Raw genomic sequence first — 288,358 nt, forward strand, 5'->3', positions numbered from 1 at the left:
CTCCATTATTACTTAGGCGAAGCGTGGGGCCGTGCGCGGTCCCCTCTGCTGGAGCACTACAATGTACTTTTGGCTCCACTCTCCATGTGTACAATATCTGGTTGCTTGCTGTAGTGAAGTCTGGGCTGGATCTACCCTCTCTCCCACCCTTTTTCATAAGGGCTTCACGTCAATCTATATCCGAAGTTGGACTGCACTTTGAATTCCTTTGGAGCCTTCTGGAAGTGTCTGTATACAGAGTTGTTGGAATATTATGTCTCTCTAGAGGAAAATGACTTTCCAATGATTGAGGGATTTTTTGGGTAAGTGACACTTGTGACGAAACGCCAGGTCTCATTCTTAAGTCTAATGACAGAAGGCCCTTAACTAAGGTCTGACTCCTCAGTTTAAACCCTATGAGATCTGTTGGCGATCCTGCTCTTGAATATCTTTGCGCAGTGACTATATTGTCCCTTATGATGGATCTACATTTCTTTGTCCCCCTTATCCAGTGGGTTACTTTCTTTATAACGGAATCCCCTGGCTCATTATACCCGTTGCTTAGCTTAGGAACATTTGTCATGTATATATCATGTCCACTATGACTAATTTGAGGAGGGGGAACATTACTCCAAGGGTCTGTTGATCTTTTATCCAAAAGTTGAAGTCTATGTGTCTCACGGTTTGCATCTCTATTCCTGGTTTTCTCCCAATTATTGGAAGTGTCCACACCAGAAGGAGTACTTGGGCCCGCATGTGAATTCTGAATTACCACTTCGGTCCTTTTCCCCCTTTGCAGTTCTGTCATGGATGGTTCGGCTAGGTGGGTTTTCTCCGCCGGGGAGTTAAAGGCAGATTTGGTTGTTGATTTCCTTATGTCCCCAACTATAGCCGAGATGCCATCCAACTTCTCATATATCATATGGCTAAAGGATGTAAGATATTCTCTGAGACTCAATATTTCCGCTCTTATTTGTACTAGTTGCTGTTCCGCTGAATTTCCCCTCTGAGTGGGTGCAGATGTTAACGTCTCCTCGGTCTCCCTTAGGATACTCCTCTCAGGGTCACAAGGCACCAATGACGCAAGAGGTGAAAAGCGGTTAGTACAATTTAATAGAGGGGATACAGCACCCAATTGGGGGGGCGAACACAAATTAGAACTCTCTGTTGAATGATTGAGATTTCCTGACCTATTGAGTTCTAGATTAGGCACCTCTAAATTAGGTACCTGTGGTACTCTACCCACAGGGGCAAAGAAAGATTTTATATCCTTCGTAGTATTGTTAGCACCTTTTTTATGAGATTTTGAAGGTTTGGTAGCTAACAAACTTTCCACTTTCTCTATAAGGACGTCAATTTGGGACAGTGTACAGTTTTCAGCAGAGTGCTGAGGTACTTTCTTTGCCCCTCCCTGCTCAGTGGGATTGCCACTAGCTTTCCTCTTCCCCATCCTAGTTGGAGTTAAAAGTTTTCCCAAGTTCGATGTCCCAAAAATGTGCGGGGAGAAAAGGAAAGGTGCGATCGCTACGGCAATATATGAAAATTTAGCCTAGCCTGATAACAATAATTAGAAGCTGGTAATTTGGGTCCTCAACTTAAAGCTGAGTCCATTCACTACAGAAAAAGGATAAAAGTGCCAAACAGTACCTTCGGGCATCCAATCTCCCGTGTGATGCCTATCCTGGATCCTTTAGGGGGATGTCAGGGGGGAGGCCCAGCCCTGCCTCTTCCTGGCAATGATGGGCAAGGACGGGCCCCTCCTCCTCCTGGGCCAAAGTGTCAGCTGGTCTCTTTCAGCGCGTCCCGCGAGCGAGCGGGAGAGCTAAAGTGAAATTTAAAGGGCTCCGTGCCCTAGTACAGCCCCTCCTCCTCCTGGGCCAAAGTGTCAGCTGGTCTCTTTCAGCGCGTCCCGCGAACGAGCGGGAGCGCTAAAGTGAAATTTAAAGGGCTCTGTGCCCTAGTGCAGCCCCCCCTCCTCCTGGGCCAAAGTGACAGCTGGTCTCTTTCAGCGCGTCCCGCGAGCGAGCGGGAGCGCTAAAGTGAAATTTAAAGGGCTCCGTGCCCTAGTGCAGCCCCTCCTCCTCCTGGGCCAAAGTGTCAGCTGGTCTCTTTCAGCGCGTTTAATTAAAGTTACTACTTGTTGGAATGGTTGTACACAGACTCGACTACAGCTGATGTAGCTTGTGCTTGTTTCAGCTACCCATGACTATCACTATCTAGTCATATCACTTTCAGGCTCTGGGCACACCGATTCCTGTGGAGCTGTCTCTCATGGAGAGAGCAGTCTTACACAACAGGCATATAAATACTGCATTATCCTTTGCTACGGTGTAATGATACTGTAATATACCGTCTGCAAACATTGATAAATAAAGTAAAAAGAAAGGGAAAACTGAGGGGTTTCCGTATGACTGAGATCAATACATCATGTGGAAAAAGATCCGCCATTCTTCTATGACTATCTCCTGCTCATGGCATGTTTCATCTGCAGTCAGGATTGCAATTTCATGCTATTGCGGATAATGTTGATTTATGGACTGGAATCATCAAAACTTCCTTTTGCCTCCAACATTAGTAGCATAAATGTCACCACACTCACTTAGGGTGAACTGAGTAAGATAGGGATCATTACGTTTGTAGTCAGGGTGAACCTTCTATTGGCTTCTACGCTTCGGGAATTGCCTTCTCATTCATCAAATTTATAAAAATTGGGAGGTAGATTGTATGTTTTACATAAGCTAAGGTAATATTTACCGGTTATTATAATTGCATTTTGGTAAACAAATATGGCAAGCTTAATTTTGCCCTTGACAATGTAAGCACATTGTACTATGTCCAAACTATATTACTGAGTGGCATATATATATATATATATATATATATATATATATATATAACATTTGTACATAAAAAGTAATAATACGTCCACACAAAACATTGCTATTTTGCTTAGTCTCCATTGACACGTGTGTTAGGTACCAATAGCAAACAGACATACATTAAGGCCCATATTTATACTTTTTAGCGCCGAATTTGCGCCGCTTTTTTACGCAAAAACGGCACAAACTTACAAAATACAATTGTATTTTGTAAATTAGTGCCGTTTTTGCATCAAAAAGCGGCGCTAATGCGGCGCTAAAAAAAGTATAAATATGGGCCTAAGTTCTGTGATGTTGACAGATGGTTTGAAATAATATGACAAGACAAGTAGTACAGTATGACCCTCATTACAAGTTAAATGGTAAATTCTGGAGTCTGTGTACCCCAGTGTTTGTAGAGAGATTGAAATTATAAACTATATGATGATTAGCCGACCCTCACAGTTCTCACCTGATATACTCTGGCAGGTCAATCCTTGACCTGCCTAAGCTCAATAGATGAAAAGGTCTGGAATAAAGGCAAAAAGTGCACAATTCAGTTTGTTAAAAATTGATTTCAAATGTAATGCCTCATTTTCCTTTTAAAAAGTTGGAATAGGAGCAATGTACCACAAGTGGTAAATCGCTCACCTCAGGGTAATGGTATTTACAAACACCCTCATTATAAGTTAAAGACTAAGGTCCATATTTATGGAAAAGTAGCGCATCATTCATGATGCACCACTTTTCTAGCACACCATTGAGTCCCCCTAACAGCACCATGTGTGCACCGTATTTACAATACTGCGGACCATGGCTTTCTACTCCACATTAGTGTCATAATTCATGGCGCTAATGTGGTGCTTTGCTGGATTAGTGCTATAAATTGTGGCACTATTGCAACAAAGCACAGGGAGGCCCATTGTTTTCAATGGGTGCAGTATCGTAAAGCCTGCTTTAGGCAAACTCTAAAAATGGAAATCTAGTAAATTTCACTGCACCATTTTTCTGGGCCTCTACGGGGTAACGCCCCTCCCTTCCTTTGCATACATTATGCCTGGCATCAACTTTGCAGTTTTTCCCTGTTTAATTCCAGCAGGTTAATCCTGCCGAAATTTATCTTGGAAAAGGACCCGGAAAAAAATAAAACAAGCAGAATTCGGTGTATTAGAAAACTGCTTCCTCATTTTAAGTCCCATTTTTCTTTTAAAAACCAGAAATAGACATTATTCACCACCCGAAGTAAATGCCTCACCTTGGGGTTAGGGTATCAACCCATTATCGTAAATATCCTACCCTGTTAGGACAAGTTTGTAATGAGCTCACGTGTGGGAAATGCCCCACCCTATTCCGGCAAACTTGTAATGAGGGCTAATATGTGTATTATAAGTGTTATCCATATAATTGATCCTCATCATAACACTTACATATCATGGCGATAGTTAAAATAATTGAGCAATTGAAGGAACATTATTTTGAAACCTTTGTAAAATCTAATGGATAACTTTGCTATTTCCTCAAGTTGACAATGTGTTTGTAGGAGTGTGCACGTTGCAAAAATAAGGATCTTGCAACTCTATCTATTTTTGTTTAAAGTTGAGCAGCTGAGGGGTGCCAGTGGGTGGCCGCTACTGTTTTTATTATCTCTTGCTTCTCAGCCGATATCACACCCAGCAACTCAATGTTCCTCCTTTTTCTGCAGGAGGCGTTTAGCTTCAGGCACTATGTAACTTTTTCTCGGATAAATCAAGCCGAGAAACCTTGCCTGGTTTCGTTAATAAGGACTTTGCAATTAACTGAGGGCAAGTCTCAAAAGACAGCAATTGTTTCTTGCCAACAGTATACTTTGTCACATATTTTGCCCACCTTTTCGATTGGTACTGGATTTAGCCTGCTATATTTTTGTCTGTAAAAACACTCTGTAGTTGGCATATTTAAAAAAAAAAAAATCTGCGAATCTTTGCTATTTTAATAGACTGGAGAATTGGCTACTTCTCAAAAATCTGCACAGATGAATTATAAGTATTGCTACTTGTCAATTATGTTTTATTAGTAATTTTTAATTCATGATAATAAATAACATCAATAACATGATCCACCTTTCCACTCAAAAAAGACTGCACATCTATTCATATTATGTCGTTTTAGAAGGCTGAGGGAAGCAACACAGTCCTATGTTTAACAATGTAACTACACAAAAACAGACATCCGTGTAGGTAAACATACAGTTAAATGTATTAACATGTTTGAATGACACCTAGGGACTCACTTACAAGGCATCTGGCCATCGTTACATCATTTTTTAAACAAATGTGGCACAAGCAGTCCTTTACACTACTCCACATTTACAAACTGACACATTGGGCCCAATGTGTCAGTTTGTAAAGCCTTGCATCACATGATACCTACGCCAGGTATAATGTATGAAAGGTAGGTGTTCACTCGGGGAAAGCCACTCAGAACTGATGCAGTGAAATTTACATTTAACTACTGCGTCATTCTGCAACTTCACTGCGTCAGAATTATGACGCAGGGCCTTTCTTAATGGGGACCTCCTGGCATTGTTTGTATGACATTATTTGTTTGACACCAGTCCAGCAATAAGTCAGTTTAGCACCACAGATGCATCAGAATGTGAGACGCATCTGTGAAAACGTGTGCCATAGAGCTCTGGATCGTAAAACAGTGCATCCATGGCAGTGTTGGGGGTCATAGGGCAGTGGAAAATTCTAACACATCAGAGCAGATGCATCAGAGTCCTGTAAGGTATTACCTCAGTTTTGTTTTGGTTTGTTGTGCGCTGCTGCACTATAAATTAATATGTTAAGTGCCAGAACCATTTGTATGCAACTTTTTTGGGAACGTAGATGTGACTTTTAGTTGCTCCTCAGCATTAAGGTGAGCCCAGTGTAAGGAATTGCAGTGTAAGGTGGCAGCTCCACTTTGTGCTGCTGAAGCTGGGACAGCGCTAATAATCAGCACAAGGGAAGTAATAGCAAGACCAGTAGGTCCCTTAGGGTGCTCTTTAGAATTCCTGTGACTTTGTGAGCTCTTTGTGAATTGTAGATGGAAATCTCAAATAATATTACGTTGCCCACTACAAAGGACTTTTTACTTATAGTTAGGATCTAAATGAGGCCATATGCATACTGATAGAGCCAATGAAGCAATATTGCATACACTGGGTTGGCTGATAACACTGTTTTCTCAAGAAGTAAAGGGCTCAGAGCTGCTGTCTTTGCAATATTGCACTTAAGGTTGCAATGAAGAACGTGTAGTCAACTATATCTTGTGAAATATGTTGCATTACAAAAATATTGCACCTGCTACGTTGGCCTACCACTATATTGCAAGGTAAATATATATCACTTCAATTGCTAATTCTATTTTTACTTGACTCATTATGTATGTATGATCGGAGTTAAGAATGGTAAATATAGACATTACAATGAAGCTTTAGGTCGATACAGTGGCTGTGATATCATGGATTATCATTCATAACTTCAGTGTAATACCACATAAACCGCATGGGAAATTTGCATGGTTACTGGGCAGCTTCTACAGAAAGGACGAAAATATGAGTGCCATGTCAAACAAAGGCAGAGAAATGTGTGAACCAGACAGGCATCTGTTTTTCAGATTTGAAGCTTAAATCCTCATTCATTGAGAATAGAGATGAGACCCTTGCATAACCACAACTTTTTTTGCAATTAATCAATCTATTAGTCTCTTTTAAAAAGTACTGTTATATTTGTGAAATATTTCCTGAACTATAGTTTTTGATTTTTGAGAAATAATTATTTCACTAGTCCTATAAATGACACAATAGGCGTGCGCTGAACACTTACTTTCTGGTACCTGTGTATACCACTGTACCTCTGTGGACTTAATTTGGCTCTATTTCTTCTTGTTGCTTTGAGAATATTCCGGAGTTGTTAGAAAACTACAGTTTGAGTCAACTTTGCAGATATGGTAGCAAGAGTTCTGAGGCTGTGCAGCCACTGGAGTATCAAAAACATGAAATGTGATAGAAATGATTGCGATAACAACAACTGGCAATATCTCATGGCAGAACATAATATTAATTTTAAAACTCACCTGAAGACCGACTTTGGGCCCGATTCACAAAGGTAAAGTTAGACCAAAAATCTAACTTTCGATCTGAAGTCTAAGATTAGACCTAAAGTCTAACTTTACACTGGAAGTCAAACTTAACAACTAAAGTCTAACTTTAGACCAGAAGTCTAACTTGGACCAAAAGTCTACTTTTACTACTTTTCAGTTTTTCAGTGTTCACAAAGGTGTTACTACTAGTAACTTTACAACTAGTAATTTTACTAGTAGTAAATTTACTACTAGTAAGTTCACTACTAGTAATTTTACTAGTGGTAGATGTACTAGTAGTAACTTACCAAAAAATAGTAAAGTTAGACTCTTGGTCCAAGTTAAACTTTAGGTTTAAATTTAGACTTCATGTCAAAAGTTATACTTTTGCTCTAACTTTACCTTTGTGAATCGAGCAGTTTATTCAGATCTCATGGGAAAGGATATGTGATCTATGGTTACATTGCTGAACTAAATATCTAGAAAACTATCTATGACTCATAGCTTTTGCAATACATCCAATAAATCATGTGACCATACAAATAGTTATCACTTTCTGTACCTCAGGCTGCAAATATGTCATATTCATACTGACAAAGAGTCGTCCTTTGTGTTGCTAGAGGCAATGGAAGGTCAGCCGGCATGACAGATTGGAAGCCACTAGGCCATCTTCTAGCTTTCAAAAGCAAAACATATGTGCAATTCTGCAATCTGATCCTACATACAGAAAGTATTACTTAATACAGTCATAACGTAAAGTAAGCCACCAAGCAGCAGGTAATATATTTTACCCCCTCTCCCTATCCTCCAATGGATCTAAAGTTGTCTTTAAATCTTAAAATTATTTCACCAATTTTACACCTCTAATGTGCTCACTAATGTACAAAGTAACACCGGTTTTCAGAAAATATTCATTGGACGATCTTCATCCCACCCTCTTTTAAGCTAGCATTTAAATCCTGCCAACTGTGTATCGTTTACTTTCACTGCGCCGCCACATTTGCCTCAAATACTTCCTGCAGAGTTTCAACGGTTACCAAAACCTATTACATTTTTCTCCAGCCATCTCCTCATAACATCCTGCTTCACACACCCCGGTGCTCTCTGTAAAGTACATCATTTGTGAAACGCACCTGCTTCAGTAAAAGGGTCTCTGTAAAGAGTTTTGCTGTTCCATGGGGATGACTGTGCTGTAGTTTATATCAACCAGAAAGGGTAGCAGTCTGTCCTGAACTCTTAGGTCTCATACATACATACTTAACATGAGCATCTCCACCGATGCCTGAGAAATACATTGTGATTTATTTGCCATTTGGTAATTTGTTTGCTATTCATGAGTATAGTATCATGATTTTTACCCCTGTTTTTGTTTTATATTATTTTATTTGCAGTGATTTTAACACATGATTAATATTAGTAGCATTGGCAGATATTCAGTATGACACTGGGCTGGTTTTAGTGAACTTAGCAGTTCATTATCCCTCAGTCCAAAAAAATTATACAGTAATGCCTCAATACCTCATCAAGGCCTTCACTATGAGCTGCCCGTTATTTTTATGGGATAGGTTTTGCATGAATAAAATCTAACCCCTATGTTTTTGGATTTTATTGGATGTGATAATGAATGCACATTCTGAATGTTTGTGGTATAACATATGTAGGTGCCTATTTGTGAGCCGGATTGTGTTGTTCTTTCACCAAGAAACGTGGTGGCATCCTTTTTGTGATTTAGGAAACCATGCAAGGCCACTTTGCATGAACATCAGTGGCTCCATAAATATAGAAAGATCAACGGAGTGCAAATTTCTAAGTTGCCTTACTCTGCCCTGCGAGGGGGTTCTATGGGTGCTGGTTGCATGGGTGTTCCCATGCAACTCTCATGGTTTTTGATTCTGCAGCATGCATCAATCAATCAATCAATCAATAATATTTATAAAGCGCGCTACTCACCCGTGAGGGTCTCAAGGCGCTAGGGGGAGGGGGTTACTGCTGCTCGAAGAGCCAGGTCTTGAGCTGCCTCCAGAATGCAAGGTAGTCCTGGGTGGTCCTGAGGTTGGCGGGGAGGGAATTCCATGTCTTGGCCGCCAGGTAGGAGAAGGATTTCCCACCTGCCGTGGTGCGGCGGATGCGAGGGACGGCGGCGAGTGCGAGGCTGGCGGAGCGAAGTTGACGGGTGGGCATGTAGAAACTGAGGCGACGGTTGAGGTATTCGGGTCCCTTGTTCTGGAGGGCTTTGTGTGCGTGGGTGAGGAGCCTGAAGGTGATCCTTTTGTTGACGGGTAGCCAGTGCAGGTGTCTCAGGTGGGCGGAGATGTGGCTGTGGCGGGGTATGTCGAGGATGAGGCGTGCGGAGGCGTTTTGTATTCACTGAAGACGTTTCTGGAGTTTTGCAGTGGTTCCTGGGTATAGGGTGTTTCCGTAGTCCAGGCGGCTTGTGACGAGGGAGTGGGTCACAGTTTTTCTGGTGTCGGCGGGGATCCAGCGGAAGATCTTTCGGAGCATGCGGAGAGTGAGGAAGCAGGAAGCAGAGACGGCGTTGACTTGTTTGGTCATGGTGAGAAGCGGGTCCAGGATGAATCCGAGGTTGCGTGCGTGGTCTGAGGGGGTTGGTGCGGTGCCCAGGGCCGTGGGCCACCAAGAGTTGTCCCAGGCAGACGGGGTGTTTCCGAGGATGAGGACTTCCGTTTTGTCTGAGTTCAGTTAGGTGGTCATTATGAACATGGCGGGAAACACACAGTTGTTGTGTGTACCTTGGTATGTTGGGTGTGTGCATGCCTGTGGTGGGAGGTGTTGTGCTTGTGTTTCTCAGTGTGCTTCTTGTGTCTTGATCTGTGTGCATGGCTGTTTGTATGTGTGCTTGGGATGGGTTAAGGGAGTGGGGTGCTGGAATGGGTAGAGGTGGTGGGAGGGGGGACAGAAAGACCAGAAACACTAGCTGCCGTCAAAGAGGAGGCCAGAGCCTGAAAAGATCTCTCTGTAGGTCAGGCATGGGACACATACACTCCCACCCAGCTCAGGCACTAACCCTCAGCTGACATAACACACGTTATGAATGTGGCCCTGACTAGTAGGCATGACCCCAGAATACACTACATTACCACCCTGAACCACTGCTCTGATACACTTTGTGAAGTGAACCCATGAGAAACTATGCCAAGCCAACACATCTACAAGTTCATGAGGCTACCTTTAATACAATATTACAAAAAGGGGAACCCTCACGGCCTACAGACCCTGCCAAAACTAGCAATGACACTATCCTAGGAATTGGAAGGGGCAGGGCTGCAGGGACACAACTGTCTATGTGCCTGGCACTACAGTGTATGCAACCCTTAGCATCTAACTACACTCATCATAATGGCATCACAGCAGTGTTGGTACTCACCCCCTTGTGGCTGCTGTGCTGCCTTCAAGCACCCATCCAAATCCAGATATGCCACAGTCAGAATGTGGGCCATTAGGGGGGTCAGGGTCTGACGGGCACCCCTTCCCCAGCTTGGCCTCTCCGGTCTTTCTTGCCCAGCGCCTCAGGTCCTCCCACCTCTTCCTGCAGTGGGTGCTCTGCCGGTTGTAGACCCCCAGGGTCCACACTTCATTGGCGATGGCTTGCCATAGTGCCCTCTTGTGATAGGCCCTGACCTCCACAGGACACACAGAGGAAAGAAACAGATATCAATGTGGGTGCCCGTACACAAATGCCATGCCCGTTCATACTGACATGGCCCATAGAGACTTGCAAATGAGCAAAATAACAAGCAGAAGCTGCCAGACACACTGCGGGTGACCATTCAACAGCAAACAAAAATGCATACAGGTATTCGCCACAATCACACACATTTAAGGAGGACAGATAACAACTCACCTGCTCCTCTGGTCGCCCATACAACTTGGGACACAGAGGTAGAACCCCGTCCACCAGCTTCTCAAGCACCGCCGCGGTGAAGGCCCGGGCCCGTTCCCCTGTCACACACGTCATCTCAGGGACCAGAGTTAGGACACAGCAGCACATGCAGTGTTCTTCCCTTTACATAATGCAGGAGTCAAGTGTCAAGTGTCTGTCAAAATGGAGGTAGATACCGCAGCGTTGTGCACCGTCACCGCCGGCGGTGATCATGATTGGCCCAGATTCCCCAAGGACAACCGTGTAATCCAATGATCAGGTGCACCACCTACTGCCATGACGACTCTTCCACACTACAATACCTGGATGACAGAAGGCGGCTATTTTGCTTCATGTGTGGCTCTGTGCCATCAAAATGTGGAAATTGTAAAATTCCCAAGACTAACTAGACTAAATAGCTAGTGCAGAATAACAGTCACATATCTCCATCTCATTTCAGAGACAGAAGAAATCCCTCCTGGCCAGCTGCCTATCCTGGACTTCCAAGATGACATGATGACCAACTCCCTACCATCAATCCAGACACCATCCAGCTGATTGTGGGTTCCATCTGGTGACCATCGTTGGTCACAGGGAGGACACACAGTGTTGCGATGTCTCCCCATGCCTCACTCAACAGAGCATACACACCACCTGCCAGCTCACACACAGCTCTGGACACCCAGGACCCTGAAATAGTTTTCCAAAATCAAGCTATATGATTCCAGCAGGAGCCGGCACAAAATGTGTATGTGGGGATGGAGACTATGGTGAGCAGCTTACCTGAAGTACAGAGGTGCCGCGGTCCCAATAGGGACAGCTTTGCTACCATCAGAGGCACCCACTTTCTACTGCAGGGACTGAAGCAGGCCCTGACCAAAATCACTGGTGTCCTTAGAGCAGAGGCACGCACAAATGCCCTACCAAAGTGGACCCAGCGAGGTTGCCAGCAGGCTGGGGGAAATGCTTACTGTCATGCAGTCCATCCAGGAGGAGCGGGTATCCATCAAGGAGTACTTGGCTGCCTACCACTGTGATGTTGCTGTTGTGTTGAGAAACCAGCAGTTCCTCCTTCCTGCAGTGATGACTCACATCTTCCCACAGATAACAACTACTGAGACCTACAATTCCACTTCTTTAGCCCCTGATGTGTGTGTGCCACCCTCAACAACAACTCAACCACAATCCCTAGCACCAGGGGCACCGCACACATCAGAAGATGAAGATGAGGAACAAACTCTTTTCACTCATAAGACATCCCAATAGCTACAGTCTCTGGTCCACAGCCAGTTTCTCGTTAGCTCTGTGTTAAAGATTGTGCCAGTGTCCCTAAAATAATCTATTTCTCCACTTATCTTACCCACTTTTGACCAATTAGACCTATGAACTGTTAATGTGCCCCAACCTAACTATTACCTATGTAACCACCTTCTGATTGAACCACTCCTCTTCTACACGTGTTACCTCTTGTATCTCAATGGGCATCTATTTCTCATGGGGTCGATCTTATTTGCAATAACCTGATTCAAGACATCACAATTGGGAGCTAAATAAATGCATGTTCCACATCATCTTTGTCACTCTATGTGTTAGGTGAATGCATTTTTAACAGAATACATTATGTGAATTAGAAACAAAGTGGGGTATATGTACATTGAAATGGAGCTGTGCTTTTCTACAAAAAAAATATTTATACTGAGGTGTGTCTCACACAAAGTACCTGGGTGGGGACATATGAAATAAAGCAGTGGTAAAGGGTGTGCCTACAGTAGCTAATATGTATGATCTACAGCCATGCACCAATGATGATATACTGCTACCATGCTGCAATGTGTGGCAGGCCTTCAGGTAAATGTTGCAGTATGTGTAGAAAGTTGTCACATTCCGAATGACAAAACTCCCTAATGTATCTTTGCACTCCTCATGTGTGTAGGTGAATTGGTCACAGATAATGAAAGCCAATCTTGAAAGCAAGAAATGTCTTACACACAAATGTGTCTTCCCAAACACCCCCCACACAAATGTGTCTTCCCAAACACACCCTGGGCTTGTGCCAATAAATTATCCTTTGCCTCAGGTACACGTTTCATGGCATGGCTGATGCTGTGTTCAACATCACAATTTTTGCTTGGGTATGGCCTAAACACTACCCATTGAATGCCCCTCTACGTCATCAACGAGTTCCAGAGGTGCAAACCTATAAATTTGGGTAGTGACACCCACAGTTCCACAGTGTCAATTTGAACATATATGTAAGTGACCATCACCTCAGCATTGTTAAAGTTACTTACGGCATGGTGGTGTCAATGCATTGCACATATGCCACTAAGTACCTTACAAATGAATATGTGTGTCAATGTGTCTGGAACAATTACACATTTACTGACTGCAACATGATCACAGTCACTGAGAATTATGATGCAAACTAAGTAATACATGACCCATACAAACATGGCATGTGTCCTGTAGCATACATGTATCATGACACCTGACCATAATTACAACACATGTAGGTGGGTGGTGCAAGTATCTTATTTGCATCACAACAACAATATGACAATTGCCACATGCATGTGTAAAATTGTGATGGCCATGCATGAGGGACCTTATCTCAGAACCTTGGTGTAAGAGGTATCTGATGCCAATTATACTATTGACAGTGCCATTCACATGACTCATAGCCATAGTTTAAAATAACATCAATACATTTGTGTCAGGATGTTGATCCATCCACAACCAGAGTCCCACATACTTTAAAGAAACATTTCTTCACAAGCTGACATCAGACTCTTGGCAACCTGACAGGAAGCTCAGCACAGGTGACATATATTTTATATAAAGTACTGCTGATCAGGTAAATGGATTGTACAAAATTGTAACATAACAAACATGCCATCACCCACACAATAGACTTGATGGAGAGGAAGCTATATGGTACAAGATGTATTGTTAAAAATTATCTTTATCAAAATTACACACTCATTCCTACAGCTAACTATGCTAACCTAACCTATCTTATCCAAACTTATAACTACAACTATCTTAGCTTAGCCTAACCTATACTAAACATAAGGTGCCACAACTGAACATCAACTCTCCACCCCCTTTATCACATCTATTGAGAAATACAACAGTGACTAAAGCTAAACATTGACCAACTATACATATATGCTAAACAAATATATATTTTTTGGTATTTTGATAAAAGATCTTTTTGAAATTGTCTGTATTTGTTTTATTTTTCAACATTGAACATTTATCAAAAACCTGTGCCCCCCACACCCTACTTACACTGAGATGCCCAACAAGTACCACCCTCCCAAAAATAAAAATCTATGACCTTACTATATCTACAGTAAACTAACCTACCCATACTAACTAAATAATAAAATCCTAAACAATAACACAGCACAAATGTTAACTGGTGAAGGGAAATCAGTCAGATACATAAGTCCCACCACTCACTTCCTCCATTGGTTAACCTGTATGTCCTGAACTATCATCAGTATATGGTCCGCTTTATGCCCCAGAGTGGCTAGTCTGTATTTTTTATCAGCCTGTTCTTTCCACAGATCCTAAATGCACGGCAGCTCCACATGTTGTTGCCCTGACTGTTGCACCCACATGTTGTGGGTGCAAAGGATGTCGGTCTCCAGACGGTCCTCCAAAATCCATTGATGCAGAGCTGACTGCAGGATGGCTGGCGGAACCCACATTGTTGCTTCCTGCACCCTCAAGACTGAAACCCTTCCACCTCTCAGAGCCCTTTTCCTGGTCAGAGAGGGCCACCATCCTGTGGTAACCCCTGCGGACCTGCCTGATGTGGTGTTACTGCTCCGCCCTTCTGCTGAATCTTCTTTTTTGCTTTGGGGTCATGTTTGAAGCTGAATGAAAAAAAAACATGTTAGGCTACTGTCTGTCAGGCAAATGACAAGCAGACATGCAGAGAAAACAGGCTACTGCAAAAATATGACATTGATGTACACTGTTAAATATGGTAAATAGTCATAAATTTGAGGGACAAAGTAAGGTCAATCGTGCAGCTATCAAAGCTTCCTAGATATGCATTGTATTCAGGGTGTCTCAGGTATCAACTGTGGACCAATGGTTAAACATTGTCCTATTTCGACGAGTAAGGTCGATGCCACCATTGTCAACTATTATCAGACACAGCATCAATGTGTCCATGGTATATAATACAATTCATGTGGGATAGTTCTTGTTTGACCCTCATTCATGCAACATAGACCCATGCTCTATTTGCATGTACAAATAATTCTGAGCAAATAGTGCTACCAACAGGTAGGCTCACAACAGTTTGTGTCCTCTGTGGCACAGATTTTGTTTGATCACTTGCTACAACAAAAAGATCTGTCAAACAAATGTCTTTGGAGATTGATGGGAACACCCATCACACATGTCACACACAGGAGGGTGACACATTCCACATCTCCACACAACTCTGTACCACCTTCCTTGTGCCTAGAGTGTGGAGAGAATCCAAGAGTACCTTCATGCCTAGAACAATGTTTAGCATACAATCCCAGGTGGCATAGGGCGGCACAGCAAGTGTCTTGCTCTGCTGCCCTGCGGCACCAGTAAGGGCAGGAATGCACCATGTCTACAAGATACAGCACATTTCTGTCCTCTACCCTTGCGCTGGCTCACAAATTGCTGCCTAACTGCAGCACAAGCACCCTTGCATTATGGTGCAAGGATGCAGGCATTGCGGGGATGACTGATTTGTACAGGAAGGACACCTTCCTGCACAAACACAATCCCAAGAGTCATTTTCCTCTTACTATGTGTGCTGCAGAATGCAATTGGTATTTTAAATGAATGGGTGAATTGGTTGTAGTCATGCCCTATTATCTACTAAGGACTTATGTGACACTGTGATATGTGGTTTACATGTCTTCCGTCTGTGCTGTTACACCTCATTAGTGTACTTTGGGATTGGGACATGTGTAGCAACCCGGGATTGAATGAGTGCAAGTACCAACATGCCTCACTCATACTTGCTAGGGCTGGTCTATCACACTGTGGGACTTGATAATGGTGGGCGTATGATTTAAAGTAGCATCTACATTGTGTATGTTTGTGTGTGTGTTTGTTTGTAGACCAACATGTTTAGAGTGCTGTGTTGAACACTCATTATGGAATGTGGGAATGCTTCGCAGACATTGCAGCCACCTTGTGCATTGTTGGTGTGTGTTGACACTTGTCTGCCACAGTTTTCAGCATTCACATTTGTTCCTCATCTTCCCTATACCCACTATCCACTTCCTTTGTGCATGTTACAGTGTATGTCTTGACACTAAACTAGAACATACACATTTTTTCAGCTCAAGGACTACCTGTATTTGCAGGGGCATTTCCATTGTACGCCTGATTGGTGGCTGTAACCCACATAATTACAGACTTTCACCACTACACTTGAGCAGTCTATGTTTGGCCTACACAAAGTGGCTGGGGCCATTGAGTATAGGGTTGTTGCATATGTGCCTCAATATTTGAGATTTTCACATGCGTACTCACACACACATGCGTTCAACATACTTTGTCAGATGCATAATGATTCGGGATAGCATGCATGAAAAGTTCAGACAGATGTAGATGCAACATGCTTGTATTTGTATTTCTATTTGTATTTTGTATTTGTAAAGTGCATTCCGGCCATGGCATCAAAGCGCTAAGCAACAGTGGCTAGATTGACCGAAAGAAAAGACAGAGAGAGAAAAAATAAGACTACTGAGGAAAGAGCCAAGTCTTTAGCTGCTTCCTAAAGGCCCAAAAATTATGTTCCTTCCTAATCGTCATGGAAGGCATATTCTAGTGTTTGGCAGCAGCCACTATGAATGCTTTATCGCCCCATCTGGCCTTATGAGTGCGAGGGACATGGACCATGTGGGATCCTGTTAATTTAAGCTGACGACTTGAGATGTACCAACGTAACTTTGACAACGGGTATTCAGATCCGCGCATATGCAAGGACTTATGTGTTAGACATATCGTCTTAAAGATAATGCGCTTCTTGACAGGTAACCAATGTAACTGTCTCAGACTTCCGCTGGCCGAGGCTGAATGGGGAAGATCTGGTTTTAAACAGACTGCTGTAGTCTGAATTAATTGAAGTTTACTGAGCGAGTTTTTGTTAATGTTAAGCATTAGAGCATTACAATAGTCAGTTTTGGAAATCACCAGAGCAGGGGACACCGTAATTCTGAGCTCTTTTTGTTGATATGGAAAAACTTTTTTCAAACTTTTGGTAGTCCAGAAGCAGGCTTTGGTGATGGAGTTAACTTGAGACTTAAAAGACAGGCAATTATCAAAAGTAATCCCCAAATTCCTGTTGGAACTAATGGGGGCAGGTAAATCTCCACACGCTGATGGCCATCAGCATGAGCTCCACAAATCCCCACTAGCGCCAAAGAGCAAAATCTCTGTCTTAAGCCAGTTCAAGCACATCCATCTATTAACCTCACTCATACAGCGGTGAAATCGATCAACAACTTCCTCCCAATTCTTATGGACGGGAATGATTAATCGGGTATCGTCCGCATAGGAAGTGGCCAGAAAACCAAAAGAATGAATAGGTCTGGCCTATGGTACTACATACAGATTAAATAGATTGGGGCTTAGCACGGAGCCTTGAGGGACCCCACAAGATAGTTGATAAGCAGGTGCTCTAAAGTCTCCGCAGCTTACTGTAGTAGATCATTCCCCTAGAAAAGATTTCAGAATATTTAGCGCTGTGCCTCTGACACCCACTTGGTGAAGACGGTGTGCAATGATGTGTGGAGAGATGGTATCGAAAGCTGCTGATAGATCTGATAGCACAAAAATGGCTCCAAGCCCCTCATCAACTAATCTTCGGATTGTGTCCGATGTGGTAATGACGGCGGATTCCTTGCTATGGGCTTTCCTGAAGCCATGTTGAGTGGAGACTAGGCTGCCAGCATCTTGGAGTTATTTGACCAGTTCTTCATTAATATGTTTTTCAAAGATTTTAGTCTGAAAAGGCAGCAAGGCAATAGGCCGAAGATTCTTAAGATCGTTTGCTGCTCCATCTAATTTCTTTTTCAAAGGTATCACCGTCGCTTCCTGCCATAAAGGAGGGAAAACGCCTGTAATCAGGACCTCCTGAAATATCGGAACAAGGGCTGTGGAAACTAAATCAGGGACGAGCTGTAATATGCAAGGAGGACAGGGGTCCCTAAGGGAGCGAGATTTCATGCCCATCATAATCTCTTTAATCCTATTCAGCCGTAATGGCTCAAAATTAGTAAGCATGGGGCTGTCATCATCTATAGAACTGTTTAAAAACATATATGGATCCGATACCTCCACAGATTGAATGAAGCTGGCTTGAATTTACAAAACTTTGTTTTAAAAAAAGGTGGCAACCTTATTGCAGAATTCTTAAGAATTCTCCAACTTTGGGGTATAGATGGAATCGTAAGGGAACGTACCACTTTAAATAGTTCTCTAGGGGTGTTAGATGCTTCCTTAATTTTCCGTGAATATAACTTGGTTTTGACTTTATAAATTGTGTCTTTGTAGACACTAAGGGTGGCTCTAGGCTGTCCTTTTTCCTTAGAGTTGGAGTCTAGTTTCCTCCTCCGGTCTTGTTGGCGGTATTTTCCCCGCAGAATCTTGAGGTCATTGGTGAACCAGGGGCAAATAACTTTTTTCTTCCCTAAAAAGCAATGAGTTCTGAGAGGGGCAACTGATCAATAGCTATTTTGACCCCCTGATTGAACCTGTCTGTAGCCGACAGAGAGAGTTTCTTTGCAGTTTTGAAGCCTGAAACCAATGCTGGTCTTAATTGTTGATCCTTAATGCTGTTCCAATGTCTAACTGGTTTCAGAGAAGGACTTACATCCTGAGGGGATGAAAGATTTGTCAGATTAAAAGTAAGGAGATGGTGGTAGGTCCAGTGCAGAGCCCTATTTTGTAAAAAAACAAGATCATTATGACGGGCAAATATCCCATTGAGTAGGGGGCCCGCCCTATGAGTGACTGTCGTAACTTTTAATTTCAGTCAAAGTTCACCATAAGACTCAGGAACTCATTAATTTGAGGGTCCTAACTATCATCAAAGTAAATGTTGAAGTCTCCCAATAAAGTACATTTAGAAGACATAGTTATTGGCTCGATCGGTTAGTAGGATCCCAGAGGTCGGTAGACCAACAATTCCTCAAAGAGCATAGTATTTTTCTGATAAATTTTAAAGCAGACACCCCCACAAATCTCTAATGCAGCGTTTATAGCATCCCACTGACAGCAGAAGGTGGACTTAAAAAATGATCACCAGCCCACCTCCTCTACCTGTAATTCATCCAGTCTTAGAAAAGAATACCCGAATGAAGTGGCTGCTATAAAATCAGGACTAGAATCTTCTCTAGCCCAAGTTTCTGTAATAAAAAGGCAATCTAAATTATGATGGACGATTAAATCTTCTATTTCGGTCTTATGAAGAGAGTGTGCATTGATCAGGGCACAAATCAAATAATTAGTAATGACAATCTCTTCATTATTGTGGCTTTCTCACACCACCTGTGGTATGGTATTAGTAAAAGTGGTATTAGATGGTGTCCTGGGTGACCCATTGCTATATTCACAACTCCACCCTTCTACATTTCTTGGGTGACCCCAACCCTATGCTCACACCCCTGTGGTTATATGTCTGAGTCCTGTGTTCCACTAGCATTTTATTTTGGATTAGGCACATTACTTCTCATACTTTTACATACATGCAAGATGACAACTGACTTTGGTGTGAAAGGTCCAGACATTGAGGTGCTATATCCTCTGTATTTCATTCTGCATATGTTACACATGTGTTTGCCACTGAGGGTTGTGTTGGTAGTTGTAACTTGTGATGGTGCCAGACAGACATTGATTTGTGATGTACACCACAGTGACCCACTGATGCAGGCACTGACTACTATGGTCCTACCTTTGAGTCTCCTCTGGATATGATCCTTCATTTGGATCCTAAAGTCTTATGCTGTCATGTTAAATTCTGACAGACTTGTGCAGTTTGAATGTAAATATATGAAAACTATGCTCATATTGCAGTGCATACATTTGACTAGCACATCTTTCACTGTGCTTCTTGTGTGAATGTTGGGAGTTCTATTGTGTGTTACTCCTTGTCTACAAACATTAGTAGGCAATTCATGTTTTGAGACTTGTGGACGATTTACTGTTGCATACTTATGTCAATAATTACTCCAGGACAATAGTGTTGGTAAGCAAATTTATTTAACGCAATGGTGCATACTGAACATCTGTTGTCTGAAGATAAGAGAACATTTTGGACTAATGCTGACCTTCTGCATGCCCCAGCAGCAGTGTTCGGTAGTACTCTTTCATGTTGTGGGGCATCATTGTCCTCATCCTCATCCCTGGGGACTTCAACCTGTTCTTCCAAGGGGACATTGGTCCTCACAAACTATGATTTTGCACACAAGTGGTGGTGAGTAAAGCAGATTGCCTCTGGATAAATCCAGGCATCTTAAGTAGCCCTTTAGTATACCAAATGTCCTCTCAACCACAGTCTTGGTCTTTTTGTGTGCCTCATTATACACCTTGTCTGAGTCCATTTGTGGGATGGAATATGGTGTCATCACCCACGGTTCGATGCCATATCCCTGGTCTGCTCCAATGAGAGAGGAGAGACAGTGTTAGACTTGCCCTTGTGTATCATTTAAACTGAGCTGGCACAGTTGTGGAGCATGTTTAAATGTTGACACTAACTTGTCACATTGTGTGGGTTCCTCTGTGCATCCATGATTATATTGGTGTGTAGTGTCACTCTTTCCAGTTGTGTGTGCTGCTACAGGAGCATAGGGATTGTGTCATTTGAATAGCTTTACAGTTCACCAGTGTAGTATGTGTATGATGTAGTTGTCTGTAGATGCTGTATATTCTTACAGGTGTGTAGCCTGCAAACTGCACCACCCTTGGGCATGGTACTCTTCTTCTGCCCAAATGTTTTTTTTACATATTTCCTGACTCACATGCATGTGTCTGGGCATCATGCAAAGTGTGACATAGTAGCTTGAGATGTATTGTAATTTCTATTTTTATTTTTGGGTAGCCCCTGTGGCGCAGGATGTGAAAGGAATTGATATCCCACCTTACACCACTGGGTCATATCAGCAGTGTGCCATGTCTACTAGATATGGAGCATTGCTGTCTTCAAATACAAGCACCCTGGCATCTTGATACCCTGATGGCTGCATTGCAGATGTGATTGTTTGTGTTCAATACTGTCCCCTTTTCTGTACATGACATACCAATGTTGTTAATTAGCTATTTGTATGTGTGTTGTACACTGGTAGTTGTTAATAATTTATAGTGTAAGATGGTTGTCCTGTTTGCACACTACTATGTGCACCCATATGGTGGGCTTAACAAGTGTTGCAGCTTCAGATGTACTTGTGGAAAAATATGTGTGCCAATGCAAATATACAATATATTATGTGGTGGCACAACCACATCATGACCCAATGGGAGGTTCTTCCACTCTCAGGGGTGGATGTGATTCAGGTATGTTGAAGCCAAATGAGTTGTTGTACACCACCTCGTGAATGCAGAGCAGGCACTGCTATACAGGTGCATCACTGTAAATGCCACTCAAGTGGTCCTAGGGGCTTGTACAATGGTCCATGTGTGCTGGAGATGTGTATTCTAAGTTTGCTGTGATACATGTTGCATGTGTGTTGCTGAATGCTGCCCCATGTGTCCCTACCCATGTGTGGGGAGTGGGTGTGTTATAGTTTGCACCATGTGTGTTGTGTGTTGTAGGTGTTAAGTGACAGCTGTTTGCTTACCTACTAGCAGGCCATTGCCGTATTGTCCATCATGGTAGTGTTGGTTGATGGTGGAATGCCACAAGATGTAGTCATCAATCACACTTCCAGGATACTTGGCCAGCACATTTGTGAGTAGACCTTTGTGGTCCACAATGGCCTGCATGTTGATGGAATGTGTGTGCTTCCAGTTCCAGTACAGGTATTCCGTGTCACCAGGAGAGGCAATTAGCACATGTGCAGCCCATGGCACCCACCACATTTGAGAAGCCTGCAATTGTATAAAATCCCTGTTTGCTATCCTGCTGCAGCTGGTGAATGTTGAGTAACAGGATATGGTGAGGAGTGAGGCCGATGATGGCATCCAACACCTTTGGTGGTAGGGCTGAGAGGGATAGTTGGGATAATCTACCCATTTCTGCCACAGTTGATTGGAAAGTGTCAGAGGCCAGCATGTGCAGCACAGACAGTACCTTGCTCATGGGTGGTAAGGTGGCTGACCTATGCATCTTGGGTGGGATAGCTGGTGCTCTGTCACATAACAGCTGCATGATGGACTCTGGCTGCAGCCTGTAGTACCTAATGGAATTTTTCTCTCTTTCATCAGGGATGGATATCTATTGTTGATAGATGCACTCTCTCCTCCTGCGCTGTCTTGGTGGTTGTTGTAATGGTGATGGAGGTTACTGCGGTGGATCTGGCAGTGCTTGGCGTCGTCTCTGTCTTCTTCTCTTCATGCCTATTTGAAACAGTAACAGGTCCATGTTTCTCTGGTGGTTGTCAGAGTGCCTAATGTGTTTTTTCAATGTATACCTGTGCCTTTGCACCATTTTAATGCCTGGGCTGACCAGGTGTAATTGTTTCGGCACTAATGGGCTTTTCCAATCCGCACGCAATTTATCGCCATGCTTGTAAATATGGAGTTGGATGCCTTGCAGCATTTTTTAGTAGGGAACACCTACTCTGCATATAAGTTTTGTAAAACAGCACCTGGCTTGTGGTGCTACTGAAAAATGGTGCAAGTCCCAGTGAAGTGGTATTAAACAGGTGTTGAGCAACTTAGTAAATGAAATGCTACTTTTTTGGTGCAGTTGCTACAAAAATTGTAGCACAAATGCAGCGCTAAGTCCTTGTAAAACTGGGCCTATGTGTGGTATAACCCCACTTAAACAACGAGGGACTAATAATGAGGCTCTGATTGCTCTACTCTCCATTAGCAATACTCCCTGCATTCATTTCTGTTTACTGACTCATTACCTGGTCAGGAACTTTATAAGAGTACTGCTAGAAACAAAGTCCAAATGTCTAGTCTTAATACTTTTGTTATAGCATAGAACTTTCTTCTAGATCTGGGTTTAATGGACAGTGGAAATGAGAATGATATGAAAACAATAATAAAAATAAACAAAAAATTATTTTTTTAAATGTATTTACAATATATCCTCTTTCCAGAGATTCAAAAGTCACTGGGCTGAGGAGCAAGCAAAAAGCAGATCAATAGTTTTAGCAATATTCAGATGACATAAAAGCTTGTAAGAATTATCTTGAAAAACACGGGCACATGAGAACAATGAATGGATATATTCATTGTGTATGCCTGAGTCGAGGAGAAAGATCAGATTGGAAAAGGATGGAGGAAGGAACTAAGCAAAGATGAGCATAGTAAAGATGAAGAGGAAAATAAAGGTACTAGGACCAGATAGCAAAAAGGTTAATTTTTGCTTAAAGGAGAAAACATGCATTCACAGGACCGATATTGTGATGTCTGTAGAAAAACAATAATTGATCAAAACAATAATGACATTTTATGTAGCTTAGAGGACTTTTATAGAGTCTGTAATTTAGAGGGCTTTTCTAGAGTCACAAATACAGTCAAACCAGGGCTGGTATGGACAGATGCTTTATTTGAAGAAGAAGCAGAACAAACTATCAGAAACACAGACTATACAGGGTCAGATTTACAAGGCCCTAGCGACTCCTTGCGCCACACTAGCATAGTTTGTTTTTTACGCTAATGTGGCTCAAGGAGGCATTGTGCAACTTTGCGACCCCTTGTGCCACATTATGCCTGCATCAGGCATAATGTATGCAAGGAGGGCGTTCTGGCATTAGGAGGCCCTCAAAATTGGCGCAGTGAAATCTACAAGATTTCACTGAGCCATTTTTTGGCATTATTTTTAACATCTGCTCAGAACAGGCATTAAAATGATACACCCACATTAACCTATGGGCCTCCCTATACTTTGCTCCAAAAGTTTTGACTCTAGTGAAGCAGAGCGCCACAATAGCGCAAACAATTCTCCCCTCACCCACATAGAAAAGATTTCTAGGATTATTCGCATCATTGTTTGCGTCCAGTCTGTCTCTTTTTAAGGATCAACACTAATTAAATAATAAATCAAAATCAAGAGTATTTCTGTCATTACTTTGTCAAAAAAATTGCGCCTTAATTATTGGACTAAGTTTCAGAAAGTGATCTCTTAAGGATGTTTGGTGTTCAAACACACTAGCACATCTCAGTGGAGGAAAATGTTTTGTTCAAGAGGTAATATTATGATCTAAACAATTACCCACCTATTTGATCCCATCCCAGATGACCTTTTCTGTTTCTCACACAGAGAGCAGTGTTTGAGACATCATGCAACAAACAGAAATAACAGTATACCAATAACAAAATACTTTGAGAGGGGTTCAGTATCTGCACCCTTTCAGCCATTCCTTTGGTTCAAGTGCCAATCACAGGTTGGCTGAATCAATCAACTGGACAGAGGTTCATTGTTTGGAGTGTCATTCATCATGAGTGATGACATTTTGCCCAATTATGTCATAGTCCTTGTTAGGAGGTTACCTGCACAGAGCACAAGCATTGACAAAGTCAACATGTCTGACTCTTTAAAGGTCCCTGCCAAGCTATTGTTTTTTCAAATACTTGCTGGCACTGGCACTAGCAAAAAGTACATTTCAAAATGGCTGCCGGCTGATCATGATACATTCACACTAATGGGCAGCCATCTTGAGATGGTTTCTCTTGAAAAAAATATAAGGTGATGGTCGGTGCATCATGATGTTGGTGCTTGAATGGGAGGCCATCTTGAAAATGTTTTAATAAAGAAAAGGCATTCCCAGATACATGCACATGAATTGTAACACATCAGCAGCCCTTGTAACATATTTTTCACGCAAATCACAGATGAGAGCAGCCCAATAGCAATGTGCATATGCCTGGCCCTCGCACAATCAGCTAACCAAAAAACAACTTAAAAAATAAAATAAAGTAGAATGGTGGTGGCGGGAGAGCAATAGATGAACATGGAGCTGGTGAATGGAGAGAGATAAAAGCCATGTGCTTACATGGAGCTCTATAGGCAATTGAAAAACTAGTTCCCTGATGTCATCAGGGATAGGATATAACTCATCCAATCAAACCTTTATAAAGAAGCTATATGCCAGGGATAGGACAAACAAGAATTGACAGGAAAGGCAAGGAATCAAGAACACCAATCTAAGATAGACAATGAAGATACCAAATCACCAAATGTGTACTCCACCAATATGAAACCCTTGTGAAACAATTTGTGTCAGACAGGACGCCCACCCAAAACATTCAATAAATAACTGAAATAGTAATACAATATACTTAAAAGAAATGACAGCATAAAATAGCCGATGGCTACAAGGGTAAAGATTGAGGAATGCACAAGGATACTAACAGTAGGCCAACCTTGAAGGACCTAGTCTGTGGCTACTGTGCAGTGGTTTTCCAAAACATTGCCTTTGTTCCTTTGTGGAACTTAACATTCTCTCTTTTATGGTGACAAAACACATTAAACTAACACCCTATGGGCCAGTCCAGCATTTCAAATATAACAGTGTATGTTGTTCTCTGGCTGTGTAGACTACAGAATGTGGAACAAGATGTAATTGATGAAATATCAAGCCAATGAGAGAAAGATGCCATAAGGCCACTGATACAGTGGGAATGTCTAAAGCCCACTGTAAGTATTTTTAGGACAATTGTTCTAATTGACAGCTGTGATATCACAACCAAGACCTAAAAATCAGGACAAGGAAAAACCCAAAGGAAAGCTCAATTAGAAAGAAGAGAGTGAAGAATCTAACAAAAAGGTAATTTTAAGCATGTGGTTAAAGTGCTCGAATTAATGAGAAAATGTCAGGTCCCTGAGATGATTGTTTCATGCATTGCTCTCCAGCTCTGTGAAACATCCATTCTTGGCTAACAAGGAACCACGAGGAGCACAAATTAAATTCTCCCAGACTGTCTGAAAGTATCAAGACAGAAGAATATTCAACAGGAAACTATGACATATGTTATTAAAGAATGTGTACACTAAGCAGCACAGATAGTGTAGCACTCATGTTCCATTTGATAGTCTATTTGCTCTGAACTAAAACAGGTTTTATAGTAGTGTTTTGAAATAGCAGTAGTCTGTTTGAGGAAATAGGAGGAACCATCGCGAATAGGACATTGCTATTATCTATGATGCCAGTATTGGCCATCCCAAGTTAAGTTATGTTAGTTTAGTTATGTTCCTAACATATGGGGCTAGGGTCATAACTGAATGGACTCAGTAGGTGGTAGGCAGCAAATCTGCAAAGCAGCTATTCTCTTTGGAGGAAAAAAGAGTATTCTCTAGTTCAGTGCTATTTAGTTAAAGCCATTGAAATTATTTTCTCAAATGGGCTCTTAGCACACAGTTTTATGAATCCCTCAAGATTCTTTTCTTAGTAGTAATTAGTAGTTTTGATACAGATAAAGGTAACATCAGCATATGATTGTCTGTTACCCACCATACAATGTAAGAGCACATTGAAAAACTCTAAGGAACCTAACATTCGGTGATAGAAAGGTGTCAAATTTAACCTGATTATGATGGTTATATAAAAAGACTGCAAACCAAGCCGTAGTAATAGTAAAACAATTAATACCATTTTACTGTCTTGTTCAAACATATCTTATGATCATTGGTATAAAAAATGTTCTCACATTCCTAAAATAGCTATCAGGGCTGAATGGTTTTTACATACCTAATCATCTAAGAGCATCTTTCTACAGACCAACTATTATAGCTTCATTTTAATGGTTGGGCTGAAACCTCATTGTGAGGAGACAAGGAGGTGCTCTAATCCTGAAATGGCCAACCAATAGTTTCTCCATGATTCTGGCTTGTACTATTAATCACATAATGTGTCTTTGATCCCTATGCCTCAAATAATCCAGATAGAGTTTTTTTTAGTAAAGAACTGGAAATTCTATAACTGAGCTAGGGAGATTCCCATTGGATATAAATGTATTAACAAGAACCTTGACTAAGGGGCAAATGATATATGCTAGCTTCTATAATAGTGAACAATAATTGGGATCACATAAAGCACATGTTGGTTTACATTGTTCGTAAAGAACAGTAACAGATGCCTTTCAAATGGTAATAGGCTGAGAGTCAGGGTAACTGGAGAGGGGCAATATTTTACACAGGGAGATTGTGGCTATACATTTAGGATAAAAGGTCATGTTTAACTGTTGGTTTCAATCCTTGCCATATTGGAAGTATTTGTGAATTTCTGAAGTTACAAAGCTGAACACATTTTGGGATTAATCATTAGCCTTGTTTAGTGCTTAATTTGTAAAAAAACATATGCCAAGGCCAAAAAAAAATTCAGGAGCCTGTGGCCCTTGCAATAGAAGGTCAGGGTGACAAATACCAAAGACAGTTAGGGGGTCATTATGACCCTGGCGGTCACCAGACAGCCAGGGTCACGATGGCAGTCGGACTGCTGTGGTCTTGGCGGTCTGACCTTCACATATGACCGTGGTGGAACCACCACTGTCCAACCACCAACTCTGCCAGGCTGCCGCCAGCCTGGCAGTCCTGGCGGATGATGAGTCCCCATCTACCTGCCTTTCCATGGTGGTTTACACCGCCATGAAAAGGATGTCGGAATTGGGGCCCCTGCACTTGGAATAGGTAGTGCAGGGGCCCCCATGCACGGCCACATTGTCATTCCACTGCCCGAATTCGTGTAAAAGTGCGCGATGGGTGCTGCTGCACCCACTGCAACGCCACAGCCACCAGCTCCATTAGGAGCCCGCCTCAATGTTAGGGTCCTGTTCCTAGCTGGGCTGGTGGGGGGAAATACTGTTTCTGCCTGCTGGCATGAAGGGGAACTCAAATTAGGGCTGGTGGAGTTGAGGTCGCCATGTGGCCTGATGGCGGGATGACTTTGATGGGCAGCTTCTGCCACCTGCCAAAGTCACAATGGGGACCATAATCTTGATTCCAGCTCAAGCCTTTCCATTCCATCACCAGACACTTCACACCTCTTAAACCCTTGCAGGTAGGGTTTCATCCCTGCTTTCTCCTCTCAGCTCCACATTGACCAATTCACAACTACTCTTGGTCCAGCGGGGGCGAACCCCTCGAAAAGGGAGCAACTGCCCATGGTGGTCTGGACAAGATCCTTTAAGCTATACATGACTGTCAGACTGTGGTCAAGTTGAGGATACGGGAGGACCGCGAAGATGTAGCGCTCCTCCACCAGGACTTGTGCAATGCCTCGGTCCGCATCATGGAAGCAGAGGAACGCATTTCCATGATTGAGGATGAGGTCACCGACCTCCTGAACCGCATGAATAAGCTTCATCACTGCACCAAGGATGATGAAAATTGTTCCAGGTGCAACAATTTGCACTTCATAGGTTTCCCAGAGGATGTAGAATGGTCTCAACTCACTGAGTTCCTCGAACAATGAATCAAACCTCGGTGCCAGCTGAAGAATTGTCCATGTAGTTCATGGTGGAAAAGGCCCGCAGGAAATAAGACACAAGCGTCCCCCGGTTGCAAAATGATGACCCCGACTGTGAAACTCCTCAACTTCAGACATAGAGAAGTGCATTTCCAGACTACATGTGGGAGGTCCAGTTCAAACACTGATCCTATGAATCCATCAAAGAAGAACTCCGGGCCCTTAAGTTGTCCTACATGCTCCTATTTCTAGCACGGCTCAAAGTTCTACATGATGGTAAATCCTTTTTTTCTATACCCAAGAGTCAGCCTGGAAATGGCTAACAGGGGGGAAGCAACTCCACCACATAACTCAACCCTCTCCCTCGGCCACTCAGCAATCAGCGACACAGGAGTGCCCATTGGCTTGGTAATGGAAGAGGGGCCGCACCCGCTCTCGGCCTCACCAGCAGAAAACCCGTACTACATCACCCTCCCTGAGCACTGGCTTCTTGATGCCACTGCCGTATGATTAAGCCTTGCCAACTGAAGGAGCCCTGCACTCATTGATACAAGCTGTGGAGCAGTTGAGTCAGACACTCTCTCCCATTGAACTCTGTCAAGACTAGCTTATACCATGTCCCTGGCCAAGGATCTGTCTATTTCAGATTAACGCAAGCTGTCAACTGACTACCTGCATGGTTGCAGGCACCGCATTGCGCTGATCCTCCATCTGGAGGGGTACACCACTCCACACCCATCTAAAAAGGTTGGTTTTGAGCTGGGGTTTATGTTACAGGGTGACAGATGCTTCTTGGGGAGCAAGTATGGGGTGGGGGTGTTGGTGGAAATGTGGCTCTTGGGCAGAAAATGTTTATGGTTTAGTCCTGTCATTTGTTCCTTGTGTTTTTTCCTTTCAGGTGGTCAAAAAGTCTGCTATTGCTACAATAGGGGTGGTGCCCTTGTAATCAAATGTCTGTAATCAAATGTCTGCATTGGGTGTTTCGTACTTAACCACACATATGCAGACCTACGACCTTACATATCTGCACCCCCTAATGCCTCCCGCCCTCCATGATTCCTTACAGTGTTATGTCTTGGAACATTAATGGTCTCTTGGACCTGGTTAAGCATTAAACCGTGCTTCATTACATGTGTCCCACTTAATACTTCATCCTGTTGCTGCAAGAGACCCACTTGATGGGCTCCAGGTGTCTCAAGCTAGCTTGTCAGGGCTACAATAGAGTCCACAATACAGGATGCACTAGTTATCCCAGCGATTAGCGATGCTGTTGCATCGCAGTTTCCCCATAGTCATGGCCCAGGTTTGGTCTGATCATCTGGGTTGTTATGTTCACATGGCAGTTATGGTTGAAGGGCATCCACTAAAACGCCTGTGCCTTTATGATGCACCCCCTGTCGTTCTAGAGTCCTTCCTGAATACCCTCCTCAGTGTAGTAGCGCAAATTCCTGCAAGCCTCATACTCACTGGGGTGACTTCAATGCAGTCCTAGACCCATCCATGGACTCCACAGGTACCCTGTCAGATGTCTATCACAGTCATGCTAAGTTGCTCCACAATTGGGTCACCTACCTGGGCCTTTGTGACATATGGAGACTGTGGCACCCCAGACAGTGACATTATACACACACATATGCGCCCCACCACATTTATGCCCGTACAGATATGCTCTTCATGCCATCCCCAGAAATACTTTCCCACATCTAGGTCCTCGTACGCGGGCTATCCGGTCACTCCCTGATTCTCTTGCACATTGGTGATTCCTGTACCACTAGGCACCCCCTCATTTTGAAAATGGCAGTAAATACGGCCTACCACCGATGTGACGGCCAAGATAACACTAACTCAGCTACTACACGTCTGCCAGATTATGATCACTGCCAGATTTCTGCCACAATAAGAGCAGAAATACAGCAGGGGTCATACTAGCGGATGGTGGTGAGGTGGCGCTGCTACCACCAGCATCTCCACACCAGTAGAGCACCACCAGCCGTATCATGACCTGTGATACGGCCTGGCGGTGTTCTAATGGCGGGCGCTGCTAGCAGTAGCAGTGCCCCTTCCCGTTCCCTGTCGGAAGACCTCCTCGGACAAGGTAAGTCAGGCTTCTGACAGGGGCGGGGTTGGGGGGTGTTGTGTGTGTGCGTGTGTGTCTGAGTATGTGCATGAATGTGTGTATGAATGCGTGTATGCCAGAGTGAGAGATTGGGTGTATGCGTGGTGCGTGTCTGCGGGTGTGAGGCTCGGAGGGAGTGGGGGCTGAGTTTGGATGTCGGGGTGCGGGTTAGTGTGTGTATGGAGGGGTAGGTGGGGGCTGAGTTTGGATGTCAGGGGTTGGGGGTTAGTGTGTTTATGGAGGAGTGGGTGGGGGCTGAGTTTGGATGTCGGGGTGGGGCGTGTCAAGTGAGTGTTGGGGGGTGGGGAAGCCACCTACTGGTGACAGGGAAGGACGTTCCTGTCACCTGTAGGGCCTACCGCCATGGTTTTCATGGTGTTGCTAACACCACAGAAAACATGGCGGTAGGCTGGCTCCAAATGCCAGGGGCAGTACTTTGTCGGCCGCAGGGCTGAGGATTCACATCCCCAGCATGGCGGCTCATTGCACTATGACAGTATGAATGGTAAATTGGCAGGTTGGCTGCAGCCAACCTGCTAATGTCATATTGTGGCAGTATGTACCGCCAGCCTGTTGGTGGTACTACCACCACCCGAACACCTACCGCTGGGGTCATAGTGACCCCCTTAATGTCTGCTACCTTTACCTGCAAAGTGGGTCAAGAAATTATACAATATTTTCAGGCCAACACTGGGAGAGTGCAATCAGCTGGTTCTCGCTGGGCAGTGTGTAAGGCTATGGTGCGAGGCTTTGACAGGAGCGCTCTCATAAAGGTAGGAAGAGAAAGGTATCATCATATTGCACTACTCGAGGCTCACACCCCTCACCTGGAAACACAGCGCCATTTCTAGACAACTAACACTAATCCAGGAGGAGATCCATCTCCTCTCCCTTGAGGTGGTGAAGCACATGTGTTGTGCATCCACAGCCCAGGTCTAAGGGTGGGGTGACAAAAATGGGAAGTTGCTGTACTGGCTAGCATCGTGACCTCAGGCTAGCAGAGTCATACCTGAGATAGTTGAGGATGAAGGACAATCCCACTGCACTTCTCCTGCCTTCGCCCAAGCCTTTGCTGACTACTACTCCTTGCTCTACAAAGCTTCCATTTGCCCAACAACCGAATTGGCAACCCCTCTTACAGATGATGTGCCACTTCCCCAACTTTCCACCACAGAGTGATGGGAACTGGAGGAACCCATCACAGTGCAGGAGATTGGTGCAACCATCTCCATGATGGATACCGGTAAAACTTCCAGCCCGATAGTTACCCCATAGAATTCTATAGTAAATACAGAGATACTCTTATTCCTCACTCATTAAATCTTTACAAAGAGTCAGCACAAGTTGATTCCTTTCCTCCAGATCTTGACAGTACAGCATCTCTAGTCCTACCAAAGACACTCCCTACTCCCTGCCTGTTTCTTGTGCAGCCTACTGTCCCATATCTCTTATTAATGCGGAAATAAAGATTTTTTCCACCATCCTAGCTACTCGTCTGTGGCATGCTTTCTGGTCCTTAATCCATCCAGGCCAGTGTGGCTTCATATCTGCCTGGAGTACACAACATTGTCTAAGGTGACTCCACAGGGCACTAGCTCATCCTGATCTCTTGTCACCCCAATGTGCTTTGCTCCTAATAGACTTCGAAAAGGTATTTGACACTGTCGACTGGGGATAACTGGCCAGAGTGCTGGAAAGAGGGGGGTTCATTCTCAGATTTTGTAGCCTTGTTCGGGTCCTATATTCAACTTTTACTGCACAGGTTCAAATTAATGTGGTGGTCTCCCTGGCATTCCCCTTTAGGCAAGGGGACTGGCAGGGATGCCCTCTGTCCCCACTCCTCTTTGTGCTGGTCATTGAGTCCCTGGAGAGACTTGTGAGACGCGATGCACAGATAAGAGGATGGGAATGTCCCACCAGGCATGAAGATTGTATTGCACTGTATGCGGACGATGTTCTCCTATGCCTTGCAAATCCAGCCAGTCATGTCCCTCGACACATACAGCTCCTGGTGCTCTCTGGAGACCTGCCAAATCGGTGCTGGTCCCGTTGACTCTCTCACGGGGCTGCATTGACAAACAATATTCAATTACGCTTCGCCACCTCAGTTTTCTCTACTTAGGCATTCAAGTAGCCATGAACCCAGCGCTGACATGGTCCCTTAGTGCTACACCCCTCACTCATAAGATTAGAGACAATATGAAGAAATGGCAGGTTCTCCCATTAAAATGATGATATTGCCCCATTTCCTTTACCTTTTACAAAATGTCCCGCAAACCATTTCCAGACACTGGTTGGGATGCTATAGGCTTCACATTTCTGAGGGAAGTGGACTGAGCTTACCTCCTGTTAAAAAATCCCAGGGTCATCAAAGACTTCACCAGAGGGAGAAAATCCACTGCTTCAGAAAATCGACGCAACGGCTGCAAAAATCAATGCGTTGCCTGTCTTGTGGCTGGAAAATTGTTGCAGCACCTACCGGATTGATGCAGTGCATGTTTCATTCTCGTCCACATCAGAAAAATTTATGCTTCGCTTTACTTTTCGATGCATCACCTCCTCTGCGGCCCTCTGCACCACTATTTTTGACGCATCCATAGTACTTTGTGCTAGAAGGATACATCCATTGATTCATATGGATTAAGACTTACCTAAACTTCTAAAAAGTTATATCTTGACTTGTGCATATTGGATTCTTGCCATTTTGGGTTTATTTTATTCAGATAACTACTATCTATTTTCCTAATCTGGCGTGGAGTACTTTTTGTGGTGTTTTCACTGTGTTCCTGTATGAGTTATTGCACAAATACTTTACACATTGACTTTTAAGTTAAGCCTGCCTGCTCTGTGCCAAGCTACCTGTGGGTAAGCACAGGATAATTTAGGTTGTGTTGTGACTTTCGCTAATGTGGATTGTGATCTCTACTAGGACAGGGTGCATACCTCTGCCAACTACAGACCTAATTTCTGACACTCATCGATTCCTGTTACAGAATACCCATTAGAGTGGACTCCACAGAGGTCAAATATTTGTGCATTAGATCACACAATCATGTTGAACTTATTAGGGCAAACCTTCCTGTAGCGTTAGAGAAATTACATGGACAGGTGGACAGATGGCTTTGATTACCCCCCTCTATGATGAGCTGAATTTCATTATTGAAAATGATGGAATTGTCAAAGCATCTTTGCTTATTTGCTAACATCCCGGTGGAAATGATGCAGAAAATTCTTCAAGCAGCTGTGACAGCTACTTCTCTCTTTCATATGTTGTGTGTGACAGCCCAGAATTCAGTGGGTAGTACTAGTGAGGCCCCTACAGCAGGGTGGTCTTTTGCTCTGTGACTGTTATACATACTACCTATTGGACACAGTCTACCCCCTCCAAAGTCTACATCAGAGTTGACAGGACAATAACCAAGACATGGTACATACTAGTGTTAAGCTGCTTGTTGCTGGGGAGGTAGTGGATGTCATTGCCTCTACTATTCTGGCTTGGAGGCACTTGGTGAAGCTGGGAGGCTTTGATACTCTGTGTTCCCTACTCACTCTCTTATTGAATAACCCTGCTGCTCCTCCCAACATGTGAACATTGAATAAAATCCTTCTTGAAGAAAGCTAATTTGCATATGTTGAGTGATACTTTTGATACTGGTGCTTTTTTGACATTGACTAGCTTTCTGAATCAATGTGGGACACTTTAGGAGTCCTTCCTGCTCAAAAATGCCTCGTATCTATCCTGCTGGTCTTAGCTAAAAGACAGGTGGCCATGGTCTGGATGCAAACTGGATGGCCCACTGTTGCATAGTAGGTCCAAGATGTCACATACTGTGAGGGTATGGCAGAGTAATACTCTGAGGAGCTACCCCATGCATCATGCCCAGAAATATTTGGGAGCTCTACAGAACATACTTTCTCTGCTCCGGCTATAATTCACCTGTAGCCAGTACTCCATCCTCCGATGCAAAGTAGATTACAGGCGCTGCACCCCTGCCTCTCCTTGTGCAGTTGTTTTCTCCTATGTGACATGTCAAACAATTAACTTGTTTGCTGACTTCTAGGGGTACCTGTTATTTACATTGCTCTATTCAATGTTTGATGTAGGTCCTTGGAAATTGCTGGATTTCTGATTCTAATGAGTACAATTATTAAATAAAAATTAAAAAACAAATAATTTGCCCATCCTCAAACATTGTAAACAAATTATAACTAGGGTTATCCCACTTTTTCCATAACCCTCTGGGGTCACTTCCTCCCCCATCCACCAGAACTGAACATTGTCCTGGTAGCAGCTCATTCAGAGGCATTTACAGTGCAGGCATAAATCTTGTGTCAATCATGGGCCTATACGGATGTGTAGGAGATGGGGGAGGCAAAGGTTATCAGCTCCAGATCATCATTCAGTTTTCCTCACCGCCATGTGGAGAAAGACACAAGAATGCAGGGAATTTGATGGACTGTCATTTGTCATTTTCCCACCTTCACTTGGCATATGCAGACTTGTGTGAGGAGGGAGTGAGTGCCCACCCATTTGAAAACGTAAACACTTCCATGAGAGCAGTGCTAAAGTTTGTTTTTTTCTCTACTCTTGAAACACTAAGGCTCAGATTTAAGAAAAGTTAGTGCTGCCTTTCCGCCATTTATTTTTACACAAAAGCGGCTCTAACTTAACAGTATATTTATATTTTGATGCCAGAGCAGTCTAGCATCAAGATTTTCAAATTAGCATCATTTTGTGGGCGCACCACCCCACCTTGTTTCGGTTAACAATGATGATATGCAATGTAGGCATTCCTTCCTAGAAAATGATGCTAGGCTGCTAGCGTCAAATTTAGAACCAAATGGAAAAACAACGCACGAAAAGGACTGGGTTCAGAAAATGATGCTAAGTCCGATTAGGGTCCAGATTTTAATGCCTGGTCAGACCTGGCATTAAAATGAGGCCCACACACTACTACATATGGGAAACACACAGAAGGAGCATTGGAAAGCAACTGGACAGCATGGAACCATTACTCCTACAGCTCAGCACCCATAGAAGATGAGACTGACAATGCCAAGTGCCACTAGCACCACTGCAGCAACCGCAAACACCACCACAGCATCCACAAATTCAGCGTAGAAGACCGGAGAGGATCTTTTGCCAATGTGAATGCATTCTGGCCCTCAGGGAAGAAGAGGTGATCAGGCTCTACCTTCTGAGGCGGGAGTCCATTGTATGCCTGCTCTACCACATTGTGCTTGACATCACAGCGAGAGTACAGAGATGCACAGCAATTCCACCCACGACCAAACAACCTGGCTGTCTTCCACTTGCTTGCAACAGGTTCATTCCAGACGACTGAGACACAAGTGGGTGGTATCTCTCAACAGTCCATCTCTGCCTTCCTTACAAAGGTCCTAGATGCCATCATCAGACTCATACCTCACCACATCCTGTTCCCCGACACAAAGAAACTGCAGCAGGAGACCAAGCAAGGTTTCTACCAAAGTGCTGGCTTCCTGCATATGCTGGGTGCAATGGATTGCACCCATGTCCAACTAGTCCCTCCTGTAGCAACCGAACACCTCTACAGGAACCATATACACCACTCACGCACCCCAGATCACACATACCAACACATTACCCAACACACCCTCACCAACACACTTCACACAACACCCATGGCACCACAAAGACACCCCGTTTCACAGAGGAGGAGGTAAGAGTCATCGTGGAGGAAATTATCAGGGTAGAGCCACAGTTATTTGGAGCACAGGTGCAGCAGATATCTATAGCTAGGAAGATAGAGCTATGGCGGAGAATCGTGGGCAGGGTCAACACCATGGGACAGCAACCAAGAACTAGGGATGACATCAGGAAGAGGTGGAACGACCTTCGAGGAAGGTACGTTCCACTAGCTCGCTGTACAGAGGACTGGCAGTGGACCCCCACCTCCTACCCCACAACTAACAGCATGGGAAGAACAAGTCTTGGCAATCCTGTTTCCTGAGGGACTGGCCGGAGTAGGAGGAGGACTAGACTCTGGTGAGTCAACTCTCTGCTACTACTAACCTCCTCCCTGCATGCCATCACGTACCACACCCTCACCCTCACTCCCATCACTCCACAACTTCCCACACACCCCACCATCACATCTCACTCATCCCAATGCCAAGCCCTGCATGCTCTACCAATGCATGGACACCACTCACAGCCCTCCAATGGCACTCATCACTAAAGCATGCACACTATAGAGAAATAACTATCCCATCATACAACAACGTACCCAAGTGAAAGCTGCCAGGGAAAATCCAACCAAAGAGGGCAAGACACAAATGCACAATATGTCAGATACAGAAACCATAACACATCATTTACATCCCCACAGGTACTCCAGCCAATGTCAGCAGAGAGGAGGTGCCAGCACTATCCAGTCCCCCAACTGAAGAGGCCTGCAGTGATGACTTCAACTCTGGTCTTCAGGATCTGGATGACCTACCTGGCCATCAGGGGCCACTGGACAGCCGGTTACCCAGGCTCAATCACACACCACCACAGAGCCTCCCTCATCAGGAAACACCACCACAGCACCCACCCAGCATACCCACACCTCTGTCCCCAGGACACGTCAATCAGCAGTGTGTCCACCTCTATAGGAACCCCAGGCCACACCTTATACCCAAGACAATCAGAGACCTGGGGTCAGTGGCAGTGGGCACACGGGTGAGGGGACAGAGGCACTGGCCAACAGGGAAACTTGGAGGACTGCTGTGTGCCGGGGGAGGACAGGACCATGGAACCAACTCTCCAGGAGGCACTTGCAGAGATACTGGGAGCTTATCAACATTCCCAGGACATGATAGGTGAGATCCTGGACAACATACAGGAGAACAGGTGGCTGCAGGAGGGACAGTACCAGGGGATCAGGGAGGACTTGCAGGCCATCAACAACACCGTGATCTCCATAGCATGGGTGCTGGTAGACCTAGCCAACATTATGAGGGAGGCAGTCTCACACCAGTGGGCCCCTGCCACTAGCCAGACATCTGAACAGCCTTCAACTTCCGCTGCCCCTAGTGGCCAGGAGGCCCCGCCACAGGACTCACAGGCCACCAGCACCCCTCTCCCCGCATAAGGGGAACCGCCCTGTAAACATGTCCTGCGATCCAGACAGAAGCCAGAGACACTTGCCAAGACCCCCACGAGAAAATTAGATTCTCCTGATTGTCACCCTTGTGTCCCACCCTGTCTCCCTGTCCACCTTGAACTGTCATTGCTCCTCTTCCTATGTCCCCTTGGACAATGCTCCTGTGCTACAAACGGACTGGTACAATACCCTAGACTTTCCTCCATCATCACCCCATCCCATTGCACTTGCCCCTCCATATTTTAGCACTTCAATAAACACCCTTGGCAAAAAAAGCATTTTGGAATATGTCATGTATATCATATATGTATTAATTGAAACAGGTACAAACATTGCAAATCAACTATACAGAAAAGTAGCATAGAACAATGACCTGTAGCTGGCTGCAGTGATCACACCAGGAGTATATGTCAGGTCACCAACATCTGCAAAATGAATTGTCAGAGGGAACAGTAAGTGGGCATAGAAGTGGGAACTATCAGCATGTCATTGCCACACAAATTCAAACAAATGTAATTAAAATGTGAAGTATCACTGTCCCACCTGTGTTTCATTGGAAGTAGTGTCGGATCACAGATGTTCTCATCCTCCTCATCCTCACTGTCCACAGGGTCTACTGCTGCCACACAGGTATCTCCAGTCTCCTCCTCCTGCAGGAATGGGACATGGCGTCTAAGGGCCAGGTAATGCAACATGCAGCATGCCACCACTATCTGGTAGACCTTCTTTGGTGAGTAGCACAGGGATCCTGTTAGATGTGTCACGTAGGCTCTCATTATTCTAATGAGACTACTGGATTTTTGAGCAGCAAGATTGTTCACAGTGTGGGGGACTGAGTCCGACCCACGGCGGGTGACACTTGTCGCTCCAAATCCGGGCTTTGCTCTGGCTAACTAGCAGTGCCTCATCTCTCCCGAAAGGTAGAGATAATTGGGCAGCCGAGAGCATGACATATCGTACTTCTCAGGGAAGTCGAGGTCACTCAGGTCACATCCGGTTCTCTCACTCACAATTTGGTCTCATATATAAATGACAATAGAAAGCAGTATAAGTTTTAAAGATTGGTTTAATAAAACAACTGCATTTTGGATAGCAAAGCGTGAGCTGCATAACCAGAACGACACAACACAACAATATTAAAATGGTGCCGATGAGAGTGAAGCATAAGAATAATGCTATCATATTGCCACTAAAATCGATAGACTATTTCCTGTCTAAATCATATTTTGAGCATGGTATGTTAAGCTCTAATCCTGCCTTTCAGGTTCCCTTGGGAGGACATCAACCCTCTTACCTGAGCAAAGGCCTGTAATCTGCGTCAGCATCTGCAGCGAAGCATTCAGCATACAGTTGTGGTTCCCTGGCTGGAATCTCCCTCTTGACGTGTAATGGGACTAGAAAGTGTTTTTGTAATTAACACAGCAGATGTTCTAAGAAAATGTCCCTACGTAAGGATGTGTATTTTCTACGAATGTTGGAGACTAAACTTCTACCACGTTTGGCAATATACCAGACTGTAGCCTTGACTGAAGCACAGAGTGATCTAAGCAAAACAGGTAGATAGAAGAAATTAAAATAAGACCGTAAAACTGGTTATTGTAAAAATAACAAGGCAAAGCTGAATAAAATATATCTAGGTCAAGGTGTGCAGCGGCCTAGTGCATCAAACTAACATGCATGGAGGCTATGGTGCGAGGCTTTGACAGGAGCGCTCTCATAAAGGTAGGAAGAGAAAGGTATCATCATATTGCACTACTCGAGGCTCACACCCCTCACCTGGAAACACAGCGCCATTTCTAGACAACTAACACTAATCCAGGAGGAGATCCATCTCCTCTCCCTTGAGGTGGTGAAGCACATGTGTTGTGCATCCACAGCCCAGGTCTAAGGGTGGGGTGACAAAAATGGGAAGTTGCTGTACTGGCTAGCATCGTGACCTCAGGCTAGCAGAGTCATACCTGAGATAGTTGAGGATGAAGGACAATCCCACTGCACTTCTCCTGCCTTCGCCCAAGCCTTTGCTGACTACTACTCCTTGCTCTACAAAGCTTCCATTTGCCCAACAACCGAATTGGCAACCCCTCTTACAGATGATGTGCCACTTCCCCAACTTTCCACCACAGAGTGATGGGAACTGGAGGAACCCATCACAGTGCAGGAGATTGGTGCAACCATCTCCATGATGGATACCGGTAAAACTTCCAGCCCGATAGTTACCCCATAGAATTCTATAGTAAATACAGAGATACTCTTATTCCTCACTCATTAAATCTTTACAAAGAGTCAGCACAAGTTGATTCCTTTCCTCCAGATCTTGACAGTACAGCATCTCTAGTCCTACCAAAGACACTCCCTACTCCCTGCCTGTTTCTTGTGCAGCCTACTGTCCCATATCTCTTATTAATGCGGAAATAAAGATTTTTTCCACCATCCTAGCTACTCGTCTGTGGCATGCTTTCTGGTCCTTAATCCATCCAGGCCAGTGTGGCTTCATATCTGCCTGGAGTACACAACATTGTCTAAGGTGACTCCACAGGGCACTAGCTCATCCTGATCTCTTGTCACCCCAATGTGCTTTGCTCCTAATAGACTTCGAAAAGGTATTTGACACTGTCGACTGGGGATAACTGGCCAGAGTGCTGGAAAGAGGGGGGTTCATTCTCAGATTTTGTAGCCTTGTTCGGGTCCTATATTCAACTTTTACTGCACAGGTTCAAATTAATGTGGTGGTCTCCCTGGCATTCCCCTTTAGGTAAGGGGACTGGCAGGGATGCCCTCTGTCCCCACTCCTCTTTGTGCTGGTCATTGAGTCCCTGGAGAGACTTGTGAGATGCGATGCACAGATAAGAGGATGGGAATGTCCCACCAGGCATGAAGATTGTATTGCACTGTATGCGGACGATGTTCTCCTATGCCTTGCAAATCCAGCCAGTCATGTCCCTCGACACATACAGCTCCTGGTGCTCTCTGGAGACCTGCCAAATCGGTGCTGGTCCCGTTGACTCTCTCACAGGGCTGCATTGACAAACAATATTCAATTACGCTTCGCCACCTCAGTTTTCTCTACTTAGGCATTCAAGTAGCCATGAACCCAGCGCTGACATGGTCCCTTAGTGCTACACCCCTCACTCATAAGATTAGAGACAATATGAAGAAATGGCAGGTTCTCCCATTAAAATGATGATATTGCCCCATTTCCTTTACCTTTTACAAAATGTCCCGCAAACCATTTCCAGACACTGGTTGGGATGCTATAGGCTTCACATTTCTGAGGGAAGTGGACTGAGCTTACCTCCTGTTAAAAAATCCCAGGGTCATCAAAGACTTCACCAGAGGGAGAAAATCCACTGCTTCAGAAAATCGACGCAACGGCTGCAAAAATCAATGCGTTGCCTGTCTTGTGGCTGGAAAATTGTTGCAGCACCTACCGGATTGATGCAGTGCATGTTTCATTCTCGTCCACATCAGAAAAATTTATGCTTCGCTTTACTTTTCGATGCATCACCTCCTCTGCGGCCCTCTGCACCACTATTTTTGACGCATCCATAGTACTTTGTGCTAGAAGGATACATCCATTGATTCATATGGATTAAGACTTACCTAAACTTCTAAAAAGTTATATCTTGACTTGTGCATATTGGATTCTTGCCATTTTGGGTTTATTTTATTCAGATAACTACTATCTATTTTCCTAATCTGGCGTGGAGTACTTTTTGTGGTGTTTTCACTGTGTTCCTGTATGAGTTATTGCACAAATACTTTACACATTGACTTTTAAGTTAAGCCTGCCTGCTCTGTGCCAAGCTACCTGTGGGTAAGCACAGGATAATTTAGGTTGTGTTGTGACTTTCGCTAATGTGGATTGTGATCTCTACTAGGACAGGGTGCATACCTCTGCCAACTACAGACCTAATTTCTGACACTCATCGATTCCTGTTACAGAATACCCATTAGAGTGGACTCCACAGAGGTCAAATATTTGTGCATTAGATCACACAATCATGTTGAACTTATTAGGGCAAACCTTCCTGTAGCGTTAGAGAAATTACATGGACAGGTGGACAGATGGCTTTGATTACCCCCCTCTATGATGAGCTGAATTTCATTATTGAAAATGATGGAATTGTCAAAGCATCTTTGCTTATTTGCTAACATCCCGGTGGAAATGATGCAGAAAATTCTTCAAGCAGCTGTGACAGCTACTTCTCTCTTTCATATGTTGTGTGTGACAGCCCAGAATTCAGTGGGTAGTACTAGTGAGGCCCCTACAGCAGGGTGGTCTTTTGCTCTGTGACTGTTATACATACTACCTATTGGACACAGTCTACCCCCTCCAAAGTCTACATCAGAGTTGACAGGACAATAACCAAGACATGGTACATACTAGTGTTAAGCTGCTTGTTGCTGGGGAGGTAGTGGATGTCATTGCCTCTACTATTCTGGCTTGGAGGCACTTGGTGAAGCTGGGAGGCTTTGATACTCTGTGTTCCATACTCACTCTCTTATTGAATAACCCTGCTGCTCCTCCCAACATGTGAACATTGAATAAAATCCTTCTTGAAGAAAGCTAATTTGCATATGTTGAGTGATACTTTTGATACTGGTGCTTTTTTGACATTGACTAGCTTTCTGAATCAATGTGGGACACTTTAGGAGTCCTTCCTGCTCAAAAATGCCTCGTATCTATCCTGCTGGTCTTAGCTAAAAGACAGGTGGCCATGGTCTGGATGCAAACTGGATGGCCCACTGTTGCATAGTAGGTCCAAGATGTCACATACTGTGAGGGTATGGCAGAGTAATACTCTGAGGAGCTACCCCATGCATCATGCCCAGAAATATTTGGGAGCTCTACAGAACATACTTTCTCTGCTCCGGCTATAATTCACCTGTAGCCAGTACTCCATCCTCCGATGCAAAGTAGATTACAGGCGCTGCACCCCTGCCTCTCCTTGTGCAGTTGTTTTCTCCTATGTGACATGTCAAACAATTAACTTGTTTGCTGACTTCTAGGGGTACCTGTTATTTACATTGCTCTATTCAATGTTTGATGTAGGTCCTTGGAAATTGCTGGATTTCTGATTCTAATGAGTACAATTATTAAATAAAAATTAAAAAACAAATAATTTGCCCATCCTCAAACATTGTAAACAAATTATAACTAGGGTTATCCCACTTTTTCCATAACCCTCTGGGGTCACTTCCTCCCCCATCCACCAGAACTGAACATTGTCCTGGTAGCAGCTCATTCAGAGGCATTTACAGTGCAGGCATAAATCATGTGTCAATCATGGGCCTATACGGATGTGTAGGAGATGGGGGAGGCAAAGGTTATCAGCTCCAGATCATCATTCAGTTTTCCTCACCGCCATGTGGAGAAAGACACAAGAATGCAGGGAATTTGATGGACTGTCATTTGTCATTTTCCCACCTTCACTTGGCATATGCAGACTTGTGTGAGGAGGGAGTGAGTGCCCACCCATTTGAAAACGTAAACACTTCCATGAGAGCAGTGCTAAAGTTTGTTGTTTTCTCTACTCTTGAAACACTAAGGCTCAGATTTAAGAAAAGTTAGTGCTGCCTTTCCGCCATTTATTTTTACACAAAAGCGGCTCTAACTTAACAGTATATTTATATTTTGATGCTAGAGCAGTCTAGCATCAAAATTTTCAAATTAGCATCATTTTGTGGGCGCACCACCCCACCTTGTTTCGGTTAACAATGATGATATGCAATGTAGGCATTCCTTCCTAGAAAATGATGCTAGGCTGCTAGCGTCAAATTTAGAACCAAATGGAAAAACAACGCACGAAAAGGACTGGGTTCAGAAAATGATGCTAAGTCCGATTAGGGTCCAGATTTTAATGCCTGGTCAGACCTGGCATTAAAATGAGGCCCACACACTACTACATATGGGAAACACACAGAAGGAGCATTGGAAAGCAACTGGACAGCATGGAACCATTACTCCTACAGCTCAGCACCCATAGAAGATGAGACTGACAATGCCAAGTGCCACTAGCACCACTGCAGCAACCGCAAACACCACCACAGCATCCACAAATTCAGCGTAGAAGACCGGAGAGGATCTTTTGCCAATGTGAATGCATTCTGGCCCTCAGGGAAGAAGAGGTGATCAGGCTCTACCTTCTGAGGCGGGAGTCCATTGTATGCCTGCTCTACCACATTGTGCTTGACATCACAGCGAGAGTACAGAGATGCACAGCAATTCCACCCACGACCAAACAACCTGGCTGTCTTCCACTTGCTTGCAACAGGTTCATTCCAGACGACTGAGACACAAGTGGGTGGTATCTCTCAACAGTCCATCTCTGCCTTCCTTACAAAGGTCCTAGATGCCATCATCAGACTCATACCTCACCACATCCTGTTCCCCGACACAAAGAAACTGCAGCAGGAGACCAAGCAAGGTTTCTACCAAAGTGCTGGCTTCCTGCATATGCTGGGTGCAATGGATTGCACCCATGTCCAACTAGTCCCTCCTGTAGCAACCGAACACCTCTACAGGAACCACAAACATACCCACTCTTTCAATGTGCAGGCAATCGTGGACCACAAACTTCCTTGCAAAATATACCAGAAGCATCCATGATGCTTATTTCTTCAGGTACTCCACTATAAACCAAAAAATCCAGGATGGACAATATGGCCATGGCCTACTTGCAGGTAAGATACCATACAAATCATAACATACACAACACAAACAAACTTGTAGGACAAACAATACAAACACAACACCAAACATACATGGACAGGGAAACACAGATGTATAGACCACAACACAAATGCCACATGCCACACAACACTGCATGCAATGCACATCACCCTCACATATGCCAATATCTACAAGCCCCTAGCACCACCTGGCTGACACAACACTGGACAGACAGATGGAGCAATGTCCCCATTGAATACAAAAGCTGGGCTCAAACAACTATGGGGGTTATTCTAACTTTGGAGGAGTGTTAATCCGTCCCAAAAGTGACGGTAAAGTGACGGATATACCACCAGCCATATTATGAGTTCCATAGGATATAATGGACTCGTAATACGGCTGGCGGTAAATCCGTCACTTTTCCGTCACTTTTGGGACGGATTAACACCTCCTCCAAAGTTAGAATAACCCCCTATGTGTCCACAGGTTCACAATAAAACACAGATCCTTCACATATAACACTTGCCAAGGAATTGCTCTACTATGTGAATTGTATTGGCCATTCAAACATCAAACAACTCACATATTAGCACTGCCCAACATTTACTATGCTGTAGAAATGTCAGGCAGCACTGATATCTATTGCCACCCGAGCGTTCCCATCACCAGCTACACATCAGAAAAATATAATAGATAGATTCATTGTGGACAACTTTCCCTTGTGTGGTGCATAGTACAGCACACATTGGAATACAACATCACCATCACTGAAAGATCATGTGCAGGAATGGACACCTCACAGCACACCAGCAAGCATACCTGTAAACCTCACATCTCCATGCCATGATACAAGGGTAAAAACAATGGACTGCGGAAGATGTACTACTGACAATGCACAGGGAGAGGCCAGAAATGCATATGAATGAGGATACATGGAAATTAGCAGGGCTGGAGTCCTGATGCAGGGCAGTGTTGAAAAGCACAGCATGCCCTGTCCCACAACTGTCTGAAAAAAAATCTTGCATACATCACAATACATCCTGTATAGTTGTCCCACACTGGGCATATGAATCTCATGTACATACATATGCCAGCCAGCAATTGCCAACAACAAAACGTTGTGCAAGGGAGGTATCTCAAGGCGATAGGGGTAGGATTCACATGCAAGCCACATATACCTACACCTGTTACATGGCACACAACACACAAAATTGGTACAAATGTCCACTATATCACTCTTATGCAGGTCTAAAGTGAAGGCACTGAGGGTCACATGTCAGAGAAGTTGGGCAGCATCTAAAGCAGTGCTACCTTACACGTGCACCTTAGGGCTCCGCTACGCCCAACATGTGTGTGCTGTATTCAATATATGGTGCACCATGGTTCAGCGTAGGTATTAGTGTCAACATGATGGATGTCATAGATGGACTATGGAGGATTACAGCCAAATGCATGGTGCAAATCTTGCACAATACATAGGGGCACATTTAAAGCAATAGTGTGTCCCATACTTACACCTTGTCTGTGCAGTCGTCAAAAGTACCAGATAACAATGATGCAAACACCCCCCTTGTGTACATGATGCTTTGCACAGACATAGGCCCTCATTATGACATTGGCGGCAAATCCCACTTACCGCCATGCTAATGGCCGCCAACTTACCGCGTCAGCGGCAGACATCCGTTCACCATATTATGACGCACTCACACCACTCCGTCAGTATACAGCCACATACACAAATCCATCAGCCCAAAAGGCAGTGATAAACTGGCAGTATCAAAACCCAGACCATTACACCAACAGAACAACGCCCACCACATTATGACCCACAAATCACCACGGTGGACATTCAACGGCGGTAAACCATTGGCAATACATACCGCTACGCTCAAAATGGACACACAAACAAAACAACACCACATAGGACAATTCAAACAAGACACACCTGACACCCATAGACATATCACACCCCCACAACTATAAAACAAACACCCACATTACCCACAAACTTTACCATAACACACCATTGCCAGCAGAGAGACACCAAGACCACTGAGACAACTAGAGCCACACATTATTCACACCTATACACCACTCACGCACCCCAGATCACACATACCAACACATTACCCAACACACCCTCACCAACACACTTCACACAACACCCATGGCACCACAAAGACACCCCGTTTCACAGAGGAGGAGGTAAGAGTCATCGTGGAGGAAATTATCAGGGTAGAGCCACAGTTATTTGGAGCACAGGTGCAGCAGATATCTATAGCTAGGAAGATAGAGCTATGGCGGAGAATCGTGGGCAGGGTCAACACCATGGGACAGCAACCAAGAACTAGGGATGACATCAGGAAGAGGTGGAACGACCTTCGAGGAAGGTACGTTCCACTAGCTCGCTGTACAGAGGACTGGCAGTGGACCCCCACCTCCTACCCCACAACTAACAGCATGGGAAGAACAAGTCTTGGCAATCCTGTTTCCTGAGGGACTGGCCGGAGTAGGAGGAGGACTAGACTCTGGTGAGTCAACTCTCTGCTACTACTAACCTCCTCCCTGCATGCCATCACGTACCACACCCTCACCCTCACTCCCATCACTCCACAACTTCCCACACACCCCACCATCACATCTCACTCATCCCAATGCCAAGCCCTGCATGCTCTACCAATGCATGGACACCACTCACAGCCCTCCAATGGCACTCATCACTAAAGCATGCACACTATAGAGAAATAACTATCCCATCATACAACAACGTACCCAAGTGAAAGCTGCCAGGGAAAATCCAACCAAAGAGGGCAAGACACAAATGCACAATATGTCAGATACAGAAACCATAACACATCATTTACATCCCCACAGGTACTCCAGCCAATGTCAGCAGAGAGGAGGTGCCAGCACTATCCAGTCCCCCAACTGAAGAGGCCTGCAGTGATGACTTCAACTCTGGTCTTCAGGATCTGGATGACCTACCTGGCCATCAGGGGCCACTGGACAGCCGGTTACCCAGGCTCAATCACACACCACCACAGAGCCTCCCTCATCAGGAAACACCACCACAGCACCCACCCAGCATACCCACACCTCTGTCCCCAGGACACGTCAATCAGCAGTGTGTCCACCTCTATAGGAACCCCAGGCCACACCTTATACCCAAGACAATCAGAGACCTGGGGTCAGTGGCAGTGGGCACACGGGTGAGGGGACAGAGGCACTGGCCAACAGGGAAACTTGGAGGACTGCTGTGTGCCGGGGGAGGACAGGACCATGGAACCAACTCTCCAGGAGGCACTTGCAGAGATACTGGGAGCTTATCAACATTCCCAGGACATGATAGGTGAGATCCTGGACAACATACAGGAGAACAGGTGGCTGCAGGAGGGACAGTACCAGGGGATCAGGGAGGACTTGCAGGCCATCAACAACACCGTGATCTCCATAGCATGGGTGCTGGTAGACCTAGCCAACATTATGAGGGAGGCAGTCTCACACCAGTGGGCCCCTGCCACTAGCCAGACATCTGAACAGCCTTCAACTTCCGCTGCCCCTAGTGGCCAGGAGGCCCCGCCACAGGACTCACAGGCCACCAGCACCCCTCTCCCCGCATAAGGGGAACCGCCCTGTAAACATGTCCTGCGATCCAGACAGAAGCCAGAGACACTTGCCAAGACCCCCACGAGAAAATTAGATTCTCCTGATTGTCACCCTTGTGTCCCACCCTGTCTCCCTGTCCACCTTGAACTGTCATTGCTCCTCTTCCTATGTCCCCTTGGACAATGCTCCTGTGCTACAAACGGACTGGTACAATACCCTAGACTTTCCTCCATCATCACCCCATCCCATTGCACTTGCCCCTCCATATTTTAGCACTTCAATAAACACCCTTGGCAAAAAAAGCATTTTGGAATATGTCATGTATATCATATATGTATTAATTGAAACAGGTACAAACATTGCAAATCAACTATACAGAAAAGTAGCATAGAACAATGACCTGTAGCTGGCTGCAGTGATCACACCAGGAGTATATGTCAGGTCACCAACATCTGCAAAATGAATTGTCAGAGGGAACAGTAAGTGGGCATAGAAGTGGGAACTATCAGCATGTCATTGCCACACAAATTCAAACAAATGTAATTAAAATGTGAAGTATCACTGTCCCACCTGTGTTTCATTGGAAGTAGTGTCGGATCACAGATGTTCTCATCCTCCTCATCCTCACTGTCCACAGGGTCTACTGCTGCCACACAGGTATCTCCAGTCTCCTCCTCCTGCAGGAATGGGACATGGCGTCTAAGGGCCAGGTAATGCAACATGCAGCATGCCACCACTATCTGGTAGACCTTCTTTGGTGAGTAGCACAGGGATCCTGTTAGATGTGTCACGTAGGCTCTCATTATTCTAATGAGACTACTGGATTTTTGAGCAGCAAGATTGTTCACAGTGTGGGGGACTGAGTCCGACCCACGGCGGGTGACACTTGTCGCTCCAAATCCGGGCTTTGCTCTGGCTAACTAGCAGTGCCTCATCTCTCCCGAAAGGTAGAGATAATTGGGCAGCCGAGAGCATGACATATCGTACTTCTCAGGGAAGTCGAGGTCACTCAGGTCACATCCGGTTCTCTCACTCACAATTTGGTCTCATATATAAATGACAATAGAAAGCAGTATAAGTTTTAAAGATTGGTTTAATAAAACAACTGCATTTTGGATAGCAAAGCGTGAGCTGCATAACCAGAACGACACAACACAACAATATTAAAATGGTGCCGATGAGAGTGAAGCATAAGAATAATGCTATCATATTGCCACTAAAATCGATGGACTATTTCCTGTCTAAATCATATTTTGAGCATGGTATGTTAAGCTCTAATCCTGCCTTTCAGGTTCCCTTGGGAGGACATCAACCCTCTTACCTGAGCAAAGGCCTGTAATCTGCGTCAGCATCTGCAGCGAAGCATTCAGCATACAGTTGTGGTTCCCTGGCTGGAATCTCCCTCTTGACGTGTAATGGGACTAGAAAGTGTTTTTGTAATTAACACAGCAGATGTTCTAAGAAAATGTCCCTACGTAAGGATGTGTATTTTCTACGAATGTTGGAGACTAAACTTCTACCACGTTTGGCAATATACCAGACTGTAGCCTTGACTGAAGCACAGAGTGATCTAAGCAAAACAGGTAGATAGAAGAAATTAAAATAAGACCGTAAAACTGGTTATTGTAAAAATAACAAGGCAAAGCTGAATAAAATATATCTAGGTCAAGGTGTGCAGCGGCCTAGTGCATCAAACTAACATGCATGGAGCTATAACCAAAATGGCTACACAACAGATAGAGGCACCGGAACTTGGCCTTCAGTATGCCAGAGGTCCTTTTAATTATCCTTCTGGTTCGCCCATGGGCCTCATTAAAAGGTTCTTCTACCCTTGTCATGGCATTCCTCACAGGGGTCAGCAGCCATAATATGTTGGGGTGACCAGAGTCACCTGCAAATAATGAAGAACAACATTTGGCCACACACTATCCCTTATGGCCGACACCATACCATACACCAACATATACTGCGTGGGAACAAGGACTCACCTATTAGCCACACCCTGTGCCTCTGTAGTTGGGCCATCACATTTGGGATGCTGCTATTCCTCAGGACAAAGGCATCATGCGCCGAACCAGGATACTTAGGATTGACCTGGGAGATGTACTGGTCCGCAAGGCACACCATCTGTACATTCATTGAGTGGAAACTCTTCTGATTCCTGAACTCCTGTTCATTCTGGCGGAGGGGAACAAATGCCATTTGTGTTCCATCAAATCGCCCCAGTTATGTTGGGGGTATGTCACATTGCATAGAACTCGGCCTTCACTGTGGCTACATTTTCAACCTGGGGAAAACAATGTAGCTGCACATTTGTTTCATCAGGGCAGACAACACTCTTGTCAACACTATTGAGAACACTGGCTGTGACATTCCTGCTGCCAAGCCCACTGTCACTTGGAAAGAACAAGTTGCCAGGAAATGGAGTACAGATAGCACTTGCACAAGAGAGGGGATCCCAGTGGTGTGACGGAGAGCAGGTATCAGGTCAGGCTCTAATTGGGCTCACAGCTCTGTGATTGTGGCCCTGTCCAGTCTATAGGTGAGGATAATGTGCTTGTCCTCCAGTGTTGCCAAGTCCACCAGGGGTCTGTACACAGGGTTATGTCTCCATCTCCTATCCATCCACAGCAGTAGCAATCTAAGGGACACAAGAGTGAGGAGACTGTCACAAACTGAACAATGGAGCTACAAAAAAACTTTGCATCCTGTAAAAATGTAATGGGTCATTGTGATTTGTCCAGTATGCCCTAATATATCATGTCATACAGCATTCCTCCAGGGCCTGCCCCCCCCCCATAAAATGGCATCTGCCTGTCCTGTGTGGAGGGACAGGTGGAAGTGAGATAATTCCTCTGATGTTGTGTGCCGTTGCAGGAGGCGGTTGGGAACCACTGTGCAACTCCTCATTAGTTAACATTGGGCCCTATGGAGTACAGTATGCACCGCCGCAGACGGAACCACCATTTTATATCATATTTCTCACTTGTAACCTGACCTTCCATAGGAGAGGGCTTACACTGCATGTGCTGCTGTGACCTGTGTCTGGAGCATACCATGGCCTGTGTGACTGAGGAAAGGGCCCCAGCCTTCACTTCGGAGGAGTTGGAGAGACTGGTGGATGGGATCCTACCCCAGTACGGACTGCTGTATGGGCTTCCAGGCCAACAGGTGAGTACACTGTGAGCACAATGCATGTGGAATGAATGCATGGAGTTGTGTGTGTGAAGGTTTCGTGTGAGGGGGTGGGTGGATGTCCTCTAGGCAGTGTGCAGGTTTTGTGCTGGGGCATGTGTGTAGAAATGGTGATGGAAATTGGTATGGTGGCCATATGTGTAGCAGGCAGGACTGCTTGTCGAAATCTATTTTCCTGTGTCTATTGCCTCTGCCGGTCTGTGCCCATCAAAAGAAGGGTATATGGCGTGCCATCGCCAAGGACGTGCTGACACTAGGGGTCTATGTCAGGCGCAGCACCCACTGTCAGAAACAGTGGGAGGACATGAGACACTGGGCATGGAAGACGGCAGAGGCCCAGCTGGGGATGGTCTCCCAATGAGGAAGGGATGCCCTTCGAACCCTGACCCCCCCTAATGGCCCGCATACTGGCGGTGGCCTATCCTGAGCTGGATGGTCGCTTGAGGGCATTACAGCAGCCACAAGGGGGTGAGTACAGTGCCCACTATTACAATTAACGCATGGTAGGGTGGTATACGGGATGGGGATGTGTGTCAGTGGGTGCCCCTAGGCCACGCCTGACATTGTAGCCTTGGTCCCCTGGTGGCTAGGGTTCAGAAGGGAAAATCTTGCAACCTAGCTCGTAGGGATCCACTACTAGTCAGGGCTGCGTGGGTCCCAGGTGTGCTACATTTGGTGTTGTGTGCCCCTCTCCATGCCCTGGCTGCTAACAATTTCTCTGGTGCAATGCATATTGATTAGGGCTGTTCCCTGTGTGTGAGGGTTCTGTGTACGCCAATGGTGGTGTTGGTGCAGCCATTGACCAAGTGTATCCTTTGTCTTTTTCCCCCCCATTTTGCTTTTGTCATCCTGTCCTTATGTGCATTAGCATCATCTGGCGGAGGAGCAGAGGCACCGGTGACGGAGGGAGCTGCATCCCACAGGACCCAGGAGGCAGAGTCCACCGACGGTGAGGGCACCAGTGGGACAGAGGGGATCACCACGGCAGACACTGGAGGGGACAGTTCTGACACAGATACCTTCTCCAATGGAAGCTCCCTGGTGATCACTTCTGTGACCACCCCTGCTACAGGTAGCTGCACCAGCCCCAATACCAGCACCACCCTCCCAGCAGCCCCTCAGCGAGTTGCCTGTGACCACTCACCCAGGAGGGTGGGCATCTCCTTCACCCCAGGCACCTCAGGCCCTGCCCCAGTTAGTCCTGCTGCCCTTAGTGAGGAGGCTATTGACATCCTGAAATCTATCTATGTAGGGCAGTCAACCATTGTGAATGCCATCCAGGGGCTGGCAGCCCAGATGTAACAATCTAATGCATTCCTGGAGGGCATTCACACTGGATTGGCGGCCCAACAGAGATCGATTCAGGCTCTGGCCTCCTCCCTGATGGCAGCCATGTCCCTATTACTACCATCACCCCTCCAACTTCCACTGCCCAGTCCCATTCCCCTCAACCCCAACCTATCCCAAACACACATACAGACTAACATGCACACAAGAACACCCAAAAGTGTCACAGGCAAACACAAGCACCACACTTCATCTCACAGGCACTCACATAAACACCATCCATTTGCAGATGCAACAACAGCCACTATTTCCACTGTCTCCCCCTCCTCCTCCTCCTCCATCTCCCACCCAGTTACGTCAACAGTCATACCTGCATGCACTACATCATCACCCACTACCAGCATCACTACACCAAGCAGAACACACACCTCACTGGCAGACACCTCCACAACAGCCATGCACACATCCTCTTTGTCCTCTCCCACTGTGTCTGTCCCCCCTCCTAAAATACCCAAGCACCCAGACACCCAACAGCCACCCACCTCACAACAGCATACAGCCTATGCACCTGCACCCAAATGCAGCAGACAGACACCTCCAACAACCACTTCTTCATCCTCCGCTCCCATTCCTACTCCCTCTTCCTGTCCCAATGCCCCTATAAAATCTGTTCCTATCCACCATTGATGTCTTCCCTACCCCACCCCCGTTCTGCACATATGGCCAGGGTAGGGAAAACTGAGCTAAGCACCTCAGCCACACAGTCCAGGGCCCAGTACTCACCGCAACCACTCATGGTGGAAAGGGATCCAGGCAACATGTCTTGCAGTGGAAGGAGTCTGCACCAGCCAGCCTAAAGGGGAAGGAGACTACCCCAGTAGGCAAGAAGGGAAAGGAGCCTGCACCTGCCACCCGAAAGGCCAAGGAGCCTGCACCAGCAGGCAGGAAGTGCAAGGAGCCTGCACCTGCCACCTGAAAGGCCAAGGAGCCTGTACCAGCAGGCAGGAAGAGCAAGGAGCCTGCACCAGAAACTGTGACAGAGCCCCCACCACCAACCATGGTTCTGCAGCTGTCCGAGGTTGCAGGGGATGGGCAGGAGGCTCCCCCCACCAGCAGCACCACCACTGTGCAGCCATCCGAGGTTGCAGGGGATGGGCAGGAGCCTTCTCTCACCAGCAGCACCACCACTGTGCAGCCGTCACTGGTGACAGACGGTATATAATCCTGCCTCAATAGGCTGCTGTGTGGCCTGCTCCCTCCAAACCCAGTGCACAAGACACCCACCTGAGACACTGTGGCCTTGCACTCCCCAGGATCAAGCACAGGGCAGGTTTCCCCCTCCAGAACCAGTGCGTATGACACCCACATGAGAGAATGTGGCCTATCACTCCCCCGGATCAAGCACAGGGCAGGTTGCCCCCTCCAGAACCAGTGGATATGACACCCACCTAAGACACTGTGGCCCATAACTCCCCCGGATCAAGCACAGGGCAGGTTGCCCCCTCCAGAACCATGTGTAAGACACCCACATGAGAGACTGTGACCTTGCACTCCATAGGACCATGCAGAGGGCATGTTGCCCCCTCCAGAACCAGTGGTCTTGTACATCTCACAGCTGAGGTGCCCCCCTTCAGCCATCCCCCTGAGGTGCCTGCCTATTTACCAACTGATGCCCTTGCAGTGTCCTCTCCGTGTTGAAGCAGGTGACATGTGTGGCCTTGGACTTTGGCCTGTGGCCATGTGGCCTACGCAAATTTAGGACTGGGTTGTGTCCATTTTTTTGTACATATGTATACATCTATTATCTTGCCTAACTTATTTTTCATACTGTGTTAATCTCATTACATTCACTTTTACTAAATCATTTGTCCTTGCATTAATTATCCGAGTTACGGGGTAAAATAGTTTTTGTAATGCATCTGGTTGTATGTATGGGGTGTGTGTATGGGGTGTGTGTTGTGCACGTGTGTGTCACTCTCGTTTTCTTCCCCCCATTGTGTGCTAGGTGGCTGTACTCACCATCGTTGTCTTCGCCAGTGCTGGTGTTCATGGTGGAGCAGAACGTAGAAGATAATCAGAAAGACATGCAGTTTAGGTTCCATGGCGGTGTGGTTCTTCCCTGTGTCTCCAATGGTGAGTCCTTTCCCTTCTGAGCTCAGTTTCAGCCAGTCTTTTTATGTCGTTGGTACCACCCCGGAAAAGGTAGTGGTTTGTTGTGTCTTAATATGGTGGGCGGATCATTTACTTCTGCCTGGCTGTAGGCAGCTTCCGCCGTGGTGGCTGTTGTTTCTGCCCTGGTGTTCGGTGTGGTACATTGGCTGTCTATCGGAGCCCTTTCCGCCTTGGTCATAATTTGGCGATATTTACAACCAGTTTGTTGGCAGTATTACCACCACTTTCTCACCAACCACCAGGGTTGTAATGAGGGCCCTAGTGCCACAAAATGCCTGTGACGGGCATTAAGTATGAAAGAAAGGTATACAGCTGGTGGGGGGAGCCAAAATGATGCAGTGGAATCTCACAAAAGCAACTGTGCCATATATTGCTACTACTTTTAACACCTGCTCAGAGTAGCTGTTTAAATGGGGCAGACCATTGGTACCAACGGGGCCCTAAGGACTGTTCAGGGTTAGGGTCAGGCCAGGTTTGCCCTGACCCTGCACAGTAAAACAATTGTGTCAAATACCTTACATGCTATTGCCCCATACCCTGTGCCATGGTGCGCAGTCATTAAAATACGGCTGGTATCATTTCCTCTACTCATAGCTGACATGAGTAATCAAAGTATCAAATCCACTCATTGGGAATGTTACATAGGTTGTGGAATGCAAATGTGAGCATGTGGCCATGTATAACAAATGATGTGAAACTACAGTAGAACAGTTGTGAGAAAAGTTGGAATACTTGGAGGGCTGGTCCTGCTGAAATAATGTATGGATACTTGTGCTACCTCTAAATACCAAGGGTCGGGAGAGGGTCCTGTTTGTGGATGATCTTATCCTGAAACAGATGCAAACACATGGACTTTCAAAAATCTTTTAGATGGTGGGAGCCCATCTCATCCAAGGTGGACCATGAAAGCCTGCAGCACACTTTTGTCCCATCATAGCAAGACTCATAAACATCTGAATCTGGGACGGGATTCTCCAAGAAGCACACAGTGCCTCTACAATGCATACAGATAAAACTCGGGTAACCTTCTTCCCCAATTTCAGTCTTTAAGTCCAGAGGCTGAGCCGCAGTTTTCCTCTAGGTGAAGAAGGCTGTGAGGGACTAGGACCACAAGTATACAATGACCTATCCAGTGCAGCTTTGATTAGGCGCAGCATGCAAAACTCACTTTTAATCAAGCCCAGAAGCTGGTCATGATTGGCTGGATCAAATGTCAGGTGGCAGGAGGGTGAAGACACTCTGACTGCCCTAAGAGGTGCCGGGGTGGCAGCATGGAAAAGGAGAATTCTGAAAGACTTTAAGTGGAGGTGAGGGTCAAAACAAATTACGCCTAGACTAGGGCAGCTCTCTGGTCACCCGAAAGGATCTTGGGACCCGTGGGAGACGAGAGGGGCTCGTGGGATTGTAAATGTTGCACTGGGGATGCACCCAGAGCGTCTTGTGGGTGGGTTGGGAGCAGCCCACGGTGGTCCTAAATCAGTGCAGACACCTCTACAACAGCCATGCACACATCCTCTTTGTCCTCTCCCACTGTGTCTGTCCCCCCTCCTAAAATACCCAAGCACCCAGACACCCAACAGCCACCCACCTCACAACAGCATACAGCCTATGCACCTGCACCCAAATGCAGCAGACAGACACCTCCAACAACCACTTCTTCATCCTCCGCTCCCATTCCTACTCCCTCTTCCTGTCCCAATGCCCCTATAAAATCTGTTCCTATCCACCATTGATGTCTTCCCTACCCCACCCCCGTTCTGCACATATGGCCAGGGTAGGGAAAACTGAGCTAAGCACCTCAGCCACACAGTCCAGGGCCCAGTACTCACCGCACCCACTCATGGTGGAAAGGGATCCAGGCAACATGTCTTGCAGTGGAAGGAGTCTGCACCAGCCAGCCTAAAGGGGAAGGAGACTACCCCAGTAGGCAAGAAGGGAAAGGAGCCTGCACCTGCCACCCGAAAGGCCAAGGAGCCTGCACCAGCAGGCAGGAAGTGCAAGGAGCCTGCACCTGCCACCTGAAAGGCCAAGGAGCCTGTACCAGCAGGCAGGAAGAGCAAGGAGCCTGCACCAGAAACTGTGACAGAGCCCCCACCACCAACCATGGTTCTGCAGCTGTCCGAGGTTGCAGAGGATGGGCAGGAGTCTCCCCCCACCAGCAGCACCACCACTGTGCAGCCATCCGAGGTTGCAGGGGATGGGCAGGAGCCTTCTCTCACCAGCAGCACCACCACTGTGCAGCCGTCACCGGTGACAGACGGTATATAATCCTGCCTCAATAGGCTGCTGTGTGGCCTGCTCCCTCCAAACCCAGTGCACAAGACACCCACCTGAGACACTGTGGCCTTGCACTCCCCAGGATCAAGCACAGGGCAGGTTTCCCCCTCCAGAACCAGTGCGTATGACACCCACATGAGAGAATGTGGCCTATCACTCCCCCGGATCAAGCACAGGGCAGGTTGCCCCCTCCAGAACCAGTGGATATGACACCCACCTAAGACACTGTGGCCCATAACTCCCCCGGATCAAGCACAGGGCAGGTTGCCCCCTCCAGAACCATGTGTAAGACACCCACATGAGAGACTGTGACCTTGCACTCCATAGGACCATGCAGAGGGCATGTTGCCCCCTCCAGAACCAGTGGTCTTGTACATCTCACAGCTGAGGTGCCCCCCTTCAGCCATCTCCCTGAGGTGCCTGCCTATTTACCAACTGATGCCCTTGCAGTGTCCTCTCCGTGTTGAAGCAGGTGACATGTGTGGCCTTGGACTTTGGCCTGTGGCCATGTGGCCTACGCAAATTTAGGACTGGGTTGTGTCCCTTTTTTTGTACATATGTATACATCTATTATCTTGCCTAACTTATTTTTCATACTGTGTTAATCTCATTACATTCACTTTTACTAAATCATTTGTCCTTGCATTAATTATCCGAGTTACGGGGTAAAATAGTTTTTGTAATGCATCTGGTTGTATGTATGGGGTGTGTGTATGGGGTGTGTGTTGTGCATGTGTGTGTCACTCTCGTTTTCTTCCCCCCATTGTGTGCTAGGTGGCTGTACTCACCATCGTTGTCTTCGCCAGTGCTGGTGTTCATGGTGGAGCAGAACGTAGAAGATAATCAGAAAGACATGCAGTTTAGGTTCCATGGCGGTGTGGTTCTTCCCTGTGTCTCCAATGGTGAGTCCTTTCCCTTCTGAGCTCAGTTTCAGCCAGTCTTTTTATGTCGTTGGTACCACCCCGGAAAAGGTAGTGGTTTGTTGTGTCTTAATATGGTGGGCGGATCATTTACTTCTGCCTGGCTGTAGGCGGCTACCGCCGTGGTGGCTGTTGTTTCTGCCCTGGTGTTCGGTGTGGTACATTGGTTGTCTATCGGAGCCCTTTCCGCCTTGGTCATAATTTGGCGATATTTACAACCAGTTTGTTGGCAGTATTACCACCACTTTCTCACCAACCACCAGGGTTGTAATGAGGGCCCTAGTGCCACAAAATGCCTGTGACGGGCATTAAGTATGAAAGAAAGGTATACAGCTGGTGGGGGGAGCCAAAATGATGCAGTGGAATCTCACAAAAGCAACTGTGCCATATATTGCTACTACTTTTAACACCTGCTCAGAGTAGCTGTTTAAATGGGGCAGACCATTGGTACCAACGGGGCCCTAAGGACTGTTCAGGGTTAGGGTCAGGCCAGGTTTGCCCTGACCCTGCACAGTAAAACAATTGTGTCAAATACCTTACATGCTATTGCCCCATACCCTGTGCCATGGTGCGCAGTCATTAAAATACGGCTGGTATCATTTCCTCTACTCATAGCTGACATGAGTAATCAAAGTATCAAATCCACTCATTGGGAATGTTACATAGGTTGTGGAATGCAAATGTGAGCATGTGGCCATGTATAACAAATGATGTGAAACTACAGTAGAACAGTTGTGAGAAAAGTTGGAATACTTGGAGGGCTGGTCCTGCTGAAATAATGTATGGATACTTGTGCTACCTCTAAATACCAAGGGTCGGGAGAGGGTCCTGTTTGTGGATGATCTTATCCTGAAACAGATGCAAACACATGGACTTTCAAAAATCTTTTAGATGGTGGGAGCCCATCTCATCCAAGGTGGACCATGAAAGCCTGCAGCACACTTTTGTCCCATCATAGCAAGACTCATAAACATCTGAATCTGGGACGGGATTCTCCAAGAAGCACACAGTGCCTCTACAATGCATACAGATAAAACTCGGGTAACCTTCTTCCCCAATTTCAGTCTTTAAGTCCAGAGGCTGAGCCGCAGTTTTCCTCTAGGTGAAGAAGGCTGTGAGGGACTAGGACCACAAGTATACAATGACCTATCCAGTGCAGCTTTGATTAGGCGCAGCATGCAAAACTCACTTTTAATCAAGCCCAGAAGCTGGTCATGATTGGCTGGATCGAATGTCAGGTGGCAGGAGGGTGAAGACACTCTGACTGCCCTAAGAGGTGCCGGGGTGGCAGCATGGAAAAGGAGAATTCTGAAAGACTTTAAGTGGAGGTGCGGGTCAAAACAAATTACGCCTAGACTAGGGCAGCTCTCTGGTCACCCGAAAGGATCTTGGGACCCGTGGGAGACGAGAGGGGCTCGTGGGATTGTAAATGTTGCACTGGGGATGCACCCAGAGCGTCTTGTGGGTGGGTTGGGAGCAGCCCACAGTGGTCCTAAATCAGTGCAGACACCTCCACAACAGCCATGCACACATCCTCTTTGTCCTCTCCCACTGTGTCTGTCCCCCCTCCTAAAATACCCAAGCACCCAGACACCCAACTGCCACCCACCTCACAACAGCATACAGCCTATGCACCTGCACCCAAATGCAGCAGACAGACACCTCCAACAACCACTTCTTCATCCTCCGCTCCCATTCCTACTCCCTCTTCCTGTCCCAATGCCCCTATAAAATCTGTTCCTATCCACCATTGATGTCTTCCCTACCCCACCCCCGTTCTGCACATATGGCCAGGGTAGGGAAAACTGAGCTAAGCACCTCAGCCACACAGTCCAGGGCCCAGTACTCACCGCACCCACTCATGGTGGAAAGGGATCCAGGCAACATGTCTTGCAGTGGAAGGAGTCTGCACCAGCCAGCCTAAAGGGGAAGGAGACTACCCCAGTAGGCAAGAAGGGAAAGGAGCCTGCACCTGCCACCCGAAAGGCCAAGGAGCCTGCACCAGCAGGCAGGAAGTGCAAGGAGCCTGCACCTGCCACCTGAAAGGCCAAGGAGCCTGTACCAGCAGGCAGGAAGAGCAAGGAGCCTGCACCAGAAACTGTGACAGAGCCCCCACCACCAACCATGGTTCTGCAGCTGTCCGAGGTTGCAGGGGATGGGCAGGAGGCTCCCCCCACCAGCAGCACCACCACTGTGCAGCCATCCGAGGTTGCAGGGGATGGGCAGGAGCCTTCTCTCACCAGCAGCACCACCACTGTGCAGCCGTCACCGGTGACAGACGGTATATAATCCTGCCTCAATAGGCTGCTGTGTGGCCTGCTCCCTCCAAACCCAGTGCACAAGACACCCACCTGAGACACTGTGGCCTTGCACTCCCCAGGATCAAGCACAGGGCAGGTTTCCCCCTCCAGAACCAGTGCGTATGACACCCACATGAGAGAATGTGGCCTATCACTCCCCCGGATCAAGCACAGGGCAGGTTGCCCCCTCCAGAACCAGTGGATATGACACCCACCTAAGACACTGTGGCCCATAACTCCCCCGGATCAAGCACAGGGCAGGTTGCCCCCTCCAGAACCATGTGTAAGACACCCACATGAGAGACTGTGACCTTGCACTCCATAGGACCATGCAGAGGGCATGTTGCCCCCTCCAGAACCAGTGGTCTTGTACATCTCACAGCTGAGGTGCCCCCCTTCAGCCATCTCCCTGAGGTGCCTGCCTATTTACCAACTGATGCCCTTGCAGTGTCCTCTCCGTGTTGAAGCAGGTGACATGTGTGGCCTTGGACTTTGGCCTGTGGCCATGTGGCCTACGCAAATTTAGGACTGGGTTGTGTCCCTTTTTTTGTACATATGTATACATCTATTATCTTGCCTAACTTATTTTTCATACTGTGTTAATCTCATTACATTCACTTTTACTAAATCATTTGTCCTTGCATTAATTATCCGAGTTACGGGGTAAAATAGTTTTTGTAATGCATCTGGTTGTATGTATGGGGTGTGTGTATGGGGTGTGTGTTGTGCATGTGTGTGTCACTCTCGTTTTCTTCCCCCCATTGTGTGCTAGGTGGCTGTACTCACCATCGTTGTCTTCGCCAGTGCTGGTGTTCATGGTGGAGCAGAACGTAGAAGATAATCAGAAAGACATGCAGTTTAGGTTCCATGGCGGTGTGGTTCTTCCCTGTGTCTCCAATGGTGAGTCCTTTCCCTTCTGAGCTCAGTTTCAGCCAGTCTTTTTATGTCGTTGGTACCACCCCGGAAAAGGTAGTGGTTTGTTGTGTCTTAATATGGTGGGCGGATCATTTACTTCTGCCTGGCTGTAGGCGGCTACCGCCGTGGTGGCTGTTGTTTCTGCCCTGGTGTTCGGTGTGGTACATTGGCTGTCTATCGGAGCCCTTTCCGCCTTGGTCATAATTTGGCGATATTTACAACCAGTTTGTTGGCAGTATTACCACCACTTTCTCACCAACCACCAGGGTTGTAATGAGGGCCCTAGTGCCACAAAATGCCTGTGACGGGCATTAAGTATGAAAGAAAGGTATACAGCTGGTGGGGGGAGCCAAAATGATGCAGTGGAATCTCACAAAAACAACTGTGCCATATATTGCTACTACTTTTAACACCTGCTCAGAGTAGCTGTTTAAATGGGGCAGACCATTGGTACCAACGGGGCCCTAAGGACTGTTCAGGGTTATGGTCAGGCCAGGTTTGCCCTGACCCTGCACAGTAAAACAATTGTGTCAAATACCTTACATGCTATTGCCCCATACCCTGTGCCATGGTGCGCAGTCATTTAAATACGGCTGGTATCATTTCCTCTACTCATAGCTGACATGAGTAATCAAAGTATCAAATCCACTCATTGGGAATGTTACATAGGTTGTGGAATGCAAATGTGAGCATGTGGCCATGTATAACAAATGATGTGAAACTACAGTAGAACAGTTGTGAGAAAAGTTGGAATACTTGGAGGGCTGGTCCTGCTGAAATAATGTATGGATACTTGTGCTACCTCTAAATACCAAGGGTCGGGAGAGGGTCCTGTTTGTGGATGATCTTATCCTGAAACAGATGCAAACACATGGACTTTCAAAAATCTTTTAGATGGTGGGAGCCCATCTCATCCAAGGTGGACCATGAAAGCCTGCAGCACACTTTTGTCCCATCATAGCAAGACTCATAAATATCTGAATCTGGGACGGGATTCTCCAAGAAGCACACAGTGCCTCTACAATGCATACAGATAAAACTCGGGTAACCTTCTTCCCCAATTTCAGTCTTTAAGTCCAGAGGCTGAGCCGCAGTTTTCCTCTAGGTGAAGAAGGCTGTGAGGGACTAGGACCACAAGTATACAATGACTTATCCAGTGCAGCTTTGATTAGGCGCAGCATGCAAAACTCACTTTTAATCAAGCCCAGAAGCTGGTCATGATTGGCTGGATCGAATGTCAGGTGGCAGGAGGGTGAAGACACTCTGACTGCCCTAAGAGGTGCCGGGGTGGCAGCATGGAAAAGGAGAATTCTGAAAGACTTTAAGTGGAGGTGCGGGTCAAAACAAATTACGCCTAGACTAGGGCAGCTCTCTGGTCACCCGAAAGGATCTTGGGACCCGTGGGAGACGAGAGGGGCTCGTGGGATTGTAAATGTTGCACTGGGGATGCACCCAGAGCGTCTTGTGGGTGGGTTGGGAGCAGCCCACGGTGGTCCTAAATCAGTGATTGCAAGCAAGGTTAAGACAGAGGATATGAGACACCAACTAGTTAAGGACATTCCAGTAATGAGCTGGGTGGGGGCCAGAGGGTGGTAGTGACACTTCCTTGTTAGCAGAATGTTTGGTTGGAACAATACGCACTATGTGCAGTTGGGCAATTTGGAATCTGCAGCACAGTGTAGCGGAGAGGGGGGAGTGATGAATGAAGAGAGAATATTGAATAGTTGCTGTAGTTAATGTTCAGGCAAGATACATACTACCAGTCAACATAGCTGAGGCACACAGGATATTCACTCTCACAGAAGAACCAAAACCAGCTTTGGCCCAGGACCACCCAGGTGTGTTTACAAACCATATTGTGTGATATCCAAAGTTAGTATATCAACGCTAAGTATACTATCCTAAAATGTCAATGGCCTAGGTGACAAAGTCAAATGCCACAGTACGTCAAACCGGACTCCCCTCATATGGTTCTCCTACAAGAGACTCACCTCCTAGGTAATAGGTGTCATGCCCTTGACCACTAGGGAAAGGCTGCTAATGTGGGCCATACCAACTCCTCTAGGGAGAACGCTGCCCCTGTTTTTTTTTGCAAATATTGCCCGATCTGCTGAGTCCCTATGTGATGCTCTCTGGGACCTGGAAGAGGGCATCTTAAACATACTTTCAGTAGATATCACAATATGACTTCACAACTTGATACTACCAGCCTCAACCACTCTGCTACACAGTCATCCAGATGGGGAAGTGATCACCTGAGGGGACCTCAATGCAACGTTGAGTGATAGAATTCACCAACATCCCGCCAGCCCCATGGACTCAGTCAGACAACCATTATCAGACTTTCTCACTGCCCAGGGACTGGCAGATGTATGGTGTACCCTTAACCCAGCAACACAGCACTTCACCCTTATACTTGGTGATGCATGATAATCTCTCCTGAATTGATCACTTTCTCATGCTGACTCCGCAGCTGTTAAAAGTCAGGGAGGCCACTAACTTAACCAGGGGTATTTCTGACTAGTCTCCCTTGGGGCTGGTGTATGTTTGGGGCGAGAGGCCTACCACTATCTGCATCATATTGAGCCTCTGGTACCATAAAGAGCCAAAAATTAGAGAATGGATGTTAGCCATGAGACGATTATTTTCAGTCTCTTTTCAAGTTGTGGGCAGCCTATGAGACAGTAGTCAAGGTGGTGGGCCTCACCATGATGGAGCAAAAGAAAGAACTAAAAAGGGTCAAATTGAAAGCTCTTGAACATGAGTTGTTGTGTCCCTTGAAGCCAGATTATCTGATGAGGAGGAATCAGAGGAGCCCACATTCTAGCCTGAAGCAAAATGAATACTGAGATGTGTCCCAGGAAGCTGCTAATATGCACCATAGAGCACCACATCAATGTAATGGGGGATGCAACAGGAAAAATATTGGCCTGGCTAGACAGGTAGGAGGCAGCAGATAGATGGGTTCCTGGGATCCAGAAGGATTTCTGGGAACTTGCCAGTAGTGGACAAACCATAGCCCAAATGGTTGCCCACTACTATGGGAAATTTGATTATGCAAGGTATTTCGGAACAAAAAGCAAAGCAGGCGTGCTCCTGGTTGACATCCTCACCCCAAGGCTCACTACAGAAGACACATTTTCCCTGGAAAAAATTGTACGAGCTTTCAGAGATGTGAAGCATCAGGGCCCAATGGGGTACCAATAGAACCCTATGAGTTGACAGCCACTAAGCTTGCCTCACATCTTGAGCAGATATATGAGAAGAGCCAGAAGGGGTGAGTACTCCTGTTAGACCAGGCCAGGCTTCCATAGATGCCCTCCACCAAGGATGGAAGCTCAGGGAGGACAGCATATGTACCCTGGGTCTACAGACAAGACCCAGTTCCACAAGCTATCAATGATATGACGAAGCATCCTAGGAACCACACCTCTTCATGGCAAAACATGTAAAACCATGGGAATTGATGAGACATGTCCTACACAAACAAGCTGCCAGTCCGTAGTATATGATAAGGCAAGCCTGACATCAAGAACCTCAAAGGTAACAACACATACTTGACCATGGGATCACAAATGCGCAGGTGTATGTCTGGAGGGGACTGTGCATCGCAGTGCTGATGATCCATCACGAGGATGGCAGATTACCACCCAATGCCCCCTCAAAGGCCTGAGTAGGCTACATTGACCCTTGACACAGTCAGGGGACTGCTGATTGTGCACAGTGAACTGAGCTGGGATGTCCACAATCAACGAGTGTTCACACATGCAAACATGGGCCTGTATGGCCACTCAAAGTGCCACAGGAGCACTGGTGACGAGGGTGCCATCACTGCATGACAGCACCCCTGTCATACAGGTTGTATTCAACTTCATCAATCTGCTAATAACACCAACATTTAAGTCATTGAACATTGAAAATGTTTGTTGTTAACATATAATACTTAAATGTTTCCACACATGTCCCAAATAGGTGGACCAGGCTTAGTGATGTTAATTTGCAGATGACTAAATGAGAACAATATACATGATAAAATGTGTATGTGTTACATGATAACTTGCAACTTATCATGACCAGTACAAATGTCCCCACATTGTGGAACATGATTTACACAGTTATGAGTACACAGTTTTGGAACAATGCCCTACATATAAGACAGATGGAACAGAGATTTGGTATGTGTCCAATCCCTAAACACACCACTGTATAATGCAGCACTTATCAGACATGATACATGTATTTTAACACAAAAAAACATGTCACATATATACCTACAATGACACATGTCAGCACACCATCGCCAACTTTTTGAATGCATGGGAAACGATATGTTACATGTGCTGCTTTGCATCAATAAGTTTGTTCCTTACAATACGCTGGAGTGTGCACATATGTGCACTCACATTGAAATGGCTTACAGGATTTTATCCCAGCCTTAGTCAATAGCAACTTTTGCTAACGAATTGTTAAGGGTATGATAAGCCTGACCATGTAGTTGCACCTGAACCTTCATATCTTATGTTGTGTATTGTAATGTACGGTTGTAATTCTGACAGGACAACGTGGTAGACCCACAACATGAGTAGCATCACATATGTACACTCCTTACACATGTGTAAACATGTATGTGGCAAAGAGTCTTCATACACAGGCACTCTTGCAAACATCAGTCCTCGCATTCATCGCACACACATACAAACATATGATAACACATTCCCATGTTACTGGTATACAATTAAATGCACATGTACACGCATGTAGCCATACCATACAAACTACATAGATGCATAGCCCTTATAACAAGGAATATGAATGTGGGTGCACTCTCAGCCTTTCCACCAAAATCCATGCATGGCCATTATGCGTAAAAAAACCTTGACACATATGGTACATCTCCATACATTGCAAATCACTAAAATGATGCCTGGCACCATGTGCATCTGAACTGTCTTGCTCCCTCAGCCTTCCCTACAAAATCCACGCATGCCCGTATGTGTCAAAAATGTTGACACATACCATTGTCCTACAAACATCACACATGCCAAAAATGACGCCTGGGCCCTGCGCGTCAATTGAAAGTCGACAGGCCTATTTCAGCCTTTATGGAAAAAATCCACGCATGGCCGTCATGCATCAAAAAAATTACTTATACCAGAAAACCCAATGCATATGCCCAGGAAGTGATGTAACAGGACTTCCTTGCTGCACACACGATAAAGTGCATTTACTTTCACTTTTAATTCACAGTCTGGTTGTGAGAGGTTGTGTGGAGCTAGTGCTGGTTGAGGAGTTGTAGTTTCTGATAGCTTTGTGCTGTGCCTGATGCTGTTCAGTCCAATTTGTTGTATTTGTAAGTTTTATGTAGTGCTATTGTCCTGTAACTGTATTTGTATTGTCGAGTGTTTGTCTTGGGGTAGTGTAGTTTGTTGGGGCATTTGGGGTTAGGTGGAGTTATTATACAGGGAGTGCAGAATTATTAGGCAAATTAGTATTTTGACCACATCATCCTCTTTATGCATGTTGTCTTACTCCAAGCTGTATAGGCTCGAAAGCCTACTACCAATTAAGCATATTAGGTGATGTGCATCTCTGTAATGAGAAGGGGTGTGGTCTAATGACATCAACACCCTATATCAGGTGTGCATAATTATTAGGCAACTTCCTTTCCTTTGGCAAAATGGGTCAAAAGAAGGACTTGACAGGCTCAGAAAAGTCAAAAATAGTGAGATATCTTGCAGAGGGATGCAGCACTCTTAAAATTGCAAAGCTTCTGAAGCGTGATCATCGAACAATCAAGCGTTTCATTCAAAATAGTCAACAGGGTCGCAAGAAGCGTGTGGAAAAACCAAGGCGCAAAATAACTGCCCATGAACTGAGAAAAGTCAAGCGTGCAGCTGCCACGATGCCACTTGCCACCAGTTTGGCCATATTTCAGAGCTGCAACATCACTGGAGTGCCCAAAAGCACAAGGTGTGCAATACTCATAGACATGGCCAAGGTAAGAAAGGCTGAAAGACGACCACCACTGAACAAGACACACAAGCTGAAACGTCAAGACTGGGCCAAGAAATATCTCAAGACTGATTTTTATAAGGTTTTATGGACTGATGAAATGAGAGTGAGTCTTGATGGGCCAGATGGATGGGCCCGTGGCTGGATTGGTAAAGGGCAGAGAGCTCCAGTCCGACTCAGACGCCAGCAAGGTGGAGGTGGAGTACTGGTTTGGGCTGGTATCATCAAAGATGAGCTTGTGGGGCCTTTTCGGGTTGAGGATGGAGTCAAGCTCAACTCCCAGTCCTACTGCCAGTTCCTGGAAGACACCTTCTTCAAGCAGTTGTACAGGAAGAAGTCTGCATCCTTCAAGAAAAACATGATTTTCATGCAGGACAATGCTCCATCACACGCGTCCAAGTACTCCACAGCGTGGCTGGCAAGAAAGGGTATAAAAGAAGGAAATCTAATGACATGGCCTCCTTGTTCACCTGATCTGAACCCCATTGAGAACCTGTGGTCCATCATCAAATGTGAGATTTACAAGGAGGGAAAACAGTACACCTCTCTGAACAGTGTCTGGGAGGCTGTGGTTGCTGCTGCACGCAATGTTGATGGTGAACAGATCAAAACACTGACAGAATCCATGGATGGCAGGCTTTTGAGTGTCCTTGCAAAGAAAGGTGGCTATATTGGTCACTGATTTGTTTTTGTTTTGTTTTTGAATGTCAGAAATGTATATTTGTGAATGTTGAGATGTTATATTGGTTTCACTGGTAATAATAAATAATTGAAATGGGTATATATTTGTTAAGTTGCCTAATAATTATGCACAGTAATAGTCACCTGCACACACAGATATCCCCCTAACATAGCTAAAACTAAAAACAAACTAAAAACTACTTCCAAAAATATTCAGCTTTGATATTAATGAGTTTTTTGGGTTCATTGAGAACATGGTTGTTGTTCAATAATAAAATTAATCCTCAAAAATACAACTTGCCTAATAATTCTGCACTCCCCTGTATACTTTTTTTGAGAGTTTATTGTTTGCTGTGGAGGGAAGCAGCAGGATGTCCGGCAAGGGAAGGACACAGTGTATGTGCACAGATGAACTGGGAGGGTTCATATGGTTAGTGTGCCACTATCTCCCCAACATGAGGAAAATGGGTGGCCGTGTCATCATCGGCTATCCTACGGAGGCCAGGAATCTGTGCTGGGGAAGGTGCTATTCCAGCTATGCAGGATCTTCAAGATTCAGCGCACTGACAACCAGATCAAGCACCAGTGGGCAGACCTCATTGCCTGGGAAAGGGAATTCCTGGATTACCTGGTGGTTTGGGTTGGTAAACCTCTTTGCAAGTAAACCTGCATCATAGTAACATCCTCCTTTGCATGTGCCTGACAGTAGGACATAAGGATAACCTCAGCATGTTATGAGAAAGGTGAGGACAGCAGGGGTAGATTTAAGGAAAGTGGTGCTGCACCCAGTGCAGTGCCACTTTCCTTGCGCCCCTTAGCACCCCCCTATCTCGATCATGTGTGCAGTCTATCTAAGATACTGCGCACCATGGCACAGGTTAGGGGCAATTGCATCATAACTTTTTATGCTATTTATGTACTGTTTAGAGTTATTGCCTTAAATTTGGTGCTAGAATCTTATGCTAACACTGGACTGTACATAGGGACCCATTGTGACCAATGGAGTGCCCCCTTTTAATGCCAGCTCTGAGATGGCACTCAAAGTAGCCAGAACAAAATGACACAGCTGAATCTCTTTGTTTGCAGTGTGCCATTTTGGCAGTCATCCTTCCGGGGGAACGCCACCCTTGCAAACATGATGACTGAGACAGGCCTCATGTGGTGCTAGGGATGACAAAGTGGCACAATGCAGGGATTGCACAACTTTGTTGCTATTCTGCTAACCATTTGACCTTGTTTTGCCTTATTAGTGTTAAATTGATTTTGATGCTAATGTGGTGCCAGGAGGCCCTAGACTCTCAAATCTTAGGCCTAGTGTGCAATTATCCCCATAACATGTACAAAATACAGTATGCATATTTGTATAGACTTTGGTCTTGCCCTTGTTGTTGGCTTACTGGTTGACAACATGTGTCATCAGAAACTGCTGTTTACAACACATACTTGTTTTTCCACTACCCAAAGCAGTTACTGATGACATGTTCTCCTCATGTTTTAGCTGCCAAAATGACTCTTTGAGAGTGCGCTTTTGTTTGGAGGACAACTTTGTTTTGCACATAATTAACGGCTTGTCCAACCATGAAAGCAGCACCACTGTAGATAGAAAGCAGGTCTGTGTGACGTTACTACATTGTCATACAAAGAGTAACAGGATGGAATAATTTCAGCAAAACTTGGTCACTGTTCTTTAAATTCGCCTACTAAGGTTTTTAAATGTGCTTTAATGTGTGTTTGGCTGCAGCAACCTACCAAGGCAGAAATGGTTGTCCACTAAAGATGAAATACAAACGTACAGGACTACCACTACCAGGATGCACTGTGTAACTCACCAGAGCATTTAATCAAGTAATCAGTTACCTGCAATCCTTTGCTTAACCCAAGCATTTGGCCTGTGAGCAAGGACGAGATGTCTGAAATGTGTAAGGCCTGGAAAATGTGTAAAGAATCCTTTGAATGTTACTGGCTTCGCTGCTTTCCAAAATAAATTGCAACATGTTGAGAGTGCGCTTTTGTCTGGAGGACAACTTTGCTTTGTGTATATCTTTGTGTTCGAATCTCCAAGATGTGTTTAGACTCCAATTGTCGTAGTCTCTTTTCTCTGCCCCCTTCTCGTTCACTTATGGGGACATGGTCAATCGCATAAAAAGTCATTGTTTCCCATTGGCTATCATGTGCCAACTCCATATGCTGGAGATTCGAACCTTGACCCCTCTGGGGATGAATCAGGATGAGGAGTTATTTGTACATTTGTAATTTTACATGGCAGCCATTGCAAATAATCATAAAACACTGTTTTTTCTATATTCTATTTTCTATTCTGTAGCACTTGCAGCTAATATTCAGTTTGGTTAATATTTTCGTTTTTTTATTATGGGGGAGACACGGACAGTATGTCACATACGCAAATTTATGAGGTGCATCAACATATTGGTTAAATTGGTTTTGTTTTGCGGTAACTACAACTCCCAGAATGCAGCATTATAAGTTTATAGTGCACTAGTTAATAATTGAATTTATTTGGAAATTATGGGTGAGTTTTAGTTGTGCAGACCACAGTTATTAAACTTAACAAGCAGAGAGAAGTAGTTTCTAAGTGCATTTAGAAATATGTTGAGTCTTAATAAATTGTTATCTGTAGATATAAATGTGGAAACAGAAACCCCCTACCGGAAATGCCCATGATCGAGGTCTCTCAGACCGAAACGCGTAGGGCAGGTGATTGTTGAGCTGTAAACGAAGTTAACGGAGCCTGAATAAATGAATTTTGTGAAATAAGAGATCCCGGAGTGTGGTCGTTCGTGAAGTATTTCATGAATGTTGTTGATAAATTACGGAGTGTCCTGCCGTCACCAGCACCACCGCTGAACTAAGCGCGCTAGTACATGCCAAAACAGGGACAATATATATATATATATATATATATATATATATATATATATATATATAGTGGGATTTATAGAGTGCAATCTGGCTGTAGCATTGAAGCGCTGAGCGGCAACAAAGTGAGAAAAGGAAAAGGATGTTGCAGAGTAGCTGCCAGGAACTTAAAGGGAGTTAGTTTGGAAAACTCCACGTTTTAAGCTGCTTCCTAAAGGATAGGAAGTTATCGTCCTTCCTAATGGACAGAGGAAGAGTATTCCAGCATTTGGCTGCTGCTACGGTGAAAGGTTTGTCACCCCGCCTAGCCTTACAGCTGCAGGGGACTGAAATCAGATGGAGGCCTGATGACCTGAGCTGATGATATGGCAAGGAAGAGCAGAGGTATTCGTACTCTGCTGAGTGAAGGGCCTTATGAGTCAGGCAAAGAGCCTTAAACATAATGTGCTTCTCCGACAGGTAACCAATGCAACTGTCTCAGGCTACCGCCAGCCGAACCTGAGCGAGGAAGATCTAATATCAAGTGGGCAGCAGTTTTCTGTATCAGCTGCACTTTGTCAAGAGAGCCTTTGTCAATATTCAACATTAGTGTGTTGCAGTGGTCTAGTTTGGAGATCATCAAGGCCAAATACACCAAAAATTCCAAGTTCCTTCTGGAGATAGGGGAACATCTTTTCAGGGTTTTTAGAATCCAATAGCAGGCTTTGGTGGTCTCATTTACTTGAGACTTGAAAGATAAGGAGTTGTCAAACACAATCCCAAGATTTCTAGTGGATGCTATGGGGACAGGCAGTGCGGCCACCAATGTGAGCTCCACAGCTTGCTGTTAGAGCCGAAGAATAGGATCTCAGTTTTATCATCATTCATTTTAAGCCAATTGCAGCCCATCCATTTGTTAATCTCGCTCATTCAGTGGTGGAATCTGTCTGCCACCTCCTCCCAGTTCTTGTTAATAGGAATGATGAGCTGGGTGTTATCTGCATAGGAAGCAGCCAGAAAGCCAAAAGAGCAGATAAGTCTAGCTAGAGGGGCCACATAAAGATTAACCAGAGTGGGGCTGAGAGAAGAGCCCTGTGGAACCCCACAAGGTAATTTGAATGGGGAGGCTCTAAAATCACCACAACTTACTGCGGTGGACCGCTCACATAGAAAGGACTTCAGAATGCTTGATGTTTTCTCCCCTTGATAAAGATGTTGTACCATCAGATGTGGCCGGTAAGCCCAGTAGCACTAAAATTGCACTGACCCCTTTATCAACCAGTCTACAAATAGAATCCGAGGTGGTGATGAGGAGGGATTCCGTGCTATGGGCTTTCCTAAAGCCATGTTGGGAAGAATCCAGGCGGCATGTTTCTTGTCAGAATTGTGCCAATTCTGTATTGAGATGTCTTTCAAAACATTTTGCCTGAAAAGTTAACAAACCTATAGGGCGGAGATTCTTGAGATTGTTAGGGGCCCCACTAGGTTTCTTTTTCAGAAGAATAACAAGCACTTCTTCCACGAGGGAGGAAATGCTCTGGTGTTAAAAATCTCCTGATACACAGGTAGAAGGGCCGAGGGCACCAACTCCGGAGAGAGCTTCAGTATTTGGTGGGAACAGGGACTGCTGGAGGAATACGATGCAACTCTCTCCATCAATTCATTAATCACTCCATCCGCAGAGGCTGGAAGTTAGAAATAGTAGGGAAATTATTGCTTTATGAACCATTTAATTGCGCACAAGGGTCCAGCACCCCAGAATGCTGTACAAAATTGGCTTGAATTTGGATTACTTTATTTTTTTTAAACGTCAGTGACTTTGTTACAAAATGCTTGTGAATTTTCCAGTTCTGGGTGGGGTAGTTGGAACAGCAAGGGCGCACACTACTCTAAAAAGTTCTCTGGGGTCATTATTTGCTTCCTTGAGGAAAAGTAAGTTTTGACTTTATTGATCGCAAATTTGTAATCACTGAGCCCAGATCTAAGCTTCTCTTTTTACGCAGGGTTCTGATTTAATTTCCACCTGCCTTCCTGTCATCGATATCTTTTTTGAAAGTCCTTAAGGTTCTTAGTAATACAGGTAAAAGAAGCTTTCTTCCTGGCCAGGGGGCTAGATAACCTTAAGGGGCAAGATGGTCAATAGCCTTTTTGATCCCATGATCAAATCTATCATTGGCTGACAGAAACTGTTCCCTGGCTTGCTCCTAGCCTAACGTCAAGGCTGGGATGAGATTCTGCTCATTAATCCTACTCCATTGTCTAGTATATTTTGGGAGAAAGGACAGGTAGGTCAGAGAGAGGTGTCTGTCACCCTAAAAGTAAGAAGATGATGATCTGTCCATTCCAGGGCCCTGTTCCCCAGGATAGCACAACTGTTGTGGCGAACAAATATACCATCTAATAAATGTCCGGCATGACGGGTGGCTGACGTAACCTTAAGAATCCAGTTAAGATTTGCCATGAGGTTAAGAAACTCCCCAGTGTTGGGATCCTGAGTGTCCTCATGATGAATATTAAAATCCCCCAGTACAATGCACTTGAAGGCCGTGGTAATAGGCTCGATAACGGGTGGCAGTGTTGAAAAAAAAAGGTTTTTGGGTCTGAAGGGCAATATATTAAAACACAACATTTTTCTGATGGACCTTAAAGTAGACACCTTCACAGATATCTGGTCTAGCATTTATGGATTCCCAGTGATAACAGTATTTCAACTTGACAGTAACAGCCAACCCACCTATATATATGTTTGTTTAGGACATAGGATTAGTTAGTATATGTTTAGTTTTAGTTCATGTTGTCCTACACGTCTATAGTCTCGTAAGGAGAGGTGGGGGGGACAATGTTTATTGAGTGGCATTATGTTTATAAGTTGAGTTTAGATAAGGATAGATAGCTGCAGGGTTAAGTTAAGATAAGTTAGTGTAGGTTAGTGAGTAGTTTAGGTTTTTAATGGGTTTACTGGGAGCTGACATCGTCAGCACCCAGGCTCCCGCCTCAACAGACTACATCCTCCTCGGCGACCTGAACTTCCACCTAGAAAACAACAACGACATCAACACCACCAACCTGCTCGACAACCTCAGCCTCAAACAACTCGTCACATCGCCCACTCACACCGCAGGCCACACACTCGACCCCATCTTCTCAGCCAGCAGTCAAATCGCCTTCAGCCACACAACCCAACTCAGCTGGACAGACCACCGCTGCATCCACTTCTCCTACCAGAAACCTGTCACTCACCATCATCGCACACAACCCCCCAGATGCTACTGGAGCAAAATCTCAACAGAACAACTGCTCTCCACCATCGCCCAGGCCCCGCCCCCTGAGACCTCTGACCCCGACACAGCCGCCACCAAGCTGCATCGATGGATATACGACTGCGCTAACATACTCGCGCCGCTCAAAAAATCCTCAGACACCCTCCACAGCACCAAGGCCAGCTGGTTCACCCCCAACCTACAGGATTCCAAACGGGAATGCTGCAGAATGGAAAGAACCTGGCATCTTGAACCTACCGTTTCCAACCACATTGCACTCAAGACTGCCACCTGCAAACATCACCAGCTGATCTGCAACACCAAGAGAACCTACTTCAAAAGCGGCATAGACACCAATGCTCACAACAGCAAAGAGTTCTTCGGCATCATCAAAGAGCTCTCCAACCCCAGGACCTGCACCAATGAACCCCCGCCATCACAGGAGTTTTGCAACACCCTCGCCTCCCATTTCCGTCGAAAGATAGAAGACATCCACAACAGCTTCAACCCCCAGACCTAGCAGCAAACCACAGACACCCACAAACCCAATGCCACAAGCAACACCAACCTCCTTCACGTCTGGACCCTCGTCAACAAAGAACACACCGCCAACACCATGGCCTCCATTCACTCCGGCTCCCCATCAGACCCTTGCCCACACCATATCTTCAATAAAGCCAGCAACATCATCGCTCCCCACCTCTGCGACATCATCAACAGCTCCTTCGAGTCAGCCACCATCCCAGAAAGCAGGTATCATGCAGAGGTCAATGCCCTGCTGAAAAAATCAAAGACGGACCCAGACAACCTCAAGAATTACCGGCCGATCTCCCTCCTCCCTTTCCCAGCAAAGGTAATCGAAAAGATCATGAACAGCCAACTCTCCCACTTCCTGGAAGACAACAAGCCGCTTGACACCTCCCAATCTGGATTCCGCAAGAACCACAGCACTGAGACCGCTCTCATCGCTGCCACAGATGACATCAGGACCATGCCGACGAAGGAGAAATCACGGCACTCATCCTCCTGGACCACTCCGCAGCCTTCGAAACTGTATGTCATCACACTCTCCGCACAAGCCTCCACAACGTTGGAATCCGCAACAAGGCTCTCGACTAGATCTCATCATTCCTCACTGGCAGAACCCAGAGAATCCGCCTCCCGCCGTTCCGTCCGAAGCCTCCAAGATCATCTGTGGCGTCCCCCAAGGATCCTCCCTCAGCCCGACGCTTTTCAACATTTACATGGCCTCACTCGCCAACATCGCACAAACCCAATACATCAACATAGTATCCTACGCAGACGACACCCAGCTGATCCTCTCCCTCATGAAAGACCCTACAACTGCAAAAAACAACCTCCATAATAGACTTCACGCCATCGCCGGCTGGATGGAATCAAGCCGCCTAACTTAAACACAGACAAGACAGAGATCCTCATCCTCGGCACCAACCCCTCAGCATGGAACAACTCCTGGTGGCCAACCTCCCTATGAACCGTACTCTCGCTCACCACCCACGCACGCAACCTAAGGATTCATCCTGGACTCTACTCTCAGCATGACTCAGAAGGTCAACGCAATCTCTTCTTCCTGCCATAACGCTTGCTCCACAAAATCTTCAAGTGGATCCCCGTCAAAACCAGGAAAACTGTCACCTACGCCCTAGTCAGCAGCCGACTGGACTATGGTAATGCACTATACGCAGGAACAACAGCCAAACTCCAAACAAAGCTGCAAAGAATCCAGAATGCATCCGCCCGCCTCATTCTCGACGTTCCATGCCGCAACCACATCTCGCCCCACCTCAAAGACCTACACTGGCTACCCGTATCAAAGAGGATCACCTTCAAACTCCTCACCCACGCACACAAAGCCCTCCACAACACAGGTCTAGCCTACCTCAACGACACTCACCTTCCACACTCCCACCCGACATCTCGCCCTCGCCTCCGTCCCCTGCATCCGCTGCACCACTGACGGAGGAAAATCCTTTCTCACCTCGCTGCAAGACTTGGAACTCCCTACTGCTCCACCTACGCCAGACCTAGGACCTCCTGACATTCAGGAAATGCCTTAAGACATGGTTCTTCGACCAGTAACCACCCCCCAGCACCTTGAGTGCTGACGGGTGAGTAGCGCGCTTTATAAATCTCTTGATTGATTGATTGATGTTTTTAAGTACCAATAAATCCTGTAAGTTTTAGACAATTAGGTGTCCATGATGATTGACTGTTCGGGTGTTCTCATGTCTGCACTGCCCAAGTTAGAGAAATGCCTTAGGGTATGCATTCAGTATTGATTTACATGTATGACTATGTGTATCCCATATGAACAAGGAGTTGTCTGATTGTCAGCAATATGACATTACCTACTCAAGACAGTTTTCAGAGCAGTTTCTGACACTCAGATTGTATATAGATACATAGGCCCTCATTATAACATTGGCGGTCGTGGTAATATGGTGGAAAGTCCTGCCAACAGGCTGGTGGTACTTTCCACCATATTATGACATTGGCGGTTTGGCTGAAGCCAAACTGCCAATGTACCACACCGACCCCCACAGCGGTTACAGCTGGTGGGCTGGAGATATCAATCTCCAGCCCGGTGGCCATTGCTGTACCACCGCCTACCGCCATGGTTTCCACAGCTCCCTTGCCACCACGAAAACCATGGCGGTAGGCACTATCAGTGACATGGAATTCCTTCCCTGTCACTGAAAGAGGTCTTTCACACCCCACACCCCTCTCCAGATACCCCCTACTCCCCTTCCTCTCCTCACCCCTCCTACATTCACGTCCCTTAACACACACACACATGCATACACACACCAATTCCCACTTGCATCCACGCATGCATACATCCATTCACACACACATGTACACACACTTCTATACATACATGCAGGCACGCACTCACAGAACACATCATACATGCGCACAGACATTCAACACAAAACACACACCTGCATACATGCACAAACATTCGCACACACCAACCCCCACACACACACAAAACACCCCCATCCCCTGTCAGAGGACCCACTTACCTGTGTTCAGGGGGTTCTCTGGCAGGAGACGTGAAGGGGCGCTGCTGCCACCAGCAGCGCCTGCCAGCAGAACACCGCCAGGCCGTATTATGGGTCATAATACAGCTGGTGCCGGTCTACTGGCGTGGTGGTGGTGGTGGCAGCAGCGCCACCTTACCACCATCCACTGGCATGGCCACAGCTGGATTTCTGCCACTCTTCTGGCTGAAATTCGGCTGTGGTCATGATACAGTGGACGGCTGGTAGCTGTGGCGACGGTCTTTCAGCGGCCGTCGCCATGGTGGTAGGCGGTTTTTACAGCCAATATAATGAGGGCCATAACCTTTGACAGGTAATAATGAAACTTCATTTGATATCACTAAGGTCTGTCACAGTCATTCCTGAAAAGTTGAACACATTAAACTCCACCTCATTTGGGGTGTGTATACTGGCACACTGACAGCTGCCCATCACAGTCTCAAATATGTCTATTCTGTTCCTCATATATCTGTTGTGCTTGTACAATAATCAGGAACATTTCCAGACACTAGAGTTCTGAACCATTCATGCCATATGTCAACTTGCATGGATATATATTCAGTACAAGCTTGGAAGGCTCAGATAGTTGGCTGTAGTCCACAATACTATTGGTCACCTTTATCATGTTTGAGTCCTAGTGTGTGCCTTTGTGTTTGACAGTAAGCCACACTTGTCATTTGGTTCTGTTCTCATTGACATAGCTTCACACAATGCAGACACTTATATGAGCTGAATGAACACTGACAAAAGAGAAGGATACATGTGATTATGGTGATTTATCTACCGCCATGGTTTCCGCGGCTCCCTTGCCACCACGAAAACCATGGCGGTAGGCACTATCAGTGACATGGAATTCCTTCCCTGTCACTGAAAGAGGTCTTTCCCACCCCACAGCCCTCTCCAGATACCCCCTACTCCCCTTGCTCTCCTAACCCCTCCTACATTCATGTCCCCTAACACACACACACATGCATACACACACCAATTCCCACTTGCATCCACGCATGCATACATCCATTCACACACACATCTGCACACACTTCTATACATGCATGCAGGCACGCACTCACAGAACACATCATACATGCACTCACACCACCTCCATACATGCACACACATTCAACACAAAACACACACCTGCATACATGCACAAACATTCGCACACACCAACCCCCACACACACACAAAACACCCCCATCCCCTGTCGGAGGACCCACTTACCTGTGTTCAGGGGGTCCTCTGGCAGGAGACGTGAATGGGCACTGCTGCCACCAGCAGCGCCTGCCAGCAGAACACCGCCAGGCCGTATTATGGGTCGTAATACAGCTGGTGCCGGTCTACTGGCGTGGTGGTGGTGGTGGCAGCAGCGCCACCTTACCACCATCCGCTGCCATGGCCACAGCTGGATTTCTGCCACTCTTCTGGCTGAAATTCGGCTGTGGTTATGATATAGTGGACGGCTGGTAGCTGTGGCGACGGTCTTTCAGCGGCCTTCGCCATGGTGGTAGACGGTTTTTACCGCCAATATAATGAGGGCCATAACCTTTGACAGGTAATAATTAAACCTCATTTGATATCGCTAAGGTCTGTCACAGTCATTCCTGAAAAGTTGAACAAATTAAACTCCACCTCATTTGGGGTGTGGATACTGGCACACTGACAGCTGCCCATCACAGTCTCAAATATGTCTATTCTGTTCCTCATATATCTGTTGTGCTTGTACAATAATCAGGAACATTTCCAGACACTAGAGTTCTGAACCATTCATGCCATATGTCAACTTGCATGGATATATATTCAGTACAAGCTTGGAAGGCTCAGATAGTTGGCTGTAGTCCACAATTCTATTGGTCACCTTTATCATGTTTGAGTCCTAATGTGTGCCTTTGTGTTTGACAGTAAGCCACACTTGTCATTTGGTTCTGTTCTCATTGACATAGCTTCACACAATGCAGACATTTATATGAGCTGAATGAACACTGACAAAAGAGAAGGATACATGTGATTATGGTGATTTATTTACATGTGCATGTTTTGTTTCCAATGCAGTACAATGTCCAGTTCACTAACCACATGAGATATCCTGAGACATTTGGGGGGTCATTCTGACCCTGGCGGTAATTACCGCCATGGCGGAGGTCGACGGTAGCACCGCAAACAGGCTGGCGGTGCACCGCTGGGCATTCTGACCGCGGCGGTTCAGCCGCGGCCAGAAACGGAAAGTCGGCGGTACATCCTCCATGGCGGCGGAGCGCGCTCCGCCGCCATGGGGATTCTGACACCCCCTACCGCCATCCTGTTCCTGGCGGGTCTCCTGCCAGGAACAGGATGGCGGTAGGGGGTGCCGCGGGGCCCCTGGGGGCCCCACGAAGAATTTCAGTGTCTGCTTTGCAGACACTGAAATTCGTGACGGGTGCAACTGCACCCGTCGCACCTTCCCACTCCGCCGGCTCCATTCTGAGCCGGCGTCCTCGTGGGAAGGGTGTTTCCCGCTGGGCTGGCGGGCGGACTTTCGGCGGTCGCCCGCCAGCCCAGTGGGAAAGCCAGAATGACCGCTGCGATCTTTTGACCGCGGAGCGGTCTGTCGGCGGGAACCGCTTGGCGGGCAGCGACCGCCGTCCGCCGCGGTCAGAATCACCCCCTTGATGTACATTCAGAGTCCAAGGGTGAAGGACATGTCATGAGGGTGTAGGAGAAGTGTGCATTAATGAGGAGGTGTCCAAATTGACAATAGGTAGAAATTGAGACAAGGACAGTCCATACAAGAGACGTCAATAGTGGTAGTGTGAAGAGGGGACATTGCCAGCTGTCACAACACTTCTATAATATTAAGCACAGAACTAAAGAGATACTACCCATGTGGTACAGACTGGAGCTACTGGGTGGTTTTACGTGTGAATATTGATCCTTCCACATCTTCATACTCTGATGTGTGTGGTGCCTCCAGTACCATGTGTGGTGCTGTTGTTCAAGTTGTAGGGGCCACACATACATCAGGGGATAGAGATGTGAAATCAAAGGTCCCAACAGCTGCAATTTGTGGAAACACATAAGACATCACTGCAGCAAGAAGGAACTGCTTGTTATGTGTTGCATGGTGCATCACACATAGGGCAACCTTCAAAGGTACTTGGTGCATTGATTCCACACCACCATTTTCCCTGCAGGCCCCTTTATCCAGCCACTGACACCATGGAAGCACGTCATTTACATTACTGTTCACCATGGTGGAAAATCCTACAGTAGTCTAATGAGTTTTGACTTGATTGGTGCTTTACTGTATTGGCACCATGAATGATGACACACATGAGGTAATTAGATGGCACAGTGCAACCTTTATGGATTGTCAGCCTCATTAGTTCTTCCCTCCCTGTGTAAGGGATATTTCCTTGGGTTTAGCATATCTGCCACTGTCATATAGTGGTGTAAGGATGTACAAAGTGGATCAATGCATGCATTGTGTGACTTTGTCAATGTGGCACAAGGGGAATTATCAGCTTGCATCCACACCTGCAACAATTTGTATGATGTTAATGTTGCATTACAAGCTTGTAACATTGGGCCCATAGTGCAACACTGATGCCACTTGTGGCTGTTCTTACGCATGAAGGTTCCTTTGCACACAATATCTACCATTCCCACAACACAGGCAACCTTGTTACATGGTGAAATAGGAGCTACTTGTACAGCAGCACAACTGATGATCACAGACATGCCCCATAGGTTGTATATGTTCACTTTTGTGCCCACTCCCAAATGGCACAAGGAGGTGTGTGAGAGTTGTTGTTGGGCCACACTGTGCAACTAGCATAGCACATGTTGCACACAGTGCTACACATGGACAGGTGGATCAGTGGCAACAGTAAAGTGATTGCTGGGATAGTTAAGAAATGTTTAGTGCATATAGGGGAGAAGGTGTGGGTGCATCTGAAGTGTTGGGACGTTATTGCCCATATTTCAGGGAAAATGACAGGGTGCAACTTTGTGCCACTTTGGCAGTGCCACACTTTGTAATTTTCAATATGCTTGGATGCACCATTTCAAAGCGTATATGGCACAGCCCTGTGTTGGCACCTGTATCAGCGCAATATTTGCTGCAGAGCGCCAACCCACAAAACCTTGTGCAATGGTACAAGGATGGTTGCGTTGTGGGGGAGATTGTTTTTGGGCAGGAAGGGACACCTTCCTGCAGAAAAGACAAACGTTCCTGGCATTTGCACTTTCTATGTGTGCTGCAGGATGCCCTATATGTCCCAATGCACCCCTTTTGCATGCATTCAGTATGCCCTATGTGACTTCCCCTTCTGCCATTTGTAAATTTCCAGATAGTTTACCACTGCAACTTACTGTGCATTTGTGGTAGGTCTTGCTAGTCTGTGCTATCCTCTGATTCCAGTGACCATCTCCTCCGGGATAAAGGCTGCCGCCATCTCCTCCAGCTCATCCTGGTCCTCCTAGGGTGTGGGACTTCCACCTTCAGTCTGCAGTGCTACCTTTCATTTCCTGGCCAGTTTCTCTTTAGTTCTACACTTGCAATCATGCCAGCGCTTCTTACAATCAGTGACAGTCCTCTTCACCGCTGCCATGCTGTTGACTTACTCTACTATTGCCTGCCATATAGCCTCTCTCCAACTTATTGCCAATTTGGAGGTGACAGAGAGCTGGTGTTGTTGCTCTGACCAAGATGTTATTCTCCTTCTCACTAAAGCAACACTTCTGCTTCCTCTTCTCTTCCTCCTGGGACTTTGCTGGTCCCTCCTGGCTCGTACTGGGCTCATTGGGATCTCTCTGGGGTCTCTCCTGGCATGCACTCTCCATCTTGTCTCCCTATTGTTTTCTTGCTCACACTTTTATTTATGCTAATGCTGCTAAATATGATGCTAACATGATTTGCGTCAAAACAACGTGCGATAAAACGTTCTAATGTCACATTTGCAGCATTAGTGTAATTTTTCTTTCTAGCATGTTGCAATGGTGACCCTTGACCCTAGGCTAGGTCGCTTCCCCCGCCGCTGCAGCTCCACCTGCCCAGGCTCCTGCCACCTCCCAGCAAGACCAGCTAAACCGTAAGTACTCCCCCCACCCAGCTCCTCGCCCAGCCCCCCCTGCTCCCATTCGTCACCCCCCCTCCCGCCTCCCGCCCCCAGCTGACCCCTCCTCCCTCTTATGGCAGACGCTGCGTGGCACAGTTAGCGACCCTTGACCCTAGGGTAGGTCGCTTCCCCCGCCGCTGCAGCTCCACCTGCCCAGGCTCCTGCCACCTCCCAGCAAGACCAGCTAAACCGTAAGTACTCCCCCTCGCCCAGCCCCTCGCTACTCACCTCTGTTTTTCTGAACTCCTGTCTTCTGCACTGTCCTCCAACTTTTCCTTCGTACCTCTGCTGTCCTCTCTCTGTCCATCTCCCTTCGCTTTCTGCTCCTCCCTCTGGTAGCCATCTTCCTCCAGTTCTACTCTTCTCCTGTGTCCTTATCTTCCTCCTCATCGCACTTTGCCCGTGTTCTGCTCTTCCTCTGTGTCCCGCTCCTCTTCTTCACCGCATTTTCTTCCTGCTCCGCTCTTCCTCTGTGTTGTTCTCTTCTTTCTCTTCTTCCCCACCGCACTTTCTTCCTGCTCTACTCTTCCTCTGTGTTGTTCTCTTCTTTCTTTTCTTCCTCACTGCGTTTTCCCTCGTGCTCTGCTCCTCTTCTGTGTTCTCCTCCTCTTCTGCACCCCATCCTGCGTGTTCTTTTCTTCATCTGTGTTCTTCTCTTCTTCTGCACCCCATCCTGTGTGTTCTTTTCTTCATCTGTGTTCTTCTCTTCTTCTGCACCCCATCCTGTGTGTTCTTTTCTTCATCTGTGTTCTTCTCTTCTTCTGCACCCCATACTGCGTGTTCTTTTCTTCATCTGTGTTCTTCTCTTCTTCTGCACCCCATCCTGCGTGTTCTTTTCTTCATCTGTGTTCTTCTGTGGTCTTCCCTTCTTCTTCTGTACTCTTCTCTCCTCTTCTTCTGGGTTCTTCTCTTCTTTTCTTCTGACTCCTCTCCTCCTCTTCTTCTGGGTTCTTCTCTTCTTTTCTTCTGACTCCTCTCCTCCTCTTCTTCTGTGTTCTTCTCCTCTTCTCTTCTGACTCCTCTCCTCCTCTTCTTCTGGGTTCCTCTCTTCTTCTCTTCTGACTCCTCTCCTCCTCTGTAATCCATCTCCTCCCTTCCCTATCTTCTTTCCCTTCCAAAGGCAAGCCCGACTGCGCCCGTCCGCCCCTGGACCGCACCCAGCGCCACGACCCCTGGCCCCCAGAATTCCCAAACCCCGCAGCACCACTACGACACCACCTCCCTCCATGCTCTCAACCCGGGACGCTCCAGAACCTGCTTCCAAGCCAACCCAAAACGCACTCATGGACCCTTTGCATGCCTTACCTGCAAGCATACCTTCCACCGCGACTGCACCCCACCCGCCAGCCCACGCGCCAATAATCATCTCAAATGCATCCTCATCAACGTACGCTCCATCCACAAGCACGCCATTGAACTATGGGACCTCCTGGAGTCCACCGCACCGGACGTCGCCTTCATCACTGAGACCTGGATGAACACCTCCTCGGCCCCTGACATCGCCATAGCCATCCCCGACGGCTACAAAATCACCAGGAGAGACCGCACCAATGAAGTCGGTGGAGGAATCGCCATCGTTTTCAATGACTCCATCAACGTCACCGCCTCCACCGAAGACACCCCCCTCGCCACCGAACACATGCACTTCCAGATCCACACCGACCCCAGGACCACCCTCAGAGGAACTCTCATCTACAGACCCCCTGCACCACGCGCCCTCTTCAGCGAATCCATCGCTGACTTCATCTCCCCGCACACCCTAGCCTCGCCGGACTACATCCTCCTCGGAGACCTCCACTTCCACCTGGAGCAGAACAACGACCCCAACACCACCACCCTGCTCGCCAACCTCGCCAACCTCGGTCTCAAGCAACTGGTGAACACCCCCACCCACATCGTCGGACACGCCCTCGACCCCATCTTCTCCGCCAGCAACCACGTATCCTTCAGCCACTCCTCCGTAATACACTGGACCAACCACAGATGTGTCCACTTCACCTTCAGATGCAAGACTCTCCACCTCCGCACACAACCCATCCCATGCAGACATTGGAACAAAATCCCCACGGAACAGCTTCTCTCCACTCTCAACGACAACCAACCCACCTTCTCCACCGACCCCAACAACGCAGCCCTCAGCCTCACTCATTGGATCACCAACTGCGCGGACAACCTCACACCCCTCAGACGCCCCCCAAGACAGACCAGCACCAGGAAACCTCAATGGCTCACAGACACCCTCAAGGAATCCAAAAAAAACTGCCGTACCCTCGAGAAAGCCTGGCGCAAAGACCACACCGTAGAAAACATGTCTGCCCTCAAAAACGCCACCCGTGAAGACCATCAGCTGATCCGCGCCACCAAAAGAACTTCCTTCACAGACAGACTGGACAAGAACACTCACAACAGCAAAGAACTCTTCAACAACGTCAAAGAGCTCTCCAATCTTAACGCCAACTCCATCACGCCCTCACAAGACCTCTGCAACTCCCTCGCTACCTTCTTTCATTGTAAGATCACCGACCTACACGACAGCTTCGGACACCAGACCCAGCCAACAACCACAGAACCTACAACCCCAGCCATCACCCTCAACGCCTGGACTCACATCGGCGCGGAGGAGACCAAAGTTACTGTTGGACTTTTGCTTATGCAGGGTCATCCCCAGTCTTTTTTGCCTCCTGCCTCCTATTTTTTTCGGACCTGTTGCTGTTGGCTTTTCAACTCTGAGCACTTTACCACTGCTAACCAGTGCTAAAGTGCATATGCTCTCCTGTTTAAATTGTATGTAAGTGGTTTATCCATGATTGGCATATTTGAGTTACTAGTAAGTCCCTAGTAAGGTGCACTAGAGGTGCCAGGGCCTGTAAATCAAATGCTACTAGTGGGCCTGCAGCACTGGTTGTGCCACCCACATAAGTAGCTCTGTAATCATGTCTCAGACCTGCCACTGCAGTGTCTGTATGTGTAATTTTACACTGTAAATTCGACTTGGCAAGTGTACCCACTTGCCAGGTCTAAACCTTCCCTTTCCTTACATGTAAGGCACCCCTAAGGTAGGCCCTAGGTAGCCCCAAGGGCAGGGTGCAGTGTATGGATAAGGTAGGACATATAGTAATGTGGTTTATATGTCCTAACAGTGAAATACTGCCAATTTCGTTTTCACTGTTGCAAGGTCTGTCTCTCTCATAGGATAATATGGGGGCTACCTTTAAATATGATTAAAGTGTAGATTCCCCTAGAGAGTAGATGGACATGTGGAGTTTGGGATCCCTGAACTCACAATTTAAAAATACATCTTTTAGTAAAGTTGATTTTAAGATTGTGAGTTTGGAAATGCCACTTTTAGAAAGTGAGCATTTTCTTGCTTAAACCATTCTGTGACTCTGCCTTGTTTGTGGATTCCCTGTCTGGGTCAGTTTGACAGTTGGGTTGTTTTTCACCTCACACCAGACAGTGACACAAAGGGAGCTGGGGTGTAATCTGCATTTCCTGATTAGCCATCTCTGCTAGGAGGGAGGGGTGGAGTGGTCACTCTCATCTGAAAGGACTGTGCCTGCCTCTGACAATGCTGTCTCCAACCCCCTGGTGTGTGTCTGAGGCCTTGCCTGGGCAAGGCAGGATTTCACAAGAAGGTGAGAGTCCCCTTTGAAGGAAGGTGACTTCAAAGACTAAAATGGGTATAAGAAGGGCACCCAAACTTACAAACTTGAGAAACACTTCTGGAACCAAGAGGAACCTCTGCCTGGAGAAGAGCTGTTAGCTGAGGAGGAAGTGCTGCCCTGCCTGTGACTGTGCTTTGTGGAGCTTTCCTGCAGTGCTGCTTCTGCCAGAGTAAGAGGGCAAAGACTGGACTTTGTGTGCCTTCCATCTTGAAGAAGAAATCTCCAAGGGCTTGAAGTAGAGCTTGCCTCCTGTTGTTGAAGTCTCAGGGATAGCAAAGACTTCTTCCTGCCAGCACCTGGAGTCTCTGGAGAGACCCCTACTCTGCTCTGTGGTGCCCTTCCAGTTCCTGGGACCCTGAAAGGAGAGGCTGGCAGCCTAAGGACAAAAATACACGCACCGAGCGCCGTGCGGAGAAAAGATCGACGCGAATCCGATCGCGGCTGAGAAAACGACGCGACGCCGGTTCCGCAGCTGAGAAACGACGCTGCAGGAAACGCGACCGAAAAACCGACGCCCGGAGCAGGAGAAACGACGCGCAGCATCGCTGACGGAGGCTGAGAGATCGCACCCTGCGCCGCGGGACTTTCGGATCGTCGTGTGGCTGGCTTTTTCAACACGCACCGCCGTGCCGAGTTGTTTTCGACGCACACAGCCGTGCAGGGTTACTTTCGACGCACACCGCCCGTGCGGGGTTATTTTTGACGCAAACCAGGTACATTTACACGTTAGCAGCGCTAGTGTGTTGTTACAACTACCTAAAGACTCTTTTTATTTTAAACCTTTAAAAAAAATCATAACTTGACTTGTGTATGCTGGATTTTTGTCGTTTTGGTCTTGTTTTGTCTAGATAAATATTTCCTATTTTTCTAAACTGGTGTTGTGTCATTTTGTAGTGTTTTCATTAAGTTACTGTGTGTGTTGGTACAAATACTTTACGCCCAGCACTCTGAGGTTAAGCCTACTGCTCTGCCAAGCTACCAAGGGGGTAAGCAGGGGTTAGCTGAGGGTGATTCTCTTTTATCCTAACTAGAGTGAGGGTCCTTTCTTGAACAGGGGGTAACCTGACTGTCAACCAAAGACCCCATTTCTAACAGTTACCATGAACACCATCCACTCCGGTGCCTCCTTGGACCCCTGCCCACACTTCATCTTAGATAAAGCCGACGACATCATCGCCCCTCATCTCTAGACTATCATCAACAGCTCATTTGCTTCTGCCACCTTCCCCGAGAGCTGGAAACACGCGGAAGTCAACGCCCTCCTGAAGAAACCTACGGCGGACCCCAGCGACCTGAAGAACTTCCGCCCCATCTCGCTCCTCCCCTTCCCTGCCAAAGTCATCGAGAAGACCGTCAACAAGCAACTGACCAATTTCCTTGAAGACAACAACCTACTCGACCCATCCCAGTCCGGATTCCGAGCCAACCACAGCACAGAAACCGCCCTCATCTCAGTCACAGACGACATCAGAACTCTGATGGACAAGGGAGAAACAGTCGCCCTCATCCTCCTCGACCTCTTGGCGGCCTTCGACACCGTCTGCCACCGAACCCTAATATACCGCCTGCGCTCCACCAGTATCCAAGGACAGGCCCTGGACTGGATCACTTCTTTCCTCTCTAACCGCTCCCAAAGAGTCTACCTCCCTCCGTTCCACTCAGACCCCACCGAGATCATCTGCGGCGTCCCACAAGGCTCCTCGCTCAGCCCGACTCTCTTCAATATCTACATGAGCCCCCTCGCCGACATCGTACGCAAACACAAAATCAACATCACCTCCTACGCCGACGACACTCAGCTGATACTTTCCCTCACCAAGGACCCCACCAGCGCTAAGACCAACCTGCAAGATTGAATGAAAGACGTCGCAGAATGCATGAAACTCAGCCATCTGAAACTGAACTCAGACAAAACTGAAGTCCTCATCCTCGGAAACACCCCGTCCACCTGGGACGACTCTTGGTCGCCCACGGCCCTTGGCACCGCACCAACCCCCTCAGTCCACGCACGCAACCTCGGATTCATCCTGGACCCACTTCTCACCATGACCAAACAAGTCAACGCTGTATCGTCTTCCTGCTTCCTCACTCTCCACATGCTCTGAAAGATCTTCCACTGGATCCCCGCCGACACCAGAAAAACTGTGACCCACGCCCTCGTCACAAGCCGCCTGGACGACGAAACACCCTATACGCAGGAACCACAGCTAAACTCCAGAAACGTCTTCAGCGAATACAAAACGCCTCCGCCCGCTTCATCCTCGACATACCCCGCAACAGCCACATCTCCGCCCACCTGAGACACCTGCACTGGCTTCCCGTCAACAAAAGGATCACCTCTGGCTCCTTACCAATGCACACAAAGCCCTCCACAACAAGGGACTCGAATACCTCAACCGTCGCCTCAGTTTCTACACGCCCAACCGTCAACTTCGCTCCGCCAACCTCGCACTCGCTGCCGTCCCTCGCATCCGCGGCACTACGGCAGGTGGGAAATCCTTCTCTTTTCTGGCGGCCAAGACATGGAACTCCCTCCCTGCCAACCTCAGGACCACCCAGGACCACCCTGCATTCCGGAGGCAGCTCAAAACCTGGCTCTTCGAGCAGCAGTAACCCCCCTCCCCTAGCGCCTTGAGACCCTCACAGGTGAGTAGAGCGCTTTATAAATGTTTTTTGATTGATTGATTGATTGAATGGTAAGCATCATTTTTTTTTATGCCAACCTTTCCTTAGCACCATGGTGCGTTGTTTTTTTAAATATGGCACACGGATGGTGCTAAGGAATGGCATTAGGGACGCACAACTGCGCAGTTGTTTGCAATTTTTCTTAAATCAGGGCCTAAGTAGTAAAGTATCTTGCTTTAAATCTGATGCAATGTATACATGATTATTAAGGAAACCACGCACTACAGTGATGCTGAGAGAGAGAGCACCACAACAAGCTTAAAACTCAAGTTTTTCCATTGTACCAAAAGCGTGCTTAGAAAAAAATCTAAGGCCCAGATTTAATATGGCCTAGCGACATTTTAACGCCACATTCGCAAAAACATTTTACACTAATGTGACGTTGGACAAACAAAAAGGCTGCACCATATTTGTAAGGTGGTGCAATGCATTCATTGCACCACTCTGTAACCTTATGTTCCCCATTAGGAGAGCAGAAAAACTGGTGCAAAGAAATCTTCATTTTTTCCAGGATTTTTAAAGCCTGCTCAGAGCAGGCGTTAAAAGGAGGTTCCCATTGGTTTCAGTGGGACACTGGGTGCTTTGCAGGATTAGTGTGAACTTTTTTTATGCTAGTCCTGCAATGTGCTGAACTAACATCAAAAATTATGGCACTAGTTCCCTACCTACTGCCATGATGCCTCATATTGTAAATACGGCGCACACATGGTGGTGTTGGGGGGCACTAAGGGGTGGAAGAAAAGTGGCACTGCACCAGGTGCAGTGCAACTTTTCATAAATCTGATCCCAAATTCCTTGGCAATGGGCAGGGTTTGATGCAGAGGTGAGAAATGGGCGGGTGCTGTACTAAAATAATCTTCAATACTGTTAGAACAATCTGCGACAATAAAGAAAAGGCTCTTTTACCTGCACTTTAATGTGTTTTTACCAACAGTAAAATGCCTACACACATATTGATTTGGCATTTATGCCACAAAAAATGCAAGGTTGGCCGAGTTTATGACAACACACTAATAGGATGTGTTTTTTTTGGACAGTGCTTAAGCAACTTATAGAAAAATATTACTACTTCAATTGTGCACCTAGAGGTATGATATTTTATATACCATGACAAAACCCGCACGCATACAAAATGAACACAATGCGTTTTCGAATATTTGTTTTAAATATTGTACGTTTCCACAAAGAAACACCTGTGACAAGGCCATTGCTGAACACGCATTGAAAAGAGTAGATACTGTAATTGTATAGAGCATTTTACTATCGACCATAGACTGCTTTGGAGAGATGACTGAAATGTCATCATGCTGGCAGAGACTGACTTTCGTTCTCACCTCGCTCTTCTAAAGTACTATTTCTAGGGCAGGCCCTCCAGGCTTATGAACCTTTATTATCACATTTCATCTTTCTTTGAGCGGGTTTCCAGGAGGCTGCCTTTCATAGTTCTTAGTGAGGGTAAAGGACCTGGGTGACTGTTCCTATAGGAAGTGCTTTCTTTTCATTGCAGTGAAACTTTTTTGCTGGCCTTTCTAGGGTTCTGTAATCACATGGAGCAATATGTATGAAATGCATAAAACATTGACTTGTTAATATAGCCACCTGAGACTATCAGATAAAGAAAGAATAACTTTCCTTTTGTGCTCCCTGAACGTGGGCTCTTTGCTCTATCTCTTTTAAAATAAAACCTTCAGATAGTGTGTTTCTTGGTGTATTTGTGTTAGAAAGCAAAAATAGTCCGTTTTCAAACTGAGTTTTATATACTGTGTACAGTTCATGGAAATACCAAATATAGCAAGGAACTGCGTGTACTTCCTGATGAACAACTGGCACAGAAATATTCCATGAGGTATTTATGGTCCAGAATGTCATTAATTTGAATACTTCGGTTACCTTTAAAACTTTTGATGTCCTCCTATACCAGCAAATGGGTCGTATCTAAAGTTAGCAATGTGGGGAGGTCGGCTACCATCTTACAGGCTTAGCTGGAATGATTGGCCAGAAGTGACCTTCCAGGCGTTCATGATGTAAGCATAGGCCCCAAAAAATAAGTTAGTTATATTATATATCACCATCATAAAACTGGTGACCAAATTTCTTGAGTGTTTATCGTAACACTGGCCAAAGGAGGGAACGTGCATATCCACTTCTTACATATCTCCTTCCTTTCCAGGAGTATCAATAAAAAACGAGTTTTAACTTAGACTGAGAAAGCGATGCAGTAATTTTTAAATTAGTTGCAAAGAAAATTAGATAAAGGCTTCCCTTGATTGTCAGGCCTAAAATTTCAGCTAGTACTCCACTTACTTCTTCCCAAAATGTATCCAACATTGGGTAAGCCAGGAATGTGTGAATATTGTTGGTATTCATCTTACCACATCATTTACAACTCGAAACTGGACTGTCCACAAACTTGCTAATTTTCTTCCGAGTCATATAAATTCTGTGAAGAGCACGATTCTTCTTCAAGATAATGGGTCTGACAGTAGGATAAAGAAGATTTAAAGATACTTGCCATAAAACCAGTTGCAGAGTCTTTGGAAAGTATCCTTCCTACGATTGCAACAGGGTCTTCTCTCTCTTGTCATCTGCCTTTATTAACTCGCAATATATATTGGCACTTCTTTCTTTAGAGGTGCAGAGGCTTGCATTCAATCCACAAGCTCCAGTTCTTCACCTGTTGAACCTTTGTTTTCCGAGTGCCACCAAGATGTTAACTGAAGAAAGGTAAATCTAGAAACAGATCCTTTTGTGGCCTCAACCATTTCCTTCCAAGATTTTATTTGAAACTGATCCCAATAAACCAGACCTGACCTTCTTAATGGGAGACTCAGTTTATCTTCTCAAAATGCAGGTGTACCAGGAGAATCCCAGTTAGGTTCATATGCTGCATAATAATCAACCCCCAAATGTTCTTCATGTTATGCTAAAGTTTAAAACTATTAGTGGAACTTTAAGTTATACTATCTAAAAATATCTTGGATCTCCGAACTTGTGCAGGAAAACATCTGGAGCCAAAGTATCCAATACAGATGAAAACACTCTTCATCTACAAGTGTCATCCAGTCTAGGTAGTAATATTCGGCAATTTATTAATTTGAATGCAAAATACTACATCCACATATCAGGGAGGGTCAAGCCCCCTTTCTTAAGTTTTCTTCGAATTTTCTTCGAGCTGAGCCTGTCACCTTTAGTTGCCCGAATGAAACTGCCCGAATGAAACTGCCCAATATGCTCTGGATCTTTGTATTGCTGGTTTTTGAAAAAGACAAGGGTATCTTATCAAACAAATGTCAGTTTTGAAAGGATTACCATTTTAATCAAATTAGTATACCCATATGTTGTCAATGGAAGATTCATCCATTTACTAAGCTGCTCTTTCATTTCTCTCATCACCCTTTCGAGATCCTCACGTTTATCTGTAACTGTGTCACCTAGATTTCTGGTGGTAGGTTGTTTTTCGCCTCTATAATTTGGCAAATTCTACCTAAAAACCTCTGTTTCTTACTTAATAACTGAATACCCTGAAAAGGCCCAAAATGCTTTTGTGATTTCCTCCATTTGAACCACTGTTACTTCGGGGACCCTAGTATATAACACAATGACATCTACATTTAAAGCCTTTTTATTTTGAAGGTTTTTTGAATGAAATTGTATTATCCCCTTTATGCTTTCTGAAGGCTTGTGCCAATGGTTCGATATAGCTTGGAAAGACTAGGTGATAGTGGACATCCCTGCTGTGTCCCTTTAGAAATCTAAATGTGTTAGTTAAATTCCTAATAAAAGGGATCCTAGCTGATGTTGTCCTATACAACTTTTTGATTCATTTTACAAAGGGTAGGGGTAGTCAAGCTGACTCCAGACCTTCCATGAATAGGCCCAACATACCCTGTCAACGGCTTTTGTCATGCCAATTGTAGCTCTGCTAAAGGGTCCTATCTTGCTATCACAAGATAAAGTGTACATACCAGCAAAAGTATAAGCATTTGTCATGCTTTTGCCTGGCCAGAAGAAAGCCTTCTGTCTAGATGAATTACTTTCCCTACTACCTTTGATAGCCTTCTTGTGATTATCCTAGAATACAGTTTATAATCATAACTAAGCAATGCTATTGGACAGTACATTTATGTGCTTTTTGCGTCCTTGTTTGGTTTTAAAATCAAGGTGATTATTGCCTCATTTCAAATAGGGGGTATTTCTGTTTTTATTCTTGTACATCAAATGAAACAATTCTACCCATACTGGGATTATTACTTATTTCAAGAATTTATAAACTTCCACTGGCAATGCATCAGAGCCAGCTACTTTCCTATTTCTTGATTTATTAGGTTGCTCAAGCACTTCTCCTGCAGTTATTCCCCCCCATTAAAACCCCCTATCTTCCTCATCTAGAACAGGAAGATGTTATTTCTTAATCATACCCTTAAGATAGGCAAATCTGGCTTATTTTCCTCTGTGAATAACAGGTTAAATACTTCTCAAATACCTGCCTCAATTTCTGCTGAGTCTTCTGGAGTATTACCTACTTCATCAATTATTAGCTTGCCTATTTGGTTCTTCACCATGTCAGTTCTTGCTTTCCACACTAACAATCACTCTTTTCCCCATACTCATAATCTGCTCATTGGATGCCTCCCACCTTGCCTTTGCCTTGCCCTCCATTAACGTCTTAAAAGCCTTGTATTTCTCATTCAATTTACTTCACTGACTCTGCTCTTCCTCTGAGGAATTGGTCCCTAGTATCACCATCTCCAACTCAGCAATCTCCCTTTCCTTCCCCGAACTTCTCCCGTAATTACCTGATATTGGTAGAGCTCTTTTTATGGAGGATCCCATGCAAATATGCCTTAAAGGCCTCACACATCACTACAAGGGAAGAGGTTCTGCCATTGATATCTAAATACCACCTATTCCGCATTCTAAGTTCTTGAAGTACTACAGGATCAGTAAAAAGTGTTCTGTCCACTGTCCACCTTCTCATCGTTAACTTCTCTTGCAATTTCAATATTAACAGGATGGCTGAATGATTAGAACAATGAGCAGGAATATGAGTGCCTCCTTTTACTTTATTTCTCAAGTTATCAACAAGAAGCAAATCTATTCTAGAATATCTCTGATACTGTTTACTTTGAAAAGTGTAGCCCCTATTTAAAACTTCTATTGTTTGTCATGCATCAAACCAACTATAGTCCTCCATTAAGCATTTTAATGTGTTGGAAACAAAACTCACCCACCTTCTTCTAGAAGAACTATCTTGGGTTCTATCTAACAGGGAGCTAAAATCACCACATATAACTACTGCAGATTGGAATTCTGATATATGTAAATGAAGGGTATTAAGGGGTTCTGCATCATCACAATTTGTCCAATAACAACCTGCAAATGGAAATATGGTTCTATCATATCTGAGCTTCTCAATCACCCACCTGCCTGCCATATCTGCCTCATATTCTAGAAGATCAGTCCCAGAGTTTTTTTTAACTAAAAGCGCCACACCTCTAGAGTTGTTTAATTGATCAGTGCATGTCATATGTTGTACCCGCCTCTGTTTTCCAAAAAAGCTCTTACTTTCTATTACTATCATATGGGTCTCCTGGAATATCACTACCTGTGCTGCATGATACTGACTGGAGATGTTGAAATATTGACCCATGTTTACATTTAGTACACAAACCATTAACGTTCTAAGTTAATATCCTAACCTGTTTCATCTCATTTTTCTTTAACGTAGTAAGAGCATAAATTAAAGAGAAAGAGGCATGGGCTAAGTGTATAAAGATGGAAATTACATAGGGCTATAAACTATCTACCTATTATAGTCATGCTAGTAGAGAAGGTGTTTTTTATTTTTCTCCTATTTGTCCCCAACTCCAGGCTCCCTTCCCCCTCCTTACAGTATGCTCCACCACCCAACTAACCTCCTAAACCAAATAGCTTATATCTTATATGCCAGTTCTGATTTTTGCATGCTGAAAGACCAATATAATACAAAGGATTAATCCCTTAAAGGGGGACTCTGTCCTATGAAAACATTCAGCCATTTTTCTGTCCTGAGGGGCTCATACTGTTAATGAGCTTATGAGTCTATTCCTCTCTCATTATGTTGAACATTTCATGTCTACACATTATCTTCAGCATGGCCGGGAACTTTAAATGGACTCTAGCTCCCAATTTCTGCATTTCATTTATTCTCTGACCTAATTCCCATTGGCACTGTTCTGTTGCTTTGCTTATATATGGTTGTATGCTACATGTAAACCTCCTTGCTGTCAATGCCCTAGTCGTCCGTGCCAGTCCTAGTATCTGCTCTTTAACAGTATACGATAGAAAGTTCAACAAGATTTTCATAGGTTTCTTTCATTCTTCCTTCAAATAATAGGGGTCCATGTGGGCCATCTGGAGCTGTGGATCTAGGTCTACCTCTGGTTTACTACTCAGGACCCCCTCTCTAAGGATTCTGATAAGAAAACCTTTCAAAAGAACCTTCTGATCCTTCCAGGATATTCAAAAGTCTTAAATTATTCTAGTGTGAGTGATTTTCAAGCCTCTTAAGGTCATCTCGAAGATTTTGATTTTCGCTGAGTTCATTGTTCATTGTATCCACCTTCAATACTAAGGCAATATTTCTCTGGGTAAGGCCATATAACTTGGCTTCCAGGGTTCAGAATGCAACCTGGATGTCTCTTTGATTTGATTCTGAAATCTCAAATGATGTTTGTAATTCTGCTCACAAGTCGAGCAATAAACTCTCATGGTTTGCAGAGCCAGTGCTCATGGGTCCTTTATTCCCTTGTGCGTGGTCACCATTCACACTTCCAGGTGTCTCCACCGGGTGCACATGTTTCTCTGCCACATGAGCCAATGTGGCATATCTGTTTTTCATATTTGCACGCTCTGGCCACCAGTGATAGTAAGCACCACATCGGAAATGAATGTGCATGTGGAGTCTGCATTTGGATTGGCCAGAGGGGCCCATTCTTCACTCTCCCATGTTCTTAGGGCCTGTTCAGGGGTCAGTATGTCCTCAGGCAGGGTACTCTTAGGTAAACTACTTCTTTGTGCTGTTACTCTAAAAGAGGATTTCAGCAAGGCTGTAGGTTTTGCTGAGAGATTCAAACCTCTAACTCCCGTCCTTCACCCTCCTGCCCTTGTGATGGAGGTACAGTTATACCACCTTCTTTTAGTCATGTTTTAGTGTGGGACTTAATAGCTCACTTGCATGGGGCTGTTGGAGAGTTGGGAATAGCATGGCTGCCTCACCTTGATTGGATTTATGATTAGTCTTTTGCCATTCAGTTCTGCCCCAGATGCATAATGAATATCTTCTATCTTGCTGAGTTGTTACTGTCCCCGCTCATTGGCTGAAGGCTTTCTCCTGAATTCAATGCTAGTAGGCTGCCTCTTTTTTTAACCTCCTGTAAAAAAACACCAGGAGGACCACTGCAGGAAAGTGTTGAGGGGCCTGTGTGCACTGTGGCGGGCTCACTTGTTCTGATTTTGCCAAATGCAGCCACCAGCATGAGCTGCCCACAAAATCACCTCACTGATGCTATAGCAACTGCTGCCAAGCTCCAATGTGAGAGCATATGACCAGTTGCCTGAAAAGGCTGCATCTATCAGTCAATGGCATTTCCCCTACGTCCACATCATCAGTCGCTTGTGGCCATGAATACGGCCCACCCCCCTCTCTACTGGTAAGTCACTTCTTCTGTAGCCAAGCCAATATGCGACATATCATTAATATGGTTTCCATGTTCCCCACAATTCACCTTACAACAAATTTAGTTACAATGAACACAACATTGTACTCCCACTCATCAGAGAAAACAGACAAAATATATTTCTCTGTTCAAATTTTCTGTACAAAACTACTGAACGAGATGCTGGCCATATCAAAGACACTGCTAGAGATGAAACATGGAAACTCTGGATGCCTTGTCCCTCTGCTCACCTGGAGCATATTACAAAAAGTGTCCCAGAGAGGCAATGGGAGTGTACCTGTTTTTTGTGCATCCTGTGCACTTTTATCATACAGAATTGGCAAAAAATGATTGTGCAATATCTTCTGTAATACAGATAGTGCCAGTGTTAAATATGTGCTACTGAAATCTCATGGAGGCGTACCTTCATTTGCATTTAGGTGAGGTCCCATGGAAATGAGGGACCCCTTTATCTTTGCACGCATGCCATAATGCAGATGCAAGCACAGAGGAAAACCTATTGCAGGAGGTACACTGACTATGTGCTACATAAAGGTAGTGCACAGTGAGGGCTACCCCTTTTGGTTGAAAAGGGGGTACCAGGGGATCACAGGCACTGCCCTTGAGGTGGGTGAACTCACTCACTGAACTCATCTGCAGGTGGGCCTCTGCCCCCCCTTTGAAAGTCAGCCTCATTGCTGCCTGCTCGTTGAAGCTAGACTACTCATTCGGAACAGTTAGTAAACCTTATGCTAATGTAATATTCCGAGTTCGGGCACAGGTTCATGCCTACACAAGAAACAGCACATTTATTGTGAAACAGTGTACTGTCCCATTCTGAACCTGACCTCCTGCCTTAAATGTAAGATATGGTGCACTATGGGATAGTGCACAATATCTACAGCACAATCTTATCCTGGGACTGACATCAACCTCTAAGCGTTGGAAAAAAGCTTCTGACCAGTAAAGATGGGTGCTAGATGTTGCACTGGTGTTGCGGAACCTAAGAATGGATAGCAAACTTGCAGCAAAAAAATCTGCATTCATTTTCCATCTTGGATGGTTATGATTAGACTGAATTTTTCTTTTGTGATGCAACATCATCTGCATGCAAGATTATCTCATGATTGGTCAAATAAGGTATTGTAAAGGTCATAACTAGTCAGCTACTCCAGGGGATATAACTGAGCTTTCTGGACGTGCCCACCGAGATTCTGTGTAGGCACCATCTAGTTCCTGCTTCAGAGAGTTGATGGCAAACATCTGCAGTCATTGTAGTCCTTTGTGCTGAACTATCTATGGCTCCAAGCACCTTACCAGGTCTGCACAGTTACACCCAACAAGCTTAATAAAAAATCCCTATTCATTAGGAACTGGCTTTGTTATTCAGGTCCCCCTTCTCTATTGGCTGGGAGGAGATGGGTGCTATATGAACCAATCAGATATGTGTGGGAATAGATCAATTTTCCCACTGCATTCTGGATTTGTTTGGATTTCTATGGTTCTGCCAGCTACTGTCTCAGGCTGTTATAGTTGTGAATGTGTTTGAATGACAGGAATTCTAGTTAAAATGTGAATGCTTTTTAGGAAACACTCAGCTGAACTTAGATAAGCTACATGTGATATTTTAAAATAAACGGAATTGTGATGGGTATTAAAATATAACCATACCAAAAGTAATTTTAGAACAGAATAACTATGTGTTGGAAATTTGACTTTGATAGCACTCTTATTCGTGTTGATTCATTTTACACCAAGAGAATATGGCATATTCAAAGGCAGACTTGCAATTTTAGATGAGTGAGAAAATGATCTTCTTCACTCCTCCACTCCATGTCTGCTCCAAGTCAGCTCTCAGTTTCTCTGAAAATCACTTTACCAGACTGAAATGTCTAGAAATTTAAAGTGACAACTATTGTCTTTTTAAGTAGAGAAGATATGGAAGATATGCGTATGGGAGGCATCTTGGGGCTGCAGTCACTGGCAAAATTAGCTGTCCATAACAGTAAAATGGATGAAACACAGAAAAAGGATGAATTTGCATGAAGGGCACTCTGGTATATGGATATATGGAATCCGCAATGAGATATGATCATTTACAAACTGTCAATATTCATAAAACAAGTTGGTATCCCATGCAAGTTATAAACAACCTAACATAATAAGTCATTAAAAGCAACCTAAGTTCAGCAATAATCAGATGATTGCGTAAATCATAGTTTACATATCCACATCATATTCATTGCTGTTGACTTAACTACTCTAAATTCATTTTTTATACTTGATCAAATTTTGATATGTATTTTTCGAAAACACCTAGTCAGTCATAGTAAGAGAAATTGGTCAAAAAACAATATCTCAGCTGGATTTCTGTTCTTTTTGGAAACCTTGGCTTATCCTGGCTAGTAAAATTGTTAACATCTGGAATGCTTTAATCATACATTCAAATCATGTACAGAGGTTAGGGCATAGAATGCCACTAATGTAATCATAAATACAACAAGAGCCTCTCATCTGGAACTTTGTTTACTAGAATATTAGATGATTGTGTCCTGACACATTTCTTCAATAGTAATTGGAGACTTTAAAGAACAAATATTTTCCTTTCCTTTCATGCAATGAGAAATATCAGAAAAAATATTTGATTATTTTTCGAAATCCCATTCAAAATAATTTTCTATGCCAGTCAGGATAGTATAATTAAGATGCCTTTATCCAATATGCCCTTGGAGGAGTGAAACATTTCAACACTCTAATACTTAAAGCACTGTTTCACCTATTGTATGTGGTCCGCTCCAATAATGAGCACTCAGGGTACTGCGCACTCACACAGAGGAAAAAGAAGAGTTTGGTTGGGATTAACTTTAAACTGGAGAGGGCATGAATAGTGTCTAGAATAGAGGCAATAGGTGTAAAGTCCGGGCAAAATGAGCAGAGAAACATTTGAGTATTGTTGTGTTTAAAGCTGCCAGCTTTTATTGAACCCACCAAAGACTGAATAAATGTGGAGAAGAGTATTTTGAAATACTATTGCTTTGTAATGAGTTTCACCATTGACATTCAAATTGATTGAATAGATAGTAGCATGGATGAAATTGTTTGGTCTGCAATTTCTCTTTGCAGAATTTGCTCCTCCTTTATAGATGCTGACTCAATAGAGTTACCTGGAGAAAAAAAAAAGATTGGTTTCAATGGCTGACTCACAAGATGCTCAACTCTCTCTAAACCACGTATTGAAATCAAAATGAATGGTCTCATTGGATAATTATGATTATCATTGAATAGCTTATGGAGTAGCTATGGCAACTGGAAGACACAAAGCCTTCCCTAATTTGATTCATTATGGGCCCACTTGCTATGAAGGTTTAAAACAGTAGATTACAATCTCACCATTTAGAATCCCATCAGAACTAACTAAATTCTCTGAATCCTAAATTCTTCTTCTTTGAATCATCCCCCTTACTAGTAAACTGTCGGGATTGTTCTTTTTTTATCATTAGTGTCTGTGAAATGTGAGATTTTACAATTTTGGGTAGTGAATATGCTATGTCTCAATACTCTATGGCTTAAGGCACATGTGTGTATTTTACAGTGAACATTTATTATAGATTGTGACCACAAACAGCAATGTAAAACAAATAATCCTCTTATTCTACTAGTCTAGTAACTCATAATGTTTGACTAATAATGTAATAAGCAGTAAAAGCAATCAACTACAGTAAAATATAACAGAGTCTCAAAATAGTGTACAGTTTGGATATGTGTCCACTCAATCAGATGGGTTACTTCACTTCAGGCCAGCTCCCCAATTACAATACCCCAGGTTTGTTCTATTGCTGGACTGATGATGATGGCAATCCACAGTAACTCCCTTGGATTTGAGAAAATACTGCTCAATGTTATTCAGTCAAAATTCCCAAAAGATCTGTCTGCTAGGAATCTGTTAGGAGTCAATCTGCTGTAGTAATGGGATTACTTCACCCCAGTCCACATCCTCAGTTATAAGACTACAAGGTAGCACCTCCAGGTTAAACCTCAAAATGTATTCAAGTGCTCTTCTACACCTCCACTAGAAACATTAGCAATGTCTTTAGAACTTGCCAGAACTCTAAATATAGTCTTTCTAAAAAAGAAAGGATTAACAATCAAAGGATACCTCACCTCTACTGAGCTACCCCTCCCCTTCCTGCATCCTTTGTTCCTCCTTCCTAGGTACTTTTTTTCTTTCTGGCTTTTAAGAGATGATGCCTTCAGTATATCAATAGTATGCCACTTTAAACGGGTGGTTCCCTCTAAAAAATGTGAGTATTAATTGAGGGGGTAGCTACTTTCCTTAAGTAATAATCTTAATCCGTGTTAAAGTGAATCACTAAAGTAACAAAATGAACCTGAGTTCAAACCCTTTTTAGCGATGGCACCGAGCAGACAGGCTTAACTTAGACAGAATGTGTACTGTATTGATAAAATACCAAAACAGTAAGAAGTCAAACTACAACACTAGAAAAATCCCAGCCTAAATTAGGAAAACAGAGCAAAGTCCAATGCACATAATGACAACAAAATAACAAAAATCCAAAAAGAGGAAAAATAGATATGAATTTCTGAAGTTTAAGGATAGTAAATACAGACAAAAAGTGATAAGCACGAACCTCACCACTGTCATTTTCATGTCCCCCTCTACTTCCTCCTCTTTCTCTTCATCCCTTCACTCCCATCAGGTGGGTTGGAACAGGCGCTCTTTTTCCCATAATCTGAGCCTAATCTGGTAGTCCTCCTTATTGGACTATCTCACCAGCTCAGCCCTCTCTCTTTGCACATCTTCCTCAGCTATTGTTGAAGCTCTCCAGATCGCCACTTCCATTAATTCAAAAATCACAGTTTCAAAATTAAATCAACTTTGATATTAAATTACAAAACATATTTTTGATTTTAATTCAGATGGATGTGTGGTACTGCAAATCACAATTCTTATGAGATTGATTCACTAAAGTCACTAAATTGACCTGGTAGCTAGTGCACTGCACTGATAGGCTTAATTTAGAGGCAATGGTAAAGCTTTTTATGTGGTAATGAAGACACAACACAACAAAAAAAGAAGAACAAACCAATTTTGAAAAAAAGTACATTTTAAAGAACATAGGGCCAGATGTATCAAATGATTTTGCACTCGCAAACTGCGAAATCGGCTGTTTGCGAGTGCAAAATCGTGGTCTGCAATGCATCAAAGGCATTCGCAGACCACAAAATGAAAATCACAAATTGCGATTTTTCGCAGAATGGTATTTTGCACATGCAAAATACCATTGTCTGCAACCAGGTGGTAACCTGGTGCAAAATTTAAAAATGCAGTAAAACTGCATTTTTAAATTTAATATGTAAAGCACACATGCCCTTTTGGTCTGTGTGTACTTTACATTGTAAAAAAAAAAAATTGGGGGTGCAGGAGAGGGGGCCTTAGGCCCCCAGCACCCTGCCCTTTTGCATTTCCCAAATTGCGATTTCTGGTTCAGAAATCGCAATTTAGGAAATGCAAAAAATTCGCAGCTATGGGCCAAGAGGCCCATAGCTGCGAATGGGGCCAGTATTGCAATTTGCGATTCGGTAATTGCATTTGCGATTTTTAAGAAATCACAATTACCGAATCCCAAATGTGATACATGGCCCTTTGCGAGTCAGTAATTGCGATTTCTTAAAAATCGCAATTACCGAATCGCAATGGGCCAGAATTATACATCTGGCCCATAATTACAAGAAAGCTGTAAATATCCAATATGAAGAACCAGAGTTATGAATTTTAAAAGTGTGAATATGAAAATAGAGCCAAAAAGCTTGGAGGGCCTACTTGACTGCTTGACCGGTACCTACCTAGTTGTGAGTTGATAACAAACTGACATTACCCTTTTTAAGTTTCTTGACTACAAAATCATTGTTAACATTTCTGTGAAGAAAAATAAGTCATGCTACTTTTCAAAATAAAGTTTCATCACTCATAAATGAATACTTTAATTTGTTTCAACTTGTTACAGATCATCCTTGATGTGGGTCAAACATTGTGTCCTACTGGTGTAGAGCAGTGAGAAACTACCATTAACATTCCCACTGACACATAAAGTGGAAAAACACAGTTATACAACACAACAACGTTAGTAAAATGTGGTACCACTAATGCCACTTCATCTTACAATGAAGAACAAACCATGCCACCAGTACTTCTAGTACAAAGAGGAAGAATGACTGTAAGACAGACTGGAAGCTCTAGGACTCAAGAAATCTGCGAGGCATCTTCTACTCCTCCCCAGTTTCATGTATAGGAGGAATCCATACTGAAAATACAATGTAAGCAGCACAGAGCAACATCTGAATAAACAGAAGGGTGGGAAGATTAGAGATGTCTCTAATCTTCCCACCCTTCTGTTAATTCAGATGACAGATTACAGAGGACAATGAGGTTATGCAAACTGACATTGATGACATAACCATGGCTATAAGAGAACTGGCCACTCAAATGGCACAAGAGTCTGCTTCCCAGACATCACTAGAGGAATGAGAACACAAACCTACAAACCCTTGGATATTCTGTGGAACGTTTGGCTACAGTGAAATCAACAATGTGTAACACACCATCTAACATGCATGTTGAATTAGTACACCACATTGGTGATGTTGAAAAGAGCCAACACCCTTCCAGAAATGCAAACTTTTAATGCAGGAAAAAGGCCCTCAAGGTCTGTCGGGAATCTGAGGTGGGCTCAAGTGAGAGCAGTGTATCCATTGGTGGGTCCGTTAAATCTAGGAAAACTGGAAAGGTAGGGAAGAGCTCAACAATACTCCCAACAAAGGCCAACTACTGGACGTCAAAGGTGTAAATAGTAACATAAACTTTGACAAGGATTATACTACAATAATACAGAATTGCTTTATTTTATTTCCTGAATGTATATGCTTTACCAACTCTTGCAGCATAATGTCTTGGATTTGGTGAGCGGGGGGGGTGGGGATGAGGTCTTTATTCTCCTTTTCATAATCATCCCTTGCTGTCTTCATAGGTAGACTACTATGCAGAGCTATGTTGAATGAAAGTACACATTAATAAAAAATTACCTAATAACTAACTGACCTTAAACTAACCTGTGGATAACTGCTCATACAGTCTACAGTGTTCAAATATATAGGTGTCAGGAGTGCTCCCAAGGTATCATGCAACTAAGTCTTTGATCAGACATTTCCCATTATATACTGGTTGTGAGTGTAATGAGCGCTGGCTTTTACAGTTACGATACACATATTCTGTGTTAAATGGTGGACAAATTAAAATAAGTGCACCGTGAGCACAATGAAGCACTTGTTGGAATAGTGCTGCAGCATAAAATTGAATTCTGTTACTTTCAATGTCAGCAGGGGTGCTAGGAAAAGAAATGGAGGAATTCATTGCTGCAGGAAAATCCTCAATAAAGTACTTTGCGAAATTCCACAAGCAATAGCCAACAAAATAACCTGCTCATCATCCATTTACTCAAAAAAGTAATCCTCTGTCTGAATATCCTTTTTCTTCTACTCCTCCTCTATCAAGCTCACACAATTTGCATCTTCTCCACTAAAGCATAGAATGCAACCATTGTGAAACATTGCTAACCAGTGCTAAAGTGCATGTGCTCACTCCCCTAAAATATGGTAACATTGGTGTATCCACAAGTGGCATATGTAATTTACTTATAATTCCCTATTAAAGTGCACTATATGTGCCTGGGGGCTGTAAACTGAATGCTACCAGTGGGCCTGCAGCAATGATTGTGCCACCCACTTAAGTAGCCCTTTAAACTTGTCTACGGCCTGCCACTGCAGAGCCTGTGTGTGCAGTTTGACTGCCATGTTGACTCACCTTTTATTACATATAGGTCACACCATCATAGGCCCTAGGTAGCCCATAAGGCAGGGTGCTATGTAATTAAAAGGCAGGACATATGTGTTTAAGTTTTAAATGTCCTGTTAGTGAAAAACTCTCAAATTTGTTTTTCACTACTGTGAAGCCTACCGCTTTTAGAGGATAACATTGGGGATTTATTATTACATTTAATAAAATGTAATTCCTGATTGAGAAAGAGTAGACCATGTTTAGTACCTATTAAATTGTAATTATAAATCTCCTTTAATGATAAAGTCAGATTTACAATTACAATTTTGAAAATGGCACTTTTAGAACATTGGCATTTGCCTGCTCTTCGCCCTGTGTATCTCGATCCTGTCTGCAATACACATCTGGGCTTGGGTGACAGCTAGTTTCTTGCGTTCCTTCTAGACAAGCTCACACAAAGGACAGGTAGGTTTTACTGAGCGACCATCTGTAAGTTGATGTTTCATCCTGGGCAGGATGGAGGGAGAAGCTGACACTTATACCTGAATAGGCAGTGTCCTGTTCCTAAACTAAGCACTGATTTTCTCCCTGTAGTGAGTCTGGAGCTAGGGCAGGAAGTGAAGACCACTGTGCACTTCAAAGACACCTCTTTCAAGTCATCCCCCACCTTAAGGACACAGCTGGGTATAGGTACTAGACCTCTGACACTACCAAATCAGTACACTTCTGGACCTGTGAACAACTCTGCCAGGAAGAAGGACTGCTGTGATGCTACAAGGACTGCCACTCTTGACGGCTACTTAGAAAGAACTGTTTCTTTGAAGTGCTGTCCTCCTGTATGCTTCGCTCTGCCCTGCTGAGGAAGGACTGGACTCATCCCACTTGAACCCAGAGTAACTCCAAGGGCTTCTGGTCTGCCTCCTGTTCTTCTGAAGTCTCTGGGAAACAAAAGTCTTGGACCCATCATCACCCAGGGCACTTGGATTTTGCTTGCTGCAAGTCTTGCCCTGCCAACTGATGCCACCCAGTCCTGGGCCCTGGGAAGTGGGTATAAAATGCTGCAACTGCCAAACTCTATGCAAAGCCATCATTGAGCCAGTAAGAACCAACTCATCCCCTTCAAAACTGGTGGATCATGGCTCGAGGACTTCAAAACCACTAGTTGCGTGGCTCAACAATGATGCATCACCTTCATCACAAAGGATTCACTAAAGATGGATCTCTGAATGTACTGTTCAGAACACACTCATCACCTGCATCCAAAGGAGATCAACGCTAACACATCGCCCCCTCTGGTCTTCGCATCAGGTCTTCAGCGTCGATGCCGCCTCCATCAACAGGTACTTTTTTAGCAGGACAAGGTTGGTCTCTGTATCCGACCCACACTCCATCACAGTCAGCCTAAACTTTCAGATTTTACCTGGTCAAGCACAACCAAATGATTCTGGTTGGCGCTTTATGTTTCTAAGCTCTATAGTTGCAGACATTCTTTAAAAGTTCAATCTCGACTTCTATTTATTGAATTTTTGTTGTTTTGATCTTATTTTGTTAATTAAATTAAGCTCTATCTGTCTAACCGGGTGTGTTATCTTTTGTGTGGTGTTTGCATTGTTTACTCTTTTAAGTTCTGACAAATAATTTACACAAGCCTGCCTTTTGTGTCAAGCTATCAGAGGGTGAACACAGGTTGATTTAATTGTGTGCAACTGACTAAACCTGTTTGAGATTCTTGACCCTACTTTGACAGGGTGCATACCTCTTCCAACTAGAGACAGTTCTCCATTTTCTAGAAACATTTCTATGTGTCACAAAAAGTAAAAGCAGGAAAATCTATTGTATAACAACAATCCACATCCTGCTCTACCCAGCCGCTAATAGCCTCCAACAACAGTATATCCAACCCATTCCAGAGTGGCCCTGGTGACAAGAGTACAACAGTAGGGTTAGAAAATCCTTCTAGTGCACTGAACTTAGGTGTATGTCTACTAATGTGCGGTGTCGTTTAAAAAACAGAGAGAAAACACAAAGTGAATTAAAGTAAATATGTGTATGTTAGGGGTAATTCATGGTGGGTAAATATCATCTTTGGTACAAATTCCAAACCCCTCCAATAAGACATCCCATGCCTGTACTATAAATCCCTCATTCTGGCTCACTCTTCCCTGTGTAACAGGGTGCTCTCAGAGCGAAACCAAGAGACTGAGGGCCTCATTCTGAGGCTGGCGGGCACCGCCAAATGGCCGCTCCGCGGTCAAAAGACCGCGGAGGCCATTCTGGTTTTCCCGCTGGGCTGGTGGGCGACCGCCAGAAGGCCGCCCGGCAGCCCAGCGGGAAACCCCTTCCCACGAGGAAGCCAACTCCGAATGGAGCCGGCGGAGTGGGAAGGTGCGACGGGTGCAGTTGCACCCGTCGCAAATTTCAGTGTCTGCACAGCAGACACTGAAATTCTTTGTGGGGCCCTCTTACGGGGGCTCCTGAAGTGCCCATGCCACTGGCATGGGCACTGCAGGGGCCCCCAGGGGCCCCACGACACCCCATACCGCCATCCTGTTCCTGGCGGGCGAACCGCCAGGAACAGGATGGCGGTATGGGGTGTCGGAATCCCCATGGCGGCGCAGCAAGCTGCGCCGCCATGGAGGATTCCGTCGGGCAGCGGAAAACCGGCAGGAGACCGCTGGTTTTCCTCTTCTGACCACGGCCAAACCGCCGCGGTCAGAATGCCCTGCGGGGCACCGCCAGCCTGTTGGCGGTGCTCCCGCCGACCCCGGCCCTGGCGGTCCTTGACCGCCGGGGTCGGAATGACCCCCTGAGTCTTTGGTCCAGATTGCAATAGTCAGGGGTGTTAAGCTTTTGCACTGTATAGTAACATTCCACTTTGTTAGAAGGAGGGATAGGTCAAGAAACCTTGTGGAGGCCTTCTAGAGTTTAGGATGATGAAATGAGCCCAGCATCCTCATCTAGGGTGATGTTGCTAGTGTTCGGCCTGTCGTGATAAGCAGCAACTGGAGAATTCCCTGCCAGCATGACAGAAGTGAAGGGCAGGACCAAAGCATATGGAGCAGAGAAGTGGCTTCTGGATATACCTTGTTAAACATAGCAGGCATAGGGTAGGCTGGATTCAGGATATTAAATTGAATGAACTGGGAGGCACACAATACTTAGCCCAGTCAGTATCATGCAGTGGCCTAGCCAGGTATGCCTTCCAAGTAACAAAAAGAGAAGGCATATATTGATCCCCCTGCTGCACAAAAGCTCTGTAAAACCACTTAATCAATTTTCCGCCAGTCCCTGCAGTGAAAAGCATCTGGTATACCTTGTTGGTGCAAGATGATGGGTGCAAAATAGGGTGGATAGTCACTTCCTAATATGTTTGTAAGTGAGTAATTAATCCATAGCAACACCATAAGTGCCTGGACATCTATCAACTTGGTGTTACAAAATAAAGCCCCCAGTGATGATAGCCCCGCAGACTTCACCGGCAGAGTTGTCCCAAATGTAACCATTCTATATGTGTAAAAAGGCCATCGGGGGATAGCGGAGTATCACCTTGGTAAGTATACGCACTCTAGTAAGACATGACAGGGCTGTGGGAAACAGCCTGGGATGCGTTTAATGGGAAGATTTGTGGGGAATAATGAGTGGTGTAGAAGACCATTTTAGAGACTTTGAGATCAAACCCTGTCTTCTGCAGGGATCGTCCTGACAACCATTGAGCCACCCATTGAAGCTGTGAGGCCAAATAATAGCACTCAAAGTCCAAGAGGGCCTCGGGCATTTTCAGAGAAGAGAGAGCCACCTGGTCTCGTCCCATCGCCAAATTATCACAAAAGGGATGTGTCAAGGTGTCCGAAGAAGGAACGAGGAATGAGCAGTGCAAGATTCGTAAAATAATATAATAAAGGAGGCATAATCAATATCTTTACTAGTGCTACACAATCTGTCAAATACAGCGGAAGGGAGGGCCAAACCGCAGGGGAGTGGCATATGTTAATTTCCAAAGAGCCTCAAATATCGAAATGTTGCCAATGCACAACACTATCTACGGTCTAAATGTATATAAAGAGTAAGCTCACAACCTGCACTTAGGGGAAAGCTACAAGACTTGGCTCAGTTCACTCTAAGTTCTGAAATTGCCTCAAAGTCATCTACGAGATGAGCAATGGAGGATAACGCTGGACCTAAGTTTTGCTTATGCAACAGAATGTCATCAGCTTAGAGAGACATAACATGGATAGTGCTGTGAACTAGTATACCCCATAAGGGAGGTATTGTGACCCAAAATAAAACACGATTAATCCTGATGTATCAAATCAGAAAGCTCCTGCAGTAGCCAACAAGCCAGGATCTTACTTAAGGTCTTATAATCAGTGTTCAAAATGGACAGTGGGTGTTAATCCATGATAGAAGACTTTTTAATGTGATATCAGCATTGTAGAGAGATGGATTTAGCATATACAACCTCGTACAGTGTCCTAATCTGGAAGCTAAAGGTTGCACAAAAATAACATAAAATTAAGTGGGGATGTCCATGGCATTCCGGTTCCCTTTTTATACTTTGCACCTGGTTACCACCTGTCTGAAATCTGTGGTATTTTGCATGTGCAAATGAGTTTCATAACTGTGAATGCTTTGTAATTTGGAAATCCCTATTTGTTCTGTGTGGAGTTAAGACTCATTCAGAAACATCATACATTTAGAGAGACTTTGTACATTGCAAACACACTGTCACTTACCAGTTTGGGACCAGTTACCGACAAGCAAAACATTTGTGAATCAGGCCCCTAATCTCTGAAATGGAAGTCACAAATCCTCAGTGGGACAAAGCCACATGCTTTGACCTTTAAGGGCTCCAGGAGGTCAGATTACCATCAGAGGAAGTCCATGTGAAGCTGTTGACTTTTGGCCGGAAAGATCCAAGTCAGAGAAATTTGAATATCACACCCAAGGAAAAGTCTTTACAAGGCGGATACTTTTGGGGCTAAGCCTGGTGACAAACAGGGCTCCAAGAGGCTAGATTGTTCATACATTTTGTGAAATGTCCCGCTGATTTTGATGTTCTGCTGCAGAAGCTTAAGCTTTAACACACCAGCAATGCAACTTCACCAGGTTAGCTTGGTAGGTTGATCACCGTCCTCCAGAGGTCGTTGGAGACAAATAGTTTTTAAGTCCCAGGTGTGCCTGGGTGAAATTTCAACTACAACAGTAATTTTAAAAAGTATGCATTGCTCTTGTGATGCAAAATTACCAAAATTATGCAATTATGCCAGCTTGAGTAACGAAGAGTGATTTGGGGCAAAAAGTCTACAGTAGGAGCACAGGAACATTGGTCTAAGAGAGATTGAGTGGCTGCTGGCTATTGCCGCTCATGTCCTGAGGCACTTAGAGGCATATTTATGAGCCCCTAAGTGCCCTTTCCACACCTTCCCACACATAAACAATCAAGCCCCTCAACGCAGACATCCTTGCACGATGGTGCAAGGATGCTTGCGTTGGTGCTTTGTAGCTCAATTTAGCGCCAGTGCAGGGGACATCACAGGGGTGTGCCATATTCAATTAAATACGGCGCAGCACTGCATTGTGAAAATGATGGAGTGCGGCGCTGCCAATTTTGTTGTAGCGTTGCACTCCGTCATTTTCCATTAAATATGGGCCTTAGTGTTACTTTCTTTGTGCAAAATGCATCCTCTGCTGCATTTTGGATGCAAGGGTGCATTTTCCACAAAGTAAATAACACTTAGGGGGTCATTATGACCCTGGAGGTCCCTCACCACCCAGTCAGTGGTGGCAGTAGTACGCCAAAAGGCTGGCGGTGCCAACCAGCCATATTATGACTGTGGCGCATTCACCACTGTCATACTGCCGGTACTGCCAGGCTACTGCCAAGCGGCAGCCTGGTGGTCATAATCCGCCAGGGCAGTGCTGCAAGCAGGGCTGCCCTAGGGATTATGAGTCTCCATCCGGCAGTCTGTCCATGGCAGTAAACACTGCCATGAAAAGGCTGGCTGTAAGTGGGACTCGGGGTGCCCTTGGGGGCCCCTGCACTGCCCATGCACTTGGCATGGCCAGTGCAGCGGACCCCAGGCACAGCCCCATTGCGCATTTCACTGCCCGAATTACGGGCAGTGAAATGTGCAACAGGTGCTGCTGCACCCGCTGCACATCAACATTGCCACCAGCTCGATTATGAGCCGGCTTCAATGTTGTTGTGACTTTTCCGCTAGGCCAGCGAGCAGAAATGCTGTTTCCGTCTGCTGGCCCGCTGGAAAGGTCATAATCGGGTGCCACACATACCGCCAGCACTGGCGGTATTCTGCCGCCCATGGCATTGGTAGTCTTTTACAAAGACCGCCGATGTCATAATGAGGGCCCAAATGCTGCATTATGCTTCTCAAATAAATACCTATATTTTTCGGTCAATTAGCTGTAATTATGAGTAGTTGCGCCAGACAGAATTACGCCACTTACACTTACACCTAGGCCCAGGTTTCTGACCGCAGGAACAGCACTTGGGGAGAAGACTCACTACAGCAGAAGCCACCAGCAGGGACCATGTCATTCCAGTTGGAATTGTTCATTTGGGCAGTTGCAGGAAAGGCCTCTTTAAGCTTAGTTGTGTCCTTGTAGTTTGAGCAGGCGGTCAACCGTATGAGCCTTAGATTCCCCTTCCTTGTCCTCTATACAGGAGACGAGAGCAGGTGCACTGTTCTTTATTCTGCTCTGGGAGCAATTTTCACACCTCATCTAAAGGACTATTCATCTGCCAGGTGACAGCTGAATACCAGCAGCTCATGCATACAGGCCTCCAGAGGCTTCACGCTGTGAAATGATAACTTCTAGGAAGGTGAGACAAATATGTCAATTAGGGGTATACCAATTTCATCATGTTGAAAGGAGGAGCACAGGCACGTTACCATTGGTTGTCAAGGTTAAAGGGCATAACACTCTACTAACAGCAAAACAGTTAAGATAATCATCCAGGGGTACACCATGCAAAAGGAGGTAATTTCCTACATTTGCAGCATAGTTTTAGCATGTGCTATGGGACGACTGCCTGAAGATGTGCTGTGTTCCACAGTCCTGTTTCACAGTGACAAAGCTTCAAATCACCAGTCTGAGCTTAGAGACAGCCTCTGCTGCTTCTCTGAAATGCTTCTCTACTCCCAGGAAAGCACTCCACTGTGTGATTGCTGCTTCACGCAAGGTAGATTATCCAGATTCAGCAGCAGCAAGCTATTAAACAGAGATTAGGCATACATGAGCATGGCCTCCAGCTCCTTCCCACTAGCAGTTCACAAAATTACACTGACAACACAGAGATACCACCTCTCCAATGGCGCTTGTAATTCCCAACAGCCAACATTCTGAGAAAGCAGGTGAGAAGAAACAAAAAATATCAGAAGCACTGGTGCAGGCATTATCATTAGCCTTTGTGTCCTCAATGTCCTCAGCATTGACAGTGCCTGCAGCATCTATAGTTAACTCATCTGCATGGACCAGTGGTACACTGGAAGAGAGAAAACCTGCCCCTGGCTTAAAGATTTCAACCTAGACATATCTCCAAATACGTGGCAATTGGACTGAGGGGTCCCCACAGTTCAGTCTGAGCTCCCAGACCCAAAAGAATGAGCATACCATTTGGGAGCACATGGCCCATCTACACCAACGTGATCACAGATGATCTGTAATACATGACACGTCCCATCCAAAGTGGGGTAGGCAACTGCCAAAATGCGGGCCATTAGGGGAGTCATGGTTGTTGGGAAGACAGACAAAGCTGGACCGCTGCAGTCTTCGGGCCCAGCATCTCGGCTCTACCACCTCTTCCGACAGTGGGCGCTTTGCCGGCTGTGGACCCTCAGGGTCCACCTCTTCTTGGCAATGGCACAGCAGATCCCTTTCTTCTGATGGGCATTGACCTGCACGGATGCAAAAGACAAGACAAGAAATTATGTCCACAAGTTCCACAAAAATGGCTGATTCACATGCATGTCAGTGCACTTTGTTACTAACATCCTATCTTCACCACCCTGTCCACCTGTGACACATAGCAGTCTTTGGACACAGGGACATGACTGCAAACATTCTGCAATAAGGTGCCCTACACCCCTCCAGATCAGGCCCTGCAATGACCAGGTTGTAAAACAGTATCTTTTGTAGCACATGAGCTAACCACATGACATTGTCCCGAAACACAGTGGAACACATCACAGAAAGTGGCAAGTGACAGGTACACCACACAGCTATCAATACACAGAAACGTCCGCTACCTCTGATTGTCACCCTTTGCATACAGTCCCTATAGGTCACAGCTAGCCACAGACAGAGCAATTGAGCTTGAACCTCACCGAAGGGAGTGACATGTAGAGCACAGATAGAGGCAAGCCAGTTCATGTGTGGACATGTGCAGATACAGATACAGAAACCCGCTACTTCAGGGGGTGGGGGTCTGTGTGATACAACAACATTGACATACACACTTCCACACGTGTGGACACAAACCCCATAGCACTGTAAGATAAATTTGGCCATGCACTGCACATGTCCTGCCTCATGGCCAAACTAAAAAGTCCAATATCATGGTTCATCAGTGAACAACACACAGTTTGCAGTTCTGCAAAGTCCTAAATGCAAGGAGCCTGCACATGACACATCAGAGCTAGATGAAAGACATAACCGGGCTGTTGGATCAAGGGACCTGTCAAGGATATGTGACACACATTGTCAGATTGGATATAATCACATCAGTCACAGATCAACACCCTGCCCCCAATGCAATTTCCATAGTAATCAGTGGACATAGGCTCAAGTAGCTGTATATTGGCATTGAGGCATGACTTGGCAGCTTCACATGCTGCCGAGGGATACAGGATGTAGGCACAGTGTCACACTTGCAGTGCAAAAGGGAATCTAAATCATCCCAGATTCCAGGCTTTGCAGTGAGTAACAAATTGTCAATGCCTATTCTCTGGACGCTTAGCAGACAGACCTACATGATGCACCATGTCCAATAAAGCACATTCATCACAGAGCATTATGTTGCCCTCAGCCAATTACCAATGGGTGTCTGTGTGTGGAGCAGAGGGGCATTGTGAGTCATTACCTGGCTTTAGAACAACAGTCTGATAAGGCCAGATGTGGCTAAATGCCAATGTGCAAACACAGTAAGGCCTCACATAGCTAGCGACCAACCAATATGACATGCATTCACCCCTCCTGCTGTCATGCAACCATATGTGATCACACATTTTCTACATCATTTGGCAAGATTTGCCAGGGGATGGCTGTCACAACACCTCACCTAGACATGTACATGAAACGTTGGGTCAGAGAACACTCAATGTGCACTCACCACATTGCCTAGGGACTTCAAACCTGTCACTTAAAATAGGTACATGCCCATTGACTGTACCATTGATGTACACTGACAGCACCTACAGGGCATTGAGGATACTAGCTGACAAACTAGGCCTCAGCCTAGCCTGACTAAAGCTAAGTAGAGGTACAGAGAAAAGTGTGAACATGGTGCACTTACCTGCTACTCTGGTGCACCATGGATCTGTCCAACCAGGCATAGGATCTCCTCCACAAGTTTCTCCAGCTCTTCTGGTGAGAAGGCAGGGGCCCTATCACCTGTAGGATGTTGCATGAGTGCTCCAAGAGGCAGTACACAGCAGCTCAGGTCGTGGTGGTTTTGCTTGCAGCAGTGTCAGTAGTCAAGTGAGAGATTCAGCAGAAACTAGTGGTAATGTCTGCCATGTACACGACCATCACCGCCAGTGGACACTGCCACTGGCCCAAGACTGCCATAGGCAGCAATGTTATCCGATAGCAGTGTCCCCCATGGTAGCATCCTCCAACTGCCAGGACGACTTCCACCAGCAATTGCAGGCAGTTCCTAATATCCAGAGCAGTAGGTCAGGCAGCCGTCATTTTAGAGGTATACATTGCTATTAGATGCTAATTTTGGATGCATCACAAATGTGAAAATGTTGTCTAGCTGCTATTTGGGTGCTGGCCTTGTCATGTCACGTAGGTCAATCGTTTCAGTGATCATCTTGTTATGTTGTCCAGCACATATTACAACATATCTGGGGGTACCGTCACCACCCTCTCGCCCGTCTGCAATCCATGATCTTGGGCATTGACTCACAAGCAGAGTTTGAAGTTCGCTGCACATATTGGTGCAGTCAAGTTACATGATTTGTATACATTGTTTTTTTAAATGAAAGGGGATAAATTCCTTCAGATGTGCTATCATTAGCCTTGGTGTGTGCTGTGTGTCATGTTTTCATTGACTTGGGCATTGACTTACAAGCAGAGTTGGAAGTTAGTTGCACATATTGTTGCAGTCAAGATACATGATTTGTATAAATGTTTTGAAATACAAGGGGGTAACATCATAGAGATGTGCTATTATTAGCCTTGGTGTGTGCTGTGTATCATATTTTCACTGACTCACATGACATGCCACAGTTTGTACATGACATGTATTATCTAAAATGCAAGGGACATAATGAGTGATGCCCATAACATCCTTTTGTCCCACATAGTTACCCTGTATACCATCCAGTAGCAGACTTGTAGGCCATGGAGAACAGACTTGTGATTCAGATCTACCGCCTGGATCTGCAGACAATCATGGATCTCTGTCATCACTTGGAGCCAGATCTGATGCCAGACATCAATCAGCCAAATAACATACCACCCTTTGCAAAAATTCATGTCAGTGTTGCATTTCCTGGCCATAGGACCCTTCCAAAATAGAGTGGCACTAACTGCTGGGAATTTCCAACCTTTGTTCAGTCTAGTCTTGAAGGATGTTCTCTCAGCAATTTTGAAACACCTGGAGAGCTACATCTGTTTTCCTCAAAATGAGGATTTTACCCATGTGAAGGCTGAGTTCTATGGTTTGGCACACATCCTACATGTTGTGGGAGCCATTACTGGTACCCACGTAGCCTTGGTTTCACCGCATGGCAATGAACAGGTCTATCAGAACAGGAAGAACATCCATTCCATAAATGTTCAAGTAATTTGCTTGTTGAGCCTCTACATTTCCCATGTCTGTGTTCGGTACCCAGGTGCAGTCCATGATGTCTTCATCATGCAAAAAGGACTATTTTCCGGCTGATGACACAACTACACCAAGAGAGGGCCTGGCTGATTGGCAAGTAACATATGTCATTTGTGTTTGTATGCTATGTCTGCTGCCAGTGAGACAATGCTCTGGGCTCATGTTTGCACACATGTCACATTCCCTTGCATGGGCCTCTGCATACTAAAACCGTCCCTGGTTATGGACACCAGTAAGGAACCCAACCACGCCAGGGGAAGTCCACTTCAATGGGACACATGGAAGGACACGGGTGTCATGAAGTGGGCTTTGCGGCTCTTGAAGGCGAGGTTCTGCAGCAGAGACAAAACAGGTGGAGTCGTCCTCTACTTACCCGCAAAAGTTTGTAAGATCATTGTGGTTGGCTGCATGCTCCACAACCTTGCTCTAAGGAGAAATATCCCATACATCCCTGATGAGGGGGAGCTGGCAGTGCCACCTGGTGGGAATCATGAAATGCCAAGTGAGGATGACAGTTATGAGGATGAGGGGTGAGACTTGCGGCCTGATCTCATCAATCAGTACTGCACTTGAGTGTAAGTATGTGATGTATTGTGATTTCTGTAACTGCATGGGGTACTATAGGGGTCAGGATTTGTGGGGAAGGGTATCTCTGTCACCAGGAGACAGGGCACCTGATGCTATGCATCATACAGTCAAGGCTTGCTGGCTACATCAGACTTGAAGATGTGTCTCTTTTGAGGATCTCCTTTGTAGGGAGCAGTCACATTGCATTGTCTGGGAAAGTACAGTATCATGAGAAGAGTGTACTGTCTCATGTTTGCCATTACAGGGCTAAAGTCCTTGCTTATCACTTTTTACTTCAATCAATCAATCAGTTCATTTATAGAGCGCGCTACTCACCCGAGAGGGTCTCAAGGCGCTGGAGAGGGGGGGGGAGTTACTGCTGCTCGAAAAGCCATGTCTTGAAGAGTTTCCTGAAGGCGAGATGGTGCTGGGTAGTTCTTAGGTGTGCGGGGAGGGAGTTCCATGCTTTGGCTGCAGGTAGGCGAATGATCTTCCTCCGGCGGTGGTTCTGCAGATCCGTGGGACGGTGGTGAGAGCGAGGCTGGCTGAATGGAGCTGACGGCTGGGCGTGTATAATGAGAGGCGGCTGTTGAGGTATTCAGGGCCCATGTCGTGGAGTGCTTTGTGTGCGTGGGTGAAGAGCCTGAAGATGATCCTCTTGTTGATGGGGAGCCAGTGCAGGTGTTTCAGGTGGGCGGATATGTGGCGAGGGATGTCGAGGATGAGGTGTGCGGAGGCGTTCTGTATGCGTTGTAGACGTTTCTGAAGCTTGGCGGTGGTTCCTGCGTATAGGGTGTTTCCGTAGTCCAGTCGGCTTGTGACGAGGGCATGGGTAACTGTCTTTCTGGTTTCGGCGGGGATCCATCGAAGATTTTCCGGAGCATGCGTAGGGTGTTGAAGCAGGCTGACGAGACAGCGTTGACTTGCTTGGTCATTGTGAGGAGGGGGTCCAGGATAAATCCGAGGTTGCGTGCGTGATCCAAGGGGGTTGGTGCGGTGCCCAGTGCCGTGGGCCACCAGGAGTCGTCCCAGGCGGATGGGGATTGTCCGAGGATGAGAATCTCTGTCTTGTCTGAGTTCAGTTTTAGGCGGCTGAGCTTCATCCATTCCGTGACATTTTTCATTCCTTCCTGTAGGTTGGTTTTGGCGGTGGTTGGGTCTTTGGTGAGGGAGAGTATCAGCTGGGTGTCGTCGGCGTAGGAGATGATGTTGATGTTGTGTTTGCGTGCGATGGCAGCGAGGGGGCTCATGTAGATATTGAAGAGGGTTGGGCTGAGTGAGGATCCTTGGGGTACACCGTAGATGATCTCGGTGGGTTCTGAGCGGAAGGGAGGGAGGTGGACTCTCTGGGTGCTATCGGAGAGGAACGAGATGATCCAGTCCAGGGCCTGTCTTAGGATTCCAGTGGTGTTGACGCGGGTTATTAGGGTGCGATGGCACACAGGCGGTCATTCTGACCGCGGCGGGCGGCAGTTGCCGGCCGCCATGCGGTTACCACCGAATGACCGCCCCCCGGTCAAAAGACCGCGGCGGCCATTCCAACTTTCCCGCTGGGCCGTCGGGCGACCGCCAAAAGGCCGCCCACCGGCCCAGCGGGAAAGCCCCTGCAACGAGGAAGCCGGCTCCGAATGGAGCCGGCGGAGTTGCAGGGGTGCGACGGGTGCAGTGGCACCCGTCGCGATTTTCACTGTCTGCAAAGCAGACAGTGAAAATCTGAATGGGGCCCTGTTGGGGGGCCCCACAACACCCGTTCCCGCCATCCTGGTTCTGGCGGATTAAAACCGCCAGAAACAGGCTGGCGGGAAGGGGGTCGGAATCCCCATGGAGGATTCCCTGGGCCACGGGAAAACCGGCGGGAAACCGCCGGTTCCCCTTTTCTGACCGTGGCTTTACCGCCGCGGTCAGAATAGCCCAGGAAGCACCGCCAGCCTGTTGGCGGTGCTTCCGCTGGCCTCCGCCCTGGCGGTCAGAGACCGCCAGGGTCAGAATGAGGCCCACAGTGTTGAAGGCTGCCGAGAGGTCAAGGAGGATGAGGGCGGTTGTTTCTCCGTTGTCCATCAGGGTCCTGATGTCGTCGGTAACTGTGATGAGGGCAGTTTCTGTGCTGTGGTTGGCTCGAAATCCAGATTGGGAGGGGTTGAGCGAGTTGTTAGCCTCGAGAAAAGCGGTCAGCTGCTTATTGACGGTCTTCTCGATGACCTTGGCCGGGAAGGGAAGAAGAGAGATGGGGCGGAAGTTCTTCAGGTCGTTGGAGTCTGCCGTGGGTTTTTTCAGGAGGGCGTTGATTTCTGCGTGTTCCAGCTCTCGGGGAAGGTGGCTGATCCGAACGAGCTGTTGATGATGTTCCGGAGATGGGGTGCGATGACGGTGTCGGCTTTGTTGAAGATGTGATGGGGGCAAGGGTCCGAGGGGGAGCCGGAGTGGATGGTGTTCCTGATGCTTCTGGTCTCTTCTGAGCTGATAGGGGTCCAGGAGCTGAGGGTAGTGGTGGGGGCTGCTGGTTCGGTGGTAGGGGCTGGGTCTGTGGTCCGAAGCTGTCGTGTAGGTCTGCGATCTTTCGGTGAAAGAACGTAGCGAGGGAGTTGCAGAGTTCTTGTGAGGGTGTGATGTCATTGGAGCTGGCGCTGGGGTTGGAGAGCTCTTTGACGATGTTGAAGAGTTCCTTGCTGTTGTGGGTATTATTGTCTAGTTGCTCTTTGAATGATGTCCTTTTGGTGGAGCAGATCAGCTGGTGTTGTTCACGGGTGGCGATCTTGAGGGCTGTCATGTTTTCTGTGGTTCGTTCCCTGTGCCAGGTTTTTTCGAGGGTTCGGCAGGATTTCTTAGACTCTTTGAGGACGTCCGTGAACCATGGTGGTTTCCTGATGCTGGTCCCGCTTGCCGGGTTTTTAAGTGGTGCGAGGTTTTCGGCACAGTTGGTGATCCACTGTGTGAGGCTGTGGGCTGCGTTGTTGGCGTCAGTGATGTTGGCTGGTGGGTTTTGGTTCAGTGTTGAGAGGAGCTGCTTTGTGGAGATTTTGCTCCAGCACCTGCAGGGGATTTGTTGTGTGCGATGGTGGTGAGTCTCCCGTTTGAAGGTGAAGTGGACGCATCTGTGGTCGGTCCAGTGTAGTCCGGAGGAGTGGCTGAAGGAGACGTGGTTGCTGGCCTGATTGACTGTCCTTATTGCAGGCCTTGGTGCCTATGCCACAACACTGAAATGTTCTACTGTCCTTTGTCTGTGTCATAGTGTATTAAGTCATAGGGTATTAGCTGGTAGACATGATTTTTGTATGTGATAAAGGTCAAGCTGGTAAGAAAATCCACCAATTTGTTAGCCTATTCTACGCGACAGGGTCTGACATAGCCATTTTGTCCGTGGTCAGGGGGAAGGTACTTTGAGATATCTAGCCAGAAGCAACAATGTTTTCTCATTCTTGGCTATGACAGTCCAAACCTTTTGACAACCTATATGCTCCACAGTGTAAATAAAATGTTTTGTGTGAGTGTCACTTGTGAAATTGGTGGTTATTTTGACCCTGGCGGTATTACAACTGCAGGGCCAAAACGACGGGAGCACCACCAACAGGCTGGCGGTGCCTCCCGTGGTATTATGACCGTGGCGGTAGCGCCGCGGTCGCACCGCCGGGGCCGGTGGTTTACCGCCACAATGGCCCCGGCAGATGTAATCCGCCAGGGCAGCTCTGCTTGCAGCGCTGCCCAGGGGATTACGACTCCCCGACCGCCAGCCTTTTTCTGGCGGTCTGAACCGCCAGGAAAAGGCTGGCGGTACAGGGAGACGTGGGGCCCCTGGGGGCCCCTGCACTGCCCATGTCACTGGCATGGGCAGTGCAGGGGCCCCATGACAGGGCCCCATGCTGCTTTTCACTGTCTGCTGTCCAGACAGTGAAAAGCGTGACGGGTGCAACTGCACCCGTCGCACACCCGCAACACCGCCGGCTCCATTTGGAGCCGGCTCCCATGTTGCGGCCCACATCCCCGCTGGGCCGGCGGGGATGTCCAAATGGGCAACGCGGGAGTGCGACCGCATTGGCGGCCGCACGGCGGTTACAGCTGTGCAGCCCCCCATCCAAGCCACTAAGGGTTGTGGGGACCCCTTTCCACAGGGCCTTTTTTAATAAGCAGAGGAGAGTGTTTGCCCCCTTCCTGAGCTACTATGGGCCCTGGGGACCCTATCCCTGGCATTTTGTTTTGTGGAGGAGGATCACAACGCCATCCTTCCCCAGCCACTATCGGCCCTAGGAACTCATCCCCATCGCCTTTTTTATTTTTAAAGGAAGGGGGTACACCCCCCCAAACCAATAGTGGGCCAAGGGCCCCATCTGCTGGGTCCAAAACATATATTTTAATGGGAAAAGTAGTGCACCCCCTTCCTCAAGCCACTTTTGGCCACAGGGACCCCATCCCTTGGGGCCTTTAAAGGGAGGGGTGGCACGTTGCCATCCTCCCAAACTATTAGTGGCCTAGTTGACCCAATTCCCTTGCGGCAAAGATATATTTCACGGGGAGGGCTGCACAGCCCTCTCCCCAAGCCACTATTGGCAGGGATCCCATCCCCTGGGTACTTCTTTTCTTTTTGAAAGGGCTGGGGCAAGCAGCGTCCCTTCCCATGTAAATAGTGGCTATAGGGACCCCAGCCACCTGGGGGGGCTCAAGTGTTCCTGATTAGATGCCCTGGGACCCACCTGGGACACCCACCAAACAGTATGTTGGGGCTGTGTGGGTAGCCCCAGGGCTCCCACAGCTTTACCAGCTCTCTGCATGCACCCATATTGCTGCGGGAGCCGGTATTGCACTCACCTGGCAGATGCAGCTGTTTCTGGTTGCTCCCTTCTGGCACGACCAAGCAGCATTCTGCTTCCCAAAAGAACTATGTAGTGTGGAACAGTCCTCTAGCTCATGTTTATTCTCCTACTTTTTTTATATCACCTTTAAATGTCCTACAATTATTCAGTTACTACTTACACATTCACACACACGCACATTCAAACATCTAGATTATTAAGGTTGCATGTATTAACATAATTGTAAATGCACCATTGTATATAGAAAAATCAGTTGTAGTTCAGGTGAGATACTTTTTAGAGCTTGAATGTCTGAATGGTTTAGGTTATCTTCAGTTTTGAGCGCCATTGTAAAGATGATGTGCAGTAAAGTAAGATTATGATCCTGAGGCACATGGTAAGTGACAAGGAAATAACTGGTAATTAAAACTGTATTGGCTTAATGGATGCAGTATGCAATTAGCGCTCAGTACGACCAAAAATACGAATGTTGATGGAATTCTTTGCATGTGAAGCCACAATTATAATTGATTTTGGAACAACTCTGATAATGACTCCCTACTTGCTTCACACACAAGTAGAGATGAAAAAGGTTGACTGGACTAAATACTACATGTTAATAATTAGTGAATACAGAATTATTAAAACAATAAGTATTAGACAGTTTTAATTAGTACAAAGTCAATTAAATGGAAACAAGACAATCTGAGTATACACAATTGCTTGCAAATACAATAGAGTGTATTAGGGATAAAGGGGACTTAACTGCACTAAAAGGCATATTTATACTTTATGGTGCAAAACTACACTAACACAGTTTTGCATCTAAACGTTTTGCACTGGGTTGCACCATTCTCGAGCACCAGCTGGGCACCATATTTATGGAATGGTGCAAGCCGGCACAAAGGGTAGGTCAGCATAAAAAAAAATGATTTTAGCAGGGTAGGGGTGGTGGTATGGGAGAAGGGGGTTTTGCACAAAAGAAATGACATTAGGCAGGTTAGAGTAAAAAAAATGACTCTAACCAGCCAAGCGTAATTTTCTGATACAAAACCATCCATACCACATGAGTCCTGTCTTAGAAAAGACAGGAGTCATGCCCACCACCCCAATGGCCAGCACAGGGGACCAGGGTCCCCTGGGCATGGCCATTGCACCCAGTCCTATTTCAGGGCCCCCAATGGCACTTAAAAAAAAAAAACTTACCTGTACTTACCTATACTTACCTAGGATGGGGTCCCCCATCCTCCGCTGTCCCTCTGGTGTGGGTGGGGGTGTCCCTGGGGCATGGGGAGGGCACCTGTGGGCTTATCCATGGTGTTCCACCATGGAAATAGGCCCACAGGTCCCTCAATGCCTGCCCTGACCCAGGCATCAAATAATGGTGTAAAGCAAGCTTTGCACCATTAATCGATCCTCCTCCCCACCATGTGTGATTTTAGCACAGGGGGATAAAGATGCGCTAAGGCCATAGAGTCATGTTTTGCACAGGACTGACTACCTTGCATCTCACTGATGCAAGGTAGGTTTCCACATCCAAAAAATGACTTTAACTCCATAACTTTGGCGCTAGACAGGTCTAGCACCAAAGTATAAATCTGGAATTAGTTTTGCACTGAATTTGCATTAAAAGAAATGATGCAAATTCAGCGCACATCAAGTATAAATATGCCCCTAAGTTTGTACCTCAGAAACGTCCTTTCTAATAGCGGATTAACAAGCTGCAATTGAAAAGTGCTGGCACAATGATTTTCTTTGCTACTCTTTGCATATAGTGGTTTAAGGAGCTTGGCGCTGCATACTGAATTATGTGCTTCCAGTGCATAATTTGAGCTGGTGTTTGCTGGTGGGGGCCACTGGCACTCATTTTTGAGGACCAACATTTTTTTATGCCTTTACAGACATTTCCTGCGATCAATAAAGAAACATTCAAAGTGGAAAGAAGGAGGAAGGGAAAAACTGAAAACATCACATAGAAAGAGAGCAGGAACCCACAAGAGCGAGGTAAAGGGGTAGGGAATGTCTGGCAGTGAATTAAAGAGACCAGAGGTGGATTCAAGAAAATGCAGCCTGGGTGTTCTGTACACTGACATTTAAAAGTGCCTGCACTTGCTTGTGATTAGAACTTTGGGCACTGGCACTCAGTAATTTCCAATCAGTAAAAATCGTTGTGAGATACTGCAAGCCAAGCATCTTGCGGGCTGTCACCTGTAAACTCGAGCTAAGAAGCAATTCACTCCTAAAACATATGTCACTATTTTCTATTTAAATCAGTATTGCATCTTGATCCAAAGAGGCCCCACAATAGTGATACAATGGCATTTACAACCGGGGTCAGTGAACGTTTTCATAGCAGCACTAACAGCAGTAAGGTTGTATGGTATGTGCATACCTAGAATAGCGCACAACACACAATTGGCAAACACCAGTAAACACTTCAACTCATCTTGATGCACAGGCCAGTATTATGCCTCACAAATCACTTTCAGTCCGGCAGATATATCAGAATGCTAGACTTGCAACACACTTCCCCAGCACGTTTCACTCAAGCTCAGTAGGATCACCACACAGAGAAATAAAAAATATGCGACAGTGACACAGCTGTACAACTCCAGCAATTTCACAATGCAATCGCACATCTTTTATCTTTCATACACCAGCTCCTTACAACATGGACAAGGGTCAGTAAAGGCAGTGAAATTTAAAATTGTAAACAATTATGCATGGCACATTTGATCAATAAAATCCACATATTCTCTGAGACCAGTCTACTTTGATAACTCATGTAACCCCGTTTTTACACATATATGATCAACACGTGGATCTTGTTACCCATTATTGACGATTTGTGGGCACAATTTTATTTTTTGTGGTAGCATATATGAAAAAACTAGTAACCAGACCTAGTTTACCAACAATTAAATTAAACCATTTTTCCGTTCTGGAATTCCACACGGTTGTTTTCCACACTCAAGCTGTTTAAAGAGTAGTCGGGTTGCAGCTATGACCCGTGGATGCCCTTGGCATGCCCTGGCAATGCCTTTGTGACCACTGGCCTCAGAAGTGGCAAAATCAGTGTCTGGTATAGATGAGAATCTCCTCCTTATGGACATCGATTGGGCCTCCACTTCTTTCTGTGATTTTTTATTACATTAATATTGAATATTTGTTACATTATGCACTATCAGTGTCATGAAATTGGAATACATTTAGCTTGAATATGATCCTCCCTGGCACCTGACGTAAGTAAAAAAAATATTTTAAGTGTATCTGGTCTGTTTGTGTGTGTTTGTGGGTGAGAGCATGTTTATGTGGGAGACGGTTTGGGTATGTGTGAATATATGTGTATGTGTAAGCAGGTACGTGTGAGTGAAAGTGAAGGTCAAATGGTGTGTGATGGCACTTCCAGTACCCCTGGCATTTTGGTAAATAGACCGCCAAGTCTGCACTATCTCCTGTTGAATTCAATTTATCAAGGAATTTATCTCAGTTGAGTATAAGAAGCAAGTTTAAAATTAATTCCAACCACTTAAGTTCAAAGACAGAAAACCCCTTTTATTTCTTTGCTAGTCTTCTAAGGCAGTTATAACCCTCAAATTCACGTCAAATCAGTTGTCAACTGTTTGATCCAGCCTCTTGCTTTAGCTACTTCCATACTGGAAGAGGTTTGGACCGAAACGCATAAAAAGGTGATGACCAAAACGGGCATTAACCATGCTAATGAATTCTAAGATTCTAGGCTAAAGGGTAATAAATAATAGTTTTATGTTGAGTATATCCCTAAAATATGTACAAATAATAACATAAATACCATCAAGTTTCATAAAAACAGTATTCTTTTTTCTTTGCTTATTCAAATGTTGTCTACACAATGAAATGCATATCATTATTATAATTATCTGTTTTTATAAAGCGTTACATTCATCTCCGAGGAGATATCACAGTGCTAGCTCAAGCCATGTAACAAAGAAGGTGCTAGAAAAAGCATATCTGGGCAACTCTTACTTGGGAAAAAGCCAAGTTTTAAGCATCTTTTTTAAATCTGAGACAACAATTAGTGGAGTGTAGGTCTAAAGGCAAAGATTTCTAAACAGAAGCCACGAAAAAGGTGAAAGAGTGCTATCCCCATTTTACTTTACTCACCCGCTTAGTTTTGGCAAGGGCAAAATTCACATAATGCAGACTTCTTGCGAGGTTATAGAACTCCAACTTAAATTGGAGAATTGCACGGCCGGAGAGACCTGTGAGCATGGCACAGAAGTTTTAATTTAGCCCTGAAGCGAAGAGGAAGCCAGTGCAGAGATTTCAGACAAGCAGAAGGCTGAGAAATAGCTGTCATTGGTAAACACAAGTCCTGCGGCCATGTTTTGAATTATCTGTAGAAGAGAAAAGAGATGGTCAGACATCCCCACATATAGTGCATTGCCATAACCTAATCTGCTCATCACCAAGGTGTGGACAATACTTTGACGCCAATCCACCAGAATCCAAATAAATCGTTTTTAACGCATTTCAGTAGACCAAAGCAGCTGCCACAAACAGCAACCACTTGCTCTAACATGGATAAGGAATCATCAATTAAAAAACCCAGATTTCTTACCACCTTTTTTGGTAACAAGGCCTTTCCTAAAGAGGCAGGCCATTGCATGGGATCCAAGATATTCTGGGAACCTCATGTTAGTTGTTATGATTTACCTACAAATACTTTTTATATGATACTAATTAACAATGTTATAAAAATAAAAAAATAAGATAATGTAGATATATCTGTTACATTCCATGATTGAAGCCATAAAATATATGGTAACTCGGGGGATAAAAGCCTTTGTTGTAGCAATTAGCATTCAGCAAGTCACATGTTGCTCATTCTTCCGAAGTCAAAACAATGACTTTCATTGAGCAGGGTTTCAGCAACAGCTGTTTTTTACAGCACTATGGAGCTGCAGCTGTGCTGACATTGTTAATTGCAGCACCCTTGGTCACATGCAAATACTGCCTACATGGCTGATGTACTTCTAAGGGACTTTTTTATCTGGCCTGTCAAAATGTACTTAGAAAACTGGTAGCTTTTTTTATTCAAAGATTCCTGGGGATCTGAGACTGGTTCCCAAGCGCCCAATATATGGATTGGAGAACTGTAAGGACCAATGGAAATGGTGCAGATAACAAAGTTTAAATATATGTTCCCCTTAATACACCTTCCAACTGTTCTTAATAAAACAATATTCCCTTTCAGACCCAGATGCAAATCCTAATACAAGAAGTCAAAAAAGGTAGATAACGTTCATTAGGTCTATCTCAAACCATTGCCCCATTTAATACAAATCTTGATACTCCTAGGTTCTACAAAAAATGTGGGTATATGTAGCAACAGAGGAAATGTCCTCTTGCTTGCCACTGCTAAATCCTAATTCTGCTCCTGCTTCAGCTGCTTCAATCTCTAACTACTTAAATCCAGTAAAATAATATGACTTTAAAATCATACATCTACTAAGTACTGTATTTAGCTCCAATATGTTGTGGGTATTAAAATAGAATTTGAAAAGTTGTATGCAAGATAATATCCCATGATTTAAAAATGTTGAGCCTCATTTACAAGGCCCTAGCGGCATACTGCACCACCAGAGCATCATTTGTGTGAAAGGGATTTCCAGTGGTGTTGCTTGGAGTGTTCCCACCAAACACCCATGGAACCCAAAGAAATCTGATGCATTCCCATATTAACAAGTCTGGGAATGTGTCAGGTTCACATGCCACCTCAGGTGTGGCATGAGAATGACGCAAAAGAAAGATGTATCTTTATTTCTCCCCATTTTTCCTCTTTCTATGTGTGCTGCACCTCTTGTGATTGTTTTGTGCAGGAAGCTGTTCCTCCTGCACTGTGCAGACACCCTTGCACCACGGTGCAAGGGTGTCTACATTGGCAATAAGCAGCAATTTGTGCACCACAGAAGGGGAAGAGGACAGACATGCACCCTATCTTGTAGATACAGTGCATTTCTGCCCTTTTCCTGTGGCGCAAGGTGGCACAGCAAGCTACTTGTTGTGCTGCCCTGCGCCACATGCCTTGTAAATGAGGCCCATTGTTTTAAGAAGAGCATGGCATTTTGAAGTACATTCTGGGCAACAGCAGAGTAAGTGCAAGATTAATTCTCTTTTATACTTACAAAGTCTATTATGAGAAGTGACAATCACAGTATTCCTCTAAGTCAGTCAAAAGTTTTTTAATAAACATGACTATCAATCTTGTTTGCGAATGGAGTTTATGCAGAACATGTTTACAGACTTCTTTAGATAATACTGCGTTCAACTTATCTTGTACGACAGATATTGTTTTATAACGTTCATATGAATCAAGATTTATAGGTCGATTTTCTTAGATAGTATCAATAAATGGCTCATTAACCACTTTGCTGCCAGGCCTCTTCCCCCTGACGTGCCAGGCCTTTTTTCGCTATTTTAAGCAGTTTGCGCTTAGGCCCTCATAACTTTTTGTCCACATAAGTTACCTGCGCCAAATTTGCATGATTGTTTTCCAGCATCCTAGGGATTCTAGAAGTACCCATAGTTTGTGGATTCCCCTGAAGGAGACCAAGAAATTAGCCAAAATACAGCAAAAATTTCATTTTTTAATCAAAAAGGGAAAAGGGCTGCAGAAGAAGGCTTGTGATTTTTTCCCTGAAAATGGCATCAACAAAGGGTTTGTGGTGCTAAAATCACCATCTTCACAGCTTTCAGTTACAGGCAGACTTGAGTCATGAAACCCAATTTTTTAACACAATTTTGGACATACCTCATTTTTACTATTTTTTAGTGCTTTCAGCCTCCTTCCAGTTAGTGACAGAAATGGGTGTAAAACCAATGCTGGGTCCTGGAAAGCTAAACATTTCTGAAAAGTAGACAGAATTATGAATTTCGCAAGGGGTAATTTGTGTAGATCCTACAAGGGTTTTCTACCGAAAATAACAGCTGAAATGAAAAAATATTGAAATTGAGGTGAAAAAAACAGCAATTTTTCTCCACGTTTTACTCTGTAACTTTTTCCTGTAATGTCAGATTTTTGAAAGCAATATGCAGTTACGTCTCCTGGACTCTTCTGATTGTGGGAATATATAGGCCTTGTATGTTCATCAAGAACCCTAGGTACCCAGAGCCAATGAATGCGCTGCACCTTGCAATGTGTTTTCATTCTATAACGGGTATACAGCAATTCATTTGCTGAAATATAAAGAGTGAAAAATAGGTATCAAGAAAACCTCTGTATTTCTAAAATGGGCAGAGATAAGGTGTTGAGAAGCAGTGGTCATTTGCACATCTCTGAATTCTGGGGTGTCCATACTAGCATGTGAATTACAGGGCATTTCTCAAATAGACATCTTTTTTTACACACTGTCTTACATTTGGAAGGAAAAACTGTAGAGAAAGACAAGGGGCAAAAACACTTGTTTTACTATTTTGTGTTCCCCCAAGTTTCCCGATAAAAATGGTACCTCACTTGCGTGGGTAGGCCTAATGCTCACAACAGGAAATGCAACATGGACACATCCCATTTTTACACTGAAGTCTGACATCTTTTTTGCAGTGCCTAGCTATAGATTTTGGCCTCTAGCTCAGTCGGCACCAAGGGAAACCTAGCAAGCCTGCGCATTTTTGAAAACTAGACATTTAGGGGAATCCAAGATGGGGTGACTTGTGGGGCGCTCACCAGGTTCTGTTACCCAGAATCCTTTGCAAACCTCAAAATTTGGCAAAAGAAACACTTTTTCCTCACATTTCGGTGACAGAAAGTTCTGGAATCTAAGAAGAGCCACAAATATCCTTTCACCCAGCATTCCCCCAAGTATCCCAATAAAAATGGTACCTCACTTGTGTGGGTAGGCCTAGCGCCCGCAACAGGAAATGCCCCAAAACACAACATGGACATATCACATTTTCCCAAAGAAAACAGAGCTGTTTTTTGCAAAGTGACTAGTTGTGGATTTTGGCCTCTTGCTCAGCCGGCACCTAGGGAAACCTACCAAACCTGTAGAATTTTGAAAACTAGACACCTAGGGGAATCCAGGATGGGGTGACTTGTGTGGCTCTCACCAGGTTCTGTTACCCAGAATCCTTTGCAAACCTCAAAATTTGGCCAAGAAAAACACTTTTTCCCCACATTTCGGTGACAGAAAGTTCTGGAATCTGAGAGGAGCCACGAATTTTCTTCCACCCAGTGTTCTCCCAAGTCTCCTGATGAAAATGGTACCTCACTGTGTGGGTAGGCCTAGCACACGTGACAGGAAATGATCCAAAACACAACATGGACACATCACATTTTCCCAAAGAAAACAGAGCTGTTTTTTGCAAAGTGCCTAGCTTTGGATTTTGGTCTCTAGCTCAGCCGGAACCTAGGGAAACCTACCAAAGCTGTGCATTTTTTAAAACTAGACACCTAGGGGAATCCAGGATGGGGTGACTTGTGGGACTCTCAATAGGTTCTGTTACCCAGAATTCTTTGCAAACCTCAACATTTGGCCAAAAAAACCTTTTTCCTCACATTTCAGTGACAGAAAGTTCTGGAATCTGAGAGGAGCCACTAATTTCCTTCCACCCAGTGTTCCCCAAGTCTCTCAATAAAAATGGTACCTCACTTGTGTGGGTAGGCCTAGCGCCTGCAACAGGAAATGCCCCAAAGCACAACGTGGACCCATCACATTTTCCCAAAGAAAACAGAGATGTTTTTTGAAAAGTGCCTAGCTGAGGATTTTGGCCCCTAGCTCGGCTGGCACCTAGGGAAACCTACCAAACCTGTGCATTTTTGAAGACTAGACACCTAGGGGAATCCAAGATGGGGTGAGTTGAGGGGCTCTCACCAGGTTCTGTTACCCAGAATCCTTTGAGAACCTCAAAATCTGCCCAAACAAAAACCTTTTTCCTCACATTTTGGTGACAAAAAGTTCTGGAATTTGAGAGGAGCCACAAATTTCCTTCCATCTAGTGTATCCCTAAGTCTCCCGATAAAAATAGTACCTCACTTGTGTGGGTAGGCCTAGTGCTCATCACAGGAAATGCCCCAAAACTCTCTCTGGACACATCAAAATTATCAAATACAAAACTACCTGTTTTTGCAGGGGCACCTGTGTTTTTGGTCTTGGGCTTAGCAGCCATCTAAGGAAACCTACCAAACCCGGACATTTCTGAAAACTAGACACCTGAAGGAGTCCAGGGAGGGGTGACTTGAGTGGATCCCCCAATGTTTTCTTACCCAGAATCTTCAGCAAACCTCAAATTTAGCTAAAAAATCTCATTTTCCACACAAATCTGTGTGGGATCACCACACTGGGACAAATTTCCTACCACCCAATGTTCCCCTCAGCCTCCCGGTAAAAATTATACCTCACTTGTGTAGGTGGGCCAAGTGCCTGTGACAGGGAAGAGCCCAAAACATGTTGAAATTGAGGGGGAACCAAAGAGGGTCCAAAAGGGCAGTTTGAAAAAAAACATTTTTAGGCTGACAAGTGCAGCAGAATTTTTATCGGTATAGATGAGACAATGTTGGGTGGTAGGAATTTTGTGTATTACTGCAGATGCCGGAAGGTTCCATCACAAAAATGGGGGACAAATGTGTGAATTCCAGCAAAGTTGGTGGTTTGCAGGGCATTGTGGGTAAGAACATGGTGCGGGGTGCATGTGAAGCATACCACCCTGGAATCAACCAGATGTTTAGTTTTCGGATGTGTCTAGGTCTTGTGTATTTTTCAACATGGCAGCGTCCCAAAGTCAAAAAAGTGCAGCCCTCACCATTCCAAGTGGGACAATTTTGAGAGTTACCAAGCTCTCATGGCCCAAATGTAAAACCAAAACACAAAATAATCAAATGTCCTCTTGCTTGCCAAGGGATAAGATGTTTTAGTGTGTGGGGGAGAGCTGAAAGACTGTTTCATTCCCTTCAGTTGGGGTGGGGGCATAACCAGGCCCATACTGGTTGATAGCCACCACCTCACAATTTTTTTTATTTTTTATTTCCTGGCATCTAATAGACTTTCTGCCCCCCCTGGGGTGTGAATCGGGGTAATTGCCCAATCTGCCCACTGTTGGGCAGAACAACTTTGGACCCATTTATTTGGGGTGGGGGTATGGCCATACCCCCACCCTCTTATTTTGAACAAAAATCTTCGTTGGTCTCTGGTGGCCTTTCTCCCTCCTTGGGGGCAGATGGGCCTTCCAGAAATAGGCCGATTTGTCCCCAAGGGGGGCAGATATGGCCAATAGTAATGTGCCCCCATGGGGAGTGAAACTTGCCCAAAGGGCTGCCCCCTCAAACAAAACACACAAATAAACACCCAGCAATCCCTGGTGTCTAGTGGTTTCTGCCCACCTTGGGGGCAGATTGACCTAACAAAAATAGGCCAATCTGCCCCCATGGGGTGCAGAAATGTCCTAAATACAATTTGCCCAAGGGGTCGCTCCCCTTACATAAAAACTAGAGTGTCTAGAGGTTTCTGCCCGCCTGGGGGTAGATCTGCCTAATTATATTAGGCAGATCTGCCCCCAGGGTGGGAGAAATGGCCTAAAAATATTTCCTTTCCACCACCGGGGAGGAGCCCTTGTCCAAGGGGCCGCTCCCCTTATGCATCAGTATAAAAACAATAACAATTCCCTGGTGTATGTCGACCTAATTATATTAGGCCGATCTGGGGGCAGAAATGGCTTAAAGATAATTTGGCACCCCGGGGAGCGACCTTTGCCTAAGGGGTCGCTCCCCACACATAAAAAAAAAATTAACAAAAGAAATATATATCTCGATTGTCTAGGGGTTTTTTGCCCCCCCCGGGTGGCAGAAATAGCCTAACAATAATTTGGGCCCCGCTCCCCTTATGCGTAAGTATTGACAAAAAAAAAATTCACTAGTGTCTAGTGGGCATTTCTTCTGCCCGATCACATCGCGATCGGGCAGCAGAAATGTTACGAGAGACATGAAAGGGAAGATATTTCCTTTCCTTTCATACCCCTCCCACCCCACCTCCCAGACGGAAGAGAAATGCTTTTGCATTTCTCTTCCAGGATCACGATCCGAGGTGACCTCTGATGAGGTCAGCTCGTGATTTGCACGCTGACATCATCAGACGTCACTGGGGGGGTCGGGGTGGAAGGGGAAGCGATTCCTCTTCCATCCCCGACTTGGGGGTGTGGGAGGTAGGCCCACGAGGGGAGAGCTAGCGCTCCCCCTGTGGGCAGGGTGCAGGACAAGCTGGTCTCTTAACAGGCACACCGCAACCTTGTGCCAGGACGAGACCAGCTTGCCCCAGGCACCAGGGGGTTAAAATAAGTTTTAATTCCAAATAAGAATAGGCTTTAATTAAGTTGTCTGATTTTATACCTGTGTTAACTGTTGCTAAGTACTTAGAGAAGGAATTGTCATGTGTATTATAGATCTCTGTTAGACCTGGCAGCTTTTTGGTGTGTCTCACTTGTCTTTTTGCCTTCTGACCTCCTGTTTTTATGATATACTAGTTTATTGTCTCTGTGCACTTTAACACTGCTAATCAGTGCTAAAGTGCATGTGCTTCCTATGTAAATGATATTGGTAATAAGGTTATCCATGATTGGCATATTTGACTTACTGGTAAATCCCTAGTAAAGTGCACCAGGGGTGACCAGGCCCTGTATATAAAATGCTACTAGTGGGCCTACAGCAATGATTCTGCTACGCACATAAGAAGCCCTGAGAACATGTCTCGGACCTGCCACTCCATTGTCTGTGTGTGCAGTTTTAAACTGCCAATTCGACCTGGCACTTGCCAGGCCTAAACCTTCCCTTTTTACCACATGTAAGGCACCCCTAAGGTAGGCCCTAGGTAGCCCCATGCGCAGGGTGCAGTGTGCTAAAAAGGTAGGAGATGTACCAGAGTGTTTTACATCACCTAACAGTGAAATACTGCCAAATTTGTTTTTCACTGTTGCAAGGACTATCTCTCTCACAGGTTAACATAGGGACTGCCTTTAAATAACCTTAAAGTGCAGTTTCCCTGTGAGAGCAGTTGCTGCTTCTGCCTTAAAAGAGAGTAAAGGGTTAACTTTGCTGTGTATCCTGCTTGAGAAAGTTCTCCAAGGGCTTGGAGTAGAGCTTGCCTCCTGTTGGAAGTCTCAGGGATATCAAAAACTTCAGTTGCATTTGCCTACAGCACTGAGAACTGTGTGTTTTGTGCTGTTCAAGAAGAAAATCCCCTGCGCCACCGCGAATGATGCTGCTGGCCTGCATCGTGGTCTACCAATACCACACGGAGTTGCACTGCCCCGATTCACACCGCATCCCTGGTCTCACTGACACTACCATCTGATGCCGCCACCGGTCCACTACTTGCACCGTGACCTGTGGGCCCCGCACTCTAGCATTGCCTTGCTCATACCGCAGCCTGTGGACACTCCTTGCGAGATACATGAAGCACCCTCCCATCCCGTACCGCAGCACTGGTCCATCGACGCCAGCACCATCAACTCCAGTGTCGTCACCAGGTGTCCCTGCCTGCACTGTGACCTGTTGACGCCGCACAGAGCCCATCCGGCACCTCACCCCCAACTTGAGCCTACAGATGACAGTGCTTCAGGAACGACAACGATGCTGCCTGCACCATGACCTGGTGACTATACACGTCGCATCGCCCCCCCTCCAAACCACAGCCCTAGTCTAATCTACGCCACTGGATGCCATCACCGAGCCGCTGCCTGCACTGTGACCTGTGGACACCGAACGTCGCTCTGTCCTGCTTCGCCTCGCCGCCGCCATGCCGTCCATGCCAGCACGCCTGACTTCATCAGCCCAGAGTTTGATCTGCAACGGGTGTGACTTCAAGGGCCCGACGAACCCTGCACCAACTCGAGAACTGACACCGTGATGCCAGCGACGCCGTTCTCTGTGTCTTATTGCGAGGATCACAACGCCCTGCAATTCCAAGTTACTGTTTGTAGTTCTTCCCGAAACTGTAGCTGGCCCGCAATGCCGCATTGATCACAACGCCGTGATAGCCCCAGCTGGAGCCATCGACTTCAAGGAACTGTATTTTTAGGTTAATTCTTGCAAAATTCATATCCTTATTACTGTATGTTGGATTTTTCTCATGTTGGTCTTCTTTTACATAGATAAATATTTGGCTATTTTTCTAAAACTGGTGTGGTGTCGTTTGTAGTGTTGTTACTGTGTTTCTGTGTTATGTGCAAATGCTTTATACATTGCTTCTGAGATAAGCCGGACTGCTTGTGCCAAGCTACCAAGGGGATGAGCAGGGGTTATCTGAGCAGGTATCTCCTTATCCTGATTAGAGTGAGGGTCCCTACTTGGACACAGTGCAAATCGACTTCCATCTAGTGACCCCATTTCAAACAATCTCTTTTAGCACATCTTGAGTGACTCAAACTTAACATGCATTAAAGGATTGTTGTATTTAATGAAGCAAGTTTTCACTCTGCATCCTGATGGAATGGTCTAAGCATATCTGAAAGCAATGAGTGTACTGTTGTAGATGGAATACTGTTCTAAATGTGATACAATGCATTTTATCAAAGCCTGGTGAAAATTCTGTTGGAAAAGCTTAGTGAATGTAGGAGAGGATTGGTAATAGGTTTGCCTTCGTAAACCTTATGATGCCTTCTGCTTATGGGCTATGAAGCTGTACATTTAGGCCCTCATTATGACACTGGTGGTAAATACCGAATACCGCCACGCTGACTTCCGCCAGCATACCGCCGCAGTGGCGAACATCTGTCTGCCAGATTATCATAAATACATTTAAAACCAACAGAAAACAGCCACAACCACAAATCCGTCAGACCCACTGAACATGATAAACTGTCGGTACTACAACCAATACCGTTATGCCACCAATACAACGCCATCCAAAAAATTACCCACCAATCATCACAGAGGACATTCAATGGTGGTAAACCATTGTCAGTGCACACCGCTGCAGGGGAAATTGCCACCCAAATACAAAACAAGACAACATTGGCCAGAACCAAAAACCAACGTCTGACACAAATACACACACCCCACACACCCAAAAGTACTATAAAACACCCCCCACATCACCCACAATCCTCTGCAAACACGAGAAGACGACTACACTTTGCTACACCAATCCTAAAGAGACCTTCACATACATATCACAATTCCCTATTCATCTGAAACGCACCACACACCCCGCCACTTCACAAATCATCCTCTGCACAACATACACACACCACACAACACACAACACCCATGTCCCCACAAAGGCACCCCCATTTCACTGATGAGGAGTTGCAGGTTATGGTTGAGAAAATAGTCAGAGTACAGCCACAGCTGTTTGGAGCACAGGTCCAGTAGATTTCCATTCCCAGGAAGATGAAACTATGGTGGAGGATCATGGACAGGGTGAACACCGTGGTACTACATCCACGCACAAGGGATGACATGAAGAAGAGGTGGAATGACATATGGGGGAAGGTGCGTTCCATCGCAGCAAGGCACCAGCTTGACATCAGGAGTACTGGAGGTGGACCACCACCTCCTCCCCCACAGCTGACAGCATGGGAGGAGCAAGTCTTGGCAATCATGCATCCTGAGGGACTCACTTAAGTAGCCGGAGGACTGGACACTGGTGAGTCAACATTTACTACCTATCACCCACGTACCTGCATGCCACCGCAATCCCTCACCCTGTCTCACATCGCCTAACTCCATCCCACGCTGTGCACCACCACAATTAGCAAAATGAAATGTCAAGCCCTGTATGCCATACCCACTGCATGCACATCCCTTCCAGTCCTGCATGAACACCCACCACCAATGCATGCACAGCATGGAGAACTAACAATCCCACAATCCATCACCATACACAACCAAAGGTGGCAGGGCAACGGCAATAACATTGGGGAAGATAGTGATGCAGAATATGTCACAGACATGTAGCATAATACACTACTTACATCCCCACAGGTGCCCCAGCCAATATCAGCGAAGTGGAGATGCCGCGGCTACCCAGTCCTCCACCAGAAGATGCCCCCAGTGATGAAAGCAACTCAGGAGCTCTGGATCTGGGTGAACTCCGTGGCCCATCAGAGACCACAGGTCAGTTGGCTTCCCCATCCCACACCCAGTCTACTACAGAGCTACTCCCCTCAGAATCCAACACCATAGCAGTCACCCAACATCCCCAGACTTCTGTCCCCAGGACACGTCAATCAGTAGTGTGCTCACCTGTACAGGGAGCAGAGTCCACACCTCACAGGCAAGACAATGAGGGTCCTGGGGTCAGTGTGAGTGGACACACTGTTAAGGGGACATAGGCACAGGGGGCTAGGGACAGTCAGAGAACAGCTGTGCACCAGCGGGAGGACAGGCCCAGGGAATCGGCTGCCCAGGAGTCACTCACTAATATCCTGGGGCCATATCAACAATCCCCGGAACAGATAGGTCAGGTGTTTAACATCATGCAGGAGAACCAGAGGCCGCAGGGGAAACACCACCAACAGATCAAGCAAAAATTGGATTCCTTGATTTCCACCATGGCCTCCATTGCAGGGGTGCTGGGTGACATGGCCAACATCATGAGGGAGTACACAGCACACCAGGGGGCCCCTTCCACTAGCCAGTGTACTGACCAGCCCTCCACATCTGCTGCAGCCAGTGGCCCTGCCACAGGACACACAGGCCATCACCCCTCCTCCCCCTGCAGAAGGGGCACCACCCCACAAATGTTCCCTGTGACCCTGACAGACACTAGCGACAGTTCCCAAGACCAAGACCACTGCCAGGAGATGAGCCCCTCCTTAATGTCCCCTTTGTGTTCTATTGTGTCACCTCGGCCACTTTGACTGACATTGTTCCCCTTCCTATGTCCCCTTGGGCACTGGACCTGTGCAAGAATCAGACTGGCCCACTACACTGGACTTTTCCCAACCATCATCCCACTCTATTGCACTTTGCATTGTATACCAGAATATTTAATAAATACCCTTGGACACAATTTGAGTAATAGTGCTTTATCTGTAGTAAATGTACAATGTATTGAACTGTTTTGAAATGTATGGTCCTGTGCAAATGTCCATTAATATGTTGATCCATCCTACATATGTGTCTCAGCAGTCTGTACATTTCACAGCATCACACTTTTGTAACCACACTAACATCTGCAATATGGGAAGCCATAGGTGACAGTCAGTTGGGATGCAAAAGCAGTGACTGGCATAACGCTCCAGCTACACAACACTTAAATGGAGAAATGTTTAGTTCAATAGTCTTACCTGATTGTTAGTGGAAGTACTGCTGTAGCATATGTGTATTGTTTTCCACATCTGTGATGCTATTAATTGTGTTTGACCAATGACCTTGTGTTTCACCACTGCGCATATTAGTTGCTCAATGTTCACCAGTAGCACATTATATGTTTTATTCAGTTTAGCTGCCTATTAGCTTTGACATGGCGTTAGCCATTACATTTTGTATTCAGTTCAGCTGCCTATTGGCTTTGACATGATATTAGACATTACATTTGATATTTAGGTTAGCTGCCTATTGGCTTTAACGTGGAGTTAGACATTGCAGTTGAGACATTGCAGAGATGTCTGTGTTTTTTCCAAGCTGTGTTTTTCCACAAGATGAACCAAGCTGTTTTCTTCACACCAGACCTTAGCTGATAAGAGCACGTAGATTTTCTGTTTACCTCGCAATCCAGTCTGAGAGCAGAATGGCTCAAGAGAACTGGCCATTCTCCAAGGTCGTTCAAATCTCACACTGAGTTTGCTTTTAAGGATGACTCTGGGCTACAGTGAGTTGGATTCGAATCTGCTTGACTTCAGGCTGGAGTTAGACGTCAGTTGCCAGTCTCCCGTTTGGGTAGATAATCTCTTTCTCGCAGTTGACCGGAGTCATCAACTTGCAGACCCCAGAAAGATGAAGATGAAGATAGGCCCTTCTTGCCCATACGGTGATCAATTTTGATTTTTATGCTTTGCTTTGCAATTCATATATATATTTGCTGTGTACATTGCAACTGAGAAGTACTGTGATATATTTTGCTTTCATTGCTGCAACTACTCTTTTAAACGTGTGCTTGAAATCTACAAATTTTGTCTCTCAAGAACTTGTGGGTGGGGGAGAATTAACAACAATAAAGGTCTTCTTTGAACTCAGCAGTGCATTCAAGAGAGGTTCTGTAAGCTCCGATAGGAGATATGTAGGAAAGCAGAACATTACGGCGTAGTCAGCAGTCTTGAGGGTCTAATTGGAGATTTCTATGTGCACAATTTCAAAGTGTAATTGTTTTTTGTTGTTTAGAGAATTACAGAAGCACGGCAGACCATGTTTGAAAATGCATGTGTAGTTAAACTGCCTGATGGTGCTGTGAGAAACATGTTTTCTTGCTGTGATAAAGCATATTTAGAAAATGTGTCTTTTGAAAGCAATGATGTTCCTTTTGTTCTTGACAGAAGGGTTTGTATACTTTTATCTGGTTACAGAAAAATGCAGGAGAGATGTTGGCAGTTTGAACATGAAAATAAGAATTTACGTGAGCAAATTAGCCAGAACACATTAATGCAAGATAATGCTGAAAGCTATAAAACTGCTGTTTTAGAAGAATCTGGCTTTTCTCATTCCAGTAATGAGGGGGTTAAGAGCTGTGAGCCAGTCTGAGCCTCCGTGTGTACCGTGTGTACCGGGCATAAAACAAAATATCCCTCAGTCGTTGGCAGTTGAAGTGCATTCCTTAACTGATAACTCGGAGAACAGAGCTCAGAATGTGATTTATGAGGTACCCTCGCAAAATGTGCAGTTACTGACACAAGTAAAACGAAAGATTTGAGAGTTTCTTACTGTTTGCACTAAGCAAGACACACCGAGTTTCATTCGCTTGTTTGATTTTTGGAAACAGTATAGCCCTCATCTGAGTGAAATCTTAACACTTTGGTATAAAGTCACTAGGAAAAAATATAAGCAGCTGCGCGCTTGTGATTTGGCAAATGAAATAATGCAGACTTTACGTTTCTGCGTAGTGCAAGAGGGAAACACTGATTTACATGTAAATCAGGAACAGGGGAAGAAAAGAGTGCCCCTGCGAGCCAGGGCTAGAGTCACTGCAGCCCTACATGAACAGGTGCCACAAGCCCCTTTTCAGGATGTGGAGAGGGTGCAGGGAGTACCACAGGTAAAAGAGTCACCAGTGAAACTGAGTGCACCATTTAAATTTGTGTCTCCTGAGGATAAAAAGCGTGTGTGTTTGACTAATGATTCATTGACTGAAATGTTGTTTTCTAGCACAGGAGAAGGAACAGCGTTGTACAATGTGTGTCAGACTTTAAAGCAAGAGCTGCTTGAGATGTGTCATTTTTACACTGATTCTTGGTTCATTGCCAATGGTTTAGCCGTAGGGATTTCCACATAACTGGTTAAATGCCTTTGCAGATGTTAAAGAGAAAAATTCAGAGGGAGAAATGTCCACCCAGAATTCTGACTTAGTGGGGATGGCTAAGTGGGTGCACCAGAAATGTGGACAGCTGGGAGAAAAAGCCACTTACAGGTGGGCAGAGATGAGAGAGATGCACATTCCCCTAGATTTGAAAAAAACTGTGCAGCACGCACAAGATAAATCTGTCCCACAAGCAGTCACAGAGCAGTTGGGGAGAGGAAAGTTACCAGAACAGAAATGGCAAATTGATCAGGTTTTAGGGGGAACGATTGCTGCAGATTACCAAGGAGAAATCAAAATTATGCTGATAACTGGAAAAGAATCTGATTCATTCATACAAATTGGAGACAGAATGGCCCAACTTGTCAAAAGTGCAGTGAATGGAGGTTTGGTAAAGAAGGAGTCTGCGCTAGCCCCTCTAACAGTGCAAAGAAAGGGAAGCTGTGGTGCAGCAGATAAAAACCTCAGTGCTGAGGTGTGGGTTGAAGCCCCAGATGACCCTCCAGAACCTGCAGAAATTATAACAAAGGGCCCCAAAAACGTCCTGCTGATTATAAAACAGGGAAAGGAAGAGGAAGGGTACATTTCAGATGACAATTGTTATTTGCAAGAAAAGTCATACTTTTTTCTTTTACTGATCCTACCACGTTTCGCCACTGACCCTGAGTGTGCTGTGTGGTCTCCCTCTGGGTGTGTGCGTGTGGGGTCGGGGAAGGGACCGAACCCCCAACCTGAACCTGACTGAGTAAAGTACAAACACCATGGATCCATTGTGCACAAATGGCGCCTTCAGTTCAAGCTCAACATGTTTGATTACATTCTTCCACTGGAACTAAGCAACCTTAACAGTTAACTGTCTGTGTTTTTTCGTATGGAACTCTGACTTTCACTTACCTTCCAGCAAACCTTTCAGGTGGACCGCGCACCTTTACATGAGTAGAACTCATGCTATATCAACTAGCTGTTTTAGAGACACCATCATCTCAACCAGAGTATATAAGTTTCAGTCTTTTCTGTGTAGATGTATCTGATGTGAAAGGTTATGAGATCTATATGTTAATCCACTTCCATTGCTTTACAGTGACTGCTTTTATCATTCAAATCTGATTTGCTTATAATGTTTTTTTGTGTTGATGTTTTTTTGTTTTTGTTTGAAATAAGAGGTATGTGAAACAAAAATTCATTGGTCACAGGGTGGAATGTGATGCAATTTTTTGTGTTTGACCAATGACTTTGTGTTTCACCACTGCGCATATTAGTTGCTCAATGTTCACCAGTAGCATATGATATGTTTTGTTCAGTTTAGCTGCCTATTAGCTTTGACATGGCATTAGCCATTACATTTTGTATTCAGTTCAGCTGCCTATTGGCTTTGACATGATATTAGCCATTACATTCTGTATTCAGTTTAGCCACCTATTGGCTTTGACATGCCATTAGCCATTACATTTTGTATTCGGTTCAGCTTCCTATTGGCTTTGACATGATATTAGACATTACATTTTGTATTCAGCTCAGCTGCCTATTGGCTTTGACATGATATTAGACATTACATTTGATATTTAGGTTAGCTGCCTATTGGCTTTGACATGACATTAGCAGTTTAGCTGCCTATTGGCTTTGACATGATATTAGACATTACATTTGATATTTAGGTTAGCTGCCTATTGGCTTTAACGTGGAGTTAGACATTGCAGTTGAGACATTGCAGAGATGTCTGTGTTTTTTCCAAGCTGTGTTTTTCCACAAGATGAACCAAGCTGTTTTCTTCACACCAGACCTTAGCTGATAAGAGTACGTAGATTTTGTGTTTACCTCGCAATCCAGTCTGAGAGCAGAATGGCTCAAGAGAACTGGCCATTCTCCAATGTCGTTCAAATCTCACACTTAGTTTGCTTTTAAGGATGACTCTGGGCTACAGTGAGTTGGATTCGAATCTGCTTGACTTCAGGCTGGAGTTAGACGTCAGTTGCCAGTCTCCCGTTTGGGTAGATAATCTCTTTCTCGCAGTTGACCGGAGTCATCAACTTGCAGACCCCAGAAAGATGAAGCTGAAGATAGGCCCTACTTGCCCATACGGTGATCAATTTTGATTTTTATGCTTTGCTTTGCAATTCATATATAGATTTGCTGTGTACATTGCAACTGAGAAGTACTGTGATATATTTTGCTTTCATTGCTGCCACTACTCTTTTAAACGTGTGCTTGAAATCTACAAATTTTGTCTCTGAAGAACTTGTGGGTGGGGGAGAATTAACAACAATAAAGGTCTTCTTTGAACTCAGCAGTGCATTCAAGAGAGTTTCTGTAAGCTCCGATAGGAGATATGTAGGAAAGCAGAACATTATGGCGTAGTCAGCAGTCTTGAGGATCTAATTGGAGATTTCTATGTGCACAATTTCAAAGTGTAATTGTTTTTTGTTGCTTAGAGAATTACAGAAGCACGGCAGACCATGTTTGAAAATGCATGTGTAGTTAAACTGCCTGATGGTGCTGTGAGAAACATGTTTTCTTGCTGTGATAAAGCATATTTAGAAAATGTGTCTTTTGAAAGCAATGATGTTCCTTTTGTTCTTGACAGAAGGGTTTGTATACTTTTATCTGGTTACAGAAAAATGCAGGAGAGATGTTGGCAGTTTGAACATGAAAATAAGAATTTACGTGAGCAAATTAGCCAGAACACATTAATGCAAGATAATGCTGAAAGCTATAAAACTGCTGTTTTAGAAGAATCTGGCTTTTCTCATTCCAGTAATGAGGGGGTTAAGAGCTGTGAGCCAGTCTGAGCCTCCGTGTGTACCGTGTGTACCGGGCATAAAACAAAATATCCCTCAGTCTTTGGCAGTTGAAGTGCATTCCTTAAGTGATAACTCGGAGAACAGAGCTCAGAATGTGATTTACGAGGTACACTCGCAAAATGTGCAGTTACTGACACAAGTAAAACGAAAGATTTGAGAGTTTCTTACTGTTTGCACTAAGCAAGACACACCGAGTTTCATTCGCTTGTTTGATTTTTGGAAACAGTATAGCCCTCATGTGAGTGAAATCTTAACACTTTGGTATAAAGTCACTAGGAAAAAATATAAGCAGCTGCGCGCTTGTGATTTGGCAAATGAAATAATGCAGACTTTACGTTTCTGCGCAGTGCAAGAGGGAAACACTGATTTACATGTAAATCAGGAACAGGGGAAGAAAAGAGTGCCCCTGCGAGCCAGGGCTAGAGTCACTGCAGCCCTACATGAACAGGTGCCACAAGCCCCTTTTCAGGATGTGGAGAGGGTGCAGGGAGTACCACAGGTAAAAGAGTCACCAGTGAAACTGAGTGCACCATTTGAATTTGTGTCCCCTGAGGATAAAAAGCGTGTGTGTTTGACTAATGATTCATTGACTGAAATGTTGTTTTCTAGCACAGGAGAAGGAACAGCGTTGTACAATGTGTGTCAGACTTTAAAGCAAGAGCTGCTTGAGATGTGTCATTTTTACACTGATTCTTGGTTCATTGCCAATGGTTTAGCCGTTTGGTTTTCCACATAACTGGTTCAATGCCTTTGCAGATGTTAAAGAGAAAAATTCAGAGAGAGAAATGTCCACCCAGAATTCTGACTTAGTGGGGATGGCTAAGTGGGTGCACCAGAAATGTGGACAGCTGGGAGAAAAAGCCACTTACAGGTGGGCAGAGATGAGAGGGATGCACATTCCCCTAGATTTGAAAAAAACTGTGCAGCACGCCCAAGATAAATCTGTCCCACAAGCAGTCACAGAGCAGTTGGGGAGAGGAAAGTTACCAGAACAGATATGGCAAATTGATCAGGTTTTAGGGGGAACGATTGCTGCAGATTACCAAGGAGAAATCAAAATTATGCTGATAACTGGAAAAGAATCTGATTCATTCATACAAATTGGAGACAGAATGGCCCAACTTGTCAAAAGTGCAGTGAATGGAGGTTTGGTAAAGAAGGAGTCTGCGCCAGCCCCTCTAACAGTGCAAAGAAAGGGAAGCTGTGGTGTAGCAGATAAAAACCTCAGTGCTGAGGTGTGGGTTGAAGCCCCAGATGACCCTCCAGAACCTGCAGAAATTATAACAAAGGACCCCAAAAACGTCCTGCTGATTATAAAACAGGGAAAGGAAGAGGAAGGGTACTTTTCAGATGACAATTGTTATTTGCAAGAAAAGTCATACTTTTTTCTTTTACAGATCCTACCACGTTTCGCCACTGACCCTGAGTGTGCTGTGTGGTCTCCCTCTGGGTGTGTGCGTGTGGGGTCGGGGAAGGGACCGAACCCCCAACCTGAACCTGACTGAGTAAAGTACAAACACCATGGATCCATTGTGCACAAATGGCGCCTTCAGTTCAAGCTCAACATGTTTGATTACATTCTTCCACTAGAACTAAGCAACCTTAACAGTTAACTGTCTGTGTTTTTTCGTATGGAACTCTGACTTTCACTTACCTTCCAGCAAACCTTTCAGGTGGACCGTGCACCTTTACATGAGTAGAACTCATGCTATATCAACTAGCTGTTTTAGAGACACCATCATCTCAACCAGAGTATATAAGTTTCAGTCTTTTCTGTGTAGATGTATCTGATGTGAAAGGTTATGAGATCTATGTGTTAATCCACTTCCATTGCTTTACAGTGACTGCTTTTATCATTCAAATCTGATTTGCTTATAATGTTTTTTTGTGTTGATGTTTTTTTGTTTTTGTTTGAAATAAGAGGTATGTGAAACAAAAATTCATTGGTCACAGGGTGGAATGTGATGCAATTTTTTGTGTTTGACCAATGACTTTGTGTTTCACCACTGCGCATATTAGTTGCTCAATGTTCACCAGTAGCATATGATATGTTTTGTTCAGTTTAGCTGCCTATTAGCTTTGACATGGCATTAGCCATTACATTTTGTATTCAGTTCAGCTGCCTATTGGCTTTGACATGATATTAGCCATTACATTCTGTATTCAGTTTAGCCACCTATTGGCTTTGACATGCCATTAGCCATTACATTTTGTATTCGGTTCAGCTTCCTATTGGCTTTGACATGATATTAGACATTACATTTTGTATTCAGCTCAGCTGCCTATTGGCTTTGACATGATATTAGACATTACATTTGATATTTAGGTTAGCTGCCTATTGGCTTTGACATGACATTAGCAGTTTAGCTGCCTATTGGCTTTGACATGATATTAGACATTACATTTGATATTTAGGTTAGCTGCCTATTGGCTTTAACGTGGAGTTAGACATTGCAGTTGAGACATTGCAGAGATGTCTGTGTTTTTTCCAAGCTGTGTTTTTCCACAAGATGAACCAAGCTGTTTTCTTCACACCAGACCTTAGCTGATAAGAGTACGTAGATTTTGTGTTTACCTCGCAATCCAGTCTGAGAACGGAATGGCTCATGAGAACTGGCCATTCTCCAATGTCGTTCAAATCTCACACTGAGTTTGCTTTTAAGGATGACTTTGGGCTACAGTATGTTGGATTCGAATCTGCTTGACTTCAGGCTGGAGCTAGACCTCAGTTGCCAGTCACCCGTTTGGGTAGATAATCTCTTTCTCGCAGTTGACCGGAGTCATCAACTTGAAGACCCCAGAAAGATGAAGCTGAAGATAGGCCCTACTTGCCCATACGGTGATGAATTTTGATTTTTATTCTTTGCTTTGCAATTCATATATATATTTGCTGTGTACATTGCAACTGAGAAGTACTGTGATATATTTTGCTTTCATTGCTGCGACTACTCTTTTAAACATGTGCTTGAAATCTACTAATTTTGTCACTCAAGAACTTGTGGGTGGTGGAGAATTAACAACAATAAAGGTCTTCTTTGAACTCAGCAGTGCATTCCAGAGAGGTTCTGTAAGCTCCGATAGGAGATTTGTAGGAAAGCAGAACAACATCCTCCTCCTCTCCCTCCTCCTCACTGTCCTTAGTGTCCATTGCTGCTACAGGTGCATTGTCATCCCCCACCTCCTGCAGATAGGGCACATTGCGTCTGAGGGCCAAGTTGTGCAACATGCAGCACACAGCAACAATCCTGCAGACTTTTTCAAGGGAGTAGCATAGGGATCCACCTGTCAGATGGAGGCACCTGAACCTAGCCTTCTGGAGACCGAAGGTCTCCTCAACAGTCCTCCTGGTACCCCCAAGAGCATCATTGTACCTATTCTCAGCCCCTGTTGTAGGATTCCTAACAGGGGTCAGGAGCCACGACAGGTTTGGGTAGCCGGAAACACCTGCAAGAAGTGAAGGACTCACATTTGCCTTGCACAATGGCGTGGGGTATGACTCCTGAAGGCATACACTGACATACATTGGGTGGGGACTCTGGCTCACCTATAAGCCACTCTCTGTACCTCAGTAGTTGTGCCATCAGCTGTGGGATGCTGCTATTCCTCAGGACAAAGGCATCATGCACTGACCCAGGATACTTGGCAGTGGAGTGAGTGGAAACTCTTCCTATTCATGTGCACTTGTTCATTGGCCTAGGGGGAGCAAAGACAATATGGGTCCCGTCAATGGCCCCAATAACATGTGGCATATGTCCCATTGCATAGAATCCAAATTTCACAATGGGGAATTCATCTACCTGGGGGAATGCAATGTAGCTGCATGTGTGTTTTAGCAAAGCTGCCAAAAGCCTTGCACGGACAATAGAGAACAATAGCTGTGACATGCCTGGAGCCAAGCCCACTGCCACCTGGGTAGAGCCAGTTGCCAGGAAATGGAGCACTGATAGTACCTGCACAGGAGGGTGTATTACTGTGTTGCAATGGATAGCGGGTAGCAGATCAGGCTCCAATTGTGCACAAAGCTCTGTGCAGACAATAGGTGAGTACGATGTCCTCCAGTGTAGCCAAGTCCACAAGGGGTCTGTATACGGGTGCTTGCCTCCTCCTCTTATTCCTCTGCAGTTGTTGGTACCTAAGGGACCCAAAAGTAAGAAGGGAGTGACAACAAGAACTATGGACACACTACAACAGTGTACACAGAGCGTGTTTGTATGTTGGACACTGGAATTGTCTATGTGTCTACATTCAACAACAATGATGCACTATTAAAGCAGTACATGTGTACTAGCAGTAGAAAATGGCAACCGCCTGTCCTGTATGCAGGTACAGGTGGAAGTGACTTCACTCCGCCGGCGTTAGTTCTCATGCCAGGAAGCGGTCTTCACCTTGGTGCAATTCCTCATTGGCTAACAAGGGCCTCCAAGAAGTATAAGAACCATTGATGATCAATGCTGGCGGTGACGGTGTTCACCATCGTGGTTGTGACTGCCATTTTCTTTCTACAGCTTCACTTGATTCCTGACTTTCCACAGGACCACATCTCCACTGCGTGTGCTGCTGTGACCTGTGTCTCAGGACCTGCTGTGGCCCATGAACCTGGGTAAAGTGCCCCAGCCTTCACGTCGGGGGAGTTGGTGAGGCTCGTGGATGGGGTCCTACCCCTGTATGGGCAATTGTATGGACCTCCAGACCAACAGGTGAGTACATCATGGGTACTTTGCATGAGACATGGCTGTATGGAGATGTGTGTGTGCTGCAGTGTGTCATTTGGGGGGTGGGATATGGCTGGTGGCAGTGTTTGTGCAGTGGTACGGGTCAAGTGTGTGTCTGATGAGGTGCAAATGCAGTATGTGAGCCATTTCTTTGACAGGCTAGATTGTATGGTTAATGGTGTCCTTCTCTCTGTGTTTCCACTGCAGGTCAGTGCCCATCAGAAGAAGGGTTTGTGGTGTGCCATCGTCAAGGACGTACGGACCCTGGGGGTCCAGAGGCAGCACAGCACCCACTGCAGGAAACGGTGGGAGGATCTGAGACGCTGGGCCAGGAAGACCATGGCGGCCCAGCTGGGGACTGCCTCTCAATGAGGGAGGGGGCCTCGTCAGAACCTGACCCCCTGATGACCTGCATACTGGTGGTGGCCTACCCAGAACTTGATGGGCGCTTGAGGGCATAACAGAAGCCACAAGGGGGTGAGTACAGTGTTTGTGAGACAACCATTTATGTTGCCTGGCATGGGATTTTGGTGCAGGATTCTATTTAGTGAATGCCCCAATATGCCAGCTTAGACATTGCAGCGTGGTTCAGCTTAGGTATTTTGGGTGTAATGCATAATTTAGATGGCTAGGTAGCAGGCTTTCCATGTCAGACAGGGCTCACTAGGTTCCAATTGATGTGCAAATGGATTTGTCTGACTTCCACCTGCTGTAGTACCTAGCCAATGGTATGCCAGTGTGGTCCATACTGCCCATTCTTAGTCCATGTGTGTGATAGTGCTGTATATGCCATCTGTGCTGTTGTTGCTGTGATTGACCCTGTGCTCCCTTTCTTTCCCCCCTCTCCTTTTGTCATGCTGTCCATGTGTGCATTAGTATCATCTGGTGAAGGAGCAGGGGCACCGGCAAGTGAGGGAGCTGCAGCACACGTGGCCCAAAAGGCAGTGTCCACCGAAGCTGAGGGAACCAGTGGGATGGAGGCCGAGGGGAGCACCACGGGGGGGCGAATTGGAGCTGATTAAACTGACTCTGACACCTCCTCCGATGGGAGCTCCCTGGTGGTGGCGGACCCCTCTGGGACTACCCCAGCTACAGGATCAACTGCTACCCCCATGCCATCACCGCCCTCCCAGTAGCCCCCCACAGAGTTGCCTGTGCCCACTCACCCAGGAGGGTGGACATCTCCTTTGCCATAGGCACCTCAGGCCCTGCCCCAGTCCGCTCTGCTGCCCTCAGTGAGGAGGCTATTGACCTCCTGGGATACATCTCCGTCAACCTTAGTGAATGCCATCCAGGGGCTGGGATCCCAAATGCAGCAATGGAATGCCTTCCATTAATTGTGGTTTGCCGGCCCTGCAGAGGTTGTTTCAGGTTCTGGCCTCCTCCCTGACAGCAACCATTGGCCCTGTTACATCTGTCCCCCCTCCAACTACCACTTCCCAGTCCCACTCTCCTCATCCCAAGCCCATCCCATGCACACATTCTGACAAGCATTCACACAAGACAACAGACAAGACTTGCACAGACAAACACAGGCAGCACACTTCAGTCCACAAGCACTCACACAGTCAACACAGAGATGCACACACATCATCCGCTGCCTCCACCGTCCCCCCTTCCTCCTCCTCCCTCACAGTCACATCGTACTCACACCTGCACAGCCTTGCCCACAGTCACCACAGCAGCAGATCTGCAGACATGCACCCTAGACACCACATGTGCAGTCACTACCACCATCATCACAACCTCATGCAACACACCCACCTCACTTGCAGACACCACCACAACATCCATCCACACGTCCTGTTTGACCTCCACCACCCTGTCTGCCCCCTCTCCAAAGACACGCAAACGCTCACACTCAGACCCCCAACAGCCATCCATCTCACAAACATGCTGTCCATGCACCTGCACCCAAGTCCAGCATACTTCTTCCTCCTACAACCACTCCCTCTACCTCTACTCACTTCACTCACTTCACTCCCCCCACAACCTGCCCCATTGGCCCTAAGAAGTTTTTCCTTTCTCGGCTTGACCTCTTCCCTCCCTGGCCCTACCTCTAAGAGGAACATCCCACCCACCCCAGCCCAGTACGTCCAGTACCCAGCCTGACCCTGTTCCACCCCAAAATACTACAGCTGCCACTAAGGGGCACATGGGTGCGACTCTAGCCTCCCATCCCAAGCCCTCTCCTCCGCCCCCAAAAAGGAAGGGTATAGTGCTGACCCCCTCCCAAACCAAAAACCCAAGTACCCCCTCCCAAACAATAGCATCCATCCCAAACACCCCTGCCCCCTGGGGTGCCTGCTATTTCCAATATAATGCCCCTGCAGAGTGGAGTCCCGATGTTGTCAGGAGTCAAGTCGGGCCTGGACTTTGCCCTGTGGGCTTATTCAAACTTTGGACTGGCTGTTGGCCCTGCATGTGAATATGCATTGATGTAAATAGTTTTGGATTTGGACTCTTAATCCAACAGGATTACAGTGGCAGGAACAGAGGTATGTGTCCTGGCTTTCCTTGCTCCTGGGTTCTGTTACTGTCATTTAACTCTGCAGATGGTTATGGGTATGCGGTGTGTGTGTGTTCTGCGTGTGTATCACTCTCACTTCCCTCCCTCCCTCCCTTGTGTGCTAGGCGGCTGTACTCACCGTCATCGTCTTCATAGGCATTGATGCTTCAGGACGGCTATGGGGTGGTACAACATCAGGAAGACTTGCAGTTCAGGTTCCATGGCAGCCGCTGACTCCTCTGTGCCCCTGGAGTTGAGTGTATCCTTTTATATGATGTGTGTCCACCAGGCTTTTGGTGGTGTTGGTACCTCCCCGGAAATCCTGGCAGTGTGCTATGTCATATGATTGTGGGCGGCTCCTTGTCTTCCACATGTCTGGAGATTGCTACCGCCGTGTTCAGTGTTCGTACAGCACTGGTGGTTGGTGTGGTACATTGGCTGTCTATGGGAGGGAGCACCACCATAGTCATAATTTGGTGGTCATTACCACTGGCCTGGTGACGGTACTACTGCCATCGCCTGCGTGGCGGTCACCTGACCACCAAGGTCATAATGAAGGCCTTAGTCTGCACAGTGCAAACATTAAATTGCTGTTTTTTTCTTAATCTGCATTAGATGAATATTCGATTGTCCGTTGTCCATTGTCCAATAACCAGATAATTATGTGTTAATGTATAAACTATCTGGTAGTAGGACAGAATATTGGATTAATAATATTGTGAGGCAGAAGTATTGGAAAATAATTGTCGCGATAGCCAAATATTTTATTGCACAAATAGCAATGACATATAAATAAATTGTTTCTTTGGCTAAGTAATATCTATGGTTTTAATGTAATTTTCAATAATATAGTTGTAAAAATATTGTTGTAATTATCTGAATGTGTTTTTTTTTATATTGTTAGAAATTGGGTCTTTGGTTGGGGGTCAGGTTACCCCCTGTCCAATCAAGGACCCTCACTCTAGTCAGGGTAGAGGAGAATCACCCTCAGTTAAACCCTGTTCACCCCCTTGGTAGCTTGGCACGAGCAGGCAGGCCTAACCTCAGAAGCAATGTATAAATTATTTGTACCAACACACACAGTAACCCAGTGAAAACACTACAAAATGATACAACAGAGGTTTACAATAGGTAATATTTATCTAAACAAAACAAGACCAAAACAATAAAAATCCGGCATACACAAGTCAAGATAGTAATTTTTAAAATAATAAGATTCTTTAATCCTTAGAAAACAGTGAGAACACTGTTACTGCACAAAAGTACCTGGATAGCATCAAAATAAAGTTGCACAGGTGAATGTGACTAGGAAAAGGCCAGCGGTTCGTTGATTTCTCACTTACAAGCGAGACCGTGCATCATTCCTCCTTAAGTCGGGTCAGCGTGTGTTATTTCTTTTCTCCCGCAAGAGAGAGTTGTGTCAATTCCAGACAGTCACCTCAGGTCTGGGCAGGCTTTGCATTGATTTTCCACGCCCATTGATGTTGCATTGAAATCTGTGTAATATGTGGTATAATATGCAGTTGTATTTCCTATTTTATTTGTGCTGTTTGGAGTTGTGTTTCTTTTCATATTTGCAATGTCATTCTTTATTGCTTTCTACTTCTGTTTACTTTTGTGACCTTTAAGTTCTGTGTGACATCAGTGCCCTTGGGTTCTAGAATCTGGTGGAGTGACAGTTGGATACTGGCTCTGAACCTGTGAGGCTGCTGTTGGCTGTCGGCGATCCTGTTAATAAAGATACTGCATATTTCAACACAGGAGTGTGAATAGCAGTTCTTTCTTGGACCTAAATTGCTCTTTTCCCCATCTCTACAATGTGGTTGCACAGTGTCAAGAAACTACGCTGTGTGAGTGCTTGTGTTGTTAACAGCAGCCGCTGTGGGTGTTGAGTGTTGTTTCTCCAGCAGCGTTGCATCGATCTCCCAGCTGCGATGCAGGTGGATTATCGATTTTAGTTGTTAGGCGTCGTTTAGCAGCCGCGAGGCAGGTGGTGCATCTAAAGCTTCCCTGCACTTCGGTCTTTGTGTGGATTTCTGTCCTTTTCCACCAGCTGCACCTTTCAAAGACCCAGAGAGAGGTTAGGGCACCACGTGGCAGGCAGGACTCTCAGCAAAAAGCCCAAGTGATGGCAGAGGGAAGTCGTTTTTGTCCCTGAGACTTCAACAACAGGAGGCAAGCTCAGTTTAAGCTCTTGGAGGTTCTTCAACAGTGGAAAGTCACACAAAAGTCAGTCTTTGTCCTCTCCCAGGCAGAAGCAGTTACTGCAAGCCAACCCAGCAAAGTACAGTCACAGGCAAAGGTGCAGTACTGGTCCTCCAGCTTCTCCAGATCTTCTCGTGGGCAGAGGTTCCTTTTTTGTTCCAGAAGTAATCTGATTTTCAGGGGTTTTGGGTGATCTTCTTATACCTTTTCTGCCTTTGAAGTAGGTCTACTTCAAAGTGAAGTCTCTGTTGTTTTCAAGGTCCTGCCTTGCCCAGGCCAGGCCCCAGACACATACCAGTAGGTTGAAGAATGCATTGTGAGGGTAGGCACAGCTCTTTCAGGTGGAAGTGATCACTCCTCCCCTCAGCCCTGATGGCCCATCAGAAAATGCAGGCTACACCCAAGCTCCCTTTGTGACACTGTCTAGAGGAGAGGTACAAACAGCCCAACGTTCAAACTGACCCAGACAAGGAATTCAAAAACAGTCACAGAATGGTGTAAGCAAGAAAATGCCTACTTTCTAAAAGTGGCACTTTCAAACACACAATCTAAAAAACAACTTCACTAAAGGATGTATTCTTAAATTGTGAATTCAGAGACCCCAAACTCCATGTGTCTATCTGCTCCCAAAGGGAATCTGTGGTTAAATAATATTTAAAAGCAGCCCTTTTTAACCTATGAGAGAGATAGGCCTTGCAACAGTGAAAAACACATTTGGCAGTATTTCACTGCCAGGACACGTAAAACACATAAGTACATGTCCCACCTTTAACATATACTGACCCTGCCCATGGGGCTAACTAGGTCCTACCTTAGGGGTGCCTTACATGTACAAAAATGGAAGGTTTAGGCCTGGCAAGTGGGTACACTTGCCAAGTCGAATTGACAGTATGAAGCTGCACTCAAAGACACTGCAGTGGCAGGTCTCAGCTATTTGTACAGGGCTACTAATGTGGGTAGCACAACCAGTGCTGCAGGCCCACTATTAGCATTTGATTTACAGGTCCTGAGCTCCTCTAGTGCACTTTACTAGGGACATACTAGTAAATCAAATTAGCCAAATAAGCCAATGTATACATATAATTTATACAGGGAACACTTACACTTCAACACTGGTCAGCAGAGGTCCAGTTCCAGAGCAAACAAAACAACAAAAACAGTGTCCATCACACAGAAGCAACCTGGGAAGTGGAGGCAAAAGGTTAGGGGAGACCAAGTCAATGATGCCAAGTCTAATATATATATATATATATATATATATATATATATATATATATATATATATATATATGAAAATATATATATATATATATATATATATATATACATATATATATATATATATATATTAATTTTATGTATCACTATTCTTTATGTAAAGGCTATTTTTTAAATAAAGTTTGTAAATTTTAGTGAGTTAGAATTTTTTATTTAAATGTTTATAGTAATTTATAGTGTCCTAGTGGGTTGTCGGGCTTATAGGGGGACAGGGTGGAAAGTCAATTAGTTCATAATAATTACAAATGTAGTCAATTCATTTAATTATATGATTGATATTTATTATGCAAATTGTGTGATATTAATTTACTTTCATTATAAGTTATTTGCGTATTTGTGGGCTTTTAAGTTTCTAGGGATTTAGGGTGGGAAATAAATTAAGTAATAATTAATTAACAATTAATTATTAATTGTTAATAAAGTATTTAATCATTGTAGTTATATAATTTATTAAATACTTATTTAGTTTAATTATATTTTAGTTGCAGGCTGCTAGGTTTGTAGGGGTTTAGGTTGGGAATTTAGGTAATCATTAATAAAAAGGTTTTAATTATGTATACTATTTAATACTGATTTATTCTACTAATATTTTAGTTGTTGGGTGCCAGGTTTGTATGAACATATGGTGGGAAGCAATTTATTTAATATTTACTGTATTATTTATTATTATTTGTAAATTAATCATTTGAATTAATGTTGAATATTGAAAGTTTGGATATTTGGATGCTAGGTTTATGATAAGAAGTTAATTACATAATATTTTATTAACAATTCGTTATAATTAATTGTTTAATTAATTTAAAAAATGTGAATTATGAAATGCTTACTTTTTCAAGTTGTATTAGAGGTACACCTGCTAGGTTTTGAGAGGCATAAGGTAGGGCATGAATTAATAATTGAATAACAATTAATTTCAATTTTTTTTACATTTAGAAATGCTTTATTTAAATATAAAATTTTAACATATTGGTACAAAATTTTAGTACAGAATTAAAATGTACTCGAAATAATAATGCAAAAATTACGGTAGGAAAAAACATTAATAAATGGTATGCAGGCATATTATTAGGTATAAAAGAAAAGTGATATGTTGGAAAATGGGTTATTGGTAGGGCAGGTAGGTACCTACACCTAGCAACAAGCCACTAACCTCCACATAGGTACAGTTAGGTCTCAGTAAATTAATCCCAGCTCAACCCTTGGTAGCTTGGCAACGAGCGTCAAGGCTTAACTTAGGAGACAAAGTGTAAAGCATTCAAATATCACAAAACAGTAATTAAATAAAACACAGGAAACAGTTTAAAAATCCAAAACCAATTTATAAAAATAGCTTATATTTTTATCTTTAAAATGACACAAAAACGATTAAAATCGGTTCAGGGGAACCGGAGATATGAATTTTTAAAGTATTATTATTTTCTAGCGCTTAGAAACAAAAAGCGCCAATCGGGTCATCTGGTTACACCAGGACCGGGGCAAAGTCAAACTTTCAGGCCGACCGCGATGGAGCCCTGCTCGGCTACAAGTCGCGGGAGGCCTCGGTTAAAAAGTTACCTTCTGACTTAGTCTCTTTTTTGATGTTTTTCTTCCCCGGGACGAACCTGCCAGTTGGATCCGACCTCCTGGAGCCCTTGTCCGGATACGCGAAGTCGGTTTCCTCGGTGGTGATTTTTACCTTCGGACTTAGTCGTTTTTTCGAGATGAAAATCCTTCGACCGGGGTAAACCTGGATCTTGATCCGACGTTCGTGGAGCCCTTCTCGGATACGATGGCTGGAAGGTCCCGGTCAACTTTTTACGTTCAGACTTAGTCTCTTTTTTGGATGTTTTTCTTTACTGGGACGAACCACGAAGTCAGGCCGGGTCGCGGTTGAGGCAAGCCGGCTAGAATTTCCGCGTTGGGTCGGTCACTTTATGGAGCTTTTTTTCAAAAATTCTCCAATCTTTTCCAAACTTCTGGGGCTTCACCCAGATGTTCTTTTAAGGTTCTTTTGGGGTCCACAGCTCACCCCAAGGGTCCAGAAGTTCTGTGATGGTCCTTGGGAATTGCGGACTTCAACTCCCAGAATGCACCTGGCGCAAACTCCTTTTTGGCCACTGGACAGTGGTCAGCTGGTCACTTTTTCAGGAGTTGGTGCAGGGGACTCTGGATAGCAATTTTTCACCTGTAGCAAACAGGGAGTCCCTCCTTGAACCAGTGGAAGCCAGGCAAAGTCCTTCTTGTGGTGAAGCCCAAGTGTGCAGCTGGTGCAGTCTTTCTGAGTGCAGGGTCCAGGTGCAGGCCAGGTGTCCAGCAGGGCAGTCCTTCTTCTCCTTGTAGTTCCTTCTTCTTGAAATTTGGTGGGGATCTGAGGCGTGGGTGCAGGTCTGCCAGTTTTATCCTTGCTCCTGGGTGAAAAGCAGGGGGGCCCTGGTTCTCCAATCAGGGACAGGGTCGTCCCCCTGTGATGACCACTTCCTGGGAAGTGTGGCAAAAATCCATCCCAGAAGGCAACAGTCTCTAAAAATCCAAAATGGATGAATCTGATTTTTGGAGGAGAGATCTGGCTGAGCCCACCCACTGGTGTGGCTAAAAATCATAAACACACCCCTCTCCAGCCCTCTCCTAATCTAATCAAGGGGGCACCTAGCTGTCTGGGGTTGCAGGATGTGGGGGTGTTGCTGGGTGCTCCAGATGTCCTTCTCTGCCTTTGAAGACCAGTTTGGCAGCCCTCCCCCTTCCTGCCTCACCATCTGCTGAGGGGAGATTCTCTCCCCCAAGCACATTCCTTTGTGTGAAGCCAGGCCACTTCACACCTCATTAAAGTAGCCTGGCAGAAGCTGCTGCAGGCTGGCCAATCAGAGCACAGCAGCAAAAACAATACAGAGCTGAAATTGGCAACTTTTTAGGTAAAGTCTAAACTTTTTACCTGAACTGGTTATATTAAATCCAACAACTGGAAGTTGTGGGATTTATTATAACAATCAATTTGATACCAAATTCTTGGTATGTAACATTTAAGGAGACTTTAAAATTTAAAATAAAGTCTGCCCATTCTAGCCTATGAAGGCCATTTACTTCAATGAGGGAAAAACAAATTTGGCTGTTTTTACCTCACCAGGGCTTATAAATCTATTTTTATAAAGTCCCTGCTTATAGTTACATGGCACCCAGCCCTAGGGGCACATAGGGCACACCTTAGGGGTGACTTATATGTAAAAATAAGGTAGTTTAAGACTTTGGAAGTACCTTTAATTCCAAAGTCGAATTTGCATATAACTTTAATTTAAAAGCAGCCAGCAAGGCAGGCTTGCTTTTAAAATGACACTGGGCACCTCAGCAATGCACCTAGGTGTGCACCACCTATGCTGTGGTCCCTAAACCTACATGCCCTACCATATACTAGGGACTTATAGGTAGGTTAACTTAGCCAATTATAATTAGCCTACTTTGCATATCCATTTTACACAGAGCACTGGCCCTGGGACTAGTAAGCAGTACCCAGGGCACAGCCAAGAGTCAGTAACCACCAGTACCTATCCAGAAAGAGTGGGGGTGATCAGGCAAAAAAAAAAGGACTTTCCTACATGATGGATGTAAAATGTACCATTATTGAAGTAGTATTTTATATTTTATGTTTTGCAGTGAAGAAAAGAGAAGAAAAGGAGTAATAAAAGTAAGATGAAAGAGGGACAAAAGAGAAAAGAAGAGAAGAAATCCCTTACCAAAAATAGTGATTGAATAACACAATAGATATCATGTCATAACAAATATTAGAACAACCAATGATGTAATAAAATTCTGACATAAAATATTATTTCATTGTGGCTAGAAACCCAAATTTTGATTTTGAACTTGAGCTGATTGATGACAGAGATTTGTAATAGGAGGAGACCAGAACAAATCTTTAGAAAAAAGGTGCCTTGTGGAGTTAACAGATGCTCTGTCCAGTCTGTGATGATGACAAAATAAGTTCCACCAGCCATTCAAAGTAACATTAGTGGCATCTTTCCAGTTCACAGTGATAATTTGGAAGGCTAAAGCATTGAGCAAATCAACAAAACAACCATTTTACGGGTGCCAATCCAAATGGGCGAAGAGGTTCCCAGACAAATATTAATAACGTTGAAAGGATAGTCAATATAACAAATATGTGCAATTGTATTACATATTCTGTGCCAAAAAGAAGCAATGGTTGGACATTGGAAGAATAAATGCAAGTAGGTTCCTGGTGTATTAGAGCGAGTTAAGCAGAGTTTAGATAGAGCCAGATTATATTTAGAAAAGGAGAGAGGAGTTAAAAAAAGCCTATGATAAAAATAGTAGTTAGTTTGTCAGGTGCTAGCATTGCAAGATATATGATATATTTTGACCAAATACAGTTCCATGTTTGGAAAGATAAAGAACATGGCGGATCCGATTCCCATATTCTCTATTTTATGCTTGGTTCAGCTTGGGAGCTGATAGTGAAAATATTTGTATACATTGGATGCCTTGGAGGGGGTAGAAGAAGGAATCTGTACAGGAGTTGAAGGTTGGGTGTTCCGTGATAAGTTATGTATTTGTTGTGTGAGAAAAGTAATTGGAGATTGATATTTAGATATACAAGTGGCTTTAAGATTACATTTAGATTTGATAATAGAAGGAGAGAGGGTTGCATGTTGTGGAGTAATCGCTTGACTTGTAAAATGACTGTATCTGTCCATTCTTTCCAAAAAAAAGAGCACGATTGAATAATTTGATATTCTTATTATGCCAAATGGAGGAGTCCAAAAAATAATGTTATGGTGATAAAGGTTTGGTAAGAAAAGGAAGGATATCCAAAATAGAGTGTGTGACTGTGGGAGATGTAAATTTTCTTGCAGAATGTGACAAATAAGCTGAAGAGTGAAAAGGAAATGGAGAAATTATAGAATTTTCCAATCTATACCAGATTCGATGAGAAGGGTTACTAGAAGAGTAGATGTATGGTAAAATTTGCCTTAGTAAATAGAGGAATGATATTGGCAAATATTAGGAAAGTTAACTCCACCTATTACTTTAGGATTACATAGTGAGGATAAAGATAAATGTGCTTTCCGTCCATTCCATAGGAACTTTACCAAAGTGGTATTAAAAAGTTTAAAGAATTCCAAAGGTATTTTAACCGGTAACATGGACAAATAGAAATTAATGACCGTGAGCATCATCATTTTAATTGATTCAAACCTGCCCCACCAGGATAAATAAAGGGGTGACCATTTGTCTGAAAAGTTACAAATTTTATGAAGACGACCTTCCATACTAATCTGAATAGTTGTTGTTATGGAAGAAGTATACTTAATACCTAAGCATTTTATGAATTTGGTGTTCCATTTAAAGTCAGTCCCTTCAAACATGGATTTGAGACAAAAAGTATTCAGGGGAAGTACTTCAGATTTACTAAAAGTTCATTTATATCGAGAAAGATTAGAATAAATGCTTAAAAGATCTGCAAATACAGGTAACAATGTCTGTGGGTTGGAAATATATCAAATAATATTGTCTGCATAAGCAGTAAATTTAATATGCAGATCTGTATGTACAAAACCAGCAAAAGTAGGAGAATTTCTTAGGGAATGTAAAAAGGGTTCCAAAGATAGAATAAATAATAATGGTGATAATGGACATCCCTGTCTGGTACCTCGATGAAGGGAAAAATAAGAGTATTGAATACCATTTTAAAAAATTGAGGTCTATGGGGAAGAATAAAGTATATTTATGTAATTTAAGATTCCAGGACCAAAACCATGCCATTTAAGGGCTTGCATTATAAACAGCCAATTGGCACAATCAAATGCTTTTTCAGCATCTAAAGTAATAGCGGCCAAGGGGAGTAGAATTTTTAGAAGCTAGAAGCTAAATGTAAAATATTTAAGAAAGCTCGAGAATTATCAGTGATATATTTGTCTTTAACAAAACCAGTTTGTTCTGTACCAATTATATCAGGAATATTCTGGTTAATGTAAAGCGCTAAAATCTTTGCAAAAAATGTACAATCTAAGTTAATCAAGGAAATAGGACAGTAATTAGGACAAAGGGAAAGATCTTTGTCTTCAGAGAAGGGACCTTGAGCTCTGTCATTTTGAAGAACGCTATGCAATAATGAATGTAAATGTGGAAGAACATGGGAGAAATTGAGATAATTTGACTGTAAACCCATCTGGGCCTGGATCTTTGTCTTTAGGTAACTTGGTCAAAGATATTTTAATATCTTGCTAAGATATTTCTTTATCTAAGAAGTCTTGTGACCGATGGGGATGGGTTAGGAGTGAGTCAAAAAAAGAGTCAAGGGCAGCTTCTGATGTGGAAGATTCAGGTCTATAGAGGTTGTCATAGAAGTCCGAATAACAGTGTAAAATGGCCTTATCTCTAAAGTGATTGATACCTTGTACATCAACAATGTTTGAAATTTTGGGGATTTAATTTTAGGATAATCCGCAAACAATTTGCCGCTTTGTGATGTCCTCCATAAAATTTGGAGTAGATCCTCCAAAGTGTGCCAGAGGCTTCTTCAGTTGAATTTTTATTAAAATCCAGCTTGGCTTGAATAAGAGTGTCAGTATTATTTGAAGTATAAAATTTATGTTTAAGATTCTTAATAGATAAAAGAAGAAGTGCAGAGTCAGTACGAATTGTTTTCCTCTTTTTGGCCATATAATCAATGATAAAGTCTCTAGCCATAGCCTTAGATGCATCCCACATGATATGAAATTGCATAGCTGAGGTGAGATTGGATTAAAACAAAAACTTTAAGAAATGTTTCATATTTTTCTACTAAAATCTGATCTTTTAGCAAATAATTATTGAAAAGCCATCTTCTTGACCTATGAGGTTCAGATAGAATTTCTATGTCAATGAATATAGGTGTGTGGTCTGATATTCATTTAGCCTATTTCAGCATGCACAAGAGCTTTAATTAAATGGGGTGTCAAAAAGATGTAGTCAATCCTAGATTTATGAGTAGGGTAAAAAGGGTGAATTTTAATCTATCTGGATTGGACATTCTCCAAGCATCAATTAAGCCTCTAGAGTGAAAGGTATTGTGGAACTTTTTTTGCATCTTATTAAGGATATATCTAGTGAGCGATTGCCTATCAATAAAAGGGTCGATGATTAGATTACAGTTCCCACCCACTAAAGGATTATCAGTTGGGCATAAGCTTAGAAGATTTGAGATACATTCCCAGAACCTTATATCTATACCCGTAGGGCCATCTCTATTAAGTAGGGAATAGGGGATGTTATTAATGGTAAGGTGTAGAAGAAGCCATCTCCCTTCATCATCCTTCTCTTCTTTCTCTATGTGTAAGGAGAGTGACTTATTAAATAGAATAATGATTCCATTTTTATTTTAATATGCAGGGGAACAGAAGACACATCCCACCCATTGCTTCGTTAAAGAGTTTAGATCTTTTTCAGATAAATGAGTTTCTTGTAGCATAGCAATTTTACGATTTAATTTAACTAATTGGGAAAGAACATTCTGCTTTTTTATTGGATTGTCCAAACCTTTCACATCCAAGGATACAGAGCACATACCATTAACCATAAAACTGGGCAACAAAGTAATCATTTTGAAACAGCATCTTTAGTTTAGCAGTAGTTACGTGACAACAAATATAAAACCACTGGGTCACATAAATACAATAATTAAATGAGGTGATAAGGTGAAATTCAAAGAGATAAGAGAGATAAGAGAGGACACAAGAATAGATGAAGAAGGGAAGAAGAAAAGAAAGTTGATACAGGTTAGAATTAGTATGGATGGCTATAAGTCGAAGGGCTTCAACCATGGTTCAATAACGCATGTCTATTGCAATAACAATGAAAAAGGGGTGGGGAAGCGCAAAGGGGAGAGAGATGTACAGCAACCAGAACCTCACAAGGGATGGTAAAAGAAATCACAGAGCGCACTAGATAAAAATAAATGTATAGGGCAGTATTTGAATTAACACTATTGAGTAATACAAAACACTTACCGACAAATGGGAACACATTGGAGACAATGAGTCGGAGCCAGAAGAGACAAAAGGAACAGATATTCAAAATAGGGGATCAGGAGGGCATGGGAGGTCTGCAATAGAACAAGGAAAACCATTTTAGTTCATAAACAGTAGTAACAAATCCTCGAACAATAGATTTATATGCATATAAGCTTATGGAAGAAGGCAGTCTAACAATCAAGATTTTCCAAAATCCATTTCTTCACCCTTGCATTGGGAGATGAACTTTCTCAAATCAGCAGGAGAGGCAAATGAAAAGGATCTTTCCTTATAAGTCACTTTGAAAAAACAGGGGTACACCAGGCCATATTGAGTGCTCAGAGACTTTAGATCCGGACAAACAGAAAGGAATTCCTTGCATCGAGCTGCAATAGCATGAGCCACATCCTGTGAAAAGTAATCCTTACGGCCTCACCATAGCATTTGTTTCCATTGCATGGCCGCGGATAGAACCATAAGTAGCTCAGTATATTCCAGAAAGAGAGTTATCACGCCTCTTGGTCTGTCAGATGAAGATGTTCCAGACGGTTTGGTGCCTTACACGGTCGGCACATTCTAAATTGAGAACAGTACCCTCTTTGAGACCAACAATCTTAGGAATGTGTGTTTTAGGAAAAGCAATTACGTCTTCACCTTCTGCTCCTTCTGAAATGCCATAATTCCTAAGATTATTGCGTCTCTTGTGATTTTCCAAGTCTTCTGTTAGTTGCTTGAGAAGCAACATTTCTTTAGACATAACGTCAATTTTGGTTGCTGCATCTTGTATATTACTTATCCTTTGTTCAACCTCAGTTACCCTGGATTCTAGGTTGGTCCATTTTTCTTCAATCCTTTGAAGTGTTGCATTAGTCTCTGTCACAAAGGGTTTCAAGTGTTTTATTTCTTCCATAAGATCTTCAAGAGTCAGAAATAATGGAGATTTCGTTTGAGAAACCGGTTCTTTTTTTTAACGTTTATAAGTATTTTCACAATCCTTACGAGACAAAGACATAGTTCCAGATAGTGATGCAGCCTTTTTGCATAAGGATGAGGAATAAGTGAATGCACAGACAAAAACTGGTTAATATATTGAGGCAGATAAGGAAAAAATTGTGTAGAAAGAGCACAAACTGCCAATTCCCCAGAATTAACAATTGCAAAGCACAAGGATGTTAGTCAGTACCAGTAAAATAAATGGAAAACATAGTAAGCAGAAAAGGACTAAAAAATTATCCATTATATGCACCTCCTGACTGAACAAAGTCACTGAAGTGTAAGCATCAATAGAATAATACCTGCAAAATTCAACATTTTCCAGTCATTCTGTTCAAGTTGCAGTAACAGGCATATTAGTGAATAAAAGGATTCCCAAAAGAGGAATAGTTGTAGTCTAAAAATAGCCTTTAAATTAAGAATGCTGTGAAGAGAAACAAAAGCAAGTGACAGCGTGCTTCTAAATACAAAATGGTGGGCAAAACTGCTGTGAGTGAGGACAGCATATCCAGGGGAACAAAGTACTGAAGCAGGCAAAAAAAAAGAATTTATGATCAAAATACCTGTTCCCTCCACTCTCCCATCACCCAGTCATTTTAGTATAGTGCGGCGATGTCCGGAACCTGCTGAAATGTTGATATTAGCACTGTGATGAAGTGGAGGCTCAAAGAGCTGCAGCCATCTTGTGAGCATCTTGGCAACCCCCCCATAATTAATTATTTAAATGAATAATAATTATGTTAAATGATTACATATATATATATATATATATATATATATATATATATATATATATATATATATATATATATATATAAATAAATATATTTATGTTAATTAATCATTTGAATATTAAGCATTTCATATTTTCTTACATTTTTGGTGTTATTTATGTATGTAAAGTGTTTGAAGTGAAGAACTTTCCCTACCCTTTTATAGACTGCAGCAGTAATTGTAAAATTAACCTCTTTGCAATTTGACACTTCCCTAATATTGCGCTGTTTGGAGTGGGAATAATAAACCTCAGCCCTCCAAAAACCAATGCTTTTTCTACTGTTTCACAGACTGAAGTGGGAATAGTGAATTTTACTCCTCCAAAGTCCAACACCTTCCCTATTGTTGCGCTGTTTGGAGTAGGAATATTAAATTTTACCCCTCAAAGTCCAATACTCATTTACCATTGCATAAACTAGAGTGGTTATGCAATATTTAATATTCTTGGACTCTAATAGTTTTGATATTATTGATTAAATAGAGTTTATAGCATACAATATTTGACATTTTTGACTGGGGGTCACAGAGTTTTACTCCATGGAGTTACTTAAAAACTCTGGCGCTCATTATGACTTCAGCAGTCTTTTCCTAAGACCGCCAAAGCCACAGGTGCCAGAAGACCGCCAGTACTGGCGGTCTTCCAACCACCATATTATGAGTACTGAAGGATTTCTGCCACAATTTGGGTGGAAATCCTCCAGTAGACATGCTGGCAGTCAGAGGTGCAGAGGTGATTCCGCCACCGGTCCTGCTCTGCCAAAAGTGCTCTGCCAGCCATATTAAGACCTGCAATACGGCCTGGAGGTGTCCTGATGGCGGGGCGCTGCCGGCAGTGGAAGCGCCTGTTCCCTGGCAGATGACCTTCATGCCGGACAAGGTAAGTCGATCGTCTGACAAAGGAGGGGGGCGGAGGGTGTTGTGTGTGCATGTATGTTGTCTGCATGTGTGAATGTGAGTGTGTATGTGTTTGTGTATGGCTGTTTGAATGCGTGTGTGTATGCGTGTGTGTATGGGTGTTTGAATGTATGTTTGAATGTGTGTGTGTATGCATGAGTGTATATGTGTTTGAATGTGTGTATGTATATGTGTGAGTGAATGCGTGTATGTATGCGTGTATGTGTGTAAGTAAATGCATGTATATAAGTGTTGGTGATTGAGTGTATGTGGGGTTCGTGTGCATGTATGCGAGGAGGGTGGGATGGGGTGCTGTTCTGGAAGAGGGTGTGGGGGGGCACTGAAATTGTAGGAGGGGGTTGGGGGCATCGTCTGCCGGTGACAGGAATGAAATCTCCTGTGACCAGTAGCCTTTCTGCCAGGGTTTTCGTGCTGGTGCTACTGCAGTGGAAACCGTGGAGGGAAGGAGACTCGTGATACCGCCAGCAGTCTTCAGTGGACTGCCGAGTCGGATATGCTGATCTCCGGCCCGGCTGTCCAGCTACCTTGGCTATACAAGCGGGATGTGATGGTTTGGCAGAGGCCAAACAGCCACACTCATAATGTGGCGGTCTTCACCACCAGCCTGTCGGCGGTGAGACTGCCATCACGGCCCTGGCAGTCTTCAGATTGCCAGGGTTGTAATGAGATCCTATATCACAGAGAGAGGAATTGCCATGGTTCGCCTTAGGGAAGGGATAGTGAGAGATTCCCTCTCTGAAGAAATGTCAAAGACCAATGGCATCTTGTACCACTTAAACATTAACATTAGTAACAAACAAAATTAGACTTTCAGCATGACCCTGGAAAAGCTTGATGCCAATCCTCAAGCCTCATGCTGGACAAATGGAGATCCAACTGGTATTATTAGATATATATATATATATATATACATATATATCAAAGGAAATTATTTTCCTCTCTTTGTTGTGTGGAAAAGAGATGAACCGCACTCAAAGGTCACTGTACACTATCTATCCATATTAAGATATATATATATTATTATATATATATATATAAATAATATAGATAGATAATGTAATATTATTTAAAAAAATCTTTTACATTAAATTAATAGTGACACTATTTTGAATTTATTAGTATTAAATATTAATTGAATATATTTAATTTACAATGTATAGGAATTACATATTAAAATATTGAACACTGTGTTCTTTAAACTCTATGGGCCTGATCACAAGAATGGTGGTCGTAAGATCACTGTACCTGCAGTGGAGGGCTGACTGCCACATCTCTGGCGGTTCGACCAACAGATTAGGATGCTGGTGGTCAAACCACCATACGGCCGCCATGACCAACTGGATTGAGAATCCCAAAACATTGGCTGCGGTGAAAACCTTGGTCAACCATGGCAGTGTCGATGTTTGCACCGCCATGCTGATAACAACTTGCCTTTCCACTGGCTTTTTCATGGCAGGGATGCTGTCATAAAAAGGCTGGCAGAAATGCAGAGATGGGGACACAGGGAGGACATGGACACCCGTGACTATGCCCTGGGCTTTGAAGAGGCCCCCCCTGTCAGCACAGTTGAAATGCAAACTGTTTGCAGTGGCAGCAGTGTGCATTCTAACTGTGTTGGGCTCTCCCTTAAAGCCAAGTGAATGCCACTGCACTGTCTGCTGTCCAGCCCGGTGGAAACATCATAATATGGCAGCCTCCAAGTTTGCAATTGGCCCCACCCCTATATTTAAAAATTGCTATTGCTGTCCACAAATTTGTTTCCAATATTTTTGTACTTATCATTATAAGTATAGGATCACAATTTTATGGTAAATTATATTTTTGACAGAATATTTTTGACAACAATATTTTTTAACACAATACTGTGTCAGTGATCCAGCTATCTTGACCGGGTCAATATTCATTGATTGTTTGAATTTACTCTTGTGTTTTCCGAAAACAGTCACCAAAGTATTGTTGGCATTTACCACCAATGTATTGACTATGTTAAATGTATTTAATTCATCCAGTGCCCATTACAGGCCAAATATTGTCTGATCTAGAAGCATAATTCATCCACATATTGGAGGATATGTATCTTATTTGGCTCCAACCTAGGAGTAAACTCCTTAGCCATAGACAGTGACTCACTCACCATTGTCCAGTGCATGAATAATGAACAGCATGGGAGAAACAGAATATCCTTGTTTAAGGCTTCTATTTATGTAGATGCAAGCTGAAACATTATCTCCCAGGACCACTTAAAACCCTAAACCAGAGGTCTTTTTGCTCTAAGCCCCCTGTTTTGAAGTCACGGCGCCGCTCCAAACCTTCTTGGCAAAGATTGGGAGGGGCAGGGCTGAGCTCAAGGCACATGGCTTATGGGATTATTTCAGTGACATGTTTTCTATGTTGTATATTTCAAAATAATTGTGAGAATTATAAAAGAGCAAATTCATGTAGCAAAAACATAACTTACCCAAAAAGATCTGCTCCCCACAATTTGGGTGTTGTGATCCTGTCACACTCCTCAGCCTCAATGCAACAGCACCTACTGTAGTAATGATAACCAAGGCCCTGAGTAGCAAGAAATGCCCTTCAATTACATTACACAAGGTCTGATTTTTTAAGGCTCAAGAAAATTAAGGCCCTCTTTTTGAGTCTGGCAGTTGTAGGACCACCAGACTTGCGTTGGTGGTCAGATCGCCACCAATGCGGCATTCTGACAGCCTCATTATGACTGACGGACTGGCACTGCCAGCTGTCTTAATCTGCTAAGGCAGTGCTGCAAATAGAGCTGGCCTGGGAATTACAACACCCGTTCCCTCAATCAATCAATCAATCACTGCATTTGTATAGCGCGCTACATACACGCGAGGGTCTCAAGGCGCTGGGGAGGGGGGGGGTGCTACTGGTCGAAGAGCCAGGTCTTGAGGAGTCTTCTGAAGGCCAGCAGGTCCTGGGTCTGTCGTAGGATGGTGGGGAGAGTGTTCCAGGTCTTGGCGGCGAGGTAGGAGAAGGATCTGCCGCCGGCGGTGGTTTTTCGGATGTGGGGGACTGTGGCGAGGGCGAGGTTGGCTGAGCGGAGGCTTCGGGTGGAGGTGTGGAAGCTGAGTCGTTTGTTGAGGTAGGTGGGTCCGGTGTTGTGCAGTGCTTTGTGTGCGTGGATCAGGAGCTTGAAGGTGATCCTTTTGTTGACGGGGAGCCAGTGCAGGCCTCTCAGGTGGAGTGTGATGTTGCTGCTGCGGGGGACATCGAGGATGAGTCAAGCCGTTCTGGATGCGTTGGAGTCGTTTCTGGAGCTTGTTTGTAGTTCCTGAGTAGAGGGCGTTCCCGTAGTTGAGTCTGTTGGTGATGAGGGCCTGGGTAATGGTTTTTCTCGTGTCGAGGGGGATCCATTTGAAGATCCTGCGGAGCATACGGAGGGTGTTGAAGCAGGACGCGGAGACGGCGTTGACTTGCCTGGTCATGGAGAGAGTGGAGTCGAGGATGACCCCCAGGTTGCGTGCGTGGTCTGTGGGTTCCGGGGCTGTGCCTAGTGACGTGGGCCACCAAGAGTCGTCCCAGGCTGATGGGGCGGGTCCGAGAATGAGGACCTCAGTCTTGTCTGAGTTCAGCTTCAGTCTGCTGTCCCTCATCCAGTCGGCTACGGCCTTCATTCCTCGATGGAGGTTAGCTTTGGCGGTGTGGGGATCTTCGGTGAGGGATATGATCAGCTGGGTGTCGTCGGCGTAGGAGATGATGTTGAGGTTGTGTTGTCGTGCGACGTGGGCGAGGGGGGCCATGTAGATATTGAACAGTGTCGGGCTGAGGGAGGATCCCTGTGGGACGCTGCAGATGATCTCAGTGGTTTTGGAGCGGAAGGGTGGGAGGCGGATGCTCTGGGTTCTGCCGGAGAGGAAGGATGTGGTCCAGGCCAGGGCCTTCTCTTGGATACCGGCGTCATGGAGGCGTGCTGATAGGGTGCGGTGGCAGACCGTGTCAAAGGCTGCTGATAGGTCCAGGAGGATGAGGGCGGCTGTTTCTCCTTTGTCCATCAGGGTCTGTATGTCGTCAGTGGCGGCGATGAGGGCGGTCTCGGTGCTGTGGTTACTGCGAAAACCGGATTGGGAAGGGTCCAGGATGTTGTTGACTTCGAGGTAGCGGGTCAGCTGTTTGTTGACAATCTTCTTGGTCACTTTTGTCGGGAAAGGGAGCAGGGAGATGGGCCGGAAGTTCTTGAGGTCCTTGGGGTCCGCCTTGGGCTTCTTCAGAAGTGCGTTGATCTCGGCGTGCTTCCAGCCTTCTGGGAAGGTTGCTGTCTCGAAGGAACAGTTGATTGTTTTCTAGAGGTGGGGCGCGATGGCTGCGCTGGCTTTGTTGAAGACGTGGTGAGGGCAGGGGTCCGATGGGGATCCGGAGTGGATGGAGTTCATGGTTTTGATGGTGTCTTCGTCGCTGGACCAGACGGTCAGGCGACTAGTGCGAGTGGTAGTCGCAGGGGTGGTGGACTCGGTGGTGGGTGCGGGGGGGTCGGGTTGAAGCTGTCGTGGATGTCGGTGATCTTGCGGTGGAAGAAGGTGGCCAGGGAGTCACACAGGTCTTGAGATGGTGGGATGTCATTGGTGATGGAGCTGGGGTTGGAGAGTTCTTTCACAATGCTGAAGAGCTCTTTGGTGTTGTGTGCGTTGTTGTCTAGGCGGTCCTTGAAGGCGGTCTTCTTGGTGGTCCTGATGAGTTGGTGATGTCTGCGGGTGGCACTCTTTAGGGCTGTGTGGTTGTCTCGTGTTCGGTCATGGAGCCATTTCTTCTCCAGCTTCCGACAGGTGTGCTTGGAAATCCAGAGGTCCTCGGTGAACCAGGCGGCTTTCTTGTTGGTGTGGTTGGTTGTAGAGGTCTTGAGAGGGGCGAGGGTGTTGGCGCAGTCGTTGATCCACTGTGTGAGGTTGGTCGCGGCGGTGTCTGGGTCGGTGTGGTCGGTGGGTGGTCTCAGGGCGAGGGCGGTAGTCAGTTGGTCCTCGGTGACCTTGCCCCAGCAGCGGCGTGGTAGCTGTTGGGTGCTGTGGTGTGTGGTGGGTTTTCTGAAGGTGAAGTGGACGCATCTGTGGTCGGTCCAGTGTGGTTCGGTGGTGTGGTTGAAGGAGACGTGGGGGCTTGCGGAGAAGATGGGGTCGAGCATGTGTCCAGCGGCGTGAGTGGGTGTCGTTACGAGCTGTTTGAGTTTGAGGTTGGCGAGGTTGTCGATCAGGGCGGTGGAGTTGGCGTCGTTGTTGTTCTCGAGGTGGAAGTTCAGGTCCCCGAGGAGGATGTAGTCCGTGTAAGCGAGGGCGTGGGTTCTGACGAGGTCGGCGATGGTGTCACTGAACTGTGGGCGGGGTCCGGGAGGTCTGTAGATGAGAGTTCCTCTGAGGGTGGTGTTGGGGTCGGTGTGGATCTGGAAGTGCATATGCTCGGCGGTGGTGAGGGTGTCATTGGTGTTCGTTGAGATTTTGATGGAGTCTTTGTGGATAATGGCGATTCCTCCTCCCACTCCATTGGTGCGGTCTCTGCGGGAGATCTTGTAGCCCTGTGGGATGGCTATGGCGATGTCTGGTGCTGAGGTGGCGTTCAGCCAGGTCTCCGTCAGGAAGGCGACGTCGTGGTGGTGGAGTCTAGGAGGTCCCAAAGTTCGATGGCGTGCTTGCGAGCGGAGCGGGTGTTGAGGAGGATGCAGTCGAGGTGGTTGGGTTCTCTGGCTGGTGGTGTGGAGGGTTGGATGCTGGTGAATCTGCAGTTCCGGCAGGTGAAAGGCCCTTGGGTGCGTTTCGGGGTGGCCCGGTAGCAGGGGTGGTCTCGTCCGGTGTTGAGTGCGTGGAGGGTGCTTGCGTCGTAGTGCAGTCTGGCATTGCAGGGGTGCGGGTTCCAGGGGTTCTGGTGCTGGGTGCGGTCCAGGCGCGGACGGGCGCAGACGGGTTTGCCTAAGGCGCGCCGTTGGCGCGCCAGCGGCGCGCCCGCTTCGCGGCCTATATATGAGGGCAGAGGGAGGGAGGAGCACCTGGGAGGTGGGAGCGGGGCGGCCAATGGGAGTGAAGGGGGCGTGGCAGCAGGGGCTCAGCGGCGAGGGAAAAGCCCGGGGAAAAACCTGGGGAAAAAACGGCGGGAAAAGACGGCAGGAGAGGGACAACAGAGAACAGGGGTACAGAAAGCAAAACACAGGGGCACAGAATGAAAAAACGAAGTGGCACAGAAGCCAAGCGCGGGGGTACAGAAAAAAGGGAGCGAGTAGTCAGGCGGCAAAAGCGGCATTGGAGGTTCAACCCACAGGGGGCTGCGTGGCAGATGGGGGGAGCGACGTGCCTGGTGAGTTCCACCACCATGCAAGGGCTGGCAGAGATGGGGTGCTGGGGGTCCCACAGGGCCCCCACAGGGGCCCCTGCATTGCCCATGCACCTGCATGAGCAGTGCAGGGGCCCCCTTGGGCAGCCCAATCAAGCTCTTCACTGCCTGAATTACAGGCAATAAAAAATGCAACACTGGTGCAGTCTCACCTGACGCACCGCAACATTGGTGCTAGCTCGATTACAATCCAGCATCAATGTTGTGGGTAGTTGGGCCAGCTAGAAACTCATAATAGGGCCAGCGGGCGGAAGACCGAACTGGCGGTCTTCCAACTTCCGCCACCCGCCAAACTGAAAATGAGGCCCTAAGTAATTTGCCAAGAAGCACACAATGTTGAGTGAACGCTGAGACTTCAACCTGATTTCCCAATTCCAAAATCAGCAGCTCTCACCATTAGGCCACATTTCCTCCCTTTGCCCCTCTTTTGCAGAAAAGGTGCCCTCAGCCCTAATGCTAGAGAGAAAATGAGCCCCATACTTTTTTTTTTTTAAAGAAAGAGACAACTGTGATGCAATTGACCCCTCAGACCCTGGACACCCAAGGCCACTGCACCTGCTTCACTAATGATAGTGACTGTCTTACCAAGTGGGAGGCCTCCTTTGTCCCTTGCTAAAACATGAGCTCCGGTTCACACCATCTCCGTCACTGTCATATCTCTGATGTCCAAAGTAAGGTGTGTTCTCTGATTCGATTGTCCCCACTCCTAGACCACTACTCAGAGTCCCAAAGCAAATCTGCCAGAGCAAGTGGCCACTGTACCAAAATGCAAATCAGGAATGTTAGACCTGAGAGCCTTAGGGTGGTCACCCCTTACTTTTTGCCTGCCTCCCTCCACTTTTTGGACACTGTTTTTTTCTGTTTTTTAGACCCTGAACACTTTACCACTGCTAACCAGTGCTAAAGTGCATATGCTCTCTCCATTTAAACATGGTAACATTAGATTATGCCAAGTTGGACTATTTAATATACTTATAAGTCCCTCGTACTGTGCACTATATGTGCCCAGGGCCTGTAGATTAAATGCTACTAGTGGGCCTGCAGCACTGGTTGTGCCACCCATTTAAGTAGCCCCTTAACCTTGTCTCAGGCCTGCCATTGCAGGGCCTGTGTGTGCAGTTTCACTGCCAATTCGACTTGGCATTTAAAAGTACTTGCCAAGCCTCAAACTCCCCTTTTTCTACATATAAGACACCCCTAAGGTATGCCCTAGGTACCCAATAGGGCAGGGTGCTGTGTAGGAAAAGGCAGGACATGTACCTATGTAGTTTACATGTCCTGGTAGTGTAAAACTCTCAAATTCGTTTTTACACTGCTGTGAGGCCTGCTCCCTTCAAAGGCTAACATTGGGGCTGTCCTCATATATTGTTTAAGTGGTAGCTGCTGATCTGAAAGGAGTAGGAAGGTCATATTTAGTATGGCCAGAATGGTGATATACAATCCTGCTGACTGGTGAAGTTGGATTTAATATTACTATTTTAGAAATGTCACTTTTAGAAAGTGAGCATTTCTCTGCATTTAAATCTTTCTGTGCCTTACTATCCATTTCTGGCTGGGTTTAGTTGACAGCTCCTTGTGCATTCACTCAGACATACCTCAAACACAGGATACTCAGCTTCACTTGCATACATCTGCATTTTGAATGGATCTTCCTGGGCTGGGAGGGGGAGGGCCCGCTCTCACACAAAGGACTGCCACACCCCCTACTGGGACCCTGGCAGACAGGATTGAACTGAAAGGGGACCTGGTGCATTTCTAAGCCACTCTTTGAAGTCTCCCCCACTTCAAAGGCACATTTGGGTATATAAACAGGACCTCTGCCCCTTCCAACTCAGACACTTCCTGGAGAAGAAACGTGTAACCAGAACCTGCATCCTGCCAAAAAGAACTGCCTGGCTGCCCAAAGGAATCACCTGACTGCTTTCTGTGAAGGACTGCTGCCTTGCTGTTGCGCTGCTGCCTTGCTGCTCCCTGACTGTGGTGAAGGAGTGCTCTCCAAGGGCTTGGATAGAGCTTGCCTCCTCTTCCCTGAAATCTCAGTACCAAAAAGACTTCTCTCTTGTAACTGGACTCCTTGTGCAGCGAAAATTCAACACACGGCTTGCTAAAAACGATGCACAGCCTGCCCTGTGGTGAGAAATTCACTGCATGCTGAACCGGAATGACGCAGCGCTTGTGACTTCGCTCAACAAGCCCAGGATTCCATGCACAGACCTCGGGGTGTCAGAAAACCCTGCAACCCGAAAAGGATCCAACGACCGAGTGCTGGAAATCGACGTATAGCCGTTCCTGCGTGGAAACTAAACAACTCATCACTGTGCAGCCCGAGAAATCGATGCATACCTCCTTTGTTTTCACGCTTCTTCTCTGCAGCCCATTGCGGAGATTTTTCACACGAACCAGGTACTTTGTGCTAAAAGAGACTTTGTTTGCTTTAAGAAAGACTTAAGACACTTTGGGGGTCATTACGACCCTGGTGGTTGACGGAAAAGTGGCGGTTGTACCGCCAACAGGCTGGCAGTAAAAAAATTGGAACTATGACCATGGCGGTTACCGCCATGGTCATCCGCCACTTCTCCGATCAGACCGCCATGGTGGAGACGACCGCTGGGCTGGAGACTTGGGTCTCCAGTCGGGCGGCCATCACAAGACCGCCGGCGGTATCATGCCCCGGCTTACCGCCATGGATTTCATGGGGTTTGTAACCGCCATGTAATCCATGGCGGTAAGCACTATCAGTGCCAGGGAATTCCTCCCCTGGCACTGATAGGGGTTTCCTCCACCCCCCACCCCGAGTCCATCCCCGACACCCACCACCCCCAGCCCCGAGTCCATCCCCGACACCCCCCACCCCCCTGCCACCCCTCAAAGGTGGCAGGACCCCCCTCCCCACCCCTACCCCGACATCACAACACAGACACACACCCGACACGCATGCAGGCACCACCAACACACATTCCCGTACACACATGAACAAACATGCCAACAGACACACACACACAGTCATACACGCAAATCCTCATTCAGACATACACGCACACATCCATACAGACATACATACAGACAGACACGCACACATTTCCATTCACACTACACCCACGCATGCATACACGCATTCAGACACCCCCTCTACATACTCACATGCACACCCCCATGCACCCACACATCACACAACACCCCCCACACCCCTCCCCTAACGGACGATCAACTTACCTTGTCCGTTGATCTTCCGGGAAGGGACGGGATCCATGTGGGCTGCTCTGCCGCCACCACACAGTCAACAGAACCCCGCCACGCCGAATCACAGAACATGATTCGGTGGGCGGTGTTCTGTTGACGTAGCGGTGGAGGTGGAGCAACCTCCACTTCCCCGCCGCCCGCCAGTATGGCTGCAGGCGGCTCTCCGTCCAGAAAAGGACGGAGAGCTGCCAGCAGTCACAATACGCCGAGCAGAAATCTGCCACCACTGGCGGTCTTCAGCACGGCGGTCCCTCGGCGGTCTTGTCAAAAGACCGCCGAGGTCAAAATGACCCCCTTTATATCACTTTTCAGTGATATCTCTACATTTACTTCTTGCATCTTTGATCGTTTTGACCTGCAGATATCCAGATAAATATTATATATTTTTCTAAATACTGTGAGGTGTATTTTTGTAGTGCTATATTGTGTTATTGTATGACTTATTGCACAAATACTTTACACATTGCCAAGCTACCAGAGGGTGGGCACAGTATAATTTGGATTGTGTTTGACTTACCCTGACTAGAGTGAATGTCCTTGCTTGGACAGGGGGTAACCTGAATGCCAACCAAAGACCCCATTTCTAACAAGGAAGAATACAAAAAAAAAAGACCTTTAGTTGTCCCCCCCCATAACACTGAGACGTAGAGCCACAGCACCGGTCACACAAATCATGCCTACTGCTCTGTGAAGCAGGCTGTCTGCCGACTTCACAGGACCATCGCTCCTAGGCCTGAGACACAAAGCAGGATTTCTGCCCCTTGTGTAAAAAAATAAATCGAATTGCTGCTATCTGAACAGTAAATTTGTGCAACTGGTTAATCGCCACATATAAAGAGTGTTTGGGAGCCAGTATAAACTTTATCTGATAGAGTTACATGGATCTCCCTGTGATCAATATTTACGGGAAGATTTAAGAAAAGTGGTGCTGCATCCAATCCAGTGCCATTTTACTTGCACCCATTCTTAGCCCCCCCCCCCCCTAACGCCACCATATGTGCGCCATATTTAAGATACGGTGCACCATGGTGGTAGCTAGGGAACTAGCATCAAAAATGTTGATGCTAGTCCTGCATAGACACCAATTTTAATAAATGGTGTGCCTCATTTTAACGCCTGCTCAGAGCAGGCATTAAAAAACTGCTGCTAAAAATGTCAGAAAGAAATGTTTTAGATTTAATTGCACCATTTTTAAGCCCCCACCCCAATGGGGGAACATCCCCCATGCATACATTGTGCTTGGAGCAGGCATAATGTGGTGCAAGGGGTTACAGAGTGGCGCGATGCATGCATTCCACCACTTTGTAAATCTAGTGTGGCGATTTTTGAAGCCTAACATGATATTAGCGTAACAAAAGTGACTAGAGCTTCTTAAATCTGAGCCTCATTCTTCTTGACAGGTAATGTGATGATATTACCAGGTGAATTCTGTAGTCTGCCCTTTTAATTGACAGTTATAAAAGTGTGCTGGGGTATAGTCTGATTACACATTACTAATTTACAAATAGATAAAAATAATGACTGACGTTCACGGTGCTTTGTTGCCGACTGGGATTTGGCAGCACTATAAATACAAAACCTCTATTTCCCACTGCGCAACCAGGAATACTTTCTGTGACTGTCTTGTCACACACAGCGACTCTGCAGTGAATGTATTAGCCAATGAGATTTGAAAACCTAAAACAGTACATTTCCGACCCATTAGTTTAACTTGTGTCTATTTTTCAATTTATATGTGCTACAAGTGAAATAATAAAATATAGTTACAGAATATATTGCTCTTTTCAGCCACTTCTTTGGGCCTTTGACCACACTTATTGACTCTGCCCAATGGCTTTCAGGATTACAGTTCACACACTGTAAATGAAGATTGCCTGTAAATGCAACAAATAAACAAAATCATGCTTCCAGGCACCTTCATTTACAAGTAGTTGAAGACGCATTTGCACACCCCTGGGAATGCAACCAGGGCCCCCAAGGGAGGCCCGCCCCACAGTTTGAAGACCTTTGCCCTAACCCTTGTTTCAGAGAAATGGGGAATGAAAGCCTTTATGGGATGTTGTATGCCCCATTATATTAGTTTGCCATAAATATTTATCGATCGTCCCTTGCAAAGCTGCAAAATAGTCGATGAAATATAAGAACAAGTGTGGCCGAGAAGGCTGATAAGTGTTGTTGCCATATGGGGCAGAGCTACAATGTTATTGATGGCAGAGAACACCTGTCACTAACCTTTTTGCTAAAAGGAAATTATCTTTTCTTTTTTTCACTCATTTCTCTAATTCACTTAGTCAGATTCTAACATATGTTTTTGCTTCCACATTCAATTAGGTTATCAGCTGGTCATATACTGAATCTGTTTTGATGCCTTTTTGGGGGAAATTGTGCCTTCAGAAATGAGACTTGATTTATGGTGTTAGCCTCTTGGCCCGAAATCCAATATTGCCTTTAAACAGAGACCCCAGTAGACTACTGAGTCCTGGAGCACGTCTCTTTGATGACTCACTGTGTGATCAAATTCTCAAAATCTTCTTGATTATCAATGCAATGATCTGATCAATCTGATGTTTCTTGTGCTGTCATATTTGATGTTGTATATCAAGCAGCTAGCTGCGCTACCAATTTTGCTCGTGGGATCTCACTCCCTCTATCATTCCCTCTATCACATATCCTGTTGCCTAGGAAGATTAAACTAGCAAACCTTGGTTTGGTTGTTATGTTCTAACAATATATGGATCAGCCGCCATTGATCTTCATAGCCTTTAGACTTTTCCACCTGTAAGGTTCTTCGATACACCTTTCCTAAATCTTTTAAATGGTGCTCTGCAGTCTTATTTGATTTTGTTTATATTTTATGTGCATATCTAAGGGCTGATTTACATTTTTGACTGAGAATATTTACGTGGCTTAATATTAAGGCGTTTATTTCTCCTTTGATTTGAGGTTGTGATTTATTTCAGTTGATTATAGATTGGAGCTGTTATTGTGGGCCAGTTTACTAATGAGTGTTTATTTTCCTTGAAATGATCAAATGTCTTTTTTATGAGTCGAATTTTGTCGTTCTTTGAAGTGTTCCAAGAAAGCCCAACTCTGAGCTGACTAAGTATTAAATGACCTTTAAGTGCCCTGCAGTTGGGTATTTCAGATGAAAGGAAGTGTGTGATAGAAGGTAGTCACTTCCCATATGTTGTGTGATGTAAAGGTAGCTACAAACTGATCTAAGCAACTTGTTTGTATAATTGTAATCAAGCATTGAGATGCCCCCATACATCTGGAGTAAATTGTAATTTAATCTTTTGTGAGTATGAGCAGCTTGAAGAGAAATTATATTGTGTGATAAGAGGAGAAATTATATTGTGTGATAAGACGAGGTCTTAGGGCAAGAAGATCTGTTCCTTTTGAAGATAGAGGGCCTCATTTTAGGTTTGGCAGACAGAAAAGCCCATCCACCAAACTCTCAACAGGGTTGTCGCTGCTTTTGTTGTGACCACCACGCCAGACCTATTAGGAGTTTCCCTCTAGGCTGCCTTGGTTTCCGCCTGTGGCCTAGTGGGAAACAGGTTACAGCATTGCCTCTGGCTTGTAATCGAGCTTATGGCAATGCTGTAGCCCGCAGGGTGCACCAACAACCTCACAATTTTCAAACTTTTTAGCAAGCAATTTCCAAGACTTCTATTTTCTCCTTTGTGCTGACATTCATCTCCAAGTTAATTGAAGGATAATGTTGTAATTAAGTTTGGAATTTCAGATTCAGTGCTGATCTTAATTGTTGATTATGCTTTCCTCTAGCACTTTCTTTAATGGTTGATGGTCATGTCTGGCATTGAAAATTGCTAAAAAAAATATTTGCAATGAGCCCTAAGTTTTCTGGATTTTCCACCATGTGTGTCATTTTCATTCTAATGATTCAAAAAGTTTGCTTTTATTTTTATCAATCTTTCCTTTTCTCTTCAGCTCAATTGATTGCAAATTTGCTTAGGTTCTTGAGAAACCAAATGTTCATTTCATGGGGAATACCCAGTTTATCTACGGTAGTCCCTATGTGTGTCCATTTCCCCTTTGTTTGTGTGGATGAAAAGAGTTTTCAGTAGTTTTAGGTGAGATCTCATTCGTTAGTTCACAATCTCTTTTTTGTGAGTTATTAAGAGTTAAAATAGCTACTGTGTCAACTTTCAGAGCTCAAGAATGTTGATCAATGAACCTATGGGCTATTTTCTGAGCACATATTTTCTTTAGATTTTCCAGTAAGAGTGAGAACAAACTGTGAAGGGTATAACTTGTATATACTATTTGGATTTAATGCCTATTCCTGTTGGTGTTTATATTAGGATGACTTAGTTTAGTTTCTAATCGACTAACTTTATTGTCCATATTGATTATACATTTAGCACTACATAACCACTGTATAACCACCTGTAGTTCCAATCTATGCCACTGCCACCTTATCACATTTGTGGCTGCAAGTATGTTGAGTAAATAGATGTAGGTAGAGTATCTGTGGATAACCTGAGGATTTGGTCAGTAGTGCGACCAGTGTCTCTTTCTCCAAAACTGTATTTTCTAATCTTTATCCAGTATCCTGGCATCTGTTTCACTTAGAACAAAGCTTGCTGTACCTGCTAAATTATTTTTAGTGCCTAAATGAAGATGTTAAGGGAGATGTTATTGAAGAAAATTGTGTGATTGTCATGTCATTTCCTTTAGCTGTTTATGACTGTAATGAACGTGTTGTAATGTTTCAACTGTACTGTGTTGAAAAGTACAATGTGTCAGTAGGAGAGCTTTTAGACATCAAAGACTAGTGGAGAGGACTCAACTAGGGCAGATGAGGAAACCTCAGTGTCACTATATCCTATGCTGGTAAAATATTGTTTATTTGTTGTTGGGTCAACTTTCATTGGCAGACGTTTACCACATACCCTGTCTGATTTAGATTGCTCCATTATGAACTCCTGATTCATACAGATTGAAATTGAATTGATTGTGATATTTAACTGTTATCTTGCATCTTTCTCAGTCTTGCTTTATTATATGCCTCATTAGGAAGGCTCTGTTTGGTAATCTCAAATTTCACAAAAGCAGTGTATTACAGTCATAATGCCTAATTTAATTCTTGGGGAGAGGGAATTCCATTCCCATGGTGATGAAAGATCCTTTTCGACAAGACTATATGCATATGCACCCACCGGATTTTTATTCAAGCAGAACATCATTTGATGACAGTAGAGACTACTCTGTCGGGCCTTCAGAGGTGCAGCTTTATGTCTGCCCTCCTTATTTTACCAGGAATGGGTGATCATGTTTCCCCAATCAAGATCATAAGCTTGTTTTAATTGAAGCAGTGCATGAGGGTGTTTCTTCTGCTCATGCAGGTGTGGCAGCTACTATCTAATTATTACAAAAATACAACTGGTGGCATGATCTATAAAAACAGCCCAAACAGTATGTCCTTAGGTTTGACATCTGCCAGCAAATAAAATGTTCCACCCTTAAACGCCCACTGCAGACACCCCTCCTAGTGTCCAACAAGCCTATGCTGTATATGTACCTGTTCCATTGTGGCCCCTTGAACTCTGATGGTACATACAAATATATTCTACTAGTAATAGACTCTTGCTCCAGATTCCTTTGGGTGTGGCCACAATGATTGTCTAATGCGTGCACTGTCATAAAGGATTTTCAAGTCTTTTTTGGGACATATGCAGTTGCGGCATTCCATTCAGACAGGGCCCTGCTTTTACCTCTAAGGTTTACAGGGATACTATGGGAACATTGAGTGTAGCAGTTCCTTATTCTTACCCCTATCATCCGGAGTGAAATTCCTTAGTGGAAAGGAAAAACCGGGACTTAAATCAAACCTTAACAGCTAGAGTATTACGTTCAGGTCATAGTTGGATCCATGACCTATATGGGATCCAGAGAGCATTAAATAATCTGTCTAGATGATCTCTGGGAGACCATACCCCATACGATGTCCTGTTTGGCATACCAATATTTGTCCCAGATCTTAATAGTCCTGACGGAGTGGTGACAGAAGCATCCAATGACATAAATTAAGTCTTACAGGAATTACGAAAGTTCCTGGATGAATGTTCCACTACACACACCACAACTTTCAGAATGAGGGATTCACCAACTTCTACAGACTGGATTTCAAAAGTTGGAGATCTGGTTAATAAAAAGATTGCTGTGAAAAAGAAATTTGGCTCATTATACCGAGCACTGGTGCCTGTTCTTGGGATACAGGGTACCAGAACTGTGATTCTACCTCCACTTGCTGGTTCCAATAACAAATGCTTTGCATCTATTGATCAAATAAAGTTGCATTATGTGGCTGATCCTGTACAGTCGACCTCAGGAATTCCTGTGTAGTTTCTTTTCCTCTCTCACTACTATATAGGAGATACCTCTTCAAGCATTTTAAATAACGTTGACATTTTTTCCTCTAAGTTGGGGACGGTTGACAATGAACTTTTGCTGATTCCAGTTACTGTTACATGCACAAGAAATGTCCCAGACATAAACATGCAAAGTACATCACAAACCAACGGAGTAGGTTATGATAAACCATCAGCAAATGCATCTACCAGTTCTTTTTTGTCTGTACTTGCTCCAATTTTTTAACAGAATACTTCTGGTTACTTTGCCGACATGGAGTCCTTTTCCTCAACTTCAACTACCACCTCTGTTCATGGTGTAAGTAAGCTTTTCAACTGGCTTAAAAACAGTTATTTGATCTGTCGATGATCATACCTGTAGGTTAGACTAGCATAGCTTGTCTTTTTCCTGTGAATTGGATTTGTTATTGTCTTTTTTTTGCTTATACATGGGCATTATCTTTGTGAACGCCTTTCTGATAAACTGGTGGGTGTGGTTTTAAAACCTTATTTATATTCCTACAAAGTGAGAAGAGACTTATCCCTAGTTGACATTTCAGCTGTTGCAGTTCCTAATGGGATTGTTTGGGATCAAGTACAATATGATATCTTTGAACCTAGTGAAACTACTCAAATTACATATGGTTTCAAAATGTCCATTCAATATATTATCACACCTGGTGTTGTGTCTAGTGTAAAAGCAGCTGATTCTATGCTCTTTGAGTTTGACTATTACACTGCATTTGAAAGTGAAGACATGCACATGAACTCTGCTAATTATGGTGAATTCTTCTCTTACCACTATTATGGACTAAGTCATGGCTCAATCTTGTGTCCTATGCTCTTTGGGTATTTACTCACAAGCATCATGTTATTCTTTCCACTGTGGTGCCCTTTTGTCATGAAAACTCCATGACTCCCCCCTCACATTAGACCTGAATTATTGAACCTACTGTTGCATTGCTATGGAAGTTCGATCTAGTTTGCACCTGCAGATGTCACGTGTCCTGTTGGGATAGGCCCATTTCTAATATTAACCATTAGGTTTTGCCATCATTCACTTGGGTTACATTGTACTTGTTCTTGTCAATTGCCGTTTGCACCAGCTGCTTGTTAAGACATGTGTATGTAACATATGATTCTTCAGAGGTTTTTTGGGCAGATTCCACATGCTACACATGCTCTTCTCGAACACTGTTGGCTGTCTACATAAATAGCCCCTCCAAGCTTGCATCGGGGCTTGGCCTCGTACCTGTATTCAGCCACTGGTCTCCATCAAGTCCTGTGCAAGCAGCTTCCCCGCACTCACTGCCAGAGTTGCCTGGATCTCCTGTGCTCCTGTTCAGCACAAGCTTCATTTCTGCACCATCTGGCAAGTCTTCTGGAAACCACCAAACTTCCTTGTCTTACATGTCCTTTCGAATGACTTTGAGACCATGACTCCTGAGAATCCCCAAGGCTTCTCCTCCATGAACTACAACTCTGTCTCATCTTTAACGTGCAGCAACAACCAACGCTGTCTCTGAACTTCAGTAAAGTAATTCTCACGTTAAGCACCTGATTCCAGGGTAGTGTGTGCTAATCTCCAGTAGTCCTTGCAGGCCTGTCTGCTACCCCTTGCTTGCTTCTGTCATTGGACTTTTCCTCTAATTCTTGGTTTTCTGATCTGTTGCCTTTGGACTAGAGACTATCTCCTGAATCCCTGTACTTCAAAATCATGAGCAAAGTGTTATTGTGTTTTTCTAGCATACCTTGGGAGTGTTAATGACTTCAAACTGGATATGAGAGCTATTCAGATTTCGAGTGCCCGCAACTCTAACCTGTGTTTCAGTGACAACCGTGTATCTAGATTCTTTGGGAGTGTATCTCCTTGTTCCTTACGCAACCTTGGAAATCTTAGCATTTCCAACCTTGTGTCTCAATGCAATCTTGTTTATAATATTGTTGTGTTTTCAAGTGTCAATCAATGTACAGAGTTTAAGCCTGGGAGTGTTGAAAACTCCAACCTATATCAAGAATAATTCAGTTTCATATGATTGTACCTAATTGAGTCCTGACGTATGCGCAGTTCGCAACCTCAGGAATGTTGATATCCCATCCTTGCTATACTTTGAGCATATATGCATCCTTTCCTTGTAGTCAACAACCTTGGGCAAGTTGATATCCCACCCTTATGTTCTGTTACCTCTGGTTTCAACTTTGTGTAGTTTTGAATGTAATACCAATTATATTGTTACTTGGCCTCAAACATACCTTGAAAGTTGCTTCGCTTTCAGCCTATTTGCTCACCAAAACCTGGTTTCCTCTTCATTTGTGAATGTCTCTTATTTCAAGATTTGTATTATCTACTGTGTTTGGAGGGGCATTAGCTCTTGTAATATTCTGAGTTTCTCATGGAGTGATTCACTTCTACCTAGTACTTCCAATTCATCTTCAAAATTTCCAGAAGATTTCACTTTTTGATGACCTTATGCACACCTCAGATTACTTTTAATTTGGTCCTGTTCTAAATTGTGAGCTTAATTTGGATGCTCTTGTTCAGCGTGCTCTGCTTGTGAGAGTGGACCTTTAAAAAAAATATTTTAAAGTATTTTAGTCTTTATTCTGTTTAGAGGTTTTAAAATCTGCACTCCATTACTTGCAGTGGGAGGATGCACAAAGGTCCTTTCAGGACCAAAGTTGGGCACTCCTGTTTTAGCCTAGTTTTACGGCCGGTGACTTATTCACATTTTATACACATTTGTATTCATGATCTGCAAGACTGCTTTTCAGCAATTAGTAATAACATTTTATCAGTTCTTCATACTAGGAAGGCTAGGGACATGCTGCTCATTTAATCAGCCTTTGTACTACATACAACCAGTAATCTTTGTCCAAGGTTGTTAAACACAGTACACAATATTCTAACTTGTGCTACCCGTGCAGAAGCCAGCTTCTTTATCCGGGACATAGCATTACATGAGAGCTGTGGTCCCAATGTGGCATGGGTTATTATATGAACTACACACTGACCCAAGGAGAGTAGAGGGAATTCCGGTGGACCATCCTGGAAATCGTACTGCACAACACATAGGTTTGCTGGTGCTGAACTTCCAGCTTCCAAAGAGGATTGCCATCTGTACAAAAGGCTGATTCCTGATATCCTTTCCAGGTATGGACTGAGGCCAATTCCATAGATCGGGCCAGGCAGAGTGTTATAAGCACTATGCTATCAAACATATACATAGTGCTAGGTAGGAGTCTTTAGAACATCTAGAACCATACACAACATGGTGGGGATGTTCATCTTCTTCACCCTGATTGTAATTTTGGTTACTTTGCTTTGTTTTGTCTGCCTAATTATCGCAGCACATTCTTTTTATACTAGATTGTGATTACTTAAAAAATTAAAGTATACGTATTGAAAACCCATCTTGCATCCTGTTTTTCACCTTAGTATACCTGAGTAACTGAGCGAACACGGTACAATCTGTTTCCACAATTTTCCTGGGGAGTTGGAGTGTCATGTTCAGGTTGCTGGAATCACCTTTTACCGTGACCTTTACCTCCCAGTTTGGAGATTTCGGTAACGCACTGTGAGCTAGCCAGGTGTGAGGCTGACAGCTACTCATGGTGTGAGTTGCACTGAGTCTCCCACACTCAGTGGTGCTGCTGACCAAAACATGCAGTCCTATTACCAAAGTAGGAACCGCATAACATATTAACACAATCTAAAACCAATATGGTCACTCCTTTTAAAACCTTTTATGTCCTTATTTATTTTCTTAAGAGTGGTTGACTAGTATTTTATATAGTTAATAAATGTCATGGTCCCAGTTGTAAGCAGGGCTAGTCATGCCTTAGTCATTTTTTATTTTTTTTATTGAGCAGATAAACATCATAATAATTACACGGACCAAAACATGAAATAAATACAAAATTTGCATCAAAGACAACATTTGATCTCATTAAAGAACAGTAAACTACTAAGGGCCAGATGTATCAAAGGGTTTTATCCATTCTGTGTCTATCAGAAAATGTGTTCCTACATCTGGCCCTAAGAGAGCACGTTCTAGTGTCGTATAGTGCCATATCTGAATATTATACTTTGTACGTCGGTCTCCATATACCCTTAAACCTGCTAACTGCACATATTTGTTGTGCATACAATTTTTCCTTAAAGCCCACTGCTTTCATTTTTGCCTCCCACACCGTAAATGAAGGAGAAATAGGCGATTTCTAGGCTCGTAGAATTAGAGATTTAGCAATCAGTGATGCTATAAATTACATCTGTTTTGCCAGAATAGTTAACTCAGGGTGAAACAAGATGCCAAACAGGGCTCCCATGGTGTCAGGGATAAGTACAAACCGTACCTCGGAACTAATCCACTGAAACTTTTTGTCCCAAAACTCTATAAGCTTAGGACAGGTAAAACACATATTAAGCCAGTCCCCCTGGGTATTAATACATCGTGGATAAGGCCCTGAAGTGGCTGGGAATGCTTGTTTTATTTGTGCTGGAGTGAGATATAACATCCATTTTTAAAAGAAATCCATTCTCTTGAAATTCTCCCCCCTTATTGCTTATAAGATGTATTGTTGAGGTTCCTCCATGTTTGCAGATCTATTTTGCACCCAGTGGTGTTTTCAAACTTTGTCGGGAGCGAGGGACTACTCGCGAGGCTCCCTGAGAGCTTAGGATCCGGTACCAATTGCCTAGCCCCTTCTGGTTCCCATAGAATGCCTGAGAAATTAGAGGAGAAGATAAATCAACTAAAGGGATGTGTGGGAGCAAAAAATTCGATATCTGAAGATAGGAAAATCTTAGAAAATCTGGAATAAGTACTCCACCATGACAATGTGCCCAGGTCTTAATTTGGTTACCCAGTTTTCTCCTTTGATTAAAACGAGATGAAATCAAATTTAGCCCCATCATCCCTGAGTGGGCCAGCAACATTGCTGGGTGAAAACTGGCAACTTGATTTCTCTCGAAATTGAAGAAGCCTAGCATTAATTTAAGTAGGGACTTTGTATCTAATATGTTTGGGCTGACGCTGGAACTTAAGAAATGGTGCTAGATGACAGCTGTGCTCTGCTAGCATGGACTTCAAATAGAAGTTGAGCTTAGGGGATAAAACTGCTCTAGTGCCACAATCTTTAAGAACAGCTTCATAGTACTTCCTAAAATTTGGTAGGGATAGTTCTCCATCCTCAAGGGAGGGGGTCAAAATGTCAAGATGTGCCCCTGGTTTTTTGTTGGCCCAAATAAACTGACAAAATATCATATTGAGATGTTTGAAGACTCTTTGATGGATTTTCATGATCACACTAGAGAAGATGAATAGAAAAAGAGGAAGGATCATCATTTTAACCAATGCCACATGTCCAATAATTGACAAGGCAGAGGCTTGCCATTTCTGTAGTAACTGCTTCACTTTCTTAAAAGTTGGTGTACCGTTTAAACCAAAAACAAAAAAGACAGTTGAGAAATTTGTGCAAATCCAACAATGACTAACAAGTTCCTCAGTTTTCTGCATGTGTTTCCTTGCACTTTGTTCAGACTGGCTATAAAAGCTGGCATTTCAGACTAAATCCTTCTTGGCCTCATTTAACTTGGTAGTGAGGCTTACCAATCTCCAGTCTTTGATAGCCTTCGCTTTGCAGAGGTAGTCATTTCTTTGCACCTACATCCATACCTTCACATCAACAGGCTTCTCCGTGCAGCAATGTGATTCCTGAGTTATGACCCAGGCCCTCATTATGAAACTGGCGGTCTCATTGCCATGGCAGACCTACTGCCGCGGAGCCGGCGGTATGGACTGCCACATTAGAAGTTGTGGGGCTTGGCAGATGCCAAGCCTCCAAAATCTCGCCTGGTCCACCGGTGCAGTCACACCGCTGCGGCCGGCGTGGCGCACCTCCAACCTGGTGGCAGGCCTCAGCCTTCCGTTCGGATTATGAGGTTGCACACGGCCAGGCTTTTCATTCCTGTCACTGGTACACACACATGTCACCACACATGCACACATGCCCCCATCCCATCCATGTACTCACAGGCAGCCCCCACCTCTTCACGCACGCATGCATTCACATACACACCCATTCAGCATACGCATACATGCACTCAGACACCCCCACTCACTCACATTCATCAACACAGACACCCCCACTCACTTCCATTCATCCATACAGACACCCCATGCACATGCAGATATGCAGATACACACACACACACGTGCACATACACTCGCAGACACACACGCATTCAGCACCCCCTCTGCAAACACAAACACACACACCCAAACACACCACAGACCCCCCCTTTTGGATGCCCTCTTACCTTTTCCGTCGAGGAGGATGTCCGGAAGGAGATGGGTTCTGGCAGTCTTCCCGCGCTGCCATCAATACACCAGCAGGACTCCATCAAGCTGTATTACGGCTTGTAATACGGAGTGCGGAATCTGCTGGTGTGGTGGTGCTGGTGACTGAACCACCTCTGCAGCACAGACCACCAGCACAACTGCTGGCTGCTTTCCGCCTCAATAACGGTGGAAAGCAGCCAGCACTTGTAATACGGCGGTCTGCTGACTGCCAGCACTGGCGGTCGTCTGGGGGGTTGGGCTTTGGCGGTCAGTGGAATTGACCACCAAAGTCCAAATGAGGGCCCTAGTATTTCTAATCTTCTTTGCAGTTACCAGAGTATTTTAAAAGGCGGGCAGCTTGCAATTCATCTCTCGCATCGCGCTTTCTTGTGCTGGCAAAAAGACATGAGGCATACCAAATAATGTAACACAAGTTTTTCTGTTTAATTTGGGATCTTGATCAGCGCTGATTAGTCAAACTTATCTAAAGCCAGTAATAATATTTAGATCAATTTCATGACTTAAAAGACGTTAGGGAAAAGTTGTATTTCTTGTAAAAGCTGCACCTTCCTGGATCTTGTGCTCATACTTGGTTTTCAGTCTGTGTTTTCTCGATCAGAATCTAATCTTGGTGTTCTAAAGACTTTTGGGACAACTGAGAACTATAATCTGATTGCCATTGCATATTTGCATATGAACCTTGAACTCTTGAGATTCTTGAACTACTGAAGAATTTGAAGTAGTTTTGTTGTTAAAAACCCAGTTATTTTCTCCCAGTGAAATCCTTATACATGATAATTCCAATTCATAATAATTTCTGGATAATTCTTGAATCAAACTGAGGAATGTTTCTAGTGTGAATTATTGCTATTTTGATTTGACACTAGTTAATGACAACGATCTGTTTGTTTTTTCCTGTTTTAAAGAGTGGTTTCAATAGAGGGAAATCTGAGTCCAGAATTTTGTATCTGAATGGTCCTGATTGACAGTATCCTGAATCCAGAACCAGAATCTATATATCCTGGAGCCCAGCAGTGCCCAGAGTACAGAAATCCGAATACTCAGATGTCCTGCTATTTCTCTCTTTCTCTCTCAACCCAATCCTCCTTCCCCTTGGAAAATCCTAGGGTTACAGAGTGTTCTTCATTGCTGCCCTCCCACTTCTCATTGGGATTCAGGGATGATCGTCACCCCATCGGAACCACCTTGAGTTCAGGTGAGTGGCTTCTAAAAATAAACTGTTGTAACCTCTACTTTCTCTGTGTCTCAGATGGATTCAACTGTATATCTTCTGGCTTTTGAACTCCCTTCTCTTTGCCTTCAGCCCTCCAAGGCTAGGCTACTCCAGGCAGACACCAAGCCAGCATGGTGACCAAAACATTGTGGGTGCCTAAAGCCCTTAGTAAGGGCCTGATGCTCTCACTGACTACCCAGAGTTCGCAACCAATCATTCAAAAATGAGGAGGCACAACAGAAGAAAATAAATGCTGTCACACACTGCTTTGGCATAGTATCCATTTCTTTCTTTGTGCACGATTGAGAGACCTGTTGGTCAGCATGGCTCTCAACGCAGCCTGACTCTTAGGGGACTAGGCTGGGCTTTCAGTTGTAAAGTCTATTGGAAGACTGCAGGAGCAGAAGGATAAGAGCACTGGAGTAGACAGTAGTCAAGGATCAAGTAATTCAGAGGAAAAAAACATGGTACTTTTTTTTAATTAGGAAGTCCATGGTCTTGTGGTAACTAGATGCACGTTTTTAATAAAATTACTATCGTGTGAATCACACTAAAGCCTGTCTTGTGTTGTGTGCAGAATGCTTTTTGAAAGGAGGATGTCCAAATAAAATGAAGGCCCCCTTCGAATGTGGAAGAGAGTATCTCAGATTTAGGCATGGCAGAAAGTTTCCATAGCGGCTCTACTAAGTGAGCTCTAATTTAGGTGAGACATAATAACAATGCTGACAGTAGAGACTGGTGCGGTGAATGGGTATTCTTCAAGGTGCCCATCTGCAACCCAGCCAGATCTGTTCAGAGCCAGGTAGTTGTGGTAGAGTAAATCAAAATGGCAGCCCACTGCTTCATGTCCTACTCAGAGCCAGACAACCTCTGCCGCCCAACTCTTGGCCTTCTCCTACCTCTGGTGCTGTGCTCATCAACTGGTGCCACAGGTCTTCAAAATAACTGGACAGAGCCTAGACCTTCAGGCGCCACACCTGCCTGGTAACATTCGACCCATCTTACCTTAGCTGAACTGGAATCAGGTAATACGAGTTGCTGGGACAGGTGTTGGCAGATCAGTGTCACTATAGTTAGACTGAGATGCAGAACTCGATTCTTGGGGTACTCTTCAGTTGCTGCAGGGATAATATACTTATAGAATGACTGAGAGCTACAAGTAGCTCATTAGAGACAGGTTGATGGCACCTGCTTTAGCCGATATAAGCTCTAAATTGAGGTCTCCTGCTAACTAGAGAAATAGCCCTCATTACACAATGATGAAAGAAGCAAAATCAGTCTTCTATTATGAGCTAATTCAGCAGTATTCACATACGGCTTCATTCAGGTGTCATCCCCCAATACTTTGTCATGTTCAGAATGGGTCAAAAGCATAAGTGGAAAGAAAAAAAAACTAAAATATGAGGTTTAGACTGAACATATTTATTGTGGTAACTGGGCACAAAAACAGAGGACTTATTATTAACATGTAAGCCTGTATCAAACAATTGTCTTAGAAAAGTAAGCAGGGGGCCAAATCATATGATATCAACTAAAACAACATTTTAAAAGTAGAAGAATGAAATATTACCATGATAAATGAAATGAAAATGAATGCATCAGAATTAATGAAAAAATAATAAAGTGAAACACAAAAATTTAATTGCAGTGTGAAACAAGGAAGCTTTCTCTACAACTATTTTCACTCTTTTATCCAAGATAAGACTTTGAGTATCACTAGTTATGTGATAATTTCATACTAATAATCATTTACTGTATCATCCTCCTGATCCCTCACAATGTTTTCCCAATTTGTGGATACTTTTGCTTCTTACTTCACCTAAGATAATCTAGTGCTTGTGTTTTTCATCCTTCTTCTTTCCCTCATAAGCTGGGATGATCTGCAATGATTCCATCTTCTATGTATGGCACTTTTACTTCTTCCTTCCCATTTGCAAAGGCTGAGGACCAGGCCCTGCTATGGATGGCCAAGTCTGCTGCCTTTACCTCTGATCCTCTTTTGTTTTCACTTGCGATACCCACTTTATCTCATTGTCTTCTCTCTATGACTATAATCTTTAATCTATTAATATCTTTAGGATGTTTCCCTTTGTCTTTTAAATGTGCTGCAGTTCTTCCTTGCCTCTGTGTGTTGTCCTTTTGAAAATTTCAGAAGACAGTGTTTTTTCCTAGTTTTTTTGTTCTATCTTTTGCACATTATTACTCTACCTACCCACTCTGTGTTAGTAACATTCTTCTTCATTCTCATGAAAATGAGCAGTCTTTAGTATTAATCCTATGAGATTTATCTGAAGCTTTTGACACAGTGTATTCTATCTCTCTCTCTGTCTGCTTTGGATATTTCTGGTTCTAAATTGGGTTTCTTTTTAGCTTAGCAAGGTTCCTTTTCAGTTTTCTGAAAGGAATCTTACTCCTCACTTTTGTGTGTTCCGCTGGTGGCACCAGGCCTCTATTTTACATTTTATATTATTTTATCACAAATTGAACTTCTGGGCTGAAGACTGCAAAATATATTTTTTGCCTTTTCTACTTCATTATATTCTTTACTTTGGTGTGTTTTTCTTTGACTTTCTGCTAGATAATTCTGTATGACTTTTCACTGTCTCAATCATAACCCCCGTAAATGTAGATTCTGTTTTTCTGGCCAGCCCCTCTGTCCCTCTTCCTCTTTCTATTTTTTTCCCCTGCTCAGCTTCCTTTTTTTCTCTGGTGCTACAAATCTAGGTATTCTTTTTTACTCTAATCTTGACTTTTCTCCATAGATTTAATCTGTGTTATAGGTCTTCCACTTTCATCTACATAATATTCCTCAAATTAGGTCATTACTTTTTCCTACTTTAAATTACTCCACAAACTATAGTTCCTGATGTATAGTGACCTACTCAAATATTTAACAGGCTCATTTAAATGTTTTTTTTATTTTTTTATTATTGTATTCACTTGCCTTACTCTTTCCCTCTTTATTAGGTTACGCTGGTTACCCTTCTCAACACAATGCACATTTCATTTTCTATTCTTGTCTACAAATATCCTCACTAGATTCTCCTCATGTACTTCAACTAGTTTCTCTTTGTTCTCTTTACACTACCTGTTAGACATTTCATCCTTGGTGTGGTCACCCTTAACTTTTTCCCTCTGTTTCCCAAGTTATTGATGTGTGCTGAACTCTGTTTTTGCTGTTTTTGTTACTCTGGGCACTTTACCACTGCTAACCAGTGCTAACATGCAAGTGCTCCTTTACAAAATGTGTATGTAATTGGTTTATCCATGATTGGCAAATTTGATTTATTAGTAAGTCCCTAGTAAAGTGCACTAGAGGTGCCAGGGCCTATAAATCGAATGCTACTAGTGGGCCTGCAGCGCTGGTGATGCCACCCACATAAGTAACTCTGTAATCACGTCTCAGACCTGCCACTGCAGTGTCTGTGTGTGCAGTTTTAACTGTAAATTCGACTTGGCAAGTGTACCCACTTGCCAGGCCTAAACCTTCCCTTTCTTACATTTCAGACACCCCTAAGGTAGGCCCTAGGTAGCCACAAGGGCAGAGTGCAGTGTATGATTAAGGTAGGACATATAGTAATGTGTTTTATATGTCCTGACAATGAAATATTGCTAAATTTGTTTTTTACTGTTGCAAGGCCTGTCCCTCTCAAAGCTTAATATGAGGGCTACCTTTAAATATGATTAAAGTATAGATTCCCTTTGGGAGCGGATGGACATGTGGAGTTTGGGGTCTCTGAGCTCACAATTTAAAAATACATCTTTCAGTAAAGTTGATTTTAAGATTGTGTGTTTGAAAATGCCACTTTTAGAAAGTGAGCATTTTCTTGCTTATACCATTTCTGTGACTCTGCCTATTTGTGGATTCCCTATCTGGGTCCGTTTGACAGTTAGGTTGTTTGCACCTCTCTCTAGACAGTGACACAAAGGGAGCTGGAATGTAGTCTGCATTTCCTGATGAGCCATCTGTGCTAGGAGGGAGGGGAAGAGTGGTCACTTACACCTGAAAGGACTGTGCCTGCCCTCACACAATGCAGTCTCCAACCCCGTGGTGTGTGTCTGGGACCTGGCACTGGGCAAGGCAGGATTTCACAAACAAGAGAGACTTTTCTTTGAAGTAGGTGTATTTCAAAAGGCAAAATGGGTATAAGAAGGACAATCAAAACCACAGACTTTAGAACACTTCTGGAAACCAAGAGGAACCTCTGCCTGGAGAAGAGCTAAAGAGATTAGGAAGAAGAGCTGCCCTGTCTGTGACTGTGCTTTGTGGAGCTATCCTGCAGTTGCTGCTTCTGCCAAAGTAAGAGGGCAAAGCCTGGACTTTGTGTGCCTTCCATCTTGTGAAGATCTCCAAGGGCTTGATTAAGAGCTTGCCTCCTGTTGTTTGAAGTCTCAAGGACAGCAAAAACTTCTCTCTGCCAGCACTTGGAGCCTCTGGAGAGACTCCTACTCTGCCCTGTGGTGCCCATCCAGTTTCTGGGACCCTGAAAGGAGAAGCTGGCAGCCTAAGATGAAGAAATCCACACACAGAACGCTGTGCAGAGAAAAGATCGATGTAACTCTGATCTGTGGCTGAAAAACTGACGCGCTGCCGGCTTCACAGATGAAAATCGACGCTCGCCTGCAAACGACCCGACGAAAGGAGAATCGACTCATGGTCTTGCACGTGAGAGAAATCGGCGCATCGCAAGCCCTTTTTGATGTACACTCGTCCGTGCGGGGGTTATTGTTGACGCACCCAAGGTACATTTTCACGCTAGCAGTGTTAGTGTGTTTAAAACTACATAAAGACTCTTTTTTGCTTTTTAATTTATGATTTGATTTGTGTATTGTGGATTTTTGTTGTTTAGGTCTTGTTTTCTTTAGATAAATATTCTCTATTTTTCTAAAACTGTGTTGTGTCATTTTGCAGTGTTTTCCATAAGTTACTGTGTGTGTTGGTACAAATAATTTGCACCTAGCACTCTGAAGTTAAGCCTAATGCTCGTGCCAAGCTACCAAGAGGGTAAGCAGGGGGTAGCTGAGGGTGATTCTCTTTTACCCTGACTAGGGTGAGAGTACTTACTTGGACAGGGGGTAACCTGACTGCCAACCAAAGACCCCATTTCGAACAGTTGTGTTCTGTAAATTTCAGTTTCAGGCTCTAAGGAAACTTTACATGGGGATCTGCTTTCAAAATAAGTGCCTGTTGTGATGCAGTTCATGGTTTAAAGTGCACACATTTACATCGGAGTGTCTGAGAGGTAATGCATGATCTGCGGAGAGCACAGTTTGGAAACGGAGAGAGGCAACCACCGCTCACTCTTTCTGATCCATTCCGTTTGCAGATTCTGCACTAAGAGAAATTTCAAGTTCAGTGCATGTTCATAAAAATAGGTGCTCAGAAATCCAATGATATCTAGTCCACACCACTTAAAAACATACCAAATAAATTAAATAAACACATCTCGTATTGCCTACAGAAAAGATGGCTGCATTCTAGTGAAACCTGAGAGTATTTCCCTGATTTATTTCAGAGTTGAACAAATCATCTAGTCAGATTTCCTCATTAAAGTGCCACTTCGCTTAGGTACTCAGCCCTGTTATTAAACTTCCAGAGTGTGCCTGTCTGCACTCTAATGGATCTCCAAGACAGTGATCATTCTGCCATATTTTGAGTAGTCGGCCTGACCTGTCTGTTGAAAATCCCTTGAAGCAGTATTAGATATGCATGTGTCCAAAGAACCCGTTTTATTCATGATGGAAGAAACATTTTACTGCTACCCCGAGAGACCTCAGATATAAAATGTCAGAATAAGCCTAAGATGCCCAAGGTGCTCATTGTGTTTTGCCTTAAAAAGAGGGTCCACCAAATAGGTATCAATCTTGTTAGTGCTCGGGTGCGTTTCTACAGAACATGGCCATTTGTCAGCCTCCTTCAGAAGAAACATAAGTTCTCATTGTGTGGTGCAGAAACTGATTCACGTGTCAAATAAAGTCTGCTTAAAAGAAAATATTATCTAGTAAAGGCTCATGCTATGCAAATTTGAAATTCTTGAGGTGTCGTCAATCTTCAAAAGGCTAAATGTTCACTTTCCAAATGCATCTGTCATACACTGAAAACTGATAAGCTGCCATTTTTTTATTCTTCTGTAAAACTTTCCATCGGCCATTATATCAAAATATTTTTTTTAATAAATCTGTTCTTTTTCTGCAGAATGTGTTCAGTTTACCTTACTGCCGTTGTGTCACTATCCAAGCATATGTTTGCGTAATACCCCTCAGCTATTATGCAAACACCATGTGCGATAACTGGATTTAATATTTGATCTCGTCTTCCCTCTGGATGACACAGTCAATATAAATTGGTCTTGTGACAACTGTTGAGTGCAATGGTTTTGCAACCATTGCATCCCCAGCAGCATTGAGCCCAAGTGTGATTTTCCAAACTTGGAATTAACATGAATGGATGTACAAGGTATAAAATTACATGATGAGACCCCTTTGTTAGATATGACAATGTGTCAGCCACCTGGTATGTTGATCGAATTAATCACAGAATCTGGTTTGATGGTGCCTTGAACTCTAAATTTAAATGCACCATGGAGCTTTTTCATCTCACAACTATTATTTTAGCCTACGTTTGCCAGAACAGCAGGTGTGTTTTAAAAATTGTGTGGATAGTTCGAGAAAGCTTGCACTAGAGTCAAAAACACAGTAGTAGCTTTTCTGTGAAATTGTGGCATGTCTCCTATCTACCACAATAACATGCGGTTGGGAAGGAAGTCGCATGCTTAACTCGACAGAAGTTTGGAATGTCCCTCACTAACTGCGGAGACGTCGACCACACAATCTGATGCATGTCTCGAAATACCACACAGTAACAAGGGCACTTTTAGAGCTACCTTTCTTATAATGACTTTTCTTGTTGTGTTCCTGCCTTTTAAATTACTTTTTAAAACTTTTAGTTTTTAAACATTAGTGATTTTTTTCTTACCTGTGACTTTGACAGACTTCTCTTGCTAGCATTATACAAAACTGCTTTTTTAGGTGCAAAACATGAATTTTCTGCTGCTTTCCTTCATGCTCACTTACTCTGTCTTTCCCTAAACTTTTCAGTTGTACCTTAAATTTGGATTTGTTAAACTTACATTTATGAATAACTCACTAATGTCTGCTAATGTCTTTTCCTCAACTCAGGAACTTTTTGTTTGCGAAATAACACAGGTTTTAAACGAAATCAATCTCCAGTTCATTCAAAAGAGTACCACACTCGCCCTGTCTTCAGATTTTTTTTCCAAGTGCAAGCTGAAGAAGTAGTTAGTTTTTGTTTTGGTCTCGCTGCAGTCCTGATTTTGGCAAACGTTGCCAGCTCGGGGTGCACAAGTAAGTTATATGTGAATGTGCCGCTTTGGTTTCGCTGCCATATTAGACTTTTCATGAAGACAATACTTTTTGAAATGCTTTTTTTTTCCAAATGCCTTAGACGTGCTTCAGAAGGCACTGAAATAGAGGTGTGAGCCATAATTGCATTTTTAGGGTTATTTTTCATGATTATTGCATTGTGTACCTTCATTGATTTCGATGTTTTCGCTTTTTCTGTTCTACTTTATTTAGACAGACACCCCATGCCATACAGTAGCTTTTGACCTCTAATCTCTCTATTATTTATTTTATTTGTTGTCTCACCTATCCATCACTTCTGGAAACTGTTAATTTTTGTTTCTTGAACTATCTATCTATCTAACTATCTATCTATCTATCTATCTATCTATCTATCTATCTATCTATCTATCTATCTATCTATCTATCTATCTATCTATCTATCTATCCATCTATCTATCTATTTATCTATCTATCTATCTATCTATCTATCTATCTATCTATCTATCTATCCATCTATCTATCTATTTATCTATCTACCTGCCTCTCTGTCTACCTGCCTATCTCCTTAAAGCACGTTACATGATAAGGATAGGAATAAGGGTCATCAAGAGAGCCCACTTGCTCCCAATAGAGCCATCACAATCTAAGTTGTATGCACAATTTAAATATCATAGTAGAGCAATATAGTAGATTTTGAATGAAGTCAAGAATGTATACCTCTCTTCCCCTCGTTGTTCACCGGACGTTCTTGCGCTTTACATTTCTCCATCTAATTGATGACCTACTAACTGAACATACTTTTAAACAGAGTGCCAGTGACAGCCCCTGAACACAAAGGACAGGGCTTGAATTTCATATGAGATCTATTTTTAAACAAAGCACTATGATATTGTGAAGCCATCATATTGATTAGCAAATAGTGAAATATGAGAGGAAATGGAGATAATGGGTCTTTTTAACAACCATGTGACATTGATTCCACATAAAGTAAAGCAATGCCCCAGTATTTTACACAACACAAATGCCAGGCATATTGGGAAGAGTGTGGGATGTTCCTACGGTGGCATTGATTGCTTGTAAAGTGAGTTTACTCAGGTATATAAACACAGGAGCGTCCAAATCTGGGTACTAGACACATATCTTGATAAAAATACGGCTGTCAGATCTATAGCTATGCAGATTATTCTGAAATCAACTTGTATGCTCGTGTCCTTCATTTAGTAAATGGCTTTCGTATGCAGGTAAAAAATATGAAGCTTCGTCTAAATAGCTATTTTATTGAAATCTGACCTTTAATCTGACCTTTTCATAATTGCAGTAGATAGTGACCTTTTCCCCTTTAAAAACCGACACGATTATGCAAAATTGTACATTTTAACTCTTCCTGAAATTGACAGTGTTCACGTTCTTTATTGAAGAGCGGTTCCGGGAAGAAACTCGTTTTAGTGCTGACAGGCCATTTAGTAAAAGCGCGGGCACTTTGCTGGTAAAGCCTGCCTGGTCTAAAACCACGGTAGCCTGAAATCAGGCTCGGCCATCTGTGTTTCGATTCATTTGTTTAAAAATAAACAAAAAATATGAAACAGAATATCAAAACATGTGTAAGTGCCATACTATATCAGATAACGCAGCCCCCGTCACTCGCGTGCAATATTATCCTGATGCAATCCAGGCCTGCTTGGAAATGGAGCCGTCGTTATATTAAACACACCACGCACAGTGCAAACACCTGGTGAGACAGAGAATAGAAAGAATCACTTCGAGGGCAAATCTCGCGGTTTGTTCTCAGAGTGGAAGGGCCAATCCTCCTCTGAGAGTCATTGAAGTCTGTGGAAACACACAGTTAGAACAGGCAATCACTGTGAACAGATAAACAAGATTATAATTTGTGGAAAAAAAAAAAAACAGTCTCGCTGTTCTACCTATTTTTCTACATATTTCCCCGTGAGGAAAAACTGGGTTAATACAAACGACCCGCGCTGAAATTATTGGCCGCAAAACCAGTCGCATGCACAGACAGAACTGTAACGTAATCCTATAATCCGCTCTCTCTTCGCAAGTACTGCTTTTCTGCACATATTTCTGGTTTTAAAATGTGCATCAGCTGTTCTGCTCAGTCCGAGCCATTTAGGCCCATATTTATACTTTTTGACGCTAAACTGCGCTAACGCAGTTTAGCGTCAAAAAGTTTTGCACCGGCTAACGCCATTCTGAAGCGCCATGCGGGCGCCGTATTTATGGAATGGCGTTAGCCGGCGCAAGCAGACCGGCGCTGCCTGGTGTGCGCGAGAAAAACCACGTACACCAGGCAGCGCCGGCGTAGGGGGAAAATGGCGCATGGGCGTCTTAAAATGGGGCAAGTCAGGTTACGTCGAAAAAATCGTCGTAACCCGACTTGCGCCATTTATTTTCGACGCCCATCCCCCATCAACATGACTCCTATCATTGTAAAGATAGGAGTCATGCCCCCTTGCCCAATGGCCATGCCCAGGGGACTTCTGTCCCCTGGGCATGGTCATTGGGCATAGTGGCATGTAGGGGGGCACAAATCAGGCCCCCCTATGCCAAAAAAAATTATTACAAAAAAATAAAAAAATACTTACCTGAATGTCCCTGGGGTGGGTCCCTCCAGCCTTGGGTGTCCTCCTGGGGTGGGCAAGGGTGGCAGGGGGGGTCCCTGGGGGCAGGGGAGGGCACTCTGGGCTCATTTTGAGCCCACTTGTCCCTTAACGCCATGCCTGACCCAGGCGTTAAAAAGCGGCGCAAATGCGCCGTTTTTAGCCACGCCCACTCCCGGGCGTCTCTTTTGCCCGGGAGTATAAATACCACGTAAAGGCCTGGGAGTCATTTTTTAGACGGGAACGCCTCCCTTGCATATCATTAACGCAAGGAAGGGGTTCACGCTAAAAAATGACGCACATTCCGGGAACTTTGGCGCTATTCGCCTCTAACGCCATAGTATAAATATGGCGTTAGTTGGCGTTAGTTTAGCGTCGAATTTGCGTCGAAAAAAACGACGCAAATTCGGCGCAAACGGAGTATAAATACGGCCCTTAGTGCATGTGTGGAAAAGACGCGAAGAAGTAGGTTAAAAGAGATGTCACGCCCAGCAAGAGCCAGGCCTGGGCTTCCCTCCGAGAGAAGACCTGCAGACAGAGCCCCGTGTCAACATGGATTTTCAGCAAGGACAACGGGGGGGCTTTCAAATCGCTATTCCCAGAGGAAACAGATTTACCCTGGCAGATAATCAGCCGTTTGCACTGCTTAATGCACGTTTATCACCCACTGCTGACATCATTATATTAAAAGCACACTTACTGTAATCCTTCATAGGAAGTTAAAGAGGGTTTATGTAACGCGTTTGAAGGATTATTTTTTTTCAGACTTGTTGATGCAGAGCGGTTTGGGAGGACCACCATACGTAAATGCCAAACAGTAACACGACAGTCCGGGAAAATCAATGCTGCTTTTAGGTTAGCGGAATCCATTAGCATAATTTCAAAAGAAATTAGAGCCAAATGCGCAGAAATATAACGTCGGCGCCATACACGCGAACCCTATTGGATTCATGCGTTTTATTTTCCCAGGGTACTTTCCCAGTGCAACTCATGTTCGGCTCTTTCTCGTATTTCATTTCACAGCTATTAAACAGTCTCATATTAATGCAATATCCATGACACACGCATTCGTATATTCGTATAAATACTCACAAATACATGCACATATATAAACAAATGAACAAAGTCTCATCCATTTGTATATCTATCCGTATATTATATACATATTTATCTACATATATGTAAACGTATACATGCATATATATATATATTGATATATATTTTAGTAAATAGGCACGCTTAAACATATTTACATATTTATGTTACATAGTCAACAATAGAGTTTCTGTAGTAATGGTTCAAACCAGTATTTAATAATGAAATATGTTATTTGTTCTGCTACTTTATTTGACCTCTTATGACGAATCTACACAAAAGTTTTCACAAAGAATCGAAATCCAGCTGCTATCCATTTTGGACAGAGTTGTGCAAATCGGTGAGAGAAGGGCGAAGCAGAAGTTATTTTTCCTGCTTAAAGTCGAATATGGAGCTTTGAACCGAGTCAACAGAACACTCATTCACACCAAATTTGGTATGAAAAGAGACACCACTCGCTTGTTTGTGGGGTTTTACCATTTAATGTAAACTTATCCTGCATGTTTTGAGAATTGTTCTCCAGAAAATGGCAAATTATTGTATGGCCATTGTTACATTTGAGATCACGGATATTTTCGTGCCCCGGACATGAATCTGAACATGATACTGGATAGAGATGGTTCTTTTTTCCTCTGGCTGGCATTGCAGTCTTTGCAGACCCAAGTGTGGGAGTGTTGATGCCATTTTTTGAATTTTTGCAAGGACCAGGAGGAGTAGGAAAGATGCATGATGAATATATCCCATTCAGAAGTAGGACCGAAGAGTAGAAGGGTTTAGTTATCTAAATTCAATAGCACATGGCACACGAATAAATACACTACTCTTTCTCAAGTAGGATGGATCAAAAACATAAAAAGAGACTATTCCGAAAGATATATTCAATTTTAAATACACATTCACGGCAGAATGTACATTTTTTTAGTACTGAGTGATGTAAATAGTTTACAAGATAGGAGCTATCAGCCATCTGTTCAGAGATGCCTGCACCTGTTAATCCTACTCAAGGCGTAAGGAGACATTCTATTTGATCCAACTCATTTCAAGCATGAAAATGATCAGAGGCTTATTCCAGCCCTGTTCAAGAGTAACTGCCCTTCAGAGTGGAAAGGGGGTACAGAACCCTCACATTTGGTCGGGGTGTCGCAGGAAAGGAGAAAATAATTTTATCACATTGGGAAAAAAGAAAAAAGTGGGGCTCTGTTTCCCCTTTAAGAAATTATTTGCTATTAAGAGCATCTCATAGCTGGCCGTAGGAGCCTAGGAGAAAGTCACTTGACTGACCTTCACACTAGTAGCACTGGAAGCCTGCACCTTGTTCAGTTCTCCTGTCTACTACCAGGGAGCTTCTGTGAGTATAGAATAAACAGGAAAATACGTTCAGGCAGAGGCAGACGTCTCTGCCTTTATTATTACATTGAATAGGCCCAATAGAAAGCACCTTACTCAATAAAGGCCACAACAAGGTAGGCATGCCATCTGTCCTCTGTCATGTAGTAGAGGTCGTGGCCTAAGGCATTGGTTAACGGCCTAAACCTAAAAATGGTATGGAACTAGATCACTTGGCATAGTGCTTTCAGTTTATGGCATGAGGCCATGACTTGCATACAATTTGAAGACTGATTTGAAGAGCGAAATGCTGTTTCAGGCCCAGTGTTCAGAACTACATATGCCCTTACATGTATTAGATGGTGATACAAAAGTTATATTTTTAGTAACAGCCTAAAGATGTCCTCAATGAGAGCATACAATTAAAATTGACATATGCCCAAGAAGTGCATCAAATTCCCCAGAATTGCCATCTTAACTCTCAAAGTGCTACCATATATTAGTGAACTGCTGTATCTTATCAAAGAATGGTTGTCATAGTCCTATAAAGTATCATCATGCTTCTTGAAAATTCTTTGATATGCAACAGATGCTCAGGCCTAAGTGTACCATCATATGCCTAAAAATACTCATGCGCTATTGCTGATTTAAAGTCAAGATACTTGTGATATAAATGTGCAGGACTATTTGGCTTCATGTTTGCTCCTAATAGTTCTCTGCCAGTGGATATTCCTAAGGGAAGACATGATGGGAAGGCAATATTTCAGTTTCAGTTTCTGTATTTATCCACCTGCAAGTGAGAACTACAAAGTCACTCTGTTCTCTCTCACCCAAAGAGATCTTGTACTAATTGAAAAATGGTCGGCAAGTCCTATAGAAAAGATGTTTCTTTCCCCATCTTGTTTAGTCGTTTATCTATTCATGTTAACCTCGCACACAACAGGATGTGTAAATAATATATATCGAGAGCAAAATTACTAACAACACAGGAAAAGACATTCGTTGATCCAGCTGTGTGACACATTTATATCTCTTTCCCAAAAATATACTGACGTTCTGATACACATTTGCACGAACGCAAAAAGGTGGCTAACGTTTTTAATCTTTAGTACTGTTTTTGTTATAAGAAATGTAGCAAATAGATTTTGATGAGAGGCCCTGTGTCATTAATAATTTACAAATAGAAAAATGTTTAAAATTGATTTTGAAATATTTCTGCTGGATCGCCAACACCGAAAAGAAGGTGATTTATTTTGAAAGCTAATTCTGAATGCTTTTCAAAAGTACACAGGATGTAATAACCATGGAGTGCATATTTTTGAACTATCATTTAGAGAAATAAAGATGAATTTTACTCCGAACAAATTTTTACTGACTATAAACATATATGTATTCCAAAACTACATGAAATAGAAGTGCCTTTGCAGGTGAGATTTGTATATAGATACACTTTAAATTGTTTGTAATGAATCACTTTTAGAAGAACAAGATTCATGATTTTGTGATTTAAGGTCTGCGCGTGGTTTCTTATTGCTCGTTAAATGCATTTCTTCTCAAAGTACAGAGATGGATAGCTCAGCAGGTTGAGGGGCTATTGAAACTCTACCACGGCACTCCCAAACTGATATATTTTTGAGGGCAATGAAATAATTGCCATTGACCCCGTTAGCTTGTTATCTTCAACACCTATTATTTACATCAACGAGGGCAAGAATATACAATGCTGAATGTAGCATTTGTGCCACATCGAATTCCTCTTTTAATCATCTGGAAATCTTTACTAGCTTTCTTGAAGTACCTTCATTGAGTAACGCTGTAAAACTGTGCAATCAGTTAATCACTGCCAATCCTGCTTTAGGTCACAGTTTTATATTCACACTTGTGAGCTGGGCCCAATCAGAAACACTGCTTCCAAGTTGCCCCATTTCATTCGTGGCACATTGAGCAAGGCTTTGCTTGCTAGGCAATAAAATGTGTATTGATGGCTGATGTAGGATAGCATTTTAAATATGGGTCTATGTGTACAGGGAATCAAATGTGCCAGGGGCTGATAAAGGAGAAACCTGATATGAGGTAACCATAGTAAAAGTTGACAACGATTCATAAGTCCAATGCTCCTCTGCCATGTCCCTTCTAGATGAGATTCAATGATTCAATGATTATTTTTTAGACGAATAATCAAAATCATTGTAAAAACACCCAGTACAAATGTAATAACTAAATGTGATTTTAAAAACTCACACAATTCTAGAATATTTATAGTCTCTTTGAGACTCACTATATGTAATAAGCTAATCAACTAATTAAAGTGCAAGTGCAATATATACTCAGACTCTTGTCTCATCGAAGTTTGCTAAGAACAGCTCAATTTGGCTAAGGAAACCATTTAAAATACAAACGCTAAATGAAGCGGAACCCTCCCCGCCCCCCCCCTGTTTTTTATCATCCATTACAATAAAACCACTGGTAAGAGTACAAGAGCCATCAAGGCAATAGCAATGGATCCACGGCCATTTGATAAACAATTGTTTTGCCACTGAAAAATGCTGAATGCATACAGCCCACCACAGCAAGGACTGATAAAAATACAAGTGCTATTGTGCTACAGCATTCAGTATCATTGAGACCACCTTCATATATTTAAAAAAAAAAAAACACTTGTGGACAATTGCCATAAGCCACCCTTTAAGCATTCCTGCACTGCAGCTTTGCAAGTTCTGCTACTCAGCAGTCTGAAGATAGGTACTAGCCAGAAGCGTCTTGGGGCGGTGAGGTTAGAGCACACACAAATAATATGCCGAAGGTTTTCTGTTGATAAATTAGAGCCAATGCATTCAGCTGTCTGAGTTCTTGTCAAGTATAACGTGAGCTCTAGGACATATGGGCCCATATTTATACTTTTTGACGCAAAACTGCGCTAACCCAGTTTTGCGTCAAAAAAATTAGCGCCGGCTAACGCCATTCTGAAGCGCCATGCGGGCGCCGTATTTAATCAATGACGTTAGCCGGCGTTAGCAGCCGTCACCGTCTAGTGTGCGTTAAAAAAAACAACGTACACCAGGCAGCGCCGGCGTAGGGGGAAAATGGAGTATGGGCGTCCAAAAATGGTGCAAGTCAGGCTGAGGCAAAAAAATCGCCTCAACCCGATTTGCGCCATTTTTTTCCCACTCCCAACCCCCATTGAAATGACTCCTGTCTTAGCAAAGACAGGAGTCATGCCCCCTTGCCCAATGGCCATGCCCAGGGGACTTCTGTCCCCTGGGCATGGCCATTGGGCATAGTGGCATGTAGGGGGGCACAAATCAGGCCCCCCTATGCCACAAAAAAAATAACAAAAAAAATACTTACCTGAACTTACCTTAATGTCCCTGGGGTGGGTCCCTCCATCCTTGGGTGTCCTCCTGGGGTGGGCAAGGGTGGCAGGGGGTGTCCCTGGGGGCAGGGGAGGGCACCTCTGGGCTCATTCTGAGCCCACAGGTCCCTTAACGCCTGCCCTAACCCAGGCGTTAAAATCCGGCGCTAATGCGGGTTTTTTAGACCCGCCCACTCCCGGGCGTCATTTTTGCCCGGGAGTATAAATACAACGCATATGCATCGGAGTCATTTTTTAAGACGGGAACGCCTACCTTGCATATCATTAACGCAAGGAAGGTGTTCACGCAAAAAAATGACGCTAACTCCATGAACTTTGGCGCTAGACGCGTCTAACGCCAAAGTATAAATATGGAGTTAGTTTTGCGTCGAATTTGCGTCGAAAAAAACGACGCAAATTCGGCGTAAACGGAGTATAAAGATGCCCCATGACTTCCAAATCGTCATGAAAAGATAGCAGCTTTTCGTGTTTCCAGATGTTTCTTGCTAGCTGTTTCAGTGGGAGTGGGGATTACATCAAGTCTCTGGATGCAAGTCCTTCAATTGAGACTAAAAACACTGCAAATTTGATTCCTTGTTTTGTATAATGCTCCATAAGAGTTGCACGATGGAACCAAATTCAGCAATTCTCAGTTTAGCACATAGAGAAAGGAACCGCAGATAGCTAGTATAATCCTGACAGATCACATTGAACCAAAAGTCAAATTCATGCCTGAACTGTGCTTAGCTGTAATTGCAAAAGGTGTCTGTAGCAATGGCAAAGTGCGAGATCCAGCCAACATGTCAGGTGATTTTTGTAAACAAAAGATCCATATTACAGGGCAGGCATCAATTTGCTTTTAATTACTTTGCAGATAGCGGGTAGGTCTGGGCCCAAGAGATTAATAAAGGTGCTGGAAGGCAAAGGTAAGACTGTTTTCCGTGGATGCTAGTGACTCTATCTGAGTGCCTGGATCACCACGACTATTTAGCCATACCAATAAATATTTGAATTAATGAACTCTATACATTTTCTGGTTGTTTATAAACTATGCACCATACTTGATCTTCTTTTTGCCAAATACTAGAATCTTGGTTTCGGACATATTGATGCTAAGCTTGTTGGTTTGATATTAATCTGCCAGAGAGGTCAGAGATCATTGTAGCCATATTGCAGTTTGGCCCATTATGATAGTGTTGTCAGCATACTGCAAAATGTGTAAACTGGTGCCACCAATATTTGGTGGGAATGCTTTGGCTGAGCTCAAATGGCCATTCAGATCTGCCAGTTATAAAGAAGAAGAGCCAAAATGCAACCCTGCCTCCGAACTCTATTGCTGTAAATCTTTGCAGAAGCAGACAATTTGCTGGGAACTCCCACCTTTACCCAAGTGCTTGAATAAAGGCTTATAATGGCAGTCACAAGGCTCTGGGGGATACCCTAGGCTGCTAATTTAGACCACAACACCATCTAGCCACCTTATCAAGGTCTGTTGCAAAGTCAATGAATGCACAAAATAAAGAATTTGCCCCTTTTTGTGATGCAGTCTATTCATGCCAATAGACATAACAGTTTGACGTCCAACCCATTTCCCTTTTGAAAACCTGATTATGAGAAGCAGGTATTTATCTTCTTAGTCAAGTTCTTTATTCAAAATGTTCGTGAAAAACGTTCCCTCCACATCAAGTAAGGCAATGAGATGGAAATTCTCTGGCTTGTCATAGGAGCCAATATTGTGGATTGGAACTAAGAAACAGCCCCTTTAGCGTGCCTGGACCTGGTTCGTGGTCAGTCAGTCATTAAAAAGAGGGGTAAGGTGGCTTAACCACTCTGCCCTTTTTGCCTTAAAAAAACATTGTAGGGAGCCCTTTTAGGCCTGGAGCACCTGTGGGTCACATTTGAATTATGAGTCAGCAACAACTTAATCAGTGATTAAATCAAGTGATGGAGAACGGGCACCTATTCTGTCTATCTCTTGAGTGGTCACTCGGTCGGACAGGAGGATGGAGGGATCAACATATAATGTGGCAATATAGGATGACCATCCTGATGCCAAGATATTGTTTAATTCTGTTGATGAATGTCTGGGTGATAGTTTATTAATCATTTGCCAACATTTCTTAGAATTTTTAGATTTGAGTTTTTCAAATAATGCACTCAATTCCTCATTTTGTAAAGATTTTCTTCGTAGACACAATGATGGTAACTTTTCAATACTTTCTATAGTTCTTCTTTTATGGCACTGTTGATTTTGTCCATGTTCACAGCCCTGATGATCCTATTTTATTACATTTTGAACAGTAAGAGGGTTTGAGTTTTTTGGACTCAGGAGAGGATGGATATGATGTTCTCGCTGAATTGACACAAGGGTGAAAAAAGTTGTTAATAGGCCACTGGTAAAACCTGACCAACCTTCAACAGTGTGTTGGCTTGCATTTAGTGGGGTTGACAGGAGAGCTTCCAGTTTTTCCATTTTACTATCATTGACCTCGCTGTTCCATGGGAGCCGTCTGACTGGTTCTACAACAGCTTGGTGGCTGAATATGATTTCCTTACTCAAAGGAGCTGCCCTCAGAGAGAAAGAACATGACAGAATAAAATGATCTCTAATTAGCGTATGCTCAATTTTTAGGTTATGTGGAAAATGCTCTCCTGTTATCCACAGGTAATCAAGCATGGCTAGCCTCTAATGTGACGTGTGTATAGGATGCAATTTGAGTGCATGTCCTTCTGCCATTCAGTGCTCGAAGGACTAGGTCATTCAGAGCCGACATCAGTTATAAACTAGCCTTAGAGCTTTTACTTGATAGAGTCAAAGCTCTCTGGGGAATTCCACATAGCTGATTCGCAATGTTAGACAATTCTTCGATGTTTACTGGGGTTAACAAATTTGCATTCAAATTTCCTGCTAGCAACCATATTCATTTTAGATTGGCAGGTCTTAATGAGTCAAAGGTATCAATTAAGTCCTCTACTGTGGCTCTTTTCTTATCTGGATTTGGGTTTATGTATATGCTTGTCAACACTATGGAGCTATGAAAAGAATTCTGGCTGAGGTGTGACTCAGTAGGTGATTCAAGCTTCATTATGACAATTTTGCTGTTGGATTCAGTGAAGACATTTGTGATTAGCCCCATATTAACTCCCTGTTGGAAGGACAATTGACCTGGTCTGATTTTAGCACTGGCGATTGATACTCAGTGTAATCAGACCAAGGGTTTGGTGTTGTTTGCCAGGTTTCTTGTAGAGACACTGTATTGAAAGTTTGTACATATTGTAAGCAATCTAGAGAGGAAATCAGATTGTTATAGCCCCTGATATTCGTGAGCAAATGTTGAGCAAAGAAGTATAATGCGTTGAGCCTGCATCAGGGCTGATAGTGATAGCCAGTCTCAGTTATTTTCTGATGTTTCTAAATGTGAGGTAGCTTCCAAGATTGAGCTCAAGTTCCACAGGCTGCAAGCTAACCCATCCTTCCTCACAAACTCACTTTATACTAATGCAATGGCCATGGGCATATCTGAAACCATTTTGAAGAAATAGCTGTAGAGTGATTTCATATAAAAGGGTGCACATATTCGGTTTATGCCTGTCAAAGATGTTTATGAATTGTACACTAATTTTATTACAGAGAAACATACACAACTCAACAGGTAGTGGATGCCATTTGTATGAACTTTATTAACTTAAGACTTTAAAAATAAAACAATATCTGCTGGTGTCTATGAATATTAATCTAACCAACTGCCCTGTATAACGTGTTATTGATAACAACTGCTGAATGTGGAGAGGCACCGTAATGCAGGACAGGCAAAGCGTAAATTGGGCCATAATGCTCATTCCGTATCTCTACAATGGTAATAATGGCCCATTAGACTCAGCAGATGCATTTGTGGTTTATGCTGTGCAGTTTTTCATGTGTTGCAAACAATCATGTGTTGTATAAACAAAGGTAGTTAACTGTAACCAGGAAATGGTTATTTCCATGCAGTCAGATACAAAGAAAATACAATAACTAAGCTTTCTGATTACACTCAGGTGTTTTCCTAAGTAAAGAAATTGTTGAATGCAATCCCTGATGTATTAATCAGTGCTTTCTCAGGTGTATTACACTCTACTGTGAAATAAAAACTTTCATTTGTAATGTAGTAGAACAAGTAAAATCTATCTATCTATCTATCTATCTATCTATCTATCTATCTATCATTCATAATCAAATGTAGCACATTTACATTTCTGTTTCATTGAATATGTTGCACTTTAAAAACAAAGGACTTGATTTAAATCTTGGTGGATGGGTTACTCTGTCACAAATATGACGGTTATTTGGTTTGCCATTTTCTGATGTCCATAGGATATAATGGCATTGTACTACAGCAGATAGGATATCCATCACATTTATGACAGAGTAACCCTGTCCATCAAGATCTAAAGCCGGCCCAAAGTTATTTATATAAAAAAAATCAAATGAAACATGTAATAATAGTGAAAATGATGGATCAGTCACCCAGATGCATGTGGTTTATTATTATATCACCACGACTGTGCAGTAGTGTTTAAACTATATTCTGGTTGTGTATCAAATGTACACCTATTATTTACATTCAAGGAACAGACACAAACTCATGCTTTTTCAGCAAAATATTGTGAGTTAGTCCTAAACATCCTTTGGCAAATGTAATGTGTATTGCATTGCAATAAAAGTATTTTCAAGATCTCTACTTACTCTAACATTGCCTTCTTCAATAGTGACATTATTTGTTCTTGCTGGAAAATTCAAGCATATGTGTGGCATCTTACTCATTCTGGGTACCCCCCAATGACTACGCCACACACAGAGCTGCAAATCACTTCTTCATTTCTCTGTATGTACTTGTGAACTCCAACATTCTAAATCAACCTTTCCTTACAGTTGATTCCAGCAATATAAGTCACACTGATACAGAGTCCGCTGGGATCCAGAAAGGTGCAGTTCTAAATCATGACAGTACAACTCCTCCACCGATAAATGAAAAATTAAAATTTTAATAAAATTATTAGATATATACATTTATATGTGTACAAATATACGAGTAGGTAGTTTTAGTCAGGACCATGTTTCTCTAGGAAAAGCATTTTTTGACTTCCCTATATCTTTAAAGGCATTTGATGAACCTTCACCAAATAAAAAAAAAAGGGTGTTAGTAATTCTTGTTGCACATGGAAATTTTCGGAGTGATCTGCCAAGCAGGGGGCTGAGAAAAAAGGGGGTGTCAAAAAAGTGTGTTTCCCATGTTAATTCCCATAGGAGTTTTGAATATGACTACTGCCCAAACTGCTGGATGGAATTACACCAAATATGGCAGAAAACTAGATTTTGTCAGCAGATTGTGCTTTTTGTTATTTGGTGTAAATTAATTCAGGTGTTGTTGAGAAATTCAAAGAAACCCATATTTGTATTTCTAGGGCTGTGGTTTCCCCGCAAAGACTTCGCAAAGAAAAACAAGCTTGTACAGGGGAATGCAGAACTCTGAGTTTCCTTTTTTTCCAGGCCCCAAGGTGGTTGCCAACACTTCCTGGTTGAAGTGTTGACAGTCATCTTGGGACTTGGCTTCAACTGAGTCACAAAAAAATGTAAAAAAGGAAAAGGGAGCAGGGTAGGAATACCCTCACACCGAAGACTTGTTATTGGGGTCCCACAGGGGACACCAGCAGGGCAAAAAATCATTTCTTTTTACAATTTGCAGCATATTCATGAAATTGATGGATTTGTGGGAAAAAAATGTAAAAATAAAAAACAAGCGCGCTTGTATTAATTGTATCCCCCAGGTGGGCCAGGTCCCAGGGACATGAAAGGTTTAATAAAACAATGGAGGTGGGCGCATAGGGTCCCCCTCAAAGGGCTTAAGATGTCCTGGGGACCACCACCTTCCTGGGGCTAATTTTAATAGTAAGCTGGGGGCTGCACAGACCCTCCCAGGTCCCAGGGACAATTATCTCCGTGGGGCTACAAATGTAAAATGATACATGGGGGCTGTGCTAACCTCCCAATCCCCAGGGACCACCTTCACCCCAGGGCTACAAATAAAATGCTTAAGGGAGGGCTGTGTGGACACTCTGAGCCCCAGGGAATACCACCTCCTTGGAGCTATAAATAAAATGACTAGTTGGGCTGCACAGACCCACCTGAGCCCCGAGGACTACCACATGTCTGTGGCTAAGTTAAAAATGGAGCGGCGGTCCAAGCCCCCTGCATCCTGGGGACCACCATCTCCCTGGGGCTTTCTTTTTTATAAAAAGGAGGGAGGCCACACCTCCCAGGTCATTCTCGGTCCCAGGGACCACCACCTCCCAATCACCACCAATGCAAATAGCTCCCTTCTGGAGCCATACATGGCTGTTCCCAGGGTGGCCTGTGCAAATGGCTTCCTTCTGGAGCCATACATGGCCCTGGGGACTGCTTGCCACCCTCCAGGGCCAGCACCTGCTTTATCCCTGGGTCCCCACCACCAGAACATCGCTGTTTGCTTTTGCTTGTTAGGAGCTTTGACAGCCCCCACCAAGAAAAAGCACACACTGCAGCTCCAGTGGGTGAGAGCTGTCAAAACGCTGAAACTATTGCTCTTGCACACAGGGAGTTGCATGTTTACCTGCTTCCTGTGTGCAATAGCAATGCTGGCTTTTGTAGGGGGTGGGAGGTTGGTTGGGACCGCGGGGCATTGCGGCTCCCCCATTGTCCTGGCTGGGACCTGTGGACCCAGTGACACATGCCCAAGTCCCAGGGGATAGGGTCCCTGGGGTTGAGGGGGAATGGAGCATGTGGCCCCCCATCCTTTCTAATAATTGGGCAGACGTCCCTGCCCACCTTAGTAGTATGATTATGTATGCCAGGATGATGTACAGCTTACCAAGAGGACCCAAGTGTGTCCCACACTAATTTTGGTGGAACTGTCATGATACTGAGGAAGATGAGGACATCTCCACAAAACAAAAAAACACTTCCTTCATATGGGTAAGAGGAAGGGCACTGGTTTGCTAGGGATTTACTTCTTTGTAGTCTTGTTGGCCTCTCTATAGGAGGACTCATGTTATCATAGATTTCGGGAGAAAGATGCATGAGGAACAACCACATAGCCAAATGCACAGAAGGCTGCTGGAGACATTTCCTTATAGTCCAGTACGCTGCTGTAATGTTCAACACACACTGAACATTTACCCAACAAGTTAGCACTAACTAACCAGTAGAAAGTTCTTCAGTTGGGTAGACATTTTGTGCAAAACTGTGGACTTCTGTTGGATAAACAAGCAGGTGCCTTCCTTTGTGGTCGAGTCACTCACACACCTACTGACACACCCACACAGACACTCACACGCCCACTCACAGACACACTCAGACAGTCACTCAGACACTCATCCACCTACTCCCAGACCCACTCACAGACTCATGTACTGACAGACTCATATACTCACTCACAGACCGACTCACAGACCACTCAGACACTCACGCACCCACTCATAGGCCCACTTAGACACACATGCACCCATTGACCGACCTACTCAGACATTCATGCACCCACTCATAGATCCTCTTAGACATTCATGCACCCCCTCAAAGACCCACTCAGGCTCACGCACCCACTCACAGACTTACTCAGATGCTCATGCACCCACTCACAGACCCACTTAGACACTCACGCACCCACTCACAGACCTGCTCAGAGACTCACACACCCACTCACAGACCTACTCAGCCACTCCCACACCCACTGACAGACCCACTCAGACACTCTCACACCCCCTCACAGACCTCATAAGCCACTTATGCACTCACACATATTCACTGTCAAAGGTTAATGGTTACATTTAGAAAGAAAATACTAAAAACCTTTGAAATTCCCAAAATAGCAATGGTTACAGGGATGTTATAGTTAGGAAAAAACATTTTAAAAAACCTTAGAAATTCACTGAAAAAAACAAAGGTTTCAGGTACTTTATAGCTAAGAAATAAAAAAATAACTTACACATTCACTGAAAGAAACAAAGGTTACAGGAAGGTTATAGTTAGGCTCACATTATACTTGTACAAAACCAGGAAAATTCAGCAGTTATAGTTACTTGAGCTAACTATAACTTATGGCCCGCAATCCACTGCTTATGACCTCAAATATTACATCACTTGTGACACTGGACAGGCAAGGTCCTGGGGGCATTGGGGGATTGAATGAGGAGGGGGTGCATGAGGCCCCTTTCTAGGGCTTGCATTAGCCCCAGGAACCTCCACCTCCCCAGATCGATGACAGAGAAATATGTAGGGGCAAGGAGGCCCCATGCGCCCTGGGTAACACCACCTCCACTGTAAAAATATTCAAATGGGGGAATCCCGTATAGCATCCCCTACAGCCCCAGGAACCACCACTTCCCTGAGGCTAAATATGAAATGAATGCAGGGGGGTCCCACATGGCCTCTTACAGCGCCTGGAGCCTCCACTGCCCCGGGGTTGATGAAATAATGATAGGGGTCTGTCGCAGATTCTTGGGGACCACCACCTTCCCACGGCTATTTAAACATTGGAGGGGGGTTGCGTGGCCCTCTGCATGGAGCCAATATTGGCCCTCGGGACCGCCACTCCCCAATGCCAGCTCCTGTTATGTCCCAGGGTGCTCACCCCTGGACATACCTGTTTGCGCTGACCTAGCAGAAGCTTTGACAGCACCTGCCATAGCAGAGCAAATACTTTGCTTCCAGTGGGCGATAGATGTCAAAGTGGTCTCACCTGCTGGAAGCAGAGGTTTCCTCTTTCTCCTTGCCTGCAGAGAAGTGGATAGGAAAACAAAGGAAACAATTGCTTTCATAGAAGTATGGAGACAAATTAGTTCTCTGAGAGTTCTCTTTGTGGCCACAACACCACAATGTCCTTCGTGAGCCACTTTTATCACTTTCTGTCACAGACTCTCTGGAATCAGGATCCTCGACCCTCGCAATATAATTCCTTCCTGAGTTAAGAACAATTCATCTTTGACATTTTTGTATTTTCAATATTCACCATCACTATTGAAAGGTTGAATGTGTTTGTTCCACAACTGATGAGTAATTAGGTCTTTTAACTTCAGCAGGTCACTATTATCATGGCTTGTGGCAGTACAAATTTGGGCTAACAATATAGCAGCAGGTGTATTTGACTAGGCAGTGATATTAATATAGGTTTCAGCCATCTTAGATGGAGTCCTTGTGACCTTGTATAGACACTCTTGAAAAGTAATCAGCAAGATTCTGATCCTTTCCTGGATGGTGCACAATTGTATACTTGTACTCTTGCAATCTTAATCCCCATCGCTCAATGCAAGAAGGCATCTTAGCTTTTGGATTTCTAAAGATGTTCAGCAAAGTTTAATGATCAGTCACCAGCATAAACAGCTTTTGATACAGGAACACATGGAAATGCTTACAAGCCCATACCACAGCCAAACTCTCTTTCTCAGGCGGTGAGTAAGCACGTTCTGTTTGAGACAAACTTCTACTAGCATAGGCCACAATATGCTATTGAGCATTTGGGCATCCACAATGTTGTGCAAGGACAGTGATTAACCCAACTGGGCTAGAATCAACCACAACCTCTGTATGAAGCATTGGGTTAAAGTATGCCATTTCAGTAGCATTTTCAATTACTTGTTTTTTTTCTCTTGAAACTTTTCTCACATTCTAGTAACCATTGAAAAAAAACATTTTTCTTCGTCAACTCACTTAATTGAGCATTAGCAGTAGCAAAGTCTTGTATTCATCTGGACCACAACTGGCCAGGGCAAGAAAATAACATGCCATTGAAACATCCTGTGGGGTGTCAGCACGTGGCGAAAGCTTGTATTTTTGCAGGGTCATTTGTCATAATGCCATCAGAAAAGATATGGCCAAAAAATGTCAGTTGTGTTGTGCTGAACTTAAACATCTTTGCATTCAAATCAAAGCTGCATCACTGAGTAATTGACATATTTATGTGAAAGCTCTATCATGCTCCCATCTGTGTATCTCCATAAACTAATATGGCATTTCTGTAAGTGCATTCACAGCCATGCTGTATGATGCATCAAATTACTTCTTGGAACATTTCTGCAGCTGATGACACATCAAAAACAACATCTTTTTTATATAAACAACCCAGCATGTGTAGAAAAGGTTGCACTGCACCTGCAGCTCTCTTCAAGTTCCAACTGATGATAACCTTTATTTTAATCAAATCAAGAAAAGACCTTGGCACCATTCAATTGTGTTATCATGTGAGCAATGTGTGGCCCTGGATGTTTTTCTCATTCAGTTGATTTGATTGTCTGACACATATCAAGCATATGTGCACAGCTCCCTCAGTGTCCTTTTTGGGCACTACTACTATGAGAGAAACCCCTGATGTTGGACCAGTGGAATGCTCAATAATATCCTGCTTATGTAACAATTCAAGTTCTTTTTAAACAGCTTCTTGTAAATGAAAAACAACTTGCCTATGTCTCTGATCAACTGGGCAGACATTCTCATTAATATGCAGCTTTACTTTTATAGTCTTTAACTTTCGTGAACCATGAAACAACAAAGGGAATTGACTTACTATTTTGTGATGAGCATTCATTTTGTAATTCAGAGAAATCAGTCCATTTAAGCAGCTGTGTTGAAACTAAGCAAAGAGGCACTTGCTACTTTACCTTGAAACACATGGATCAGTGCTTCAACCTTCGTTTTCTTATGTTTTACTATTGCCACAAATGAACCTTGACTCTTCATAGGCATTGATGCAGCCTAAGAATACACTTTAGTCTTTGATGGTGTAAGCCGCGGTAATGGAAACACTTCATTGTATTTCTCTTCAGACATTATATTTATGGATGCACCACTGTTGATAATGAAAGGTATTGAACATTCGTTTATTTTCAATGCAATCTTTGGATAGTTTTTATATATAATTTTGCTGCACATACGACCAGTCTGACATAAGCATGTTTTTCTGAGGTAAACATTGACATGGCACAATTGCTTTCTCACTTTCACTTATTATTGATGTGGAAGAACTGCTTGACGGTGACTTCGATCACGATCAACTTCATTTAGTATCTATTTGCCTCATCTGATGTCGCCGCTTGGCCTTGTGGGTATGCATCAAACATTGCTTCTAGAATGTTCAAGTGGTCATTTTGTCTTCGCGCTGTGATACACTTACCTTTTCCTTCACTTTGCACATTGTCACAAAATTGATTTCTTGCCCACAGCCTTTGCATATCTGTCTAATGGCGGGACACTTTCCTTCATGTGGAAACAAAAATCCACAAATGTAACACAAATTCCCCTTACTTGTAGACTTCACTTTGTGTCTTTCAGTCTTTTGTTTCGGATTGGCTTTTCACACTCATGACTGACTCACTTTGAGCATCTCCAGCCTCCATGTCAGCAGCTTGTTTCTCAGCACATTCCTCAGCTCTGGTAGCTAACACTCGCTCCGGACTAAGAGTTTCTATCGACATTCGTCATCTGAATGAATTGGACAAGCATCCATCGATAATGCTAACCCGCATGACTTCTTCATCGCTAAATTTATTGAATGTACAGTGTGTGATGAGTGCGTCAAGTCTTTCCACAAATTCATTGATTGTTTCACCAACTCTTGACATTCTTGACTGCAAACGTATTGTTCATAATCAGTGTTTGGTACTGGATTAAGCTTGAGATTTAACACATTCTTAATCTGACAGTATGGGACTTCTTCATCAGTGTTTGGCATTTTCTTTATGACTTCTTTCACACCATCACTAGCAAATTTTTTGAGTTACTTGATAATATTTCTTGTAACTGTTTCTTCACACGCGTCAATGAAATTTTCAAATGGCTCTACCCAGGAAGTCCGTCTATCACCAATATTTTGCTTTTTTTTGGTGGTATTGAGAGGTGGTGGGGGTTTTCAGGTAGGCGGCAGCTTTATATTGGTGGGGCTGACACTGAGGGCCTCATTTACAAGAATCTGACACATAGGCTCCAATGCGTCAGATGTCTTGCGCTGCCCTACAACTCCCTAACTATGCTATGGATACTCTGTATTTAAAATACAGAGCTCCATGGCACGTTGGCACAGATGTGTCAGAAAGTCTGATGCATCTGTGGTGCTAAACTGATGCAAGACCTTACCTTACTGCAGCAATGCCAAGAGGCCCCCATTGAGAAAAGCTCTGTGTCAGTTTTATGCCTGCTCTGAGCAGGCAGGTAAATTCTGATGCAGTGAAGTCACAGAATGAGGCAGTGAAATGTAAACTGTCAGTTCTGCATGGTTTTTCTTGTGGGAATGTCTGTCTTGCACACATTATACCTTGCACAGGAATAATATGATGCAAGGCTTTACATTGGGCCCAATGCATCAGTTTGTAAATGTGGAGTAGTGTAGAGCACTCCGTGTACCACAGCATAAAAAAAAATGATGTAACGATGGCACAATTGCCTTGTAAATGATGCCCTGAGGGTCCCTGGGAATTTGCATCATCACTGAGGCCCAATGATGGTTCAGCCTCCTGGTCATCCAAGACAATCTTTAAAGTTTTGACCTTCTTCTTGATCTCCATCGGAGCCTTGTCACTTGTTAAGATCTCTAGAGTTGTTCTGAGCTGCCACCTGTTAGCTTTGATGGTGTGCCACTTTAGGTATTGGACAGCCCAGTAAGCACAACCCCAGTGCTTGGGTCTCCACACACAGTGCTGAAATTGTAACGCTCCACTTATCAAGACTCAGCTAAGAGCAATAGCAGTATGCTCCCTTTTTACTTATTCTGTCAGCCAGCACTCTTATTTGTAACCGTATGTGGTAACTTATGATTGTTCTTGATTATACTTTGTAAGACTGGTTGTATTCACCTTCAGCGCTAATGCTCCATACACTGTAAAACTTCATTTTGCTTGGCTGGTCAGTACCTTTTTGTATGATCTTGGTCGTAGCTTCTTTACCAACGATACGTAGACTTCTTAGTGAAGTTTCTTTCAATTCACACACTTCACACCAGCAGGAATTGCACTTTGACTCCACTTATGCCAACCGTCTACTTGACACTTTGACAAAGGCACACGGGGCATGCACAAGCAGTTTGCTTTGACCACAGCAAACTCACCAAGAAAGCAGTTTCTTCAGATTATTTATCTCCTATCTCATCGCCATTTGAAGCATCTTCCCCAGCCTGGGTGCCCACCAATGACTAAGTCACATATGGAGCTGTGAATCACACAACTTTATTCCTTTGTGTGTACCTGTGAACTCTAACATTCGAAACCAAGCTTTCATTACATTCTATTCCAGCAATTACATCACACTGATACGAAGTCTGCAGGGAGCCAGAAAGGTTCTGTTCTAAATCATGCAAGATACTACAATAGGTTTCCACAAAAAATATATATTAGTTAAAATAAAATTTGACAGTATGTATTAGGCAACAGTTTTTGAGCATCTCAGAAAATTCAAGAGGCGAAGGTATGGACACTGAAGAAAAATCTGAAAATACGGAAAAGGAGAAAAAAAGAGGGCAAAAAAATGAGAAAAAAAAACAAAGTTGACAAGGAATACGGATAAGGATAAAAGGCGAGGTCAAAGGAAAAATTAAGGGTATCTAGAAAAAGTAAAGGGACCAATTTAAGGCATGTGTTGCTAACAGTTATGCATTGTATAAACAAAATCCCAGGGTGACAAGAATAGGGCTAGCAGGCAAACCAAGAAAGGAGAAAAAGTAGAGAGCAATGACAGGAAACACATAAACAATAGAAAGTACCCAATCAGGTAAAGTGAAAATTAAACAGAGGCAGAGGGAATGAATGAGAAAAGGTGAGAGGAAACACAAATTGTGAGAGATGTAAGCAAAGAGACAATGTAGCAGACGGAACAGTGAGAGAGTGGCATTAAATGCATCAAACACAGACATGAACAAAAACATTAGGCATTCACAAAACAGTGATGTGTAAAAAGATATAGCCAAAAGAATGGGGTAGCTTTATGCAATGATAGTTAGAGTGAGGGAAAAACAATGATTGAAAAAATAAGAGGGTGCAGGGATGTAGGTAAGAAAAGGTACACTTGCCATAAAATGTTGAAAGGGTGATAAAAGGAGAAGGAAAAGAGACTATAAAGGTTGAAAAAATCGACGTGCTTCTCAGAAATTTGATGTTGGAGGAGGCCTTCAAACCTCCATCACATCCATTATCATTAACTTAAATAATCTGTCTGTCAACTATCATTTGTAAAGCAACAAGAAGGAGGCACATTTAAATTAGGCCTGGATGTAGAACTCCGCTCCGTTGTTGGAGTTTGCCGAATTCGGGCACTTCGCAGGTAGCACAGAGTTCCCAAATTCCACACTCCGGTGTAGAGCAGAGTTTGTTTGTGCTTTGCGAGATTGGGTTTTGATGCTCTCTTGTGAGTGTGACGATACTCCTAGGTTGCTAACGAGCACGCGCAAGACTTCACTCGTGTTGCTTCCAGCCATTCTGGCAGCAAATCAGGGCAGCTCGTGAGCGCAAACTCACTTCTGAAGTCAATTTTCTACTCCAGAGCCACTAAATCTAGTAAAAAAGAGATTTGGACTAGACTTTCTTCTCAAATGGACCCTTCAATTTGTTTTTCAGATTGAAAAGTATTTTTTTTTCTTCAAACAGGAAAGAAGTGTGTCAAGATTCCAACTTCCTGTTCCTGTCCAGCAGGCTCCTCCCAGAGTTTTGTTCATCTCCTGGCCCCTTTTCACTTGGATTTCAAGTTGGGAGGATCACTTTCTTTGTCTCCTGGATATACCCTTGGATAAGGACTTTGTTTTTGCTGAATCACACCAGTAAGTTCAAAACTATTATATAAGAGTGTTGTTTGTTTGCTTGGGCATGCACCAGTTTTTATTTGTATTTTCATTTGAAATTCTGATTTTTAAATTGTATAGTGATGGGTGGGCTTGAATATGGGCCTCATTATTATTTATTTAGCATTTCAGTGACTTTTCATCTTTTGAAATAAACATTGTTGCACAGCTCAGTACCTTTTCTTCATGTTTGTAACCTTTGCAATATTATTTTAGTATGTAGCCTATATTTCCAAAGGGCAATTTAGCCAGTAGACCCAGTACTATCAGTGCATGAAATAGATGTTTCAGTGATATATTTTTAAAAACTTCAGTTAGGGCAGGTGTGGCATTGGATTCAATTTAAAATGTTGGTTATTGTTTGCATTTCATTTTTTGTAAAAAGTGTATAAATTGTGGGATAATAATATTTGATGGTTTGGAGGATGTTGTTTGATCATGCGGCTTGTGCGTGCAGCCAGTGTCCCTTTGCAATAGGCTTATATGTGTTCTTTGTTTGCCATGCACCCTTGCTCCTTGTTGTTGTTGTTGTTTGATCATGCAGCTGGCAGTCATTGTGTGCATGCAGCCAGCGTCCTTCCTTTTGCATAGGCTTGCATTTGTTCTTTGTTTGCCATGCCTTCTTGCTCCTTGTTATTGTTATTTGACCATGTGGCTAGCTGGCAGCCATTTTGTCCATGCAGTCAGTGTCCCTTGCCATAGGCTTGCATGTGTTCTTTGACTGCCATGCCTCCTTGCTCCTTGTTGTTATTGTCTGACCATGTGGCTGGCTGACAGCCATTTTGTTTGTGCAGCTAGTGTGTTTTTGACATAGACTTACATGCAAACATTGTTAATTATGGACCATTTGTTTTTCAAGTTTCTATTTTTATTTTTATTTATTTTTATTTACATTTTCATATTTTAGTTTTGTTATACTTTTTAAAAACGATTTAAATTTAGTTTTTTAAATTCATTTTTTATTTTATATATTTTATTGTTTTCCTTTTTTATATTTTTTATTTTTATTTACATTTTTATTTAATTCCGCATTTTGCCTTGATTCATCCATCCGCATCCATCTGATACATTCCTCCATCCATCCATCCATCCATCAAGGACACACAGATACACTGCAACATTCAGTTTCTTTAGGTGTATTTCCATTTCCTCCAGGACACCCTGGCTGTGGCGCACAGCAGATAAATCAACAGCATAATTCATTTTGTTAATGATTATTCTAATTCCCCTGGACCTTCTTGCCGCCATATGTTATTTAAAGAATTATTCCATTTACCCATGCACCTCTCTCTGACTACCCCAGGTGTCTCCTTTAAAACAGATGGTGATAAAGCAAAGAGCTAGATCTGTCTGTTGTGCTATCTGATTTGAAATGCATTTTTTATGGTGTGGTAGTGAGGTTTGCTTTACAATGTTTGATTAAATAGGTATATTACATAAGTAACCAACTGCAATAAGATCGTACTGTTTTAACCTGCAACAAAGCCATGTTTCACTAACTACATGTTTTCCTTGCTTAGTTATTGTTAGGTGCACAAGAGAAGAGACCCTACATCATCTGCAGTATCGCCACAGAGAAGGTCTTACAGTTACTTCGATTCCCAGGCACTAAACTCTTTTGCATGTGCATCTTAGTGCTACTGCCAACCTAAACCTTAAGGTGGACCCAAAGAAAGTTGCTCCCATGAAAGTGGCCAGTGAGAAGAAGCAGCTTTCCACCATTGGCGCGCCAACCACATCCTTTTTTGGGAGTTGTGCGTCTGCCACACTGGCTTCCGAAGAGGAACCTTGGAGCAGCACTATGACATCAACAGCATCATCCCAACCCAACCCCAAGACCACATCTGTCAGTGAGTGAGCCACTGCATTTATGGTGATGCCGACGAGCAGTGATGTTGGCTTGGATTTGTCCCAGTAACAAAGTAGTATCCAATCGTTTCAGAAAAATTAGCAAAGTGGACAGCAACCTGAGCCAGATCTTCTCAAAGGTGGAGCAGAACAGGCGGTTGAGCTTCCTGCTAAGCAAGAACCTCTTCTTTTAGAATCAATGGCTCCCAGATCTCCATCAAGAAAAAGGAAGGGTAGTACTCCACCATCTTCTCCAAGCACCACTTCTGATGACAATGATATGGACATGGAGTGCACCCCAGCAGAGTGCCGGAGAGGCAAGGGAAAAGAAAAGTTCCAGAAAGTCTTCAAAATCATGGAAGAGGATGATGATGAGGAGGATGATGACAATGAGACAGTCATTGCGGAAGATGTCATAGAGTCCCACATTACTATCCAACCTGCTCTGAGGGATGTGGCACAGGAAGCACTGCCAGCTCCCATATTTGTAAAGCCCCAGCAGAGACCTGCACCAACCCGTTCCTCAGTAGAAGTTTCACTGCAGAGAGGCATTTGACACACCAACCAACATCTAGATCTTCTTCAGGCATTGGCAGTGGCTCAATAAGGAAGTACTCTTTCTTAGTTTGGGACTTTTTTATGATCAGCAAACAGGAGGAGAGCATTGCCATATGCTCCATTTGCCATGCAAGTGTTCATCGAGGTAAGCCAGGTTCACATTATGGTACTGGAGGCCAGACAATGCATATGAAAAAACATCATGCAATCCGGAGGGAGGAGCACCTTAAAAAATGTCTAAATGTGGTCATATTGGTGTAGGCGAGGAGAGCCAGGAAACAGCAGCTACAAATAGCCAAATCATGGTGGAAGGTGAGGAAGAAGGTGGCATTCTCATGTAAAGCAGCCCTGTCCCCAGCAGTGAGCCAGAATCACCTGCCTCAGCAGCGTCACAATGGCACAGGAAGACTCAGAGTCTGATGGAGATACCACAGCTTGTGGTGACTGCACCATGATGTGCATTGAGTCTACCACTACCTACATCTCAAAATTCACCTGTGTCAGTGGCCCCACAAAAGAAGAAAATCTAGGCTTCATTTATGTGCATGTTTAGGCAGGTGGGGCCCTACGACTGCAACCATCCAATGGGACGATTATTCAATGGGAAGCTGGCAAAAATGTTAGCCCTGGACCTCCCTTCCTCTTTCTTTTGTGGAAGGAGTGGGATAATCAGAGTTTGTGGCAGCCCTCTGTCTGAAATGGAAAGTTCCCATCCGGACCTATTTTGCCAGATTTGCTGTTCCAGTGCTGCATCACAATGAGCTGCAATTGGCTGGACAAGCTTTGCAGCAAGTGTTGTGCATTCACCTGATGACAGACGTGTGGACTAGTTGTCAGGCAACTGATTACATGTACATAACAGCAGACTGGATCTCTTTTCGGGGGGGGGGGGTAAAGCAAAAGCTATCTACTGGTCTTGGCCCTGAAGACATTTTTAAGAGCTTTCGATGGCGTGCAACATTAGCAATGTTCGCCATGGAAGAAGTCACACACAGCTGCCAATATCTTGGAGATATTTAATAGCAAGGTGTCTGAAAGGCTGCAACACAGAGGTCTTTGAGTTGGATTTACTGCCACAGACAATGGCAGTAACATAGTCAAGGCCATGGCAGATAGTGGCTATTTCAGGGCCCTGTGTTTGGCACACTGCATCAACCAGGTTGTGCAAGACTTTCTTAAAGAAGAAGACATAGTCAGCAACATACTGACTACCTTAAGATGCGTCTGCACTCATTTCAGCCATTCTTTTAAAGCCTGGAAATAGTTGCGTATTATTTAGCGTGATAACAGAGTACCAATTACCCTGATACAGGAGGTGCCATCCCATTGGAACTCAACCTATTATATGTTGCAACGTCTGTTTGAGCAGTACAAACAGATCAATGACTGTCATTCAAAGAGGAGCTGATACAATTTGGAAAGCTTTGACCATGGATGAGCACAAATGGAGCCTAGTCAAATGCCTCACACAGATGCTGCTCCCTTTTGAGGTTTTCACAGAGGAAGTTAGCAAGTAGGGCAGTACAATGGGCCACGTTATCTTGTTATTGAATCTGCTATAGGAGCAGCTAAAGAAGGTGTCTGAAAGGTTTGCATTCGGGGTGTGAATGAAAACCGAGAAGCACATGCCTTGGTTAATAGTCTAAGCTATCGCTTGACTTGTAATACAAGGTTGCAAAATGACATCATGCCATCCAAAGAAAACATCTGTTCCAGTCTACTTGATCCTGCTACAAAAAAATATTTCTGCTATCATTCCGCAGTTCTGGGGTGCCGCCTTCAACTTCCCAACTGCCAACCCCAGCAACAAGAAAACCAGCAAAAACAGCAACATAAGAATCAGATTAAACCTCTGCATTGGCTTGGTTTCAAGTAGCAGGTCTTAAGTCCTGTGCAGAGGTGAAGTAAAAAGGGGTCGAGGTGGTGCCAGCACCAACAACCATTCAGAGGATGATACATGAGTATCTGGATGGCACAAAAGACCTGTATGTGGACTAAAACCCATTGGTGTATTGGTATGGGAAGATGCACCAATGACCAGAGCTCGACAAGCTGGCAATAACGTTTCTGGCTTGTCCTGTAGCCAGTGTGTCTGCTGAATGAGTTCAGTGCAGCTGTTACAGTGAAAAGGACCAATCTCTCACCTTAAAACATGGAGAGATTGACCATGATCAAAATTAACCAGTATTTTATACCTCCGGAAACACTGCAGGAGGAGAAAGAGGATGGCTAGTCAGAGTCAAGCGTGTTAGCTGACCAACTTCTGGGAGAACCGCCAGAGTTTGAGGATGAACTCTACTTCCCAGATTGAGTATGCAAGTGCCACCATAGAATGTTTTAATTATTTCTTGTTCAGCTTCTTTTTCCCAGATTGGAGTTGGACCCATGTGCAGTAAAGAAGGCCCCACATACCCTTCTGGATGTTGGAGATGATGCCTGCCTTCCTCAAATGCCATTGCCTATCTTATTTGTTTTATACCACCTAGCAGAGCTGCCCTTGAAGGTCATTGATTAAAAGCCTGCCATTGATTAAAAATTGATTAAAAGACTGCCAGTGTCAATGCTTCAGTCCAATGTGTGCATACCATCAAAGAGGAGATATTTCATTTGACCACCATGCCTGGATTGGAAGAGGTAACTACTAAGTAACTATTGCACCCATGAGTGGTGATATATTGATTGACTGTGAGTTTGTGAGTTTGTGAGTGATGACTGATGTATATTGGAGCTGATAATGAGGGAGGTAGTTCAATAAAATTGTAAACATGTTTCTGATGGTTTGTAATGCTTGGAGCCTGGTGGGGGATTTCCTGAAAGCGATTGGCCTTTCAAAAGTAGGGAAAGTTACCTGCAGGGTCTACTCCTTTTTTTTGGTTCCTCATAACAAATCAGCCCCTTTAGGTACCAGACACAAATCTACACAAAAATACTCCTGTTGTTTTTCTCTATTTCTTCCTCAGCAGCAGTGCACTTCACAGGTCTACCTTGCTCGGTTTGGGACTGGGACGGAGTTACTCCGAATCTGGAGGCAGAAGATGGAAGGATTTAGGGGGCTACTTCAAAAGCTAGAAAGGATGAAGTTATGGACTTCAAAGAGAACCCATGATGATGGAAACACTCTGAGGTTTAGTACTCAATCAGCTCTGTGAAATGGAGAGAGGTGCTTTGATTTGGAAATGCTACTGAGCATGTGTTTGCTGCTTTGCTATCTCAAACATGAAATTCCTCTTATGTTCTTGCTCTGCCTATGAGTGTTTTTGGTACAATCCTAACTCCTGATAAAGCTTACCTTGCTTTCCTTGATCCTTTTCCTTTACTCTATAATACAGCTACTGTATTTTAAATACACAGGCCTTCTCCTAGTCCACTTCTACATAAACAAACATTGGAAAGCTCAAGACTCCAGCTTACCTACTGGACAGTTTCAGACAGGCACCAGAGGGATGGACATTCCAAGAAGAATGAAGATGCATCACCCAATTTGGCAATACAGTATCATTTTCCTTTTAACAATCATAATGTTTAGGACTGGGTAGTTTACGTTCAATTTTCCATATTTCAAAACTAGAAGACATAACACTTAGGATATACTATCTGGGAGCTCTTTGGGACAGAAGAACTATTTCCAATGAATTTACCTAACTATGTCATACTTACTTATTCCTTCATTTCCTTCCACAAAAGATTGGTGATAGTGTGCTGCTCAGCGCCCCAACTAATATTGCCATGGCTTCATTTGTGTAGTGTTTTCCGTTGCTACTCCATTCCCCAAATCCCCTTCCTCAACCATTTATTGAGCCCCTAGCCCTCTTCCCAGGCTGTAAAATTTATGGAGGTATGACTAATTGTACACCATAAATCAATCACACACTTGCTGGGGAGAATGTGGTGAAAGCAACACCAATTCACTGCGTTACATTCTACCTTCTTTTACCTGAGCAATATTCCACACTGGCCTAATCAAAATCTTCATCCATGCCTTGAGTGTGTGTTCCATAAACAATTAATGTGGTCCAAACACTCTTGAGTCTGAGCCCACTTCTCCTGATTCTATGATTTCATTTGCTAAGTTTAGTTTTATGGCTCCCCATCATTGCGCAGAAGAAATTGATATTGCTAGATTTTATTATCATATAGTCTTTTTTGTTGTGTGACTAATGCCTTCATTGTGGTAGTCTTGTCTCAGTCTTCCTAAAGTTATGACATATAACCCACAAACTTGCTGTTTTCTTTCACTCTATTTGGCAGTGATGGATACCCTTTAATTAATCCTGGAGTTGGAGTTTGCATAGGTGGGAGTGTCACCTTCTGTCTTCCCTGTTAGGCTAGCCTGCTAATATTACTACCCCTACTACCCTCTTTAGATGCTATTTTAGGAAAAACCCTGCAATGAGAAGACTCCTTTGCATCATCTGTTCAGGTAAGAAAAGAACTATGGATTGGAGTGAGCTTGCTTAGTTAATAATTATCTACTACAGAAGAAGATGCTGTCTGTGTGTACTGGGATTTTGTAGGCAAAATAGGCAAGGGCAATCATCCCCTAGTGGCCAATATATAGTTGCAGAGGGCAATAGACCAAGGGTCAAAGTAAATGATATACATCTTTTTTATCAGATTAAAAAACAGGCTACACTAGAAGACAGCAGTACAAACTAAGGGGGTCATTCCGCCAAAAGACCGTACCGTGGTCAAATGACCGCGGCGGTCATTCTGACTTTCCCGCTGGGCCGGCGGGCGACCGCCAGAAGACCGCCCGCCGGCCCAGCGGGAAGGCCCCTTCAACAATGAAGCCGGCTTCGAATGGAGCCGGCGGAGTTGAAGGGGTGCGACGGGTGCAGTGGCACCTGTCGCGATTTTCAGTGTCTGCTTTGCAGACACTGAAAATCATTATGTGGCCCTGTGAGGGGGCCCCTGCACTGCCCATGCCGATGGCATGGGCAGTGCAGGGGCCCCACGACACCCGTTCCCGCCATCCTGTTCTGGCGGTATTTACCGCCAGGACCAGGATGGCGGGAAGGGAGTCGGAATCCCCATGGCGGTGCTGCAAGCAGCGCCGCCATGGCGGATTCCTTGGGTCAGGGGTAAACCGGCGGTAAACCGCCGGTTGCCCTTTTCTGACCGCGGCTTTACTGCCGCGGTCAGAATGGCCTAGGAAGCACCGCCAGCCTGTTGGCGGTGCTTCCGCGGTCCCGAGCCCTGGCGGTCATGGACCGCCAGGGTCGGAATGACCCCCTAAATGTCTAAAACAACAAAATAAAGATTTGAGACACAATGAAGTAAAACAAGATATCCTGTTTATTATTTTCAAATAGAAAACCGTCCCTCTCCACCCACAACAGTGCAGCCCCTCTCCTCAAACAAATAACCCATCCCCAAAAAGTCCAATAAAAAGTCCAAAGTCCAGCCCATATCCCTTCCACCTTCTCCACCAACAAGTCTCATCCACTAAAACCAAAAATTAAAAAAAGGCTTAATAGAGGTCACTGTGAATATGGGCCTGGAGCTGGTCAAAACTCTGCTCAATGAGCTGGCTCTCCATCCGGCCCATCCACAACAGGATGCATCTGAGCAATGCCCTGTTGGAGTGGGGAGGGTGCAGCAGCAGGTGTAGTCAGGGACCCTGTCTGCTGGCAGCAGTAACAGTGATGTAGTGGCCAGGAGGCTGGGGGCTGGAGTGGTACTTTGAAGGGCCCTGGGTCAGAGGCAGCTGATTCTGCCTCTTACTCCTCCAGGATCACCAGGTGCTGATATTCTGCCCGAATGTTCCCCAGCCTCTGCTGCCTGGTTGGTGGTGGTCATCAAACAGGAATAGCTACATCAAGAAAGAGAAGAATAAAAGAGACAAATTATAAACAATGCACTGAACATGCACTTCTTCAAATGATAGATAGTGGGTGGTGCAGTAGCACTACATTGCTGGTCCGGCAGGGATGTTAAGAGTTGATGTGATTATGATTAGGAGAGTCACAGGGCCAATATTGTATTTGTTTACCTACACATGCCTCACATAAAAAAGAACTGACTGTCTGGCAGAAAAGAATTAAGGCAGAATAAGAGCAGATTAAAAAAATAATGTGATTTCATTTTTTAAAGGCTTTTCTAGTAACTAAACGGACACATTATTGGAAAAATAAAAATAAATTACCTTTCATTATGATAAGGCATTGCATATTATGGAGTACAAGTTGTTGTGCCAAATAATTGGTGGTATACTAGTCAGCTCTTCAAGTATGTTGCTACTGTCTGCAGCTCAGACAGCTAAAGCTGACAATTATCTATCTTTAATTCGAATGGCCCTGCTCTTACCCACATGCCTTTCACTTAGTTTAGTTTAGTTTCTACCCTGACTCCAAAGAGGAAGATTAATAATTGATACGTCACACATGTCATGTATAAAATGTAGATATATTTACTCTGTCTGCAGAACGTAGATGGGAGAAACCATGCACAGCGTTACAGGGAAAAAAATTGGTTATATTGGTTGTATTTGGCATGTTCGCCACAGAGTATTCCCTATGCCGATCTTGAAATCATATTGGGCACTTACTAGTCCCACTGTACTCACTGGCCCAGCACCATAAACAGAGTGAAAAACAAGATGGCCCTACCGGTGTGAACTGCGTGGTGCCATTCGCACATGATTTGGAATGCGAGGACGTACGTCACTTTGTGTTTGATGTCAAATACAACACAAATGGACACAATGGAGAACTCCGCATGCACAACAGTTTTTTAGCCACTTTGAGAGTTTCACATGGTGCCACTCTGGACCCTCCACCCAGGCCTAATTTAAATATTGTCAAGCCCTCCTGCAGCCTGGGACGCATGATGGACTGGGTGAAGACAAGGCCAAGAGTGGGCCTGTCTGCACCCGGCTATGTCCAGTCGAGGCTGAGCTGGGCCACCCCACTAAATTCCTTGTTGTCTATGAGTACTGACTTTGCTTATACCATTACTGAGGTTTTTGTTGCGGAAACTTTGGCAGGCCTGGGGGTCTTTTACTGTTCTGATTTCCTGACCCTAGTCAAATTTGAAGATAGGAAGGTGAAAGGTCTCCATTGTGGATAAAAGACCAAGGAATCAGAATGCCATTTTAAATTTCCTTTACAATTCGGTGAGGGTCCAGTTGTAGAAAATCACTCAGGTAGAAGACTAGCTGGCCTCATTTCCCTCAAACATCGTGGTTGAGGGTGCATGAGTAGAAGCTTATAATGTGTTCTCATGTGCTGAGTCTTTACCTTTGCCGGTTACTACATCCACGTCACAGATGTTACCACGTTCGGTGAGTCACAATCTAACAGCCCTTCTTCTTTCAGCCAGTACTCTACATGTTGAGCTCATAGAATCACTTAAACAAATGAAAGGAGCTTTGCCTAACTCCCTTCAAACCACAGGGGCTAAACCCTCAGGAAAAGACGCAAAAGTCAGTACCTCGGAAGCCTGTTGTGGCCATCGTGGAGGGCCTTTTTTGCCCCTTCAAACTTTGTCCATAATATTTCTGATGTTGTGCCTGATGCTGTGTCTCCTTTTGCTAACTTCCTGACTAGATTAGAGAGCAAACTGGATAACCTGGAAAGTAGACTTGCAGATGCAGTCAAAATGTTAGAAGAAAGACTCCAAAAGTTGGCAAAGGGGCTGACAGATGTAGGAAAATTTGGGGAAATAATCGATGTTAGAAAAAGTTATGGTATATTGCCTTTCACTAATGACTGCCCTACTTCTTCACATTCCACCATTTCTTTAGCTTCTGGGCCCCAACCTCTCATAACCAATTACACTTTGGCAGCCCTTAATAATAAAGCTTTGGATAAGGCCAGCTGTGTTTTGCCCTCCCTATCTTCTTCTTCTTAGTCTGTGTGTGGTTCTTAATTACCCCCAAATCATAGCTTTATTGTATTAGTCCATGCCCCATAACCCCCTGATTTACAGGAGCAGACCTGAGATACGGGACTGGTGCATTCCCCTTGTAGTGCTCACAATCAGTATTGTCTCATCAGCATGTTGCCCCCAACAGATACTACTCCTTTTAAAACGATCACAAATCTTCCCCCTGCTGCAACACCTTATGTGTGTGTGATGGTTAATGTTCCCCCTCTTACAACGGGTTCCACAGAAAGCTTCAGCAAGATCAAAAATGAGGTAGTGCATTGGCTGGGGAATCATTTAGGTCTATCTAGTGGTCTATCCAGTTTGCTGTTTGACGAGGTGATCATGTGCTCAGGGTTGGCTGGATTGGAGACACCAAAAAATTAGGGACTGGGGATTGTATTGTTTTAATTTTAGAAATCCACGGCGGGAAGAGCAAATGTTGCACACTTTTATGTGCCATCCTTTATTGAGGTCTGACATCGTAACCTGCCCATTGGGTTTCTTTTATCTTCAAGGAGATGCAATTCTAGTCAGGCTGCATTTGAGGGTACTTTCTGTACCATAGGGCGCCTGCCCATGCCCCAGTTGATTATAAATCAAGATGTTCAGCTCAATAATAGATTTGCCCCTTAGCCTACCTTAAGAAGCAGGATTGACTTTTGTTTTTCAGGGATTGTAGGAAGGAGGTCTGTAGTGGGGTGGAGGGCCCTGTAACACCCTGTTACATACTTGGGGTAATAAGTTAGATTGTGTCCAGAATTAGTCCTTTCTGGCAGACGATTGGGAGATTAGTTTGTCAAAATCATATGGTGTTATTTGTCTTCAAGAGACTTGGGACGTCACATGGTCTGCAGTTTTAGAAGGATCTGCAGTCTTTTAAACTCCTGCTACCCCTTCACAATATGGAAGAGCAAGGGGGGGGGGGCTGGTGACTATTGTGAGTTTAAGCTTGGGTTATGATATGGAGCAAATTACTTTCTATTTGTCCAATGTTTTAACTGTTCTTTTAACATTTTCTCATGCTACAATGGTTTTAATTATTAATGTTACAACTCCATTTCTTCTGTTGAGTCATTGGAGACTGGCTTAGAAAGCTTTTTGGAAGGATTTTTTCAGGCTTGGTCTTCTTCCCCTCTCATATTGTTAGCAGGGGATTTTAATTTACATTCCTGCTCACATTGTGGCCTTGATAAACTGAGGGATGCTGACAGTGAGGAACTAGAGAAGGTCGATTTTTTTCATTCTCAACAGGAGGATAGTTTTAATTTTCATTGTCAAGATTATAACTTTTGTAACATCCTGATCAAGTCAGTGTTTACCTATTCCTGATATAGTACCGACATTCAAGTATAGAGGTCTTTATTGTAATATTGACTATATTTTTGTTTTGATCATTTATTGCCTTTCCTAGCTGTATTTAAGAGACTGGAAAGGTAATAGTGATCATAATCCACTCAAAGCAGAATTTAGATGGCTTAAGTTCAGGGAGAAAAATTCTAACAACTTACAGCTAAGGAACAGGGTCACAGAATTGTATGGGATAAGGTTGTCCTAGATGATTTTTTAAAGGATTTGATTGGGACATGCAGTAGATATTTTGATATTTGTTTATAGGTAGGTTCTCCTGACATTTTCTTTTTAGCCTCATTTTCCAACATTTGTAGTGAAGTGAAAACTACCCTCGGGAGAAAGAAGGACAGTGTAGTTAGTGGTGGTTCTAAATGGTTTGACAAAAATTGTTCTTCAGCCCACAAAGATTTGATGACGGCCTTGCGACATAAGCCACGAGATAAGGGAGTAGTATTGGAGTCTAGAAGACGTTACAAGGCAGCCAGCAGTAACAGAAAGAAAGCTCTAAAACCTGTAACATGGGAACAGCTAGTTACTGCCTGTGAGGCTAGTTTTTCAAAAAGGGAACAGAGCAGATCCAGCCTGGTACTAGCCTACTTCCTAAATAGTTGCCGAAGTGAAGCTTATAGGCAGGGTATTTCTGAAGTGTTTGATGGACTGGGCAGAGAAAGTGAAGGATATATATGACATCCAGTATGGTTTTAGGCCTGGTAGGGGAATGATAGAACAGTACCTCAAACTTTACCCTATGATCTCTAAGTACACACTAGTGAATGAGTCACTAAATCTTGCCTTCATGGATCTCAGCACAGCCTTCGACTCAGTTGCCAGAATGAAATTATTGGCTTTGCTGGTGGCCATGGGGGTAGATGAAGCCCATGTTTCTTTCTTGACTTCCATGCAGGGTTGGAAGTCTGTGAGATTTGGCTCAAAAAGTAAATGCAGTATGCACTTTCAGTTGGGGAGCTGAATCCATCAGGGCTGTATGTTAGCACCTATGCTTTTTATTTTGTATAATAATCAGTTAGATTAATTTTTGGTGGCTCAGTATTAGGATGTTACTAGGTTTGGGAAAAGGTTGGTCTCAGCTTTACTGTATGCTGATGATACTCTTCTCATAGTCCGTTCAGCTAATGGTTTGCAACATTTGATTGTTTTGTTAACTTTATGGGCAACTAGGGTGTAAAAATGAACTTGTCTAAAATGCATACAATGGCGCTGGGGCCAAAAAATGTCAAGACCAAAACTCTTTGAATCTCAGGTCAGTCTATTAGCAATATGGATAAGTTTACCTATTTAGGTATTAGGATTGACCACAAGTTAAATTGGAACCCTCTCTTGAGTGCAGTCCTTTAATTGAGTCACACATAGTATTGAATCCTTCTGGAGGTGACTTGGCTGCCCCCATGTTAACTCAATAGTGAACCTCTATAAAGCCAAATGTGTCCCAACTGAGACTTTTGGTTCAGAAATCTGGGGCTCTAAGGCTTGTTGACCCATTTAAGTGGCCGAAAACACATTATTATGAAAAAGATTGAGGATACCGCAATCTGTGCCCAGTGAGATTGTGCATGACGAATTGAACATAGGGTTTTTCTCTGATTATATACATGTTTGCCCAGTAATAATTTGATTATCCGTGTGGTTAAAAAGGAATTGAAATTCAATAGAATGATAATGTCAAACTGTCTGGGGCTAGAACACTGCATATGAATTACCTGGTTCCAATTCTGTTAAAGGTAACCAAGGTGACCTTGGCAGACTCAAGCTGTTTACTAGCACAGAAGCAATTTGTAAAGCTGATGTCTCATGGGCAAGGGATGCATTTTTTGCATTAGTGCAGAGAAAAAGGGAGGAACAGTCTTGGTTTAAAAATCAGTGTAGAAATTATGATATGGTTAAAACCCCTGGCAAAATTGAATTGTATTTACCACTAGATATGCCTGTTTTGCACAAACGTCCTTTGACCTATTACCATTTCAACATGTTCCCACAGATCTTAGTTGGTTGGCACAAACCTTCAGAACCTGTTATTTGCACATGTGATTTGAATGCTGCACTAGACACTTTGGCCCATATTTACACTATGGGGGTCATTCCGACCCCGGCGGGCCAAAAGATCGCCCGCCGGCCCAGCGGGAAAGCCCCTGCAAAGAGGAAGCCGGCTCCGAATGGAGCCGGCGGATTTGCAGGGGTGCGACTGGTGCAGTGGCACCCGTCGCGATTTTCAGTGTCTGCAAAGCAGACACTGAAAATCTTTGTTTGGCCCTGTTAGGGGGCCCCTGCACTGCCCATGCCAGTGGACAACCGCCAGGAACAGGATGGCGGGAAGGGGGTCGGAATCCCCATGGCGGCGCTGCAAGCAGCGCTGCCGTGGAGGATTCCCTGGGCCAGGGGGAAACCGGCGGGAAACCGCTAGATTCCACTTTTCTGACAGCGGCTTTACCGCCGCGGTCAGAATGGCCCAGGAAGCACCGCCAGCCTGTTGGCGGTGCTTCCGCAGTCGTTGGCCCTGGCGGTCGGTGACCGCCACGGTCAGAATGACCCCGGCGGTCGGTGACCGCCACGGTCAGAATGACCCCCTATGTTTGCTCCGGATTTGCGTCATTTTGTTTTTTACGCAAATCCAGCACAAACTTAACTCCATATTAAGATTTTGACGCTAGACCCATCTAGGGTAAAACATTTTGAGCTAATGGGAGTTTTTGCCTATGGAAAACTACCTTGTATCAATGAGATGCAAGGTACGCGTTCCCAAGCAAAAAATGACTCCAAGGCCCTTGTGCCTTATTTATCCTCCCCTGCAAAATCGCGCACGGGAGGAGGAGGGCCTTAAAAAATGGTGCTAAGCCTGCTAAGCACCATTATTTAACACCTGGGTATGGGCAGGTATTGGGGGACCTGTGGGCCATTTCCCATGGTCAGAGACCATGGAAACAGCCCACTGGTGCCCTTGGCTGCACCCAGGGACATCCCCACCACACCTGGAGGACACCTAAGGATGGGGCGACCAATCCTAGGTAAGTCCTAGTAAGTTTTTTTAATGTATTTTTAAAAGTGCCATAGGGGGGCCTAACTTGGGCCCCCCTACATGGCACTGTGCCAAATGGCCATGCCCAGGGGACATAAGGCCCCTGGGCATGGCCATTGGGCTGGGGGACATGACTTCAGTCTTTACTAAGACAGGAGTCATGTCCATGGGGTTGTGCTTCAAAAAAATGACGCTAGTCAGACTAGAGTCATTTTTTAAACTCTAAACTGACTAGCACCATTCTTTCCCGCACAACCTCCAGTTTGCCCTACGCCTCCCCTACCCGGTTAGCATCATTTATTTTGACGCTAACCGGGCCTTAGCGCCGGCTTGCACCATTCCTTAAGTATGGCGCCAGGCTGGCGTCCTGGACTGGCGCTATACTTTTTGACACAAACCTGCGCTAATGGAGGTTTGCATCAAAAACTATACATCTGGGCCTTTGCTCGTTGTTCATATCTGCCCTAAATTTGCAAATCTGCATCATAAGTTTATACACCCTCTCCTTCTGCCACTGAATTTTAAGCAAGTAAGTCCTGCTTTATAGTACCTTTAGATTTTAGATAATTATACAGCAAGCTATCATGTATCTTGGCTTTTAGCCTGGATATTTATTCCACCCTATGAAATCAGATGTATTGTTTTTTGAGTATTTTCTGAACCTTGTATTTGTATTTTTTTTATGATTTACAGTGTTAAATTGAATAAAGTGAACTTCTGATTTAGTTTGATTTGAACCAATAGCAAATAGAAGTTTGCATAACAAATACTCTGAGTAATATGATTAGCCAGTTTCATGACACCATTCCTCCAGATTTTCAGAATTACACTTTCCTTAGTTTGAGAAAATGGATCAGTGCAATAACTCACTTGGAAATGTTAAAGTATTTTGATTTGTACCTCATGTGTTTACATTCTTGCACTGAAAAACCTCAATGGATAAATTGTCACGTATTATAAGGATATATGATAGTTACAGATAAGGAAATAAATAACATTAGAAGCCATTTGTGTCTTGCGTGCTTGACAGGCACACAGACATTATTTAAAAGTAAAAGCTTAAGCTGGTAAACTAATTTTGACTTATGTTTTCTATTTCATACAACAATTTAATCAAGCCAAGCTGGAGTGAATATTCTCTACCAGGTCAAGTAAATTTTATTGGAAATTGAGCACAAAAAATTGATTCAGAAACCAGTTGTAATTCAGGAACATTTCAATGGGTCCAGAGGCACTCACATTGCTCCTTTTTGCCCCTGAGTTCCAAAGGTAGGTTGGTACATTCTCAGATAGCTAACGATCAACATCCACCACTCAAGGCATGTTCGCATGGACTTTTTGTTTAATGATTTCTGCTAAACAAAATTACTATCCTCAAAGAGGAAAATACTTTCAAGACCCTGGTCTAACATATAAAGACATTTCTGGGGTACTGGGCCTAAATATTATCTATTAAAGAAAAAATAATGCGACACAAGAATATAATTTCAAAAATATTATCAACCCTAGAATATAGTGGGACAAAATATAGAAGTTAATATAGATAATTTTTAGCTTTATAATATATTTTGTTAAAGTAGGTAGTCATTTTTAATTTGGAGGCAGGTAGTTGGGTTTGTTTGGTATCAGTGTGGGAAGTTTCTCATAAATATAACTTTTTTTCCATGAATTATGAATGTTCATTAAATTATTAATGCATCATTCTTTATGTAACTAATGTAATTACTTTAATATTTTAGTAATTAACTATTAATTCATTTGACCAGTTAATTTAGTTAGTGCAGTTTGAAAAATGATATATTTGTGTTAATTTTAAATAATCATTTTCATAAATATTTCAATATTTAATAATTGATATAACACTAATATTGATTTATTTACAAAAATGCTTAATTCATTTTAATTGTTTGTTGGGACTTCTTTGTGTAGGAGGACGAGACCTGTATTTATTTGAAATATTTTACAAGTTGTATATATTTAGTTTCACTGTGTAATGTGAAGACTGCATATTTTCAACTGAATTTAAGTTTATTTATCTATAATGAATACAGTTTATAGTTTAGCCCCTTCGCTGCCAGGCCTTTTCACCCTCAGGTTCCAGGCCTTCTTTTGGCTGTTTGGGGCAGTTCACGCTTAGGCTCTTATAATTATTGTCCATGCAAGCTACCCACGCCAAATTTGCGTCCTTTTTTCCAACATCCTAGGGATTCTAGAGGCACCCAGAGTTTGTGGGTTCCCCTGAAGCAGACCAAGAAACTATCCAAAATAAAGCAACATTTTTTTTTTTTATCAGAAAGGGGCTGCAGAAGAAGGCTTGTGTTTTTTTTTCCTGAAAATTGCATCAACAAAGTGTTTGTGGTGCTAAAATCACCAGCTTCCGTGCTTTCAGGAATAGGCAGACTTGAATCAGAAAAACACATTTTTCAACACACTTTTGGCATTTTACTGGGACATACCCCATTTTTCTATTTTTTGTGCTTTTAGCCTCCTTCCAGTTAGTGACAGAAATGGGTATGAAACCAATACTGGATCCCAGAAAGCTAAACATTTCTGAAAAGTAGAAAAAATTCTGAATTCAGCAAGCGGTTATTTGTGTAGATCCAACAAGGTTTTCCTACAGAAAATAACAGCTAAAATAAAACAAATATTGAAATTGAGGTGAAAAAACAGCCCTCACTGTCCACGTTTTACTCTGTAACTTTTTACTGCGGTCAGATTCTTGAAATCAATATACTATTACATCTGCTAGACTCCTCTGGTTGGGGATATATAGTGCTTGTAGGTTCATCAAGAACCCTAGGAACCCAGAGCCAATAAATGAGCTGCACCTTGCAATGAGTTTTCAATCTATACCGGGTATACAGCAATTAATTTGGTGAAATATAAAGAGTGAAAAATAGGTATCAAGAAAACCTTTGCATTTCCCAAATGGACACAAGATAAGGTATTGAGGAGCAGTGGTCATTTCCAGATATCTGAATTCTGGGTTCTCCATACTAGCATGTGAATAACAGGGCATTTCTCAGATAGATGTCTTTTTTAGACACTGTCTTACATTTGGAAGGAAAAATTGTAGAGAAAGACAAGGGGCAATAACACTTGTTCTGCTATTCTGTGTCCCTCCCAATCTCCTGATAAAAAATGGTACCTCACTTGCATGGGTAGGCCTAACGCCCGCAACAGGAAACACAACATGGACACATCACATTTTTACATTGAAAACTGACGTGTTTTTTGGAAAGTGCCTAGCTGTGGATTTCGATCTCCATCTCAGCCAACACCTAGGAAAACATACTAAAGCTGTGCATTTTTAAAAACTAGACCCCAAGGGGAATCAAGGATGGGGTGACTCGTGGGGCTCTCACCAGGTTCTGTTACGCAGAATCCTTTGCAAACCTCAAAATGTGGCCACAAAAACCCTTTTTCCTCACATTTCAGTGACAGGAAGTTCTGGAATCTGAGAGGAGCCACACATTTCCTTCCAACCAGCGTTCCCCCAAGTCTCCAGATAAAAATGGTACCTCACTTGTGTGGATAGGCCTAGTGCTCCCGACAGGAAATGCCCCACAACACAACATGGACACATCACATTTTCCCAAAGAAAACAGAGCTGTTTTTTGCAATGTGCCAAGCTGTGGTTTTTGGCCTCTAGCTCAGCCAGCACCTAGGGAAACTTACCAAACCTGTGCATTTTTTAAAACTAGACACCTCGGGGAATACAGGATGGGGTGACTTGTGGTGCTCTCACCAGTTTCAGTGACCCAGAATCCTTTGCAAACCTCAAAATGTGGCCGAAAAAACACTTTTTCCACACATTTCGGTGACAGAAAGTTCTGGAAATCTCCTTGGAGTCTAGGGGTTTCTGCCCCCCGGGGGTAGATCAGCCTGATTATAATAAGCTGATCTGCCCCCGGGGGGGGGGGGCAGAAAAGGCCTAAAAATAATGCCCCCCCCCAGGGAGCGGCTCTTGCCCAAGGGGCCGCTCTCATTATTGATATAAAAACAAAAAAACAATTTCCCTGGTATCTAGTGGCATTTCTGCTGCCCGATCGAAATACTGAGAGAGGCACGAAAGAAGAAGACAGGTCTTTCCTCTCCTTTCATGCCTCTCTCGCCCCCTCCTCGTGATCGGAGGAGAAATGCTATTGCATTTCTCCTCTGAGGGGTAGAACTTGCGCGCTGACGTCATCAGATGCCACGGGGGGAGTCAGGAGGTGGGGCAGGGGTGGAAGAAGAAGCGATTCCCCTTCCATCCCTGCCCAGGGGAGTGGGATGAGAAGCCCCCGGGTGGAGCGCTTCCCCCAAGGGCCCCTATCAGGATGTAACGGTTACATCCTGGGCACCCAAGCTGTGCTGCCCAGGACATAACCGTTACGTCCAGGGCACCCGAGGGGTTAACAATGTTGACACACTTTTACTTTGTTATATATTTAAAAGATTTTTTAAAACATATTTAGTAGTATAATAGTATATCAAATGTCTCAAATATTTAACACTTTCCCTGCTTTAGCTTACATTGAAGTAGGACAAATAAGGCAAACCTCTCCAAAGCAAAACACTTTCTCTGTTTTTGCTTAAATTGGAGTGGCAATAATAAATCAAACCACTCTAAAGTCCAACACTTTCCATACTGTTGTTCAGATTGGAGTGGGAATACCAATACTATCCTCTCCAACAGTACAACACGTTCCCTGCTTTTGCTTGTGTTGGAGTGGAAATAGTAAATATAAGCCCCCAAAGTCCAACAATTTCCATACTGGAGCTTAGACTGGAGTCGGATTAAAACAATCTAACCCCACTAAAGTCCAGTACTGTCCCTGCTTTTGCTTATATTTGAGTATGAATAGTAAATCAAAACCTCTCCAGTGTTGAACACTTTTCCTACTGTTGTTCAGATTGGAGTGGGAATAGTAAATCTTACCCCTCCAAAGTAGAATACTTTCCTCACTTTTCTTACATTGAAATAAGAATAGTAAATTTGTCCCGTCAAAACTGCAATACTTCTGTTTATGTGTGCAGTTAGAATTATAAATCTGACCCCTTCAAAGTAAAAATGTTTTTCTATTGTTTAGTTTGGATTGTTAATACATGCATAATTTGTAAATGTTATTACATTTTAGTTAATACGTTTTCCCTTATTGAATTGAAAATCACCAAGGAAATCTGTTTTACTGCACTGGTTTCCAAACATAATTCTCTGTCGTCGTGCCTTTTCCAGGAACATATTCCCATGTCACCAAAAAGCCCCAAACGTGCAATACTAATTCAGGCAGGTACACCATAGTCTTCCATTTCCTTATTTAGCCTGTGGTCCCAACTAAAGGGTGCTTCACCTGGCATTTCCGGATGGACTGTTCCCATGAGGTGCAGTCCTAATTTGCACCATGCAGGTCTCTGTATAGAGTGGCACAGCAGGAATAAAATGACGTGCTTTCAATGCTAACCAGAGCACTTGACAGTGCAAGAATCCCTCCTAACACATGTTGTATGTTTGATATGCATTTTGTAATATATTGAGGATATGCCTGGACGTAGTTCCTTTTAGACCAGCATGATTTGCATAAATTCTGGCATTTAGCTTTACTCCTATTAAGAAAAAAAGGAAAATACGAGAGATTAAGACATTACACCACGTCATGTAATTGGCTCATTGTTTAGGTAGAAAGGAGCATAGAAACAATGAGAAAGAAGAGAATACGAGCAGCTATTGCTCATGTAATGCACGATTTTGCACTAAATCTTTTGGTGCAAAATTCATCCTCACATCCAAAATAGACATGAGGACAAAATGTGTGCAAAACAATAGTGTGCGGATACATGCTATGCTAAAAAATAGTGGTAAATGCTAGACTGGTATTTTTCATAAATACGTAATTTTACATAACTGTTGGTGCATTTTGCATAATTACTCCAAAGGAAATGATGCAACTTTTGTTCAGGTCTGTTTAATAAGGACTCTTATAAATGTCACACAAAGACTGCAGTACTGTGTACAGTGTGCCAATTACATCTAGGCATGGACGTTTCTACTTACAGCTGATTTGCAACCATTTCTCTGTGCACATCAGGCAGTTATGTACAGTGTATCATTTTGAAAAAATAAACATGGAAACTATGATATTTAAGAGACTGTTCTGTGTCTGATTTTGTAACCTTACCTGTGTAGTTTCAATATTGCCTGTATTATTTATCATATTTTCCTGCTTTTCCTCTCTTAACATCCATTCCACGCATAACACAGCCTACACACATCTATTGGCTTGCTCTTTGATTGGAACAATTTACTATGCTTTTCACTCATGTTTTAGTAGAGCAATGTAGGTGTAAACTAGATATTCCCTTCGTGTGCACAAAAATATATATTAGTCATGCTCTCCTGCTTCTTTTCTTCTTTTCTTCTTCTCTGTTCTTCTGTTCTTCCTCCTCGCTCCTCGTCTGTAATCTTCTTCTGTACTCTTCTTTCCCCCGTCTTCACTCTTCTTCTCTTCTTCCTCATCTTCTTCTGTGGTCTTCTGCCCTCTGTTCTTCGTTTTTCTGTATCTTCTTCTGTGTTCTTCTGTGTTCTTCTATGTTCTTCTGTGTTCTTCCGGTCTTCCTTTCTTCTCTCCTTCCGGTCTTCTGATCTTCCTTTCTTCTCTCCTTCCGGTCTTCTGTTCTTCTGTTCTTCTGTTCTTCTGTTCTTCTTGTCTTCTGTTCTTCTTGTCCTCGGCTCTTCTGCCTCCTCCGTCCTCTTCTCCCCGCGCCTGCCCTCCTGCTCCTGCCTCATCCCCCTCCCCCACTCGCATCCCCCTCTCTATCTCTCCTATCTAACCCGTTCACTATCTACCTCCCTCACTCCTCCTATCTACCTATCTCTCTATCTCTCTATCCCACTATCTAACTCCCTCACTCTCCACCTCCTCCTATCTTCCTATCTCTCTATCTATTTCCCTGTCTATCGATTTCCCTATCTATTTTCTCTATCTATTTCTCTATCTCTCCCCCCCTCCCTCACCCCCTCTATTACCTATCTTCCTATCCTCTCACTCTACCTCTCACCCTCACCCACCTCTACAACCCCCCTCCCCTATCTTCTCAACCCTACTCCTATCTTTCTCCCTTATCTCCTAAACCTCCTAACACTCACCCTCCTCCACCCTTAAACCCCCCTCCCCCAGCTCTTCTCACTCTAACTGTCCCCCCTCCCTCGCACTTTCCCGCCGCGACCTCCTGCACGCCCCCGCCCCCCAGCTCCCATTCGCCCCCACCTGACCCCTCCCCACCCTCCTACCTCATATGGCGGCCGCTGCGCGACCGCGCAAGAGGCAAGCCCGTCCGCGCCTGTCCCGCGCCCAGCGCCACGACCCCTGGTCCCCAGCTCTCCCAAGCCCCGCTGACCCGCTACGACCCCACCACCCTCCACGCCCTCAACCCAGGACGCTCCAACACCTGCTTCCAAGCTCACCCCAAACGCACCCATGGACCCTTCGCCTGCAACTCCTGCAAACGCACCTTCCACCACGCAACAACCACGACCACAAGCCCACGCGCCATCAACCACCTCAAGTGCATCCTAGTCAACGCTCGCTCCGTCCACAAACACGCCAATGAACTCTGGGACCTCCTGGACTCCATAGCACCGGACGTCGCCTTCATCACGGAGACCTGGATGAACGCCTCCTCGGCCCCTGACATCGCCACTGCCATCCCGGAAGGCTACAAGATCTCCAGAAAAGACCGCACCAACCAGGTAGGAGGAGGTATCGCCATCGTCTTCAAAGACTCCATCAGCGTCACCACCTCCACCGAAGACACCCCTCTCGCCGCTGAACACCTGCATTTTCAGATTCGCACCGATCCGAGGACCACCCTCAGAGGATCCCTCGTCTACCGTCCTCCCGGCCCACGCGCCCCTTTCAGCGACGCCATCGACGACTTCATCTCCCTGCACGCCCTCGCCTCGCCGGACTACATCCTCCTAGGTGACCTCAACTTCCATCTGGAACAAAACAATGACCCCAACACCACCACCCTGCTCGACAACCTCGCCAACCTCGGCCTCAAACAACTGGTGAACCCCGCCACCCACATCGCCGGACACACGCTTGACCCCATCTTCTCCGCCAGCAAACACGTCTTCTTCAGCCACGCCTCTGCCCAACACTGGACCGACCACAGCTGCGTCCACTTCACATTTCCGACGCGAGACCCACCACCTCCGCACCCAACCCATCCCTCGTCGACAGTGGAACAAGATCCCCGAAGAGCAACTCTTCTCCGCACTCGCCGCCAACCAACCCACCCTCACCACCGACCCCAACGACGCATCCCTCAACCTCACAAACTGGATCTCCAACTGCGCAGACATCCTTGCTCCCCTCAAACGCACGCATCGACAGACCAACACCAAAAAACCTCTCTGGTTCTCTGACACCCTCAAAGAATCAAAGAAAACTTGTCGCGCCCTTGAGAAAGCCTGGCGCAAGGACCGCACCGCTGACAACATGACCGCCCTCAAGAACGCTACCCGCGAACACCACCACCTGATCCGCGCTGCCAAAAGGAACTTTTTCACCGACAGACTGGACAAAAACAGACACAACAGCAGAGAACTCTTCAGCATCGTCAAGGAGTTCTCCAACCCCAGCGCCAATGCCAACGCCGTCACGCCCTCACAGGATCTGTGCGAATCCCTCGCCACTTTCTTCCATCGCAAGATTAGCGAACTCCACGACAGCTTCGGACACCAGACCCAACCATACACCACCGAACCGGCATCCACGGCCATCACCCTCAACAACTGGTCCCACATCAACACGGAAGAAACCAAACCCATCATGAACTCTATCCACTCCGGCGCCCTTTCGGACCCCTGCCCGCACTTTATCTTTAACAAAGCCGACGACATCATCGCCCCGAACCTCCAGACCGTCATCAACTCTTCTTTTTCTTCTGCTACCTTCCCCGAATGCTGGAAACACGCCGAAGTCAACGCCCTACTAAAGAAACCTATGGCTGACCCGAGCGACCTAAAAAACTTCCGCCCCATCTCTCTTCTGCCTTTCCCAGCCAAAGTAATAGAGAAGACCGTCAACAAACAGCTGACCACCTTCCTGGAAGACAACAACCTGCTCGACCCCTCACAAACCGGATTCCGAACCAACCACAGCACTGAAACCGCCCTCATCTCAGTCACTGACGACATCAGAACCCTGATGGACAACGGTGAAACAGTCGCCCTCATTCTGCTCGACCTCTCGGCTGCCTTTGACACTGTCTGTCACCGCACCCTAATCACCCGCCTCCGCTCCACCGGGATCCAAGGCCAGGCCCTGGACTGGATCGCCTCCTTCCTCTCAAACTGTTCCCAAAGAGTTTACCTCCCTCCGTTTCGCTCAGAACCCACCGAGATCATCTGCGGCGTACCCCAAGGCTCATCACTCAGCCCGACACTCTTCAATGTCTACATGAGCCCCCTCGCCAACATCGTACGCAAGCACGACATCATCATCACCTCCTACGCCGACGACACCCAACTTATACTCTCCCTCACCAAGGACCCCGCCAGCGCCAAGACCAACCTACAAGACGGTATGAAGGACGTCGCAGATTGGATGAGGCTCAGCCGCCTAAAGCTGAACTCTGAAAAAACGGAAGTCCTCATCCTCAGCAACACCCCATCCGCCTGGGATGACTCCTGGTGGCCCACGGCCCTCGGCACCGCACCGACCCCCACAGACCACGCCCGCAACCTCGGCTTCATCTTGGACCCTCTTCTCACCATGACCAAGCAAGTCAACGCCGTGTCCTCCGCCTGCTTCCTCACCCTCCGCGTGCTCCGCAAGATCTTCCGCTGGATCCCCGCCGACACCAGAAAAACCGTGACCCACGCCCTCGTCACGAGCCGCCTGGACTACGGCAACACCCTCTACGCCGGGACCACAGCCAAACTCCAAAATCGCCTGCAACGCATTCAAAACGCCTCGGCCCGCCTCATCCTCGACATACCCCGCAGCAGCCACATCTCCGCACACCTGAGACACCTGCATTGGCTCCCTGTCAGCAAAAGGATCACCTTCCGACTTCTCACCCACGCACACAACGCCCTCTATGACAAGGGACCGGAATACCTCAACAGACGCCTCAGCTTCTACGTCCCCACCCGCCTCCTCTGCTCCTCTGGCCTCGCACTCGCTGCTGTCCCTCGCATCTGCCGCTCCACGGCGGGTGGGAGATCTTTCTCCTTCCTGGCGGCCAAGACCTGGAACTCCCTCCCCACCAGCCTCAGGACCACCCACGACCACTCCGCTTTCCGGAGACTCCTAAAGACCTGGCTGTTCGAACAGCGATAACCCCCCCTTTTTCCCCTAGCGCCTTGAGACCCGCACGGGTGAGGAGCGCTTTATAAATGTTAATGATTTGATTTGTTTGAGCAGCATCAGACATTACCGCCTCAAGCCTTCCTCATCCCAGTCCTGGTCTCAATACCTGGGTAATAGTGTACTTTACAAATATCCAAATCAATTAACCAATATGCGGTTTGTCCAACTTTACCCATGTAGCATCTGATTAGATTGAATCAATCTTTTAATCTTAATCCTTATTCCCACAGACCTAGACTTTCTCAGTATGTGTTCCCAATCCAGTTAAAGTCCACGCATATTTAAAACCTTCAAAGGTCATCCTGTTTTTTATGTCTGCCTAGCCATATATCACAAACCTAAAGGCCAAAGTTACAATTGTAATAAAAAATGGAAACAAATATAAGAATGATCAAATAACTGTATGGACATAAAGCATCATAAAGCATTTAGCAGCATGTCACTGATGAGACACAAAATTTATTTAAAATGAATCATGGTTGGGAATCCCTGGATCATTTCTCATCAACAATGGCAGCAAAGTTGTGATGTGGTGCTGGAAGATGACACATTTTAACCTAGCACTCACCAGTCTCTTACTTTGCTAAGATTCTCATGTGTACAGTTTATTTTTAAGGAACCATGATGAGTGTTTTTTAGGAAATTTGTGAACTGTGTTTCTGTGTCTAACTCTAATTAGAACATTGGAAGTTGGCAGCTCCATTGAAAACAATGGAGTGCTGTGGGCTTTTACTGGCCGGTAAAAGCCCGCAGCGCCAACATTCCAATGTTCGCTTTGTTCACAGCAGCAGCTGTGAACAAAGCCTCACGGAGCCCGAGGGGATTTTAATCCCCTCGGGCTCCGTGAGCAATTTGTTTTTTTAAATAGAACATTCTGCCCTGAGTGGCAGAATGTTCTAATAGCCTTAGAACCCGCCGTAACGGCTTCGGCTCGGGCATTTAACGCGGGAGCGGGCCTTTAATAGCCGGTAGAGCCCGCTACGGCGGGTTCTAAGGCTATAATAGATCTGCATTACTCTGTGTGGACTGGGGAACAACCAGGAGTCTGCTCATAAAGGAACAAAGAGCCATTGCTCAAGATTGGCTTTGTGGTAAGTGTACTTTCTCCCAATTTAAGACTATTACATAATCTGAATTCAATCATATGCAGGGTCAAGCTAACCCAAATAAACAGATGGAAGGCAGAAACAATTGCTTTGCTGTTGGGAGCTGCTCTTACTCACTTCGGCTTCAGCAGATAACACGCTCTGACACAGTGTCAGATAACCATGCCTACTGTCTCACGGGCAACCATCTGAAGGTACATTTCCACTCAATTTAATTTCTCTGTCTGTGCCTTGTGAGCTTGACACCATTTCATCTTAAAGGAAACATCCAATTTATAAATCTCCAAAAACATGTGCTCCCATGTGAACGAATATATATAACTGAGTCACATAGATTAACGCCTTCAGGTACTTCACAATGCGGGACAAATATGCAGCCTGACAAAAGGATTTGAGGATGTTTCTAAACTTGTGACATTTCATTTAATGTTTGTTCAGTGGAAATATTACACACATTAAAAGCGCTGAAATTTAAAATATGTGCAATGAGTCGAAAATGTTGGATGACTTGAAATCCAGAGAGTGCTCCTTTTGGTTTCCTGGTGGAGCCTTTTTGTTTGAACATCAATTCGTGCAAGCCACTTGCGCGAATGAAGCACCCGTCCTTTAAGGAGTTTGGCAATGAAAATGGCACTTGTAACTATAAATATATGTGTGTGTGTGTGTGTGTGTGTATATATATATATATATATATATATATATATACTTATATATGTATATGATATATATATATATTTTCACTGAAACAAACAAAGGTTACATGGACGTTATAGTTGGGAAATAGAATTAAAAAAACATACAAACTCTCTTAGAAAAGCAAAGGTCACAGGTATGTTATAGTTAGGCTCACATTCTAAACGTACAAAACCATAGAAATTCACCTGTTGTAGTTAGAGTTAACTTAAGTAACTATAACTCACGCCCCCACCATCCATAGTTTTTTCACAACAAATAACACAAAGCACAATCTCCGGAACAAAATCTAGCTTTCTGCCAAATTTGGTGTAATTGCGTCTAACGGTTCTGGCTGTAGGAGTGTTCAAAACTCCTATGGAATTAATGTGGGAAACACATGATTTATGACCCCCCCCTTTTTCTCGGCCCCCGCTTGATAGATCATTCCAAAACTTTCCATGTTCAACAAGAATCAAAGGTATACTTTTTATGGAAAATTTTGTGGCAATTAGTCAAATGGCACCAAAGATATAGGCATGTTAAAAATGTTTTTTCTATGGAAACATGGATCTAAATATATCAACCTCTGGTGACTGCCAGGAAGTAATATATAGGTATACATACATATGTATGTACACACACACACACACACACACATACACACACACACACACACACACACACATATGTATATATATATATATATATATATATATATATATATATATATACACACACACACACACACACATATGTATTTAAATGAGAACCGGTGTTTGCATAAAATTCTAGTTAGCACCAAAACTTCAATTAAGTTATAGGAAAGAAAACTAAAAGGATAAAGCCTCAGGTCAATTTCAGTCATTACCGAACACTTTGCACTTGGTGAAGAATTCCAAAGGTATAAAGGAACATCAGTCTTGTTCTCTGGACACAAAAATGACGAGGACATCAAAGCCTGTCAGTACATGAGCCAGTCAATTACAGATCTGCTTCAGTTCTTAACCCCTTGAGGTAGAAGGAAGCTTTTTCTGCAGTAGCAAACATTTTTAACATTCACCGGGTAGCAAAATTGTTTTTCTGCAAAAAAAGCAGCTTTTGTATCAGTGACGAGGGTGTGCTCTAGAGTTGTACATTTAGAAAACAGTATTATAAACCACTGTCTCCTGGTAACCTGTTTAACTGTAGCTTGCCCGTTGCATTTGTTTGCTAAATAATCTATTTAGCAAGGAGCAAGTCACCAGTACTCTTGTTTTTCACAATTTTAAATAAATGCATTGGATGAATTAGTAAAGGGAGTCCAATTTAATTTGCATGTTAACTCTCTACAAACTGGCAGTGGTCATGTGGCACAATAGTTTAAATTAGAAATATGAAGTAATAATTTTAGGATGAGTGTCTGGGTGGTTTTTCAAGGCCGTGCCCACATGAATGTTTCAAGTAGCTTGGATGCATGGTGTTCCTCAAAGATGTAATAAAAATTCTGCCATAGTCTTTGAGAGTAAACTCATGTAAACTCCAATGCACTTGTAATCTCCAAACTGGAACCTTCTTGCAGATTAAGAAAGCACATATAATCATATATTGTTGGAAAGTGGACTATTGGTAAGGGCAGGTAAGTACCTACACTTAGAAATAGGCCACAAACGCCCACTAGGTCAAGTCAGGTCTCAATAAATTAATCCCAGCTCAAACCTTCCTAGCTTGGCAAAGAGCAGTTAGGCTTAATTTATGAGACAGAAGTGTAGAACACTTAAAATCACAAAACAGTCAATATGTAGAACACAAAACACAATAGAAATCTATCAATTTATAAAAATAGATTATGTTTTTATCTTTAAAATTACAGTAAAACGACACAAATCCAATAAAGGGATCCGGAAATATAAATTTTAAAGAATAAATATTTTTTAGCGCATAGAAACTAAAAGCACCAATCTGGACATCTGGTCGCTCTCAGCCGGGGCAAAGTCAAAATTTGAGCCCAAGGCGATGGAGCCCTGCTTGGCTACAGTGAGCAGAAGTCCTCAGTCAAATGTCAACTTTGGACTAAGGGCCTGACTACAGGTTTGGCAGTCACTAGACCACCAGACTCGCACTGATGGTCAGGACCGCAGCTGCTATGGTGGTCCGACTGCCACATTTTGACCCTGGTGGTGTCAGGGTAAAGATCGCAATCAGCCAGGGCAGCACTGCATGCATCGCTGCTGGGAAAGATCCTGAACAACTAGGTCTAAACCCCTACTTGCCTGAACCACTACTGCTGAACAACTAAAAAGTCTCTACAACTAAGTACTGAACAACTACTGTCTAAACAACAATTGTGCCTGAATAACAATTGCCTGAAGAACTAATTTTAAGGTAAGGTTTTCTTTTTGTTTTTTATGGTTTATTAGTTGTTTAGAATATATATATATAGATATATATATATATATATATATATATATATATATATATATATATATATATATATATATATATATTAGTTGTTCAGGCAATTGTTATTCAGGCACAATTGTTGTTTAGATAGTAGTTGTTCAGTACTTAGTTGTAGAGACTTTTTAGTTCTTTAGCAGTAGTGGTTTAGGCTATAGTTGTTTAGGACCTAGTTGTTCTGTCACATATTCATCGCTGCTGATTACAACCAGGTTCTCTGCCAGCTATGAAAAGGCTGGTGGAGAACAGGTGCAGAGGACCCCAGGAAGGCCCTGGCACAGCCCATGCACTTAACATGGGCAATACAGGGGTCCCCCTGCCCAGTACCCTCGCAATGCAAGATAGTGAACATTGCGAGGGTGCTGGTGCCCCCTGAAGCAGCAGCATTACCACCGGCTTAATTACAAGCCAGCGGCAATGCTGCTGCCACATTCCATCTCGGCTGATGGGCTGAAACCAAGGTTTACACCCATCAGCCCAGAGGGAAAGTCGTATGAGCCTGGCAGGGAGACAGCAGTATAGCCGCAACCTCCCCATCTGAAGTTCGGTGGACGGGTCTTCGCGTCCACAGAACTCGTAATGAGGCACTTAGTCTTTTTCTTGAAGATTTTCTTCACTGTGATGAAGTTGCAAGTCAAGTCCGACCACCCTGGAGCCCGCTTTGGATACCCATTGCAAGAGACTTAGAAACTTTTTTGGAGATTTTTCTCTCCGACATCAAACGACTCTCCACAGCAAGCTGATTTTGAGTCAACATCTTCCAAAAGCCCCCGGTGAAATCCTGGAAGTCTAGGGCTCCGGAGCTTTTCAGCGGGATGAACCTGCAAGTCAGGCTGGGTCACAGTCGACATAAGCCGGCTTGATGCACGACGTCGGGTCGATTCACTCTAGATCTTTTTTTCCGAGGTTGCTCCAAACTTCTCCAACCTTCTGGATCTTCTTCCACAAGGGCTTTGAAGGTCCTTTCGGAGTCCACAACTCATCCCAAAGTTCCAGAAGCTCTGAGTTGCTCCTTGAGGGTTAGGACTCCATCTCCCAGAATCCACCTGGTTCAAATCCAAAAATGACCACTAGTCACTGGTCAGCTGGTCAGTTTATTCAGGGCTTGATGTAGGGGACTCTGGTCAGCTATCTTCTACCCGTAGCAAACAGGGAGGCCCTTCTTGAATCAGTTGAAGACAAGCAAAGTCATTTTAGTGGTGAAGCCAAAGTGTCTAGTTGGTTCAGTCCTTCAGAGTGCAGTATCCAGGTGCAGGCCAGGGGTCCAGCAGAGCAGTCCTTCTCCTTGCCTTGTTCATTGTAGGGATCTGAAGTAGGGTGCAGCTTTGCCAGTTATTTCCTTGCTCCTGGGGGTGGAAAGCAGGTGGGGTCTGTCCAATCACATGCAGGCCACTACCCTCTTGAGTGACCACTTCCTGGGTAGTGTGGCAAAAATCAATCCAAGGGAGCAACACTCTCCAAAAATCCAAGATGGCAAAAATTTAATCTCAGAGGATAGGTCAGGCTGAGCCCACCCATCTGTGTGGCTAGGTTTCCCTCGGCACACCACTTTATAGCCCTCTCTTAATGTAATTAGGGGGCACCTGGTCTGTCTGGTTTTACAGGAAATGGAGGAGGTCCACTTTCCAGCCCTAATATCCTTTCCTTCTTTGAAGGACAGTTTGCCTGCTCTCCCCCATCCTGTTGAAACCATCTACTCAGGCAGTTCTCCTCTTCCAGGGACTTCCTTTCTGTTTAGCCCAGCCCACTTCACACCTCATCAAGGCAGCCTGGCCAGACTGCCAGAGGCTGGCCAATCAGAGAACAGCACTACTACAGAGCTGAAACTTGTAACTTTTAGAAAGAGCTCTAAAACCATTTCTAGGTACAAGTTATATTATATTCAACAATGGCAAGTTGGTGAATTTATTATAATTTATATTTAGCTCCTTTCTACAGAGAATAAGACATTATTATTTTAAAATAAAGTCTCTATGTTAGCCTATGATGCCCATTCACTACAATGAGGGAAAACAAATTTAGCTATTTTTCCTTCACCAGGGCTTATAAAACATCTTTTTTAAGGCCCCTGGGGGCACCTAGAGCACAACTTGGGGGTGATATATGTAAAAATATGATAGCTTAAAACTTTGGAAGTACTTCGAATTCCAAACTCGAATTTGGGATTAACCTTAAATTAGATGCAACCAGCAAGGCAAGCCTGCCTTTCAAAATGACACTGGGCACTTCAGCAGTGAATCTATGGGTGCACTACCTATGCTGAGGTCCGTAAACCGACATGCCCTACCATATACTGGGGACTTATAGGTAGGTTCACACAGCCAATTATAGTGAGCCTAACTTGCATAAGCCATTTTACACTTAGCACTGGCCCTGGGACTGGTTAGCAGTACCCAGGAGACAAACAAGATTCACTGACCACCAGTATCTGTCCAAAGAGTTTGGGGGTGACCGGGGCAACTAGAGGACTTTCCTACATATATCATGTACATGACTACTTCTCTGCATCATTCTTCACCTTTAAAGTATTCCACTGAATAGCAGGGTGAGATTGGTACGTGACAGCACCCATACAGAACATGTTGCCTTTACAGAACATGACAAAGGCAATGTACCTTGGTTGGCAGGCGGGATATCGTTTGCATTGTATGACATTGTGTAAGGCAATGGGGGCCTCCATGGAGCAACTAGCTGCCACTGGCAGTACCCCGAGGGCTGATGTCAGTGAATGTATATCTCTAAATACAATCACATGCAAAGAGCCAGTTGGCACAGCTGATAAATAAAGTTGTGGTTCTCATTGGGGATCACCTGTACCCAGCTTTGAGGATGTACAAGTGTGGAAAGAGCAGATACTACACATACCCACCACAATAATTGGCCCCATCCTCAAAGGCAATATAGAGGGTAAGACTGCCTCTCTCTCAGGCATCTCTAGCATCCCATTTCCTTTGATTCCTCTATCTCGAAGCAGGCAGCCCCCCTGCAACAGTGGGCTTGACAGTAAAGCACATCACAGTGTGGATGGCAGTACTCTTGTCTATCTTGTCCTTTGTCAGCTGTTTTCCCCAGGTGCCATCAAGGTGGTCGGTTGACGGCTGGTGGTGTCGGCGGGACTCCGGCGTCTCTAGTACAGCAAACCACCAACATCGTAACTCGGCTAGCGGTCAACATAGTCAGCAGTCAGGGTTTATGACACTGCCGTGATGGTGACAAGTCAACCAAATTCATAACTGGGCCCCTAATGCCTAATTTAGAGTTTGGTAAAGCAATACTCTGTCACAAGTGTGGCAGATATACCGGCCACCATATTACAAGAGCATTATATCCTACGGCGCTTATATGGAAGATGGTATATCCCTCACATTTGTGACTCAGTATCTCATCCCTAAACTCTAAAACAGGTCGTTAGTATTTAACAAAAATAAAATGTATATAACCTTATCTCCTAGTGATCTAGGAGGGGAGGAAGAGGTGAGGTCTTGATGGCTGTATCCAATGACAGCATTCAATATTTTACTACTCCCATGAAGTATTTCTACTTCCATGAAGTTCTTGAGACATAGGCAAGGTAGGTGAAGTTGAACAGATGCTACTTTAGATGACAGTCTATTACCCCATTTTGAAAGTGACAATTTTTGGACATCACTGCGTAACTGTGCACTGCACTAATATAAAAAATGTGGAGATTAGATTGGGCTGTATTTCATTCTCTGATTTCCCAGAATACCGTCCCACTTAGGAAGGTTGGGGTTTTACCAGTAATACTAACTTCAGTCACAAACTACGCAACAGTATACGCAGCTCTAAAAAATTTCCAGAATGTGTGTACTCAGCTTGAAGACCAGCGTATCCTGCCAATTTTCTGTGATGAAGGTGTTTTCTATATTGTAGCTGGCATTTTTATGAGCAATCCAGTAGAATCTGATAATCTTTATCTAATGATGGGCATTTTCTACATGACAAAAGTTGTGTTGCGGGGTGTGGAAGTTATCTCAGAGAGTATGGCAGAGACAATGCTCTTACTAAGGCTGAAATCTTTGGAAACAAAACTGCCCAGTCAGTATTGAGCGGAACTCATTATGTTCATTTGTTACAAAGTATGCTCATCCTATCTGAGGCAATAGAAAAATTGTGTTGGAATGCTTTCTGGAACAAGAATGACAAATTAGATTTTGCATATCTTATCTCAGGAATGAGCAAGGCACAGGATGAACTTCATGCAAAAAACATAATGCAAAGCCAGGCAATGTTCAATACACTCAGTTCAAAATCAGAAAACTTGAAAACCAGTTTGTAAAGTTTGTCAAAGAATGTGAAGAAAATTCTGAACGTGGCAAGTACTGGGGAAATGTTTTACACACTATAGCTCTAGTGAAAAACTTGATACATGCTGATCAGAAAAGGGGATTGGGAGCTACATGTGAACACTGTGGAGTCACTGATGAATGTGTTTCATGAATTTGATTGCATAATCTACCTGAGATATAGGTCCTGTTATTTGGAAAGCGTGAAGAAGCTAGAGGTGGAAAAACCATACTTCTACAAAAAATTCATCCAAAGACATTTTTGGGTGAAAGTCAGAGAGGGAAGCGTCAGTGCTATGGCTCCAGATATGAAACTGGAACACATAATCCAGAGATCACAGAAAAGCCCCAAGGACATTTTTGATCAGACACATAAAAGTAAATATGTTTCTAAATGGGAGCTAGTTTACCATAAAGTCCTTTCTATTAGCAATGTTTCCAGAGAGATGAAAAATTCAAAATTAATGGACCATCCTGAAACTGTTCCTCACCACGAACTTGTGGGAAAGAGAGGGGAACGTATTATTATACATGTTGACAGCTTGCTTCCTTTCATGCAGCAGCAAGGCAACCCCTTTAAATGACTGAGCTTGAGTGACTACACAACTTTGTGACCAAACAATATGTGGATAACAAAATAAAGACACATCTACTAGATGTCCTGGAATATGGATCAAACCTATAAACAGAACTGAAGCAGGAGAGATTGGTATTGACAGAGAAAATGTTGTTTGACATAATCGCTAAAGCTAATCTTCCATGCTTTAATTGCCATAGTAAGAGTTTCACCCAACCAGTCACTACAAAACTGATTACAAAAAAACAACTTCCGCTAGCACATAGAGAGATGCTTGTAGCAAAAAAAAGGGGTGAATTTATCGAGGACATTCTGTTGCATGATCTTTTTCCAACAAACGCATTATTTGATGGAGATGCTGCAACCAAACCAGTGAAGCACAAACTCACACAAGAGCTTCAAAGAAAACTTCCACCTGAAGAATTTCAATTCGAAAACGTTTCCTCATTCAACAATGTTGTTGTTGAGGACAATATGTTACAATTGCGGATGGTCAAGATTTCATCCATGCAAAACTTTGGGGAAGTCGTTCAGACTGTCCTACAGATATCAAAGTTAGTATACAGCTTGCAAGAACTGCACATTGACTCTGACAGTTATCTAGAACTATTTGTCAAAGAATGTTAAAGAATCAGACAAATGTCTACAAGTGGAACAATTGACCTCGTCTGCATCAAAAATTCAATACCTATATCTGTGAAACTTGATAAATTCTGGTCATCACCATCAAACAAGATGAACTTGGAGATGTTAACTCGTCAAAGCATTGCTGATGCTTCAGTGAACACTGAATTTCCAATCAATGCAAGTGGAATGATTGGCAATGAGGAGTTGGTGCATGCAGATACATATTTAAAAGCCATATTGTTCAAGAACTCAATAGCAAATTGGAGGAAGTGGACTTTTGTGTTGTGCCACATGTTGAGTGGACTGCTCAAAATGGTTCCAATTGAGTCACTATACTGTCAAATCACACAGATGTTATTAATTAGATCTGTTGCAATGTTCATAAGTCAAGGACTTTCAGAGTTATGGCTATGTTATGGAACAGGTGAGAAAAGACACTAAGGCCCATTTTAATACTTTTTTAGCGCTGCATTTGCGTCATTTTGTGACACAAAAGCAGTGCAAACTTACAAAATAAAATGGTATTTTTTAAGTTTGCGCCGCTTTTGCATCAAAAAGCGGCACAAATGTGGCACTAAAAAAGTATAAATATGGGCCTAAGAGCGTGATTATGACCCTGGTGGTCATGCTCCGCCACGCCGGTGGTGGCAGTCAGACTGCTGACAGCGTGTCAGTGCAGGACCACCAAATTATGATCACTGCAGTGAACTGGCTGCATCCCAGCCAGTTCACTGCCTGTACCGCCAGGGGGGTTGGACAGCCTGGCCGAAGGTTGACCACCTTCGGCCCAGCGGTCCACCTAACACCACCTGCGGTATAATGAGTATCCTTACTACCAGGAATTTCGTGGTGGCAGCCCTGCTACAAAATCCCTGGTGGTAAGGATACTGGTGACAGGAATACTCAGTCCTCTCGCCACTAGAGGACTCCCCAATCTCCCTCTATGTAGGAGCTTCCCCCACCCCAGACCCCAGACCCCATCAGAAGCCCCCTACCCCCAAGCAGTGACGCCCCTTCCCGATCCCCGTTCTGTAACCCCCAAACCCAATCCCAGTTCTGTACCGCCTGCCCTCAATCCCTGTTCTGTACCCTCCACCTCCCTGGATCCAAGTACTGAGCCGCCACCCCCCGATCCACACATGCACACACCACACATACAGACATACATGCACACATCCACTCTCACTCATTCACACACACATGCACACATGGCCACACTACTCCCCCCACCCCGGCATACTTGCACACATACTCCCTCCGCATACACGCCTTCACACAAGCACACATACACTTGCACACACACAACACAACACCCCCTCACCCCCCTCCATTCACACACACACACACCCATTCACGCACACAACACTCAACACCCCCCTGTCGGTCGATCACATTACCTGGTGGTTGCAGAGGTTGTCTGAGAGGAAATGGGGTCCATGTCTCTTGCTCAACCCCCAGTGCCCCACCAATACAACACCGCCACACTGTCTACAGTGTTGTAATACGGCGGGCGATGTGGTGGTGATGTGGAAGAGGTGAAGGAGCAAGATCCTCTAGACCGCCAGTATGGCTGCTGGCAGCTTCCCTGGTAAATAGTGGCTGAGAGCAGCCAGCAGCCATATTATAGTGGTCTGATGACCACCAAGACTGGTGGTCATTGGCGGGTGTGACTTAGGCGGTCTACTAAAAAGACCGCAGAAGTCATTATAAGGGCCTTAATCCTGCTTCATGTTCTGTACAAGAAACTTGACCAGGAGATGCCCAGTGCTCTCATCAAGGCACACATTCTTACGGGTGATGAAACTATAAGCAAAACTGGAACAAAGCTTAGAGCTTTTACTGCTGAACTTGTGAAATTTCTAAAAGGATTTGCTGAGATAGAAGAAGAATTTGACTTTAAAGATGTAGAAAAATACCTTTGTGTGTGAGTGGAAAATCAGTTCTTAATGTCATACATTTGACGATCTTCTGTACAGGGAGTTCAATAGATCAGTCCTGCTAAGTGACCTTCCACTGATATCATATTCTTTGCATGGACATATTAAAAGAGCATTCTACTTGATCAGAAGATGTGTAAATGTTTTGGATCATGCATATGTAGGGAAAGATCCGTGTGAATTTGGTGGGAAGATATTGATGGGGTGCTAAAGCCTACAAAATTTCTAAAGCTTCTACCCACAGAACTTACATGTACATGTACTTGCAAAACCTGTGATGCAAAAAGATGTCCTTGTCGATATGCTCTTCTCAAATTGTTCAATGTTCTGCAAATGTACCATGAGTGATTGCCAAAACAAATAAAGAAAGAAAACTATGAAGATGTGTCTAAAACAGGAGTGATAAACAATACTTTTTTTCATATTCAGATCATAAACATTGTTTGGTGTATACATAACAGGATCAAAAATTATTATTATTTGATTCATTTCTATTTATGTCTCTTCTTCCTCTACTATAGCTGCCATTTTGGAAAATGGCAGAAGATTTGCTTTGATGGGTTATTTTCTGTTTCTATAAGACTACTTGCAACCCAAAACCCCTATTTGACACCAAAATTAAGTATATAGGTCTCATGAATCCAGAAATATTACATCATCACTATAGCACATTCTCCATTTTTAAAAAAGTCGACCAGAAAGATCAGCCCGGATCAGCAATGTCTACTCAAGCTAAATTACTTCTGTAATGACCCAAAAACACAAATCAAAAATGAAAATCTCAGGGCAACATTTTTTTTACGGAGGTATATCAGGGGGCCTCGATTATAATTAGTTCAACGAAAGCAAAGCAAAACTGTCACACCCAAATTTCGTAGGTTATCACATAAAAGTTAATGATTGAGAGTAGCGTCAATAATAAAATGGAGTTGGGTGGTCACCCTAACTTCATCTTAACTAATTTCATATGAACTTAAACCAATTAAACATGATGACGAGGCAAACCACCATTCCTGATCCACGACCAATGATCTACACACCTTCGTCCATCAGGCACCATATTACTTTTATAAGTGTTTAGCACACAAATGCCACATACAGCACAAGTAGAGTCAGAGATATAATTGTGATATCTGGGCTGTTTACGTATTATGTTTGTGTTTATGTCAGTGCATCCTTGGACACAGTGAGCTCTCACTATGTCCGAGCTGAAAAGATTGAGAAAACACACTCTGCAAACTTAAACTTTTATTCCAAAGGAGTACCCCTTTCTCGGTAAACAAAAACTTCATTTTGAGGATACAGGGGCATATTTATACTCTGCGCCGGAATTGCGTCGTTTTTTTTAACGCAAATCCGACGCAAAACTAACTCCATATTTATACTTTGGCGTTAGACCCGTCTAGCGCCAAAGATCTTGGAGTTTGCGTCATTTTTTACCGTGGACACCTACCTTGCGTTAATGATATGCAAGGTAGGCGTTCCCGTCTAAAAAATGACTCCGAGGCATGTGCGCCGTATTTATACTCCCGGGCAAAAATGACGCCCGGGAGTGGGCGGGTCAAAAAAAATGACGTCCAGCCGTTTTAGCGTCATTTTTTAACGCCTGGTCAGGGCCCAGAGGTGCCCTCCCATGCCCCCAGGGACACCCCCTGCCACCCTTGCCCACCCCAGGAGGACACCCAAGGATGGAGGGACCCATCCCAGGGAACTTAAGGTAAGTTCAGGCAAGTATTTTATTTTGGGTGGCATAGGGGGGCCTGATTTGTGCCCCCCTACATGCCACTATGCCCAATGACCATGCCCAGGGGACAGAAGTCCCCTGGGCATGGCCATTGGGCAAGGGGGCATGACTCCTGTCTTTGCTAAGACAGGAGTCATTTAAATGGGGGTTGGGAGTCCAAAAAAATGGCGCAAATCGGGTTGAGGCGAAAATTTTGCCTCAGCCTGACTTGCCCCATTTTTTGATGCCCAAGCTCCATTTTCCCCTACGCCGGCGCTGCCTGGTGTAAGTCATTTTTTTTTACGCACACCAGGCAGCTCCGCCGGCTAACGTCATTCCATAAATAAGGCGCCCGCATGGCGCTTTGGAATGGCGTTAGCCGGAGTTAAATTTTTGGACGCACAACTGCGTTGGCGCAGTTGTGCGCCAAAAAGTATAAATACGGCCCACAATGTTGTAAATGCAAACTTGATTACGTCATGAACTCCTCATCCCGTTTATGGATAACATAGTGAACACCCAGGGTGGCATTCCACACTTCAGACACTTCAGAATGACGATTGATTGTCCAAGGTTTGAGATAAGAAATGCTAACTGAATATCTGATATTGATATTAAGATGTTTTTTTTCTAAACTAAGACACACGTTTTTTTTCTTACTATTAGTCTTTTTTATGTAAGTGAAAGGCAATCTCCTAAATTGTTTAATTTTTATTATACAGCACGCCAATATGCCCCACTCAGTAAGGAAAGTGTCCCAATTACAGATTTCAGACTAGCACACTAGTTTTTGTTTTTGTTCTCTTTTTCTGAACGCGTCTGTTGTTTTCATATTTGAAGAAATTGTAACAAAGAGCAATAATACAAATAGGCTGCAGTAAATTGTGGAGCGCATAGGGTCATTAACAACGTCAATAATTGGCACATGTCAGTTTTTTCTGTGCTGCTCTCTTCGGGGAAGCATGAGATGAGATTTATGAACACAAGAGCAGTGCATTATAGACGGCTAACTGTTTACCGCGTTTGCTGACTGCCGCGAGGCATATTCAATTTGAGTGAAATGTAACTTATCTGATAGAGTTGTTCAAGTGAGTTATCGACTGCAAGTTCATAGCCAAAGTGGAATGAGCCCTCAACATTTAAAAGGTGGAAAGTATTTGCAGACGACATGTGAACATTTTGCTGAAAACATATACCCAGCTTGAGGCACAGCAGTTTGGACATTTCCAGGGAGGCTTCAAACAATACAGAAAGCCATAAAATATGTAATTTAAAACAACTGTGCTAAATGATGGCTAGTACTGCTCTCTCAAAAGAGAGGTTTCCAGTTCTGCATATTGGGAAGTTTATAATAGTGGAGAAAATGTCAGAGAATGTTACCTCTTTACCTGCATTTTAAACTGTACAATAGGTCTTCTGAAAAAGCCACATATTATATCAGTTTAGCTCTAATCTTTAATGGTAGGCCCTTGTATACCTCTGCCCCTGCTCAGCACCAATTTAAGATGAGGGAAATTGATATTTGTTCCTTATTCTACTTGCCCAGATCAAATTTAGACCTCGTCTTGTTCCATAAATAATCATACTAATTTTCTATAATGAACGGGTAGAACGTATATTTTTTATCCCTACTTTTGTTACTCACAGTTCCTATATTTTCCCTTTAGATTATAGCTGAAACATATATCCTCCCTTTCCATTTCAGTCTCCGAGAATTACTACATCACTAATGCTGGGGGGCAGTTCTTTAATGCTCAGTTTGGCTCAGTACCATTCATTGTCCAATGCCCTGTTCTCCAAACATTTAAAGCATATCTTTTAATTATTGGCTGGGAGTTAAAGGTCAATATACTCCTAGATCACTCCAAAGGCCCTTTATTGCTTACTGCTTTAAATCATAGTTTTTCAGTTTTCATTGTGGCTGCTTTAGCCTGCATACCAATTGGGGCAGTAAAATGCTGTCAAGCAGAAAATAGGTGCCTGCTTCACTTTATGTACAGAACCTACTAAAGTAAATGAATGAAAGTCCTCTTTTCTAGTATTTCATTTCTAGGTAGATAATATATTTGCTGAACAAATGGAAATTCTTGGTCTTAAATAAAAACACGTATTGCTTCAAAATTAGGTTAAGTAAATGTACAGTGAAATATCAATTATAATATTTCAATGTTTCAATAACATTTGTGCATGAAGATTAAAGGTTCCTGAAAATGTTCCTAAAAATTGCAATTGCAACAATAAATGCTGCATGTAGAAGTAACTTTTTGTTAGCACAATGTCCAGATAACCACTCTGCACAAAGGTGTGAAAAGTAGGAATAGATCGTCACCAAATGAAAGAGCCAATCCTACTGCTGTCTCAACCACCTACCTGATTTTCTGTTAAATTACGTTCACATGGCAGGTCTCTGAACTCAGCTTATGGACTGCTACGATGAACCACGCATCTACTAATCACCCTGAAAAGAAAGGTAATTTTATTATGTAACCAAACTAAGAAACATTAGTTTAGGCTCCCTTGCAGAAAACACTGTGTCACATGTTAACATGGACCTGGGGCCTCATTATGAGTTTGGTGGTCAGACCACCAGACTGCCATGTTGGCGGCCCAGAAAAGACCACCATGTTGGCATTCTTCCAGACTACCTTATTATGAGTCATACAGGCAGGACTGCCAAGTGCCAACCAAAGAAGACAGACTGTCAGCAGTGCCGCGGCCTGGAAATAGGTGGTCCAACCTCCAGGGCCGACAACATCGCAACCAACCACTGACCGTATTACAAGCACACAGTTGCCATGGCGGACTCGCATGCCGGTCAGCCAATTGCGGGCCAAACCACAGTGGTCCGTGGTCACCATAGTAATACACAACAGAAAATTGGATGAATTTGAAAGCAACACAGCTGACACACATTGCCACACTTGACAAACCTGCAAAAGACACCATAAAACACAACACTCCATACATCACAACCCTTTGCATTAACACTGCAACACACACAAGTCTGAGCAAATTATTTACTACACAGTACAGATACTTGGCACCACTTTATTCGCCATCCCTTACAACACCCTGCGCACACTTTGTCCAGTCACACCCTTTTGTACTTTCCCACTTTAGTAAGTCACTGTCACCCTTTTTTTCCTCACCATGACACATTTAAAAAAATCCCCCTTTCTCAGAAGGTGAGTTCAGAGTTATAGTGAATGAAATCTTAAGAGTAGAGCCACAATTGTTTGGAGCACAAGTCCAGCATACTCCTATCAGTAGGAAAATTGAAATGTGGGATAGGAGCGTTGACACAATCAATGCTTTAGGCACCACCCTGCTCACATGGGAGGACATTAGGAAGAGGTGGAACTCAGGGGCAAGGCACACACATCTACCACTCCATCCCCCAACACCTCCACCTCCAGCTCCCAAAAACACAAACACAAACACACACACTCACACATGCAACAGACTCCACCCAAACACAAGCATACCTCCCACATGCACACACCCATGATATCCACATCAACGCAGCAACCACTCCCTCAACCTCCAAAACCCCACCCCCTTCTGCTGACCATTCCCATGTACCTAAGAAAGTTTTTTAGTTTGAACTTGACCTTTCTCCTGTTCCCTCCACCCCATCCCAAACCCAAGAGGCCCGACTCACCTCCAAATCCCCCCCTTCCCCCTTCAAGTCCTCACCTGTCACACCTCCTCCTCTGCAAGCACCCATACCCCACCCACCAAGAAGAAACTCATCCCTCCCAAGAAGCAGTTCACCCTTCTCATACCCAAGACCTAACCAACCCCTCTAAAATCTGACCCCCCAAACATGATTCCTGAGGTGCCTGCCTGTCCACTTGATGCCCCTTTCTGTGGATGTTCCCTAGCAGTTATGAGTCAAGTGACAGCACCATGATGTGCCTGTGCAGAAGCATATGGACTGGAAAATGGCCTTGGACTTTACAAAATTTATATTTAATAAACCCAAACAGTTGTTTTCTAGGGTATAAATTTGTCCTGCAATTCTATCCCTACCTTTATGTTATTCCAGAGTGACTTTTGGTGTCTGCATACAGTTGTGTGTGTCTCAGCCTGCTTGATGATCCATTTGCTGGTGTTTGCAGTATCTGACTTTGCGGGCAGTGCTGGTGTCCCTCTAGACAAGGTTACATGTTGACAGTATGGATATGTGGGTGTAAATGCAATGGGGGTATCATGGCATTGTGTACTGTTTGTTAGGGTAAGTATTAAATCTTGTGTTGGCCAATGTGAGCATGCATGGTGTAAGACTTGTTCCCTGGTAAGGCTTATTGATTTATCTAATGTGTGGCAGCTTCAGTTTTGTTTGTGCAGACATGGAGTGTGCTCAATTGTGCTACCTTTATTTGCATTTGACCGTGCATGTGTTCAGTTAGCTGTGTGTATCTTGCAGCTACTTCATGTAGAAGTATGACCCATGGAGTTGTAGTTGTATGTGCTTTGTTGACTTGCACTGTGCAGATAGGCATGCCATTTGTGTGTAGTATTGTTTGTCCCAGAGATACCTGAAGGGCCAGTTTCTGTGTAAATGTTGTTTTATGGGCATGTGCAAAGTGATATGTGTCCCAGTGCAGTCTTCTTCCCTCAGTGTTCCAGATGGCCCCATCACTACTGTGCAGGTATTGCTTGCATAGTGATCTTTGTATATTTGTCTCTCTGTCTACTGTGCATCCCATTGCCCTTCCATTGTGTTGCAATGTGGGTGATGTGAGTGTCCATTGCAGCATATTGTACTGGAAGTTGTGTTTGTGTTCCATTTAAAATCCATACATATGTGTGTTGAATTTGACAACAGTCCAAGGCATGTGAGGAATGTGAGCGTGTGAGTTGTATTTGAAAATGTGATGTTGGTGTGTTGGTGTTGTGTGAGACACTGTTTTGTACACTTCACTGTCCCTGTGTCTGATGTGAGCAGACGTGTTTTTGTTTAGTGTTGAGGTGCAGTGTGAGTGACCTGACCAAAAGGGGCATAGTGACTCTGTTTGTGTCCTTCTATTGTCTGATTCCGATGCAGGACACAATGATATGTGAACTTGGTGCCCACAGCGTGACCCCCTATATGATGTGGTTGATGGCACGACAAACAATTTTTTAGCATAATGACACAGGTAGGTTTGTGTACTTACGGTCTGTTGCACCCACGGAAGTGTGGATTTTGTGCCCCATCTATGATCAACAACAGCGGCAGGATGTGGATGATGGGCTCCATGGTGGCACTGTACATGTGGGACTGCCTGCAGGTGAGTGTCTCCCCTTTTACTCCCCCTTTCCGCCTGTTGAGACATGGTGGTTGGACCACCACGGTCACATTAACTGTGTCCATCCTCATAATGTGTACGGCGGAAACACTGACAGCCTGTTTGTGCTGCCTTGTGTCAGGGGCTGTCTATGCTGCCTGTTGCTGCTGGCAGGACCACTGTAGTCTGTGCTCCACAGGCCTGCATTACTCATAATACTGTGCTCCAACCACCAAACCAACAGCGGACGGACCACCAATGCCACCATGGAGATCCATGGACTTCCAAACTAGTAATGAGGACCTTAGATTCCTGGTAAATTATAGTGAGCTTCCATCTGAAGGGAGTAAACTAAATGATTCAAATATTTCCATAATTGTTCACAGTGGCCAACCTCTATGGATTAAATTAAAATGGCTGCTTCACAACAGGGCAGGTCAAAAGAAAACATTAATAATACAATTTGCACTTATCCTGGGTGAACATGTAGGTCCGGACATTAAACAACCACCAGTGTACAAAATTATTGAGAAAACAACCACTTAGGAGTGATTTTAGGTGGATTTTTGAGACCTTGATAAACATCCAAGTAAAATGGGCCCCTTCCCTAATACTCAGTGTCAAAATGGAGCAGTCAGTGCTTGTACATTAGACTAAGGCTGAGAGAGAAAACCAACAAAATTCTGCAGCTCGATTTTTTAAAAGTTCACGCGGATCAAAAAACGGAATAGTTTAATAGGTCTATTGGTAATATGTATATGTTTTTGTGATCCTCATGTAGTGCATGTAATGCAATTTAACTACTCAGACAAGCAAAAAGAATAAAACTGGATTTTATTGGGTATAGGTAAGCAATTACTGAGTTAATGTCAGTTCCTGAAAGCTGACATAATAATAAAATGTTAATGCAATGAGAGACTGATCTTCAACAAGACATTTCAAGCAAGGTTCTGATGGTAAGAACCACAAAAGAAATTAAACATGAGAAATATGGAAGAGATGTTCATGCAGTAGCTACAGTCACAACAATAAATATCAGTTGTTACACTGAATGACGTTTATATTTCTTTTGTGGGGGAAAGCCTTTTTGTTTACTCATAGGGGAACTCCTATGAATCCTCATAAAAATACATATTTTATGCAGTGGTTATTGCCACTCGGTAATTATAACTGGGACCATGTCTTCATATGAAAAGCATTTTTTCATTTGCATATAACTTTGATGATGAATCTTCATGAAACATCCAAACAAAAGTTTTATCCAATTTAGCTCCTTCTAGTTAAGTTTTAAAATAAATGAGACACAGCTACATCCAAAATTACTCGACAAATTTACACTAAATTTGTCAGAAGGCGAGATCTTGGACCAGAAAGATGTGTTGTAATTCCATTCAATAGTTTTCAAGGAGTTAAGGGTACAACATATGGATATTTCAAAAAGTAGAGGGTTCACAGAGCTGACAGACCTTAAGATAAGATAGAATTAGCTCCCAGTTCAACAACAAAGATGTGAGTGCATGCATTTTAGGACTTTAGGACTCAGTCATCTGTCCTGAAAAAAGCGTAAAAATATATATAACTGGGGTACGGTAGGGATACCCTGCTCCCCTTGGCTGGCTTGGCGGATCAAGATTGATAACTCTCCGACCAAACATTATTTTTTTAACGTTACCACAAATTTGCAGAAGATCCAGGCTAAATTTCTTCTTTTTTTTTTTTTTACAATTCACAAGTTATATTTAGTTCAGGGTACAAACAATAGGTACTTGTGATAGCTATAACTGATGAATTTCTGTTTTTTCTTGTTTCAAATAGTATTTTCACCTAACCATAATTTCCCTTTAGACTATATTTTTTCACTGAATTTGTAAGTTTAAAAAAAAAATCAGTTATTATTGTATTTCCTAACTATAATGTCACTTTAACCTTTGGTTTGTTCAGTGAAGTTGTATGTTTTTTTAATGTAAAGTAATACTTATGTGGATTCAGTGAAAACACAGTTAAAGTGGCGTTATAGTTAGGTAAAATTTTCAGTTAAAATGCTACATTATAAACCTAAAAAAACTGAAGTTCATCAGTTATAGTTAACTGAAGTAACTATAACTGGTGCCCTTGCCATTCACAGAGTTTATATCCAGGCCGTCTGTGGGTGCCCAAACTCCACAGGCACCCAACTCCCTGCTGTGCATGGTTATGAGTCAGGACTTATACCCAAGGCCCAGCGGTGACCACCAATCCCTGCTGTTCACAGCCTTCATTGTGGCCCCTGAGGACAGACTTCTTAAGGGGTGAATAAGGGTCCCATGGACCTACTAGATATCTACCTGAAAACGGTTGATGTCACTCACGGCACCCACCTGCAAGGGGATCTCTCTCTCCTCTTCCACGTGCAGGTGGATTGCTTCATGCACAGGAGTCTTTGAAGCAACCGCTCCATAATTCACTTAAAGTTTGTGGCTACTCTGAGAGCAGCAAATTTGTTGTAATAGGGCACACTTCCCTTGTTTGCACCTGGTGCACCTTTTTAAAGGTGTACTGTGGTGCAAACAAGGAACGTGCATCCTATTTATAATATGAGCCCTGGTCCAGTAGGTGTCTGCATCTTCACATTGAAAGAAAATCCAAAATATGATAAGAGAATTTAAAAAAATCTAATTGGCCCATTACAAATGACAAAATATAGCAGAAGGGCAATCCATGCCTATTCAGATAAAATCACCTTGCCATTGATGGAATATGTTATTCGATAGCAACTCCTTGAGCAATTTCACTGGTTGAAAACAAGGTTCAATACAGGGCATGATGAGTGGTGACCTTTAACAAGGAGTATATCACCATATTAGTTGCACAGCTCCTCTTGATGGATAAGGCTAGACAATGGGATGTTTTGCCATTCACTATGTGGATCGCTCCTGCTAGGGTTGCTAAATCCTGACGAGCCACCCTCACATTGTGAATCAGACAGGCTCTTATCCTTCTGACAAGAAACTCTTGGCCCTCTGGCAAACCAGTCCCTTCCTTTAATATTGGGGATAGTTCTCTCCAACTAATCGGGCTTTATGCTGGACGCTCAACATCTCACATGTGATTGAAACAGTGGTAGTCTTCCTGGATGCCACAAAAGCCTTTGCATATCTTGATTGGCATTTTCTTTTTGCAGTATTAGATAAGATTTTGATGAGACAGAATTTTTATGTGTATCTTATAGTTGGGTTTAAAATAAATGGCACTCTCTCTGCTCCAATAGATATGTCGGGAGGGACCAGGCAGGAGTACCCTATCTTCCCAACTCTCTTTGTGATTGTTATTAAGCACTATCATGTGTGCTCTGTCAATTCATTCAACCAAGAGAATAAGCTTCAGTACGATGGCAATTGCAGGTTTTGCTGAGGTAACAAGCACTCCTCTTCAATGGTATGATCCCAGTCCAATACCTGGAGGACCATTTTGAAATAGGCTGATTCATTAGAGACAATTACCGAGAGACATATGATAAGACTATGGAACAGACAGAGCTTTGGATATCCTCATGCTGTCATTTGTGGTGTATGACACTAAAGAAAATGTGATATGCCCAAGGTACTACACAAAGCACAAGACTTTGAAATGGATAGTTTGTAGGTGCAAGTGTACTTTGCTCACTGTTGGTTACATCAACCACCTTTGCTTCCACACCAGTTTTAAAGACAAATTTACCACTTCCTTATCCTCTGTCAGCATCATTCTGTTCACATAACAAAAACCCAGCTAAATGTATTAAGTCAAAAGCATGTATGAAGTGGGCCAGACAGAAACTAAACATGATTTCAGGCAACTCAGTTCTCTATTCTCCCATTCTAACACTACTAGACAAAATACATGTTAGTCTAGAACCCACAGTGAGGTTAGAGTTGTCAAAGTGAGGGCTGCAAATGCTGGATCATCTCTTCTCAGAGGGTCAGTTTCTTCCTATTTAGTCATTCATTAAAAGAATACACAATATACTCCAGGATATTTTCGTGTACTATCACCTCCAGATCACATTCAAGAGCAAATTTCAGGCATTCCATCTTTGTCTCTTGGCTGTGAAGCTCTACGAAGGGTAAAAGTGCGTGAAATGTATTGGCAGTTAGGTAGGATACAGATCTGGAGTTTACACTTATGGATTACTAGTGGGTATACTACTGTTCTCAGATGGAAGATGTTCCTCTAAGTAAAAGGCACAGATTAGTGCAGTAGGATTGACTCCACATCTAAGGGAGTAACTTATAGGATGAATGGTGATGACAGATGCCAATGATGGTGTGCAAGAGGAGTGAACTTTCTTTACTTTACCTTGGGATGCCACAGAGTGATCAATTACTGGGTAAGTGTTTAAAGATGTATCTATGATCTGTCCTAATTCAAAGCCACATGCATGTACACAGCAATTTCATTGCTTCTGGCCCAAGGGCAAATGGCTGTATGTTTGGACCAGGTCCTACCACTTCAGTTCAGGAGTGGCTGACATATCTTGTATGTTACAATGAACCAGTGGAACTCTATATAACAGTATATATCTGCTCAGGTGAAGGATATGCGGAAAGATATGAGGACCACATGCATGGTTTCTTTCCTTCATGATCAATGACACAAAGTCATCCCTTCATGACGCTATTGAGTAAGAAACAAGATACCAGAACACGCTGAGACTCATGATCGGGCTACTGAAGAAAGTGGCAACAGAGGGCTTACAACTCTTTAGTTATAATATGTAGATTTCTGTTTTTCATGACTAGAGAAAAGGAGCACATGTAGTGGTGACACCTTATTTTATGCCATAATACAGAGTTTGCTCTGATGGTTATATTGGCACACGAAAATGATGTCTTTTCAATGGTATGGAATATGTGCAACTACATTTATTGTGTTCTTCTTTGTCGTATTTTGTGTTTAACCGAAATAGTAAAAACTATACAATAAAGCGTGACTGGGATTTTCGCTGTGCCACAGGGTTTATACTCCACCTTAATTTTGAGTTGTAGTATGAGATCTTCACCAATACAAAGTATTTTCAGGGCACTTCAGCTTAAAGGGAACAATGACTCATTGGAATATAAGTTCACCATTCATTTCGGGTGGCCTGAAACACTTATGAGAATACTAAAATAACAATCTACCTTCACAATTGTGTATTTTGGAAATAGTATTCACTAAACCTGTGAGCCTGGCTCTGAATGCCAGAAAAGACTCTATACATCTAATGTGGAAAATGTAATTAAAAAAGTGAATGAACGCTGCATGTCTGAATCCTTCCATAAGACACACAGAAATAATATGCCTAATGACTTTGACCTACAGCATAGGTACGTCTCCTCTTGGAAGAGATATCATTGATAGTGTGGCTGATGGCAGCAGTACGGAGCGTACCAGGTGTAGATTTTCAGTAATACTACTGGGAATGTCATATGATAATTTCTGCAGCATCAGTATACCCTAGCTTTACAAATAAACATAACATTTGTGCCTCATATAATTCTGCATAGGAGGATAGAAGCCCCTGTGCAAATGCAAATTTGTTTGTACTTTCTAAAAATAGCAACTGTGGGGCTAGTCCATTCCCTTTCCCACCCTCGAAGGGAAGTTAATTCAACCTTTCATTTGAGTAATTGTTCAAAGACTTCCAGAATGAAAAGGGGTTGAATCGAAATTAGGGAATGCACACAAATGTAAATGTTTGTGGGCGTTCTCAGTGTTCCAATGCAAATCAGACTTTTGATAATGACTTTCCCAGCCCTTGAGTGAGATTAAAGACTGTGGATTTCTGTGCACACTTGGCAAAGAAATCCACAGTAGAAAATGCATGTGTCTGCCAGGTATCTTCTTGTAATTTCCGGATAGGCTAAATTAAGTATTTTGGGCATAAGTCTATGTTTACAGTTTATAATGCCGTTGAGAAAGGACCCGTGTGCGTCTATTCTTCAGTTAGAGCAGGTTACCTTCAGGCAGCAGACTAAATAGATAACATATTTAGCAAATCTCATTAGTGGATACACACCCAAAACATGCATACACACACACACACACACACATTCACACACACTGCAAATCTAGTTTGAAAGTGAACAGTGCCACTAGTGTTTGTCAAGAGCTTTCTTCTCACGCCCATAATATCATAAATATAAAAGTCTAGAATTACTAACACTTTGTGTCAGATTTGTGTTACAAAAGTGTCAAAAACTAATGCAAACTATGGAACTGGAATGTAGTTTCCAGTGAAAAATATATTTTGCACTGACAAATAGTCTTAAAATAAATCAAAGTAGGGTAATATGCTACTTTGCACTTCTTTGACTCAAGTCATCCTACCACGAGTAGAACATGGGAAATCCCAACGCAGCAACCCAGTTTTTTGCACAAAGCATTATCTACCAAAAGGGTAGAAAGGGCTTTATGCATAAAATGCACAACCCTCGAGGTAAGCGAAGTGTTGGAGAAAAGTTTGATGTTCTCAAAACGTTTCCAGCTTTGCATATGTTGTGCACTGCACAGCACCCATACAAACTTGGAAAAGTTATCAATTATGTCTAGGAATAGTATTTTGTACTGTAAGGGCACCCTTCCAGTACAAAACCTTTGCTAGACAATCTGCTGCTCTTGCAGATGTATTTCTCCTACTGGCAAGTGGTTTGTGGGGATAGCACGTGTACAGATAGTTGTGATCTTGATTTTATTTCCAATGAATGTAGATCTCTAGTATTGACTCTTGTGACCAAAGTTCATTCTTTGCATACCACCCCATTGTTGTCTTGATGCGGGGTAAAAGGCCCAAATAAAAGTGATCCAGTACCTATTATCATCAGTCCAACAATGTCCGTTCCTCACTGACATGTCTCTAGGGACCCCCTCCTGCATCATTTTCCCAACCTTGACTCTCTTGCACCATCCACTCCCAACATCTCTCCTTATGGCATTCTTGGTCATCTGCTTGCATCACATTTGGAACGTGCTAGCAAGCCTCACTAGGACTACTCAGCTGAACAGATGGGCGGGCCCCATTAGCCATAATCCGCCTGTCCGTTCTCTACTAGAATATTTTAGGTGCGTAACTTTGGCTAATGTACCAGCAGCTATGTTTTATCGTTTTTCTCTCGGTCTACTGTAAATGAAATTAGAATATAGCTGAGGAAACAAAGCGAACCTAAACACAGAATTCCAAATTACATAGAAACCAAATAAACAACTACAAATGAATGAACACCTTCACAGATAAAAACGTGCTTTACAAATAACATTTGACCTGCTGATTGCTATCATTGTTCCAGTGGCTCCTTCTCTTTGTCTATCCACACAATCACAGAAGTAAGGACTGGGCAGACCCCACAGTCCAGCAGCCCAATAGAAGCCAAACAGGAGGTAGGAAATGTTATTTATAGAAACTAACAACGAGCCAAATTTTCTTTTCGGGCAAGCGTTAGGTGATATTGAGTCTCACTTGAACATGCTAATAGGTCATCAATATTGATCTGATCTGAAAGAAAAAGCTGGGCGCTGACTCACAGTTTTGCCAAGTTGACAAACTAAGCACCTCTTGAAGTTAGCATAGTTATCCCAAACGTGCAAAACGTTGCAGACATGCAAAAAGTCTTGCCAAATGTTGTTGCAGGAGAATAATTCTTCAAAAACATTTTTGTGACAAAAGTATTCAAGAGAAGTGAGTTTTTGCTGTCGTTGTTTCTTTAAGACGTTATTTCCCAAGATTTATTTCCTCTGTTTTATTTAAAACATCACAAACCGTGTGAACTTGAAGTCCCAAAGTTTTGAAAAAAATCACAGGAATTCAGCATAAAACCTTTGGAACCTGGCATATTTTTGTGGTTTCACTTTAATGAAACCTGTTCAATAGTTCTTTGTACCTTTATATGTCCCTCCTGGATCTGTTTAACAGAGTAAACGAATAAAGATTGCCTGTTTCAGTCCGTTGAAAGATGTTAAAAGAAAGCCAACGACCCCTTGTCCACCTTGAATGTATTTAATGACTATACCGATACATTTATTGAAACCATTTTCTAAATGAGGAACGTGCTGTTTATCCTTCTTTTATAATTATGCAAATGAGCTATTCTTTGCTGTTTATTTCTAGTGGGTCTCCTGCAAAATCAGCACTTTCTTCATACTTGAAGTTAGTAGCTACAATCTGAATTATAGCAGCAACATTAGCATAATAGCCGAATGCCTTTAGATTACATTTATTATGACAGGCCACCATGTCAGATAGCCTTTCACTTTTAGCTTTCCAGTAGTAATAAATGTTCATTAATGCAAACAATTTCCCGTGCTGGTGTGTCCTTTATCAAGTGTTCAGTAAAGTAAACAGTCTATAGTGGTGGTGGTTCTGTTCAGCTCTTCCCGTTTTGTCAAATGCGACTGTTTTTATGCCCCTTAATGGTGCAGGACTAGAGAGCAATTCACATCAGGTGTCAACAAATGCACACACATAAATCACACTTACGCTTAGCCAGTATGATAGATCAGTTAATCAATGCACCTGCAGCAGAGATTTGTTTAGCATTTCCTCATCACTAGTTGCAGTACACGTGAGTCTGGCTCAACCCGTCATCACTTACAAACCAATTAAGTTCGTACCAGTTGGGAGGAAGAATACTGATCCCTGTTGTGTACACTAGTGGAGGGGACATTATCTTACGTGCGATGCCTGACTATTTCAACACTTCCACAATTTGACTGCTGACCTTTTTCACCGGGAACGCTTCTGCTAAACGTGCTAGCATTTGCTGAATTACAATTTCTAACTACAAAAACAAGGCTTATCGAAATGCAGAGAGCAGAATACTAAAATGTGGGTTAGCAGTGCAAAAAGGTTCCATCCCGAGAAAATGTCATTAAGATTTGTTCATTCAAAACGAATGAACGAACTTACCTTTTGAGGCCGGATGCAAGAAGAGTTCCTAGAAAGGAAGCTGTTAGCTACGCAGGCTGTGGATCAACACCTTCCAACTGCAGGACGTGCAGCGCGCGTATCCTGCACAGCGAAAAACCTGCACGAGGACGGTCTATGGACTCACGCACTGCCGAGGCTGGGCCATCAATTGATAATCAAGCCGGGGATGGCAGCGCCTCCCAGATTTGCATTGATTATTTTCACTCAAAAAGACGCATTTAAATGTATCCGACGCAGCATCAGAAGATGGCAGACAGAGACGGGGAAAGAAAAACTTAGAGCTCGCTAAGTGCAGATGGAAGATGCAGCCGAGGCAGAGCTATATCTTGGAAGAGCTGCAGCTCCCTCTTCATGCCGCTGTTATAAGACGAGAAATGCTACCGAGAAAGAATACGTCAATAACACAAATTTTAACGAAAATGTATTCAGCGCAATGCGATTAGAGCGCCTGGCATTGTAACAGAAATACAACAAAATGCATTCTGCTCTTTTCATCTAAATTGTAATGATGCTGGTACATGAATAGAACCATACTTTTTAAATTAGAGAAAAAGTACGGCGCCAGTTTTTGATTCTGCGGATATTAAAATTCAAGTATGTTTACTGGAGACCTGTTGCATGTGATTGCATAGTTATTGGAATGAAAAACGACGCGATAACTCATTGCCTTGGCAGTGTCAAAGTTTGTCTTCCTGCATGTTCTGTAGAAAATGGTGTCACCCTTTCACGAATGGGAGCGGGATACATTGCCTCCTTGCTGACTCTGAGAAGGGAAGAGCGAGTACACAGATCCATTTCCAGTATTCTTCTTCGTTCCTCACTGACTCGTAGGAGTGTCCTAATTACCAAGGGCCAACTACAAACCGCCAGTAAATCTCTTTCTGCTAGATTAGAAAGCCAGGCCCAAATTAGCAAATTGCGAAACAAAATTTAGGCAACTGGAACAGCAAATTATTTATGCTCTCGGTGATAAATATGAACTGGAAAATATTCTGAATGGTGCATGTGAGTAAGAGCATAGTAACTAGATACAGTCCACCTCTAGGCGCTACATTAAAACCCTAAGATATATCGATTATTCCGATATGAAAATGTATATGTTTTTTTGCTAACTGTACAGTCTTATTTTTGATGGTTCAAGTGAAACATGGGCACGTAGGGTATAGTATTTTAAAGTTTTGTCATCTGCGAAATGGCTTTCTTGTTCCATGAGGCTGAGAGTGCTAGCAACTATTACTTTGTGCACGAAGAGTGAAAGGTAATGATGTAGTGTATTAGGGTTTTTATTTTTCAAGTAATTTAGAACGACATTGTGAATGCATTTGTGCCAAAGTCTCCTTCACTTCAACTTAGCTTTTATTCGGCACTGGGCAATTGAAGGATTTGTAAAGTTTTGTCTTGTCAATGAAACACAGCTATTTTTAATTACATCTCAGAAAACAAAACGCTTGCTTATAGGCTGTTTCAGAAGTGTTTTCTTAACTCTTAGGTATAAGGCACTAGCCTCACACCTAAGAGTTACAGAGTTAGTTACATTATGGTTCAGGAGACTGAGAAACATGATTCGTTTCTTTAGTTTAGATAGCTGGAGGATGATTATTTTTCTGCTATGATTTTCCAGGGGTCAGCTGACTGAGAATTGTTATTACAGACAATCTCAAAGATATTATTATTATTTTTTATTGGTGGACTACATTTATTGTCTGATTGAAAAAAGGGGGTGGATATCCCATTGATGTCGAATTTCTAAACAAGTTGTAGTTCCTACTAGGATAATCCTTCAGGAAAACGTACCCATTAATCATTCATCTAACTTTCAATATTCCTAAGGCAACCAAATAGGGACATATATATTAACAATGATTTGCTTAGTGGGCCATTCACATCCAGAAGATTTTAGGTATTATCTAGACATGATCGAGCATATTGGTGTCTCTAACTCAACACTAAAAGGACCTGTTATAAAAATACATTAAAAAAGGCGGCAGGAGCACATTTTGTGGAAAAGCCTATGTGATGACAGTACTAGATGACAAACAGTCCTTGCTAATGTGAAGACAAAAGTAAAACTCCAGGGTTGCCAAATTCCAAGTCGGTCTAGTCTCAATTCCACCTCATGCCTCTTTATTTCGCCAATCTACAATTAGTGTCTCTATTTCGCGTTTGTGGGTTGTTTTTATCGTGGCTTACTCACTTTGTCACTATTGTGCTATCATTCTCTTCCTTCTTCTTTGGCCCTCTTCCGTGCTGATCTCTCTTGTTATTTGTAGGACAAAGTCTAGTGATGACAAAATAGAAAGATATGAAATATCAGAGTCACATTTTGTGAATCTGTTAAGAAACCCATTCCAGTACTGCACCTTCTACCCTACCATCTTTAAGAAGTTAGCAGGTGAAAGTAGGATGCACTGACCCCTACAGTGCTCATTCACATTCATTTCAATGTACTGTGCTTTTAGCAATGGTCTCAAATTCCTCTGAGTAGCTGCTTGTGGCGCACTCTCTTTTTATTTGCACTTATTCTGAATTTGCCCGTAAAGTGGAATACAGTGAAAGCCATCTATCACTGCACAAATACATTTGAATAAACAAAATAGTAGCCTGTGTTCATTCATACTTGTGAATGCCCCTTCTACACATAAATACACTTCATATATGATGATTGGTATCAGTGAAGCTATTTTGGGCTTGTGATGCACCCCAGGCCTATTAGTTGCAATTCAAGTTCATTATGGATAAAGCTTCAGGCCTCAAATCAGTAATTAATTACATTATTTTCCATCTCACTCTAATTCACATACCCCTTAATATTGTTAATTTAAGAGATCACTGAGACATTTGCTATGCTTTAAGTCATCTGTTAATTAAAGCCCACTGCTGCTGTTTCTGATTTCATATGCGGCCTTGGTAGTGAGAGCTTAGGCTGCATCTTGCAGCCCAATTATGCTATACTCCTGCAATTGTCTGTAATTATCATGCTCAACCATGCATTTGCCTGCATTATATTGGCTAAATGTTTTTCCCTTGAATCCACACATCCCTTTCCTCACTTTTCTTCTAAATGTTAGGATTCTGAGAAGCTACAAGGTCCTTAAATTTACAACTTCAGACAATTTAAAAGTCTTCCGAAGTTTAAAAAAAGAGACTGACAGCAGCAGCAACATTTTGTGGCAGGATGAATGTAAACTCCTACTGTTGCTGGTCACTTCTCAGGCACAGGGAGAAATGGCATTCATTGGCAGTCGTTACTCATCATATGCTCTGAGTAACTGCACTCCTAAAACTTTAGCAGGATGGCCTTGTTCAGAACCCTACTTCTACTAGTTCATTTTCCTATATTGCCTCACAGCCAATCATGCCTGTGAATTCGTTAGAGATTATATGAAGTGCACCTAATACTTTAAAGGTGTCTTTGTGCTGAACTGATACAGGCCCTCGCAACAAAAGTCTAGACTTAGGAGTGGTATTTTAAGAAAAACAGGTTTTTAATGCTTTAAGGAAGGACAGCAGCTGGTGATGTGCCGAGAGGAGCTAGACAGGGAGTTCCAAAACTTGGCAGTGGAAGACAGAGAAGGAAATACCAACGAAACCATGATGGAAGAATGTAAGAACAACTAAAGGGTCTATTCACAAAGATACATTTACACATAAGTAAATCTGCATGTTAAATTTGATTTGCTCTCACTTTGCAGTATGTTACTGCTGTTAGCTATTACTGAGTGTAAATTTACTCCAAGGTGAAGACTTAAATGTCCATACACCCTTAAACCAGAGGATGGAGCCACATGTTTGATTATAATGTTAGTACTTGTAACTTTTCAAACACATGTGGAGATCTCTGCTGCCTAGGTGGAGAACTTTGCCACTATAGTGATCTCTTCAACCTTGATAGAGAGTCCCACTACAGCTGAGACAATATCACTGTGGTAAAGAAGAGAAGAGGTTTAAAGTTTATTGTTTTTGTAAGATAAATATTTAATCTATTTATGTAAAGCAAACATGTAAAATACATTGAAATAATTATTTTAATCTATAATTAATAAAATAAAATGTTGGAGCATATTACCGCTGCAAACTGAATGCTCAATAAATAATTAAATAATTGAAATATACGAATTTAACACATTAATACATAATTTAAATATATTAATTTATTTAATACATTATAATCAATGATGTACAATCATACATAATCAATTAAAGCGATCAACCGAAAAAGGAAGGTGATCAAGACGGGGCAAGAACTACATCTAAGCCCTCCATGACCCCCTTTTCCCCACTCTACAGAAAAGTGTAATAACATCAACATCTTCTGCAGTGAAAAAACACAGAAGATCCAACAACACATGGACAAGAAGTATACTTCATTTATTGCAACCAACTTTTTCTGTAAATCTCATAATGGTCAGCCTTCAAAGCCATATCTCTTCTAGATCTCCTTGACATACTCAACCCTCTTAAGGCCACATCTTATGAAGATGACCTCTTTGAATTTCCAGGATTTTTTTTTAACTTACATTTATATTTTGATACTATATGTCCCTTAATGATTTTGTCTCATTTTTAGTATTTTTTTGCATTAAATAAAATGTTATATTTTTAAACATTTTAAATATTTTCATTTATTTTAACATGATATCCTATTGGGTTTACTGTTAAGTTTCTTCCTCCATTATTTTCTACTGGATGGTGTTGCAGTACCTGAGCTGGAGTACAATTGTGACTGGTTTTGGTTGTACTAACTATTGAAGGGTAGGTTGTGAATAGAAAAGGCTTACTCTTTTGTGGGTGAGTGTACGTTCATTATTAAGCAGCTCCCTAACCTTCTCTTAAACCATACTTACTCTTCTCTTAACCCCTCCCTTTTAGTAGTAAGTATTCCAATATTTGTGCCACTCCTCTCTGGCCCTACTACCCTCTGGCCCTACCTCATTTACTAAAAAAATTTATAGTTGCATGTGCAGAGAGCTCCGTACATAAAGTATAGGAGAGTCAGAGGCTGAGACTTTTGTAAGCAGGTATGTGAATAGCATTTGTAGTATATTAGTAGTACTACTGTAGGACTACTAACATACTATAAAATGCAGTTTGTGAACGCCTCTAAAGTGTTGCATTAGTCTAGGCTGCTGAGGATAATAGCTTGGACTACTAAGTGCTATGATGGGGGCTGTCAAAATGCATTTTTTTTCAAAGTATGTGGGAGCAGGAAGAGGAGAGCTTACAGATATGGGGAAAAATAAAAATATCTTGATAAAAAATGATAGAATAATTCTTGGCTTGGGGAACTGGGTCTCCAGGAGTGCCAAGTTGAGTAGGCCAAAGATTAGGAAGGTCAAGTTGAGGGGAATTAGAATTCTCAAAAGGTAGATTCTCAGTCTTGTCAGTACTGAGTTTCAGTCAGTTTTTCTCATCCAATCCACATTACTGAGCAAGTAATTTTGAAAGGTAAAGAAGAAGTCAGTAGAGTTGTCAGTGAGAGAAACAGTATCACAGTGCCATCCATGTAACACATACATTTATTGCCAAATGAGTAAATGTGTGTAGCATGTCGTAAGACATAGGAATTAAAGAGAGTTGGGCCACAAGATGACCCATGAGGAACTCCATCTCAAAGTGTGTTAAACCGAGCTAAGCAGACTACCTGTCCTCTGTTTGCTAAGTAAGACTTGATCCAGTTTAAAGATTTGTATAGAATTGTTGCAGTTGCTAAGCAACCAAACAGAAGCTTTTGAGGGATCAAATTAGATGCAGCCAGCAGGCCTAACATCACTATATCTAAGGATGTCCCTTGGACCTCCAATACTTTGAGATGATCCAGGAAGTATAGCAGAGCACTTTCTGTGTTGCAGGAAGGTCTAAAGTTGGTTTGGAGTAGTCAAGAATATTAATTGACGCAAAAATATGGAGATCCACTTGTTGATAGTCTTTTCTAGTAGTTTTAATTGGAAAGGGAGAACCCATACTGGGAGAAAGTTGCTGAGGACTTTGGGGTCTATTGAATGCTTTTTAATAAAGGTATAACTAAAGTCTGCTTCAAGAACTCAGATAATGTAGCAGCCAGAGTGCTAGATTTATTACATATGTGTAGCAGATATTGTGAAAGCATTGGCAAGGCTAAATGTAAAACACAAAGAAGGCATGTGTTCAGGGAAGAATCTGATGAAACAGTAAGAAGGACCTCCTGAAGATCAAGGATTGATACAGGGTAAACTCAGTGAAATGGAAAGGTAGGAACTGTTGGAGTAGCATGAAGTGGACCAGAGACCTGCTTCATAGTTGAGAATTAAGAAAAGGTACTACATATTTTTCCAATTTTACCCTCAAAGAAGTTAAAAAAATTATTGCAAAGAGACCAAGAATCTAACGACCAGAGAATAGGAATTAATTGCTTATTTCATACTAGAAAATACATTAAAACATGTTATGACTTATCTGACTTACATGCTAATACATGTTCATGGGGAGGGTGGGGCATGAACTCATAATGACCAGGAAGAGAGCCAAAAGTGATTTTCTGCCAAACCGATTGAAAACAAGTGAACAAATGTCCAAGCCTACAAACCCATGGGGGTCAAAATAGCCCAAAATCCCATCAGAACAACTCAGAACTACAGAAAAAGGGAAAGCAGAAGCCATCTCTACTCCCCATATGTCAGCCATTTGTCATTCTGCATTTGTCCGAGCAAGGCAAGAGGTGTCCACAAAATAAAAATGCTGCCCTGAAAACCCTGGGTCATCTATGTAAGGAAAAAAGAGAGAACTCATGCTTCAAGTATGAATGGGAGCAATTGACTTGCCACACACAAGAACACTGTGGAACTCTAAGGAAAGAAGACAAAAGCCACTGGAGGCCAGGGTAAAATGCACTTAGACTATGTGGATTTTCCTGGAGGAATAAGGTCCAAAATTAGCCTCTCATACAACTCAAAAAAGTACATATGCCCAGCACCATGAACAGATAGGATAACTTATCCATCCTAATACCTTAAAGCAAAAAAGGGTAGAATCCTAATGGAAACAACATATATTTCCATACATTGTAGTATTCCCTTTTGAAGCGAAACCTATCATCACTTAAATTCACAGCCAACAGGCCACCACGATTTACAAAAAATGGTGCACCGACTGGAGGAGGATACATGCATCCAGACTAGACTGACCGTTGTATTCCACCTCGATGCTGATGGAAATCTGAGCCCCACCGTCTTCAACATCTACATGACCCCAGCCGCCAAGATCATCACACACCAAAGGCTCAACATCGTCTCATACACTGACGACATACAGCTCATTCACTCCCTCACCAATGAACCATCTACAGTCAAAATGAACTTTCACAATGAAATGAAGGCAATCACAAACTGTATGAGGGACAGCTGCTTCAAAATGAACTCGAACAAGTTGGAGATTCTCATCCTGGAGACCGCAACTTATGCCTGAGATGACTCAGCAGCAGCATCATTCTTGACTCCTCATTGTCAGTGGTCCATCAAGTCGAAGCTGTCTCCTTATCATGCTTTCACACCCTTTGCCAACTCCAGAAGATTTTCAAGTGGATCTCCATTGACACAAGGAAAACAGTCACCCAGGCACTCGTCAGCAGTAGACTCAACTACGGCAATGCACTCTAGGCCAGAATCAACAGAAAATTCCAAGCAAGACTCCAGAGAATCCAGAACTCTGTGGCAAGACTGATCCTGGACATCTCCTGACACAGCCACATCTCCACCCATCTGAGAGACCTACACTGGCTCACTGTCAAAAAACTCATCACCTTAAAACTCCTGGCCCACGCATACAAAACCCTCCACAACGTCAGACGTGCCTACCTCAACCACTGCCTCTCCTACTACAACCCTCCAGGCAATTCCGCTCAGCACAACTGGCCCTTGCTACCATCCCCAGGATCTAGGAGAACACGAAAGGAGGAAGGTTGTTCTTCTACCTTACCGCGCAGATCTGGAACACAATGCAGCTCCACCTCAGGCAGTCCCCATTGCTGGCTCAGCTCAGGAAGGACCTCAAGGCCTGGCTCTTCGACTGACCTGCAACCCCCAGCAAGCACCTTGAGACCCCATAGGTGATAAGCTGCGCATTAAAAATGATTGAGTGATTGATTGTGGTAAATAGCAGGTGCATTAAATAGTACACTACAGACATGGGGTATTTTGATCATGGCTAAATGTCACGTGGATTTTAAGTTGTGATCAAACTATTTGTTAAAGTCATGCGCTGTTTACCCATTCATGGGATAATTATAACTCCTAACTCATAATCATGGCCTACAGAGAAATGTGTGAATGCTGCTGTAACATGGACAATCTGTTTGGCAGAAATATGAGTAATGGATACAGAAACCTCAAAGTTTACTCTTGTAAGGTGCATGATTGTTTCAGAAGTCTGAAAAACTCTGAAGGATGTGTGTATACATTATATTTGACCTTTCCACTTTTCCTTTTCTTCCACCCTGATCCTCTTTCTTCCTTTTCCTAGCTTAAAGTAGGTTGTGTGAAAGTATGCACCTAATTCTTTGTTAAATGTATTTATCAGCACGTTTAATAAAAAAAAAAAAAAAAAAACATTTACCAATGAGCTATGATTTTGCCAGAGAAAATATTGGCTTGATTTACTTAGGTCACACATCTGATTTATGCATACACTAAGGTATAAGATAAACGGTCATACACATATGATTCAGAAATGCATGGGTACATGGGTTGCAGAAGATCCAGATTTACTCACTTATTTTTAAAATAAGCACGCACACAAACACAACACGCATGACATTAGTGTGTGTTCCCTGTGCGTGTTAGATTGGTGTTCAGGTAAAACCTAAGCAATGCAGTGAAGGCTCACTCTGTGAGACATTAGGATGTAGCACAAATATGCAATAATAGATTTCTGACCCTTCTGAAATGTAACTCTGACATGGAAACTACAGATGGCAATAATTACAAGGTTTGCAGTTGTACGAAATACTCTAAATTTCACGAGCAGGAATGGCGGAGGCAAGAAACGTAATAGAAAACTGTTTTAGATTGAACAAATAACCGAATGCTAAATTTGAAAGTATTTTTACTTTTTTTTTTTCTCAAACACATTTTAATTAATTCATATAATATGCATATGTAATATCAGGAATAGTGGTCCAGGTTTTTTTTCTCCATAGATAGCAGTTATTTTGATTACCGCTACACGCAAATTATGTCCCTCCTGTAACTGATAGGTTTGTTAAAAAGGGAACAGGTGCCACTTACACCTAGAGAAGGACGAATCACGAATCACCAGTTACAGCTGTTTTCATAAGTTAAATCCTATATGCACATGAGAGATAAAATGATCTAGAAGCAGAAAGAAACGCGTGTGCTAACTATTTTGTTTACTAGTGAATACACAGCGCTGAGTGCTAAATTGGCTTCATGTGTAAAATTAATATATACCAGCCTTCATTGAATCATCCCCAAATTTGGTAAGCATAGCTCACACCAAATATGGAAGTCAAGTATGTTGGCAATGGTTACATCATCATATGGATGTCCCCGATTTTAAAAGGACATTATAAATGCGCACTCCAAGAAGTACTGGGCCAGATGTAGCAAAGGGTTTTTCACATTCTGTGTCAATGAGAAAATGTGTTCGTACAAATGGCCCACTGTTCTTCACACGAGCAGATTTACTATTTGTGATTATGCAGGCAACTCAGTCATAGTCTGAATGGAAAACTGACCTCCTTTCAGCATTTTGGTCACAGTGCAGAGTTGCTTATGTGATTTAAATGGCTGCTGTTTACCCCTATTTGTAATTGTACAAAATGTACAAACTTTGATGTCCTGTTGTCTATTATATATTCTCCAAACAGGAGTAAGTACACAAAGTTCAGCCATTGGTTTTGTCCATATTAGTGAGAGAGGGAAAAATTTATCAAGCCAGTCAATTCAAGTTTATTTCAGGACTACGCCCATAAAACATCACACGAAAAATAATCACAATATATATAGGGCCTCATTTGCAAGGCTGCCGTAGCATATTTTTTTCTTTACGCCACGGCAACGCAATCTGTCCCTCACTCAGTATTGCATTCACAAACTGGCGAAATGGTACCATATGAATAGTATATAAATATGCAGGAGTTGCTGCTAGTCTGCATTTATCAAGTCTTTAAAATGGTACAAAGTCACAAAAACTGATGCTAATCACCTCAAAGTCTACAGTGCAAATCTGTTTTTACATTAGAAAGTTGCCTAAGGCCAGACCACTAGAATTATGCAATTTTATGGTTCTGGCATTTTATTCATAATTACGAATTAATTTGCCGCACTTGCAACATAGTCCATCAAATTATGCACAATTTTCAGAATGTAACCACAAATTAGTTTATATATCAAACAAATCAAATGGTATTAAAAATATCCTACCCATGTTTGTCGCACAGAGGCAACACTAAATCCTGCTCCATCAACTGCAAGACAATAACTTGTGGGTTGTGCGAGGATGTCCTGTAGGAATGATCATCAGACAATTATGATCATGTTGACACAGGAACATCCTCTACATGATGTATAGTTGTGTTTACCTGCCCTAAGTGCCAAGCTGCAACCATAGGATTTCCTTCAATTCCTTTGCCCCCAGCCTCACAATAATGTAGTTTCTTACGAGAGAGGTCCTGGACCTCTCCTGTGGCCCACAGGAGCATAAGAAGCCTGGCCTAATTTCTCTGACTATGAAATAACTTCCTTGTTGCAGGATTACCGTGTAGGTTGGTGGTGGTTGCACTCATGTTTTGCAAAGTCATAGTTGTGACCAGAACATTTTACCTGTGTCACTAAAGTGGAATCCTACTGCTCCAATCATGTAAAGTTCCGATTTTATACACTAACCCAGATCCTAGTGCTACCATCCTAAGGCCCAGATTTACTAAATTTTCACACAACGCAGCAGACAAAAATGCTGTGCTGCATTGCCTGAGGAGAGAGCAGGAGAGAGACGTTTTACGTAGATATGATACTCTCCTCTCTTCTCTCTACAGCCCTAGTAGAAATGTGCTTCTGTGTGCAAAGATTTTTTTCTGGAAGAACACCTTTCCAGTAAAAACATGCTATACTTAGACTGACTTTTCCCACTTTGCATGCATGCTGGACAGAGCAGCACACAGGCAAAGTCAGAAAAGAAAAGATAAATAAAAGCATATCTCCATGATAGCTTGCCCCTCTATGAAATAGGTGCTGTTTTGTGGCACAAAACCCTGTCTACTTTTTTAGTAAATAGGGTTTTGCATCACAAACCTTGGGTGGTTGCTTAGGAATGCCTATGCACCACTTTTGGAATGCCCCTTGGCCCTAAGTAATGCAAAGCAGCACAATGTGCTGCTTTGCATTACTTTAAAGAGAATTTCCAGCACAAAACAAGTTTTACCCAGGAAAATAAATCGGTAAAAAAGTTTTACATTTATTTGTATCACGTTTGTGACACAAACACAGTGCAAAATCTTTGTAGATATACCCCAGAGATGGTAATTTGTGTGTGCATGTACGTGCTTGAGTGGTATATGAATTTGGTGTCATGGAGGCCTACTGGTTCTATTTTGAAAGCCCCTGGTATGTTCTAGTGCAGAAGATGTAAGTGAAGTTGTTTTATCAGGTAGTATAAGTGTATTTTGTCATTTCAGAAGCCAGAGAGAGGAGACCTAGACACTGAAGTGGGAACAAAGGATAAAATACTCCTGTATCAATCCAGTTAGCTAATTTTGCTGAGATGAACTGCTGATGAGTCGTCTGAGCACTGCCATTTGGTACATGGTAAAGGGTGGGACTTCAGCCTCTGTTGTTCGGAGTGAGAAGGGTTCTTCAGCTTAGATCATCCTTTTGTCTCTGCCGTGATTACTGTTCTGTTTGGTTGTTGCTAGGCAGGCACAGAAAGCTCACAGCATTTTGTGCTTTTGTTGTGGGTTTTTCAAGCTGAACACCAAACTGCTGGGAGAAGCCTCACTCTACACAAAGGTTGTGCCTTTACAGCAGGCTGGAAAGCACACTTAAAAGAACAACCACACTAAACCACTTATGAAAGTGCAGACATAGAGTCCACATTTCCGGCCTCCCTTGACTGTTTGAAAGTGGATAACACTGACTCACTTGCTACTCCAGTTTCAAATTCACTTTGAACAAGTAAGGGGGTGCTCCCCAGAATACCCTGAAAACGTCTGTGCAACCATAAGTGGCTCTGGGTAAACACCAGATTCCTGGAGATGAGATTTAACCTGGAGTCTTGCCTGGAAGAGAAATTGTCACCCTGACCCAAAGCTCCTGAAAGCCAACCCACCTGAGAAAAGATGGGAGTAGCTTGCCAACCCTGCAAGCTCTGTAACTGTCCAGGGAAAGCCAGAAGCAGCTTCACCTCTGGTGTTGTGTGGGTCCACCAGAAAGGAAAAACTGAGGAGACTATTCGTACGCCCAGAAGAGCATGGGCATATTGTCGCTGTGCAAACTGTTCTAGGTGTGAATCACATTTAAAAAGTGGTCTCAGGTGAACTGTGCTGCTGCATCAAAGAAACTGAGAAAGGTAGCATCACTCCAGGGACTGCACAGAATCAGACCTTGACCTTTTACTCAGCAGCCTAATCTGTGCTTCACCAAAGTCCAGAAGCAGGTTGGTTGACAGATGGAAGCATTCATGCTAGGAGGGCTCTGGGTGGCAATGTGCATTAATGCCTGCTGCAGCCACAGTCCAACCAAGGGACAACCTCCAAGAAATGCATCTCCTGCTAGCAGAGAGAGTGAATAACACAAATGATGTGGTTCCTTGCCAGCTGCCTGAGGAGGACTGAAGACGCTCTTCTGTGATGAGAATCATAACAGTGATTGTTTAATCTACCTCAGCTCTCCAACTATTAGGAGTGGTAGTCTGGACCTTACTATTGATACCTGACATAACCTAGGTAACCCAGAGGGCAGGGTGCTGTGTAGGTAAAAGGCAGGACATATATCTGTGTCTTTTATATGTCCTGGTAGTGGAAAACTCCTAAATTTGTTTTCCCCTGCTGTGAGGCCTGCTCCTTTCATAGGCTAACATTATGGCTACCCTCATAAACTGTATGAGTGGTAGATTCTATCAGAAAGGGGTAAACAGGTCATACTTATTGTGGCCAGAATGGTAAAACAAGCTCCTGCTTATTGGGGAGGTAGGATTTTATATTAATATTTTAGAAATGCTACTTTTAGAAAGTGAGCATTTCTCTCCACTTAAAACCTTCTGTACCTTACAGTCTGTCTCCACTCCACGCATGGGCTGAGCTGGTTGACTGCTCCCTTGTGCATTTCACCCAGACAACCACAGACACAGGATGCTAAGTCACACCTGCACACATCTACATACTGAATGGGTCTTACTGGACAGGAAGGATGGAGGGCCTGACACTTACATTTCAAAGGACAGTGGACTGCCCTCACACAATGGACTGCCAAACCCCCTACTAGGACCCTGGCAGACAGGGTTGTACTGAAAGGGGACCTCATGCACTTCAAAATCACTCTTTGAAGTCTCCCTGACTTCAAAAGCACCTTTGGGTATATAAACTGGGTCCCTGACCCTACCAACTTAGACACTTTCTGGGACAGACACTCTGAACCAGATCCTGCAACCTGCCAAGAGAAGCTGCCTGACTGCCCAAAGGACCCACCTAGACTGCTTTGCTGTGAAGGACTGCTGCCTTGTTGTGTTTGCTGGCTCTGCTGAGAAGTGCTCGCCAAGTGCTTGGATTGAACTTGCCTCCTATTCCTGAAGTCTCAGGGCCAAAAAGACTTCTTCTCTGCAAGGCAACTCCTTTTGCGGCGAAAATCAACTCACAGCCTGCTGGAATCGATGCACAGCCTGCCCAGTGGTGAAAGAATCACTGCATCGCCGACCTGGAACGACGCACCCTGGCTGCGTGAGTGGAGATTGACCCAGCGTCAGTGTTGCAACCAGATCTTTGACGCACAGTGCACCGGATCGATGCATCGTAGAGCTGGAATAACACAGCCCAACTTCCTGCTGGAGGAATCGACGCAGCGCCTGCCGTGAGACAGAAACTCTAACACATCACCCACCAGATCGACGCAGCACCTGTGACTTCATCCTGCATGCCCAGGATTTCCACACATCGTCCCGGGGAGTCAAAAGAATCTGCATCACAAAGAGGATTCAAGCCTGCACACTGGAATTTGATGCAAAGTACTTGCTGCGTGTAAAAGAATGGACGCACTGTCTGTGTGCGCCCGGAAATCCGATGCACACCCTTTGTTTTCCCCGTATCTCCTCCTCTGCTTTCTCCATGCGTGTAATTTTGATGCATGCCAGGTACTTTGTTCTTACAAGAGACATTTGTTGATTTTTAGAGACTTAAGACTCTTCTTATCATTGCAAAAGTAATATTTCAACTTGTACTTATCAAATCTTGATAATTTGACCTTAATTTACTCAGATAAATATCTTACATTCTTCTAAACCTGTGTGGTTTATTTTTGTGGTGTTTTCATTGCGTTTTTGCATGATTTATTGCACAAATACATCATACATTGCCTTCAAAGGTAAGCATGGCTGCTCAGTGCCAAGCTACCAGATGGTGGGCACAGGATAATTTGGATTGTGTGTGACTTACCCTGAATAGGATTGTGGTCACTACTTGGACAAGGGTGTATACCTCTCCTAACTAGAGACCCCATTTCTAATAAGAGCCATGATCATTTGTGTAATGAGTCTGTAAAATGTGATTAGGTTCCCATGTCTTTGGTCAATCACTGTGACCCTCAACGAAAACACTTCTCCTCTCTTTGTCTTTGTCACATATTCACTTGTTGAAGTTGCAGATTGTGAGGCAGAATTATGGTCTCCATGGCTTTAGATCCATGTGTGCTTTTAAATGCCATGCATATTTCCATACTGGTGAGTTTGCACTGCTATTTTGCCCTACTCTGTTCATAACTAATTTTTCCACACACTCTGACATTTACATTATGCTGTGTGACTCTGCATACCAATAGTAAATTGCAGTGCATGGCTTTTGCATGTGTGTAATTCCTCCCTCCTTGCATGCTGCTAGCTATGACCATCTTTTGTGTGGTATTTCCCCAGATTTATTGGCCTCTGTTGCTGAACCCGTTTTTTGTAGCCATAGAACTCTGTACATTAGACCTCTACTGCCAACTCGTAATACATTTTTTGTGCTCATCTTTTTGAACATGGTAAAATTGCCTGTACCTAACTGTCACATTTAATTTGCTTATAAGTCTCTTGTATATTGTATTACCTATACACAGGGGCAGTAAATGAAATACTACTAGCAGGCTACAGAACATACTTTGCCCCATACTGTGGTAGCCCTGTAAAGTATGTTTTTAAATGGCAATATCACTCTTTCAAAGTCATCCCATTGACAGGTTCAAACCTTCCTTTTCAATATCTATAAGTCACCCCTAAGGTAGGCCTTATTACCCAATCAGGGAGCATTGGTGGTATTTCAAAGTTGAACTTGTAGAAATTAATGCTGTACATTTCTTGGCAATGAGAAACCTCCAAAGTTGTTTTTCACTGTGGCAAGGCCTGCTCTCCTATTTGAAAACACTGGACTACATTGTAACAACTTATAATGCTCAATTGCAGTTTGGAAGCAGCAAGTAAAATGATTCAAGGACTGTTTTTTCTAGTAATTTAGAATCCAACTGAATGATAAGGTCAGTTTTATATTACTGTTAGGCGCATAACACTTTTAGAAAGTTGTTAGTTTCCTGTCTGAAACCAAATGGCATTTCTAACCCTGTGCATTATCACATGACTGCTGAATGGATGCTTTCTACGGAGATGTGTATTGCTCCAAGACAGTGCAGAAGGGGCTTTGGGCTTGGGGATGTGTTTTTCGTCCTTGGACAGAATGGCCTGGGTTTCACATTATGCATACCTTGTCAATGGCCGATGTAGTTCATGTCTGGGCTCTCCTGCCTTTGGTTTTCCTAGTCAGGCTGGCTCCAAACCCAGTGGGAGGGAAAGCAGTTGCCCAAAACTGCTTTAGGAGATGGATGCATGGTGGCTCTCCATCCACAGAGATGCACTGAGCATAAAAGTGGACTTCACAGACCTATCCTCAGAATGCTGCTGGACCTGAGAAGAATCAGGACGCCCTGCTTGCTTTGAACCCAGAACCTCGCAAATAAATCAAATGTTCAGTTGGACAACTTCCTACTTGAGCTACAGGAACAATACAAGCTTCAAGAGGCCTTTTTCCTGCATTCCCAGCAGGCCAGTTCCAACTAGACGTGTCCTAGTGCCTGCTGTTGGCCGATGCTAGAGTGAATCTTGAGCCCTCAAAGTGCTGTTCCCATGATTAGGGCTCAGGGCTGCCATCAAAGTGTATTCCCCCTGTCTAACCCTAAAACCTGGGACATAGAAACTTTTTTGCCAACATTTTAGCTCTAAAACTGCCAAGAGACCGGGACCAAGCCAATTTTCTAAGTGTGCTTTGTCACAGCTCTGCTCTGTTCTTCTCCACAATAGTGAATACATTTCATCAAGGTCGCCATCTAGCTGAACCTGATGACAGTGAGTCTTCTTCAGCTACAGCCTGCAGCTTTGCCCTGGTGAAGATTTCCAACTTCCAGAAAAGTTTCTCAGTCCAAACATAGAAAGCTGCTCCAGACCAAGCCTTTGCATACTTCCGCTCAACTTCAGACCTGTTTCGGCAGGAAACGTGAACTTTCCCACTCTGAGCTTTTCCCATCTTTGCCGACAGGTTCACAGAGGCCTTGTCCTTTTGCCTCTCATTATCAAGAAGTCCCATCAGCTCAGCCTGCTTCCTTGGTCTGCTTTTCAATTGTATTCTAAATGTGAATGTACCTCTTTTTGCCTGGAAAACCTAGCCCATGCTCCATTGCATTTGGCTTTGACTTACCCTTAGCGCCGATGAAGAACTACCACATGACCACAGTTGGTGCCTAATGCTTTTTTGGCACTAGTTTTAAATTAAAACTTTAAAAATTCATAACTCTGGTTCTACCTATTAGATTTTTGACATGTTAGTACCATTTTATGTGTTAAAAGGTACATGTTTTCAGAATTGTTTTAAGATTGTTCATGTGTTGTTTTTAACTTTATTCCTGTCTGAGTACTGCACACCTACTTTACACATTGCCCTTGGTGCAAACCTGCCTTCTCTGTGCCATAGCTAACAGAGGAGTGAGCTCAGGATAATTTTGCGGGGCACCTTGACAAGGGTGGAGTTTATTATTTAAGGTGGGTACTCAGCCCTCACCTAATACCTCACATTTCTCACACATACATTAAAAACATTGTCTTGCTGTATGGTGCACACTGATTCTCCATTTGTAATTTAGGAAACACCTAAAAACCCATGCCTTCATAAATAATATGCTTCTCTGTTCAAATTTGAATAACAGATATGGAGCATACATTATGTTATGTGGCAGGCATCTGATTTAATTAATGAAAAGGTATTATCAGCATTCTTTCCTAGGTGAGGATGAATGACAACTATCTAGAGGCTCTGGTTTGATAATTATGGCAGAGGCATTTACAATCTTAAAGTCCATTTGACTGAGCCCTTCACATTCTCATAAGCAGCTACAAAATATGAATGGATATCCAGCTCCATTTTAATTTATATGTTATATAGAGGACACAGCCCAAAGCAACTTGTGCATAGTCGTGAGAGAAATTCAAGGTTGTTTTGCTGCTCTTTTCAGGTGTGTACCCTAATAGGTTTCTCTCCTAGGACCTCAAATCTAGTGCTAAAAGTTGGGATACGCACATCCCCTATCAAAATTGAGCTGATCACAAAATTTGCTCTCTGCTTGGTAAAGCCAGACAAAACCACATGGCCAAGGTTCATCAACAATGTACTCAGAATCCCTTTTGCCACTAGTACTGTAATGCCTATGAAGGATGGTAATTGCCTTAATATTAATGAAAACATTTGGAAGCGTATGTAAACAGTCATGCCTTTGATAGCCTGCTTTTGAAAGCATTAAGAGAGGAAGGAATATATAATAGCTCTATACATTTTTAAGGGTTATTTGCAAAACTTGTAAGCTACTACCCTACCTTATATCTGTAGTTTGTATATTAGATGCCATGTGAGGGAAGTGTAATTTTTAGTGACATGTATAACATGGCAGGAAAAAAATTATTCAAACAACTTCATATGTGAGCAAGAATTTTTTTGGAGTTATTGATACATACATCCCTCTAATAAAGGGTTCTTAGATGGGCATGGCTGTTAATGGTATGGGGAAAAGCAGGCAAGAGCAGTCAAGAAGCAAATAATTTTGTTAAGAAACAAAGGATTTGCTTACCTTTCCGATGGCCTGTATGTGATCGGGTACATACCAATACCATGGGTGCCTAAATATTGAAATTCTGTGAGCTAGTAACGCACATGTAGTGCTTTAAAGTAAACACTTGCAGTGTTAATTGCTTTTGTGGTGCAGATAAACTAATATAAATATTTTTAATTTGGCTATTGTGAAACAGCTAGGCAAGCCCTGGCATGCTGCAAATCAGTGATGAGCAGGGTACACAATATTTAGCAACACAACCATTAATTCAATGAGCTACTTTTCCAGTTGTTTGCTTATTTGTGTTTACAGTTATTTTGCTTGATCGTAAGTTGGTAAAAGCCTTGATAATTTAACCGGGGAGTCATAGGTTTCATGCAGTGTGTTGAACGTTGAGGTCACATTGACAGAACAATAGTTTTGTTGAGTATTTTACCCACCCAGGCTCTAAGATAGGG

At 43.9% G+C, this 288,358-nt stretch overlaps 2 long non-coding RNA genes across 2 annotated transcripts; both read right to left on the bottom strand.

Moving 5' to 3' along the window:
• Positions 1–13,761: 13,761 nt before the first annotated feature.
• Positions 13,762–160,288, bottom strand: LOC138294199 (uncharacterized). The gene is made up of 3 exons (XR_011203262.1): positions 160,192–160,288; positions 124,432–124,664; positions 13,762–14,705 (listed from the first exon to the last, which is right to left on the bottom strand). It is a non-coding gene; the product is annotated as an uncharacterized lncRNA (long non-coding RNA).
• A 64,399-nt stretch (positions 160,289–224,687) lies between these two features.
• On the bottom strand, positions 224,688–269,901 carry LOC138294200 (uncharacterized). The gene is made up of 3 exons (XR_011203263.1): positions 269,563–269,901; positions 257,761–257,848; positions 224,688–225,203 (listed from the first exon to the last, which is right to left on the bottom strand). It is a non-coding gene; the product is annotated as an uncharacterized lncRNA (long non-coding RNA).
• Positions 269,902–288,358: the final 18,457 nt, after the last annotated feature.

Source organism: Pleurodeles waltl, chromosome 4_2, assembly GCF_031143425.1.
Source record: "Pleurodeles waltl isolate 20211129_DDA chromosome 4_2, aPleWal1.hap1.20221129, whole genome shotgun sequence".
In the NCBI taxonomy this organism is placed as follows: Eukaryota; Metazoa; Chordata; class Amphibia; order Caudata; family Salamandridae; genus Pleurodeles; species Pleurodeles waltl.